The sequence below is a fragment of the Mobula hypostoma genome, chromosome 14, assembly GCF_963921235.1.
Source record: "Mobula hypostoma chromosome 14, sMobHyp1.1, whole genome shotgun sequence".
NCBI classification, from domain to species: domain Eukaryota; kingdom Metazoa; phylum Chordata; class Chondrichthyes; order Myliobatiformes; family Myliobatidae; genus Mobula; species Mobula hypostoma.
The window spans coordinates 2,133,503-2,421,860 of record NC_086110.1 but is presented as its reverse complement, the minus strand read 5'-3'; the positions used below and the strand labels follow the sequence as shown (position 1 = coordinate 2,421,860).

At 45.1% G+C, this 288,358-nt stretch overlaps 1 protein-coding gene across 2 annotated transcripts; it reads left to right on the top strand.

Annotated features, from left to right (window-relative positions):
* Positions 1–55,043: 55,043 nt before the first annotated feature.
* ccdc102a (coiled-coil domain containing 102A) lies at positions 55,044–254,608 on the top strand. 2 transcript variants are annotated; one of them, XM_063066583.1, is made up of 10 exons: positions 55,044–55,155; positions 58,658–58,775; positions 77,710–78,368; positions 89,564–89,781; positions 99,846–99,954; positions 140,132–140,248; positions 172,709–172,918; positions 191,264–191,434; positions 204,086–204,189; positions 253,131–254,608. In XM_063066583.1, the coding sequence occupies exons 3-10, from the start codon at positions 77,748–77,750 to the stop codon at positions 253,249–253,251; spliced, it is 1,671 nt and encodes a 556-aa protein (XP_062922653.1). In that variant the 5' UTR covers positions 55,044–55,155; positions 58,658–58,775; positions 77,710–77,747; the 3' UTR covers positions 253,252–254,608. The 2 variants fall into 2 exon arrangements, with proteins under 2 accessions (XP_062922653.1, XP_062922654.1); XM_063066584.1 differs by lacking the exon at positions 253,131–254,608 and having other exon boundaries at positions 204,086–204,193.
* The last annotated feature ends 33,750 nt before the right edge of the window (positions 254,609–288,358 follow it).

The window sequence follows — 288,358 nt, the reverse complement described above, 5'->3', positions numbered from 1 at the left end:
TCTCCGGGAACCCCGCCAATCCCCCCGTACAGAAATTGCATGTGTCGCGGGATGCCTCCCGGAAGTCCTGCCGGGAAGGTCGCACTCTGGCCCCGCCAGGCGGGGCAAACCGACCCCCATAGTGACTTCGGGGCCTAAATCGTTAACCAGAGCCGCGACTGACTGTGCAACAATGACATGTGTCAAACCGGCGGCACGACGCCCGGAGCTCATGCCGGTCGCGGGGGACCTCGGGCCCGCCCGACGGGGCAGATCCGACCTTGACAGGCTTCCGACGGCAATTGGTTAACCGGCGTGGCGCCGAGGGCACGCGGCTGGGTCGGCGGGCGGCCCTGCGGTAGTGCCGCCTCGGTCGGCAGGAGGGCCCCGAAGTCGCCTTCATTCTGACTTCCTTGTCGGGACTTAGATTACTTTCGACTTCAGCTAAGGTCTCGGATCGGCAGCGGGACCTTCGGTTGTCCCACCGAAAGTGCCGCCGCTCGGCCAGCTCAGTCCGCCGCATAGATCCCCACAAGGATCCCCGCCGCAGGAGTTTGTCAAAATTTCATTTGGGCGATAGCTCTATTCTTGCCGGTGGGAGCTCCGGTAGTCCCTCCGAAAATGCCGCCCGTCGGCCGGCACGGCCCTCCGAACACGTCCCCTTACTGGCTTCCGCCTCGGGACTTTATCAGAAATTCATTCGGACAAGGTTTCGATTCGGCGGCCGGAGCGCCGGTAGTCAGCCGGTAATTGCCGCCCGTTGGCCGAAATGGGACTGCGAATAGGTCCCGCTGACAGACTTCCGCCATTGGGAATTTGGCCGAAAATCCACACGGGCAACCTTCGGAATCGTACGAAAATGCCGCCGCGCGGGAGGCCCGTGCCATCTACCGAATACTCCAACAACTCGTGAAGAACACCTCCCCTCCCCATATATCTGCAGGAACCGCACCCCTCCCCCGCCCCCCCCAATCGCCCCGTACAGAAGTAGCATGTGTCAAAGCGACGGCCGAATCTGACCCCAGCGGCCGAGCCTCTGGAATTCCGTGTCGGCCTTGGCCAGCAAATCCGACCCCTATCTAGACTTCCGGAGTGGACTCGGTTAACGAATGGCCGGCGGTCAACTGGTTAACCGACAGGTCTTGGACGGCTCGTTAGCCAAGCTATCCCCGGCCGGTCCGACAAGTTAACAATCACCAGCAGGGCAATCGGTTAACCAGCCCTGCCCTGACAATTCAGTAACCAACCCCGCCCAGACAAACCAACCCGGCCCTGGCAAATCGTTAACCGTCCGGTCCTGACAATTCGATAACCAACCTGGTCCTTGCAATTCGTTAACCCGCCCGGTACAGACAATTCCTTTATCTACCAGATCGAGACAATTCGTTAACTAACCTGGCCCTGGCACATCGTTAACCAACCCTGCCCGTACAATTAGTTAACCAACCAGATCAAGACAAATCCTTAACCCGCCCGTTTCTGATACCATCCACCAGAGGGCGCTTGAGCGTATTAACCCCCTCGACGCCGATGCGACCGCATTGCCGCTGCCTCTGCCATAGAGACAGAGGAGACGCCGTGGGCAGCCCTCCCTATCCACGAGGCCCTCTGACGAGACGCAGTTCAACCTAGAAGCTCAGGAGCCCCAGCCCCCCACCCCCACTGCTTCCCCAACTCAGGACTCCGGGGCACCAGCAGTTCCAGCACCCCACCCCCACCAGTGGGGATGGGCAGACAGACGGGGAGCCAATACACAAGGACCGAGCCAATCCTCCACCGCCGGGATCCACACAGGCCGAGAGTCACAGGACAGGGACAAGACAAGAGGACAGGTAAGTCCCATTTGCAACAGCCAGGAGAGTCAAATAACTGGGCATCCTAACTCTTAACAGAAAAATGTAACTTGGGAACTAAGGCCCCTTAATCCTATACTAATTGTAGGGGACTCTTAACATTTCCGGGATCAAAAGATGCCCTAATAAGCATGTTCAATTGGACAGCTTTCCAGGAGTCAAATTCATCTATACCACTGCTATCCTGGAAAAGTTAGAGCCACAGATACAAACTATCCTTTCCTTTGGAATAAACAACAGGTCACATAACAGCGACTGAACAGCTTCAGCAACTACTAAGAATGGCCAGTATTAAATTTCCCCTTGCAATAATCTGGGTGCCAGAATTAAATGTTAGCCAGATGTTGACAGAGGCAGAACGAGCAGGAGAACGTCGACTCAGACCTTGAGAGGCCTGTGTCAGGCATTTTCATGCCTTACAAGGTGCAACCCTGGGCCAATTAAACGAGGTTATTAAAACTAAGAATTATATCCCTGCGATCCCGGATCCAGTAACCCTGACCCTAACCCTGAACCCTTTCCCCACCAGGGAGCCAAGTTCAGCCCAACACCTACAACCCTTCAGCACACCCCTATAAACACTAGCTCTCTCCCTACCAGGGAGCCAAGTTCACCCCACATCACCAGTACCACACCACCCCATAAACACTCTTAACCCTACACTTCACCCTAACCCTAAGTTCCAATGAACCGCGCACCCCAACTAAACCGGACAGCACCCCAAATAACCCAAACCACACCACACAAAAGGGCTTACGTAACAGTCCTTTACCCTACCCCTAAACCTAGCATCTCCAACCCTGCTACACACCCCCATAAACCCAAGCCCTCACCCTATCAAGGGGCCAGATTCACCCAATATCACCAGCAGATTAGTTCCCATTACAGCCCTGCCCCCTACTGCAAGGTCCTGCAGAAACCTACCCCCCCCCACCACAATGCCATTTGCCACTCCACCCCACCTGCCCTCGCCATGAATCCTCAACCCCCATTACCTAACTCTACCCCCGGGCCTATCCCTCCCCACAACACCCTTCAATTAGCTACTGCACGACCCCCAGATCACAGCACACAGTCCCTATAAAAAAGACCCCAACCCCAAAACACTATCCATAAGCAATAAATCCACGATTTTAACTTAAACTCCAGAATGGAGGTTAAGGAGGAGGAAGATCCCAGTAAAGGCAAGTCGAGGACCGAGATGATGATGACGTGGGCCAAAAACAAAGTGGCAGGGTAAAGTGATACTGCATCTCCAGTACGAGATCCACAAACACGAGAGGGATATTTTGCCCACTGCCCGCAAACTCGCATCCTAACCCTAACCCTAACATGAGGGTCGCCTCGGGGAGGGTGTCAACACAAGCCGAGCTTGACCAACTCCGGCTGGGTCACCTCGGGGAGGGTATGTAATGATGAAAGACCCGAAACACCCCATGATCCGAGGATGCATTACTGATGATGTGTCCCAGTGCACACCCGGTTCATTGAACCAAGTGGTGTCGGACCACGATAATGAAAGGCATGGGCCAGATTCACCTGGCTTCACCACACAAGCCATTGTGCCATAGCACCTCATAGCTCACCACTCAAAACTCGGCAGCCTTACCTCTCCCAGTCACACATATACATCCACCAGCCCAACACTCAAACCTAATCAAGTCCAAGGGGGCACACACCCCCACAAACCCTAGGCACACCCCGACTAACCCTGGCCACTCCCCCACAAACCCTAGGCACACCCCGATTAACCCCGGCCAAACCCCCACAAACCTGATTACCTTTCTCAGGAGGGGCAAGATCCAAGAAAGGCAAGTGTTGGACCTGGTTAATGAAGGCGTGGGCCAGATCACAGTGGCAGGATTGCGTGAAATTGAATCTCAAGTGAGGAGATCAAACAGCACAAGAGAGCTGATTTGCCCACTGCCCGCATACTCTCAACCTAACCTTACAGTGACACGCTCTTCATTCTCCCGGTCCACGAAACGCCCAGAAAAAGCCCAGATACCCAAAAGGCCAGAGAGAACCAGTAAGTTAAACTCAAGCTGGGTCCAGAGAAAACAAGTCACCACTAAACTCAGGTGGACTGATACTGAATGCTCAGTAAACACTGTCAATTTAATCCGTGCAGTCCCAGGCATACAGGTGCCAGGTAATGATGTTTAAAAATATCATTACCCTCAGAATTACATGCCTCTCATTACCCTGGTACATGGGAAATCACAAGCCGGGCCTGATGAACTCCGGCTGGGTCGCCTCGGGGAGGGTGTCTAATGATTAAAGACCCAAAACATCCAACGATCAAGGATGCATTACTGATGATGTGTCCCAGTGCACACCCGGTTCATTGAACCAAGTCGTGTCGGAGCACGATAATGAAAGGCATGGGCCAGATTAAACTGGCTCCAGTACACTGCCATTTCCGCCATAGCACCTCATAGCTCACCACAGAAATATCTACAACCTTGCCTCTCCCAGCCACACTCATACATCCGCCATTCCCACCCTCAAACCTCAGCCTAAGGTCCAAAGAGGCACACACCCCCACGGACCCTAAGCACACCCCGATTAACCCTAGCTACACTCCCACAAACCCGAAGCCACTACACTACTCTTTCCGCCAGACACCTATATACTCACGCCACAAAACTCCACAACCTTATCTGCCAACCCCACACATACATCCGCCAGCCCTACCCTCAAACCTAATCCTAAAGTCCAAGGGGGCACACCCCCACTAACCCTAGGCACACCCAGATTAACGCTGGCCACACCCCTACAAATCCGATGACCTGTGTCAGGAGTGGGAAGATCCAAGAAAGGCAAGTCTTGGACCTGGTTAATGAAGGCGTGGGCCAGATCAAAGTGGCAGGGTTGCGTGAAATTGAATCTCAAGTGAGGAGGTCAAACAGCACAAGAGGGCTGATTCGCCCACTGCCTGAATTCTCTCACCCTAACCCTGATGCGCGGATCCCGGCAGACGTGTCAGTCTGAGGGGTCTACTCGGCTTATATCGGGAACTGTGAAGGGTTTGGGCAGAGCCTCATCAGGGAATGGTGCTGCTGCCCCATTAGGGAAAGGTGCTCTGGCTGCTGGGGGACTGGTCCTGCTCCCAGAACGGTGTGTGTCGGGAGGCCGCGAGGTAGTGGAGGGGTCCAACTGCATTGCCACTCGATGTGCGCGTTGGACCCAGGTCTCGGCAGGCCACACGGGAGAGGGTCCCGCTTAACGTGAACTGTCTTACGGGGTTTCCCACCGTGCCATTCCGCGACCTTCCGGACCGCTACTTGTACGGATTGGTCCTGCACAGCTTCCAATTCCTCGCCTTCATCTGCCGACTGGACACGCCTTAGCGGACGGTGTTACCATCTGGCAGTGGAGGAGGTCCACATTGGAAATCTTTTTAGGCAGGGGTGCTTCTCCCTGTACATGGGGGACCTGGGGTGGAAGGTGTTGCATCGGGCAGTCCCGTACAACAGATTCCTGAGCAGGTTCACCGACACTCCGTCCAGCTGTCCATTCTGCGGGTGGGAAGAGTCGATGTACCATGCCTACACGGTAAAAGAGGTTGCAGCCGCTCGTTTGCTGCTACGGTTCCACTTGCATTTTAGTCCCACGCTGCTCAGCTACCGGCACCCAGTTCAGAAGGGGGCAGGGCGAGAGGAGGATATCCTGGTGGGCTTAGTCCTGGGCCTGGGCCCACCCACGGGTCCAGATGGCAGAAGTTGAAAGGCGCTGCCTGGGCCAACTTGTCCTGAGGATACGTCCGTGCCCAGCTGTCCTTGGAGAGGGAGCACATGGTCGTGACGGGCTCATCGCGGGATTTCCATCAGCAGTGGTTCTTCCCGCAGTATATACCGTTTTATAGACGGTAGTGGAGGGCTTTGGCTCAACGGGCTTAGGCGGTAACGGGACGAGGGCGAGGTAGGCTTACCTGTGTTAATTGTGGAAAGGAAGTCTATGTGTGAGGCCGGTTTTCTGTGCTCGGTGTCAGATGTGGGAGGTCCTGGAGTCTCCCAGCCTCCCAGATGGCCACATCTGCACCTGGTGTGTCGAGCTACAGCTCCTAAGGGACTGCGTCAGGGAACTGGAGCTGCAGCTCGATGACCTTCGTCTGGTCAGGGAGAGTGAGGAGGTGATAGAGAGGAGTTATAGGCAGGTGGTCACACCAGGGCTACAGGGGACAGACAAGTGGGTCACAGTCAGGAGGGCGAAGGGGAAGAGTCAGGTACTAGAGAGTACCCCCTGTGGCTGTGCCCCTTGACAATAAGTACTCCTGTTTGAGTACTGTTGGGGGGCGGGGTAACAGCCTATCTGGGGGAAGCAACAGTGGCCGTGCCTCTGGCACAGAGTCTAGCCCTGTGGCTCAGAAGGGTAGGGAAAGGAAGAGGAAGGCAGTAGTGATAGGGGACTCTATAGTTAGGGGGTCAGACAGGCGATTCTGTGGACGCAGGAAAGAAACTCAGATGGTAGTTTGCCTCCCAGGTGCCAGGGTCCGGGATGTTTCAGATCATATCCACGATATTCTACAGTGGGAGAGAGAACAGCCAGAGGTGATGGTACACATTGGTACCAACGACATAGGTAGAAAAAGGGACGATGTCCTGAAAACAGACTACAGGGGGTTAGGAAGGAAGTTGAGAAGCAGGACCGCAAAGGTAGTCATCTCGGGATTACTGCCTGTGCCACGCGACAGTGAGAATAGGAATAGAATGAGGTGGAGGATAAAAGCGTGGCTGGGGGATTGGAACAGGGTGCAGGGATTCAGATTTCTGGATCTGGGACCTGTACAGAAAGGACGGGTTGCACTTGAATCTCAAGGGGACCAATATCCTGGCAGGGAAGTTTACTAAGGCTACTGGGGAGAGTATAAACTAGAATTGTTGGGGAGGGGGGTGGGAACCAAACTGAAGAGACTGTGGAAGAGGCGGTTGGCTCACAAATAGAGAAAGCTTGTAGACAGCGTGTGAGGGAGGACACGCAGATGATAGAGAAGGGACGCACTCAGATCGACGGTTTGAGATGTGTCTATTTTAATGCAAGGAGTGTTGTGAACAAAGCAGATGAGCTTAGAGCATGGATCAGTACTTGGAGATATGATGTGGTAGCCATTACAGAGACTTGGATGGCTCAGGGACAGGAATGGTTACTTCCAGTGCCGGGTTTTAGATGTTTCAGAAAGGACAGGGAGGGAGGCAAAAGAGGTGGGGGCGTGGCACTGTTGATCAGAGATAATGTCATGGCTGTAGAAAAGGTGGACGTCATGGAGAGATTGTCTACGGAGTCTCTGTGGGTGCAGGTTAGGAACAGGAAGGGATCAGTAACTCTACTGAGTGTTTTTTATAGGCTGCCCAATTGCAGGGATATCGAGGAGCAGATAGCGAAACAGATCCTGGAAAGGTGTAAAAATAACAGAGTTGTCGTGGTGGGAGATTTTAATTTCCCGAATATCGATTGGCATCTCCGTAGAGCAAGGGGTTTAGATGGGGTGGTGTTTGTTAGGTGTGTTCAGGAAGGTTTCTTTACACAATATGTAGATAAGCCTACAAGAGGAGAGACTGTACTTGATCTGGTATTGGGAAATGAACCTAGCCAGGTGTCAGATCTCTCAGTGGGAGAGCATTTTGGAGATAGCAATCATAATTCTATCCCCTTTATAATATCATTGGAGAGAGATAGGAACAGACAAGTTAGAAAAACATTTAATTGGAGTAAGGGAAATTATGAGGCTATCAGGCAGGAAATTGGAAGCTTAAATTGGGAACAGATATTCTCAGGGAAAGGTACAGAAGGAATGTGACAAATGTTCAGTGGGTATTTGTGTGGAGTTCTCCATAGGTATGTTCCAATGAGACAAGGAAGTTATGGTAGGGTACGGGAGCTGTGGTGTACAAAGGCTGTAGTAAATCTAGTCAAGAAGAAAAGAAAAGCTTATGAAAGGTTCAAAGAGCAAGGTAATGTTAGAGATCTAGAAGATTATAAAGTTAACAGTAAGGAGCTTAGGAAGGAAATTAGGAGAGCCAGAAGGGGCATGAGAAGGCCTTGGCAGGCAGGATTAAGGAAAACCCCAAGGCATTCTAAAAGTACGTGAAGAGCAAGAGGATAAGACATGAAAGAATAGGACCTATCAAGTGTGACAGTGGGAAAATGAATGGAACCAGAGGAAATAACAGAGGTACTTAATGAATACTTTACTTCAGTATTCACTGTGGAAAAGGATCTTGGTGATTGTCGTGATGACTTACAGCAGACTGAAAAGCTTGAGCATGTAGATATTAAGAAAGAGGATGTGCTGGAGCTTTTGGAAAGCATCAAGTTGGTTAAGTCACCAGGACTGGATGAGATGTACCCCAGGCTATTGTGGGAGGTGAGGGAAAAAATTGCTGAGCCTCTAGTGATGATCTTTGCATCATCAATGGGGATGGGAGAGGTTCCGGAGGATTAGAGGGTTGCGGATGTTGTTCCCTTATTCAAGAGAGGGAGTAGAGATAGCCCAGGAAATTATAGACCAGTGAGTCTTACTTCAGTGGTTGGTAAGTTGATGGAGAAGATTATGAGGGGCAGAATTTATGAACATTTGGAGTGGTATAATATGATTAGGAATAGTCGGCATGGCTTTGTCAAAGGCAGGTCCTGCCTTATGAGCCTGATTGAATTTTTTGAGGATGTGACTAAACACATTGATGAAGGAAGAGCAGGAGATGTAGTGTATACGGGTTTCATCAAGGCATTTGACAAGGTACCCCATGCAAGGCTTATTGAGAAAGTAAGGAGGCATGGGATCCAAGGGGACATTGCTTTGTGGATCCAGAACTGGCTTGCCCACAGGAAGGCCCAAAGAGTGGTTGTAGACGGGTCATATTCTGTATGGAGGTTGGTGAGCAGTGGTGTGCCTTAGAGATATGTTCTGGGATCTTTATTCTTCGTGATTTTTATAAATGACCTGGATGAGGAAGTGGAAGGATGGGTTAGTAAGTTTGCTGATGACACAAAGGTTGGAAGTGTTGTGGAGGGCTGTCAGAGGTTACAGCGGGACATTGATAGTGTGAGGGGATCCAGGAGTGCCGCTATTAACTGTTTGGAGAGAGACATTTATCATTGATGGTTTGTTTGGAAAGGAGAGAGAGAGACAGACTTATTTACCACCAATACGTTGCTTCTGAAAAGAGAGAGAGAGAGAGAGATGAAGATTAATAGTGGACTGTCACTTTAAGGCATTGGAAGTAACTTTGGATTTTTACTGAGTTGGAGTTGGAGACAGCACCGAGCAGCTGGAAAGTTGCTATGGCGACCGAAGGCGGTGTTATTTAATGGACACTCGATGTTATGATTTTCAGCAGGTTGTTGATGCTGATTTCAAGGACTTGTTGCCTGCTTGTGCATTTCTTTACCGACAAAGGAAGAAGGGACTCTTTGAATGACAGGTGATGCTCAGCCTGGTGGGATAAATAGAGGTCAGATGATACAGACCTCAGACACATGATCTGGACACTGAATGAGCATTGCTGTGCCCGCAGAGAAAGTGGGTTTTGGAGGATCGATCAGGCGGATCGATCCAAATTGCTATTCCAGTGGTGAAGAAGGTGTTGACTGGTGGGGAGTTGTCTATGTGTCCACCCTTGCCGGGGTGATAGCTCCACCACAGGAAAACCGGTCCCCCTGGTTAAAGTCACAGTCGGTGACTTGTAAAGGATTTCGGAGGACGACGAGACGATCGACGTCATCAACTCACCTGAAGACTCGACTCACTCTCTGTCTCTCTCCCCATCACTACTCAACTAAATACCATGAACTGAACTGAACTTAACATCGTAAGACTATCTTTTTACCCCTAGACTTAAAGAAGCTTGGTTTTCATACATATATATATTCCACACTTACTTTTATATATATTCATTGCTAACCTGTGTGATTTATCTACATTTATGTTACTGTATTGCGTAGTTACTAATAAATATTAGTCGTTTATAGCAATACTGGACTCCAAAGTGGTTTCTATTTCTGCTGGTTTCTTTATCCCCGTCATGGGATACGTGACAATAGGATGCAAAACTGGACTGAGAAGTGGCAGATGGAGTTCAACCGAATAAGTGTGAAGTGGTTCATTTTGGTAGGTCAAAATATGATGGCAGAATATAGTATTAATGATGAGACTGTTGGCAGTATGGAGGATCAGAGGGATCTTGGGGTCTGAGTCCATAGGACGCTCAAAGCAGCTGCACAGGTTGATTCTGTGGTTAAGGAAGCATACGGTGTATTGGCCTTTATCAATCATGGAATTGAATTTAGGAGCCAAGAGGTAATGTTGCAGCTATATAGGACCCTGGTCAGACCCCACTTGGAGTACTGTGCTCAGTTCTGTTTGCCTCACTACAGAAAGGATGTGGAAACTATAGCAAGGGTGCAGAGGAGATTTACAAGGATGTTGCCTGGATTGGGGAGCATGCCTGATGAAAACAGGTTGAGTGAAATCGGCCCTTTCTCCTTGAAGTGATGGAGGGTAAGAGGTGACCTGATAGAGGTGTATAAGATGATGAGAGGCATTGATCATGTGGATAGTCAGAGGCTTTTTCCTAGGGCTGTAATGGTTGCCACAAGAGGGCACAGGTTTAAGGTGCTGGGGAGTAGGTACAGAGGAGATGTCAGGGCTAAGTTTTTTATGCAGAGAGTGGTGAGTGTGTGGAATGGGCTGCCGGCAACGGTGACAGAGGCGGATATGATAGGGCCTTTTAAGAGACTTTTGGATAGGTACATGGAGCTTAGAAAAATAGAGGGCTATAGGTAACCCTAGTAATTTCTAAGGTAGGGACATGTTCGGCACAACTTTGTGGGCCGAAGGGCCTGTATTGTGCTGTAGGTTTTCTATGTTTCTATGACCATACAGTAATTGTCTTCTAAATACTGATTGTCTTGCGTATATGAGTTGTAAATAAACTTTTATAGTTTTTTTGATACAAAAAATATCCATGAACAGTGGTCACACCAGTGTATAGACTTTTACAGATGGTAGTAACCATATTTTAATTTGAGTATACTTACTGTCTTGTAAATGTTGACTGTCTGTACCTTGTGTACACGTGTTGTCAATAAACTTTTATAGTTTTGTAAAAAAAGTTGCACGTGGGACTTCGTCCTGGATAAAGTGACTGGACCTCTGCTCCGTGCAGATTTCCTGTGTGCCCAAGGACTCTTATTCAATCTTAAGAACTGCCAGCTTGTGGATGTCAAGGATAGTGGGTTGCTACCCTGACCTCCACCAGGAAAGTTCCTTACAACAACTCTGTCAAGTGCATGCAGCACTGCGTGTGAGTGTACCTGACTGCACTGAGAATTCCCAAGCCTCACCAAGCCCACATTCTCCATTACAGCGACAGAACAGGAGTCAAGCACCACATTTCCACAACTGGCCTGTCACACCATGCCTGCACATGTCCACTGGACCCAGAAAAGCTAACAACCATGAAGTCTGAGTTTGCCAATATGAAAAGACTTACTATTGTATGCCAATGAAATAGCCCTTGGGCTTCGCACCTCCACATGCTCTCCAAATACGATAGTTGCTGCTGCCCATGTAATGATTATCGACACCTTAATGAAGTCACAACCCCCTGCCCCAATTACTGCAGTCTCACATATCCAAGCCTTTTTGGCATGTTTAGCCAGAAAGTTAATTTCTTTCCAAAGTCAACCGAGTTAGGGGATACCATCAGGTGCCCGTGTGCTCGGAGGACGTTCTCAAAATGGCTGTGATAACACCATTTGGCCTCTGAGTTTCTGCGCATGATGTTTGGGCTGAAACATGCAGCACAAAAGGCTGCATGGACTCTTTCCATGCTGATTTCACAGGCTGATGGATTGTGTATTAAGGGAAATAGACTTTCTTTTTGCTTACCTGGATGACATCCTTGTTGCCAGTGCATCCAAATCCAAACCCGAGTCTCCTCTCCACACGCTTTCTCAGCACTTAAGCCAACATGAGTTGGTTATCAACCCTTCCAAATGCCAGTTTGGGTTGTTAACTATTGACTTTCTCAGCCTCTATATCTCCGCAGAAGATATAAAACCCCTCCCATCAAATATAGCCACTATTATGGATTTCCCAGTGCCCCACCATACAAAGACCTACAGGAGTGGTTAATTTCTATCACTGCTTGATTCTACGAGCTGCTGAACTTAAGCTCTCCCATATAGTGCACATAAAGGCAATACTCTGAATTACGTGCTTGACTGGTCAGCAGACATGACCAACATGACTCTACTGGCACACCCACTTACCAATGCTCTTGTAGCTGTTACAACAGTCATTGGCAGCTGAGTTGGTATACGGGCAACCATTACAAGTGCCAGGTGATTTTATTCCTCATCCCATGACTGCCTGGCTGTGCCTCTGGCACCGAGCTGGCTCAGTGGCTCAGAAGGGTAGGGAACTGAACAGGATGGTAGCAGTAAGAGAGGACTCTATAGTCAGGGGAACAGACAGGTGATCCTGTGGATGCGAAAGGAAACATGCATGGCAGCTTGCCTCCCAGATGCTGAGGTCCATGATGTTTCTGAATGTATTCACAGTATCTTGAAAAGGGAGGGTGAGCAGCCAGGTAGACAAAGGGAGGAGGTCCCGAAAACCGAACACAGTACAGGGATTTAGGAAGGAAGCTGAGATGCAAGACCTCAAGGGTAGTAATCTGGGGTTCGGTGCCTGTGCCACACGACAGTGAGGATCGAAAGAGAATGAGGTATCAGATAATTGTGTGGCTGAAGGTTTGGAGCAGGGGACAGGGATTCAGATTTCTGGATAACTGGGACTTTTTCTGGGGCAGGTCTGACCTGTACAAAGGGGTGAGTCACCTGGTTCAGATATGGCCCAAGTGCCCAGTGAGAGACACTGAAGCAGGTCGATAGTTCCCAGACTTTAATGCAAACAGGTTAAAGGGAAAAGAAAATAATGAATGCTAGGCTAAACAGGGCCATCAATTAAAACTCTCAAATGGAAAATGAAGCCTACACTGCGGCTGAAAAGAACAACAAAGAATAAAATGAACACCGCTAGTCTTCAGAGTCAGTGACTCGACAGTCCAATTTCTCAGGCCAGGCGGAATGCAAGCAGGCAGTAAAGTGTAGCTGTGTCCACAGCTGCCAATTCCGCTTTCCTGGCATCCTCTAATGCCTCCAAGGTCGGCGCCTTTAGAAATTCCTCAATCTCCATTTCTGCTGTTTGCCTTTTCTTTCTTTCGGGAATTTTAACCCAATCAGTTTACCCCATCCCAAATTTAGCGTTCGAAATCGCGGACAAGAACCCCACTTATGTTACGTACCCCATAACTGGGTTGCCAAACCAGCAGAAATGGACCACTCAGTTGGAGTCTGGATTACTGGAACTATGAAAGTTTTATTAAAGAAATAAGCAACACAGTACTCTAATAGTAAGGATATAAATGCAACAGGTTAGCAATGAATAAACACACATGTACACAGAACTAGGATAATAGGGTCAATCAAGCTCTATCACAGTCTAGGGGTAAGATGATCAATCACAAGTGACAGAGTTCAGTTTAGTTCAGTTCGCAGTAATCGCCGTCGTGCCGTTGGAGAGAGAGAGAGAACAAATGAATATGCAAATCGGATTCCAAACAGACCTTCGATATTCCTCGCAGTTAGCTTTCGGGCGAGCCCTTTGTAATGTCTTCTGAGGTCACCGACTGTGACCCCCTCCATTCCAGACACGATTGTTCTTCAGCGGTGAACCCGGCACCCAGGCAAGGGCGGACACACACCAGGTTCCCGCCGACCGTATCTTTCCACCCTGTGCATCTATGGCTGGTCCTGCGATCAGACCTCCAAAACTCCCACCGACTTGTGGGGGCGCACCACTTCCAGTATCTTGTTACCTCGTGGTATCGTGTGTGTTGTCTTAGCGAACCTGCCCCTTTTTATCCCCCTGCTGGGGTATCGCCTGTCCATCACACTTCAAACAGTTCAGGGTTCAAAAGGAGCCGGTCTTGACAATACTCAGACCGGTGACTCCTTCCCTTAAATTCTCTCGTCTCTTCATTAACATTTACAAATGCTGCTCCATTGTCTTACTTATCTCTCTCTCCTGAAGACAGGTGGCAGATCAACTGTTGACCCCACTGGTGCCAGCACAGGACAGTTAACATCTTAGTCTAGGTGTACTTTTGTAACCCTCTTTCGTCACACAGAGAAAAGTGTTAAATTGTACAACAGAGGCAAAATTCAAAAAGAACAAAGAATGCAGGTCTGAAGGTGCTGTAGTTAAATGTGCATGGCATTCAGAATAAGGTGGATGAACTCTTGGCGCAACTAGAGATTGGTTGGTATGACGTGATGGGAATCACTGAGTTATGGCTGGAAAGGCCATAGTTGGGAGCTTAACATCAAAGGTTATATCTTGTATTGAAAGGACAGACAGGAAGGCAGAGGTGGTGGTGTGACTCGGTTGGCAAGAGATGGAATTACATCTTTAGAAAGAGTGACATAGGCTCAGAGAAGGTTGAATCTGTGGGTGGAATTAAGAAAATGCAAAGGAAAAGAAACATTATGGGAATCATAAATAGACCTCCAAATAGTAGCCAAGCTGTGGGGTTGAGATTGTAAAGGGAGCTGGAAAAGGGATGTAATAAGGGTAATGACACAATTGTAATAGGGAACTTCAATATGCAAGGGGATTGGAGAAAATCAGCTGTTGGATCGCAAAAGAGGGAATGTGTTGAATGCCTACGAGATGACGTTTTAGTTCAACTTGTGTTTAATCCTTCTTGAGGAAAGGCTATCTTAGATTGGGTTTGTGTATTAACCCAGATCTCATTAGGGAGCTTAAGGTAAAGGAGCTTTAGGAGCCAGTAATCACAAACTAAGAACATCAGAGTGACTTCGAGTTCCGTTTTAAGAGTTTATTAATATGATATTATGGAGAGTCTGCAGCAGTCTCCACCACCACCAGAACTCTGATTTTTAGGTTGTACAAAGCTCATATTTATACAGCAAGACAAACAACTTTACATAACTTTGTTTGGCATCCCACGGTCAGTACATGATCGATCATTTCAAAGACGTGTCAATTATCACTTAGCACGAGTCTAACAGTTCTCTTTGTTCCCTGCTATCAGGGCTCATAATTTACCCCCAGACGCATCCTCCCTCCTGGTTCCAGGGCCCTAGTATCTTATTAATTGGAGTTCCTGGTACTGCATTATCATCCAAGGTTATTCTCGACACACATCAGCAGTCTTAAGCCCAGCTGTTCCAGAATGGTCAAGTATCCCATCAGGCACTAGTTTTAACCATTTCTACCACAGAGAGGGAGAGAAGCATAAGTCAGATGTATCAGTATCAAGGGAATTACAGAGGCATGAGAGAGGAGCTTGCCTGGGTGGATTGGAGGAGGATACTGGCGGGGATGATGGCAGAGCAGAGATAGCTGAAGAGGATCCCTAACTACAATGTTGCTAATTTTACCATCTCATTGCACAGAACCAGATTGAAGATAGCACGTGCCCTTGTAGGTTCAGTAACATGCTGTTCAAGAAAGCTATCACGTATGCTTTCTATGAAGTCCTCCTCAGGACTACCTTGACCAATTAGATTCACCCAGTGCAAGTTAAAGTCCCCCATGATAACTGCTGTTCCATTCTTACATGTCTCAGATATTTCCCTGTCTATTGCCTGTGCCACTGTAATGTTATTACTCGGTGACCTGCAGATAACACCCACCAGTGATTTTTTTTCCCTTTACTATTCCTAATCTCTACCCAGAAGGATTCAGCATTCTGCTCCTTAGATCTTATATCATCTCTCACTATCGCCCTGGTCTCATCCTTAATTAAGGGTGCTACCCCACCTCCCTTACATTCCTGCCAATCCTTCCATATTAACTGATATCCTTGGATATTTAATTCCCAATCCTCTCCAACCTGCAACCTAGTTTCTGTAATAGCCACTAAGTCATGCCCCTTTATACTGATTTGTGCCACAAGTTCACTGACCTTGTTACGAATACTACAGGCATTCAGATAAAATAGCCCTACACTCATTGTGCCTTTAAAGTCTAGTAATCTTTGTCTCTTATGAGCTTGACCTTTCTGCACTCACCCTTAATTTTCTCTTGTTTAACTTTGGCTTTATCCACACTTCTCCAGTCTGTTGAACCCACCCACCCTCCTGCAATTTACTTTAAAGCCCAGTTCCCAGGCTGCAGGTGGTGCTATCATGGTTCAGATGGAGTCTATCCCATTGGTATAGCTCCCTCCTTCCCCGGTACTGGTGCCAGTTTCCCATGAATTCAAACCTACCTCTCCCACACCAGTTCTTGAGCTACACACTTAACTCTCCAATCTTTTTAACCCTGTGCTAATTTGCACGTGGCTCAGGTAGTAAACAAGAGATTACCACCTTTTTGGTTCTGCTTTTTAATTTTGTCCCTAGCTGCTCAAATTCCCTCAGAAGAACTTCTTTCCCTGTTCTACCTATGTCGTTGATACCAACACGGACCACAACAATTGGATCTTTCCCCTCCCATTGCAAATTCCCCTGCAAATCGGATAAGATATCCTGAACCCGGGCATCAGGCAGGCAACACAGCCTTCTAGATGCTCTATCACTGCAAAAGAGAGCTTTGATTATTCCCCTGACTACACTATCTACAATTACCACTACATTTCTTTTCTCTCCCCCCTCTTGAATGGCTCCCTGAACCACAGTGCCACAGTTAGGTTGGTCATCCTTCCTACAGCCCCCACTCTCATCCACAGAGGAGCAAGAATCTCAGACCTGCTGGACAAGCTCAGGGGCTGAGGCTCCTCCATCACTGTCTCTTGGATCCCAGTACCCACCTCACCCACAGTCACACCCTCTTGTCCCTGACCACAGACCGAATTTGAGGCAGCTAATCTAATGGGTGTGACTACCTCCTGAAACTGAACTCTCCCTCTCCCGAAGGTGTCACAGTGTTTGATCAGATCCCAGGTTATCAACTTTGAACCTGAGTTCCTCGAGCAGCCAACACTTGCTGCAGATATGGTCACCAGGAACCACAGTGGAGTCCACTAGCTCTCACTTCATGCAGCTACAGCACATCACCTGATCCTGCATCTCCCTCACTTTATTTAATTAGTTGTAGTTCAGCACTTTTTATTCAACCACTACAAAACCTTAACTTGCTACTCAGCTGTGCCTCCATGCCGAAGCCTGTTGAGCAGAAGTCAATAAGCTTTGCTCAGTTATATAAAGAGTAAAAAGGAGGTGAGAGTTGATATTGGACCACTGGAAAATGATGGTGATGAGGTCGTAAAGGGGGCAAAGAAATGGCACATGAACCCAATGGGTACTTTGCATCTGTCTTCACTGTGGAAGACACTGCAGTGTGCCACAGGTCCGTGAGTGTCAGGGAGCAGGAGTGAGTGTCATTGCTATTACAAAGGACAAAGTGCTGGGCAAACTGAGAGGCCTTAAGGTGGATAAGTCACCTGGGCCAGATGGATGACATCCCAGAGTCCTGAGAGAGGTAGATTATTGGGCATGATCTTTTAAAAATCATTTGATTCTGGCATGGTCCCAAAGGACTGGAAAATTGAAAATGTCACTCCACTCTTTAAGAAGGGAGAGGTGACTCTCCTAATTCCTTACCTCCATCAATGAAAACAATTCAATTGTATTCTGAGGTATCTGGTTAAAAAATTAACTGCAATAAATCTGAGGCTATGCCAATGTCAAAATTGTGTTATTCAAATTCAGTATCTCAGTTTAATTTCAGATGGGTGCCAGTTGAAATGAGGTAACTAGGGGTCAAACTCAGTCAGAATCTGGATGAAATAATTACTTTAAATTATGATCCATTATTGAGTAGGATAAGAAATAATCTGGATCAGTGGGGGGCACTGAGACTGTCACTCTGGGGTAAAGTCAATGTAGTTAAAGTGGTCATAGCACCTCAGTTTAACTATCTGTAGCCCCCCCCCCGGCCACCCTCAGGGTCGCTCGGCTCGCTGTCGTCCAGGGAAACAGCCTCGGCCCCGCCAAACTGGGGAATGAGTTTGTGTGGATGCTGTGTGAGGTACCCCACCCCGCCCAAATAACAGACAATACACCAGATGCAATTAAATGATTTACAGTTTATAGATATTACTGGAACTATATAATTAAAAGAGAATAAAATATAAAACGAAAATAAAAGGCACCACACTTATCAAAGTTCAATCTCTTGGTGCACAAAACAGTTGGAGCTCAAGAACCTTCTTCTTCACCCTGCGACCCCTCGGACCACCTCGACCGGCCGCCTGGGACCAACAACGGTGGTCGACCAGACGCTCCACACGAGTCCGTCTCCGTCTCCTCGCCGATCGCCCCGCTCGGGGTCCGACCCCGTTAGCGGACTCACAGCACCTCGTCCATCCTCTGTCTCGCTCTCCCGCCTTCTGCCCCAAAACCCCGCGCATACAGTATCTTCAAATACACCAAAAACGTAACAACTATCCCAATTGGTTAATAGCACTCTCTTATCCGACTCTAAAGTAAAAACAAACTGTTAGCACGAACTTTCTCAGCGTTTAACACAACAAAGCCGCATTCCCCAGATTAACATAACAAAGACGCCATTTTAATTAGCCTCCGCAGTAACATAAAAGTCGAAACCCCCTTACACTCTCCCCCCACCAAATAAAGTCATGTCCTCATGACATAAATAACTCGCCACCCAGTCCTACAGACACACAACACACACATACACAGATACACACAGTGACAGTGCTCCTCAAACAGTGGACCTTACTCCCGTCCCACGAGCGCTGCATAGGCCAACCTATCTGGGAACTTCTTAACCCTCTGAGACTTCCGTACCCCCTCACCTAAACCCCAAAGGCTCAGACACTACTAGGGATACCTCGGGCCTGCTTGCCAACTCCTCTCCCACTCAGGCCACCACTACAGCTCGGAGCCCCCTGTCCCGTGTCCGGGGCCCCGCCTCTTCTCCTTCCTGATCCTGCTGTAACTCAGACTGCCCACAGCTAGCCCTCCCCACTACACCTGACTCAGTGGGAGAGGGGCCAAAGGTCTCTTCGTCAATCACGGGGAAGTTAGCGAAAGGCAGCATGTTCCACATGTGCAGCACATCATCCTTCGAACCCGTATCCTTCCTCATTCCCTCGATCGGTAGCTGCTGTTTGAGTTTCTCCAAACTGAAACATTTAGCCGGGGCTACCCCTTCAGCCTCCTGCAGTCGAGACGTCAGCTTCTTCGGGGACTCCTTCAACTCTCGCCACAGCCTCCTCAGTTCTGACTCAGGGTTCCTGGCCATCTCAATCTGGGACGCAGTTTCCCCACCAGCTTCTTCCACCCTGACCTGAAAAGCAGCAGTTAAAGTATATTCATCCTCCGGTGGTTTCTTTCTGAGGGCGTCTTCCAGGTCAACTTTCAGTTTTTCCACTTCATTTAAACTCGCGACAGTCATCTTCAGGTTCCTTTCAAGCGTCCGCCTCCCTTTTCCGAGATCTGTCCTCCATTTCTTCGCCTCCTCGGGAGTGTAGTCAAACTCCCCTCCCTGGGCTCTCGGTTTTCTGTTGACCTTAGTCAGAACACTTCCTTGATTTTCCCCAACTTGCAAGAGATCCAATCTGTTCTGAATCGACGTCTTGAGTTTCTGCTGATCCCTTCCAAGGTGGGTCATTGTTTCTTCTCGCTGGATTAATTCATCAGTACATGACCGCAGTGCGGTGCAAATCCCCTCTCTCCCCTGTGTCTCATTCAGATCGACGACCTGGGTTTCCATCCCCAGGTCCACCACCGTCTGTCCCAACACCAGGAAGTTCAACTGGTATGTTGGGTCATTTTCCTCACATTGCACCAAACTCCTCCGGCCAAAAACTCCTCCACATTTGACACTTCGCTTCGGTCGCCCGGGCTCAGCCACTCGCGTCGCCTCATAGTCCCCCCAGGCGAATCCAAGCTCTAGGCGGTCATCCACATACGTCAAAACTCCACACACCTTCACTTCCCCCATGGTCTTCCTCATGCCCCGCGGGAAGGATGCAGGGGCTCCGGATACGCCCTTGGGCATCTTTTCGGATCGGAAGAATCCTAGGGAACTAGTAACGGCCGTCTTCAGCTCAACAGCCGCACTCCTCAGGATCTGGCAACATCCAGTCCTCAGATCCAGCATATTAAACCACATCGCATCATCCACACACACGCTGCCTTCATCTTCCACGCCGCGACCTCTCTCTCACTGAGGTGTCTTCAGCGGTCAACTCCCCTCCCTCGTGGTAGTTCGGAGCATCTACTAAGAGGGTCTCACCCTCAGCTACTTTCCCCAGGCCGTCCCACCGCTGGGTTTCGCTTAAATTCGGTACCGCCTCAAGGCTGCTACACACGTCCTCAGAAGCAACTCGACACGCTGGGTGCCCAGAAAATGCCCCCATGACTTCCAGGGTCATTAACCAACCATCGTCTTCTGGATAACTACTGCCACTCGTACCCAAAGTCTCCGGTGCTCTAGCGGTTGTCCAGGATAAATGCATCAGACACCGGTTGTATAACGAACTGTATGACAACTTGACCTTCGCCCCGGGGTCGAGGATGGCTTTCGCATCGCTTCCCTCTATCCGTAACGACACCCTGGGGCGTGGTCCCTCAAAGCCTTCAGGAATAGGGTCTTCTCCTTTCGGAAGTTTATTGGTACATCGCTGGGAACGTGCTTCCCCAGAGACCCCAAGCCGTTCCCCCACTGGGCCTCCACTAAGTTTCCCGACACCTCTCTGATCAACTGAACAACTGATCCCCTGAAATGATCCCCCTGGCACTGCAAGCAATTTAGCCGCCCTCCTCGCCAGAGAAGACACACTGTAAACTTTCCCCCCTCTTTCAAATAACTGACAGCTGTCACTACGGCGTAAGTGAACCTGACAGCTCTAACACCGTCACCAACCCGCCTACTCAAACTTTCAACCAATCCCTGTCGCTCTCCCTCAACCGAGCACTGCCACTCATCTAACAACTGAGAGATCCGCTCCGCCCACGTCTCGCACGCCTCCGCCCCTCTATCCCAAGCGCCAGGCGGAGCCTGCCAGAGCTAGAACATTTATTCGCAGACCCTACCTCCAAATCAGACCACTCTTCCCTCTCTCTCCCAACCGCTTGGGCAGCTCCGAGTGCCACCTCCAACTCGTCAATGCCAGCCCGAACTCGAACAAAGACGCATACAGGAATCACCAGCAAATAACCCACAGAGACACACATTACAGATTTAAACAGGGTACCCACACAGCATACCAGCGGACTCAATCCCGGACAAAGCCCACACAATGTAGCCCCACCCCCCGGCCGCCCTCAGGGTCGCTCGGCTCGCTGTCGTCCAGGGAAACAGCTTCGGCCCCGCCAAATGGGGAATAGTTTGTGTGGATGCTGTGTGAGGTACCCCACCCCGCCCAAACAACAGACAATACACCAGATACGATTAAATGATTTACAGTTTATAGATATTACTGGAACTATATAATTAAAAGAGAATAAAATATAAAAGGAAAATAAAAGGCGCCACACTTATCAAAGTTCAATCTCTTGGTGCACAAAACCATTGGAGCTCAAGGACCTTCTTCACCCTGCGACCCCCTCGAACCACCTCGACCGGCCGCCCGGGACCAACAACGGTGGTCGACCAGACGCTCCACACGAGTCCGTCTCCGTCTCCTCGCCGAACGTCCCGCTCGGGGTCCGACCCCATTAGCGGACTCACAGCACCTTGTCCATCCTCCCGCCTTCTGTCCCAAAACCCCACGCATACAGTATCTTCAAATACACCAAAACCATAACAACTATCCCAATTGGTTAATAGCACTCTCTTATCAGACTCTAAAGCAAAAACAAACTGTTAGCGCAAACTTTCTCAGTGTTTAACACAACAAAGCCGCATTCCCCAGATTAACATAACAAAGACGCCATTTTAATTAGCCTCCGCAGTAACATAAAAATCGAAATCCCATTACATATCTTTCTATGATGCTTCCTTTAAGTATTTCGGATTTGATCTACAAGCAATACAACAAAATTATCAGTGATTTTCTGTGGGATAAAAAGAAGCCCAGAATTAAAATGAGTAAGATGTGTATGTCCAGGGACATGGGTGGGCTCAGTCTACCAGGCGTCAGGGCATATAAATTATCCTTTGAAATGACCAAATTAGCTAAACGTTGGAACAGGGCTGATGTTGATTTAGATTGTGTAATTATAGAATGGAGCCTGGCTGCACCACATTCACCCCTTAACATCCTCTCACAACATGTGGAAAACAAGACTAATCTAAATCCTATACTAGGAGGAGAGGAGAAGATGGCGACGCGACGCAGTGCGCAGTGGCCACTCCGGTGAATGATATCTGTAATCTGTCAAGTAGGGTGCCGTGCACAATCCTGATTTGATGGAGACAGACGTGAGAGCACGGAGGAACATCTGGAGAAACTTCTCAAATGCCTTCTTCGCTGCTGCTGCTACTGTGTGATCCAGAATCTCCGGAGGGGAAGGCCCCGAGTCCTCGGCTTTGCTTGTTGCTCGGCGGCTGGGGCGGGGGAAAAATGCTCGGCAGAGGATGGTGCTTGGGAGACTGTATCGGAGGGGCTGGTCAGAGGCTTGAAGTTTTCGGACGGACTCAGAGTCGGCTGTGGTCGGGTGCTTCCAATGCATCGGCAGTTGTCGGCGCCTGGAGGTTTATGGCAGGGAGAGTTTCTCCCTTTTACAGCCTGCTATCGGGACTATCAGTAGTCGATCAGAACTTTGAGACTTTTTTTTACCGTGCCCATGGTCTGCTTTTTATCAAATTATGGTATTGCTTTGCACTGCTGTAACTATATGTTATAATGATGTGGTCTTGTCAGTGTTAGTCTTTGGTTTGTCCTGTTTTATTGTGATATCACTCTGGAGGAACGTTGTATCATTTCTTAATGCATGCATTTCTAAATGACAATAAACGAGGACTGAATGTCCTCATAATCTAAAAAAAAATTCACTCAAGAAGTGTGTGGAGTACAATTCATAAAGCCTGTAGAATGTCACATTTAAACCAGTTATACTCCTCACTCTGGAATAACCCTGAGATATGCATTGGGAAAGAATGTTTTACTGGAAAGAATGGAAGATTAAAGGTGTAAATATAGTAGGTGATCTCTATGAGAATGGGATTTTTATGTCATATGTGGATTTGCAGAGGAAATATAACTTTGTAGATAAGGGGAATTTTTGGAAGTATTTACAAATAAGACATTGCATTAGTAGCATATTTAAGAACGGTGACACACAAAGTAACTTTTTAACTGAATACTTTACATTACCACAGGAAATTCATAAAGCATCAGTGTTTTATAAAATGTTCAAGCACTGTGTGGGTGAATCGTGTAACAATCTCAAAGCAGTATGGCAGAAGGATCTTGGAAGTGATATTGAAGTTAATGAGTGGTCAAATATTTTATCAAATATGGGTAGACATATTAGGGAAGTAAGAGGGAAATTTATTCAATATAAGATAGTACACAGATATTATTGAACACCAACTATACTGAACAAAATGGGGATTGTTGATAATAATTTATGCTGGAAATGTAAAAATGAGGTGGACACGTATTTTCACATGATTTGGGAGTGTTCCGTGGTTCGTCCATTTTGGTGTAAAGTTCTTGATTTGTTGGGGAATTGGTTGGGTTCCACACTGCCCTTGTGCCCACAGCTTTGTCTCCTGGGTGATAGGACAATGATACCTAATGTAAACAATGACAGGTTCACTATTTTAAAGGTGGGTCTCATCACAATTGCAAGAATCATATTGCAAAACTGGAAAAAACCCAGATGTCCCACTGTGAAGGAATGGACTGAGGAAATGATTAAGATTTCATCATATGAACACACGTTGGGAAGAACTAACAGTGAGGGAAAAGTGCAAGACGCGTGGGATCAATTTTGGTTGTATGTTAATTTAAACTTAAATTAGAACTTCTTTCTGTCTCTAAGTTTTATTTGTTTTCCTGTCATGGGATGGCTGTGTAAATATGCTGTTCTGTATCTGTTTTGTGATATGCTGTGCTGCTTTGTAAAATAACAATAAATAATAATCAAAATTTGAATTAAAAAAAAGGGGAGGAAGGCCAAATAAAGGAAGTTATAGGCCAGTTAGCCTAACCTCAGTGGTTGGCAAAACGTTGGAGTCAATTATTAAGGATTAAGGTTTTGGGACTTGGAGCCCAATAATAAAATAAGTCAAAGTCAGCATAATTTCTGTGAAAGGAAACCTTGCCTGACAAATCTGTTTGAGTTCTTCAAGGAAGTAACAAACAGAGTGGGCAGAGAGGCAGTGGATGTCAATTGCTTGGATTTTCAGAAGGCCTTTGATAAGGTGCCACACATGAGGCTGCTTAACAAGATAAATTCCTGTGGCATTACAGGAAAGATACTGGCATGGATAGAGGAATGGCTGACAGGCAGGAGGCAGTGAGAGGGAATAAAGGGGGCCTTTCTGGTTGGCTGCCAGTGACAAGCAGTGTTCCTCAAAGGGTCAATATTGGGACTGCTACTTTTCACATTGTTTTTCAATGATTTGGATGATGGAATTAATGGCTTTGTGGCAAAGTTTGCGGATGATATGAGGATAGGTGGGGGTGGGGGTAGGTTGTGATGAGGAAGCAATGCGATTGCGGCAGGATTCAGACAAATTGGAAGAATGGGCAAAGAAGTGGCAGATGAAATACTGTGTTGGAAATATACGATAATGCATTTTGGTAAAAGAGACGAAAGTGCGGACTAATATCTAAATGGTGGGAAGGTTTGAACATCGGAGGTGCGGAGGGACTTGAGAGTCCTCGTGCAAGACTCCCAGAAGTTTAATTTAAAGGTTGAGTCTGTGGTAAAGAAGGCAAATGAAATGTTGGCATTTATTTCAAGAGGAATAGAGTATAAAAGCAAGGAGATAATGCTGAGACTTTATACGACACTAGTCAGGCAGCACTTAAAGTATTGTGAACAGTTTTGGGCCCCATATCCCAGAAAGGATGTGTTGTCATTGGGAGAGTCAGAAGAGTTTCACAAGGACGATTCCAGCAATGACGGGGTTAATGTATGAGGAGCATTTGGCAGCTTTGGGCCTGTACTCACCGGAATTTAGAAGAATGCGTGAGGACCTCATTGAAACCTAGTGAATGTTGAAAGGACTAATTAAGGAAGATGTGGAGAAGGTGTTTCCAAAGGTGAGGGCATTCAGAACTGAGGGCACAGCTTCAAAATTGAGGGATGACCTTTTAGAACAGAGGTAAGGAGGAATTTTTTTTAGCCGGAGTAGTAAATCTGTGAAATGTGCTGCCATAGACTGTGGTTCAGGCCAAGTCCATGATTATATTTAAGGAGGAAGTTGGTAGTTTCCTGATCGGTCAGGGCATCAAAGGATATGGTGAGAAGGCAGGTGTATGGGGTTGAGTGGGATCTGGGATCAGCCATGATGGAATGGTGGAGCAGATTTGATGGGCTGAGTGACCTAATTCTGCCCCTCTGTGATCTTCTGGCCTCTCAACAGTGTACCACCCTGCTCAGTAAATTTAATTCCTTTGTACCTATTCCAACCTCCCTTCATGGTACCTTGGATTCATATTGACCTAAAGTCTACCTCATTTGTTGTCTTTAGCCATGACTCACACCAACATCCCCTTAAGGACCCTTACGATGGCCCATTCCACATTTTGGAACAGAGAGAAAAGACTCCCATTATAGATGAGGGGTAAACCCGAATGCATTTCAGCAGATCACCTTAAATTGGCCCACTGAGGTTTGGAGGATTCTGCTACCGTGCTCCTGCCATCACCACATGTCCATGAGCGTGTCAACACAGCTCTGGATGAGCCAGAGCCAAAGGCACCGACTGTCTCTCTACCCTTTGGACATAGGACCCAAGCCGGGTGGTTCATCCATGCTCCACACAGACTCAGAATGCCAGTTTTACTGAATTTTGGGGTGGGGGGGGTGCAGTTGTTTTGGTTAATGTAATTGGTGGAAACGTACACAATTCACAACCAACAAAATTGAGTTGGGTTTCACTTTAAAAGGCTGGTCTTACACATTGATATATTATCTGAAGTATGGTAACCACATTTTTTTGTGTTCGGATTTTGGAGTACAATAAATGCTTGATTATGGTTTGTCTTAAATTTAAAACACCTCGTCATTTTATTTGCGAAAACCTACACCAATACCCCTCACAACTTGTGTAATACCCTTCACCTGTTACCTAGTGTCTGTAAACCCCACCTCACTCAACACCCCTCCCTATAATCTGTAATCCTCTGCTGCACTAAGATAGAATTATTTTTGCTCTGATTGCTATTTGTTTTAAACATGTGAGTAATTTATGTTTTTCTTGTAAACGCTGCATATGTAATGCAATGTCTCAATGCTGCTGCAAGTATTTTTTTCATTGCACCTGTGCATACATATACTTACCATGACAATAAAAATGACTTTCCCTTTGGTTTTGGAATCTGATCACCAAATGTTGAAGAGATTATATATTTCTGAAGAGCTCTTCACCAATTACCATTGCAACCCAAAGATAAACAGTACATTGTATTGAAAGGATGGGCAGGTAGGCAGAGGGGTTGGTGTGACTCTGTTGGTAAAAAAAAATAAATCAAATCCTTGGAAAGAAGTGACACAGGATTCGAAGATGTAGAATCCTCGTGAAATAGAGCAAATCTTAAGAAAAACGATGGGAGTTAAACAATAGCCAGGCTGTGGGCGACAAATTACACAGACAACAGAAAAGGCATGTCAAAAGGACAATGGTACAATAGTCATGAGAAATTTTAATATGCAAATAGATTGGGAAAATTGGGTTGGTGTTGGGTCCCAAGAGAGAAAATTTATAGAACACCTACGAGGTGGTTTTGTGGAGGGACTTGTGGTTGAGCCCACTAGTGGAAAGGCTAATCTGGATTGGGTGTTGTATCATGAATCAGATTCGACCAGGGAGCATAAGGTAAAGGAACCCTGAGGAGGCAGTGGTCATAATATGATAGAATCCACCTTACAATTTGAGCCAGGGAACCTAAAGTACTAAAGTATTGTACTACAGTGGATTAAAGAAAAATATAGTGGGTATGAGAAAGGATCTAGCCAAAGCTGATTGGAGGGTGGTTAGCAGAGATAATGGTAGAACAGCAATGGCTGGAGTTTCTGGGAGCAGCTTGGAAGGTGTACGATAGATACATCCCAAAGTAGAAGTACTTTAAAGGCAGGATGATGCAACAGTGGCTGATAAAGGAAGTCAGAGGGAACCTAAAAGCAAAAGAGAGGGAATATAATAGAGCAAAAGCTAATGGAAAGTTGGAGGATTGCAAAGATTTTAAACCAACAAAAGGCAAATTAAAATGTCCTAAAAAGGGAAAAGGTGACATATGAAGGTAAGCTAGACAATAGTATCAAAAGTATACCAAAAGAACTTTCAGATATACTATGTAAAGAGAACATAAGAGACAAGAGTACATATCAGACCAGTGGAAAATGATCATAAGGCCATGTCAAAGGAGCAGAATTAGGCCATTTGGCCCATCGAATCTGCTACACCATTTCATCATGGATGATCCATTTTTTCCCTCAGCTCCAAGTTTTCCCTGTATCCCTTCAGACCCTGACCAATCAAGAATCAATCAACCTGTGCCTTAAATATGCATAAATATTTGGCCTGTGGCAACGAATTTTACAAATTCACAAGTCTCTGGTTGAAGAAATTCTCCGTACTAAAAAACTTCTCTAAAAAAAGACATCCTCTGAAAAAAGGATGTGCTCTGGTCCAGCATAGGAAACACACTCATCCACTCTATCAATGCCTTCCACCATAAACACACTCATCCACTCTATCAATGCCTTCCGTCATTTGATAGGTTTCAATTGTCACCCCTCATACTTCTGAATTCTAGTGAATACAGGCCCACAGCCATCATGCAACAAGCTGTTAAATCCTGGAATAATTTTCTTTCTTTCTTTTTCAATCTTTTTATTAGTTTCATAAAATATAAACATAACATAATAATAGTACAGAGTTATTGGGAATACATTGTTATACTTAACATGAGTAATTATAAAACCAAATAGTACTTAGTTAACAAAATTTCCAATCATATAAGGTACCAATGAATAATACAGAACAAAAAAAATCTAGACAAAAATCATGAAAAAGGAAAAAAATAAAAAAAAATAATAAAAATAATAACCCCCTCAAAAAAACCTAATCTAAACAGAATTAATCAACTAAACTAAAAAAAAAGACCTGGGCTGTTTTAACATCGTAAAAAATGGGAGAAAAGAAAACCTTAGTGTCGACGACAATGTTCCTCTCAACCAACATTACAGAGAAGTAAAATAAGTTTGGAAATGGTCAAATTACATCATATGAAAATACTGAATAAATGGCCTCCAAGTTTTTCAAAAGTTTAATGGAAGGGTCAGAAATCACACTTCTAATTTTTCACAAATTTCAACGCAACATAGTTGTGAAAGCTAGTGAAATATAGTAGGAGGGTTAATCTCTTTCCAATTCAGCAAAATGGATCTTCTAGCCGTTAATGTAAGAAATGCAATCATCCGACGAGCTGAAGAGGTTAAATAATTTGATTCTATCATTGGTAACCCAAAAAATAGCAGTAATTGGGTGAGGTTGTAAGTCTGTATTCAAAACTGTTGAAATAATATCAAAAATAACTTTCCAATTTTTTTTAACAAAGGACATGACCAAAACATGTGAGTTAAAGAAGCTAACTTGGAATGACATCTATCACTGTCAAGAACTGCCCTTTGTTATTCAAATAACAAGCCCTGGGTGACAAAGGAAATTAAGGACATCCTGAATGCTAAAAAGAGGGGGTTTAGAGATGGAAATAGGGAGGAGCTGAGGGCAATACAGAGGGACCTGAAAGCCAGGATCAGGGAGGCTAAAGACAGGTGTAGGAGGAAGCTTGAGTGGAAACTCCAGCAGAACAACATGAGAGAGGTCTGGAGTGGATGAGGACCATCACTGGGTTCTGGCAAACTAGCACCAGAGGAGCTGAAGGCAGTGTGGACAGGGCCAACGAACTTAACCTGTTCTTTATCGATTGCACATTGCGGCCCCTGCCCATCCCCCACATGAGTCATCTGTTGTTGGCCCCCAACCAACACATATTCCACTCTCCCCTCCTACCCCTCCTCACAGTCCCCCACCCTGCTCTCATGACTATACCCCTCCCCCACACGAAACCACCACGGTGGGCGTCACAGCTGAACAGGTGAGAAGACAGCTGAAATGTCTCAACCCAAGCAAGGCTGCAGGACCGGATGGTGTCAGTACCAGAGTGCTCAAAGCCTGTGCCCCTCAGCTATGTGGAGTACTTCGCCATATCTTCAACCTGAGCCTGAGTCTCCGGAGGGTTCCTGTGCTGTGGAAGACATCCTGCCTCGTCCCTGTGCCGAAGACGCCGCGCCCCAGCAGCCTCAATGACTACAGACCGGTGGCATTGACCTCCCACATCATGAAGACCCTGGAGAGACTTGTTCTGGAGCAGCTCCGGCCTATGGTCAGGCCACACTTAGATCCCCTCCAGTTCACCTACCAGCCTCGACTAGGAGTTGAGGATGCCATCGTCTACCTGCTGAACCGTGTCTACGCCCACCTGGACAAGCCAGCGAGCACTGTGAGGGTCATGTTTTTTGACTTCTGCAGTGCGTTCAACACCATCCGCCCTGCTCTGCTGGGGGAGAAGCTGACAGCGATGCAGGTGGATGCTTTCCTGGTGTCATGGATTCTTGATTACCTGACTGGCAGACCACAATACGTGTGCTTGCAACACTGTGTGTCCGACAGAGTGATCAGCAGCACTGGGGCTCCACAGGGGACTGTCTTCTCTCCCTTTCTCTTCACCATTTACACCTTGGCCTTCAACTACTGCACAGAGTCTTGTCATCTTCAGAAGTTTTCTGATGACTCTGCCATAGTTGGATGCATCAGCAAGGGAGATGAGGTTGAGTACACGGCTATGGTAGGACACTTTGTCACATGGTGTGAGCAGAATTATCTGCAGCTTAATGTGAAAAAGACTAAGGAGATGGTGGTAGACCTGAGGAGAGCTAAGGTACCGGTGACCCCTGTAGAAGTTTAGGCAAAATAATCATCTTAATAGCATTAATGCAACCAATCAAAGACAAAGATATTGGTGACCATTTAGTAAACAAAAGTTTAATCTGATCAATTAAAGGTAAAAAATTAGTTTTAAATGAATCTTTATACTTCTTCATAATTATAATCCCTAAATATATAAACGAGTCAGTAATCAATTTAAAAGGTAAGCATCCATAAATAAGTACCTGCCTACTTAGGGGAAATAATTCACTCTTATTAAGGTTTAATTTGTAGCCAGAAAAATTACTAAATTGAGCCAACGAAGCTAGAGTAACAGGAATTGACTTCTCCGGATTAGAAATATATAATAACAAATCTGCATATAGTGATAATTTATGTACTTCATTTCCGCAGGTAATACCAAAAATACTGGGCGAGTCACAGATAGCAATTGCTAAAGGTTCAAGGGCGATATTAAATAGTAAAGGACTAGGAGGGCATCCTTGCCTAGTACCACAAAACAGACGAAAAAAGGGAGATCTTTGATTATTAGTGCAAACCGAAGATACCGGGGTATGATATAACAATTTAATCCAAGATATAAATGTCAAACTAAAATTAAATTTCTTGAGCACACTAAATAAATAAGGCCATTCAACTCTGTCAAAGGTTTTCTCAGCATCTAATGAGATAATACACTCCGGAGTGTTAAATGACGGGGTATAAACAATATTCATTAACCTTCTAATATTAAAAGATGAATAACGGTTTTTAATAAATCCTGTTTGGTCCACAGATATAATTTGAGGTAATACCTTCTCTAACCTAGTTGCTAAAATTTTTGAAAAAATTTTTGAATCTACATTCAAAAGAGATATCGGTCTATATGATGCACAATCAGTAGGATCTTTATTCTTTTTAAGAATTAAGGAAATAGAAGCTTCATAAAGCAAATGTGGTAATTTACCTAAACTGATTGCTTCTTTGAATATTCTAGACAACCAAGGAGAGAGAATAGAGGAAAAAGATTTTAAAAATTCCACTGTAAACCCATCCGGACCAGGTGCTTTACCAGAATTCATTGATGAGATTACAGCTGTTATTTCTTCCTCTGTAATAGGAGTTTCTAATGTTAAACAGTCTTCGGGTGATAATTTCAGAAAATTCAATTTTCTTAAAAAATCATGCATGATGTTAAAATCATGAGGGAAGTCAGAATGGTATAAAGAGGTATAAATTCTGGAAAGGTTTTGTTTATCTCGTTATGATCAACTGTCAAAGTATCATCGTATTTATGAATCTTAGTTATTTGACGTTTAACCGAAGCAAATTTCAATTGATTAGCCAATAATTTACCCGATTTATCACTATGAATATAAAACTCACTTTTAGTTTTCATTAATTGATTTTCAATCGAGGATGTTAATAGTAAACTATGTTCCATTTGAAGTTCAACTCTCTGTTTATACAGCTTCTTGCTAGGAGCAATAGCGTATTTTTTATCAATTTCTTTAATTTTATCAACCAACAAGAGTATTTCATTCTTAGTCCTTTTTTTTCAAACCAGCCGAATAGGAAATAATCTGACCACGGATATAAGCTTTAAAATCATCCCATGCTGTTCCGTTGGAAACTTCTTCTGTAGTATTAGTTGAAAAAAATAAATCAATCTGTCCCTTCATAAACTTAAACTCCAAGTCTTGAAGCAAAATAAGGTTAAATCACCATTGTCGATTAGTAGAAGAAGTATCCATTAACTTAATAGAAAGTTTTATTGGAGCATGATCTGAAATGGCAATAATGTCATAATTACAACCAATTACAGATGGGATTAGTCGCGAGTCAATAAAAAATAGTCAATTCGAGAATAAGAATGATAAGCATGTGAAAAGAATGAGAATTCTTTGTTCTTTGGGTGTCGAAATCTCCAAATTTCTGAAATCCCAGAATCAATCATAAAAGAGTTAATAAGAGTAGCCGACTTATTTGGTAGAGCCGGACTACCTATGGATCTGTCCAAAATCATTTTCTTGAACCTCCTCTGAACTCTCTGCAGTTACAGTACATCCTTTTATAAGACAAGGGGTCCAAAATGTTCACAATACTCTGAGTGAGGCCTCACTAGTACTTTATCGAGTATCAACATTACATCCTTGCTTTTATGATCTGGTCTTCCTGAAACGAATACTAACATTGCATTTGCCTTCCTCACCACAGAGTCAACCTGCAAATTAACATATCAGGAATCCTGCACAAGGACTCCCAAGTCCCTTTAAGACTCATTTTTTGCAGTTGCTCTTCATTTAGAAAATAGTTAACCCTTTCATTTATTCTATCTCTCTTTACATGATGAATAGATGGCTTTGTTGCCAAGTTCGCAGATGATATGAAGATTGGTGGAGGGGCAGGTAGTGTTGAGGAAACAGGTAGGGTGCAAAAGGACTTAGATTAGGAGAATGGGCAAGAAACTGGCAAGTAGAACATAGACCATAGAAATCTACTGCAAACCTACAGCCTTCAGTCCACAATGTTGTGCCAACCATGTAACCTACCCTAGAAACTGCCTAGAATTTCCCTACTGCATAGCCCTCTATTTCTCTAAGCTCCATGTACCTATCTAAGAGTCTCCTAAAAGATCCTTTCGTATCTGTCTCCACCACTGTTGCCGGCAGCGCATTCCACGCACCCACAACTCTCTGTGTGAAAAACGTATTCCAATATCCCCTCTGTACCTACCTCTAAGCACCTTATAACTATATCCCCCTCATGTTAGCCATTTCAGTCCTGGTAAAAAGCCTCTGGCTATCCACACGATCAATGCCTCTCATCATCTTATACACCTCTATCAGGTCACCACTCATCCTCCGTCACTCCAAGGAGAAAAGGCCATGTTTACTCAACCTATTCTCATAAGGCATGCTCCCCAATCCAGGCAACATCCTTGTAAATCTCTTCCATGCTCTTTCTACAGTTTCCACATCCTTCCTGTCGTGAGGTGACCAGAACTGAGCGCAGTACTCCAAGTGCAGTACTCCAGTTTAAAAGACAATGTTGGAAAATGCATGGTCTTTCACTTTGGTAGTAGAAATAAATGTGCAGATAATTTTCTAAATGCAGAGAAAATACAAAAATCTGAGATGTAAAGGGACTTAGGAGCCCTTGTGCAGAACACTCCAAAGATTCATTTGCAGGTAGAGTCAATGGTGAGAAAGGCAAATGCAATGTCAGCCTTCATTTACAGAGGTCTAGAATACAAGAGCAGGGATGTGTTGCTGAGTCTTTCTGAGGCACTGGTGAGGCCTCACCTTGAGTATTGTGAACAGTTTCGGGCTCCACATCTAGGAAGAGATGTGCTGGCACTGGAGAGGTTTCAGAGGTTATTCACAAGGATGATTCCAGGAGTGAAAGGGTAATCACACGAGGAATATTTGATAGCTTTGGATCTGTACTCGCTGGAATTTAGTAGGATGAGGGGGTATCATTGAAGCCGTTTGAATGTTGAAGGGCCTAGACAGAGTAGATGTGAAAAGGATGTCTCCAATGGTGGATGAATCTGAGGCAAGAGGGCACAGCCTCAGGATAGAGGGGCATCCATTTAACACATAGATGTGCAGAAATTTCTTTATCCAGAGGGTGGTGAATTTGTGGAAATTGTTACCACAGGCAGCTGTGGAGTCTAGATTGTTGGGTATATTTAAGGCTGAGCTTGATAGGTTCTTGATTGGATATGGCATGAGAAATTATGGGGAGAAGGCCGGGGTGTGGGGCGGAGAAGTGGTAAAAAAGGATTAGCCTTGATTGATTGGCAGAGCAGACTCAATGGGCCAAGTGACCTAATTCTGCTCCTATGTCTTATGGTATTATGGTCTTCTAGCAATGTGCATGACCATACACTTCCCAACACTGTATTCCATATGGCACTTATTTACCCATTCTCCTGAGCGGTCTAAGTCTTACTGTGGCCTCTCTACTTCTTCAAACCTGCCTGCTCTTCTAGCTATCTCTGTATCATTTGCAGACTTTGCAACAAAGCCATTGATTCCATCAACAAAATAATTGACATATAGCATTAGAAGGAGTGGTTCCAACAGAGACCTCTGTGGAACACCACTAGTTACCGGCAGTCAACCAGAAAAGGCACGCTTTACCCCCACTCTTTACCTCCTGCCAACAGCCACTGCTTTATCCATGCTAGCATCTTTCCTGTAATACCATTGCTCATAACTGTTTAAGCACTCATGTGAGGCAACTTGTCAAAGTCTAAGTACACCACATCAACCGATTCTCCTTTGTCTATCCTGCTTGTTATTTCTTCAAAGAATTCCAACAGATTGGTCAGGCAAGATTTTTCCCATGCTGACTATGGCCTATTTTATCATGTGCTCCAAGTACCCCGAAACTACATCCTGAACAATTGACTCCAACATCTTCCCAACCACTGAGGTCAGACTAACTGGCCTATCATTTCCTTTCTTCTGCCTCTCTCCCGTCTTGAAGAGTGGAGTGACGTTTGCAATTTTCCAGTCTTCTGGAACCACTCCAGAATCAAGTGATTCTTGAAATCATTACTAATGCTTCCATATTCTCTTCAGCCACCTCCTTCAGAACCCTGGTGTGTACGCCATCTGGTCCAGTGACTTATTTACCTTTAAATCTTTCAGTTTCCCAAGAATCTTCCCTTTAGTAATGGCAACTGCACACTCCTGAACTTCCGGCATACTGTTAGTGTCTTCCACAGTGAAGACTGATGCAAAGTAGTTACTTAGTTCATCCGCCATTTCCTTGTGCCCCATTACAGCCTCTCCAGTATCATTTTCCAGTGGTCCAATATCCACACTCTTCTCTGTTTTACGTTTTTTTGTATCTGAAGAAACTTCTGGTATCCTCTTTAATATTACTGGCTAGCTTACCTTCGTATTCCATCTTTAGATATGGCTCTTGTGGCTAAAGGGATCAGGGGGTATGGGGGGAATGCTGGTACAGGGTTCTGAGTTGAATGATCAGCCATCATCATACTGAATGGCGGTGCAGGCTCGAAGGGCCAAATAGCCTACTCCTGCAGCTACTTTCTATGTTTCTATGTATGTTTACCTTCTTAGTGACTGTTTTAGTTGCCTTCTGTTGGTTTTTAAAAGCTTCCCAATCCTCTAACTTCCTATTAATCTCTGTTCTATTATATACCCTCTCTTTGGCTTTTATATTGGCTTTGACTTCTTTTGTTAGCCATGGTTGTGTTATCTTGCTTTTAGAATAGATTTTCTTTGTAATGTACATATCCTGTGCCTTCCGAATTGCTTCCAGAAATTCCAGCCATTGCTACTCTGCTATCAACCCTGTCAGGGCTTATTTCTAATTAATTGTGGCCAACTCCTCTCTCATGCCTCTGTAACTCACTCTGAAAAATGATACAGGATATTTAGTAATGGAGGGGGGCAAGGAAATAGCAGACAAGCTGTCTAAATATTTGTCATCAATGTGGAGTAGGCTGGAATTTCAAGAGAGTCAGGGGGCAGATGTGAGTGTAGTTGCTACTACAAGGGAGAAGGTGCTCGGGAAGCTGAAAGGTCTGAAGGTAGATAAGTCACCTGGATCAGGTGGACTGCTCCTCAGAATTATGAAAGTGGTAGCTGAAGAGATTGTGGAGGTATTCGTAATGATCTTTAAAGAACCACTTGATTCTGATATGGTTCTGGAAGACTATAAAATAGCAAATGTCACTCCATTCTTCAAAAAGAGAGGGACACTGAAAAAGGGTAGTTAATCTGACCTCAGTGAAGATGTCGGAATCAATTGTTGAGGATGTACTTTGGGGATGCTTGGAGGCACATGCTAAAATAGGTCAAAACCACCATGGTTTCCTTAAGGGAAAATCTTGCCTGACAAATCAGTTGGAATTCTTTGAGGAAATAATGAGCAGAAGAGACAAAGGAGAATTGGTGGATGTTGTGTACGTGGATTTTCACATGGCCTCTGACAAAATGCCATACATAAAGTCATAGAGTAATAGAAAGACAGAGCCTTTGGTCCAATTAGTCCATGCCAAAATCATTTAAACTGCCTACTTCCATTAACATGCACTGGGACCATAGCCCTCCATCCACGTACCTGTCCAAACCTTGCTTAAGTATTGAAATTGAGCCCTTGGGCATGCAGCTCATTCCGTTCTCTGACTGAAGAAGTTTCTCCTCATATTCCCATTAAATGTCTCACCAATCACCCGGTGTAGTCCCATCCAACCTCCGTGGAAAATGCTTGCTTGTATTTATATCTTCCCAGTCTTCTATGTTCGACAGAATAAAGTCTTCCCTTATAAATCAGGTCCTTCAGACTCAGCAGCATGCTTGTAAATTTTATCTGTACTCCTTCAACCTTATTTACATCTTTCCTGTAGGTAGGTGACCAACACTGCACACAATACTCCAAATGAGACCTCCCTAATGTCTTGTACAACATCAACATAACATCCCATCTCCTGTACTCATTACCTTAATTTCTGAAGGCCAATGGCCAGTGCGGCGTTGTGTAAGATCTACCCTGGTTGGTTCTACCAAAGTGCAACATCTCGCACTTGTCAGCATTAAATTCCACCTGCTGATTTTCAGCCCATTTTCCCAGCTGACCCAGATCCATGATAATCATGATAATCTTCCTCACTGTCCACTATACCCCCAATCTCGCAGTCATCCGCAAATTTGCTAATTACGTTAACCACATTATCATCCAGATCATTGATATAGATGGTGAACAACAATGGACCCAGCATCAATCCCCGTGGCACAGCACTAGTCACAGCCCTCCAGTCAGAGAGGAAACTGTCTACCATAGCTCTCTTACTTCTCCTGCAAAGCCAATGTCTAATCCAATTTACTACCTCCTCTTGAATGCTGAATGACTGAACCTTCTTGACCAACCTCTGATGCAGGACCTTGTCAAATATGAGGCTGCTTAACAAGAGAAGAACGCATGGTATTACAGGAAGAAAACCAGCATGGATAGATGATTGAAACATAGAAACATAGAAAATAGGTGCAGGAGTAGGACATTCGGCCCTTCGAGCCTGCACCGCCATTCAGTATGATCATGGCTGATCATCCAACTCAGTACCCTCTGATCAGCCTTCCCTCCATACCCTCTGATCCCTTTAGCCACAAGGGCCATATCTAACTCCCTCTTAAATATAGCCGATGAACTGGCCTCAACTGTTTCCTGGCTGATTGGCAGGAGGCAATGAGTGGGAATAAAAGGATCCTATTCTGGTTGGCTGCCAGTTGTTGTGTTTGATACTGAAGGAGAGCATAGAGCACACCTGCACACCAGCCTTGCAGGATATTCAACTGAACTTTATTGATAACACTGCTAGCACAGTATGTGAACTTCTCCCATGTACAAGTGGCTAACTGAGTGGCCGATGAATAACACTATTAGCTACTACTACATCTTCCCTTTTTGGAAAAAAAATGAACTGAGTACTTCTTGTCTATAGAACTGCATTGAAATTACAGACCTGAAATTGAGTGATTCATTTCACTTTACCCATAGAACGTAACTTACACTCCTTACATAAACTTAAGAAATTGCCAACGTTATAACTGTCTTTCTCTTCGCTTTTTATCAGTCTCTCTTTTTGTTTTCCTCCACCAATTCCTCTTTCCTTTAAGAACAGTTTCATTTTGTAAAATGTTTTCAACATTAGTCTTTTTCAAAAGGCACTAAATCTAATGGTGGTCAGGGTAGACTGCCTGAACACTTTGGCAAAGTGAGAGGATTACAAAATTTCAGGCACCCCGGTCAAAATTTTTGTTACTGTGAATAGTTAAGTGAGTAGAAGTTGAACTGATCTCCAAAGGTCATAAAGTTAAAGATGAAACATTCTTTTCAACATCTTAAGCAAGATTAGTGTATTATTTTTGTTTTGTAGAACTTTAGAGCAAAGAAAGGAAAAGAGCACCATGCAAAAGTTTGGGCACCCCAAGAGATTTGAGCTCTCAGATAACTTTTACCAAGTTCTCAGATTAATTAGCTTGTTGGGAAAGACCAGGTTATGCAAATTTCAAAGCTTTATAAATACCCTGACTCCTCAAACCTTGTCCCAACAATCAGCAGCCATGGGCTCCTCTGAGCAGCTGCCTAGCACTCTGAAAATCAAAATAGTTAATGCCCACAAAGCAGGAGAAGGCTATAAGAAGATAGCAATGTGTTTTCAGGTAGCCGTCTCCTCAGCTTGTAATGTAATTAAGAAATGACAGTTAACAGGAACGATGGAGGTCAAGTTGAGGTCTGGAAGACCAAGAAAACTTTCTGAGTTAACTGCTTGTAGGATTGCTAGAAAGGCAAATCAAAACTCCCGTTTGACTGCAAAAGACCTTCAGGAAGATTTAGCAGACTCTGGAGTGGTGGTGCACTGTTCTACTGTGCAGCAACACTCAACAAATATGACCTTCATGGAAGAGTCATCAGAAGAAAACCTTTCCTGTATCACCACCACAAAATTCAGCATCAGAAGTTTGCAAAGGAACATCTAAACAAGCCTGATGCATTTTGGAAACAAGTCCTGTGGACTGATGAAGTTAAAATAGAACTTTTTGGCTGCAATGAGCAAAGGTATGTTTGGAGAAAAAAGGGTGCAGAATTTCATGAAAAGAACACCTCTCCAACTGTTAAGCATGGGGTGGATCGATCATGCTTTGGGCTTGTGTTGCAGCCAGTGGCATGGGGAACATTTCACTGGTAGAGAGAAGAATAAATTCAATTAAATACCAGAAAATTCTGGAATTTTCACACAGTCTCTAAAAAAGCTGAAGATGAAAAGAGGATGGCTTCTGCAACAGGATAATGATCCTAAACACACCTCAAAGTCCACAATGGACTACCTCAAGAGGCACAAGCTGAAGGTTTTGCCAGGCCCTCACAGTCCCCTGACCGAAATATCATCAAAAATTTGTGGATAGACCTCAAAAGAGCAGTGCATGCAAGATGGCCCAAGAATCTCACAGAACTAGAAGCCTTTTGCAAGGAAGAATGGTCGAAAATCCCCCAAACAAGAATTGAAAGACTCTTAGCTGGCTACGGAAAATGCTTACAAGCTGTGATACTTGCCAAAGGGGGTGTTACTAGGTACTAACCATGCAAGGTGCCCAAACTTTTGCTTCGGGCCCTTTTCGTTATTTTTTTGTTATTTTTAAACTGTAAAAGGCTGGTGGCGCAATGACATCAGCGCCAGACTCTGGAGCGGAGGTTCCTGGGTTCGAATCCAGTCAGGGCCGCTCCCGAGTACGCTTTCCATCCGTGCTGGTTTGAGTGTCGAGATCGCAACTCGACCTCGTAAAATAAAAGGAAAAATACTGCAAAATGTCTGTATGAGGAGCCATACAGTCTCTCTCTTGCTCCGCGCCTTGTAAAGGCATGAAAAAAGTCATCATTCCGCCAACATTGCACAAGCATGCATGGACACACTCACACATACACAGACACACACGTGTGCACGCACACGCCAAAAAAAAGGAACTGTAAAAGTGTCATGGTCCGGTCCGTGAAGTCCGCATTCTGGTTCACGATCCGGTCCATGGACTCAGGACTCCGGGTCTTCCAGCTGTCCCTTGTTTGATTGGGTTACGCATAGGCACCTGATTCCCATCTTGGGGATGGCAATATGAGTAGCCTTGGGAATGAGTGTGGGCTGCTGGTTTGTCTTGTTAGTCTGCCTTGGAGCAACCTGCTAATGGAAGGCTAGTGAAACCATTTGTGATCTCTAGGCCTGGTTGGAGGACCACTGCTTCATGAAGCCTTGTTGTCACTTGTTGGAGTAGTCTTTGCGGTATGGATTTGGCTGTTTCCTGGGCTGGCTGAGTGGCTGTCAGCCACTCTGAGCTAGGTAGGGATCTGTCTGTTTCTGTAGTGAGTGGAGGTGCTGGCTGTAACTGTGACTTGGAGCAACCCTGAAGCAGAGATAGAACTGTCTGTCATTTTTTGGTGTTTGTCTCCTCTTGTTGTCACCTCTGTGGGGTAAGTCAGGTTGTTCTTCTGTTGCCCTGCAGGGGGGGTCATGTCTTGTCTTATCCTGTCCTTGCCTCCGTGGGGTAAATCAGGCTGTTTTGCCGTTGCCCTGTGGGGAGACATGTCTTGTCTTGTCTTTGCCTCTGTTGGGTAAGTCTGGCCATTCTGCTGTTACCCAACAGCTGGACCTGTCCCACCTTGGTGTGGAGAGGTTGAGTCCTGGCTTGTCTAAGTGTAAGTCTTGGCTCTGTCTATGTACCATCCTGTCTCGTGTTGGTGTTGTGTTAATGATGAGTCCGGCTTTTCGAAGGACAAGTCCCGGCTCTATGTTGATCTTCAGTTCCCAGTCGGTCTCTCAGCTCCAGCCTCCGAGTTATCAGCCTCGGCATTTCAAGACGAAGATCTTGCAGCCAAGCTCCAAGAACCCCAGCCTCGAGGACCCCGCAGGCAAGCTCCAAGAGCCCCAGCCTCGAGGACCCCGCAGGCAAGCTCCAAGAGCCCCAGCCTCGAGGACCCCGCAGGCAAGCTCCAAGAGCCCCAGCCTCGAGGACCCCGCAGGCAAGCTCCAAGAGCCCCAGCCTCGAGGACCCCTCAGGCAAGCTCCAAGAGCCCCAGCCTCGAGGACCCCGCAGGCAAGCTCCAAGAGCCCCAGCCTCGAGGACCCCGCAGGCAAGCTCCAAGAGCCCCAGCCTCGAGGACCCCGCAGGCAAGCTCCAAGAGCCCCAGCCTCGAGGACCCCGCAGGCAAACTCCAAGAGCCCCAGCCTCGAGGACCCCGCAGGCAAGCTCCAAGAGCCCCAGCCTCGAGGACCCCGCAGGCAAGCTCCAAGAGCCCCAGCCTCGAGGACCCCGCAGGCAAGCTCCAAGAGCCCCAGCCTCGAGGACCCCGCAGGCAAGCTCCAAGAGCCCCAGCCTCGAGGACCCCGCAGGCAAGCTCCAAGAGCCCCAGCCTCGAGGACCCCGCAGGCAAGCTCCAAGAACCCCAGCCTCGAGGACCCCGCAGGCAAGCTCCAAGAGCCCCAGCCTCGAGGACCCCGCAGGCAAGCTCCAAGAGCCCCAGCCTCGAGGACCCCGCAGGCAAGCTCCAAGAACCCCAGCCTCGAGGACCCCGCAGCCAAGCTCCAAGAACCCCAGCCTCGAGGACCCCGCAGCCAAGCTCACAACCCTAGGACCCAAGACCCCAGCCTCGAGGACCCCGCAGCCAAGCTCACAACCCTAGGACCCAAGACCCCAGCCTCAAGCCTCAAGACCTGGACCCAAGACCCCAGCCTCAAGCCTCAAGACCTAGGACCCAAGACCCCAGCCTATCTCCAAGCTCAGGCCTCTAGACCCCAGCCATGTCCTGTCCTGAAGCCATGTCATGTTCTTGCCTGGTTCTGGAGTCCGAGCCCAAGGCAAGACCCAGGTTCTGGGTCCTTGTCCAGTCTTGGGCTCAGAGTCATAACCTTGTTTCCTAGTCCATGGTTTCTAGTCCTGGTCCCACTTTCCCTAGCCTAAGTCTGCATTCTGGTCCCTGCTCCTGGCCTGAATCCTGTCACGTCCCTACTCTAGTCAAGTCCTGTTCCTTGTACTTCAGTGTCTGTGTCTTGCATTTGGATCCACCTTTGCCATCAGCGCCCCCTTTGTGACAAAAAGATGGAAATAAAAAAGTAATCTTGCTTAAAATATTAAAGAAATGTGTCACCTTTACCACTTTGTCTTTTGGAAATCAGGTCATCTTTTAGTCGTTTAGCTACTCACAGTAACAGAAATTTTGACAAGGGGTGCCTAAACTTTTACATGCCAGTTACTGCCTCTTTAGTCACTTGCCCTAAGCTGTTGCACTTTGGTGCATATCTCTGTGGTGGGACAGGTAACAATTCGATCTTGAATAAGTTCCTAGAAGTGTTGGAGCACAGAGAGACTCTTGAACCAGTGCATCAGCCTCAGAGAAGTGGTCCTCACCATGCTGCTCTGTTTCTTTTTCTGCGTTTCGTGGACTGTGGAGGCATGAGTGTACACCTGCTCCATTTCATTTCAACTTGTGATGCTCTGAACACAAAAAATTGTGGGTGCATACTGCTGGACTGTTGTTCCTTTGGTGAACTGGTCTGAAGCCCAAACAGCAGCACCACTCCAAAAATATTGCTGTGCTTTTCTCATGTTGTGTTGCCTGAAAATTGCTCACTTTTATTGAAATTTGGTAAGTGGGGTTGGAGAAGGGAAGGAAGAATGGGCAGGACCAGTGACTGATCTGACGGACTGTTGTATGAGAAGTGGAATATAAGCTAGCAATGTTCTGTAGGAGTCTCCTGCCTTCAGTCGGAGACTCAACAGTTGTCACTGCTCTTTCAGCTTCATTTGCCTGTGCTTACTGTGAACTGTTTGCCTGGCGCCAGAGGATCTCAGTTCTGAACAGTTGAATTGTGGATCATTGTCTGACACAAGTATCTTTGGTATTCCACGGTGAGCTTTAAGGTGTTGTATAACTGCTGTTGAAGATGTAAAGGACGGCTTGGACACTTCAAAATTCTGTAGGTAGTCAGAAATTTGTCTCTTTCAGCTCAGAAATAACTATGCAGGCAATATAGCATGGAAGGTCTTGGAATTTTGTGGGACAGAAGTTCAGCATGATTTTTGTACAACACACACGAAATGCTGGAGAAACACAGCAGGCCCAGCAGCATCTACGAAAAAGAGGAAAAAGTCGATGTTTCAGCGCAAAATGTCGTTTTTTTTTACTCTTTTCCATAAGTGCTGCTTGACCTGCTTAATTTTGGTGCACATAAAAGCAGAATGATGAGTCTGGAGCCTTTTAACAGCAAACCACCCAAAATGGTGAGTGTCTTTTTCAAGCCTGTAAAGTCTGAGTTCGTGAGCTCCTTTTGGAACAGCTGGCTATCCATGCTCACGATATTGCATGACTTTGTTGCAGATTTGGTCCTTTTTGAACATGAAAAGTTTCATCCAGTTTACCCTATGATGAAGGAAAGCTTTGACATACCTGATCTAAGTAGATGTTGCTACCTTCTGTGAGACCAATTTCCATCCACTCACTTTTGCATGTCATCTTTGACAGTGTCTGGTGTGAAAGATTAGCAGGAGACATGTTCAATGTCATGACAAGGATCGGTGCTCTTGATGCATTTGCCACCGGTTTCCATACACCACTGCAGTTTTGCATCAGCACTCTCCCTAGGTCAAAGGAAGAGCCATCTGCCAAGACCTTGATTGCTTTGTTATCAAAAAAATGCCATTGTTGGCGGAGAGATAAGCTCTGCTTCAAGTAACGACAATGACTTCCCAGATCCAAATGTTTCAGAGAGAGGAGGTCACAGAGTGGCTTTGTTTTCTCTGACAAATCTGGAATGAACTTCCTCATGCCATTGAAACTGCGGATCTCTGATACACTCAGAAGTTGTTCCATGTTCTGAATTCCTGCCAGTTTGTCTGAATCTGGCTGTACTCCCTTTGAGGACCGTTGATGGCCTAAAACTTTACCTTTAAATTTGGAAATTTGCACTTGTTTTTGTTCAGGGCGATTCCAACCGGTTTCACTTTCTCCAAGGCAGCTTCTACTCTTGTCATGTTCCTCACTTCAACCTCTGAAGATGAGTATACTGTCCATGTGGCAGACTGCTACTTCCAGTCCCTCCAAAATTTGGTTCATCCTCATCTGAGAGAGTTCAGAGGTTGATGAAATGCCAAAAGGGAGTTTCTTGAAGACCCGCTGTGACAAAGGTTGGGAGCTCCTGTGACTCAGGAGCTAAATAGATCTGCCAGAACCAGAGTTTGCATCTAGTTTGGTGAACAACTTTGCTGCATCTAGCATACCCAATGTGTGCTTTAACAGAGGGCAGAATACATTTCTGTCACCTCACAGCATTATTCAATTTTGCTAGATCAACACATCCTTACTGTGTCATGTGGCTTGGGAACAGGAACAATGCCTGCACAGCAGTCAGTAGGTCCAACCACTCTAGTTATGATGTCAAATGCCTTCATTCTCTCAAATTCAGCTTTGACTTCATTCATCAGTAGGATTGATGTATATCTCTCTGTGGTCAGAGAATAGGGGATCATTTCTGGCCTCAGCTGGATAAGGTACTCTTCTTTCAGTAGCCCCCAAGCCGATGAACAGGTCTGGGGGTTTCTCTTGGCACTGAACACTATTTGGCAAATCCAGCCTTGCACTGAAGTTCATCCTCTCCATGGCATGTTGTCCCAGCTGAGAAGCGATTATGAGAAGTTTGTTTCCCTAGCCCCTTGAGCACTTTCTATGTGTTTAATGTAATGCCTGTTGTTTCCCCCCCCCCCCCAGAAGTTTTATGAGCAATCATTCGGGAATGGCTGTGACATCTGCTCAAGTATCACTTTGGAACGTAATTGCCTTATTTTGCAATTGAACCATTGTACATCAGCCATGTCTATTTGAATCTAGAGCCCTAAAGAAAGCTCTTTTTCATCTGAATCGTGGCCTCCTTTGACCTCCTGAAAAACTGTCTTTGAGTGACACTTGCTTTTGTAATGGCCAACTCTATCGCATTGGTAGCATTTCAGTTGTTTTGCTGGACAGAGCTCTTTGATGTGGAATGGAGATGCTGCATCTCCTGCAGCCAGACATTTTACCTGCCCTTTATTGCATTTGTCTGTTTTGCTTGAGCTGAGCTCTACTCTCATCTCTTTCTGACTGCACCTTGTTTGTACAGCTTCTAGCTTTACATCAGCATTGTTTTTGTGCCTGAGTTTTACCTGTTACTGATGAACATTCTCACTCTGCCTGACCATAGTAATAGTTATCTCTAGTGTGAGATTTACCTGCAACTAAAGTCTTTCTGAAAATTTGGTGTCTAGAGGCTGACAACAATCCTATCTCTAATGAGCGTATCTCTCATATTTCCTTATGCAGTTATCTGATAGGGCATACAGTGCTGTGATGAAATCATTCACACTTTCATCTGGTTTGTTTTCTCAAGTTGAACTTTGTGCTCTCATATACCACATTTCACTTTCCAGTGAAATATTTGTCCTGCAATGTTTTGTACTCCTTTTTCTGAGTATCTGTCAGTCTCAATGCACCCATGATGTCATCTGCTTTGTCACCATGCAGTATATCAGTGTGCTCACTTGATGCTCTTCTGAAGCCTGAGTGAAATTGCTTGCAACCCTAAATCTTTCAGAGAGTCTGACCCATCTCTCAAAGTCCTATGGTTTAAAGAAATCAAATATCTTGAGACTTTATTTGGTAAGTGGATCTAGGAACTACATGTATTTGCTCTATTTTCCTGTTTGTTCATTATTATTTATTTGTACTAGAAAAATATTCTTTTCTCACCCTGAGAGTTGACTGACTTGTCTGCTGTGTCTGTGACTCTGCGCACTTCCCAGGCTGGTGGCCCATAGATTATTACAATTTATCCACTTTCACATGCAGCTTGAAGGCATTGCCTAGTATCTCTGGCCAGTTCTCAGCTCATGCTTCAGTCAGCAAACTAGCACAGGCAGTTTACTTCCCCGTGGATTGTCACCTTGTCGCGGTGGAGAAGCTTGTGTGGTCCTGTGATCCCGAGAGCGATGCCGTCTGGAGCTATGCTCCTGGTAGGGTCACCATGGCGGTAAGGTTGAGGGTGAGGTCCCTGACAAAGAACAATCCAACCAAGACCTCAACGGTGGAACAGGCGGATGAAGTTACTTCGAACTCAATGGCTGTGACGGCAGATGAAGGCTGCAACAAATCCATCGGCTCCAATCGTCGTGGTTTCCGTGCCATTGGAATCAGTGGGTTGATTTGTGAAGTATCGTGTGCTTCTTGGAGTGCAACATCAAGTACAAACAAACACACGCACGGGCATCTTCACCCCTTCAGAACGAAGACTATCATCCTCGACCTCGAGGGATAGCCAAGACGATGATGATAAGCAGTTTAGCTTGATAAATGTCCATGTAGTTTTCATAGATATAAGCAAACAAGAACAGTCTTACTGTAAATTCTTGCTTGAGGATCTTGCTTGGTCTGTCACACCAATTCATCAATGATCAATGACTTTTGACACTGTGGTATTCAATATTGAGGGAGAGTGCAGAGCACACACTGGAAAATGCATCTTTGTAGGATATTCAACTGAACTTTATTGATAATGCTGCTTGATGTGAACTGCTCCAAAATGGGAGTGGCCAACTGAGTGGCATAGGAATAAGACTATTAACTACCGCTCTACCAGTGATGAGTAGTGCTACTGAGGGACAGTTTATTTTTCAGTTTTACAGGATGTCAGTGATTCTGATGATGGGATTCATGGCCTTGTGGCCAGGTTTGTGGATGATACGAAGATAGATGGTGGGCAGGTAGTGCTGAGGAAGCAGAGGATGCAGATGGACTTAGTCAGATAAGGTGAATGGGCAAAGAAGTGTTGGATAGTGTATGGTCATGTGCTTTTGTTAGAAGGAATCAAGACTCAGACTATTTTTTAAATGGAGAAAATTTAAGAAAATCCATGGTGTAAAGGGACTTGGGAGTCCCCACTGAGATTTCCTAGAGGTAAACTTTGCTGGATAAGACCATATGACATAGGAGCAGAATTAGGCCATTCAGCCCATTGAGTCTACTCACCCATTCCAACAGGGCTGATCCCAGATCACAACCAACCCCATACTCCTGCCTTCTTGCCATATCCTTTGAGGGAAACTATCAACTTCCATCTTAAGTATACCCACAGACTTGGCCTCTATCGCAGCCTGTGGCAGAGCATTCTACAGATTTACTATTCCTTGGCTAAAAAATTCTTTTTACCTCTGTTCTGAAGGGTGGCCCCTCAATTTTGAGGCTGGCTCTCTATTTCTGGATACCACCATCATAGGAAACATCCCCTTCACATTCACCTTATCTAGACCTTCCAACATTCGCTAGGTTTCAATGTGATCCCCACGCATTCTTCTAAATTCCAGTGAGTACAGGCCTAAAGCTGCCAAGTGCTCCTCATATGTTAACCCCTTCATTCTCAATCATCTTTGTGAACCTCCTCTGGACTCTCTCCAATGACAACACATTTCTGAGATAAGGGGCCCAAAACTGTTCGCAATATTCCAAGTGCGGCCTGACTAGTATCTTATAAAGGCTCAGCATTATCTCCTTGTTTTTATATTCTATTCCCCTTGAAATGGGGGGAGGGGAGGGAGGGACGCTCCCCCTTGAAATAGAAACATAGAAAACCTATAGTACAATACAGGCCCATCAGCCCACAAAGCTGTGCTGAACATGTCCTTACCTTAGAAATTACCTAGGGTTACCCATGGCCCTCTACTTTTCTGAGCTTCATGTACCTGTCCAGGAGTCTCTTAAAAGACCCTATTGTATTGGCCTCCACCACCGTCATTGGCAGCCCATTCCACACACTCACCACTCTCTGCATAAAAAAACTTACCCCTGACATCTCCTCTGTACCTACTTCCTAGCACCTTAAAACTGTGCCCTCTCATGCTAGCCATTCCAGCCCTGGGAAAAAGCCTCTGACTATCCACACGATCAATGCCTCTCATCTTGTATACCTCTTTCAAGTCACTTCTGATCCTCTGTCGCTCCAAGGAAAAAAGGCCATGTTCACTCAACCTATTCTCATAAAGCACGCTCCCCAATCCAGGCAACATCCTTGTAAATCTCCTCTGCACCCTTTCTATGGTTTCCATGTCCTTCCTGTAGCGAGGCGACCAGAACTGAGCACAGTACTCCAAGTGGGGTCTGACCAGAGTCCTATGTAGGTGAAACATTACCTCTCGGCTCCTAAACTCAATCCCACAGTTGATGAATGCCAATGCACCGTATGCCTTCTTAACCAGAGTCAACCTGTGCAGCTGCTTAGTGTCCTAAGGACTCTCTGATCCTCCACACAGCCAAGAGTCTTACTATTAATACTATATTCTGCCATTATATTTGACCTACCAAAATGAACCACTTCACACTTATCTGGGTTGAACTCCATCTGCCACTTCTCAGCCCAGTTTTGCATCCTATCAATGTCCTGCTGTAATCTCTGACAGCTCTCCACTCTATCCACAACACCCCCAACCTTTGTGTCATCAGCAAATTTACTTACCCATCCCTCCACTTCTTAAATAACTGCCAACATTACATTTGCCATTTTTACCAAGGTCTCAACCTGTAAATAAACCATTTAGGAGTCTTGAATGACTCTCAAGTCCCTCTGCACCTGTGATGTTTAAGCCTTCTCCCCATTTAGATAATAGTTTGTACTTTTGTTCCATATACCAAAATGCATTATTGTACACTTCCAACACTGTATTCTATCTGCCACTTTTTTTCCCATTATTCCAATTTGTCTTCAGAATGGCAGGCGGTGACTAGTGGGGTACCGCAAGGCTCAGTGCTGGGACCCCAGTTGTTTACAATATATATTAATGACTTGGATGAGGGAATTAAATGCAGCATCTCCAAGTTTGCGGATGACACGAAGCTGGGTGGCAGTGTTAGCAGTGAGGAGGATGCTAAGAGGATGCAGGGTGACTTGGATAGGTTGGGTGAGTGGGCAAATTCATGGCAGATGCAATTTAATGTGGATAAATGTGAAGTTATCCACTTTGGTGGCAAAAATAGGAAAACAGATTATTATCTGAATGGTGGCCGATTAGGAAAAGGGGAGGTGCAACGAGACCTGGGTGTCATTATACACCAGTCATTGAAAGTGGGCATGCAGGTACAGCAGGCGGTGAAAAAGGCGAATGGTATGCTGGCATTTATAGCGAGAGGATTCGAGTACAGGAGTAGGGAGGTACTACTGCAGTTGTACAAGGCCTTGGTGAGACCACACCTGGAGTATTGTGTGCAGTTTTGGTCCCCTAACCTGAGGAAAGACATCCTTGCCATAGAGGGAGTACAAAGAAGGTTCACCAGATTGATTCCTGGGATGGCAGGACTTTCATATGAAGAAAGACTGGATGAATTGGGTTTGTACTCATTGGAATTTAGAAGATTGAGGGGGGATCTGATTGAAACGTATAAGATCCTAAAGGGGTTGGACAGGCTAGATTGCCGATGTTGGGGAAGTCCAGAACGAGGGGTCACAGTTTGAGGATAGAGGGGAAGCCTTTTAGGACAGAGATTAGGAAAAACTTCTTCACACAGAGTGGTGAATCTGTGGAATTCTCTGCCACAGGAAACTGTTGAGGCCAGTTCATTGGCTATATTTAAGAGGGAGTTAGATATGGCCCTTGTGGCTACGGGGGTCAGGGGGTATGGAGGGAAGGCTGGGGCAGGGTTCTGAGTTGGATGATCAGCCATGATCATAATAAATGGCGTGCAGGCTTGAAGGGCCGAATGGCCTACTCCTGCACCTATTTTCTATGTTTCTATATGCTTCTCCCCCTCAAACTGCAGAATGAAATCAATCATATTCTAACCACTGCCTCCCAAGGGTTCCTATATCTTAAGCTCCCTAATAAGATCTGGGTTATTACACAGCACCCAATCTAAGATAGCCTTTCCCTGAGAAGGGTCAAGCACAGGCTGCTCTAAAAAGCCATCTTGTAGGCATTCAAAAAATTCCCTCTCTGGCAATCCGACACCAACCTGATTTTCCTTGTCACCTTGCATATTGAACTCCTCCATTTCAATTGTGTCATTACCCTTATTACACACCTTTTCCATCTCCCTTTGCAATCTCAACCCCACGTCTTGGCTACTGTTTGGAGGTCTATATATGATTCCCATAATGGTTTTTTACCCCTGTAATTTCTTAACTCCACCCACAGATTCAAAGTTTTCTGGCCCCATGTCACTCTTCCTAAAGATATGATTCCATCTCTTGGCAACAGAGCCACACCATTGCCTAGGCCTTTCTGCTGGTCCTTTTGAAACAAAGTATATTCTTAGATGTTAAGCTGCCATTTATAGTCTTTCTGTCATGACTCAGTGATGCCCATGTCACACCGACCAATCTCTAATTGTGCCACGAGATCGTCCACCTTATTCTGAAAGCTACGTGCATTTAAATAGCACAACCATGGCTGACAAGGAAAGCCAAAGCTAATGTAAAAGCAAAAGAAGGGGCATACAACAAAGCAAAAATTAGTGGGAAGATAGAGGATTGGGAAGTTTTTTAAAAACCTGCAGAGAGCAATTAAAAAATCATTAGAAGGTAAAAGATGAAATATGAAAGCAAGCTAGCAAATAATATCAACATGGATCAGAAAAGTTTTTTTAAGTATGTTAAAATTAAGAGAAATGATAGTGGATATAGGACCGCTAGAGAATGAGGCAGGGGAAATGATAACTGGGGACAAGGAGGAGGCCGATGAAATAAATGAGTATTCACTGTGGAAGAGACTAGCAGAATGCCTGATGTTGTAGTGTATGAAGGAAGAGAAGTGAGTGCAGTTACCATGACAAGAGAAGGTGCTCAAAAAGCTGAAAGACCTAAAGGCACATAAGTCACCCTAGGGTTCTAAAAGGGGTAGCATTAGAGATTGAGGTGGCATTAGAAATGATCTTTCAAAAATCATTGGTCTCTGGCATGGCACCACAGGACTGGAAAATTGCAAATGTCACTCCACTCTGAAAGAAAGGAGGAAGGCAGCAGAAAGGAAATTATAGACCAGTTAGCCTGACTTCAGTGGTTGGGAAGGCATTAGAGTCAATTGTTAAGGATTAGGTGAGGGAGTTCTTGGTGACACTGGATAAGATGGAACAAAGTCAGCATGGTTTCTTTCAGGGAAAATCCTGCCTGACGAACCTGTTGGAATTCTTTGAGGATATTACAAGTAGAATAGATAAAGGGGATGCAGTGGATGTTGTATATTTGGACTTTCAGAAGGTCTTTGACAAGGTGCAACACATTAGGCTGCTTACCAATATAAGAGCCCATGGTATTACAGGAAAGTTACTAACATGGTTAGAGAATTGGCTGATTGGTAGGAGGCAGTGAGTGGGAATAAAAAGATCATTTTATGGTTGGCTACCAGTGACTATTGGTGTTCCACAGGGGTCGGTGTCGGGACCACTTCTTTCAATGCTGGATATAATTGATAGATGATGGAATAGATGGCTTTGTTGCCAAGTTTGCAGATGATATGAAGATTGGTGGAGGGGCAGGTAGTGTTGAGGAAACAGGTAGGTTGCAGAAGGACTGAGACAGATTAGGAGAGTAGGTAAGAAGGTGGCATATGAAATACAATGTTGGAAAATGCATAGTTATGCACTTTGGTAGTAGAAATAAATGTGTGGACTATTTTCTAAACTCGGAGAAAATCCAGGAATCTGAGGTGTGGAGGTACTTGGGAGTCCTTGTGCAGAATACCCTAAAGGTTAACTTGCAGGTTGAGTCATCAATCTTCATATCATCTGCAAACTTGGCAACAAAGCCATCTATTCCATCATCTATCATTTATATCCAGCATTAAAAGAAATGGTCCCAACACTGACCCCTGTGGAACACCACTAGTCACCACTAGTTTCTGCCAGCCAACCAGAAAAGGATTCTTTCATTCCCATTTGCTGCCTCCTACCAATCAGCTAATGAGGGATCTGGGAATACAGATACAAAATTCCCTAAAAGTGTCGTCACAGGTAGATAGGGTCGTAAAGAGAGCTTTTGGTACATTGGCCTTTATTAATCGAAGTATTGAGTATAAGAGCTGGAATGTTATGAGGTTGCATAAGGCATTGGTGAGGCTGAATCTGGAGTATTGTGTTCAGTTTTGGTCACCAAATTACAGGAAGGATATAAATAAGGTTGAGAGAGTGCAGAGAAGGTTTACAAGGATGTTGCCGGGACTTGAGAAACTCAGTTACAGAGAAAGGTTGAATAGGTTAGGACTTTATTCCCTGGAGCGTAGAAGAATGAGGGGAGGTTTGATAGAGGTACATAAAATTATGGTGGGTATAGATAGAGTGAATGCAAGCAGGTGTTTTCCACTGAGGCAAGGAGAGAAAAAAACTAGAGGACATGGGTTAAGGGTGAGGGGGGGGGGGATAAGTTTAAAGGGAACATTAGGGGGGGCTTCTTCACACAGAGTGGTGTGAGTATGGAATGAGCTGCCAGACGAGGTGGTAAATGCGGGTTCTTTTTTAACATTTAAGAATAAATTGGACAGATACATGGATGGGAGGTGTATGGAGGGATATAGTCCGTGTGCAGGTCAGTGGGACTAGGTAGAAAATGGTTCAGCACAGCCAAGAAGGGCCAAAGGGCTTGTTTCTGTGCTGTAGTTTCTATGGTTCTATGGTTCTATGATGTCACCATGTTAGTAACTTTCCTGTAATACCATGGGGTCTTAAATTGGTGAGCAGATTCATGTGTAGCACCTTGTCAAAGGCCTTCTGAAAGCCCAAATATACAACATCCACTGCATCCCCTTGATCTATCCTACTGTAATCTCCTCAAAGAATTCCACCAGGTTCATCAGGCAGGATTTTCCCTGAGGGAAACCATGATGGCTTTGTACGATCTTGCCCTGTGTCACCAAGTACTCCATCACCTCATCGTTAACAATTGACTAACATCTTCCCAACCACTGAGGTCAAGCTAACTGGTCTATAATTTCCTTTCTTCTGCCTTCCTCCTTTCTTAAAGGAAAGCATCGATTTTCCAGTCCACTGACACCATACCAGAGTCCAGTGATCTTTGAAAGATCATTTCTAATGCCCCCACAATCTCTAACGCTATCTCTTTCAGAACCCTAGGGTGCAGTTCATCTGGTCTGGGTGACTTGCATTCCTTTAGGTCTTTCAACTTTTTGAGCACCTTCTCTCTTGTAATAGTAACTGCACCCACTTCTTCTCCTTCACACACTACAACATCAGGTGTACTGCTAGTGTCCTCCACAGTGAAGACTGATGCAAAATACTCATTTAATTCATCAGCCACCTCTTTGTCCCCTGTTATTATTTCTCCTGCCTCACTTTCTAGCAGTCCTATATCCACTATTTCTCATTTATTTTTAACATACTTGAAAAAAAACTTTTACTATCCACTTTGATATTATTTGCTAGCTTGCTTTCATATTTCATCTTTTCCCTTCTAATGATTTTTTTAGTTGCTCTGTGTTTTTAAACACTTCCCAGTCCTCTAACCATTAATTTTTGCTTTGTTGTATGCCCTTTCTTTTGCTTTTACAATAGCTTTGACTTCCATTGTCAGCCATGGTTGCACTATTTTACTATTTGAGTATTTCTTCATTTTTGGAATAAACATGTCCTGCACCTTCCTCGTTTCCCCAGAAATGCACACAATTGCTGCTCTGCTGACATCCCTGCCTGTAGCTCCTTCCATTTTACATTGGTCAGCTCCTCTCTCATACCACCACAATTTTCCTTACTCCACTAAAATATTGCTACATCAAACTTTACTTTCTCCCTATCAAGTTTCAAGTTGAACTCAGTCATATTGTGATCACTGGTTCCTTAGGGTTCTTTTACCTTAAGCTCCCTAATTGCCTCCGGTTCATTACATAACACCCAATCCAGTATAGCTTATCTCCTTGTAGGTTCAATGACAAACTGCTGTAAAAAGCTATCTCTTATGCATTCAACAAACTCACTCTGAGATACATTACCGACCTGATTTTCCCCAATCGACCTGTGTGTTTAAAATCTCCCTTGACTATCATTACATTGACACACCTTTTCTAGTTCCTGTTGTAATCTGTATGTAACTGCCATCAACGTCCTTGTACCCATACAATTTCTCAACTCAACCCACAAGGATTCAACCTCTTCCGATCCAATGTCACATCTTTCTACTGATTTGATGCCATTCTTTACCAGTAGAGCCACCCCACCCCCTCTTTCTACCTTTCTATCCCTCCTATATAACGTGTAACCTTGGACATTCAGCTCCCAACTACAACGATCCTTCAGCCACGATTCAGTAATGGTCATAACATCATCTGTAATAGCGGAACAAGATCATCTACCTTATTTCTTATACTACACACATTTAGATACAAACTGTTGACAATACCCCCAAGTATTGCCTGACTAGTGTTTTATAAAGCCTCAGCATTATCTCCTTGCTTTTATATTCTAGTCAGGGGTGAGGAAGTCATGTGTAATACAATATTAGTATTCATTTTGGGAAGATTAGAATATAAAAGCAAGGATGTAATGCTGTGGCTTTATCAGGCATCTTATCTAAGAAATGACATGCTGTTATTGGAGAGAGTTCAGAGAAGGTTCACCAGAAGAATTCAAGGAATGACAGGCTTATCCTGTGAGGATCATTTGATGGTTCTGGGCCTGTACACGCTGTAAATTAGACGAATAAGGGTCGATCTCACTGAACCCTATCGCATCTTGAAAGATCTTGAAAGTGTGGTTGTGAAGAGGATGTTTCCTGTAGTGGGGGAGTTTAGAACCAGAGTGCATAACCCCGGAAAAGTGGATGTCCATTCAGAACGGAGATGAGATATTTCTTTAACCAGAGAATGTTGAATCTGTGGAATTCGTTGCCACAGAGCCGTCGAGACCAGGTGATAAGGTGTATTTAAAGTTTTTGATTCGTCTCGGCATTAAATGTTATGGGGAAAAGGGATGGAAATGAGTTGAGAGCGAAAATAGATCTGCCATGGTAAAATGGCAGAGCAGACTGGAGAGACAGAATAGCCCAATTATGCTCAATGCGTTATGTTATTACCTGCTGGATGAAGTCAACAAGTTGTGCGACATCAGTGAGGAGGGGAATTGTCAAGCTTTGGGGCGGAGATTGTGGCAGGATGGATGAAGCTTGGCTCCATGTGGGGTGACTAAGAAGTGTCGGGGCCAATGTGTTCTGACAGTGGCCTTCACCCGGTTGCCGACCCATGGATAATACGCAGGATAACATACGTGCGCTCCTCACGGTTATCGTTTCAGGCTCAGGGAAGACGACGGAGCAGGTAAATCTAGTGGGAGCCCGGTACTCGAACGGTTAATTGGTGAGCTGGCCCGGCGCTCCGCCAGCTGATTGGCAGGTTGGGTCATCACTCTTCCATCTGATTGACTGGGGAGAGAACGAATGCTTCACAAGAGTTTGATGCGCCTCCAGGTGATTGGTCATCTGAAGTGCAGCGCCCTTAGCTGATTGGTAGACTGACACGGCGGTCTTCCAGATGGCCAGGCGCTCGATCATCTGATTGGGGGAGCGGTCCGATCGCCTGCGCCGGGCCTTCAGGCTGTTCGGCGGGCCGGAGTTGCTGGAGTTTGGCTGCTGAGACTGAGGGGACTTCGGCGGGTGGCGGGGTGCTGGTGAGTCAGATTAGTTCCGGATGAAAGTCAGAGTCTGGTGGGCTGGGGGCGGGGTCTCTCTGTCTAGCTGGTCCGGAGCCCGGCGCTGGGGAAGGAGTTGATTTTGGGTTCAGGGTAGAGGGTGCCGTGATTTGCCGGGCCGGCGGGTGCATACCGCCTCATCCCATCGCCCAAGTTACCTGGGTCTCCGCTGTGCCATGGAAGCAGGGGTTCCCAAACTTTTTTTTAATGCTACGGTCCCCTGCTATTAACCGAGGGAGTTCGTGGTCTCAGTTGGCTACCCTTCCACGGAAGAGATGGGACTTGTAGCAGTAGTTGACCAGCAAGCAGGCTCCACCAGCTCCCAGTCCCGGGCGCTACAGGATTGGGGGTGGGGGGAGGTGTGGGGATGGTGGGGTGGTAGAACCCAGTGATTAGGGGCAATAGTTGGATAAATACATGGTACATGATATTCATTTTCAGATTCCGATGAGTTTCTCATTGACAATAATGAAGTTCTTTGCTCGACTAAAACTCACCGAACTTGCTGGAGAAAACTCAATGAGTAATCAGTTGTGGCGATAAAGCACGACACTGTATAAAACCACAAGCAAGAAAAAAAAATCTGCAGATGCTGCAAATCTGAGCAACACACGCAGAAGGCTGGAGGAACTTACAATGTATAGAACAACTAAAACAAAAAGTCGTTTCCTGAACAAACCGGCAAGACCCTAATCACTACCCCTATCGCAATACTTTGATCACTTTGCACTCATAGACCTTTAATTTACCATTAATTTGTTTACTTTGTAAATGCTGCTGGTGTGGTGCTATATGCCTGTAACGATGCTGCAAGTTAGTTTTTCATTATATCTGTGCATAAATGTACTTGAGCATACAATAAACAGTGAATTTTGACTTTGAACAACGAGTGCAAAAGTGATAATCATGGAAGAGATTGAATTAAGATACCAAGAAAGTGTCTGTGCCACTGGGAAGTGAGACTGTGTCAAAGTGAAAATAGATATCGACAAAGTGATTTAAATTAATTACAAATATAAAACAACATTTTATTGCACAATTATTTACCCCCTTCAAGTCAGTATTTAGAAGATGCACCTTTGACAGCAATTACAGCTTGGAGTCTGTGTGGATAGGTGTCTCAGCTTTGCACATCTGGACACTGCAATTTTAACCCATTCTTCTTTAGAAAACTGCTCAACTCTGTCAAATTGCATGGGGATTGTGATTGAACTGCCCTTTTGAAGTCCAGCCACACACACTCAGTTGGATTGAGGTCTGAGGTCTGGACTCTGACTCGGCCCCTCCAGGATATTAAATTTGTTGTTTTGAAGCCATTCCTGTGTAAACATAGAAACATAGAAAATAGGTGCAGGAGTAGGCCATTCGGCCCTTCGAGCCTGCACCGCCATTTATTATGATCATGGCTGATCATCCAACTCAGAACCCCGCCCCAGCCTTCCCTCCATACCCCCTGACCCCTGTAGCCACAAGGGCCATATCTAACTCCCTCTTAAACATAGCCAATGAACTGGCCTCAACAGTTTCCTGTGGCAGAGAATTCCACAGATTCACCACTCTCTGTGTGAAGAAGTTTTTCCTAATCTCGGTCCTAAAAGGCTTCCCCTCTATCCTCAAACTGTGACCCCTCGTTCTGGACTTCCCCAACATCGGGAACAATCTTCCTGCATCTAGCCTGTCCAATCCCTTTAGGATCTTATACGTTTCAATCAGATCCCCCCTCAATCTTCTAAATTCCAACGAGTACAAGCCCAGTTCATCCAGTCTTTCTTCATATGAAAGTCCTGCCATCCCAGGAATCAATCTGGTGAACCTTCTTTGTACTCCCTCTATGGCAAGGATGTCTTTCCTCAGGTTAGGGGACCAAAACTGCACACAATACTCCAGGTGTGGTCTCACCAAGGCCTTGTACAACTGCAGTAGTACCTCCCTGCTCCTGTACTCGAATCCTCTCGCTATAAATGCCAGCATACCATTCGTCTTTTTCACCGCCTGCTGTACCTGCATGCCCACTTTCAATGACTGGTGTATAATGACACCCAGGTCTCGTTGCACCTCCCCTTTTCCTAATCGGCCACCATTCAGATAATAATCTGTTTTCCTATTTTTGCCACCAAAATGGATAACTTCACATTTATCCACATTAAATTGCATCTGCCATGAGTTTGCCCACTCACCCAACCTATCCAAGTCACCCTGCATCCTCTTAGCATCCTCCTCACTGCTAACACTGCCACCCAGCTTCGTGTCATCCGCAAACTTGGAGATTTGTAGCTTTGGCTTTAAGCTTGGGGTCATTGTCTTGCTGGAAAACAAATCTTCTCCCCAGTCACTGCAGACTGCATCAGGTTTTCCTCCAGGATTTCCCTGTATTTTGCTGTATTCATTTCACAAGCCTCCTAGGGCCTGCTGCAGTGACAGATCCCACAGCATGATGCAGTCACCATCACGCTTCGTAGTAGGAGTGGCGTGTTTTTGATGATGTGTGGTGTTCTGCTTACACCAAACACTGTTTAGTCTGATGGCCAAGCTGCTCAGTTTTGGTTTCATCAGACCATAGGATCTTCTTCCAGCTGACTTCGGAGTCTCCCACATGCCTTATGGCAAACTCCAGCTGAGATTTCATGTTAGTTTTTTTTCTCTTTGCCACTCTCCCATAAAGCTGTGACTGGTGAAGCACCCCGAGCAACAGTTGTATGCACAGTCTCTCCCATTTCAGCCACTGAAGCTTGTAACTCCTTCAGAGTTGTCATAGGTCTCTTGGCCTTCCTCACCAGTCCCCTTCTTGTATGGTCACTCAGTTTTTGATGATGGCCTGTTCTGGGCAGATTTACAGCTGTGTCGTGTACTTTCCATCTCTTGATGATTGACAACTGTACTCCAAGGGATAATGATCAGTGTCTTGGAAACTTTTTGTATCCATCTTCTGACTTGTGCCTTTCAATAATCTTTTCATGGAGTTGCTTGGAGTGTTCTTTTGTCTTCATGGTGTAGTTTTTGCCAGGATACTGACTCTCCAGCAGTTGGACCTTCCAGATACAGGTGTATTTTTATGACAATCAATTGAAACACCTTGACCTCACAGAGGTGATCTCCATTTAGCTAATTATGTGACTTCAGAAACCAATTGGCTGCACCAGTGATGATTTGGGGAGTCGTATTAATGGGGGGGGAGGTGAATACTTATGCAATCAATTATTTTGTGTTTTATATTCGTAAATATTTAGATCACTTTGTGGAGATCTGTTTACACTTTCATTGCAGAGGAAATAAAAATTGTCTAATCTAAGAATTAAACAGTTGTATCCAACAGTGCATATGACATTGAGAATGTATGTCGTCCAGAAAGTGGCATCACAGGTAGACAGAGGTGAGGGAGTCTTTTTGGTATGCTGGCCTTCGTCAGTCAGTGGGATATTCTATTCAAGCACAGAATTGTTGTTCAATGCTCCTGAAATGTTAACTCTTTTTCTTTCTACAGATGACTTGTCTGTTTCGATAGGATTGTGGAAAAAAAATCAGCCGGAGAAAACACTGAGTGCTGTCTGTGTTATCGACAGGTATTTAGTACAAGGGCTTCAGTGAAGAGGATCATTGGAGTAAGAGCTTGTGATTTTAATTTTCTTTACTGCTGTAATTCTTGCAAAAGTATACTGGATTGTGTTTGAAGTGGAATAAAGTCCCCTGTGTAATTATTTCCTCCTCTAATTTGGAGTAGAAAGGGAATTCAAGAGTCATCCATAGCAGGAGAATGTGACACTGTCATAGTTATACTTTATTCATCCTGTGGGAAATTGGTTTTTGTTACAGTTGCACCATAAATAATAAATAGTAATAAAACCATAAATAGTTAAATAGTAATATGTAAATTATGCCAGGAAATAAGTCCAGGACCAGCCTATTGGCTCAGGGTGTCTGACCCTCCAAGGGAGGAGTTGTAAAGTTTGATGGCCACAGGCAGGAATGACTTCCTATGACGCTCTGTGCTGCATCTCGGTGGAATGAGTCTCTGGCCGAATGTACTCCTGTGCCCACCCAGTACATTATGTAGTGGATGGGAGACATTGTCCAAGATGGCATGCAACTTGGACAGCATCCTCTTTTCAGACACCTCCGTGAGAGAGTCCAGTTCCATCCCCACAACATCACTGGCCTTACGAATGAGTTTGTTGATTCTGTTGGTGATAAACCTGGTTACTCTTTTGCTCTTAAAATACTTACAGAATGCTTTGACATTTTCTTTTACAGTTTGTTATCCAAGTAAATGGCGTCCATGGCCTCTCCTTTGTCCACCCTGCTTATTAGTTCCTCGAATAACTTAACAGATTTGTCAGGCAAGAGTTCCCTTTACTGAAACCATGCTGACTTTGACTTATTTTATCATTAGTCTGCAAGTAACCTAAAACCTCATCCTTAATAATGGACTCAAAACTTTCACAACCACTCAGGTTAGGCTGACTGGCCTTTCTTTTGCCTTCCTCCCCTCTTAAAGAGGGAGTGACATTTGCAATTTTCCAGTCTTCCAGAACCATGCCAGAATCAAGTGATTCTCGAAAGATCATAATCTATGCATCTGCTATCTCTTCAGCCACCTCTTTCAGAACTCCTGGATCTAGTTAATCTGGTCCAGGTGAATTATCCACGGGAAGACCTTTCAGTTTGCCTAACACTTTTTATTTTGTAATAGGAATCTCACTCACTCCTGCTCCTTGACACTCACAGAACTCTGGCATATCGCTAGTATCTTCCACAGTGAAGTGCTTGTTAAATTCATCTGCCTTTTCTTTGTCCACCATTACTACCTCGTCAACATCATTTTCCAGTGGTCCTCTATCAACTGTCACCTGTGTTTTACCCTTTGTGCATCTGAAAAAACTTTTAATATCCTGCTTTATTTTATTGGCTAGTTTGCCCTCATATTTCATCTTTTCCCTTCTTATGGTCGTTTAAGCAACACATCAAAGTTGCTGGTGAACGCAGCAGGCCAGGCAGCAAATCTAGGAAGAGGTGCAGTCGACGTTTCAGGCTGAGACCCTTCGTCAGGACTAACTGAAGGAAGAGTGAGTAAGAGATTTGAGAGGGGGAGGGGGAGATCCAAAATGATAGGAGAAGACAGGAGGGGAAGGGATGGAGCCAAGAGCTGGACAGGTGATTGGCAAAAGGGATACGAGAGGATCATGGGACAGGAGGTCTGGGAAGAAAGACAAGGGGAGGGGGGAACCCAGAGGATGGGCAAGAGGTATATTCAGAGGGACAGAGGGAGAAAAAGGAGAGTGAGAGAAAGAATGTGTGCATAAAAATGAGTAACAGATGGGGTACGAGGGGGAGGTGGGGCATTAGCGGAGGTTAGAGAAGTCGATGTTCATGCCATCAGGTTGGAGGCTACCCGGATGGAATATAAGGTGTTGTTCCTCCAACCTGAGTGTGGCTTCATCTTTACAGTAGAGGAGGCCATGGATAGACATATCAGAATGGGAATGGGATGTGGAATTAAAATGTGTGGCCACTGGGAGATCCTGCTTTCTCTGGCGGACAGAGCGTAGGTGTTCAGCAAAGCGGTCTCCCAGTCTGCGTCGGGTCTTGCCAATATATAAAAGGCCACATCGGGAGCATTTGCTCCCGATGTGGCCTTTTATATATTGGGGTGATATACTGCGTCCGGTGCTCCCTTTCAAATCTACTTTCAAATTCCTTACTCACTCTTCCTTCAGTTAGTCCTGACGAAGGGTCTCGGCCTGAAACGTCGACTGCACCTCTTCCTACAGATGCTGCCTGGCCTGCTGCATTCACCAGCAACTTTGATATGTGTTGCTTGAATTTCCAGCATCTGCAGAATTCCTGTTGTTATGGTCTTTTAGTTGCCTTTTGTTGGATTTTAAAAACTTCCCAATCATCTAACTTCCCACTCACTTTTATAAGATTATATGCCCTTTCCTTGGCTTTTAACTTCCCATGTCAGCCACGGTTGTGCATTCCTGCCATTCGAGAACAACTTCTGTGGGACATATCTATCTGGTGCCTTCTGAACTATTTCCAGAAGCTGCAGCCACCTCTGCTCTGCTGTCATCCCTGGCAAAACCCCTCTCCAATCCACCGGGGCAAGCTCCTGTCATGCCTCTACAATTCCCTTTATTACATTGTGATCTTGATATATTTGATTTGTGCTTCTCCCTCTCAAGTTGCAGTATGAATTCAATCATATTACAATCACTGCCTCTAGATTCTAGACACTAGAATACTACAGCACAGTACCCTTGATGTTGTGCCGACCCATATATTCCTAAAAAAAAAGTGCTAAACCCACAGTACCCCATAACCCTCTATTTTTCTTTCATCCATGTCCCTGTCCAAGAGGCTCTTAAATACCCCTAATGTTTTAGCCTCTACCACCATCTTTCCGCTTCTTCATCCAGGTCATTTATAAAAATCACAAAGTGCAGGGGTCCCAGGACAGATCCTTGCGGCACTTCACTAGTCACCGACCTCCAGGCAGGATACTTTCCTTCCACTACTACCCTCTGCTTTCTTCCTGTAAGCCAATTTTTTAAACGAACAGGCAAGGTTCCACTGATCCCATGCCTCATGACTTTCTGGATGAGTCTCTCGTTGGGGACCTTGTTAAACGCCTTGCTAAAATCCATGTAGACCACATCTACTGCCCTACCCGCATCAATTTCTTTTGTTACCTCTTCAAAACACTCAATTAGGCTCGTGAGGCATGACCTTCCCTTCACAAAGTCACGTTGACTATCCTTGAGTAGACTGTACTTCTCCAAGTGCTCGTAGATCCTATCCTTAAGAGTCCTTTCCAATAGTTTGCAGACCACCGATGTAAGACTCACTGGTCTATAATTCCCAGGATTCTCCCTGTTACCTTTTTTAAACAAGGGAACTACATTTGCCATTCTCCAAATCCTTCAGCACCTCCCCTGCAGCCAAAGAGGATTCAAAGATCATAGCTACTGCTCCAGCAACCTCTTCTCTCACTTCTCACAGCAACCTGGGGTATATCACGTCCGGCCCTGGGGACTTATCAATCTTGATGTTTTTAAGAAGATCCAGCACTTCTTCCTTAATCTCCACGTTGTCCAGCACACAGGCCTGTTCTATTTCGACCTCACCCTGATCAAGGTCCTTTTCACTTGTGAATACTGAAGCAAAGTATTCGTTTAGGACCTCCCCAACCTCCTCCTCCGCCTCCAGGCACATGTTGCCTTCTTTATCCTTTAGCGGTCCCACCTTCATTCTTGTCATCCTTCTGTAAATCTACCTTAATTTCCCCACTTCCTCCTGTTTCATTACACTCCTTCTTTTCACTTTCTACCCCCTCCTGGTACAAGGCTGGTAGAAACGTCTCAGCAGTCTCTCTGGACATACAGCGAGTCACTGCGCAAACAGGATGAACCTGTGAGTCCATGGGCGGGGCCTCAATGCTGGCAGGCTGACCTGTCAATCTCACTGCCGAGAACACAATTCCCCCGGCAACGTCATTACCGAGCAAGACTTCCATGCCTTTCATCGGTAATTCGGGCCTCACCCCGATCGTGACTAGTCCAGAGACCAAGTTGCTTTGTAGGTGTATCTGGCGCAAAGGGACTGCCTCAGTCCCTTTCCCAATGCCTTTTATGACCCTGACTTTCCCAGTCTTGGTCTCTGAACTAAAGTCTAACACACCCTTTAATATCAATGACTGACACGCTCCCGTGTCTCTCCAGATCCGCACTGGAACTGGGTTTAACCCCTCCTTCACCAACACCAATCCGGCCAAGATAAACCTCTCGCGCCCTTCCTGAACTTTGGCAGACCTGTCCTGTCCTAGCGGTTCGTTTACCAGCTCGATACAGCCAGTCGAAATCGCCGTTTTTCCTTTCTCCGTCTCCTTCTTTGGGGCAAAGCACCTGGACGCAAAGTGTCCGACTTTCCCACAATTATAACTGACGACCCCAGGAGACTTCCTACCAGACTGCTCCCGGTCTACCTTATCCTTCTCACTAGTCCCCGGCTTACTTCCTGACTTTTCTGGCGGACTCTCCCCGCCGTCCTAATTACCCTTCTGGTAGCCTTTACTCGGGGCAAACTTCATTTTATGCGTCAACGCGTACTCATCCGCTAACTTGGCAGTTGCGGCTAACGTGGCTGCCTCTTTCTCATCTAGGTAGGGTCTCATACCTTCAGGGACACAACCTTTAAACTGCTCAATCAGGATCAGCTGTAGCAGTCTGTCATAATCCCCTTCGAGGCGCACCAACGCTCACAATATGTCTGCATCTCACGGGCAAACTCTAAATACGTGCGGTCCCACTGCTTCCTCGCATTCCGGAACCTCTGCCGGTATGCCTCCGGGACCAACTCATAAATCCTGAGGATGGCCTCTTTCACCACCTCATACCTCTGGGCATCTTCCGCGGACAAAGCTGAGTAAGCTCGTTGGGCTTTTCCTTTCAGTACACTTTGAAGCAAAACAGCCCACTTATCCCTCGACTAGTCCTGACTTGCAGCAACTTTTTCGAAATGGAGAAAGTACCGATCCACATCGGTATCGTCAAATGGGGGAACCAGCCGAACCTCCTGGGTCGCCCTGAACCCTCCATCTTGGTTCGGCACGAGCCCCTGCTCGGCCCTTATCTTTAACTTCTCCAGCTCAAATTCCCTTTCTCTCTGTTTCTCTTCGTGTTCTAGCTGCCGTACCCGGAACTCGTGCTCGAGTCTCAGTTTTTCAAGCTGCATCTGTACTGCGTCTCCACCAGGTTTTCCAATAGATATCACCTCCAGCTCCCCTTGGGGAAACACACCTTTAGATACATAGTGCTCTATGATAGCTCTGTGTATCTCCTCTCTCCTCATTGTCGGCTTCCCCTTAACAAGATTCAACCGTTTGGCCACAGCTACCAATTCCGCTTTCCTGGCATCCTCTAATGCCTCCAAGGTCGGCGCCTTTAGAAATTCCTCAATCTCCATTTCTGCTGTTTGCCTTTTCTTTCTTTTGGGAATTTTAACCCAATCAGTTTACTCCGTCCCAAATTTAGCGTTCGAAATCGCGGACGAGAACCCCACTTATGTTACGTACCCCGTAACTGGGTTGCCAAGCCAGCAGAAATGGACCACTCAGTTGGAGTCTGGATTACTGGAACTATGAAAGTTTTATTAAAGAAATAAGCAACACAGTACTCTAATAGCAAGGATATAAAATGCAACAGGTTAGCAATGAATAAACACACATGTACACAGAACTTGGATAATAGGATCAATCAAGCTCTATTGCCGTCTCGGGGTAAATGACCAGTTTCAAGTGACGCAAAGTTCAGTGCAATTGAGTTCAGTTCACAGTAATCACTGTTGTGCCATTGGGGGCGGGGGGGGGGGAGAGAGAGAATGAATGAATATTCAAATCTGATTCCAAACAGACCTTCGATATTCCTCGCAGTCAGCTTTCGGGCGAGCCCTTTGTAATGTCTTCTGAGGTCACCGACTGTGACCCCTCCGTTCCAGATACGATCGTTCTTCTGCAGTGAACCCAGCACCCAGGCAAGGGTGGACACACACACCAGGTTCCCGCCGATCCGTACCTTTCTACTCTGTGCGTCTATGGCTGGTCCCGTGACCAGACCTCCAAAATACTCCCACCAACTAGTGGGGGGGGGGCACACCGCTTTCAGGGTCTCGTTACCTCGTGGAGTCGTGTGTGGTGTTTCAGCGAACCTGCCCCTTTTTATCCCCCTGCTGGGGTATCGCCTGTCCATTCACACTTCAAACAGTTCAGGGTTCAAAAGGAGCCGGTCTTGACAATACTCAGACCGGTGTCTCCTTCCGTTAAACTCTCTTGTCTCTTCATTAACATTTCCAAATGCTGCTCCATTGTCTTACTTATCTCTCTCTCCTGAAGACAGGTGGCAGATCAACTGTTGATCCCACTGGTGCTAGCACAGGACAGTTAACATCTTAGTCTAGGTGTACTTTTGTAACCCTCTTTCGTCACAGCAGTTTAAATGGCTCGGCACAGATTAGATGGGCTGATGGGTCTATTTGTGTGCTGTCCTTTTCATGACTCCAGATTCGCACTCATGACTTCCTACTCACAAAACTATGCTGGCTATTTCTGATCAGACTTTGACTATCTAAGTGTTGTTTCTCAGAATTCCCTGCAGTAACTTCCTTACAACTGAAGTCAGGCTGACTGACCTGTGGTTTCCTGTCCTGTTATTGTTACTTTTCCTGAACATCAGAATGGTATTGGCCACCCTTCAGTCTTTTGGAATTTTACCAGTGGCTGATGATGCAACAGATAGTTCTACAAGGACCTTGGCAATTTCTTCCATGGCTTACATGGGAAGCACTTGGTCAAGCTCATCTTAATGTGCTTCGAGGCTACAAGTACCTCCTTCCTTGTGATATGCATATGTTCCAAGACCTCACTACATATCCTTAGTAAACACCAAGGAGAAATGGACATTAAAAAATCTCAGCCATCTCCTGTGGCTCCATATAGGCAGCTCTGAAGGTCTTGAAGAGGACTTAGTCCCTCCCTGGTCACCATTTTACTATTAACACAAGAACCTCTTGGACCTTACCTGCTAAATCCATATTGAACCTTTTTGTCCTGATTTCCCTCTTAAGCACACCCTTAAGGTTACATATATTCATCAGTGGAATCATTTGGTACTATGTACCAGTATCTGAAAAGTGATGCATGTTTTTTTTTCTTGCTACAGCCTCAATATCGCTCATTAGCCAAGGTTCCCTGAACTTGATATCTGTACATTTCACCCTAACAGGAATTGTTGACTCCTTGTATGATCCTTTTAAAAACCTCTTGCCCGCTGTTCCTTTGGCTTTGGAGTAACCATGTCAATGCCAGCTAGAATCTAAAATCTGGCCCTGCTCCAGGTCAGGATTTAACCTGTGGATCTGTGCAGTCTTTTTCCATAACTATTTTAGTTATGGTCACTGGACCCAAAGTTCTTTCCACTTGCCACTTCAATTATTTAGACCATAGGAAAAGGATTAGGGTGTTTGGCGATTCCATCGTGGCTGATTTATTATCCCTCTCAACCCCGTTCTTCTTCCTCCTCCCTGTAACATTTGATGTCCTTAATAATCAAGAACCTATCAACCTCCACTTCAAATATAGGCAGTGACTTAGCCTCCATAGCCTTTTGTAGCAACGAATTCTGCAGATTCACCAACTTCTGCTGAAAGAAACTCCTCCTCCTTTCTGTTCTAAGGTTGTATTCTGAGGCTGTGCCCGCTGGGTCTACACTGTACAGTCGGCACGGTAGTGTAGTGGTTAGCACTTCACTTTACAGAACGCAACTTGGGTTCAATTTCTGCCACTGCCTCTAAGGAGTTTGTACATTCTCCCTGTGACTGTTTGGGTTTCCTCTGGGTGCTCTGGTTTCCTCCCACAGTCCAAAGACATACCGGTTGATTGGTTAATTGATCATTGTATATTGTCCTGTGATTAGGCTAGGATTAAATTGGGGGAATGCTGGGTGGTGTTGCTCGAAGGCTGGAAGGCATACTCTGCACTGTATGTCAATAATCAAACAAACAAATAAATAATAAATAAAACAACATCTTCACATCCACACTCTCAAGACCAGGGGTTCCCAACCTCTTTTATGCAATGGACCAATACCATTAAGCAAGGGGTTCATGTGCCCCAGATCGGGAACCTCTGATCTAGACCTTTTGGTATTACATAGGTTTCAATGAGATCCCCTCTTATTCTTCTTAACTCCAGTGAGTACAGACCAAGTACTATCAAATGCTCTTCATATGTTAACCCTTTCATTCTTGTTCTCCAGAATGATCATTCTCCTGAACCTCCTCTGGACCTTCTCCAATGCCTAAAAGATAAGGAGCACAAAACTGCTCACCATATTCCAACTGGCCATGCCTTATAAAGCCTCAGCATTACATTCTTGCTTTGATATGTTAACCTTGCATTTACCTTCTTTATCTCTAAATCAATCTACAAGTTAGGCTTAAGGGTTTCCTGCACAAGGATTCAAATCCCTCTGCACCTCAGACTTCTAATTTTTTTTTCCATGTTTAGAAAACAGTCTACACTTTTATTCCTTCTATCAAAGTGCATGACCGTACACTTCTCTATACTATAGTCCTCTGCCAGTTCTTTGCCTATGTTCCTAATCTGTGTACCTCCTTCTGCAGACTCCCCGCTTCATAGGCATTAGCTGCCCCTCCACCTGTCTACATGTCGTCTGCAAACATGGCCGCAAAGCCATCAATCCCGTTATACAAATTGTTGACAATAAACGTGAAAAGAAGTGGTCCCAATACCAACACCTGTGGAACACCACTCATGTCCCCCTTTATTCATACTCTTTTCCTCTTGCCGATCCGTCAATCTTCTATCCATGCTTGTATCTTTCCCATTGTACCATGGGATCTTATTTTGCTTAACAGCCTCATGTGAGCCACATTGTCAAAGGTCATTTGAAAATACAAGTGAACAAAATCCACTGACTCCCCTTTGTCTAACCTGCCGGTTATTTCCTCGAAGAATTCCAGCAGGTTTGCCAGGAAAGATTTCCCCTTCTGAAACCTCAGTGTCTTGTTGGCTGCTGGGGCGTATGTACCACAATCCCCTCAATGTGATTGTTACCTTCATGTTCCTAATTCCACGTTCACCCACGTTCATTTCATCACCTTTACCCATAATACTCCCAGCATTAAAATACACACATTTTAAACTATCCAACCCATCGTACCTGTTATTTCGATTTTGCCTTTCTATACTTCTCTGGCATCTACCTTTCAATCCAATCCTTCACTGACTGACCTGGTGCTCTAGATCCCAGCCAACTGCAAAACAAGTTTAAACTCTCTCGAGTAGCATTAGCAAACCGCATGGCCAGGGTATCTGCTCCCTCCCAGTTGAGGTGCAACCTGGCCCTCTCGTAAAGGTCACCTTTCCTGAGGAAAGGTTTCAATGATCCAAGAACTTGAAACCCTGTCCCCTGCACCATCTCCTCAGCCATTCATTCATCCACATTGTTACCCTATTCTGGTCTGCACTAGTGTATGACACTGCAATGGGAGTAATCCTCTAGTAATCCTCCCTAATACTCTAGGGAGATGCGATTCAATAATGGGGAAATTAAAATGTTCCACAACGACAACCCTGTTATTATTGCACCTTTCCAGAATTTGTCTCCCATCTGCTCCTTGATGTCCCTGTTACTATTGGGTGGTCTATAAAAAACACCCAGTAGAGTTATTGACCCCTTCCTGTTTCTAACTTCCACCCACAGAAACTCCATAGACAACCCTTCCGTGACTTGCTCCTTTTCTGCGTTCGCGACACTATCTCTGATCAACAGTGCCACGCCCCTACCTTTTAGCCTTCCTCCCCGTCCTTCCTGAAACATCGAAAGCCTGGCACTTGAAGTAACCATTCCTGCCCCTGAGCCATCCTAGTCTCTGTAATGGCCACAACATCATAGCTCCAAGTACTGATCCACGCTCTAAGCTCACCTGTTTTGTTCATAATACTCCTTGCATTAAAATAGACACATCTGAAACCATCGGTCTGAGCGCGTCCCTTCTCTATCACCTGCCTGTCCTCCCTCTCGCACTGTCTACAAGCTTTCTCTATTTGTGAGCCAATCGCCTCTTCCTCCGGCTCTTCAGTTCGATTCCCACCCCCCAACAATTCTAGTTTAAACCTCCGTCTCCGCCGCATCTGCTCTCAGGATGAGGCTTTTCATTCTAGGACGAGGGAGATGTCTTCATTTTTTAAAGAAAGGGGCTTCCCTTCCTCCACTATCAACTCTGCTCTTAAACGCATCTCCCCCATTTCACGTACATCTGCTCTCACTCCATCCTCCCACCACCCCACTAGGAATAGGGTTCCCCTGGTCCTCACCTACCACCCCACCAGCCTCCGGGTCCTACATATTATTCTCCGTAACTTCCGCCACCTCCAACGGGATCCCACCACTAAGCACATCTTTCCCTCCGCCCCCCCCTGCATTCCGCAGGGATCGCTCCCTACGCAACTCCCCTGTCCATTCGTGCCCCCCATTCCTCCCCACTGATCTCCCTCCTGGCACTTATCCGTGTAAGCGGAACAAGTGCTACACATGCCCTTACACTTCCTCCCTTACCACCATTCAGGGCCCCAAACAGTCCTTCCAGGTGAGGCATCACTTCACCTGTGAGTCGACTGGGGTGATATACTGCGTCCAGTGCTCCCGATGTGGCCTTTTATATATTGGTGAGACCCGACGCAGACTGGGAGACCGCTTTGCTGAACATCTACGCTCTGTCCGCCAGAGAAAGCAGGATCTCCCAGTGGCCACACATTTTAATTCCACATCCCATACCCATTCTGACATGTCTATCCACGGCCTCCTCTACTGTAAAGATGAAGCCACACTCAGGTTGGAGGAACAACACCTTATATTCCGTCTGGGTAGCCTCCAACCTGATGGCATGAACATTGACTTCTCTAACTTCCGCTAGGCCCCACCTCCCCCTCGTACCCCATCTGTTACTCATTTTTATGCACACATTCTTTCTCTCACTCTCCTTTTTCTCCCTCTGTCCCTCTGAATATACCTCTTGCCCATCCTCTGGGTCACCCCCCCCCCGTCTTTCTTCCCGGACCTCCTGTCCCATGATCCTCTCGTATCCCCTTTTGCCTATCACCTGTCCAGCTCTCGGCTCTATCCCTCCCCCTCCTGTCTTCTCCTATCATTTTGCATCTCCCCCTCCCCCTCCAGCTTTCAAATCCCTTACTCACTCTTCCTTCAGTTAGTCCTGACGAAGGGTCTCGGCCTGAATCGTTGACTGCGCCTCTTCCTATAGATGCTGCTTGGCCTGCTGCGTTCACCAGCAACTTTGATGTATGTTGCTTAAACTCTCCCCAGTAGCCTTAGCAAACCTCCCTGCCAGGATATTGGTCCCACTGGGATTCAAGTGCAACCCATCCTTTTTGTACAGGTCACACCTGCCTCAAAAGAGGTCCCAGATCCAGAAATCTGAATCCTTTTCCCCCTGCTCCAATTCCTCAGCAACGTATTTATACTCCGTCTCATTCTTTTCCGATACTCACTGTCACATGGCACAGGCAATAATCCCGAGATTACTATCTTTGTGGTCCTGCTTCTCAACTTCTTTCCTAACTTCCTATGGTCTGCTTTCAGGACCTCTTCCCTTTTCCTACCTATGTTGTTGGTACCAATATGTACCATCATCTCTGGCTGTTCTCCCCCCCCCCCCACTGCAGGATATCGTGGATGCGATCAGAAACATCCTGGACCCTGGCACCTGGGAGGCAAACTACCATCCATGTTTCTTTCCTGCGTCCACAGAATCGCCTGTCTGACCCCCTAACTATAGAGTCTCCTATTACTGCTGCCAGCCTCTTCCTGTCCCTACCCTTCTGAGCCACAGGGCCAGACTCCGTGCCAGAGGCACAGCCACTGTTGCTTCCCCCAGGTAGGCCACCCCCCCCCCCAACAGTACCCAAACAGGAGTACTTATTGTTAAGGGGGACAGCCACAGGGGTACTCTCTAGTATCTGACTCCTGCCCTTCCTTGTCCTGACTGTTACCCACCTATCTGTCTCCCGAGGCCCCGGTGTGACTCCCTGCCTATAGTTCTTATCTATCACCTCCTCACTCTCCCTAACTAGACGAAGGTCGTCGAGCTGCATCTCTGGTTCCCTAATGCGGTCCCTAACGAGCTGCAGCTGGATGCACCTGGTGCAGATATGGCCGTCCGGGAGGCTGGGTGTCCCACATCTGACACCCAGCACAGACACTGGCCTCACACACATTGCCTGTCTGTAGGCAACTTGCCTCGCCTCGACCGGTTATCGCCTAAACGCCGTTGAACCAATGCCCTCCTGCTCTGTCTCCCTCTGCTCTGCCTTCCACACCCCTGATGTCCACTTTATAAAGCTGTCTCCTTTTAAAATCTTCTCGCTGTTCTAACTGGCTGACGTCCATGTGCTTGCGCAGTTATGCCTTGATCAAACTGCTGAAGAAATAGGTTGAGTGAACTTGGCCTTTTCTCCTTGGAGGATGAGAGGTGACCTGATAGAGGTATATAAGATGATGAGAGGCATTGATTGTGTGGATAGTCAGAGGCTTTTTCCCAGGGCTGAAATGGATAACATGAGAGGGCACAGTTTTAAGGTGCTTGGAAGTAGGTACAGTGGAGATATCGGGGTAAGTTTTTTACGCAGAAAGTGGTGAATGCATGGAATGGGCTGCCAGCGACTGTGGTGGAGGTGGATATGATAAGGTCTTTTAAGAGACTCCTGGATAGGTACATGATCCTTAGAAAAATAGAGGGCTGTGGGTAACCCTAGGTAATTTCTAAAATAGGTACATCTTCGGCACAGCATTGTGGGCCAAAGGGCCTGTGTTGTGCTGTAGGTTTTCTATGTTTCTATGTGTGTTAAATATTCAGCTTTGTATTGTCTGTAAATTGGAGAACATAAATGTTTGGTCGAATTTTTACTATTTGTAAATAAATGTTTAACATACCTTTTTGAAGTTGATGCATTTCCTGTTGCACTTGCTGGCCCCACAAATCTGATTCAACATTACAGAGAGTTGTATTGATCTTGGAGTAGGTTGAAAGGTTGGCACATCACGGGCTGAAAGATCTACACTGTGGTCTACTGTTTGATTTCCCTGAATATGCAGTTGCAGCTTGACAGGGTGGTGAAGAAATCTTATGGCATATTGGCCTTCATAAATCAGGAGATTGAGTATATTTCTTGGAAAAAATGGCCCTCCAATTGGAAAGACCAAATGGCCATCCAGATGCCTATCTAAATGCTGATCCAAAATGTATCTGCTCCTCTTAGTGCAATTACTTGAGTCAAGTAAGATGTTCTCCTAAGGGGTTGTCTGTTGGTGGGTTCTTATGTGGCTATAAAGGCCAATCCAGAATTCACATATTCTAGTGCAGTGTTCAGTGGTTGGGCCTTTTGGTTGTTCATTCTCTCCTTTAATAGCTGTCACTTGTTCTCTGTGACACAGCAGAGGTCACCACTATGTAGCACAGCTCCCTCTTGAACAGATTTCCTCCAGGTGCATCTATTGATTGCAATGTCTTCCATGTTTTGAGATGTCATTTTGGATTTCTTCAGGATGTTTGTGATGTTATCTTTGAAGTGTTTCCTTTGCTCACCAGGAGGAGCTCACTGGCCTTCCTTCAACTGGGAGTAAAGGATCTGTTTGAAGAGATGTGAATTAGGCATATGAATGACATGACCTTTACATTGGAGTTGATGTTGCTTTACCATGGTGGAAATGCTTTCAGTGTTGGTCTCTTCCAGTACACTGGTGTGAGTTTGTCCTTCTAGCTGATCCTCAATCTTTCATAAGGTTCTTTGGTGGTACTGATCAAGGATTTTCAGCTATGTTCTGAAGATGGTCTATTGTTCAGCTCCATAGAATAATGTAGGAAGGACGTTTGCTCTATGAACCAAAAGTTCTGTTTGACCCTGTAGGTTGTGGTCTTCACAGACTGTTTTAGTTAATTTTGCATAACCTCCACTCGGTGGTGGTTGATCTCTGAATCGGTCTGCTTTTGAGGAGAGAATGCTGCCAAGCTAGGGAAAGTGGTCTACATTTTCAAGGGTGATATTGTCAAATTTTATGGAGGACTAGATAAGTGGCTGGTGGCTGATACAGGACCTGTGACTTTTTTGATATTCCAAACAAGACACAGGGCTATATATGCCTTGGCAGTGGTATTCAGGATACAGTAGAGGTCTTCCTCCAAGTGTGCTGCGATGGCATTGTCATCTGCATACTGAAGCTCTGTGATATTGGTGGTGGTGACCTTGTTCTTGGCTTTGAGCCAGTTGAGGTTGAAAAGCCTGTTGTCCATTCTATACATGATTTGGATTCCCTGTGGTAGGTCTTGGCCAATGAGGTGAAGGATGGCAGTAATAGAGTGGGTGTAATGATGCAATGTTTGACCCCTGTCTTGACAGTTAAAGGTTCTGATTCAGAGCCACTGTTACTGAGTCCTGTGGCTGACATGCCATCATGCAGTAGCCTCAGTTATTCATACAGGACAGCCATGTCTGGAAAACGTATGCCTGAGAGCTTGGCAATCTATTGTATCATAGACAAAATGTTGGAGGAATTCAGCAGAACTGGTAGCATCTATAGAAAAGAGTACAGTCAACATTTCTGTACTTTTTTCCATAGTTGCTGCAGGGCCTGCTGAGTTCCTCCAGCATTTTGTGGTGTTGCTTGGATTTTCCAGCACCTGCAGGCTTTCTCTTGTTTGTGAATATACTGTATTAAATGCCTATGAAAGCTAAGTACAAGGTTTGCCTTTGTTCATGGCGTTTTTCCTGTAGTTGCCACACTGTGAAGATCATGACCTCTAGATGGCCAGAAACCACATTGGCATTCGTGGAGTAATTCTTCAGATAGTGTAGGAATGGCTGGAAAATCGGGCTGAATAATGGCAGATGAACTTTAATGCAGACAAGTGCAAGGATTTGTATTTCAGCAGGACCAACCAAGGTAGGGCTTGCCCAGTGAACAATAAGGCACTGAGGAGTGTGGTAGAACAAAGGGATCTGGGAATACAGGTACATAATTCATTGAAAATGGCATCACAGGTAGATAGGGTTGTAAAAACAGCACATTGGCCATCATAATCAACGTGTGGAATACAGAAGATGTGATGTTATGTTGAAGTTGTATAAGACGTTGTTGAAGCCCAATTAGGAGTATTGTGTGCAGCTTTGGTCACCTACCTACAGGAAAGATATAAACAAGGTTGAAAAAGTACAGAGAAAATTAACAAGAATGTTGCTGGGTCTGGAGGGCCTGAGTAATAAGGAAAGATTGAATAGATTAGGACTATTTTTAGCACATAACAGATTGAGAGGAGATTTTTTATAGAGGTATACAAAATTGAGGTGTGTAGATAGGGTAAGTGCAAGCAGGCTTTTTGCACTGAGATTGGGTGGGACTGCAATCAGAGACCATGGCTGAAGAATGAAAGGTGAAAAGTTTAAGGGGAACACGAGGGAAACTTCATTCAGAATATCGTGATAGAGTGGAATGTGCTGCTAGCACAAGTGGTCCATGCAAGCTCGATTTCAATATTTAAGAGAAGTTTAGATAGCTGCATAGATAGTAGGATATGCAATGGTCCCAGTGCTGGTCCATAAGACCGTAAGACGTAGGAGCAGAATTTGACCATACAGCCTGTTGAACCTGCTCCTACATTCCATCATGGCTGATCCCAGAACCCACTCAACTCCATACACCTGACTTCTCGCCATATCCTTTGGTGCCCTCATCGATCAGGAAGTAATCAACTTCCGCCTTAAATATACCCATGGACTTGGCCTCCACTGCAGTCTTTGGCAGAGTATTCCACAGATTCACTACTCTGGCTAAAAAAAAAAATTGCTATTAACCTCTGTTCTAAAAGGTCACCCCTCAATTTTGAGGCTGTGCCCTCTACTTCAGGATACCCCCACCATAGGAAACATCCTCTCCACATCCACTGTATTTAGTCCTTTCAACATTCGATAGGTTTCAATGAGATCACCTCTTATTCTTCTAAATTCCAGTGAGTACAGGGCCTAAGCTACTAAAGGCTCCACATACGTTAACCCCTTCATTCCTGGAATCATCCTCGTGAACCTGCTCTGGACTTTTTCCAATGACAATACATCTTTTCTGAGATATGGGGCCCAAAACTGTTGACCATACCCCAAGTGCGGCTGACTGGTGTCTTATAAAGCCCTAGCATTATCTCCTTGCTTTTCTGTTCTATTCTCCTTGAAATAAATTCCAACATTGCATTTGCCTTCTTTACCACAGACTCAACCCGTAAATGAACCTTCTGAGAGTCTTGCATGAGGACTCCTAAGTCCCTCTGCATCTCTGGTATTTGAACCTTCTCTCCATCTAGATAATAGTCTGCACCTGTGCTACTTTTACCAATATGCATTATCATATATTTCCTGACACTGTATTCCATCTTCCATGTTTTTGCCCATTCTCCCAATTTGTGTGTCCTGCTGCGATTGCACTGCTTTCCCAGCACTACCTATCTTTGTATCATCCGCAGACTTTGCCACAAAGCCATCAATTCCATATCCAGTCATTGACAAACAATGTGAAAAGTGGCAGTCCTAATACTGAGCCCTGAGGAGCACCACTAGTCCCTAAACCTGTTAACCTTGCCTTTTATTCTGATAGGAACATGCATACGCTCAAAATTGTATTTTTGAAGGCTTCCCACTTACCGAGTACACCTTTGCCACTTACGAAGTACATCTGTTGCGGTCCACATTTGCTAGATATCTTTTGCTACCATCAAAATTGGCCTCTAAATTAGAATCTCAGCCTGAGGACCAGATCCATCCGTTTCCATAATTACCATGAAACTAATGGCATTCTAATCACTATATTGAAAGTGTTCCTCTACACATTTGTCACCTGTCCAATCTCATTCTCACATGGAGATCTCGTATCATACTTCCTTTAGTTGGGCTTCTAGGTACCGATTAAGGAAACTTTCCTGAATACTTCTGACAAATGTTTTCCTTCCAGTCCTTTTACAGCGTGGAAGCCCCAGTCAAATAGACGATTAGATATTGATTAGACAAGCTGTCCAGTCTGCCCTGACTGAGCACTGCTGTGACATTTTCCCTGACTAAAGTTGCCACCTCTTATCCTTTAATCACATCTGAGACAACAGAAATTCCGAACACTCAGCTGCCAGTCCTGCCCCTCCTGCAACCACATATTACTAATGACTGCATTGCCATAATTCCACATGCTGATCCATACCCTAAGCTCATGCACCTGTCCAACATACTCATTGCTTCGAAATATACACAGCTCAAAGCATTAGCCCACTGTCATCAACCTATTGATTCCTGACTTCCTTTGTAGGCTTAACACCTTTCTCCACAACTTTACCACTGTTCTGGTGCTGTGGTTTCTATTCCCCTGCAACTCTAGTTTAACCCCCCCCCCCCCAACCTCTGTACAGTACCAGTAGATCATTCTGCTACGATATTAGAGCCAGTTCAGTTCAGATGCAAACTGTCCCTTCTGTACAGGTTCAACCTTTCCTGGAAGGGAGTCCAATGATCCAAGAAATCTGAAACATTCCCTCCTGCACCATCTCCTGAGCCATGTGTTAAACTGTATGATCTTCCTCTTTCTGTCCTCACTAGCAGACCTTGTCACCTCTCATACCCATGTTATTAATAATACTGATGTGGATCACATCCACTTAAGAGTGACGTGGACTTGATCCGAGATGTCCCTGACCCTGGCACTCAGGAGGAACCAGACTATTCGAGAAACTCGAGACATTAAGCTGAATCCCAAGACATTGTTTGCACACATCAGGAGAATCTACAGAATCTCCTGTTTGTTCCCCTAACCAATGAATCCCCTATCATACAGTTCACCTCTTCTGCCCCCTTCAATTTTGAGCCACAGAGCCTGACTCTATGATTCGATCCTTCACGTCCAAGCAAAAGAGCCCCGTTTTATCCTTGAGTGATCCCTGCTCTCCCGAGTTATCTTCTTGCTCCAGATGAGTGCAATCAATGTCTTCGGATTCAGCTTAATTTCTTGGGATTCTCTTTATTCTTACTTGCCAAGAACTTTTCATGCTCTCTTGGCTTTCCTAATTCCCTTCTTCAGTTCTTTTCCGGCTTCTTTATAATCCTCAAGGCTTTGTTTGATTCCAGTTTCCAAAGCTTTACGCACTTTTCCTTTTTCTTCTTGACTAAATGCATTACCTCGCAGCAAAATTCTGTCACCATGTTATCCTTGCCTTGTACTCTGTTCAGTTGTTATTTAAACACCCACGACATGTCGGATGTTGTGCTGCCCATAAACAACTGTTCCTGTGTAATGTTCTCCTAATTTGCCCTGCTCCAGTTTAATATGCTCCCACAATATCCATGCTTATCCTTAACTATAAATATCTTAAAATTTAACTAGTGGTGGTCACTGTATCCTAACTATTCACCCACTGGCCAAACTCATTACCCAATACCAGATCCAGTACAGCCCTTCTATAATTCGGATGCCTTTTGAGCCTGGTGTGATATGGGTATTGGTTGTGACCTGATCATTTAATGGTCATTCCCTTTGCACTATACCTATCTGAACTGTGAACGACTGCACTCTTATGGTGTTACTTTGAGTTTGACTTAGTGATAGTGTATTTCCACATTGGATTGTTGGTGGCAGTGTTTAGCAGTCCTCTTCCTCACCCCTCCCACCTCTGTTTAGATTGGCTCACTATTTCAAAGTCACCAGTAATCTCACAGTTGCCATTGCCTGGCAAACCCTGTACCATCGAGTCAGAGTTGCACAGTTTAGAAGCAGGCCTTTCAGCCGCCATTCCAGCCATTTTGTCCAACTCCACTAATCCTATTTCCCTGCATCAGATCCGGTAATTGGAAAGTGTGCTTGGAGTGGGCGGCAGATTTGCTCCTTTTTCTAATGTCGTGTCATGTGTCTGTTCCTTGCTGTCTAGGTATCGGCAGGGATGGAGTTCAAAGTTAGCGGGCTGTAATGACGGCTCGTCACCTGCAGAAATCTCTTCTGAACATGAATCAGAGTAGTGAGTCCTTGATAGTGGAAACTGGGCCTCTGAGCAAGTCTCCACCACTCAGCACCCATGGTCAGCCAAGCTTTAGACTGCAGCCTGAGAGAATGTGCTCTCCAGCAAATTCCATGATCAGGAGGCAGACTCCAAGCCCGCAGCTGGCACTCTGCCTGGATAATGACTGGGAGAGCCAAGAGGAGCTGCGGCTGCGAGAGCTGGAAGAGGCTCGAGCCCGGGCAGCTCAGATGGAGAAGACGATGCGCTGGTGGTCAGACTGTACTGCAAACTGGCGTGAAAAGTGGAGCAAGGTACGAGCAGAGAGAAATAAGTCCAGGGAAGAGGTGAGACTGCTGAGACAGAAGCTGGAGGCGGTCAACAAAGAGTTAACAGCAGTGAAACGTGAAAAGCAGGAGCTGTTCAACGAGAATGAGCAGCTGAGGTTGGAGACTGTGCGCATAAAGAATAGTCAGCACAATGAAGAGACGGTGGATAATAAACTGGTTTCTTCAAAGGAGAGCGTAATCTCCAATATTGCAGAGCAGGAACCAGTGCGAGATGTTGGAACAGAGAAAACTTTTAAAAACAAGGTAAGCTTCTTGGAACATGTTGATATGGTCCCTGCAGCTGTAAGGGCTATCACTTGTGTGTCTGAAGGATTGATATCAGCCTTCATCTAGGCTGCCACTTACTTCACATTTGTCTCTCTTGACATCTTTGCCATAGAGGGAGTACAAAGAAGGTTCACCAGATTGATTCCTGGGATGGCAGGTCTTTCATATGAAGAAAGACTGGGTGAACTGGGCTTGTACTCGTTGGAATTTAGAAGATTGAGGGGGGATCTGATTGAAACGTATAAGATCCTAAAGGGATTGGACAGGCTAGATGCGGGAAGATTGTTCCCGATGTTGGGGAGGTCCAGAACGAGGGGGGTCACAGTTTGAGGATAGAGGCGAAGCCTTTTAGGACTGAGATTAGGAAAAACTTCTTCACACAGAGAGTGGTGAATCTGTGGAATTCTCTGCCACAGCAAACTGTTGAGGCCAGTTCATTGGCTATGTTTAAGAGGGAGTTAGATATGGCCCTTGTGGCTACAGGGGTCAGGGGGTATGGAGGGAAGGCGGGGTTCTGAGTTGGATGATCAGCCATGATCATAATAAATGGCGGTGCAGGCTCGAAGGGCCGAATGGCCTACTCCTGCACCTATTTTCTATGTTTCTATAACCTGAAATTCCTGTATTGGAAGTGACCACAAATTTGTGCAGTTCAGTTCATTTCCAATGATCAGTATTACCAAATGTCAAAATATGCACCAGAAACTTACCACCGATGGTGCAGTGAACATCAGCAAGCTTTGTGCAGGACGAATTCAGAGGTGACCAATCCATCCTGGTTTGCTTTGACAAATGACATCTAAGATACCCCATACAGCCATTCAACACCTTGATGCACAGAGCAACCAGATGTGCGGGTTGTATTCTTGCTGGATTTTGCATTCATTTAGAAGGTGTTCACAAGCATTAAGTGTCAGTTACTTATCCTGGTTATTGATAGAACAGTGCAACAAAGAAGCTGTAATCATTGATTAACTGCAATCTGACAACCTGGACTTGTTTCTCAATCATACTTTGTTTACTTGTATAAGACCATAAGATATAGGGGCAGAATCAGGCGAATATGCCCATCTACTCTGCTTCACCATTCAATCATGACTGATTTATCTTCCCTCTCAAACCCCCTTCTCTGCCTTCTCCAGGTAACCTTTGATGCCTTTACTAACAAAGCACCTATCAACTTTTGCTTTAAATGTACCTAATGAGTTGGCCTTCATAGACATCTGTGAAAATTAATTCCACAGATTCATCATCTTTTGGCTAAAGAAATTCTTCTTCATCTCTGTTTTCAAGGGATATCCCTGTGCCTTCCAGTTTGAGACAACTGCACTACAGGAAACATCCTCTCCACATCCAGTCTATCTTGGCAACATTTTGTGGACTACATATAATACTCCTAAATAACACTTTTGAATTACTCTCACTGCAATCTACAGCATGGGATTCCCTTTAAGCAATGTACTTTTAAATTGACTTAATGAACTACAAATTTCACAATCTCCTGAAGGGCTCAGTGGAGTTAACTCTCAAGCAGGGTGATACAGCACCTTTAGGTGGACAAAGATTCATCACCATGGCTGGAAGCGAGGTAGGAAGGGGGTACTCTGAGCCAGGCTGAAACACAGAGAAATGAGACCACCTCTACCCAACATCTTGTTAGCACATATGCAGGCGCTAGAGAATAAAATTGAGGACCTGAGGGCAAATTTGATGTATCAGAGGGAAATGAGAGTTTGTTGTGAGGCATGGCTTACTCTGAACATAGTAGATACGGTGATCAGACCTAAAGACTTCTTGATTCAAAGGATGGACCAAACTGCTGATTCAGAAAAGTTAAAGGTGTAATTCATGATGAATTTTCGGTAGTGCTGCGATGTGGCAGTTTTGTTCAAGCTCATGTTCCCCTGACCTTGAACATCTAATGGTCAAATGCCGTCCACTCTACTTGGGAATTCTCCATGATCCTGACCGCAATTTACATACCACCAACAGCTGACTGTAATCAGGTGCTTCAGATACTGCATCATGTCATCTCCAAACAAGAAACAGTCCATCCCGATGCATTTCAAATCATAGGGTCTTCAACGAAATCCCTGCCCAATTACTATCAGCAAATGAAGTAGCACCAGAGGCCCCAACACTCTAGACCATTATAATACGAGGATAAGGAATGCCTACCATTCCATGCCCAGACATCAAGATCGGAGTGCAGAGGACAGCGAGGAAGATGATCACGGCTTGCAGAGGGATCTGCATCAGCTGGAAAAGGGGGCTGAAAAATGGTAATTAGAATTTAATGCAGACAAGTGCGAGGTTTTGCACTTTGGTAGGACCAACCAGGGTAGATCCTACACAGTTAATGGTAGGGCACTGAGGAGTGTGGTAAAACAAAGGGATCTGGGAATACAGGTGCATTATTTGTTGAAAGTGGCATCAGAGGTAGATAGGGTCGTTAAGAGGTTTTGCCACTTTGGTGCATTGAGTGCATTGAGTATAAGAGATAGGAAGTTATGTTGAATTTGTATAAGACGTTAATGAGGCCTAATTTGGAGTATTGTGCATGGTTTTGGTCACCCACCTACAAGAAAGATGTAATGGATGTTGAAAGAGTACAGAGAAAAATTACAAGGGCGTAGCTGGGTCTGGAGAAGCTGAGTTATAAGGAAAGATTGAATAGGATAGGACTGTATTCTTCAGAATGTAGAACATTCAGATGAGATTCAATAGAGGCATACAAAATTAAGAGGGGTGCAGATAAAGTAAATGCAAGCAGGCTTTTTCTATTGAGGGTGAGTGGGACTACAACCAGAGGTCATGGGTTAAGAATGAAAAGGGGAGAAGTTTAAGGGGAACATACGGGGAAACATCTTCACTCACAGGGTTGTGAGTGTGGATTGAGCTGTCAGCGCAAGTGGTACAAGCGAGCTCGATTTCAACACTTAAGAGCAGTTTTTTCTTTTCAATATTTTTATATTAATATATATGTGTGTGTGTATGTGTGTGTGTGTGTATATATATATATATATATATATATATATATATATATATATTACATTACACACACCACACGTACAGAATACAGGAAAAAATATGTCAATACATTAAACTAAATCACATATAAAGACTCCTTACCCTGTATTTGTACAAGTTGGTAACATTGAAAAATAATAATTTTATTATATTAAAAAAAACCTAACCCACTACCAAGACCGAAGCTGATTAGTAGAAAAAAAGATTGTTAGTCATCATCTGTGCTTCAACAGTAAATCAAAGGTTTTGAAAATATTTCAAAAAAGGTCCCCACAATGTTTGAAATTCTTGATTAGATTCAAAGATTGAACATCGAATCTTCTCTAAATTTAAACATGACGTCACATCATGTAACCATTGGGCGTGAATAGGAGGGGCCACATCTTTCCATTTAAGCAAGAGCATCCTTCTGGCCATGAGAGACATAAGAGCCAAAATGTGCAAATCGGATGGCTCCAAAATAATATCCTTTCCTCCAACAATACCAAATAAAGCAGTAAAAGGATTAGGCTTGAAATTTACTTTAAAAAGTACCGAGAAGGTTTGAAATACTTCTTTCCAATATTTTCCAAGACTTGTACATGTCCAAAACATATGAATGAGTGAAGCTTCTCCATTATTACATTTGTCACAATACGGAGATAGAATAGAATAGAATAATACAGCACATTACAGGCCCTTCGGCCCACAATGTTGTGCCGTCCCTCAAACCCTGCCTCCCATATAACCCCCCACCTTAAATTCCTCCACAAACCTGTCTAGTTGTCTCTTAAACTTCACTAGTGTATCTGCCTCCACCACTGACTCAGGCAGTGCATTCCATGCACCAACCACTCTCTGAGTAAAAAACCTTCCTCTAATATCCCCCTTGAACTTCCCACCCCTTACCTTAAAGCCATGTCCTCTTGTATTGAGCAGTGGTGCCCAGGGGAACACGCGCTGGCTATCCACTCTATCTATTCCTCTTATCTTGTACACCTCTATGATGTCTCCTCTCATTCTCCTTCTCTCCAAAGCGTAAAGCCGTAGCTCCCTTGATCTCTGATCATAATGCATACTCTCTAAACCAGGCAGCATCCTGGTAAATCTCCTCTGTACCCTTTCCAATGCTTCCACATCCTTCCTATACTGAGGCGACCAGAAATGGACACAGTACTCCAAGTCTGGCCTAACCGGAGTTTTACAGAGCTGCATCATTACCCCCACATCCAGGTCGTTAATAAAAATCACGAAAAGTAGAGGTCCCAGAACAGGTCCTTGTGGGACACCACTAGTCACAATCCTTCAATCTGAATGTACTCCCTCCACCACCACCCTCTGCCTTCTGCAGGCAAGCCAATTCTGAATCCACCTGGCCAAACTTCCCTGGATCCCATGCCTTCTGACTTTCTGAATAAGCCTACCGTATGGAACCTTGTCAAATGCCTTACTAAAATCCATATAGATCACATCCACTGCACTACCCTCATCTATATGCCTGGTCACCTCCTCAATGAACTCTATCAGGCTTGTTAGACACGATCTGCCCTTCACAAAGCCATGCTGATTGTCCCTGATCAGACCATGATTCTCTAAATGCCCATAGATCCTATCTCCAAGAATCTTTTCCAACAGCTTTCCCACCACAGATAAAACAGAATAAAATGGTCACTGGTCTAAAATTAGCCGGACTATCCCTACTACCTTTTTTGAACAAGGGGACAACATTCGCCTCCCTCCAATCCTCCGGTACCATTCCCGTGGACAACGAGAAGATAAAGATCCTAGCCAGAGGCTCAGCAATCTCTTCCCTCGCCTCGTGGAGCAGTCTGGGGAATATTCCGTCAGGCCCTGGGGACTTACCTGTCCGAATGTACTTTAACAACTCCAACACCTCCTCTCCCTTAATATCAACATGTTCCAGAACATCAACCTCACTCATATTGTCCTCACCATCATCAAGTTCCCTCTCATTGGTGAATACCAAAGAGAAGTATTCATTGAGGACCTCGCTCACTTCCACAGCCTCCAGGCACATCTTCCCACCTTTATCTCTAATCAGTCCTAACTTCACTCCTGTCATCCTTTTTTTCTTCACATAATTGAAGAATGCCTTGGGGTTTTCCTTTTCCCTACTTGCCAAGGCCTTCTCATGCCCCCTTCTTGCTCTTCTCAGCTCCTTCTTAAGCTCCTTTCTTGCTTCCCTATATTCTTCAATAGACCCATCTGATCCTTGCTTCCTAAACCTCTTGTATGCTGCCTTCTTCCACCTGACTAGATTTTCCACCTCACTTGTCACCCATGGTTCCTTCACTCTACCATTCTTTATCTTCCTCACTGGGACAAATTTATCCCTGACTTCCTGCAAGAGATCTCTAAACATCGACCACATGTCCATAGTACATTTCCCTGCAAAAACATCATCCCAATTCACACCCGCAAGTTCCAGCCTTATAGCCTCACAATTTGCCCTTCCCCAATTAAAAAATTTCCTGTCCTCTCTGATTCTATCCTTTTCCATGATAATGCTAAAGGCCAGGGAGCGGTGGTCACTGTCCCCCAGATGCTCACCCACTGAGAGATCTGTGACCTGACCCGGTTCATTACCTAGTACTAGATCTAGTATGGCATTCCCCCTCGTCAGCCTGTCCACATACTGTGACAGGAATCCGTCCTGGACACACTTAACAAACTCTGCCCCATCTAAACCCTTGGAACTAATCAGGTGTCAATCAATATTAGGGAAGTTAAAGTCACCCATGATAACAACCCTGTTATTTTTGCACCTTTCCAAAATCTGCCTCACAATCTGCTCCTCTGTTTCTCTGCTGCTACCAGGGGGCCTATAGAATACCCCCAGTAGAGTAACTGCTCCCTTCCTGTTCCTGACTTCCACCCATACTGACTCAAAAGAGGATCCCGCTACATTACCCACCCTTTCTGTAGCTGTAATAGTATCCCTGACCAGTAATGCCACCCCTCCTCCCCTTTTCCCCCTCTATCCCTTTTAAAGCACTGAAATCCAGGAATATTGAGAATCCATTTCTGCCCTGGTACCAGCCAAGTCTCTGTAATGGCCACTACATCATAATTCCATGTATGTATCCAAGCTCTCAGTTCATCACCTTTGTTCCCGATGCTTCTTGCATTGAGGTACACACATTTCAGCCCTTCTACCTTACTGTCTTTACACTGTTTATTCTGCTTCTCTTTCCTCAAAGCCTCTCTATATGTTAGATCTGGCTTTACTTCATGCACTTCGTTCACTGCTCTATTGCTCCGGGTCCCATCCCCCTTGCAAGTTAGTTTAACCCCTCCGGAACCATGCTAGCAAACCTACCTGCAAGGATATTGCTCCCCCTCGAGCTCAGGTGCAACCCATCCAATCTGTACAGGTCCCACCTTCCTCAGAAGAGATCCCAATGATCCAAAAATCTAAATCCCTGCTCCCTGCACCAACTCCTCAGCCATGCATTCAACTGCCACCTCCTCCAATTCTTACCATCTCTGTCATGTAGCACTGGCAGCAATCCTGAGAACACCACCCTTGAGGTCCTGTTCTTCAGCCTTCTGCCTAGTTCCCGAAACTCACACTTCAGGACCTCCTCTCTCTTACTGCCTATGTCGTTGGTACCAACATGTATCACAACTTCTGGCTGCCTTCCCTCTCGTACCAGGATGTCATGCACCCGGTCAGAGACATTCCGGACCCTGGCACCCGGGAGGCAACAAACCATGCGGGTGTCCTTCTCACGTCCACAAAATCTCCTGTCTGCTCCCCTGAGTATAGAGTCTTCAAAGACGACAGCTCTCCTCTTCTCCGTCCCACCCTTCTGCACCACCGGGTCAGATTCAGTGCCGGAGGCCCTGTCACTGTGGCTCACACCTGGTCGGTCGTCCCCGCCAACAGTATCCAGGAGGGTAAACTTATTATTCAGGGGAATGGCTACAGGGGTGCTCTGCACTACCTGTCTGCTCACCTTCGCTTCCCCCCTCTGACTGTCACCCAATGACCTGCTTCCGTCAGCCTCGGTGTGACTACCTCCCCGTAGCTCTCATCTATGACTGCCTCATTCTCCCTTATGAGTCGAAGGTCATCCAGCTGCTGCTCCAGATTTCTTGCATGGTCTTCCAGATCGCCCAGCCATATGCACTCCTGGCAGATGTGACTCTGCGGGAGAGGGGCGTTCCCCCAAGACTGCCACATTTCACATGAGAGGCACATCACCGTCTCAGGAGGCATTGTAAAAACTAACTGCGAGCAAGCTTGTCCTCTGCCTTTTCTTGTCGAAGCCTCTCGAGTCAAAGCCTCAGAGCTCCGACTCCTTCACTGGCCCAGTGTTTATGAAAAACAATCCAACGTTAATGATGAACTACGACAGAAGATTACTGATTTAGGAAACAGACGTAGAAGGAATAACGTACGAATTCTTGATCTTGAAGAGTTAACTGAAGGTGATCATCCTACGGAATTTTTTGCAAACTTTCTGATTCAGTTATTTCCTGATATTATAAAATTGACACCAATTTCTTCTTTGCTCATACCCCATTTATGTTCAGTTTTTTAAGATTCTTTTAGGTCAGGTAGGTTGCCGCAATCTTTTTACGAAGCTTCTATTTCGCTTATCCTTAGAAAAAGATAAGAACCCAACTGAATGTTCTTCATATCGACCAATTCCTTACTTAATGTTGATGCTAAAATTCTATCTAAAGTTCTGGCCCGTAGGATGGAAAATATCTTACAATCTATCATTTCTGACGATCAGACTGGCTTTATTAAAAATCGATATTCTCATTTTAATATTTGCCGATTATTAAGTGTTACTTATTTTCCTTCTAAGGAGATATCGGAGTGTGTGATATCCTTAGACGCTGAGAAGGCTTTTGATCGGGTTGAATGGCATTATTTATTTAAAATTTTAGAAAAATTTAATTTTGGGTCCAACTTCATTCAATGGATTAAATTACTTATCTCCTTTTGCTCGGTTTCTTACTAACTCTCAGAATTCTAAACCATTTAAACTTCAACGTGGAACCAGACAAGGTTTCCCTTTGAGTCCTTTGCTCTTTGACCTGGCTTTAGAAACTTTAGCTATTGCTTTTCGAGAATCTAATGATATCACTGGTATTTTACGGAAGGGTACTATCCACAAAGTTTCACTTTATGCGGATAATTTATTGCTTTACCTTTCTAATGTCGAAACTTCGTTACCTTCTGTCCTTTCTTTACTCTCTTGTTTGAGTCAGTTTTCTGGATATAAACGGAACCTACACATGAGTGAACTTTTTCCTTTGAATAATTTGCCATTAACTGATAGCAACCTTCCTTTTAAAATTGTAAGAAACCAATTCACTTATTTGGGTGTAACAATTACTAAGAATTATAAATACCTATTTGAAGGAAATTTTCTTACTTTGTTAAATTACATAAAACGAACATTATCAAATTGGTCACCCCTTTCGTTATCATTGATTGGTCGAATTAATTCTATTAAAATGAATGTTTTTCCTAAATTTACATACCTCTTTCAGGGTTTACCCGTTTTTATTCCTAAATCCTTTTCTGACTTTCTGGACTCTATTTTATCCTCCTACATATGGAAAAATAAACATCCTCGATTGAATGAAGTCCATCTCCAGAAAGCTAAAAAGAATGGAGGTTTAGCTTCACCAAATGTTTAGGTTTCATTACTGGGCAGCTAATCTACGGAATCTCACGTTTTGGTTATACAATATTAATCATGAGGACTGTCCTGGGTGGGTTTCTTTAGAAGCTAACTCGGTTAATAAATTTTCTATTATCTCTCTTTTGGGATCTTCACTTCCTTTAACCGTAAGTAAGATAACTGAAAATGTGGTAGTCAAACATACTTTGAGGGTTTGGATACAATTTAGAAAACACTTTGGTTTATTGAGATTCTCCCTTTCTAGTCCCATTTTTTAAAATTATCTTTTTAAGCCTTCTATGACTGATGTAGTTTTTAAACAATGGGAAGGATTGGGCATTACATGTTTCCGGGACCTGTTTGTGGGAGGAAGCCTTTCTTCGTTCGAACAATTGTCAACTAGATATAGTTTACCAAAAACCCATTTTTTCAGTACTTACAAATTAGAGATTTTCTGCGATCTCACTTATATACATTTCTTAATAGTCCTGATAAGACCGTATTAGATGAAATTCTTAATATAAAACCACTTTATAATGGTTCAATATCCAATATTTATGATATGTTGTTGGGAATGAGAAATGATTCTTTAGACAAAGTCAAAAATCTTTGGGAACAAGATTTACAGACTTCAATTTCTGAAGAAGCTTGGAATGAGATTTTTAAATTGGTTAATATTTCATCGTTATGTGCTGGTCATTCCCTCCTACAATTTAAAGTGGTTCATAGGGCTTATATGACCAAGGATAAGTTATCTTGTTTTTATAGGGATATATCTCCCTACTGTGATAGGTGTAACAATGGAGAAGCTTCATTTAATCATATGTTTTGGACATGCCCAAGTCTTGGAAAATATTGGAAGGAAGTATTCCACAATTTTTCTGTACTCTTTAAAGCAAATTTTAAGCCTAATCCTTTGACTGCCCTATTTGGTATTGTTGGAAGGGAAGATATCATCTTGAAGACATCTGATTTGTACATTCTGGCTTTTATCCCTCTTACGGCTAGGAGGGCGCTTCTGTTTAAATGGAAGGATGTTGTTCCGCCTAATCATGCTCAGTGGTTACCGGATGTTATGGCATGCCTAAATTTAGAAAAGATTCGTTGTTCAATTTCTGAATCTAACCAAGATTTTCAAAATTTGTGGGGGCCGTTTTTAAATTATTTTCATAATCTTTGACTTCTTGTTAAAGTACAGAAGTTGGTTAATAGCATATTTAATTATCTGATAAGGTTTTTTTCCCTTTTTTTAAAATCCCAAACAACTTCGACTTTGGTAGTGGGTGTAGATCTTTTTTTTATAAAATTGTTTATATTCTAATACATGAATTAATCTAATCTATATGAATATAGAGTAAGGAGTTTGTTAATGTGATTCAATATACTGTATCTGGTATTATTATATTTTTTGTTTTGTTTTATAATATGTATTCTCTTGGACTCTGTATTCTTCTATATAGAAATCAATAAAAATATTGAAAAAGCCCACAATCACCTTCTCTTCTGTAATCTGTGTATGGTCCATAACATCACTGCTCTTTTTTTTTGCCTTAATTCAGTAGACTATGTCTGTCTCCCAAGGAAATACAGAAGCATGTAGAGGTGTGCAAAATTATGGAAGGTTATAGAAAGCGCAAGTGCATGCAGGGTGTTTCCCCTCAGGTCAGGTGAGGGGAAACTAAAGATCATAGGTTTAGGGTGAAAGGTGAAATATTTAAAGGAATTCTGAGGGAGAACTTGTTCACTTAGGGATGAAACTTGATACCAGCAGAAGTGGTCGACGCAAGTTCAATTGTAACGTTTTAAGAGAAGTTTGAATAGATACATGGATGAGAGAGATATGGAGAGCTATTGTTCAGTGCAGGTAGATGGGACAGGTTAGCATGGACTATGTGGGCCAAAAGGCCCATTTCTGGTAGTACTACTCTATGACTGTATCTAAGGGATTCGAGACTTCAGGTAAATAGAGGAGATCAGAGGTTACAATTTTAAATCAAAGTGATGATTGGAATCTAGAACACGTTGTTTGAGAAGGTGGAGGCAGCATCTGGTTCAGCACTGAATTGCCAAAGCAGACAAAACTACAGACTAAATGCTAGTAAATGGGTAGGAATTTGATGATTCTCATGGGTGTAATAGGCTAAAGGGTCTGTCTCTCTGTGAACCATACTGTCATACAGTAGATTGTGGGATCTGGCTGTGTGTGATTTCTCTGTTGGAATTTCTTTGTGATTGTAATGAACCAGGTGACCAAAGGTGTACTGTTCCACAATAGAATTTCTGGCCGAACAAGGCTTAGTTCTTTTCACTTTTGTTGTGGGGTTGAGCTAAGCAAACCTCATTTTATTAGAATAAAAACTGCAGTTGTGCAACTTTCTATTCGTTCGATTTATTTTATATAAATTATGATATAATTTATATTACATTATTTTATATGATGTTATTTGAAATAATATGGTATTTTATATAAATTATGATTTATTTTATATTCTGCAGGACTTGGAGTTCATGGAAGCAATTCTGAAAAGTGAGCAGGAAGGCTGGGAAGTGTGGGACAAGCACACTGCACAAAGTGTGAGGACTTCGCTCAACCGCCAGGAGAGGAGCCGCATCCTGTGGGAAGAAGTGTCTGTACTGGAAGAGGATACATCGAAGGTCACTGTGTTGCAATTGCGTTTGGATGAATCTCAGAAAACTCTGCAGAAAGAGAGGGAGTAAGTACTGATGTCCAGACTTAACAGAGTTCATACATTGAATACTTGTTTCCATTGTAACACCTTTAGGGATAAGGGATAAGGACTTGCGACTGAGGTTCAAGCCCGACTCTAGGAACTTAATTATAGGCTCCAATGTAGGAATGCTTACTATCAGATGTCAAACTGAGATGGTTGATGCAATGGACCCTGCGGATTAGTTTGAGGGGAAGCACGGTGAAGATCAGATTTATTCCCTGCAGTACCTACTATCAAAATAGATATCGGACAGCCTCAGGTAACAAATAGGTTTCATTTTTATGGACTTCCATGTGGGTACCAATGATGAAGGAAGTACAAGAGAGAAGGGTTTGCTGATGGGATTTGAGAAGACAGGGACTAAATGTCTGGATTGTTACCTGAGCCATGTGCAAATTGGAACAGGGTTAATATGACCATAAAACAGGAGCAGAATCAAGCCTTTCAGCCCACTGAGTCACCTCTGCCATTTCATCATGGATGATCCAATTTTCCCTGTATCCCTTCATGCCCTGGCCAATCAAGAATCTATCAATATACGTAAAGACTTGCCTCCAAAGCTGTTTGTGGCAAAGAATTCCTCTATTTTCCTCCTCCTCGCTAAAAAAAATTCCTCCTCATCGCTGTTCTAAAAGGACACACCTCTATTCTGACAACACATAAAAAATGCTGGTGAACGCAGAAGGCCAGGCTGTAAAAATAGGGGGCAAGCTCTCCTCTACAATCACTCTGAGCACCGGTGCCCCACAAGGTTGTGTACTCAGCCCCCTGCTGTACTCACTGTACACCATGATTGTGCAGCCAAGTTTCCATCAAACTCAATATATAAGTTTGCTGATGACACAACAATTGTAGGCCGTATCTCGGGTAATGATGAGTTTGAGTACAGAGAGGAAATTAAGAACCTGGTGGCACGGTGCGAAGACAATAACCTATCCCTCAACGTCAGCAGAACGAAGGAATTGGTTGTTGATTTCAGAAGGAGTAGTGGACCGCACGACCCAATTTACATCGGTGGTGCGCAAGTGGATCAGGTCAAAAGCTTTAAGTTCCTCAGGGTCAATATCACAAATGACCTGACTTGATCCAACCAAGCAGAGTTCACTGCCAAGAAGGCCCACCAGCGCCTTTACTTCCTGAGAAAACTACAGAAATTTGGTCTGTCCCCTAAAAACCTCACTAATTTTTATAGGTGCACCGTAGAAAGCACTCTTCTAGGGTGCATCACAACCTGCTATGGAAGTTGTCCTGTCCAAGACTGGAAGAAGCTGCAGAAGATCGTGAACACGGCACAGCACATCTCAAAAACCAATCTTCCATCCTTGGACTCACTTTACACCGCACGCTGTCGGAGCAGTGCTGCCAGGATAATCAAGGACACGTCCCACCCAGCCAACACACTTTTCATCCCTCTTCCCTCCAGGAGAAGGCTCAGGAGCTTGAAGACTGGTACCGCCAGATTTGGGAACAGCTTCTTTCCAACTGTGATAAGACTGCTGAACAGATCCTGACCCGTATCTGGACCGTACCCTCCAAATATCCGGACCTGCCTCTCGGTTTTTTTGCACTACCTTACTTTCCATTTTTCTATTTTCTGTTTATGCTTTATAATTTAAATTTTTAATATTTACTAATTTTTTACTATTTTTAATATTTTAAATATTTAATATTTGTAATCCAGGGAGTGGGAAGCGCAGAATCAAATATCGCTGTGATGATTGTACATTCTAGTATCAATTGTTTGGCGACAATAAAGTATAAAGTATAAATTATAAAGTAAAGCATCTATAAGAAGAGGTACAGTCGATGTTTTGGGCCGAGATCCTTCGTCAGGACTCAATTCTGAGGCTGTTTTCCTCTGGTCTTAGACTCTCACACCATAGGAAACATCCTCTCCACATCCACTCTATCAAGGTCTTTCACTATTCAAAGTTGCTGGTGAACGCAGCAGGCCAAGCAGCATCTATAGGAAGAGGTACAGTCGATGTTTCAGGCCGAGACCCTTCGTCAGGACTAACTGAAGGAAGAGTGAGTAAGGGATTTGAAAGCTGGTGGGGGAGGGGGAGATGCAAAATGATAGGAGAAGACAGGAGGGGGAGGGATGGAGCCGAGAGCTGGACAGGTGATAGGCAAAAGGGGATACGAGAGGATCATGGGACAGGAGGTCCGGGAAGAAAGACGGGGGGGGGGTGACCCAGAGGATGGGCAAGAGGTATATTCAGAGGGACAGAGGGAGAAAAAGGAGAGTGAGAGAAAGAATGTGTGCATAATTACAGATGGGGAGCAGTGAGAGATGGTTTCACTGAACTCCCGTCGAAGAGAGGATCTAAACTTCATCGGTGTAGGCATCACCGGAAGAGGCTTCGCAGTAGTGAATTTAAACGCAAACAACAGGAATTCTGCAGATGCTGGAAATTCAAGCAACACACATCAAAGTTGCTGGTGAACGCAGCAGGCCAAGCAGCATCCTGCGTTCACCAGCAACTTTGATGTGTGTTGCTTGAATTTCCAGCATCTGCAGAATTCCTGTTGTTTGTCTTTCACTATTCGATAGGTTTTATTGAGGTCACCCCTCATTTTTCTGAATTCCAGCGAATAAAGGCCCAGAACCCAAACCTGCTCACAATACTCCAAGTGAGGCCTCACCAGTGCTTTATAAAGTCTCAACATTACACCTTGACTTGTATATTCTAGTCATCTTGAAATGAAAACCAACATTGCAATTGCTTTCCTCACCACAGACTCAATCTGCAAATTAACCTGTGGGAATCCTGCACAAGCACTCCTAATTCTATAGCACTCTGTAATTTGTCAAGTAGGGTGCTGTGCACAATCCTGATCTGATGGAGACAGACATGAGAGAATGGAGGAACATCTGGAGAAACTTCTGAAATGCCTTTTTTGCTGCCGCTGTTACTGTGGGATCCAGAATCTCCGGAGGGGAAGGCCCCGAATCCTTGGCTTTGCTTGTTGCTCAGCTGCCGGGATGGGGTCAAAGCGCTTGACAGAGATGGTGCTCAGTGCTCTGTGTTGGAGGCTCGAAGTTTTCGGATAGACTCAGAGTCGGCTGTGGTCGGGTGCTTCCAATGCATCGACAGTTGTCAGTTTATGGCAGAGAGAGTTTCTCCCTTCTGCTGCCTGCTATCGCGGACTACGGGGAGTCGATCGGAACTTTGAGACTTTTTTTTTACCGTTCCCATGGTCTGCTCTTTATCAAATTATGGTATTGTTTTGCACTGCTGTAACTATATGTTATAATTATGTGGTCTTGTCAGTGTTAGTCTTTGGTTTGTCTTGTTTTTTTTGCGATATCACTCTGTAGGAACATTGTATCATTTCTTAATGCATGCATTTCTAAATGACAATAAACGAGGACTGAGTGTTATAATATAATCTAAAAAATTCCCTTTGCACCTCAGTTTTTGTATTTTCTCTCCATTTAGAAAATAGTCAGACCTTTCATTTCTTCTACCAAAGTGCATGATCAAACACTTCTTGATGCTGTATTCCATCTGCCACTACTTTCCCCATTCTCCTAATTTGTCTGTCCTTCTGTAGCCTCTCTACTTTCTCAAAACTATCTGCCCTTCCACCTATCTTTATGTCGTCGTCAAACTTTGCAACAACACATCAATTCCATCATCCAAATCATTTACATATAACATAAAAAGAATCGGTCCCAGCACAGATCGCCATAGAACACCACTAATCACTGGCAGCCAACCAGAAAAGGCTTCCTTTATTTCCACTCTTAGCCTCTTGCCAATTAGCCTGTGCTTTATCTATGGTCGAATCTTTCCTGTAATATCATGGGCTTGTAGCTTGTGAAGCAAGCTCATGTGTGGCACCTTGTCAAAGGCCTTCTGAAAATCCAAGTACACAACATCAACTGATTCTTCTTTGTCTATCCTGCTTGTTATTTCTTCAAAGAATTCCAACAGATTTGTCAGACAAGGTTTTCCCTTGAGGAAACCATGCTGACTACGTCTGATGTGCCTCCAAGTAACCTGAGACCTCATCCTTAATAATCGACTCCAATATCTTCTCAACCACTGAGGTCAGACTAACTGGCCTATAACTTCCTTTCTTCTGCCCCTCTCCCTTCTTGAAGAGTGGAGTGACATTTGTAGTTTTCCAGTCTTCTGGAACCATTCCAGAATCTTGTGGTTCTTAACAGATCGTCACTAATGCCTTCACAATCTATTCACTCACTTCTTTCAGAATGCTGGGGTGAACACCATCTGCTCCAACCAATTTATCTACCTTCAGATCTTTCAGTTTCCCAAGAACCTGCTTTCTACTAATGGTAACTTCACACGCTTAATAACCCGACACCTGGAACTTCCACCACACTGCTCGACTCTTCCACAGTGAAGACTGATGCAAAATACTTCAGTTTGTCTGCCATTTCCTTGTCTCCCTTTACTATCTCTCCAGTATAGTTTTCCAGTGGTGTGATACCCACTCTCACCTCTCTTTTACACTATGTCTATCTGAAGAAACTTTTGGTATTTAAGATCAAAAAGCTAAAAGTGTGGCTTAAAGACTGGTGTGGGAGAAGTGGGTTTGAACTTGTGGGACATTCGCACCTATTCTGGGGAAGAAGAGAGCTGTTCCAAATGGACTGACTTAATCTCATCCATGCTGGGACTAGGGTCCTGTTGAATAGCATAAATAGGTTGTGGGTAGGGTTTCAAACAAAATTATTAAAGGGAAAATTATGAATAAAGTAAAAGAGGAGTAATGAGAGGGAGAGACCATAAGACTTAGGATCAGAATTAGGCCATTTAGCCTATTGAATCTGCACTGTCATTCCACCATGGCTGATTTATTAGTCCTCTCAAGCCCGTTCTCCTGCCTTTTTCCAAAATGCTTGACACTCTTCCTAATCAAGAAGCTATCAACCTTCAATTTATATATATCCAATGCCTGCACAGCCAACCATGTCAATATATTCCACAGATTCACCATCCTGTACCTAAAAACTTCCTCCTCATCTCTATTCTAAAGGAATGCACGATTCTCAGTCTGTGCTCTCTGGTCCGAGTTTCCCCCACTGTAGCAAACCTCCTCTCCACATCGGCTATCTAGGCCTTTCATTGGTATATTTCAATGAGATCCCCCCTCACTCTTCTAACCTCCTGAGAATACAGGCCCAGTGCCATGAAATGCTCCTCATATGTTAACCCTTTCATTTCCAGGATCATTCTCATGAGGCTCTTCTGGAGCCTATCCTATGCCCTGAACAATCAAGAATCTACCAACCTCTGTCTTTAATATCCATAAAGGCTTGGCCTCCATAGCTGTCTTTGGCAAAGAACACCACAGATTTACCACTCTGTCTAAAGAAATTCCTTCCCACCTCTGTTGTAAGTGGTCATCCCTCTATTCTGAGGCTGTCCCCTCTGATCTTAGACACTCCCGTAGGTAACATCCACTCCATCAAGGCTTTTCACAATTCGATAGGTTTCACTGGGATCACCCCTCATTCTAACGAATTCTACTGAACACAGGCCGCGAGCCTTCAAACACTCTCCATACGACAAGCCATTCAATCCTGGAATCATTTTCCTGAACCTTTGAACCCTTGCCAGTTTCAGCACATCCTTTCTAACATAAGGGGCCCAAAACTGCACATAATACTCCAAATGAGGGCTCACCAGTGCCTTAAAGTCTCAAGACCATAACAATGATAATGAGTACAAAAAGAAAGCAAACAAAAGGTGAAATAGTGTTTATGGGTTAATTTTCCATCTAGAAATCTGATGGCAGTACCAAAGATACTGTTACTGGAACGTTGAGCGTGTGTACTTGAGGTTTCTGTACCTCCTGCTTGATGATAGCAATGCAAAGAGGGTGATGGGGTTTCTGAATGATATATACTGCCTTTTTGTGGTGTCCTTGATGTTATTGCCCATTTCTGTGCCGATCCATACCAGATGGTGATGCAATCAGTTAGCATACTTTTAGTGTTAGAAGTGGAAGATTTAATAACCTCAGCTGCAACTCAGCTGGTCCATATATGTGTACAGGGTTTCTTCTTTGTTATGTTAAAATTAAAATGGCTTCTTTGTTATGTTAAATGCTGAGAAAGTCTCGAGCTAGCACTTTGCTTGGGTTATAACAGATTGCAGATGTACTATGAGCCAATGGGTGTCCATGTTATTCTTTCTGTGGGTGATGTGCTGTCTCATGTGGCTGGGTACCAGGGGGTTTTGGCGGGGAGTCGGAGGAGAAACAGGGAGGACGACGGACGTGAGGGGAAAGCTCAGGCTGATCACTCTGGGTGGTCCTGAGCTGCGAGTCGACGGGGTCAGGGTGGTCCCGAAGAGGTTCCCGAGCTCCAACGTGTGCACGAAGAAATTGAACTTTGATAAGTCTGGCGCCTTTTCCATTCCTTTTTTTGTATTGAACTTCTATTAATCTCATAGACTTAGTAATATTGATAAAGTGTAATTGGTAAAACGTACATTGTGTGCTGGCTGATGACTGATGTTTGAGGCTGAATCAGGTGGTAGTGGTACAGCAACCGACGTAACCAGGAGACAAGGTGGGCGGCAGGCGAGGTTTCCCCTAGATAAATACGAGCCAATATAGCTGAGCATTGCATATGGAACTAGGAAATGGTTGAGGCAGGCACGTGAGATACATTTAAGAGATATGTGGACGGGTATATGAAGGATAGGAGTTTAGAAAAATTGGCTAAATTGGGGAATGGCCTTTGCTTGAATACAGATTTCATTCAGTATGGCCAACTTTGGCCTAAAGGTACTTGTTCTGTGCTCTCTGAGGTCCTCGTTCTATAATTCTTTAGAAAATAGTCTGCATCTTTATTCTTCCTGCTGAAGGAAACAAATTCACAGTTCCCTGTGCTACATTCCATCTGCCACTAACTTTCCCGCATTCCCAACCTGCTATGGGTTCAGTGTCTCTGTGCTGCTGCCATCTCTTCCACTTGTCCTGGTATTTTCTGCAAACATGGCCACATTGTCATCAATTCCTTCATGTGTACAAAATGAAAAGTTGTGGTCGCAACACTTGACACCTGTACACCACCACCAGTCACTAGCCCTTTATCTCCACTCTCTGAATTCTACTGGTCAGCCAACTTTCTATGTCTGTTACAGTGCTACCTTGTAATACCATGTGCTTTTATTTTGTTTAGTAGCTTGTGTGCAGCACCTTGTCAAATGCCTCATGAAAATACATGTAATGAACTGACTCTCCTTTGTTTAACTTGCTTGTTACCTTCTCAAAGATTTCTGAGAGTTGTCAGACAAGGTCTCCCCTTAAAATACATGCAGACTTTGCTTTATTTTATCATATACTTCCAAGTACTTGAAATTTCATCCTTAATAATGGGCTCTAAAATATTACCGGTCACCGAGGTAAAGCTAACTGGCATATAATTACGAAGAAGAGAAAATCTGCAGATGCTGGAAATCAAAGTAATACACACGAAATTGTGGAGGAACTCAGCAGGCCAGGCAGCATCTATGGAAAAGAGTAAACAGTTCACATTTCGGGCCAAGACACTTCATCGGGACTGAAAAAAAGAGATGAGAAGTCAGAGTAAGCAGGTAGGGGGAGGAGAGGAAGAAGTACAGGGTTGTAGGTGATAGGTGAAGCCAGGAGAGAGGAAAGGGTGAAGTAAAGAGCTGGGGAATTGAATGGTGAATGAGATAAAGGTTTGGAGAAGCGGGAATCGGATAAGAACGATGAAGGCATGTTCCCAGGGAAGGATATGTGGCTACGGTAACGGGTCTTCCTGCCTTTTGCCTCCCTCCCTTATGTAGCAGCAGTGGAACATTTGTGATGCTCTCTGGGTCTTCTGGAACTAACTCCAGTGATTCTTGAAAGATAATGCCTCCTTATCTCTTTGGCTCCCTCTCTTAGAACTCTGGATCCACCTAGTCCAGGTGATTTTATGCACTTCCACGTTCCATTCCAGTTGGCAAATCCCTGCCCATTGTCCATCCTCCTCAAGCCTCTGCTTCCTGAAGATGGCCAACATTATATCTATATCTGATATTAACAACATATGGACTTCTAGTTGTTACATACCTCAAGGAGATCTTGTGATTTTCTTGTGAGAATGATGTAATGGTCTTTTGGAGGTCACCTGATGTAATTTTCCCACTGATGTGAGGTCACGTGATGACATGTTCACCACGGGTATAAAAGGGAAGACCTCTGGTGACGCAGTTAGTTTTCCAGCTAGAACGTTTGTCGTTGTCTCCGGTCTGTTGCGTATTTGTTTTATGACGCAGTTTCATTTTTAAAACGGAGTGTTACGTTCTGTTGCAAGGTACAATAGTGCTGGACTGGCAATTTCTGCTAGATTTGTTGATGTACCTTTTCAGTAGTATTGGAGAGTGAAGACTTCATCGAAGTACAGGATATTAAGGATTAAGAGAAGTTGGGAATGTTCAGCAGTTCAATAAAGGATTGACCTTATTGAGTCTTCGTTGACGAAGTAGTGACCTGCATCGAAGATAACTCTTGCCAAAAGAGCAAGGAAGTTCATGCAAGGTGCTCCCTACAAATTAAGGTCATTTGTTTTAAGCCGTTTATTTCCTTCATCGTGAATTCTTTGGACAGAACCAGCAGGAAAGTCGCGTCTATGAAGAAATCCTTCTCCAGAGAAGTCTCTCCGAATTAAATGTTTAAATATGTTGGACTTTCAAATTTACCATTTTAAGAACTGTATTTGACTTTACCGCTTTAAGAACTGTTTTCGCATTTAACGCTTTAAGAACCAGTACCGAGTGGCAATTTGTTGAACGGCCGCATAGCGGTTAACATCCGGTTAAGGGTTTTGTTTGTTTTTTATAGTTTATCCGTGTTTAATAAATGTTTGGTTGTTTTTATATAACCTGACTCGATTGATATTCATTGTTGCCGGTTACGTAACATAGTTAAGATGGCACTACTGAATCGTGCGACAACTCACTAGTAGTTATAAAGTTAAGAAATCCGACTAAAAACATCACTAAAAATACCTTTTCTGAGGTAAATTATGTTAAATTGTCGCTACAAACAATGCAGGTGCGAGCAATGGTGAGGCTAGTTCGAGGGATGAGCCAAGATGGTGTGTTGCAGAGAGTTCCTATGCCTGTATAACTGGCCCAGGTGCAATGTTGAACTGTTCTGGGATCCAAGCTGATCTGAGGAGCTTGAGAGTGGCTTTGGGCTGGATGGGAAATCTGGGCCCAGAGCAAGTCACTGGGTGGCGTGATCTAAGACCCAACTCCTTCGAAGTAGTTGGGTCCTAGTGCGAGGTATAACTGCTGCCTTTCGCTATTCCGTTTGGTCAATTTAAACGCCGGCCCTGATAGACTGAAAAGACTGGGTGTCAGGATCCAAGGCAAGAGCTGATTTTGCTCATTCTCTGCGATGGTCACTCCTCTCTGCATGGTGTTGAGGCTATGAATGCTGCCCCAGCAGTGTGCTTCGTACCCACTAATGTGATGAACTGGTAAAGGAGGCTTCGGGCCTGCTCCGAGGTTCCAACTCAATTTGGTTTGGAATGTAGTTGTTGGCTTCAGTTGTTTGCATAATTTGTGGTTTTTTTCCTTTTTCTTGTGTTTCAGAGGTTGATTTTTAAATTTTTTTTGTTCTTATATTGGGTTCATTCAGATTTCTTGCTTCGTGGCTGCCTGTGGGTAAACTAGTTCCATTTGACCCTTACGTTTGTCACCCCTTCCTATCCCTTTTAATTGTTCTTTTAAAAGACATGTGGACAAGTACATGATAAGAATGTGCCTTTAAGTGAATAAGCATAAAGATAGCTGCTGGCATGCAATGTGGCGATATCTGAGGTTCTTCGCGCTGGCAAGCACAAAAGCTTGAACTCTTCCTGTAGAGAGTGAAGGATCCTTATATCCTTGTGTTGTGATTTTGCATTGCAGGAAAAAAAAGATATAAGATCCCTGACAATGTTTTGCATAATTTTCAAAATGCAATGCTATTAATCAGTAAGAACAATCTACACTGAAAGTGCTGGTTTAATGATACTTGCTCACAGTTGTGCCATGTTTTCTCAGAGACAAGAATGCACTCAGTAAGCACATAGAGAATTTGGAGACTGATATCTCCCAATGGAAAATCAAGTATGAAGAGCTCAACAAATCCAAGAAGGAGGTACTACAACAGGTGAGGTATCAATAATCAACAAGCTGTCAAATAGAGCATGGAACATCGAAGTGTACAGCACAGGAATAAACCCTTTATCCTGCAATGATGTTCTGTGTTAATTAAGTAATTAAATTGCCTGAGTATGGTCGGAAACCCTCTCTTCTTTGCATATTCATGTTCCTATCTGAGAGCTTTCACTACCACCTCTGACCGAGCATTCCAGTAAGAAAAAGATGCTGTACACCCTTTTAAAAACATCTAGTACTTGAGATATTGACTCTAAAAAGATACTGGAGAAAGATGCTGACTAAACATCTGGAAGTATAGTTGATTAATTGAAGTGACGTTCATAATTGTGGGTTTATGAAGAGGGTGTGGAGAAAGATGCTTGGGTATTGCCAAGCCTTATCCTGAGCAGCTGCACGACAGAGGACTCTCTGTCTACTGGGGCACATATGGAGGTGAACATGAGGTGCTGCAGGCAGATCATTAACTCAGTGAAAGATGCCTGAAAATTGCAGCACATTGAATTGACTTTATTTCTTACATCTTTCACATACATGAAGAGTAACAATCTTTACGTTAAGTCTCTGTCTAAATGTGCAATGTGCAATCATGGTAACATGATTTATAATAATTAGAACAGTCAATGTAACAGAGAAATATGCTCAAGTCAGCGTGAGTTCATCAGTCTGATGGCCTGGTGGAAGAAGCTGTCCTGGAGCCTGTTGGTCCTGGCTTTTATGCTGCGGTACCACTTCCTGGATGGTAGCAGCTGGAATAGATTGTGGTTGGGGTGATTCGGGTTCCCAATGACCCTTTGGGCCCTTTAACACACCTTTCGTTGTAAATATCCTGAATCATGGGAAGTTCACAACTACAGATGCACTGGGCTGTTCTCACCACTCTCTGTGATTAAGAGAGGCGCTTTTCCCATACCAGGCAGTGATGCAGCCAGTAAGGATGCTCTCAATTGTGCCCTTGTAGAAATTACTCGGGATTTGGGGACCTATGCCAAACTTCCTCAACTGCCTGAGGTGAAAGAGGCGTCGTTGTGCTATTTTCACCACACAGCTGGTGTGTACAGACCACGTGAGGTCCTTGGTGATGTGGATGCTGAGGAACTTAAAGCTGTTTACCCTCTCAACCCCAGATCCATTGATGTCTATAGGGGTTAGCCCATCTCCGTTCCTCCTGTAATCCACAACCAGCTCCTTCGTTTTTGCGCCATTGAGGGAGAGGTTGTTTTCTTGACACCATGTCAGAGAGATGACTTCTTCCCTGTAGGCCACCTGATTATTGTTTGAGATAAGGCCAATCAATGTAGTGTCATTGGCAAATTTAATTAGCAAATTAGAAGCATAGAAACATAGAAAATAGGTGCAGGAGTAGGCCATTCAGCCCTTCGAGCCTGCACCATCATTCAGTATGATCATGGCTGATCATCCAACTCAGAACCCTGTACCAGCCTTCCCTCCATACCCCCTGATCCCTTTAGCCACAAGGGCCATGTCTAACTCCCTCTTAAATATAGCTAATGAACTGGCCTCAACTGTTTCCTGTGGCAGAGAATTCCACAGATTCACCACTCTCTGTGTGAAGAAATTTTTTCCTAAACTCGGCCCTAAAAGGCTTCCCCTTTATTCTCAAACTGTGACCGCTCATTCTGGACTTTCCCAACATCGGGAACAATCTTCCTGCATCTAGCCTGTCCAATCCCTTTAGGATTTTATACGTTTCAATAAGATCCTACCTCAATCTTCTAAATTCCAACGAGTATAAGTCTTTCATCATATGAAAGTCCTGCCATCCCAGGAATCAATCTGGTGAACCTTCTTTGTACTCCCTCTATGGGAAGGATGTCTTTCCTCAGATTAGGGGACCAAAACTGCACAATACTCCAGGTGTGGTCTCACCAAGGCTTTGTACAACTGCAGTAGTACCTCCCTGCTCCTGTACTCGAATCCTCTTGCTATGAATGCCAGCATACCATTCGCCTTTTTCACCGCCTGCTGTACTTGCATGCCCACTTTCAATGACTGGTGTATAATGACACCCAGGTCTCGTTGCACCTCCCCTTTTCCTAATTGGCTACCGTTCAGATAATAATCTGTTTTCCTGTTTTTGCCACCAAAGTGGATAACCTCACATTTATCCACATTAAATTGCATCTGCCATGAACTTGCCTACTCACCTAACCCATCCAAGTCACCCTGCATCCTCTTAGCATCCTCCTCACTGCTAACACTGCCGCCCAGCTTCGTGTCATCCACAAACTTGGAGATGCTGCATTTAATTCCCTCATCTAAGTCATTAATATATATTGTAAACAACTGGGGTCCCAGCACTGAGCCTTGCGTTACCCCACTAGTCACTGCCTGCCATTCTGAAAAGGTCCCGTTTATTCCCACTCTTTGCTGCCTGTTCTGCCAACCAATTCTCTATCCACATCAATACCTTACCCCCAATACCTTGTGCTTTAATTTTACACACTAATCTCCTGTGTGGGACCTTGTCAAAAGCCTTTTGAAGATCCAAATATACCACATCCACTGGTTCTCCCCTATCCACTCTATCAGTTACATCCTCAAAAAATTCTGTGAGATTCGTCAGACATAATTTTCCTTTCACAAATCCATTCTGACTTTGTCTGATGATTTCACCACTTTCCAAATGTGCTGTTATCACATCTTTGATAACTGACTCTAGCATTTTCCCCACCACCGATGTTAGGCTAACTGGTCTATAATTCCCCGGTTTCTCTCTCCCTCCTTTTTTTAAAAAGTGGGGTTACATTAGCCACCCTCCAATCCTCAGGAACTAGTCCAGAATCTAAAGAGTTTTGAAAAATGATCACTAATGCATCCACTATTTCTTGGGCTACTTCCTTAAGCACTCTGGGATGCAGACCATCTGGCCCTGGGGATTTATCTTCCTTTAATCCCTTCAATTTATCTAACACCACTTCCCTGCTAACATATATTTCCCTCAGTTCCTCCATCTCACTGGACCCTCTGTCCCCTTCTATTTCCGGAAGATTATTTATGTCCTCCTTAGTGAAGACAGAAACAAAGTAGTTATTCAATTGGTCTGCCATGTCCTTGCTCCCCATAATCAATTCACCTGTTTCTGTCTGTAGGGGACCTACATTTGTCTTAACCAATCTTCTTCTTTTCACGTATCTATAAAAGCTTTTACAGTTAGTTTTTATGTTCCCTGCCAGTTTTCTCTCATAATGTTTTTTCCCTTAGAGCTGTGGGTGGCAACACAGTCATGGGTATATAGGGAGTAACGGAGGGGACTCAGTACGCAGCCTTGAGGGGCTCCTGTATTGAGAGTCAGAGGGTTGGAGATGAAGGAGCCCACTCTTACCATCTACTGGCAATCTGACAGAAAGTCCAGGATCCAGCTGCACAAGGCAGGGCAAGGCTGAAGTCTCTGAGCTTCCTATTGAGCTTGGATGGAATTATGGTGTTAAATGTTGAACTGTAGTCCAAGAACAGCATTCTCAACAAAATACCCTTCTTCTCCAGATGTGTAAGGACAGTATGTAGAGCTGTGGCTATTGCGTTATCTGTCGATCGGTTGTATTAGTAGGCGAATTGTAAGTGGTCCATTGTGGGTGGTAGCAAGCTGCAGATGTAATCCTTGACCAGCCTGTCAAAGCATTTGCTTATTATTGAGGTGAGTGCGACAGGACGCCAGTCGTTCAGGCGTGTTACCTTGGTTTTTTTTTGGTACAGGGACATTGAGATGTCTGTTGAGGTATGCTGCCATCTAGCACACAAGGCTGCAGGAGTACATAGAAAACCTCCAGCATAGTACAGGCCCATCGGCCCACAATGCAGTGCCGAACATGAACTTACTTAGAAATTACCTAAGGTTACCCATAGCCCTCTATTTTTCTAAGCTCCAAGTACCTATCCTGGAGTCTCTTAAAAGACCTATCGTATCCGCTTCCACCACTATCGCCAGCAGCCCATTCCACACAGTCACCACTCTGCGTAAAAAATCTTACCTCTGTGCCTACTTCCAAGCACCTTAAAACTGTGCCCTCTCGTGTTAGCCATTTTACCCCTGGGAAAAAGCCTCAGACTGTTGACATGATCAATGCCTCTCATCATCTTATACACCTCTATCAGGTCACCTCTTATCCTCCATTGCTCCAAGGAAAAAAGGCTGAGTTCACACAACCTATTCTCATAAGGCATGCTCCCCAATCCAGGCAACATCCTTGTAAATCTCCTCTGTACCCTTTCTATAGTTTCCACATCACACCCTTTCTATAGTTTCCACATCCTTCCTGTAGTGAGGTGACCAGAACTAAGCACAGTACTCGAAGTGTGGTCTGACCAGGGTCCTATATAGCTGTAACATTACCTTTCGGCTCTTAAACTCAATCGCACGATTGATGAAGGCCAATACACCGTATGCCTTCTTGACCGCAGAATCAACCTGTGCAGCAGCTTTGTGTGTCCTATGGATTCGGACCCTAAGATTCACTTTGATCCTCCACACTGCCAAGAGTCTTACCATTAATACTATATTCTGCCACCATATTTGACCTACCAAAATGAACCACCTCACACTTATCTGGGTTGAACGCCATCTGCCACTTCTCAGCCCAGTTTTGCATCCTATCAATGTCACACTGTAACCTCTGACAGCCCTCCACACTATCCACCTCACCCCCAACCTTTATGTCATTAGCAAATTTACTAACCTATCTCTCCACTTCCTCATCATGGTCATTTATGAAAATCATGAAGAGCAGGGGTCCCAGAACAGATCCCTGAGGCACACCACTGGTCAGTGACCTCCATGCAGAATATGACCCGTCTACAACCACTCTTTGCCTTCTGTGGGCAAGCCAGTTCTGGATCCACAAAGCAAGGACCTCTTGGATCCCATGCCTCCTTACTTTCTCAATAAGTTTTGCATAGGGTACCTTATCAAATGCCTTGCTGAAATCCTTGTACACTACATCTACTGTTCTTCCTTCATCAATGTGTTTAGTCACATCTTCAAAAAAATTCAATCAGTCTCATAAGGCATGACCTGCCTTTGACAAAACCATGCTGACTATTCCTAATCATATTATGCCTGTCCAAATCTTCATAAGTTCTGCCTCTCAGGATCTTCACCATCAACTTACCAAACACTGAAGTAAGACTCACTGGTCTATAATTTCGTGGGCTTTCCTTTCTTGAATAAGGGAACAACATCTGCAACCCTCCAATCCTCTCCCATCCCCACTGATGATGCAAAGATCATCGCCAGAGGCTCAGTAATCTCCTCTCTCACCTCCCACAGTAGCCTGGGCTACATCTCATCTGGTCCTGGAGACTTATCCAACTTGATGCTTTCCAAAAGCTCCAGCACATCCTCTTTCTTAATGTCTATATTCTCAAGCTTTTCAGTCCGCTGCAAGACATCCCTACAATCGCCAAGACCCTTTTCCATAGTGAATACTGAAGCAAAGTATTCATTACGTATCTCTGCTACCTCCTCCAGATTCATATACACTTCTCCACTGTCACACATGACTGGTCCTATTCTCTCATGTCTTATCCTCTTGCTCTTCACATACTTGTAGAATGCCTTGGGGGTTTTCCTTAATCCTGCTCGCCAGGGCCCTCTCATGGCCCCTTCTGGCTCTTCTAGTTTCATTCTTAAGTTCCTTCCTGCTAGCTTTATAATCTTCTAGATCTCTTTCATTACCTAGTTTTTTGAACCTAGCTTTTCTTTTCTTCTTGACTAGATTTTCAACAGCCTTTGTAAACCACGGTTCCTGTGCCCTTCCATCCTTTCCCTGTCTCATTGGAATTTACATACGTCACGCAAATATCCCCTGAACTTTTCTGCCATACATTTCCCTGAGAACATCTGTCACCAATTTATGCTTCCAAGTTCCTGCCTGATAGCTTCATATTTCCGCTTACTCCAATTAAATGCTTTCCTAACTTGTCTGTTCCTATTCCTCTCCATTGCTATGGTAAAGGAGATAGAATTGTGATCACTATCTCCAATATGCTCTCCCACTGAGAGACCTGACACCTGACCAGGTTCATTTCCTAATACCAGATCAAATCTAGCCTCTCCTCTTGTAGGCATATCTACATATTGTGTCAGGAAACCTTCCTCAACAGACCTAACAAACTCCACCCCATTTAAACCCCTTGCTCTAGGGAGATACCATTCAACATTTGGGAAATTAAAATTTCCCACCACGACAACCCTGTTATTGTTGCATCTTTCCAGAATCTGTCTCCCTGTCTGCACCTCGATGTCCCTGTTACTAATGGGTGGTCTATATATTAAAAAAAAACACCCAGTAGAGTTATTGACCCCTTCCTGTTCCTAACTTCCACCCACAGAGACTTGGTAGACAATTCCTCCATGACTTCCTCCTTTTCTGCAGTTGTGACACTATCTCTGATCAGCAGTGCTACACCCCCACCTCTTTTGCCTCCCTCCCTGATGTACTGTCGCTCGATGCAATGGCTCAGTGGGGAAGGACCACAGAGAGAGGGGCTGGATTTGGGGAGGAAGCTTTGCAATTATTGTAGTAGTGTACCACCCTAGGAGGCCACATTTAGATGGAATAGAACCATACTGAGTCATTGACTTTGAATGTAAAGAATGAAAAGATGGTTTATTTGTTTAATTTTAAAATTATGAAGTTTATTTTGTTTAAGAAAAAATATAGGAGGGGCCAAGTTGGGTGAGGAAGCCCCTCAATTATTGTACCATTCCAGGAGGCATATGAGTGGAACTGTCCTATACCCATATAACAATTACAGCACGGAAACAGGCTATCTCGGCCCTTCTAGTCCGTGCCAAACTCTTACTCTCAGCTAGTCCCACAGAACTGCACTCAGCCCATAACCTTCTGTTCCTTTCCTCTCCATATATCTATCCAATTTAACTTTAAATGACAACATTGAACCTCCCTCAACCACTTCTGCTGGAAGCTCGTTCCACACGGCTACCACTCTCCGAGTAAAGAAGTTCCCCCTCTTGTTACCCCTAAACTCTTAGTTTCAAGAAATGATAGAAAACGACTTAACATATGGTCAAAAAATAAAAAGGCATTGCAGAGTTTACTGTTGTAAATATTTTTATTATGAATAAAGTTTATTTTGAAGTAAAAAAGTGGCATTTATAATTAGCAGGAGCATAGGACTAAAAGTTTACTGAAGTGAATCAGGCAGCATTTGTTTTTACCTGTGTATTTAATTGACAATTTGTAAAACCTGTTCATATAAACACTAACAACAGGAATTCTGCAGATGCTGGAAATTCAAGCAACACACATCAAAGTTGCTGGTGAACGCAGCAGGCCAAGCAGCATCTATAGGAAGAGGTACAGTCGACGTTTCAGGCCGAGACCCTTCGTCAGGACTAACTGAAACGTCGACTGCGCCTCTTCCTATAGATGCTGCTTGGCCTGCTGCGTTCACCAGCAACTTTGATGTGTGTTGCTCATATAAACACTATTTTCTTTTACTTGTTTTTTCATTGTATTAAGCCTGTTTTTTCAGTCACCTATAGCCACTAGTTGTCAAGTGTGCAATGGTTATATGGATAAGAAAAACATCTGCCAAGTCTACTTGGTGATGTTAATCATGGAATTGTACAGCTCAGAGACAGGCCTCCTTGTCCTTGCTGACTGTGACACCTGTCTACACAAATCTCATTTACCCTCATTAATCCTGTACCCCTCCAAGCCTTCCCTACCCATACCTATCCAACTGCTGTAAATAGTACCTGCCTCAGTCACCCCCTCCGGCAGCTTGTTCTGCAAAGCCGTCATCCACTGTGTGGAAAAACTTGCCCCTCAGATCACCTTTAAATTTCTCCCCTCTCACCTTAACCTGATATAAATATTAGTTCTAAATACCCTTGTCCTAGGATAAAGATTCTGACTATTGCATCGTTTTATAAACTGCTGTGTGATGACCCCTCAGCCTGCTGTGTTCCAGAGAGGACAATCCCAGACTATCCAGACTGTCTTTATTATGAGATCCCTCCATTCTAGGTAACATCGTCTTTTGTACTTCCACGTGCTTCCTGTAGTGTGATGACTGGAACTGTTCAAAGTGCAGTCTAACCCATGTTCTGTACAGGTTCAGCATGATACGTTAAAGTCATTGAGTTTTGCAACATGAAAACAGACCCTTTGACCCAATGTTTCCATGCTGGCCAAGCTAATGTCATTAACATCCATTGGCCCATATCCCTCTCAACCCCACTTATCCGTGTACTTTAGCATAAATGAATTTTAGAGGTTGTTATTGTAACTGCCTCAGTCACTTCCTTTAGCAGCACATTCCATATATGCACCACCCTCTGTCTGAAGAAGTTGTTCCTCAAGTCCCTTCTTAAATCTTTCTCTTCTTGCCTTTAACTTATCTTCTGGCCTCTCGAGGCTCAGTTCATTTTGTATGTAGCTTGTTTTGTATGAACATCACTTCCTGCATGTAAGCTGTTTTTATATCATTTCCTGCACGGGTTAATTTGGATTTGTGTTGAAACACAAGGGAAGACATCCTCCTCTCTTACGTCTGTGAGTCTTGTTTGTTAATATTGGTAAACATTTGGTAGATGTATTTTGAAGAGAGTATTACATTTATTGTAAAGAATGTCCTCTTCATTTCTTGTCCTTGATATTTATTGCTTATTTATTATTATTATTGTTTTTTTTCCCTCTTTTTGTATTTATAGAGTTTTCTTTGTTTGCTCTTTGGTTGTTGTCCATCCTGTTGGGTGCAGTCTTTAATTGATTCTATTGTGTTTCTTGTATTTACTGTTCGCCTGCATGAAAATGAATCTGAAGGTTGTAAATAGTGGCATAATAATTATTTTTTTTGGCGTGTGCCTGCGTGCGTGCGTGTCTGTGCGTGTGTGTGTGTGTGTGTGAGCGTCCGTGATGACGTCTTTTTCATGGCTTTTACAAGGCGTGGAACGAGTGAGAGACTGTGTGGTGGGCCACTCCTCACACAGACACTTTCACAGTACTTTTCCCTTTTTCATTTTACGAGGTCGAGTTGCAATCTCGACACTCAACCCGGCACAGACGGAAAGTGTACTCGGGAGCGGACCCGACTGGTTTCAAACCCGGGAACCTCCACTCCCGGGTCCGGCACCGATGTCATGGCGCCACCCGCCAGCCCAGCATAATAAATTTACTTTGAAGATATAGTTGTGCCATGAGTTTACTCTTGTTTACATGGCATCATTATGAAGTGTAGCGTGGGTGCGTGTGTGATACCTTGGTTAACACCAGTTGCGAGGACAATCGGCAGTATTAGTATATTCCAGTGAGTGACACTTCTGTATTGAACTTAATAAGTATTTTACTTAACTTTTTGTAGTTTACTAAGTAAGATCTTATTTAAAAACCCTGAAGGAAGCTTCCATCTCGGTTGATTTTTGAGAAGGTGTTTAACTCATTGCATAGCTTTGTACATATACACTGCTTGAGCAGTAGACCTAATTTTTAGTTCCTTTTCCCCGGGAAAGAGACCATGCAGTCATCCTATCTACATGTCTAACGGCTTCTATACACCTCTACTAGGTCACCCTCAATCTCCTACATTCCAAACAAAAAAATCCCCTTTCCCTATAACTAGGGGCTTCAAATCCTAGAGTACCCTCATAAATCTTTCTGCACTCTTTCCAGTTTAAAAATGTCTTTCCTAAAACAGGACAGCCAGAATTGAACATAATACTCTACGTAAGGTCTCAGCAATGTCTTGTACAGCTACAACATAACTTTGCAACCTCTATTCTCAGTGCTCTGACTGTTGAGGATCTGCACTCTAAAATTCCCTGTCTATTTCTGACATTGCCTTCAGCAAACTATGTCCTAACTTTCACAACACTCCAGAGAGACAACCATTCATTGTGTAAATCCTGTCCTGGATTGACCTAAAATGCGACACTTTGCACTTATCCCACTTAAAAGCCATTTGCCAATTTTGGACGGACTTACCTAGCTGATCAAGATCCCCCTGTAATATTTGATATCCTTCCTACTGTATACAATGCCACCTGTTTTCATATCATGTGTGAATTTACCAACCATGTTACATTCATGTTCAATTCACATCCAAGTTGTTGACATAGGTGACGAACAACAAATGTCCTACTTGTGACACCACAACTCCAAGGCAAGTCCGAGAAACAGCCTGCTATGATCACCTTCTGCTTCCTTCCGTTAAATCAATAATGAATCCAATTAGCTATCATCTTTTGGATTCCATGTAATCTAACCTTGCAGACAACATTCCATGCAGGATCCTGTGAAGTGTTGCTAAAGTTCATACAAATGAGAAAAGTCATATAAGGTAGCAAAATGAGTGGGAATTTCGATGACTGGAAAGTTTTAAAATTCAACAGAAGGCAACAAAATGTACTGCACTACATAATGTACTGGGTGGGCAGAAGAGTACATTCAGCCAGAGACTCATTCCACCGAGATGCAACACAGAGCGTCATAGGAAGTCATTCCTGCCTGTGGCCATCAAACTTTACAACTCCTCCCTTGGAGGGTCAGACACCCTGAGCCAATAGGCTGGTCCTGGACTTATTTCCATCTGGCATAATTTACATATTATTATTTAATTACTTATGGTTTTATATTGCTATATTTATACTCTATTTTTGGTGCAACTGTAACGAAACCCAATTTCCCTTGGGATCAATAAAGTATGACCATGACAAAAAAAGCTATAAGATGGGAAAAGATGAAATATAAGGGCAAACTATCCAATAATATAAAGCATGATACGAAAAGTTTTTACGGTTATATAGAGTCATGGGGAGGTGAGAGTTGATATTGGACCACAGGAAAATGATACTGGCAAGGTAGTAATGGGGGGCAAAGAAATGGCAGATGAACTTAATGGGTACGTTGCCTCAGTCTTCACTGTGGGAAACACTAGGTCTGTGAGTGTCAGGGAGCAGGGGTGAGTGCCATGACTATTACAAAGGAAAAAGTGCAAAGCAAACTCGTAGGTCTTAGGCAGATAGGTCATCTGAACTAGATGGACTACATCCCAGAATCCTGAGAGAGGTTGCTGAAGAGATAACGGATGCATTGGTCATGACCTTTCAAGAATCACTTGATTCTGGCATGGTCCCTGAGGACTGGAAAATTGCAAATGTCATTCCACTCTTCAAGAACGGAAGAAGGCAAAAGAAAGGAAATTATAGGCCAGTTAGCTTAACCTCAGTGTTGGGAAAGTGCTGGAGTCTATTTTTAAGGATGAGGTTTTTGGTTGCTTGGAGACTAAAAGTAAGTCATGATTTCTGTGAAGGGAAATCTTACCTGACAAATCTGAGGAAGTAACAAGCAAGGTGGCCAAACTACCTTCCTGTAGGTCCTCAAATCACAAACAAGAGGAGATCTGCAGATGCTGGAAATCAAAGTTACACAAACAAAATTCTGGAGGAAATCAGCAGGCCAGGCAGCATCTATGGAAAAAAGTACAGTCGATGTTTCAGGCCAAAATCCTTTGATAGGCGTGGAGAAAAAAAGCTAATGAGTAGATCCTGCACATTGGTGCGACCCGATGTAGATTGGAAGACCGCTTCGCCAAGCATCTGTGCTCTGACTGCCAGAACAAGTGGGATCTACCAGTGACCACCCATTTTAATTCCACTTCCCATTCCCATTCCGATAAGTCCATCCATGGCCTCCTCCACTGTCATGATGAGGTCACACTTGGGTTACATAGAAACATAGAAAATAGGTGCAGGAGTAGGCCATTCGGCCCTTCGAGCCTGCACCGCCATTTATTATGATCCTGGCTGATCATCCAACTCAGAACCCTGCCCCAGCCTTCCCTCCATACCCCCTGAACCTCGTAGCCACAAGGGCCATATCTAACTCCCTCTTAAATATAGCCAATGAACTGGCCTCAACTGTTTCCTGTGGCAGAGAATTCCACAGATTCACCACTCTCTGTGTGAAGAAGTTTTTCCTAATCTTGGTCCTAAAAGGCTTCCCCTTTATCCTCAAACTGTGACCCCTCGTTCTGGACTTCCCCAACATCGGGAACAATCTTCCTGCATCTAGCCTGTCCAATCCCTTTAGGATTTTATACGTTTCAATCAGATCCCCCCTCAATCTTCTAAATTCCAACGAGTACAAGCCCAGTTCATCCAGTCTTTCTTCATATGAAAGTCCTGCCATCCCAGGAATCAATCTGGTGAACCTTCTTTGTACTCCCTCTATGGCAAGGATGTCTTTCCTCAGATTAGGGGACCAAAACTGCACACAATACTCCAGGTGTGGTCTCACCAAGGCCTTGTACAACTGCAGTAGTACCTCCCTGCTCCTGTACTCGAATCCTTTCGCTATAAATGCCAGCATACCATTCGCCTTTTTCACCGCCTGCTGTACCTGCATGCCCACTTTCAATGACTGGTGTATAATGACAGGTGTTAGAGGAACAACACCTTATATTCCATTTAGGTAGCATCCAACCTGATGGCATGAACATCGATTTCTCTAACTTCCGGTGATGCCTCCCAACTCCCCCCTCTCCATTTCCCATCCCTTATTCCCTCTCTAGTTCCTTAAGACAGTCTGAAAGAAACTGCAGGTGTAGTCATTAGGAATACTGGAGGTCCCCCTACCTTCCCACATCTCACAAAAGAGCATTCCTCTATCTTGCCTGGCATCCCCACTGCTCTAGTTGTGCAATAAGAAAGAAAAAAACCTAACTTTTTATTGGCTGTTGTCAATGCCTAATTATGCATAATCCAATGTTTCCAAGGGGACTGTCATGTGCAGAATGTCTTGTCCGACCTCTCTCGCTTCCTTTGAACACTGTCTCCTGCTGTGCAATCCAATGTCTCCTCAAGAGACGTGGCACACAGAATGTCCCAAATGTTCCTGCTCACTTCTCCTGAACTTTCTCTCGTGCTACACAATCCACGGTGGTGTCTGAAAAGAGGATGCTGTCTAAGTTGCATGCCATCTTGGACAATGTCTCCCATCCACTACATAATGTACTGGGTGGGCACAGGAGTACATTCAGCCAGAGACTCATTCCACCGAGATGCAGCACAGAGCGTCATAGGAAGTCATTCCTGCCTGTGGCCATCAAACTTTACAACTCCTCCCTTGGAGGGTCAGACACCCTGAGCCAGTAGGCTGGTCCTGGACTTATTTCATAATTTACTGGTATAATTTACATATTACTATTTAACTATTAACGGTTTTATTACTATTTATTATTTATGGTGCAACTGTAATGAAAACCAATTTCCCCCGGGATCAATAAAGTATGACTATGACTATCTCCTCGGGAGCTGTTGTACGCAGACTATGAGGGAAGTTCAAATCTCACACAAATACTACCCTATTTACAACCACCTGCAGTCTCTAACTATCTGCTTTTCTAATTCCTGCTGACTATAATACAGCCCTATAAGAATGATTGTCTCCTTATTTCTAAGTTCTATGGCTATCCACCAGGAATATCCGCTCCCCAAGGATTGTTGTTGTGTCCTCCACCATCAATTAGGCAACTCCCCCTCCTCTTTTATTTGTATGTGTATTGCAGCCGCAGTATTTGTGTCCTGCATTGATTTGCCAGTCGTCCGTCTCTCAGCTATGTCCCTGAGACATTCCAATCATGAGATTTAGAACATAGATACATAAAACATAGAAAATCTACAGCACAGTACAGGCCCTTCAGCCCACAATGCTGTGGCGACATGTACTTACTTTAGAAATTACCTAGGGTTACCCATAGCCCTCTGTTTTTCTAAGCTCCATGCACCCATCCAAGAGTCTCTTAAAAGACCCTATTGTAACATTTCAAATTGTCCCTATTTGTGACATTCCAAATCCTAGAGCCAATCCACACCTGTAGATCAGATCATCTGCCTCTTGGCTTGAAATAAATGCAGTTTAAACCAGCTGTCTCTCTTTTCCCTTTACTGTGCTTTTAGCTGTCTTGACTGTTAAAGTGCTCTTAGTATTTACCTGAATTTCTCATCAGTCTGTACTGCTCAAGGCGCAACTCCTCACCAATCGAGTTTAAACACTCTAGGTAACACTAGTCTTATCTCCCAGCTTTTATACTGAAAGCTTCAATCTATGTTCCATTGTTTAAGGAAGGCTTGAAGAATAAGCTGGGAAATTATAGGCTGGTGAGCCTGACATCAGTAGTGGGTAAGTTATTGGAAGGCATTGTAAGGAACCAGATGTACAAGTATCTCAATAGACAGGTGTAGTCAGCATGGCTTGGTGCATGATAGGTCGTGTTTAACCAACGTTGCAGAGTTTTTCGAGGAGGCTACCAGGAAAGTTGATGAAAGCAGAAGGTGTTGTCTATATGCACTTTAGCAAGGCCTTTGACAAGGTCCAGCATGGAAGGTTGGTTAAGAAGGTTCAGTGGGTTGCCATTCAGGATTAATAGTAGTAGTAGTAGATTTATTAAGTATTTTATGAAATAGTAAATTGGATTAGACATTGGCTTTGTGGACAGTGCCGGGGAGTGGTAGTATATGGTTACCTCTCTGACTGGAGTCCTGTGACTGATGGAGTGTTGCAGGGATCGGTGCCGGGTCTGTTGTTGTTTGTATCAGCCATCTGAGTAATGATGTAGAAAACAGGATCAGCGAATTTGCCGATTACACTAAGATTGAGGTTTTAGTAGATAGAGGGAGGCTATCAAAGCTTGTATTGGAATCTGGACCAGCTGGAAAAATGAGCTGTAAGTGGCTACCCTTCGTCTGAGGAAGGGTCTCGGCCTGAAACATCGATTGTACCTCTCCCTATAGATGCTGCCTGGTCTGCTGCGTTCACCAGCATTTTTTATGTGTGTTGCTTGAACTTCCAGCATCTGCAGATTTCCTCCTGTAAATGGCTGATGGAATTTAATGCAGGCAAGTGTGAGGTCTTACACTTTAGGAGGACCAATCAGGGTAGGACTTGGACATTGTGCAACAGGGCGCTGAGGAGTGCGGTAGAGCTGAGACATCTGGGAATACACATCCACAATCCCTTGAAAGTGGCGCCACAGCTAGATAGGGTTGTAAAGAGAGCTTTTGGCACATTGACTTCCATAAATCAAAGTACTGATTACAGGCAATGGGAAGTTATGTTGAAGTTGTATAAAACATTGATAAGGCCTAATGTAAAGGTTTCTGTCCAGTTCTGGTCATCTATCTATCAAAACGATTGAAATAAGATTGAAAGAATGCAGAGAAAATTTGCAAGGATGGTACCAGAACTTGAGGACCTGAGTTAGAGGGAAAGTTTGAATAGGTTAGGAGATTTAATAAGGGCATACAAAATTATGATAGGTACAGGAAGGGTAATTGTAAGCAGGCTATTTCCATTGAGATTCAGTGAGACTGGAACTTGAGGTCATATGTTAAGGGTGAAAGGTGAAATGTTTAAGGGGAACATGGGGGAACTTGTTCACTCAGACGGTGGTGAGAGTGTGGAATGAGCTGTCAGCGGAAGAGGTGGATGCAGGTTAGATTTCAACATTTCAGTACATGGATGGGAGGAGTATGGGGGGGCTATAGTCTGGGTGCAGGTTGATGGGACTCATCAGAATAGTTTGGCATGGATAGTTGGGCCAAATGGCCTGTTTCTGTGTTGTAGTGTTTTTTTCATTCTATGAAGGCAAGCATAGCAAATCAAAACGTGTTAGAGAAATCAAATGGTCAGGCATCATTTATGGAGGGAAATGGACTGTCAGAGTTTTGAGTTGAACCCCTTCATGTCAACTTGTTTCTTGCCTTATCTTGCTCCAGATTCCAGTATCTCTGGTTTCTGGTGTCTCCAAGAATAGCAAATGCATTCATCACTACCCCATCCTCTTGTGTCTCCATTTTCAGGGAGCTATGGACTTCAAACCCAAGGTATCTCTGTACATGAATGTTTCTAATGTCCCTGCCCTTTACTCCATATGTGCCACAGGAATGTGACTTCCCAAAATGCATGATCTCTCACTTGTCTGGATTAATTTCAGCTGCTGCCACGCTGCCTAACTTCCCAGCTGTTCTTTATCATACTGTATATTTGGACTGTCAAGGACTCTACTAGATTTCATGTTGTAAGCACACCATCTACATTTTCAGACAAGTCACTTGTACATAATTATATGCAAAGCAATCCAAATAATTTCTCTGCATTTTAACAATATGCTTTTGTAATGTTCAGGTATACAGTCGGCCCTCCTTACCCCCTTAGCCTTTGAGGAATTGCTTTGACCACGTAATTGCTTTTTAGGAGCCATTTTTTCACAGAAACGAATTCGCGAACGAACAAGACGCGAGGCGAGCAATGCTCGAACAACGAGTGCTGGAGAGAGAACTTCCGGGTTTTCCCGATTTGCGGTGGTTGAATTGGCGCATGCGGAACTCGCGGATAAGGAAGGCCGACTGTATAGAGCATAGAAAACTATTGCACAGGAACGACATTTTGGCCGCATGAGGAGTCAACTAATCTGTACTGTGTACATGAGGCCCATATTCGTCCATTCACTGCACATTGGTGTTCCTTGTTAAAACCTTTATCTGCCTCTATCTGCCTCCACCAATATCCCTGGTACCATATTCCAGGTACACTTACTGCTCTTATTGGATCCTTGCCTCCTTGGGACTTTAGCTTTTTATTTTCTCGTAGGTTGTGCGCATCACTAGCAAGACTAAACTGCCAACTGCCTTGTGGAGAGTTGCCATTTGGCACCTCTGCAGTCCCTGTATGAAGGAATTCTCTCAATGCTTTAAGAGGATCCAGGTTTCTGAACCAGAGCTTCAAAACTTGTAAGTTAATCTTCCTTTGTGCCAGCGGCTCTTGTCCATCTGTTGACCATTGACTATTTGTCAACGGAACTAGGCTAGAAAATTCACTATGCAACTCATAATTAATTAAAGCTCGCACTTTATTGTGTCTGCACAAACAACAACATAACTATGTTGACTCCAGGCCAACAGCTCACTCAGACAACTTGTCCAATTTATAACTCTGTTGGCCAGATGATTAATCCTTTCTTCGCCCGGCCCCCAGCATGGGGGTTCTTCCTTGCGATGGTGGGTCTCTTGGGAGAGTTATCACTGATAGCACACTCCAAATGCTACTTTTGTATATGTTCCTTACCAATTCAAATATTGCATTCCAGATCATTGGCTGCAGGTCATCTGATTGACCTTTAACACCTCTTTATTGGCTCTGCTCCAGGCCAGCATCCATTTATTGCCTTCTTCCCAGCAAGTAACAGTCAGTAATTTATGGCTTTTTGTTCTCTTCAGTAACCATCTCGATTCACTCCAAGCTGGCACCAACACAACTTTCACAAACCTACATGTTATGTCCAATCAAAGAACATCTCACAAACAACTTCTTATTTGGAAATTATCTCTAGGCCTGCAGATTACTTGAAGCATGATTGCGTCTTCTACAAAACACTGAAAGCAAAGCAACTTCATCTCACAAAATAAGAGGACGTAAAACAGTTCCACAAAATGGTAGCCTCCATCTCCAAGCACATGGCAGAAATAAAGACAATTGATCTTTCTGCTTCCACTGTCCTTCACCCATTCAAGTTTGACATTTTCTTCTATATTTTAAATCCATTATGGCCAACACATTCTCAGTGCTGGGGCACTGAAAATTTGTTGATAAGATTTTCTGAGTTGCTGAAGTGCATTTTATTGACATTACAATATACAGGCATGGAATGTGGCTGATGGAACTAGTTCAGAGTGGTGAATGGTTGCCAGTCAACTTGGTTCCTTTGTCCAGGGTCTTTTTGGACTTATCATGTGGAGAATATCCTATAAGAATCCCAATGGATGGTGTGAGTGTTTTTGGGGTTGGAGAGTGGCTGATTCTCCAGAGAATAACCAATATCCGACCTGTTCGTGTAATCACTGTAGTCATGTGTTTTTTTTTTATCATTAACACAACAACAGCTGAATCTAAAGGGAAGACAACCTCTGGGGGAAGAATTTTGATGCTGGTGGATTATGTGTAAATTGATTTTAATGTGGCTTACAAAACTATCCCCATCTTCGATATTGCCCAGAGAAAGCAACCAACAACTTGGGCAGCATTTGAAGTTGTCTCAGTTCCCCATTCTGCCCTTTTGTCCAGCATAAGGTTACACAGTGTACCTACAGTTGACGGCACAGGAACAATAAACCTGAGATGGAGTTTATCTTGCTTGAAGGCTTCTGCCTGTTCAACCAGAGCACCTATTTTCTTTTTGAAACAAAGGTGTCAGACTCTGACTGTGACAGGTGGGCAGGACTGCAGCTTCCAACACTGGGTTGGTTCAGTGTCATTCAATGTCATTCATAGAATTAGTTGGTTCAAGTGACATGCAAAGTTTTAGATGCTAGTGCACTTCAGTGGAAAATACGGCCACAATTACCAAAAGGTAAACTGATTTTTTCTTTTGAAGGAAGTAGAGTTTTGTGCCTGGGAAGAGTTACTGACAGAAAAACATTGGGTCATATGGTTCTACCGCAGTCAAAATAAAAATGAGTGAAACATGCCAATTCTGAGGCTTCTTAAAAATTTGTTTATGGAATTCAGTATTCAAGATTATTTAAAGTCATTTCCTATGCACAATTGTAAAGGAGAATGAAATGATTGTTACTCTGCATCCGATGCAGCACAAAAAAATCTCCACAAAAGATAATCATAATGGTCAGTCCCTGGGAATTATTTATCTTAATGTGCTATAAGAGTGAAAATACCTCCTCACTGATGGTATGAATTTTATCCAATACAGCTCCACTAGTTTTCCTTACCACTCAAGCTACTATGACTTTCTTCTACAAAAACACCAAGGAGAAATATTCTTTAAAAACCCCACCTATCTCTTGTGGCCCAAACCACAGGCAATCCTTCTGATTTATAATGATTTACTCTCTCTCTAGCCACCCTTTTAATCTTAATATAGCTATAGGGGGATGCTCCTTAACCTTATCTGCCAGATCCATCTAATTCCCTTTCTTTGCCTTCTGTTTTCACTTCTAAAAGTATTCATACAAGGCTCCCAAAATTCGCCAGGTTTACCATTCACTCTAACAGGACCATGCTGCTTATTGTATTCCTAATATATCACTCGAAAAAGCCTCTCATTTGCTACTCATTTTGTCACTGTACCTTCAAACAGGTTCCTCCAGTCGACTTCTGTCTAATTTCCCCAAAATTAACCTTGCACTGTTTAGGACCATGACCTGTGGCTCTGTCTTAAAACTATCTGAAAACATAGAATTAGAATTAGTCCTGGTCACCAGAACCAAAGTGCTCCCTATCAGTAGGTCCAGTATTGCACCCTCCCCTGTAGGGTTCTCTATATGCTTACCCAGGAAACTTTACTCGATACATTTCACAAATTCCACTCCATGGAAGTCCTTAACATTTAGGATGATTCACTCAAAGCTGGGGAAATTAACATCTTTCAGTAATACAACACTAATATTCTAGCAACCATAAGCAATTTCTCTGTACGACTGCACTCCTAGTTCCTGCTGACTATTGTGGGGTCGATAACACACCTCACCAGAGTAACCTTCAATTGTTCGTAAGTTCTACCCATGTGGCCTCACTGGACGAATCCCTGAGAATGTCATTTCTAGGTAGTGCTATTCTGTCCTCTCGCATCAGAAAGTCAACACCCCTCCTTGTTTACCTGTACTTCTCTCATCCCTGTAACATAAATTCGTAAGATACAGGAACAGAATTAGGCCATTCAGCCCATCGAGTGTACTCCGCCATTCCATCATGGCTGATCCCAGATCCCACTCAACCCCATGCACTTGCCTTTTCGCCACATTCTTTGATGCCCTGACTGATCAACTCCCTCGAATTTACCCATGGATTTGGCCTCCACCAGAGTGTTCCACAGATTCACTACTCTCTGGCTAAAAAAATTCCTCCTTACTTCTTTTCCAGAAAGTTACCTCTCAATTTTGAGGCTGTGCCCTCTAGTTCTGGATACCCCCACCACAGGAAACATCGTCTCCACATCCACACTATCTAGTCCTTTCAATATTTGGTAAGTTGCAATGAGATCCCGCCCCCGCCGCATTCATCTAAATTCCAGTGAGTACAGGCCCAAACCTGCCAGACGCTTCTCATATGACAACCACTTCATTCCTATAATCATCCTTGTGAACTTCCTTTGGACTCTCTCCAATGACAGCACATCCTTTCTGAGATATGGGACCAAAAGCTGTCAACAATATTCTCAAGTGCAGCCTGACTAGTGTCTTACAAAGGCTCAGCATTACCTCCTTGTTTTTATATTCTGGAGGCCCAATCAGTGGCAACAGTAGAGCACAGCAGGGTGGCAATGCTTGTTTAAAAGGAGAGCTCTGCAGTTATTTGGACATTCCAGAGGCCCAGTCAGTGGCTGGAGCGGAGCACAGTCAATTACATACAAGTACAGAAGGACAAGTGGTGTGGCCATTGTTGAGGGAAGACCAGTAGACCAGTGATGAGAGGAGGGGTGTCAGGCTTTGGCTCAAAGGAGGCTTCAGCTTGGAAGAGGCGTTGGCTCTGGGTAAGCTTCTGTTAAGGTTGCATTTCATAAAAATCTCTATACTGTACCTAGTATAGTAAATGGCTGTTGTGTGTTCTTCACGCCAGATGTTGGAGTCCCAGGCAACTACATCTGTGTGAAGTGCATCCATCTGCAGCTTCTTGAAGACCGTGTTAGGGATCTGGAGCAGCAGCTGGATGATGTTTGGTTTATACGGGAGAGTGAGGAGACAATCGATCAGCGTTACAGAGAAGTAGGCATGCCGAAGCTGTAGGAGGAGAGTAGCTGGGTGACCGTCAGGAGGAATGGAAATGTGAATCGGCAGTTAGCACAGAGCATCCCTGTGGCCATTCCCTTCAATAATGAGTATACAGTTTTGGATAGTGTTGTGGGGGAAGACCCCACCCCTAGGGGAAGGCCACAGAGACCAGGTTACTGGCACTGAGCAAGGGTCCGCGGTGCAGAAGGTAAAGAGGGAGAAGTGGGGAGCGGTAGTGATAGGGGACTCAATTGTCAGAAGAACGGATTGGAGATCCTATGGATGTAAATGGGTCACCCGGGTGGTATGTTGCCAACCAGGTGCTGGGGTCAGGAACATCTTGGATTGCGTCCACAGCATTTTAGAGAGGGAGGGAGAGCAGCCAGATGTCTTGGTAACAATGACCTAGGAAGGAAGAGCAATGAGGTCCTGAAGAGAGAATTTGGAGAGGTAGAGAGAAAGCTGAGAAGCAAGACCTCCAGGATAGTAATTTCTGGATTGCTACCTGTGCCACATGATAGTGAGGGTAGAAACAGGATGATTTGTGCGTGGCTGAGTAGCTGGTGCAGGGGGCAGGGCTTCTGGTTCGTGGATCATTGGGATCTCTTCTGGGGAGTGACAGAAGGGCTTCAGGGAGTTGGGAGGTAAGTTCTGAGTCAGTAGTGCCTCCTGGTTTGGCAGTGGACTCAGCAGTATGAATGCCAAGGCTTGGAAAATACATCCTCTGGCTACAATCATGAAACCTTTGAAGATTCAAGATTGTTTAATGTAGAGTCCAGTACACAGGTGTTCTACAGCCCTTGCAGTGCACTGTGTACAAAGCTAGGCAGGCAGTCAAACACCTGATCAAAAATCATCCAAGCCAGAAGCTGTCTTCAGGTTTTTAAATCCAAGAACTTTGTGAAACTACAGAAAATTAAGGAAAACCAGTAATAGAATCAATACAGAATTGTTGTGCACCTGAATATACTAATTTTCGTAGTGTTAAATATACACGCAGCATTCTCCAGCTCTGCTGCAGAGTGAATTCATGGTACTTAATAACCATTAATGATAAACATAATACTTCTTTCAAAGTAAATCTGCTAACTGTTTACCAATATTAAGAAAGCTTAAGACTCACAGACATTGTAGTTTCAAGGGCGAATAAAGAGTGGATGGAGATGGATGTCTTTCTAGCGTGTTTGCTGCAAGTCAAAATCTAAATTAAACCGCACGGGAAGTGATATAAAAAAAAACAGCTATGAACAGTGAGTGATATTTGTACAAAACAGAACAAGCAGTGGCTCTGGAAACAGGACAAGTGGAATGGAGAACAAAATAATTGTCACTCCGGATCCGATGGATGCTATATGAAGAACACAATAAATATAAATGCATAAGATAGCTTATATAAATTGATTGCATGTTCATAAAGTGACTCTAGGCACAGGAGTGTCCGTACAGTGTGACTGACAGGAAAAGGTAAAGTAGTGGTGTGGTGTGGAGGGTGGGTTAGTGGGTGGAGACATTGATCAGCGTTACTGCTTTGGGAAAGTAACTGTTTTTGAGTCAGTGGTCCTGGCATGTTTGCTACGTAGCTGATAAGAGTGGACGAGCAGTCCATGAGCAGGGTAGGTGGGATTCTTCATGATGTTACCGACCTTTTCCAGCACTTTACTATATATATGTCCTTGGTAGCAGGTAGACTGTCCTGGTGATGCGCTGGGCAGTTCTGATTACTTGTTGTAGAACATTCTCGTACATTGCCGTGCGGTCTCCAGTGCAGTGATGTAGCATGTTGGGATGGGCTCGACTGCGTAACTGTAGAATGATGTGAGTGTAGGTGTACGTCGTCCAGATCCCTTCAGCCTTCTTAGAAAGTCGAGGCTTTGGTGAGCTTTCCAGCTTGTGTAGTTTATGCAAGGTGTACACTCCCAGGAGTTTGAAACTGTTTGCAGTTTCCACTGCCGTGCTCCCAATGTACTTGACTGGCACCAGCCCTTGAGCTCTGCCGTCTACTCTCTGTTGATCATGATACTGCTGTGTCACCGGTGAACTTAACAGTACGATTACTTGGGTGTTTGGCCGTACAGTCATGTGTGAGCAGAGTATACACCAGTGGGTTCAGCGCATAGCCTTGGGAGCACCTTTGCTCCTCATAATAAGGCTGTTTGTCTGATTAATTCTGTTTTACCTTTCTGACAACCTTTCAGTTCAGTTCACTCCACCCACAGCTCATAAAATAATTTCCCCTCACACACTTGCCCAATTCTTTTTCACTGGCCCTTACTGTTCCCGTTTACACTGGATTTGCAGTGAGCTCCGGATCATGTCGCTCTCTGCCTCAGAGGGTGTCCCCCTCACCGGCCCTGCAGCCAGTGTGGGACAAACTCAATGGCTGATTGCTAGGAGGCAAAGAGTGGGAATAAAGGGAGTATTTTCTGATTGGCTAATGTGTTGCACAGGGGTCTGTGTTGGGACTGATTCTTTTTATATGTCATTTATTTGGATGGTGGCTTTGTGAAGTTTGCAAACAGTATGAAGATAGGTGAAGTGGCAGGTAGTTTTGAGGAAGTAGAGAGGCTACAGAAAGACTTAAATTAGGAGAATGGGCAAAGAAGTAGCAGATGGAACACAGTGTCGGGAAGTGTATGATCATTTTCTTTTGTAGAAGAAATGAAAGGATTGACTATTTTCTAAATGGAGAGAAAATACAAAACTCTGAGGTGCAAAGGGCTTTGGGAGTCCTTGTGCATGATTCCCTATATGATAGTTTGTAGGTTGAGTCTGTGGTGTGGAAGGCAAATGCAATATTAGCATTCATTTCAAGAGGACTGGAATATTAAAAGAAGAATGTAATGTTGTAACTTTAAAGCACTGGTGAGCCTCACTTGGAGTATTATGCGCAGGTTTGGGCTCCTTATCGTAGAAATAATGTGCTGACATTGGAAAGGGTTCAAAGGAGGTTCACGAAAATGATTCCAGGATTGAGTGACTTGAGAGATGAGCATTTGATGGCTCTGGGCCTGTATTCACTGGAATTCAAAAGAATGAGGGTTGATTTAATTGAAATCTATTGAACAGTGAAAGGCCTTGTTAGAGTGGATGTGCAGGGGATGTTTCCTATGGTGGGAAAGTGTAAAACCAAAGGACACAGCGTCAGAATAGAAACATAGAAAATAGGTGCAGGAGTAGGCCATTCGGCCCTTCGAGCCTGCACCGCCATTTATTATGATCATGGCTGATCATCCAACTCAGAACCCCGCCCCAGCCTTCCCTCCATACCCCCTGACCCCTGTAGCCACAAGGGCCATATCTAACTCCCTCTTAAACATAGCCAATGAACTGGCCTCAACAATTTGCTGTGGCAGAGAATTCCACAGATTCACCACTCTCTATGTGAAGAAGTTTTTCCTAATCTTGGTCCTAAAAGGCTTCCCCTCTATCCTCAAACTGTGACCCCTCGTTCTGGACTTCCCCAACATCGGGAACAATCTTCCTGCATCTAGCCTGTCCAATCCCTTTAGGATCTTATACGTTTCAATCAGATCCCCCCTCAATCTTCTAAATTCCAACGAGTACAAGCCCAGTTCATCCAGTCTTTCTTCATATGAAAGTCCTGCCATCCCAGGAATCAATCTGGTGAACCTTCTTTGTACTCCCTCTATGGCAAAGATGTCTTTCCTCAGATTAGGGGACCAAAACTGCACACAATACTCCAGGTGTGGTCTCACCAAGGCCTTGTACAACTGCAGTAGTACCTCCCTGCTCCTGTACTCGAGGGGTGTCCTTTTAGAACAGAGATGAGGAGGAAATTATTTAGTCAGGGCATGTGAATCTGTGGAAGTCTTTGCCATAGGCAGCTGTGAAGGCCAAACCTTTATGTATATTTAAGGCAGAGGTTGATCGATTCTTGATTGGTCAGGGCATGAAGTGATACGGGGAAGAGGCAGGAGATTGCTGCTGAGAGGAAAACTAGATCAGCCATGATGAAATCACTGAGCAGACTCAATGGACCAAATGGCCTAACTCTGCTCCTGTCTTATGGTGTAATTATGTATTCTTCATCTGCTGTGTCTGCCCATTCTGCCAGTTTATCTACATTCTCTTGCAGTTTGTTACTACCTTGGTTTTATCTGAGCAAAGTTTGGTGTCAGCTGCTAAAAGCTGCTATCTACAACACCACTGCTTATCCTTGATCCAATATTATATTCAAACTGTCACTGACTACTTTGTTTCTGAGGTACAGTTTTCATAACCGTAGTCTTGTTACTTTTTCATGGCTTGTTATGGCAGAATATGTTCCGGCATCCATTTGGGATGAAGGCCATCTAATTATTAATGAAGAAGAGGTCTTCACAGGAGCAGGCTATTTGGCCCACAGTGTCAAGTCAAGTGACTTTTTATTGTCATTTCGACCATAACTGCTGGTACAGTACACAGTAAAAACGAGACAACATTTTTCAGGACCATGGTGCTACATGAACAATACAAAAACTACACTGAACTACGTAAAACAACACAAAACTACACTAGACTACAGACCTACCCAGGACTGCATAAAGTGCACAAAACAGTGCAGGCATTACAATAAATAATAAACAAGACAATAGGCACAGTAGAGGGCAGTAGGTTTATAATTATAAATAAATAGAGGTGTCAGTCCAGGCTCTGGGTATTGATGAGTCTGATGGCTTGGGGGAAGAACCTGTTACTTAGTCTGGTTGTGAGAGCCCGATTATTTCGGTGCCTTTTGCTAGATGGCAGGAGGGAGAAGAGTTTGTGTGAGGGGCTGAACTAGCTAAAAGGCAAATGAGAAACACCTAAACTCTAACCTCTCCAGCTACAACATGTCCATATCCCTTCATCTTCCTTAGATCTAAGTGTATATCCAAATGTCTCTTAGAAGCCTCTAATGTATTTTCCTCTACCACTATACCAGGCAGCCACGACTCTTGAGTAAAAGAACTTACCTCTCACATTCCCCTTGAACCTACCCCCTCTCACCTTCAATGCATGCCCTCCAGTAATAGTCATTTCAACCCTGGGAAACAGATACTTTCTGTCCTCTCTATCTATTCTTCTCATAATCTTGTAAACCTTTATCAGATCTCCCTTCAGCCTCTTGGCGCTGCGGAGAAAACAATCCAAGTATATCCAGCCTCTCAACCACAATGTGTTCAGGAAAGTGCTCTTCATCAGCACGTAGATGAGCCAACGAGAGAGCGTGTGATACTGGACATGATATGGAATGAGAGAGCAGGTGACAGAAGTTTGTATAGGGCACCACTTCTAGTGATCACAATGCAAAAGTCAAAAGTACATTTATTATCAAAGTATGTATACTTTATACAACCTTGAGATTCGTCTCCTTACAGGCAGCTGTAAAACAAAGAAACCCAGTAGAACCCATTAAAGCAAAGGAAGGCCATCAAACAACTAGTGTGCAGAGGGAAAAAAAAGGAAAAAAAACATGCAAACAATAAAAGTAAGCAAATAGCATTCAGAACTGAATTTCAGAAAGGTTACAGTTGCAGGCCTCAGCCACAGTTCAGTGCAGAGCTGAGTAAACCTCGCGGAGCAGCAATTTGAACTGGCCTGTGCCTCGGCTCCGACGTTGACACCCTGTCCTTTTCAATCTGGCCTGGCGTCCAGATGTTGCCGTCAGACCTGGGTCCTGCTGCTTCAATATGCTCTTGGGCTGTTGGCCCGTACCCAACCTTTCCAATTTGGCTTGGTGCTTAAATTGATCAAATCTTGGGTCTTTCCTTGCTCTCAGGCCCAGTTCTGGGCCCTGTCGCCTTGACTTTCCATGGCCTGCACTCACCTTGCCTCCGTTCTGCCGAATCAAATTGCCTCCAGGTTCGCTCCAGGAATGGCCAAACATTGGCTCATTCCCCACTCTCCCACCTGGACCCCCACCTTGATTCAGCCCTCTCACACTATGCCACAGCCCTCTTGCAGTTGAAACTTTCGGTTCCTACTGCAAAAGTGCCAGGTCATACAGACGGTTCAAAAACTCGATTCCGACAGGGAAGTTACAGTCTGTTCTTTGCAGTGATCATTAAACAGAAAAGGTGTACTTATTGAAGTATTTAGTTGTTATCTTTGTTTTATTTGCTACCAGCAAGCGGTTGCTGAGCTGCACCAGGGACAAGAAGATTATCTATTGCCATTAGTTTCAAAGTAAATATGCAAAGGTGATAGGCCTGGTCTGCAGGTTGAGATTACAACTGGAGTAATTTCTGACACCAATTTTGATGGTATCAGAAATGATCTGGCAAGTGTGGACTGGAACAAGCTGTTTTCTGGCAAAGGTGTACTTGGTAACTGGAAGGCCTTCGAAACTGAAATTTTGAGAGTATACAGCTTGTATGTGCCTGTCCGAATAAAGGTAAATATATAAAGGAAGGCGATTGCTGAGCCTCTGGTGATGATCTTTGACAGGAGAGGTTCCGGAGAATTGGAGGGTTGCAGATGTTGTTCCCTTATTCAAGAGAGGGAGTAGAGATAGCCCATGAAATTATAGACCAGTGAGTCTTAGTTCTGTGGTTGGTAAATTGATAGAAAAGATCCTGAGAGGCAGGATTTATGAACATTTGGAGAGGCATAATATGATTAGGAATAGACAGCATGGCTTTGTCAAAGACAGGTGGTGCTTTACGAGCCTGATTGACTTTTTGAGGATGTGACTAAACATGATGAAGGTAGAGGAATAGATGTAGTATACATGGATTTCAGCAAGACTTATTGAGAAAGTAAGGAGGCATGAGATCCAAGAGGACATTGCTTTGTGGATCCAGAACTGGCTTGCCCACAGAAGGCAAAGAGTGGTTGTAGACGGGTCATATTCTGCATGGGGGTCAGTGACCAGTGGTGTGCCTCAGGGATCTGTTCTGGGACCCCTTCTCTTCATGATTTTTATAAATGTCCTGGATGAGGAAGTGGAGGGATGGGTTAGTAAATTTGCTGATGACACAAAGGTTGGGGGTGTTGTGGATAGTGTGGAGGGCTGTCAGAGGTTACAGCGGGACATTGATATGATGCAAAACTGGGCTGAGAAGTGGCTGATGAAGTTCAACCCAGATAAGTGTGAAATGGTTCATTTTGGTCGGTCAAGTATGATGGCAGAATATAGTATTAATGGTAAGACTCTTGGCAGTGTGGAGGATCAGTGGGATCCTGGGGTCTGAGTCCATAGGACACTCAAAGCTGCTGCACAGGTTGACTCTGTGGTTAAGAAAGCATATGGTGCATTGGCCTTTATCAATCGTGGGATTGAGTTTAGGAGCCAAGAGGTAATGTTGCAGCTATATAGGACCCTGGTCAGATCCCACTTGGAGTACTGTGCGCAGTTCTGGTTGCCTCACTATAGGAAGGGTGTGGAAACCATCGAAAGGGTGCAAAGGAGATTTACAAGGATGTTGCCTGGATTGGGGAGCATGCCTTATGAGAATAGGTTGAGTGAACTTGGCTTTTTTTCCTTGGAGTGACGGAGGATGAGAGGTGACCTGATAGAGGTGTACAAGATGAGAGGCATTGATCGTGTGGATAGTCAGAGGCTTTTTCCTGAGGCTGGAATGGCTAGCATGAGAGGGCACAGTTTTAAGGAGCTTGGAAGTAGGTACAGAGAAGATATCAGGAGTAAGTTTTTTGACTCAGTGGTGAGTGCGTGGAATGGGCTGCCGGCGATGGTGGTGGAGGCGGATATATTAGGGTCTTTTAAGAGACTCCTGGATAGGTACATGGAGTTCAGAAAAATAGAGGGCTATGGGTAACCCTAGGTAATTTCTCAGGTAAGGACATGTTCGGCACAGCTTTGTGGGCCGAAGGGCCGGTATTGTGCTGTAGGTTTTCTATGTTTTTATGTAAATACAGAGAACCTTGTTTTTCAAGAGATATTGAGGTCCTGGTTAAGAGAAAAAAGGTGTATAGCAAGTTGCAGGTAATAAGAAATGAAGTGCTTATGGAGTATAAGAAATACAAGAGAACACTTAAGGAAATCAGGAGGGCTAAAAGAAGGCACAAGTTTCTCTGGCAGACAAGGTGAAGGAGAATTCTAAGGGATTCTACATTTTAAGAGCAGAAGGCTTGCGAAGGACAAAATTGATCCTCTGGACGACCAGAATGGTAATCCATGTGTAGAGCCAAAACAGATAGGGGAGATGTTCAATAATTTTTTTGCATCTGTATTTACTCAGAAGACAGACATGGAGAATATAGAAGTGAGGTAATAGTGGCATCAACCCTAAGCCTGTACAGATTTCAGAGGAGGAGGTGTTTGCTCAACTGAGACAAGTCAGTGTGCATAAGTCCCCAGTACCTGACAAGGTGTTCCCTTGGGCACAACAGGAGGCAAGTGCAGAAATTGCTAGGGCCCTTAACAGGGATATTTAAATCATCCTTAGTGACAGGAGAGGGACCAGAGGATTGGAGGATAGCTGATGTTGGTCCACAGCTTAAAACAGGCTCTGAACTAAACCAGGAAATCATAGGCCAGTGAGTCTGACATCACTTGTGGGCAAGTTAATGGAGGGTATTCTTAAGGATTGGATATGTAAGGATTTGGATCCACATGGACAGATTAAGGATATCGATATGGACTGCTTTGTGCTATGTATGTAATGTCTAACCAATCTTAGAGTTTTTTGAGGAAGTTCAATTCACATCATGGGTTCGTAAAAAGAGCTACAGTAATTTTAAATCAGGATGGCAACTGAGGTTTTAAAGGCAGAAATTCGTGGTAGTTTCTGAGTTCAGGAGCAACCGATCAGAAGAGGGAGTGCGTCCTGTGGCTCTCACATCCATCATCATGAAATATTTCGGGAGGCTCGTCATGAGGCACATCAAGACCCTGCTGCCCCCCTCACTGGACCCCCTGCAGTTCGCGTATCATCCCAACTGCTCAACAGACGACGCCATTGCCACCACTCTCCACCTGGCCCTCACCCACCTGGACAAAAAAGACACGTACGTTCGAATGCTGTTCTTAGACTTCAGTTCAGCATTCAATACAATCATTCCTCAGCACCTGATTGGAAAGCTGAGCCTACTGGGCCTGAACACCTCCCTCTGCAACTGGATCCTAGACTTCCTGACTGGGAGACCTCAGTCAGTCCGGATTGGAAGCAGCATCTCCAACACCATCACACTGAGCACAGGGGCCCCCCAGGGCTGTGTGCTCAGTCCACTGATGTTCACTCTGCTGACCCACGACTGTGCTGCAACACACAGCTCGAACCACATCATCAAGTTCGCCGATGACACAACCGTGGTGGGTCTCATCAGCAAGAACGACGAGTCAGCATACAGAGAGAAAGTGCAGTGGCTAACGGACTGGTGCAGAGCCAACAACCTGTCTCTGAATGTGAACAAAACAAAAGAGATGGTTGTTGACTTCAGGAGGACACGGAACAACCACGCTCCGCTGAACATCGACGACTCCTCTGTAGAGATCGTTAAGAGCACCAAATTTCTTGGTGTTCACCTGGCGGAGAATCTCACCTGGTCTCTCAACACCAGCTCCATAGTATAGAAAGCCCAGCAGCGTCTCTACTTTCTGCGAAGGCTGAGAAAAGTCCATCTCCCACCCCCCATCCTCACTACATTCTACAGAGGTTGTATTGAGAGCATCCTGAGCAGCTGCATCACTGCCTGGTTCAGGAATTGCACCATCTCAGATCGCAAGACCCTGCAGCGGATAGTGAGGTCAGCTGAGAAGATCATCAGGGTCTCTCTTCCCGCCATCACAGACATTTACACCGCACGCTGCACCTGTAAAGCTAACAGTATTGTGAAGGACCCCACGCACCCCTCAAACAAACTCTTCTCCCTCCTGCCATCTGGCAAAAGGTACCAAAGTATTCGGGCTGTCACGACCAGACTATGTAACAGTTTCTTCCCCCAAGTCATCAGACTCCTCAATTCTCAGAGTCTAGACTGACATCTACATCATTTATTATTATATTGTAATTTGTCCTCTACTGTGCCTGTTGTCTTGTTTATTATTTATTGTACTGTCCTGCACTGTTTTGTGCACTTTATGTAGTTCTGTGCAGGTCTGTAGTCTAGTGAAGTTTTTATGTTGTTTTACGCAGTCTAGTGTAGCCTTGTGCTGTCTCACATAGTCTAGTATAGTTTTGTGTTGTTTCATGTAGCACCAGGGTCCTGGAGGAACGTTGTTTCGTTTTTACTGTGTACTGTATCAGCAGCTCATGGTCGAAATGTGGATACACTTGGCTTGACTTGACTTGGAAAGAGCTACCTTTTAATCAGGTCTGTGTTCAAGATTGAAAAAAGCAGAGTTTTGAGCTCATTTTCACCCAGCTGGACAATCCACATCATGGGTGTGTAAAATAGCTACGTATTAATCAGGATGATGATGGAGATTTGAAGGCAAAGTTTTGCGGAAGTTTGTTTGACCAATCAGCAAGAGGGATTCATTAGAATCTGCCAGTAAGACTATTCTAAGTGCAAGTGGCATGGCCATTGCGCTAGTGTTTACTGTGGCTTTGGCTCATCAGGCTTGGGTGAGATAAATTGTCTCGGAAGTTACTCTCTTAATTTACTTTTTGTTCATTCCGATTAGGGCATGGTAGTTTAGTGAGAATGGCTCCAGGGGCATTGCTTTGTACTCTGTGGATGTAGGGAGTCCGGAAGACATCCAGTCTCCCAGATAAACACATCTGCACCAGGCGCACTGAGTTGCAGCTCGATGACCTTCGACTCATATGATAGATAGATAGATAGATTATACTTTATTGATCCCGAGAGAAATTGGGTTTCGTTACAGCCGCACCAACCAAGAATAGAGCATAAATATAGCAATACAAAAACCACAAACAATCAAACAACAAAATGCAAACTATGCCAGATGGAAATAAGTCCAGGACCAGTCTATTGGCTCGGGGTGTCTGACCTTCCACGGGAGAAGCTGCACGTTCGATGGCCACAGGCAGGAACGACCTCCTGTGACGCCCAGTGTTGTATCTCGGTGGACTATGGCCGGAGTCCAACAGCAAAAAGTTCAATATCCGGTCTACAAACACGTTCCTCGATCGTAATATGACCAGGATTGCACCATCCGTTGTTAACCACAACAGTAAGCACCCAACTCCTTTACGCTTACCGCTCTTAGTGCACTTCCGGTCAGCCCGAACGGTCTGGAAGCCGTCCATGGAAAAGTTTTGATCGGGTATGTCCTCGTGCAGCCCCGTTCCAGTAAAACATGGGAGAACAAGGAGGTGATAGACAAGAGTTACAAAGAGGTAGTCACCCTTAGTTTGCAGGAGACAGGTAAATAGGTGACTCAGGAGAAGGGAGGGAAATGCCTAGGCAGAGTACACCTATGGCTGTTGCCCTTGATAATAAATATGCAACTTTATGTAACACCCTGGTTCACAGTTTTACTGCTATGCTAAAGGTATTTCATTTTAGCAGTTCTGTAAGAGCAGTCTGTTTTGCTTTTGGCCTGTTTCTGTTACTGTTGAAGATAAAGGATGCTGAGGAGTATCCACTTAGGATGGTGGAACTGGGAGAAGGTTCTGGAGAATGCTGAGGGGAGAGGTTTTGTGAGGGGCACAAAGGTTGGTTTTGGCCTTTGCTCGGCAGGAGATGAGGAGAAAACACTGGAGAGAACTGGTGGTAGGATTCAATCTGGTGAAAAACGCGATTCAGTGAGCCAAGGTGCAGGAGTCTGCCGAGGATCAGTGAGTATGGCTTTTAGAAGATTTGCACTCCAGCCTGTGCACATTTAATTATAATGGGCCCTTTTTGTTTTTTTCTTATTTCTTTTCTTTACTCGCCCTTTAGTTAAGTTAACATTCATAAATATACTTTATTTGTATATTTGTACGCAGTGTATGATCTGTTATTTTGTGCTGGCAGGCTGTAAATAGGTCAGTAAATCACACAGCATTCACACAAACCAGGGCTTGGGTGGGCAGGACATCCCAATCAAATGGATTTGGTGGGACCAGAATTGTGTGTAGCCTAGACATACCAAGCCAGAGACAGTTGCGTTTTCTCAGCACTGAGTCTGGTGGCTGTCAGCAAGGGGCTAATGAGTCTTTTCTAGACACCCAGAAAAGGGGGTTTCATTTAGATAAATTTAGGGGGACAACCTACCGGGGGGAGCAAGAGTGACTGGGTCTCTGGCACTGAGTCTGGTGCTGTGGCTCAGAAGAACAGAGAGGTGAAGAGGACTGCAGTGTTGATGGGAGCTTCATTCTTCAGAGGAAGAGAGATGAGGTTCTGTGGGCGTGACAGAGAATGATTCCAGGACAAAACAGCTTGTCAGATGAAGAGTGTTTGATGGCTCTGGGGCTGTACTCACTGAAAATCAGAAGAATGAGTGGTGACCTTATTGGAGCCTATCGAATGGTGAAATGCCTTGATAGAGTGGATTTGGAGAGGATGTTTCCTACGGTGGGCATGTCTAAGACCAGAGGCCTCAGAATAGAGGAGTGTCTTTTAGAATGGAGATGAGGAATCCCTTTAGCCAGAGAGTGGTGAATCTGTGGAGTTTGTTGCCATAGGCAGCTGTGGAGGCCGTCGTTGGGTATATTTAAGGCAGAAGTTGATAGATTCTTGATTAGTCGGGGCATGAAGGAACATGGGGGCAAGGTAGGAGATTGGGACTGCCAGGAAAAATGGATGAGGCTTGATGAAGAATGGTGAAGCAGCCTCTCTGGGCCAAATGGCCTAATTCTGCTCCTATATCTTATGTCTAAGTTACCAGGAAAGTGGATGAAGGCAAGGCAGTAGATGTTGTCTATATGGATTTCAGCAAGGCATGTGACAAGGTCCCTTATGGGAGGTTGGTCAGAAAAGATCAGGCACTTGGTACTCAGGATGAGGTAGTAAATTGGATTAGGCATTGACGCTGTGGGAGAAGCCAGAGAGTGGTAGTAGATGGTTGCCTCTCTGCCTGGGGGCCTGTGACTAGTGGTGTGCTGCAGCGATCAGTGCCAGCTCATTGCTTGTTTGTCATCTACATCAGTGGTCTCAATGACAGTGTGGTCAACTAGAATAGCAAATTTGTGAATGACACCAGGATTGGGGATGTAGCAGACAGTGCGGAAGGCTCTCACGGCTTGCATAGGGATCGGTATCAGCTGGATAACTGGGCTGAGATATAGCAGATGGAAATTAATGCTGACAATTGTGAGGTTTTGTAGCAGTAGGATCAACCAGGATAGGTCTTACACAGTGAACGGTAGGGCACTGAGGAGTGTGGCAGAACAAAGCGATCTGTGAATACATATCCATAATTCATTGAAAGTGGCGTCACAGGGGTAGATAGGGTCATGAAGAAAGGTTTTGGCACAATGGCCTTCATAAATTAATATATTGGGTACAGGAGAAGGGATGGTAATTTGAAGTTGTATAAGATGTTGGTGAGGCCTTCTTAGAGTATTGTGTGTAGTTTTGGTCACCTACCTACGAGAAAGATATAAGCAAGGTTGAAAGAGTGCGGAGCAAATTTACAAAGATGTTGCTTGGTCTGGAGGACCTGAGTTATCAGAAAGATTGAATAGGTTTGGGCTGTATTCCTTAGAATGTAGAAGACTGAGAGGAGATTTGTCAGAAGTCTACAAAATTAAGAGGGGCATAGACTAGGATTAATCTGTGGAGGTTGGGTGGGACTAGAACCAGAGATCATGGGTCAAGGGTGAAAGGTGAAAAGTTCAAGGGAAACATGAGGGGAAACTTTTTCACTCAAAGGGTCGTTTATGTGTGGAATGAGCTGCCAGCAGGAGTGGTGCATGTGAGCTCAATTTCAATATTTATGAGAAGTTGGGATGGTACGTGGATGGTTGGGGTGTGGAGGGCTATCGTCTCAGTGTAGGTCAATGTGAGTAGGCAATTTAAATGATTTCAGCATGGACTAGGGCTTGTTTCTGGACTGTGCTTTTCCATGATATGACTCTCGTGACAGAATATGCCCTCCAAGCGAGGCAGTATCCTGATAAACCACTTCTGCACCCTCTCCAAAGCCTCAACATCCTTCCCATAGTGGGACGACTGGAAATGTATGCAATACTCCAGATATGGCCTAACCAGAGTTTTACAAAATTTCAACATTACCCCCAACTTTTAAATTCAATGCCTTAGCTAATAAAAGCAAACATTCCATAAGCCTTCTTATCGACCTGTGTAGCCACTTTCATGGAACTATGATCTTGGGTCCCAAGATCTCTCTGCTCATCAACACTGTTAAGGATCTTGCCTTTAACAATGTACTGTCTCCTTGCATTTTCCCTGCTGGGGTGTGACACCTCACATCTTCCCTGCTGGGGTGTAATACCTCTCATCTTTCTGTGATTTCTCAGCCCATATTTGCAACTGATCTACAGTGTATCATGCTATGTTCTTTGCCAGTCTTTTACATTATCCATGGGTCTACCAATCTTGGTATCATCTGCAAGCTTACTGACCTACCCATCCACACTTTAATCCAGATCATTTATATACATTACAAATAGCAGAGGTCCCAGCACACATCCCCGCAGAAATCCGCTAATTACAGACCTCTGGCTTGAATAAGTCCCATCAATCACTACACACTGTCTTCTGTGCACATCCGGTTCTGAATACAAACAGAAGATGGATCCCATGCATCTTAATCTTCTGGATTCACCTCCCATGAGGGACTTTGTCAAATGCCTGACTAAAATCCATGTAGACAACATCCACTACCCTCCAACTGCCCTACCATATCAATTTCTCTCATCATCTTGTCAAAAAACTCAATCAAGTTGGTAAGGCATGACCTGCCATGCACAAAGCCCTGCTGGCTTTCCTTAATTAGGCCATGGGTTTCCAAATGATCATATATCCTATTCCCAAGAATCTTCTCCGGCAATTTTCCTACAACTGACGTGAGACTCACCAGTCTATAGTTCCCAGGAATTTCCCGTTTCCTTCTTAACTTGATGTACAACATTAGCCATTTGCCACTCCTCTGAGAGCTCACCTGTGCCTAGACAGGACAGAAAGAAACTGGTCAAGTGCCCAGCAATCTGGTCTCTTGCCTCCTTCAATAATCTGGGGTAAACCCCATCAGGCCCTGGGGACTTATCCACCTTAATACTCATTAGGAGGCCCAACACTTCCTCCTCCCTGACGTCTAAACACCCTAAAGTATTTATACACTTTCAGCACTGATCTCCTGGTCCTCCATGGTTTTTCTCTTGGTAAATGCTGATACAAAGTACACATGAAGTACCTCACTCACATTCTCAGCATCCAAGGGGATGTTCCCCCCTTTTATCCTTGAGTGGTCCTACCCTCTTCTCTTATTCCAGGTGTTTGCGTGGAATGCCTTGGGAGTCAGCTTAATCCTACTCGCCTGGAACTCTTCATGGCCCCTCCTGGCTCTCCTGATTCCCTTCTTTAGTTCTTTTCTGGCTTCTTTATACCTCCCATGTGTTTCACTTAATCCTAACTTCCGAAGCTTTATGTACTTCTCTGTTTTATTCTTGATTAAGTTCATCACCTCTCCGGATATCTAAGGTTCTCTTAACTTTCCATCTCCGTCCTTCTTTCTAACAGGAACACATCTTTCCTGTGCTCTGTTCAATTGGTCTTTAAACACCCTCCACATGTCTAATGTAGATTTGCCAGAGAAAAGGTGTTTCCAATTAACACTTCTTAATTCCTACCTAATGCCCTTGTAATTTGCTGTATTCCAGTTTAAAACTCTCCCACAAGGACCGTGCCAATCCTCTTCCATAGCTATCCTGACAGTTATGGCGTTGTGGTCACTGTTTCCTGACTGTTCACCCACTGAAAGGTCAGTCAACTGACCAGGCTCAGTACCCAACACCAGGTCCAGTATGGCCCCACCTCTCGTTGGACCATCAACATACTGATTTGAGAAATCTTCCTGGAAAAACTTATCAAATTCAGCCCCATCCGAACCTCTTACACTAAGAAGGTCCCGGTTAATATTAGGGAAGTTGAAATCTTGCATGACAACAACCATATTTCTAACACATTTCTTTAATCTGATTACATATCTGTTCCTCAATGTCCCACTGACTATTAGGGGGTCTGAGTACAATCCCATCAGTGTAATTGCACCCTCCTGTTCTTGAGTTCCATCCAAATGGACTCAGTGTCTGACCCTTCCATAATGTTTCCTCTTAGTACAACAGTGATATTGTAACTGATTGGTAGTGCACCAGTCCCCCCAACCTCCTCCTCTATGCTTTCTAAAACATCGAAACATTGGTACACTAATCACCCATTGCTGCCCCTCTTTGAACCGAGTTTCAGTAACGGCTATGATATCATAGTTCCAAATACTGATCCATGCTCTAAGTTCATCACCCTTTTGCATAATACTTACAGCATTAAGATAAGCACACTTCAAACTATCCGACCCATCATACCTGTGAACCCCCTTTCTTCTTGGGTGTCTCTGGAACCGGCTTGCACGCCCTCGCTGGCAGTCTCCCAACTCGGCACCGAAAGACCCTCTGTTCTCGGGCCAGTACGTCTGGGGAATACACACTCCGGGGTTGGCAAATCCGTCAGACTGGGATCTCTCCCACCCCCAAGCCCAGTTATGTGAATGCTGTGTGATCTGCTGCCCTGTTACAACTCGTTGCCAGGAAATAACAGACCACTCACTGCATACAATTAAAGGAAATATATTTATGAATATTAATTAAAGGGTTAGTAAAGAAAAGAAAGGAAAAATAACAAAAAGGGCCCATTATAATTAAACAGTCAAATGTGGATAGGGTGGAGCTCAGCTCTTCCAAAAGTCACATTCGCTGATCTTCCGTGGACTCCTGGACCTCGCTCCATTGAATCCCGGTCCCCACCAGATCAAATCCTACGATCGGTTCTCTCCAGCGTTTTCTCTCTTTAGCTCCAGATGAACAAAGCTCAAAGCTCACCCTGGTGTCAGGCACACAAAAAAACACCGCTCCCCTGATTGGATGGCTCACATCCTGAAGCACCCGTTATCTGTAACCATAACCCAAACACTGCTTCTACAAAAAGATCATTACATGAAATACTCTACAACATTAGCAGTGAAACCTTTACCAGGGCGTACACCTGTTACTTCAGTTTTGCCTTTGAGTACCTTCTCAGACATCTATCTTCTGGTCCAATCCTCCCCTTACTGACCCGGGGCTTTGGTTCCCTCCCCCTGCAAAACTAGTTTAATCTGCCCGAGTATCATCAGCAAATCTTGTGGCCAGGATATTGGTCCCCCCCCAATTCAGGTGCAACCCTTCCCCACCTGTACAGGTCAGCCCCTCCCCAGAAAAGGTTCCAATAATCCAAGAAGTTGAATTCCTGTCCTGTGTACTATTTCAGTAGCCACTCATTCATCCATGCTATCACACCATTGCAACCTGAACTAGCCCGCAGCACAGGGAATAATCCAGAAATTACAACTTTGGAGGTCCTTCTCTTCACCTCTTTCCTGACTCTATATAGTCATTGCATTGGCTATCCCCTTTTCTGTCTATATCATTTGTGCCAGTATGCATCGGGTGCCCTGAATTCCTACGTCTGACTGGAGGGGCATTCCTTCCTGACTGCTCTACACCAAAAGAGACAAAAGGTTTGCCTCTTCTTAACTTTGCCTCCACCTGTTCACGCTGAAGCCTGTTAAGCCTAAGTCTTCACACTCTTATCACTGGCACATTCTGACGATGGCCGCTCTGCTTAGGCCTACCCAATGCAACTGAGGTTAGGCCTCTGACGCAGACATTTTCCATACCACCACAGCCCCAAATATTTGGCCTTGCCCGAATATGCTCCTTTTATCCTCTCTCTCCTAGCTTCTGTTGGTCTCTGACACCGACACACACTCCTCTCATCTGAGCTGCTATAAATCGACTGGCTTTATGTGAGACTACTCTTTTTTTTTATACTCACACACTCCTAGCTTCGATAGGCTTTGGATGCTGACACTTTGCGTGGCTGCGCAGCCCAAAAATACCTCAGTTGTCTGAATCTTCTCCTTTTATCCTCTCTCCCCCGATTTCTGTAGGGCTCTGACACCAACACACTCTCCTCTTGTCTAAGCCACTGAGTAAAGGTCTTATCATTTTCTCTCCAGCTCCTGGAAAGATAGTTGGAGAGAAAATAGCAAAGACTGGAAAGATTCACCATCCTAGAACTGTGATCTTACCTATTTTCCTGTCGTTTCAACCTAAAACCTCAGAAGCAGGAGCCACATGAGCTATGAAATTAACACACAGATCACTTCTCTTCAAAAGTTTACTCTGTTTTGCCTGCAGTCCCACTTTATCTGGCTCCATGCTTGCCCACTGTATTATCATTCTTTTACTTTTTACCCCACTTCCCAATCTTATTTCCTTTTCTTCTCTTCTTCATTTCTTGTCATCTCTCTGTCTGTAATTTGTGTTTCTTCACTCGTCCAATCCCATTATGTACTTCATCTTCTTGCTCGTATCCTCCCAGACCACTGGTTGGACTTATTGTTGAAATGAGTTTGGAGAGTGCAGAAAAATGTAATTCGTATTTTACCAAGAGCTGTGTTGGACCTGCTGTCAGATTGCTGGACTCGTTCGGTTTATCAGTGTGGATCAAATAACAAAAAATGTTTGATGAGAAACTGATGTTTTATTTGAATTCTAAGCTAAGACCATAAGACATAGGAGCAGAATTAGGCCACTCAGCCCATCAAGCTCACTCTGCTGTTTCAACATGTCTGAACCATTTACCACTCAACCCCGTTCTCTTGCCTTCTCCTTGTAACCTTTCAAGGTCTGACTAATCAAGAGCCTATCAACCTCCACCTTAAATATACCCAATGCCTGGCTTCCACAACTGCCTGTAACAACAAATTCCACAGATTCACCATCTTCTTGCAAAAGTGGAGTGACATTTGCGATTTTCCGGTCCCCTGGAACTTTGCCAGAATCTGTTCTATACATATCTAAGATCATCTGCCTATCTAATCTATATCTATCTAAGATGGTTCCTGTCTCTACTTAAAATAAGTCCACCATCGTGTGCTGCTGCAGTGTCATGGTACAGAATGGCAGCAGATTGGCCTTGTGTCACCGTGGCGACGATCACTCCTGATGAATCTTGTTGTTTTGTATGTGCCTATCTGACATCTGGCAATTATTCTTTACGAAATCAAATGTAGCAAGGCCTCTTCTAGATTCACTGATTAATACAATGTGTTATCTTCAGGCTTTCTCCAAATTTAATTTAAAATCACCATTAAAAAATGAGATGTGTTGTTATCTCCTGCTTGTCTTTATTTTCTTGCCCAACTGCTCTGCAGCAAGCAATATATCTCTTTATCATTTTCTGTATGTGCAATGATGCCATCATTTTGCCTCCTGTTAGTAATTTGTAATCTTTTTCCAGCTGGGATTTATCTCCTGTCTGTTAACAACTTGTTTCTGATTTTTAGCTGAACATCTTAAAGGAAGTGCATCAGGATGAGTTGGGTCGGATTTCGGAAGACTTGGAAGATGAGTTGGGAGCTCGGACAAGCATGGACAAAAAACTAGCAGAATTGAGAGCTGAGGTATGAAGTAACTGTCCCTCTATCCTGTCTGCAGGTTGTACTTTACAGTAATATGTAGCTGCATTTCAGGCAACACAACTACAGCAGTCAATCACACTGGCATCAACTCTGTGCCATGAGTCAGATTAAGTGGTAGCTGGGTTGCCATACTTGTCTTACAGCAAGAAAGGAGTGGGTTGTGTGAGGAGCTGTTCGGAACAAGGCAAGTATGTGGGCCACAACAAACCCAACTTTAGATCACATCACATCTGCTGCTCAGCTCTGTGGCTTAACTGTCTCCTGCATCTCTGGACAGTCTAAAAATGACATTGGATAGATTGAAAAGAGAAACGTGAAAATAAAACTGAATTTGCAAAAAGCTCATTCCTGAACTCTAGCCGTTTGTAATACACTGTCCTGTCCAATTTAGAAGCAATCCTCAATAAGGAAAATAATTCCAGAAATTAATCTAAAGAAAAGCAAGGGAGAGCCAGGGATAACACATGTCTAGTTTCATTTTTACTTCAGCAAGATGTGAAAATATGATGAGGTAGTGTAATGATGTATGCAGTTCACATACTTTTACATATAACCCATAATGATTGCTGTAAACAACTAAGAATGCTTAATCAAACAATATATTTACAATTTTACTCAAATATTACTAAGATATTAAGTACTCAACACTTCTCCCTGCTTAACTGTAAACCAACTCAATATAGAATACATCTCAACATATATGCAATATACTATAAAATACATCTACTAAATAAGCATCCATAGCATAATAAATTTTAAATTGCCCCATTCAGGTCTGAAGATTTAATTGCTGTGCAGGATTTCTTACTCCTGTGGGTAGCGTCTACCCTGACAGATGGGGTGGTGTCTCTCTGTTCAGCAGGTGAGGTTTGTGGCTGTGAAGTAATCTCTGGTTCACGGTGGTTGTAAGAGATGACTCTGGGACTGCAGGAAGTAGTTCAGGCTCCTTTCTTCTCCAATAATTGACTCGCCTCTCCTCTCCTCAACTGATCAATGTGTCATGTCCAGATGACATCAGGCACAACATCCACTGTCTAGGAGAGGGGTCCAGTTCTGTCCTTAATCTTTCCAAGTACGCACTTCTGATCACCTCTGTAGTCCCTCGCCAGGAATGTGTATCCAGGAGTGAAACATCGAATCTCCTTGCTTGACGACCTCTAAATTTGTCTCAGCTGTTTGTCCTGCATGCTCATTCTAAGATTGGGTGAGAAGTGATCCAAGGGTGAACTCAAGGGCCTACCCAGCAATAGCATTAACTGATGAGTTGTGGCTGTGCAGTGTGCAGCACTGTGATATGCAAGAAGGAAATTGGTGAGCTTCTGGTTTAATGTTAATGTAATGCATTCTGCTGACATTGCTCACAGTGTGTTCTTTTAGTCTCTGGACAAACCTTTCTGCTGAGCTATTTGTAGCTGGGTGGTATGGTGCAGATGTAAAATGTCTTATTCCATTCATTTTCAGAAATGACTGACACTGAGCCACAACAAGCTGTGCTCCATTATCACCAACTAAGTGTTCTTGAACACTGGTCCTTGAGAAGAGGCTTCTCAAAATATTAGCAATGTACAAGGGTATAGTGGAGGCTATTGGAAACATTTCTGGCCACTTTGTAGCTTCATCCACTACGACCAAGATATTTTTGTCTATAAGCGGTCTGGCAAAATTCACATGAATCCTCTGCCACAATACATGCCACTCCTAGGGATGGAGAGGTGCTACTCTTGGCACCTTCCGGATGTGCTGGCATCCCAAACAATGCACGGTAAGCTGCTCGATCTGCTGACCTAGGAGACAAAGCTTTAAGCCGAAGCTTTTATTTTGGTCATGTCTGCAACACTTTAATTCTCAGTTCGGATGGTACAACAACTCTCAGTCCCCACATAAGTTAATGTCCGTCAAGGGGCAAGTTCTTCCTGGTGCTGGTAAAAATGGCAGAACTGGAGTTTCTGCTGCACATTCTAGTCATTTTGGGTTGCCATTTGGACCTGAGACAGTGTGGGATCTTTTCTGGTTTCTGTTTGGATCATCTCTGCCTTAATAGGAAGACTTAAGATTTGCTTTTAATAATGGGGAGAATACGTCAAGGGGAACGTCCTCTTTTCCAAAATATTTCAGGCATTTTCTTTTCCCAATGGAAATGGGACAGTCTATCATCATTTGCATGATTAGTTGTCCTCTTGAATTCAATCTTGCAATTGTGTCTTCAAAGAAACAGAGCCCATCCCTACATTTGTGCTACAACTCGCAGTGGAACACCCTTCCGTGGATTGAAAGGAACACTAGTGATTGATGATCAGTAATGAGGGTAAACTTTCCCATACAAGTACTGGTTGAAATGTTTTGCACTGCAAACCAGATTCTGTCAATCTGTATTTATAAATTTTTTTTGCAGCAGTAAGGGAATGTAATGTAAAGGCTATGGGGGCATTCATTTCCATCAATCATAACATGTGACATGATTGGACGTACCATAAGGCAAGGCACAACAGGCAAGCTTCACAGGGCCATGTACATCATAATGTGTGAGTACGGTGTCCGACGTCGTCATTTCCTTTGTCTTTTGGAAAGCCACCTCATACTGCTTTGCCCATTTTTTCCTGATCCACAGTAATAAGTTCAAGGGATAGAGCACAGTAGCCGGGTTTGGCAGAAATCAGTTATAGTAATTGATCGCAGCTGTGACATGTACTTTAGCTTTGGGGCATCTACCACTGTTTGAATTTTCTCAGCAAACTTGTGTAATCCTTCTGCGTCAGTAGGTATGTGGTGACCATGGTAGGTGATGCTTGGTTTAAAGAATTCATTCTTGTTGTGTTGTGCTATGAGCCCATAATCTTCTAATCTTTTTAACGCAGTTTGAGATTTTGGAGGTGCTCCTTGAGATCTTTACCCTTAACAGTGATGTCATCCAGGTAACCCTGAGTGCCTGGGCAACCTTGAAACGACTGGTTCCTGACTTTCTGCTTGACTACTCCAAAAATAAGCCTGTTATAATGATAAAGGCCTCTGTGAGTATTTATGGTGAGAGACACTTTGGTCTCTCCTTCCTTCTCCACTGTTTCCCTCTAGAAAGGATTGCAAAAATATCCTCTGTACTGGGCAGTGGGTATTGATCTACTTTCAGTACTGGGTTGATGGTGACCTTAAGATCACCATAGGTCATGACAGACTTATTTGTCTTGGCCACTGGGGCCACTAGTGTTGCCCATGGGCTCCAGTCAACCTTGGAAAGAATTCCTTCAGTCTCTATGAAATCCAGCTGAACTGCTACTTTATCATGGATGGTGTAAGGAATCGGACGAGGTTTGTAAAGATTTGGTGTGGCATTTTCATTTAACACTATTTCACCCTTGATGTGTTTGAATTTTTCACCACCATCCTTGCTGTGGCATCATCCAGTACCTTTCCTAAATCATTTTCAGTTGGCCCTGTTACAGGGAATGTGGCATGGAATTGTGGGCGGATCTCCAATCAGGTCGCAGTTGTCTTAGCCAGTCATGACCCCCACAATGTCGGCACTCCTGTTTTTACCACATACAAGCTCAATGTGGCTTATTGGTTGTTGTATTTCAGTTACAAATGTCATTTCCACTGGAGCTATCTTCTTCAGTATAAGTTCTTAATTGGATACCTGCAGGCTTCAGTTCAGTGTCTCTGAAATGCTGTTCAAACTCATTTTGTGCAATGACTAAAACAGCCAAGCAACATCCAATTCTATTTTAATTAACTTGCCATTCACTTCTGGTCTAAGCCATAGTTAGATTTCACATTGTAACTCTCAAGGCTACTCAGTCCTGGATCATTATCAGTTGTTTCATCAGCAACGTTCAGATTAGTGTTTTTTTTTGAAACTGCAGCTTGACTTTTTTATCTTTCTCTCTACCCTGTGCAGTGCATTTATTTTTGTCTGCCCGACATGCTCTTTTTTTGTGTTCTACTTTATTGCATTTTCCGCTTCAAACCTGTATTGGTCTATGTGAGCTCCATCACAACGGTAACACACTTCATTCTGCCAGACAGATTTCTGTTTAGAAATTGCAATTTTGTTCATTATCATTTTCATTCCTGACTCTGTCTCTGTCTGTGGTTTCCCTCAATTTCAAATGTGAGCTCTTTTAAATTTGAGTTGCGATTAGATGAGATTAGATTATGAGGACACTCAGTCCTCGTTTATTGTCATTTAGAAATGCATGCATTAAAAAATGATACATTGTTCCTCCAGAAAGATATCACAGAAACACAGGACAAACCAAGACTAAAACTGACAAAACCACATAATTATAACATATAGTTACAACAGTACAAAACAATACCGTAATTTGATAAAGAGCAGACCATGGGCACGGTAAAATAAAGTCTCAAGTCCCGATAGCCCCATCATCTCACGCAGATGGTAGAAGGGAGAAACTAACCCTGCCATGAACCTCCAAGCACTGCAAAGTTGTCGATGCATTGGAAGCACCCGACCGCAGCCGACTCTGAGTCCGTCCGAAAACTTCGAGCCTCCGACACCGAGCACCGAGCACCATCTCTGCCGAGTGCTTCGCCCCCACCCCGGCTGCTGAGCAACAAGCAAAGCCGAGGACTCGGGGCCTTCCCCTCCGGTGATTCTGGATCACACAGTAGCACGGCAGCGAAGCAGGCATTTCAGAAGTTTCACAGATGTTCCTCTGTGCTCTCACGTCTGTCTCCATCAAATCAGGATTGTGCACGGCACCCTTCTTGACAGATAACAGACATCATTCACCGGAGTGGCTGCTGCGAGCTGTGTCGCGCCGCCATCTTCTCCTCCCGCCAATTAGGAGCTGTTTTTGAATGTTTTCTTGTAATTTCCACAAACTAAACAATCTTTCAGTCCATCATTAAGCCCATCACTGAACTGACAATGCTTAGACAATCTCTTGAATTCAGCCATGCATGATGATACTCTCCCATTCCTTATGATTCCATTTATGAAACCTAGAGTGTTTTGCAATCAGCAATGATTTTGGTTCTAAATGTTCCTACATTGTTTTCACAATATTTGCAAAGCTAATTTTGTCTTCTAAGCAAACTGTATGCTTTTCCACCTATTACACTCAGCAAAACTGGCACTCGGTTCTCATTTGCTATTTCACTTGCTTCAAAATACTGCTCAATTAGTCCTATATATGGCAGCAAGTTTTCGTTGCCACTCAACTGTGTCTGTCTTTCTGATCGAGCCAGCCATTTAGAAATCATAGAAACCATAGAAACTACAGCACAGAAACAGGCCTTTTGGTCCTTCTTGGCTGTGCTGAACCATTTTCTGCCTAGTCCCACTGACCTGCACACGGACCATATCCCTCCATACACCTCCCATCCATGTATCTGTTCAACTTATTCTTAAATGTTAAAAAAGAACCCGCATTTACCACCTCGTCTGGCAGCTCATTCCATACTCCCACCACTCTCTAGGTGAAGAAGTCCCCCCCTAATGTTCCCTTTAAACATTTCCCCCCTCACCCTTAACCCATGTCCACTGGTTTTTTTCTCCCCTTGCCTCAGTGGAAAAAGCCTGCTTGCATTCACTCTATCTATACCCATCATAATTTTATATACCTCTATCAAATCTCCCCTCATTCTTCTACGCTCCAGGGAATAAAGTCCTAACCTATTCAACCTTTCTCTGTAACTGAGTTTCTCAAGTCCCGGCAACATCCTTGTAAACCTTCTCTGCACTCTTTCAACCTTATTTATATCCTTCCTGTAATTTGATGACCAAAACTGAACACAATACTCCAGATTCGGCCTCACCAAATGCCTTATACAACCTCATCATAACATTCCAGCTCTTATACTCAATACTTTGATTAATAAAGGCCAATGTATCAAAAGCTCTCTTTACGACCCTATCTACCTGTGACGCCACTTTTAGGGAATTCTGTATCTGTATTCCCAGATCCCTCTGTTCTACTGCACTCCTCAGTGCCTTACCATTAACCCTGTATGTTCTACGTTGGTTTGTCCTTCCAACGTGCAATACCTCACACTTGTCAGTATTAAACTCCATCTGCCATTTTTCAGCCCATTTTCCCAGCTGGTCCAAGTCCCTCTGCAGGCTCTGAAAACCTTCCTCACTGTCTACTACACCTCCAATCTTTGTATCATCAGCAAAGTTGCTGATCCAATTTACCACTTTATCATCCAGATCATTGATATAGATGACAAATAACAATGGACCCAGCACTGATCCCTGTGGCACACCACTAGTCACAGGCCTCCACTCAGAGAAGCAATTCTCTACCACCATTCTCTGGCTTCTTCCATCGAGCCAATGTCTAATCCAATTTACCACCTCTCCATGTATACCTAGCGACTGAATTTTCCTAACTAACCTCCCATGCGGGACCTTGTCAAAGGCCTTACTGAAGTCCATGTAGACAATATCCACTGCCTTCCCTTCATCCACTTTCCTGGTAACCTCCTCGACAAACTCCGACAGATTGGTCAAACATGACCTACCACGCACAAAGCCATATTGACTCTCCCTAATAAGTCCCTGTCTATCCAAATGCTTGTAGATTCTGTCTCTTAGTACTCCCTCCAATTACTTACCTACTACTGACGTTAAACTCACCAGCCTATAATTTCCCGGAATACTTTTCGATCCTTTCTTAAACAACGGAACAACATGAGCCACTCTCCAATCCTCCGGCACTTCACCCGTAGACAGCGACATTTTAAATATTTCTGCCAGGGCCCCCGCAATTTCAACACTAGTCTCCTTCAAGGTCCGAGGGAACACCCTGTCAGGTCCCGGAGATTTATCCACTTTAATTTTCCTCAAGACAGCAAGCACCTCCTCCTTTTCAATCTGTACAGTTTCCATGGTCTCACTACTTGATTCCCTTAATTCCATAGATTTCATGCCAGCTTCCTTAGTAAATACAGACGCAAAAAACCTATTTAAGATCTCCCCCATTTCCTTTGGTTCTGCACAAAGCCGACCACTCTGATCTTCAAGAGGACCAATTTTATCCCTTACAATCCTTTTGCTCTTAATATACTTGTAAAAGCTCTTTGTATTATCCTTCACTTTGACTGCCAAGGCAACCTCATGTCTTCTTTTAGCCCTCCTGATTTCTTTCTTAAGTATTTTCTTGCATTTCTTATACTCCTCAAGCACCTGATTTACCCGCTGTTTCCTATACATTTCATACAACTCCCTCTTCTTTATCAGAGTTGCAATATCCCTTGAGAACCCTGTATGTTCTACCTTGGTTTGTCCTTCCAACAATTTCTGCTTTTTTTAAATTTATGATTACTATCACCCAGTACTCAGTGTTCGTGAACCTGTGAATTAGTTAATTTTCGTGTTTTTTTTAAACTCGACTATCTCTGGCACTTCCCATACATCTCTGGCACTTTACTCAAGCATCTTGCTGCACTTCCACAGGTGGGTAGTCATCTCAGGTTTGTTTATAACTTCCTCATTGCCATTGTTATGTTTTGTAACTCCAGAAATTAATCAAAAGAAGTCCATGGAAAGAAATACAATCGTCAAACTGGCCGTCATCTGAGTGGACATAGTCAGAGTGGTGGATCTTGAGGCTTTAGCTCTTCGAGGCTTCAGCGAAGAGAGACTTCACTCAGACAAAACAAAGAAAAGAAAAGCTCAAGTTTTTTCCTTCTTTTCTTTATATCTGCTCAACTGGGTTGAGATGACAGGCAGGATAGTGGAATGATCCTCTTGCGAGATGTGGGAAGGCAGAGAGGCCTCCAGTGTCCATGATGACTACAACTGCGAGAAGTGCATCCAGCTGCAGCTTCTAACAAACTGCATTAAGGAGTTGGAGTTGGAATTGGATGAACTCCAGATCATTCAGCAGGCTGAAGGGGTGATAGATAGGACAGATAGAGAGGTATTTACACCCAAGGTGCTGCATACAGGAAACTGGGTGACAGTCAGGAAGGGGAAAGGGATTAAGGAGCAGTGCAGATTACCCCTGTGGCCATCCCCTCAGCAACAGGTATATCACTTTGGATACTGTCGGAGGAGATGACCTAACAGAGCAAAATCACAGTGGTCGGGTCTCTGGCACTGAGTCTGCCTCTGTGACTCTGAAGGGAAGAGGGGGAGAAGAGGTACACTGTGGTGATAGGGGATTCGTTAGTTCGGGGAACAGACAGAAGGTTCTGTAAGTGAGGTCGGGATTCCAGGATGATCTGTTGCCTCCCGGATGCCAGGGTCTGGGATATCTGGGATCGAGTCCTCGGCATCCTCAAGTGGGAGTGTGAATAGCCAGAAGTCCTGGTCCATGTAGGTACAAGTGACATGGGTAGGATGAGTTACGAGGTTCTGCATAGGGATTTCAGGAAGTTAGGTGTTAAGTTAAAGGGCAGGATCTCCAGGGTTTTGATCTCAGGATTGCTACCCATGCCGTGTGCTAGTGAGGCTAAAACTAGGAAGATTATACAGTTGAATACATGGCGAAGGAGCTGGTGTAGGATGGAGGACATGATTTTTGGATCACTGGTCTCCCTTCCAGGTGGGACCTTTATGGAAGGGACAGTTTGCACCTGAACTGGAGGGGGACTAATATCCTAGTGGTAAGGTTTGTTAATGCTGCATGGTGAGGTTTACACTAGAGTTGCAGGGGGATGGGAACCAGAGTGCCAGAACAGTTGGTGGAGATGTTGTGGGGGCAGATGTTGGTAAGACCTCAGACAAAGTTAGGAATCAAAACTGAGCATGGTGCAACAAAATTGAAAAGGGTGAATACATGATTGAAGGTTTTGTATCAGAATGCATGCAGTATATGGAATAAGGGAGATGAACTTCCAGTACAGTTGCAAATTGGCAGGTATGATGTTGTAACTATCACGGAATCATGACTGAAAGCTTGATGTCCATAGAATGCACATTGTATCGAAAAGAAGGTGGAGGGGGTGGCGTTACTTTGTTAGTTAAAAAAAAATGAAATCAAATTATTAGAAAGAGGTGACAGAGGGCTGGAACATGTAGCATCATTGTGGATAGAGCTAAGGAACTGCAATGCTAAAAAGACACTGATGGGAGTTGAATTCAGACTTCCAAACAGTAGTAAGGTTGTGGCCTGTGAATTACAGTGGGAGATAGAAATGCACGCCAAAGGGGCAATGTTACAATAATCATGGAGGATTTCAATATGCAGGTAGATTGGAAAAATCAGGTTGGTGTTGGATTACAGGAGGGGAAATTTCTAGAGAGCCTACAAGACGGCTTTTCAGAGTGGCTTGTGGTTGAGCCCACTAGAGGATCAACTATTCTGGACTGGGTGTTGTGCTTTCAAAGCTTGCAGAGGGATCTGGACCAACTGGAGGAGTGGGCCAGAAGGCAGCAGATGGAATTTAATGCAGACAAGTGTGAGGTGTTCCAATTTGGAAGGACAAATCAAGGTAGGACACACACAGTAAATGGTAGGGCAATGAGAAGTGCGGAGGAACAAAGAGATCTGGGAGTTGAGATACATAATTCCCTGAAAGTGGCATCACAGGTAGACAGCATTGTAAAGAAGGCTTTTGGCATCCTGGCGTTCATAAATCAAGGTATTGAGTATAGGAGTTGGGATGTTATGGCGAGGTTGTATAAGATATTGGTGAGGCCAAATTTGGAGTACTGTGTACAATTCTGGTCACCTAACTATAGGAAGGATATCAGTAAGATTGAAAGAGTGCAGAGAAGATTTACTAGGATGTTGCTGGGTCTTCAGGAGTTGAGTTACAGGGAAAGATTGTACAGGTTAAGACTTTATTCCTTGAAGCGTAGAAGAATGAGGGAAGATTTGATAGAGGTTTACAAAATTATGAGGGGTATAGACAGAGTAAATGTAAATAGGCTCTTTCCACAGATTAGGAGAGATAAATACGAGAGGACATGGCTTTAGGGTGAAAGGGGAAAGGTTTAGGGGGAACAACTTCACTCAGAGAGTGATGGGAGTGTGGAATGAGCCATGTGACTTGTAAATGCGGGCTCACTCTTAAGTTTTAAGAATAAATTGGATAGGTACATGGATGGGAGAGGGCTGGATGGTTATGGACTGGGTGCAGGTCAATGGGACTAGTGGAATAATGTTTCGGCACAGACTAGAAGGGCCGAAGGACCTGTTTTCTGTGCTGTAGTGTTCTATGGTTCTATGAACTGGAATTGATTAGAAACCTTAAGGTAAAAGAACCATTAGGGGCAGTGTTCAAAATCTGATCGAATTCACCCTGAAATTTGAGGAGATGCTAAAGTCAGATAATTCAGTATTACAGTGGAGCAAAGGAATTACGGAGGCGTGAGAGAGGAGTTGGCCAGAATTGTTTGGAAACGAACACTGGCAGGGCCAATGGCAGAGCAGCAATGGCTGGAATTTCTGGATAGTTCAGAAGGCACGGGATATATACATTGCAAAGAGGAAGATGTATTCTAAAGGCAAGGTGATACAACCATGACTAACAAGAGAAGTCAAAGCTAACATAAAAGCCAAAGAGACAGCAAAGATTAGTGGGAAGTTAAAGGGTTGGGAAGGTATTAAAAACCAACAGAAGGCAATTAAAAATGTTATTAAGAGGTTAAGATGGAATACAAAAGTAAGCTAGCCAATAATATTAAAGATACCAAAAGTTTCTTCAGATATGTAAAGTGTAAAAGAGAGGCGAGAGTGGATATCAGAGCTCTGGAGAACTATGCCGGAGAGTTAACAATGGGGGACAAGGAAATGGTGGACAAACTGAAGAAGTATTTTGCATCAGTCTTCACTGTGGAAGACATAAGCAGTATGATGGAAGTTTCAGGTGTCAGGGGTGGGGTCATGAAGTGTGTGAAGATACCATTACTAGGGAGTAAATTCTTGAGAAACTGAAAGGTCTGAAGGTAGATAAGTCTCCTGGACTAGATGGTGTACACCCTAGGGTTCTGAAAGAGGCGGCTGAAGAGATTGCGGATGCATTAATAATGATCTTTCAAGAATCACTAGATTCTGGAATGGTTCCAGAAGACTGGAAAGTTACAAATTTTCCTCCACTCTTCAAGAAGTGAGAAAGGCAGAAGAAAGGAAATTATAGGCCAATTAGTCTGACCTCAGTGGTTGGGTAGATGTTGGAGTGGATTATTAAAGCTGAGGTCTCTCAGGGAATTTGGAGGCATATGATAAAGTAGGCCGTAGTGATCATGGTTTCTGACAAATGTGTTGGAATTCTTTGAAGAAATAACAAGCAGGATAGACAAAGGAGATTGTGTTGATGTTGTGTACTTATATTTTCAGAAAGCCTTTGACAAATTGCCACACATGAGACTGCTTAACAAGCTACAAGCCCATGGTGTTATGGGAAAGATTCTAGCATGGACAAAGCAGTGGCTGATTGGCAGGATGGATCCTTTTCTTGACTTCTGGTGACCAGTGGTGTTCCACAGGGTCTGTGTTCAGACCCATTCCTTTTTACATTATATGTCAATGATTGATGCCTTTGTTGCAAAGTTTTCAGATGATCATCATGAACAAAGCGGATGAGCTTAGAGCATGGATCAGTACTTGGAGCTATGATATTCTAGCCATTACAGAGACTTGGATGGCTCAGGGCCAGGAATGGTTACTTAGATTGCCAGGTTTTAGATGTTTCAGAAAAGACAGGGAGGCAAAAGAGGTGGGGGCGTGGCACTGCTGATCAGAGATAGTGTCACGGCTGCAGAAAAGGAGGAAGACGTGGAGGGATAGTCTACTGATCTCTGGGTGAAAGTTAGAAACAGGAAGAGGTCAATAACTCTACAGGATGTTTTTTATAGACCACACAATAGTAACAGGGACATCGAGGAGCAGATAGGGAGACAGATTCTGGAAGGGTGTAATAGTAACAGGGTTGTCATGGTGGGAGATTTTAATTTACGAAATATTGATTGGCATCTCCCTAGAGCAAGGGGTTTAGATGGGGTGGAGTTTGTTAGCTGTGTTCTAAGAGGGTTTCCTGATACAATATGTAGAGAAGCCTACAAGAGGAGAGGCTGTACTTGATCTGATACTGGGAAATGACCCTGGTCAGGTGTCAGGTCTCTCAGTGGGAGAGCATTTTGGAGATAGTAATCGCAATTCTATCTCCTTTACCATAGCATTGGAGCGGGATAGGAACAGGGGAGTTAGGAAAGCGTGTAATTGGAATAAGGGAAAATATAATGCTATCAGGCAGGAACTTGGAGGCATAAATTGGGAACCGATGTTCTCAGGGAAATGTACAGCAGGAATGTGGCAAATATTCAGGGGATATTTGCGTGATGTTCTGCATAGGTAATTAGACAGGGAAAGGATGGTAGGGTACAGGAACTGTGGTATAGAAAGACTGTTGAAAATCTAACCATGATGAAAAGAAAAGCTTACGGAAGGTTCAAAAAACTAGTTAATGACAGAGATCTAGAAGATTATAAGGCTAACAGGAAGGAGCGTGAGAATGAAATTAAAAGAGCTACAAGAGGCTCTTGGCAAGCAGGATTAAGGAAAACCCCAAGACATTCTACAAGTATGTGAAGAGCAAGAAGATAAGATGTGAGAGAATAGGACCTATCAAGTGTGACAGTGGAAAAGTATGTTTGGAACCGGAGGAGATAGCTGAGGTACTTAATGAATACTTTACTTCAGTATTCACTATGGAAAAGGATTTTGGTGCTTATAAGGATGACTTACAGTGGACTGAAAAACTTGAGCATATAGACATTAAGAAAGAGGATGTGCTGGAGTTTTTGGAAAGCATCTAGTTGGATGAGTCTCCGGGACCGGATGAGATGTAGCCCAGGCTACTGTGGGAGGCGGTTGAGGAGATTGCTGAGCCTCTGGCGATGATCTTTGCATCATCAGTGGGGACGGGGGAGGTTCAGGAGGATAGAAGGGTTGCAAATGTGGTTCCCTTTTTCAAGAAAGGGAGTAGAGACAGCCCAGGAAATTATAGACCAGTTGAGTCTGACTTCAGCGGCCGGTAGGTTGATGAAAAGACCCAGAGAGACAGGACTAATCAACATTTGGAGAGGCATATATGATTAGGAATAGTCAGTGTGGCTTTGTCAAAGGATGGTCGTGCCTTACGAGCCTGATTGATTTTTTGAGGATGTGACTGAACACGTTGATGAAGGTAGAGCAGTAGATGGTGTTTATGGATTTCAGCAAGGTATTTGATAAGGTATCCCATGCAAGGCTTATTGCCTCAGGGATCTTTTCTGGGACCCCTTGTCTTCGTGATTTCGTGATGGGTTAGTAAATATGCTGATGACACAAATGTTGGGGGTGTTGTGGACAGTGTGGAAGGGTGTCAGAATTTACAGCGGGACATTGATAGGATGCAAAACTGGGCTGAGAAGTGGCAGATGGAGTTCAACCCAGATAAGTGTGAGGTGGTTCATTTTGGTAGGTCAAATATGATAGCAGAATATAGTATTAATGGTAAGACTCTTGGCAGTGTGGAGGATCAGAGGGATCTTGGGATCCGAGTCCATAGGACACTCAAAGCTGCTGTGCAGGTTGACTCTGTGGTTAAGAAGGCATACAGTGTATTGGCCTTCATCAATCATGGGACTGAGTTTAAGAGCTGAGAGGTAATGTTACAGCTATATAGGACCCTGGTCAGACCCCACTTGGAGTACTGTGCTCAGTTCTGGTCACCGGACTACAGGAAGAATGTGGAAACTATAGAAAGGGTGCAGAGGAGATTTACAAGGATGTTGCCTGAATTGGGGAGCATACCTTATGAGAATAGGTTGAGTGAACTTGGCTTTTTTTCCTTGGAGCGACGGAGGATGAGAGGTGACCTGATAGAGATTGTAAGATGATGAGGAGCATTGATCATGTGGAGAGACAGAGGTTTTTTCCCCAGGGCTGAAATGGCTATCAAGAGAGGGCATAGATTTAAGGTGCTTGGAGGCAGGTACAGAGGAGATATCAGGGGTAAGTTTTTTATGCAGAGATTGGTGAGTGGGTGGAATGGGCTGCTATCACTGGTGGAGGCGGATACGATAGGGTCTTTTTAGAGACTCCTGGATAGGTACATGGATCTTAGAAAAATAGAGGGCTATGGGTAACCCTAGGTAATTTCTAATGTAAGTACATTTTCGGCACAGCATTGTGGGCCAAAGGGCCTGTATTGTGCTGTAGTTTTTCTATGTTCTGTGTTTCTATGATATGAAGACTGGTGGAAGAGTAGGTCATTTGAGCAAATAGAGAGGGTACAGAAGGATTTAGACATATTAGGAGAATGGGCAAAGAAGTGGCTGATGGAATACATTGTTGGGAAGTGTATGCTCATGCAACATAGCAGAAGAAATGAAAGAGCTGAGAGAAAGTACAAAAATCTGAGGCACAAAGGGATTTGGGAGTCCTTGTGCAGGATTCCCATGTTAGTTTACAGGTTGAGTGTAGTGAGGAAGGCAAAGCGATGTTAGCATTCATTTCAAGAGGACTGGAATATAAAAGCAACAATGTAATGTTGAGACTTTGTGAAGCACTGATGAGCCCACAGAGAGTATTGTTAGCAGTTTTGAGCCCCTCATCTTAGAAAGGATATGGCGACACTGGAAAGGGTTCTAAGGAGGTTCACAAAAATGATCCCAGGACTAAACTGCTTGTCATATATAGTCCGTTTGATGGCTCTGGGCCTGTATTTGCTGGAATTCAGAAGAATGAGGGGTGTGAGGGGTAAAAGGCCTTCATAGAGTGGATATGGAGAGGACGTGTCCTTTGGTGGGAACAGCTAAGACCAGAGAACACAGTATCAGTATGGAGGGGCATTCGTTTAGAATGGCAATGAGATGAATTTGGCTAGAGAGTGGAGAATCTGTGGCATTCTTTGCCACAGGCAGCTGTAGAGGCCAATTCTTTATGTATACTTAAGGCAGAGGTTGATAGATTCTTGATTGGTCATGGCATGAAGGGATACGAGAGGCAGTCAGGAGATTGGGGCTGAGAGGAAAAGTGGATCAGCCATGATGAAATGGTGGAGCAGACTCGATGGGCCAAATGGCCTAATTCTGCCCCTACAACAGGAATTCTGCAGATGCTGGAAATTCAAGTAACACACATCAAAGTTGCTGGTGACCGCAGCAGGCCAGGCAGCATCTCTAGGAAGAGGTACAGTCGACGTTTCAGGCCGAGACCCTTCGTCAGGACTAACTGAAGGAAGAGTGAGTAAGAGATTTGAAAGTGGGAGGGGGAGGGGGAGATCCAAAATGATAGGAGAAGACAGGAGGGGGAGGGATGGAGCCAAGAGCTGGACAGGTGATTGGCAAAGGGGATATGAGAGGATCATGGGCCAGGAGGTCTGGGGAGAAAGACAAGGGGGGAGTGAACCCAGAGGATGAGCAAGGGGTATAGTCAGAGGGACAGAGGGAGAAAAAGGAGAGAGAGAAAGAATGTGTGTATAAAAATAAATAAGGGATGGGGTACGAGGGGGAGGTGGTGCATTAGTGGAAGTTGGAGAAGTCGATGTTCATGCCATCAGGTTGGAGGCTACCCAGACGGAATATAAGGTGTTGTTCCTCCAACCTGAGTGTGGCTTCATCTTTACAGTAGAGGAGGCCGTGGATAGACATGTCAGAATGGGAATGGGATGTGGAATTAAAATTTGTGGCCGCTGGGAGATCCTGCTTTCTCTGGCGGACAGAGCGTAGGTGTTCAGCAAAGCGGTCTCCCGGTCTGCGTTGGGTCTCGTCAATATATAGAAGGCCACATCAGGGGCACCAGACGCAGAATATCACCCCAGCCGACTCACAGGTGAAGTGTCGCCTCACCTGGAAGGACTGTTCGGGGCCCTGAACGGTGGTAAGGGAGGAAGTGTAAGGGCATGTGTAGCACTTGTTCCGCTTACAAGGATAAGTGCCGGGAGGGAGATCAGTGGGGAGGGATGGGGGGTGCGAATGGACAAGTGAGTCACGAAGGGAGCGATCCTTGCGGAAAGCGGGCGGCGGGGGGAGGGAAAGATGGAACATAGAACATAGAATAGTACAGCGCAGTACAGGCCCTTCAGCCCACAATGTTGTGCCGACCCTCAATCCCTGCCTCCCATATAAGCCCCCGCCTTAAATTCCTCCATATACCTGTCTATTAGTCTCTTAAACTTCACCAGTGTATCTGCCTCCACCATTGACTCAGGCAGTGCATTCCATGTACCAACCACTCTCTGAGTAAAAAACCTTCCTCTAATATCCCCCGTGAACTTCCCACCCCTTACTTTAAAGCCATGTCCTCTTGTATTGAGCAGTGGTGCCCTGGGGAAGAGGCGCTGGCTATCCACTCTATCTATTCCTCTTATTATCTTGTACACCTCCATCATGTCTCCTCTCATCCTCCTCTCCAAAGAGTAAAGCCCTAGCTCCCTTAATCTCTGATCATAATCCATACTCTCTAAACCAGGCAGCATCCTGGTAAATCTCCTCTGTACCGTTTCCAATGCTTCCACATCCTTCCTATAGTGAGGCGACCAGAACTGGACACAGTACTTGAAGTGTGGCCTAACCAGAGTTTTATAGAGCTGCATCATTACATCGCGACTCTTAAACTCTATCCCTTGACTTATGAAAGTTAACACCCCATAAGCTTTCTTAACTACCCTATCTACCTGTGAGGCAACTTTCAGGGATCTGTGGACATGTACCCCGAGATCCCTCTGCTCCTCCACACTACCAAGTATCCTGCCATTTACTTTGTACTCTGCCTTGGAGTTTGTCCTTCCAAAGTGTACCACTTCACACTTCTCCAGGTTGAACTCCATCTGCCACTTCTCAGCCCACTTCTGCATCCTATCAATGTCTCTCTGCAATCTTCGACAATCCTCTACACTATCTACAACACACCAACCTTTGTGTCGTCTGCAAACTTGCCAACCCACCCTTCTACCCCCACATCCAGGTCGTTAACAAAAATCACGAAAAGTAGAGGTCCCAGAACTGATCCTTGTAGGACACCACTAGTCACAATCCTCCAACCTGAATGTACTCCCTCCACCACCACCCTCTGCCTTCTGCAGGCAAGCCAATTCTGAATCCACCTGGCCAAACCTCCCTGTATCCCATGCCTTCTGAATTTCTGAATAAGCCTACCGTGTGGCACCTTGTCAAATGCCTTACTAAAATCCATATAGATCACATCCACTGCACTGCCCTCATCTATATGCCTGGTCACCTCCTCAAAGAACTCTATCAGGCTTGTTAGACACGATCTGCCCTTCACAAAGCCATGATTCCCTAAATGCCCAGAGATCCTATCTCTAAGAATCTTTTCCAACAACTTTCCCACCATAGACGTAAGGCTCACTGGTCTATAATTATTCGGACTATCCCTACTACCTTTTTTGAACAAGGGGACAACATTCGCCTCCCTTCAATCCTCCGGTACCATTCCCGTGGACAACGAGGGCATAAAGATCCCTCTGTCCCTCTGACTATACCCCTTGCCCATCCTCTTTTTTTTCCCCCCCATCTGTCTTTCTCCCCGGACCTCCTGTCCCATGATCCTCTCATATCCCTTTTGCCAATCACCTGTCCAGCTCTTGGCTCCATCCCTCCCCCCCGCTGTCTTCTCCTATCATTTTGGATCTCCCCCTCCCGCTCCCACTTACAAATCTCTCACTAACTCTTCCTTCAGTTAGTCCTGACGAAGGGTCTCGGCCCGAAACTTCGACTGTACCTTTTCCTAGAGATGCTGCCTGGCCTGCTGCGTTCACCAGCAACTTTGATGTGTGTTAATTCTGCCCCTATAGCTTATGGACTTATGATCTTGTATTGAAATCCCTCGTGACTATCATAACATTGCCCTTTTGACATGTATTTTCTATCTCACTTTGTAATTTGTAGCCCGCCTTGTTGCTACAGTTCAGAGACCTCTATATAATCTCCATTAGAATCTTTTTTCCCTTGCAGTTTCTTAGCTCTATCGACACCGATTCTATACCTTCATGTATAACCCATCCCTTTTGTACAAGTCATATGTTACAGTGTTGTAAGTGTGTGGAGCGGTGTGGTTAAAAGGAATCTGTGATCCATTAGTCCAGACTGACAGCTGTTTAAAGTTTGGAAAGCTTTCATTATGGCCCCCTTTCAGAAGTTGTGGGAGAATGATTTGAAAAAGCAAGTGGGAGCAGTCAGGACGTTCTGCAAGCCTAAGATTGCGGGCACTTAACAAGGGCTATTAAGAAGAAGCTAGGTTTCATTGGAGCAGCCATTGTGTGAGTGGGCCAGTGTTAGAGTGGCGAGATTGAGGCTTTGACTCTGGGGGTTGGAGGGGAGAAGCGGAGGCTGTGTGTAGACTTTGGGTGTTTATTTTTTTTATTGCATAGTTAGAGCAGTGAGGATGCCAGGCAAGATAGTGGGAAGATTGGGAGAACTCCAGTGTCCTTGATGACTACACATGCAAGACGTGCAGGGGGCAGGAATTCAGATTTCTCTTTTGGGGCAGGCGTGACCTGTACAAAAAGGACAGTTGCATTTGAATCCGAGGGGGACCAATATCATGGTAGGGAAGTTTGCGAAGGCTATTAGGGAGAGTTTAAACTAGAAATGCTGGGGAGTGGGAACGACACTGAAGAGACAGCGGAAGGGGCAGTTGCTTACAAATTGAGAAAGCTTGGAGACAGTGTGAGAGGGAGGATAGGCAGGTGATAGAGAAGAGATACACTCAGACTGATGGTTTGAGATGTGTATTTTAATGCATGGAGTATCATGAACAAAATGGGTGAGCTTAGAGCATGGATCAGTACTTGGAGCTATGATGTTGTGGGCATTACAGAGACTTGGATGGCTCAGGGGCAGGAATGGTTACCGAGTGCCAACCTTTAGAAGTTTCAGAAAGGACAGGGAGGGAGGCAAAAGAGGTGAGGGCGTGGCATTGCTGATCACAGATAGTGTCACAGCTGCAGAAAAGGAGGAAGTCATGGAGGGATTGTCTACGGAGTTTCTGTGGGTGGAAGTTAGAAACAGGAAGGGGTCAATAACTCTACTGGGTGTTTTTTATAGACCACCCAATAGTAACAGGGACATCAAGGAGCAGATGGGAGACAAATTCTGGAAAGGTGCAATAATAACAGGGTTGTCGTTGTGGAACATTTTAATTTCCCCATTATTGAATCGCATCTCCCTAGAGTAGTGGTCGCCAACCTTTTTAAGCCCAAGATCCCCTGCCTCAGCCTTAGTGAAAGGCAAGATTGACCTACTAAATCATTTAGAGAAAAAACCAGCTCAGATTGTACTTCCAACTTGAGGCCTTTTATTCAGGCTAATTGTATTTGAATGACATAAAATGCTTTTGTCAAACTCTCAAATTAATTCAACCAAGAAAACACTGTAACTAGCATATCAAACAGGCCATAGCTGTCTTTCTTTAAGATTATTACAATAGTTCATACCTTTAATTCTATGTTTCATTATTTAATTTTATTTCAACACGAAAAATAAATGAATAAAAATTGACTATTGCACTCAGTGTGATGACTGGGGCTGAATACTTTCTGCTAGTTCCCTGAAATTTGGCTCATAACTACAGACAGCCAGTTTGAGATAGTCTGTCTGGTGACTGTCAGTAAGACAGCTCCTGTACTTAGATTTAATTATTTTCATCTGTGCAAATGCAATTTCACACAGATAAGTTGACCCTAAACTGACTTTTAGTGCACATGTGGTGAGATGAGGAAACTTCTCCCTGCTGACAAGCCCCCAGAAGTCACCGTCCCTTGATCTTGCTTTAAGCTCGTCATTTTGCAAATCAATTATTTCCATTTCAATATCACTTGGTACACTAGATACTTGCTGGAATTTGGCTGCTATCTATTCTATATCGATGGGCAGAAATGGGTTTGAAATAAATGCAGCAATATCTTTCATGATGTTTAACTCCCCTAAATGCCAGTTTGTCTAGGTAAGCACAGCACTGCTCAAGGTGAAAAGCATTTGTTTCCTTGATGGCCTGTAACATTTTCTCCAAGTTGGGAAAGTGTGTCAGCCTCCCTTTCTTTAAATTTGAAATCCAAAAACCGAGCTTGGCCTTAAACACATTTACTGCGCTTGTCATGTGGGTTAGGTGTCGGTCTTTCCCCATGAGCTCGTTGTTAAGTGCGTTTAATTTAGCTGTTAGGTCTGTCAGAAACCCTAAATCCAGTAGCCACGCATCATCTGACAGCTCCTCGTGCTCCTCGTTTCTTGTCGACAGAAAAGTCTTCATCTCAGGCAGCAAGTCAACAAATCGTTGCAGCCCTTTGCCGTGACTCCACCACCGAACATCAGCATGAAGAATTATGTCTCCGTAAGCGGCATCGAGCTCATCCAATAATGCCTTGAATAAGCAGTGCTGAAGCGCTTTTGCTCGAATCAAGTTAATCAGTTTGACCACCAGTGTCATTACATGAGAAAAGTCCACGACCTTCCCAGCCAAGGCCTGCTGATGAATCACACAGTGATAATCTAGGAAGCTGGGAAAATCAGGGTCATTACGGCACAGTGCTATAAAACCAACGCGCACACTGCGCATTGCTGGGGCCCCATCAGTAGTAAATGCCACCAGTTTGTGAATGGGGATGTCATTTTCACGGAAATATTTTTTAAACTCATTGTAAATATCCTCACCTCTTGCTCTCTCCTTTAATTGCAAAAGAATGAGGAAGTCCTCCTTTGTTGTAAAATCCTGGAAAGCCATTCTGACAAATACACCAAGCTGAGCTGTTTGCATTACATCCAGGGATTCATCGAATTGTGGTGAAAAATATTCACAGAATGACAAGTCTTTTAACACTTGTCGATCCACGTCCTCTGACAGTGACTCTACCCTCCTTGTCACTGTTGCAGGGCCAAACGGTATATTACGTATTGCGATTTCGATGTCGTTTCTGTTTTTAAAGTCATTAAAAACAGTCTGTGCGGTAATGGCCATTGCTCCCTTGAATAAAATCGCCATCTGTAAAAGGCTTCTTGTGTTTGGCCGAAAGATGACTGACACGAAATGATGCTTCAATAGTAGCCTTATTTTGAGCAGCATGTTTTGTGAAAAACGATAGAAATTCCTCTTCCCATTCTGGATGGAATTTCTACATTTTCACCTTCTTTCATGGAGCCTCCGCCATGCTATCCAGCTACCTTGCAGGATATCACCAGCGAGTGCCGTATATTGATGTTCGCAACAGTCTGTACTCTCATCTAATCTAACTGGTCACTTTGATGCAGCACACGCTGCGCTGAAAAAAATACAACAGCTAAATCGAGAGAGAGAGAGGTACTAACTTCTCAGTAAAAACTAAAATTAATGCTAATTATTAGCACACTATCCGAAATGCTAAACATGAATTCACACTATCAAAGGCAAAAAATTGGAAAGAAAGAGCAGTACAACTCATCAAACTTTTGCATAACTGACGTAATATAAATAGCAGCATAACAGAGTCAAAACCAATTTAAAGTTGATCAAATTTTAGTTAAGCCATGAATGCGTAAGTGAGTTATTTTTACCCACACGTGTTGCTTTCTTTCACCATTGGACAGTTTGCCCATTTGTTCGTTTATGTTTAAGATGAACGAAGCTCTCCCACGTTCCATGGAAATTTGACAGACAGCGGCAATAGTCACATGTTATCAGCACACATATGACATATGACGCTGGGCAGTGGAAAAAGAGAAACACAATAACCAGGGAAAGCAACTAAGTGTGGGTTAAAAACGACTCACATATGTGCTCTCGGGGTAAAATTTGCTTTTGCATTTATCAGGCATAATGTATTTGTGTATTTATTTTTCATTTTTTTCCCGGATCTACTGGGAAAGTCTCAAAGGTCGACTGGTTGGCGACCACTACCCTAGAGCAAGGGGTTTAGATGGGTTGGAGTTTGTTAGGTCTGTTCAGGAAGGTTTCCTGACACAATATGTAGATAAGCCTATAAGAGGAGAGGCTGTTTTTGATATGGTATTGGGAAATGAACCTGGTTAGTTGTCGGGTCTGTCAGTGGGAGAGCATTTTGGAGATAGTGATCATAATTCTATCTCCTTTACCATAGCATTGGAGAGGGATGGGAACAGATGAGTTAGGAAAGTGTTTAATTGGAGTAAGCAGAAATATGAAGCTATCAGGCAGGAACTTGGAAGCATAAATTGGGAACTGATGTTCTCAGGGAAATGTACGGCAGACATGTGCCAAATGTTCAGGGGGTATTTGCGTGGTGTTCTGCATAGGTACGTTCCAATGAGACAGGGAGAGGATGGTAGGGTACAGGAACCATGGTATATAAATGCTGTTGAAAATCCAGTCAAGAAGAAAAGAAAAGCTTACAAAAAGTTCAACAAAACTAGGTTATGATAGATATCTAGAAAATTATAAGGCTAGCAGGAAGGAGCTTAAGAATGAAATTAGGAGAGCCAGAAGGGGCCATGAGAAGGCCTTGGCAAGCAGGATTAAGGAAAACCCCAAGGCATTCTACAAGTATGTGAAGAGCAGGAGGAGAAGACATGAGAGAATAGGATCAATCAAGTGTGACAGTGGAAAAGTGTGTATGGAACCGGAGGAGATAGCAGAGGTATTTAATGAATATTTTGCTTCAGTATTCACTATGGAAAAAGACCTTGGCAATTGTAGGGATGACTTACAGCAGACTGAAAAGCTTGAGCATATAGACATTAAGAACGAGGATGTGCTGGAGCTTTTGGTAAGCATCAAGTTGCAGTGGTCATCGGGACCGGATGAGATGTACCCCAGGCTACTGTGGGACATGAGGGACGAGATTGCTGAGCCTCTGGCAATGATCTTTCCATCATCAATGGGGACGGGAGAGATTCCGGAAGATTGGAGGGTTGCGGATGTTGTTCCCTTATTCAAGAAAAGGAGTGGAGATAGCCCAAGAAATTATAGACCAGTGAATCTTACTTCAGTGGTTGGTAAGTTGATGGAGAAGATCCTGAGAGGCAGGATTTAGCAACATTTGGAGAGGCCTAGTATGATTAGGAATAGTCAGCATGGTTTTGTCAAAGGCAGGTCATGGCTTACAAGCCTGATTGAACTTTTTGAGGATGTGACTAAACACGTTGCTGAAGGTAGAGCAGTAGATTTCAGCAAGACATTTGATAAGGTACCCCATGCAAGGCTTTTGAGAAAGTAAGGAGGCATGGGATCCAAGGCTACCTTGCTTTGTGGATCCAAAATTGGCTTGCCCACAGAGACAAAGAGTGGTTGCAGATGGGTCATATTCTGCATGGAGGCTGGTGACCAGTGGTGTGCCTCAGGGATCTCTTCTGGGACCTCTTCTCTTCATGATTTTTATAAATGACCTGGATGGGTTAGCAAATTTGCTGATGACACAAAGGTTGGAGGTGTTGTGGATGATGTGGAGGACTATCAGAGGTTACAGTGTGACATCGATAGGGTGCAAAACAAGGCTGAGAAGTGGCAGATGGAGTTCAACCCAGATAATTGCGGGGTGGTTCATTTTGGTAGGTCAAATATGATGGCAGGATATAGTATTAATGGTAGGACTCTTGGCAGTGTGGAGGATCAGAGGGATCTTGGGGACCGAGTCCATAGGACACTCAAAGCTGCTGTGCAGGTTGACTGTGTGGTTAAGAAGGCATACGGTGCATTGGCCTTATCAGCTGTGGGAATGAGTTCAAAAGCCGAGAGGTAATGTTACAGCTATATAGGACCCTGGTCAGACCCCACTTGGAGTACTGTGCTCAGTTCTGGTCGCCTCACTACAGGAAGGATGTGGAAATTTACGAAAGGGTGCAGGGGAGATTTACAAGGATGTTGCCTGGATTGGGGAGCTTGCCTTACAAGAATAGGTTAAATGAACTCGGCCTTTTCTCCTTGGAGCGACGGAGGATGAGAGGTGACCTGATAGAGGTGTATCAGATAATGAGAGACATTGATTGTGTGGATAGTCAGAGGCTTTTTCCTAGGGCTGAAATGGCTAACATGAGAGGACACAGTTTTAAGGTGTTTGGTGGTAGATACAGAGGAGATAACAGGGGTAGGTTTTTTATGCAGAGCGGTGAGTACATGGAACGGACTGCCGTCGATGGTGGTGGAGGTGGGTACTATAGGGTCTTTTAAGAGACTCCTGGATAGGTACATGGAGCTTAGAAAAAGTTAGGGCTACGGGTAACCCTTGGTAAAGTAAGTACATGTTGGGCACAGCGTTGTTGCTGAAAGGCCTGTATTCCGTAGGTTTTCTATGTTTCTGCACATTGAGCTGCAACTTCTCACAGATGATGTGAGGGAAGTGGAGCTGGAGCTGAATGAACTCCAGGTTATTTGGGAGGTTGTGTGTTTGATTGACAGGATATACATAGAGTAAGTTAGTTACACCCAAGGTGCAGGACACAGGGAACTACGCAGGGGAAGAAGCTGTTCCTGAATCGCTGAGTGTGTGCCTTCAGGCTTCTGTATCTACTCCCTGATGGTAGCAGTGAGAAAAGGGCATGCCCTGGGTGCTGAAGGTCCTTAATAATAGATGCTGCCCTTCTGAGACACCGCTCCTTGAAGATGACCTGGGTACTTTGTAGCCTAGTACCCAACATAGAGCCAACTAAATTTACAATCCTCTGCATCTTCTTTTGGTCCCGTGCAGAAGATATGTTCTTGCATTGGAGGTTGGTCAAAAATGTTCGGTCTTGGCATTCAATATGAGGTAGTAAATTAGATTAGACACTGGCTTCACGATAGACGCCAGAGTAAATGATTGCCTCTAACTGGGAAGGCTGTGACTCGTGATATGCCACAGATTTCGGTGCTGGCTATATTATCATCAATGATCTGGATGATAATGTGGTGAACTAGATTAGCTAATTTGCGGATGACACCAAGATTGGGGGGGGGGTGGTCTAGTGGACTGCAAGGAAGACTGTCAAAGCTTGAAGTGGGATCTGGATCAGCTGGGAAATTCGGCTGAAACATGGCAGATGGAATTGAATGTAGACAAGTGCAATGTGTTGCACTTTGGTAGGACCAACCAGGGTAGGACTTAGAGGGTGAGTAACTGGGCACTGAGGAGTGCAGTGGAACAGAGTGGTCTGGGAATACAAAGCCTTAATTCCTCGAAAGTGCTGTCACAAGTATATAGAGTTATAAAGAGAGAGTAAAAGAGTACAGGAGTTGGAATATTATGTGAAATTAGGTGATTGGGAAGATATTAAAATCCAACAAAAGGTAACTAAAAAAGCTATCAGAAGGGAAAAGATGAAATATGAGGGCAGACTAGCCAATAATATAAAGTAACATACCAAAAGGTTTTTTTTTTAGTTATATAAAGAGTAAAAGGGAGGTGGGAGTTGATATTGGACTACTGGAAAATGATACTGGTGAGGTAGTAATGGAGGACAAAGAAATGGCAGATGAACTTAATGGTTACTTTGCATTTGTCTCCACTGTGGAAGACACTAGCAGTGTGCCAGTTCTCTGTGAGTGTCAGGGAGCAGGAGTGAGTGCCATTGCTATTCCAAAGGAAAAAGTGCTAGGCAAGCAGGAAATTCTTAAGGTGGATAAATCATCTGGACCAAATGGACTACATCCCAGAGTCCTGAGAGAGGTTGCTGAAGAGATAACGGATGCATTGGTCATGATCAATGATGTCATGTATATCACTTGATACTGGCATGGTCCTGGAGGAATGGAAGATTGCAAATGTCACACCACTCGAATTGAGGAAGGCAAAAGAAAGGAAATTATAGGCCAGCTAGCTTAACCTCAGTAGTTGGAAAAGTGTTGCATTCTATTATTACGGATGAAGTTTCGAGGTACTTGAGACTAATGATAAAGTAAGTCAAATTTAGCATGGTTTCTGTAAAGAGAAACCTTGCCTGACAAACACACTGGAGTTTTTCGAAGAAGTACCAGCAGAGTGGACAAAGGAGAAACAGTGGATGCCATTTAGTTAGATCTTCAGAAGGTGTTTGATAAGGTGTCACACATGCGGCTGCTGTCAAGATAATTCCTCTGGCATTACAGGGCAGATACTGGCATGGATAGCGGAATGGCTGACAGGCAGGAGGCAGCGAGAGGGAATAAAGGGGGCCTTTCCTGGTTGGCTGCCAGTGACTAGTGGTGTTCCTCGGGGGTCAGTATTGGGGCCGCTACTTTTCACGTTGTTTGTCATTGGTTTAAATGATGGAATTGATGGCTTTGTGGCAAAGTTTGCAGATTGTAGCAGGACTTAGACAAATTGGAAGAATGGGCAAAAAAGTGGCAGATGGAATACAGTGTTAGAAACATAGAAACACAGAAAATAGGTGCAGGAGTAGGCCATTCGGCCCTTCGAGCCTGCACTGCCATTTATTATGATCATGGCTGATCATCCAACTCAGAACCCCGCCCCAGCCTTCCCTCCATACCCCCTGACCCCATAGCCACAAGGGCCATATCTAACTCCCTCTTAAATATAGCCAATGAACTGGCCTCAACAGTTTCCTGTGGCAGAGAATTCCACAGATTCACCACTCTCTGTGTGAAGAAGTTTTTCCTAATCTCGGTCCTAAAAGGCTTCCACTCTATCCTCAAACTGTGGCCCCTCGTTCTGGACTTCCCCAACATCGGGAACAATCTTCCTGCATCTAGCCTGTCCAATCCCTTTAGGATCTTATACGTTTCAATCAGATCCCCCCTCAATCTTCTAAATTCCAACGAGTACAAGCCCAGTTCATCCAGTCTTTCTTCATATGAAAGTCCTGCCATCCCAGGAATCAATTTGGTGAACCTTCTTTGTACTCCCTCTATGGCAAAGATGTCTTTCCTCAGATTAGGGGACCAAAACTGCACACAATACTCCAGGTGTGGTCTCACCAAGGCCTTGTACAACTGCAGTAGTACCTCCCTGCTCCTGTACTCGAATCCTCTCGCTATAAATGCCAGCATACCATTCGCCTTTTTCACCGCCTGCTGTACCTGCATGCCCACTTTCAATGACTGGTGTATAATGACACCCAGGTCTCGTTGCACCTCCCCTTTTCCTAATCGGCCACCATTCAGATAATAATCTGTTTTCCTATTTTTGCCACCAAAGTGGATAACTTCACATTTATCCACATTAAATTGCATCTGCCATGAATTTGCCCACTCACCCAACCTATCCAAGTCACCCTGCATCCTCTTAGCATCCTCCTCACAGCTAACACTGCCACCCAGCTTCGTGTCATCCGCAAACTTGGAGATGCTGCATTTAATTCCCTCATCCAAGTCATATATATATATAATGTAAACAACTGGGGTCCCAGCACTGAGTCTTGCGGTACCCCACTAGTCACCGCCTGCCATTTTGAAAAGGTCCCGTTTACTCCCACTCTTTGCTTCCTGTCTGCTAACCAATTCTCCACCCACACCAATACCTTACCCCCAATACCGTGTGCTTTAAGTTTGCACACTAATCTCCTGTGTGGGACCTTGTCAAAAGCCGTTTGAAAATCCAAATATACCACATCCACTGGTTCTCCCCTATCCACTCTACTAGTTACATCCTCAAAAAATTCTATGAGATTCGTCAGACATCATTTTCCTTTCACAAATCCATGCTGACTTTGTCTGATCATTTCACCGCTTTCCAAATGTGCTGTTATCACATCCTTGATAACTGACTCCAGCAGTTTCTCCACCACCGACGTTAGGCTAACCGGTCTATAATTCCCCGGTTTCTCCCTCCTTCCTTTTTTAAAAAGTGGGGTTACATTAGCCACCCTCCAATCTTCAGGAACTAGTCCAGAATCTAACGAGTTTTGAAAAATTATCACTAATGCGTCCACTATTTCTTGGGCTACTTCCTTAAGCACTCTAGGATGCAGACCATCTGGCCCTGGGGATTTATCTGCCTTCAATCCCTTCAATTTACCTACTAACATGTATTTCGCTCAGTTCCTCCATCTCACTGGACTCTCTGTCATTTTGGTAAAAGGAACAATAATGTCGGCTATTATCTCAATGAGGAGAAGGTTCAAACATCCGAGATGCAGGGGGACTTGAGAATCCTTGTACAAGACTCCCAGAAGGTTAATTTACTTGTTGAGTCTGTGGTAAAAAAGGCAAATGGAATGTTGGCTTTTATTTCAAGGGGAATAGAATATAAAAGTAAGGAGGTAATGGTGAGCCTTTATAAGACACTGGTCAGGCCGCACTTAGAGTATTGTCAACAGTTTTGGGCCCCATATCTCAAAAGGGATGTGTTGTCATTGGAGAGAGTCCAGAGGAGATTCACGAAGATGTTTCCAGGAATGAAGGGATTAACGTATGAGGAGCGTTTGGCGGTTTTGGGCCTGTACTCACTGGAATTTAGAAGAATGCGGGGTGGAATGGGGGATCTCATTGAAACCTACCGAATGTTGAAAGTACTAGATAGAGTAGGATGTGGAAAGGATGTTTCCCATGATAGGGGAGTCTAGGACAAGAGGGCACAGCCTCAGAATAGAGGGGCGTCTATTTAAGACAGAGAAATGTAGAAATTTGTTAGCCAGACGGTGGTAAGATTGTAGCATTTGTTTCCACAGGCAGTTGTAGAGGCCACGTCGTTTGATATATTTAAGGCGGAAGTTCTTGATTGGACATGGCATCAAAGGTTATGGGAAAAAGGCCAGGGAGTGGGGCTGAGGAGGGAACAAAAAGCATTCAGCCATGATCGAATGGCAGGGTAGTATTGATGGGCCAAATGGCCTAATTCTGCTCCTATGTCTTATGGTGTATTCCTCATCAAGGGATCAGAAGTGGAATGGCTGTGCAATTTCAAGCTCCTGGGTGTCAACATCTCTGAGGAACTATCCTGGGTCCAACATATTGAAGCAGTTACAAAGAAGGCATAACAGTGGCCATCTTTCAGGCTCAAATTCAGGGAATTTGAGAAGATTTGGTATGTCACCAAAGATACTTGCAAATTCTTGCAGGTGTACCATGGAAAGCATTTTAACTGGCAGAATCATGGTACAGAGGTTGCGGGGGGGGGGGGAGATGGGTGGTGGTGTCACTGCACAGGACCAAAACAAGCTGCAGAAAGTTGTGAACTCAGCTCCATCATGGGCATTAGCCTCCCCAGTGTCCAGGATATCTTCACGGAGCAACGCCTCGAAAAGGCAGCATCCTAATTAAGAAACCCAATACCCAGGACGTACCGCTTCTCATTGTTATCAGTAAATTTGCTGATGAGACCACAGTGATGGGGCTCATCAGCAAAAATGATGAAATGATGTACAGGGAGGAGGTCAAACACCTAGAGAGCTGGTGCAGGGATAACAACGTGATGCATAATGTCACCAAAACCAAGGAGATGATCGTCGATTTCAGACGGTCTCAGCATGAGCACACACCCCTCAGCATCAGCGGCTCCACAGTGGAGAGAGTGGAAAACATCAAGTTTCTCGGGGTGCAGATCTCGGACAATCTCACCTGGTGCAGGAACACCACTGGGATTGTGAAACGGGCCCAGCAGAAATTGCACTTTCTGAGGAAGCTTAAACAAGTATCACTCCCCACTAACATCTTAACTACATTCTACAGAGGCGTGGTTGAGAGTGTGCTGACCTTTTGCATCACAACCTGGTAGTCCAGCTGCAGTGCTGTCGACAAAAAAGCCTTGCAGAGGGTGGTTAGGGGAGCAGAGAAGGTTATTGGGGTCTCCCTACCTTCTGTCCAAGATCTCTTTCAGAGTCGATGCCTCCAGAAGACACAGTACATCATTAAAGACCCCTCACACCCTCTCCATGAATTGTTTTTTCTTCTGCCATCAGGCAAACGTTACAGGAGCATCAAAACTAAAACCACAAGGCTACTAAACAGCTTCCTCCCACAGGCAGTCAGACTGCGAAATAGCTGCTCCACCTGACTCTGCTTTGGACACTTTTAACTTGCACTGGACACTTATAACTGATTTTAACTAACATGTGGCCGTTGTGTTTTACTATTTATTGTTATGTTTATTATTTAGTGTTGCGTTTATTATGTTATGATTGCACTGCCCCTGAGAAACGCTGTCTCATTCTGCCCTGCAAAGCTGATGTAGGGTTAGAATGACAATAAAGTTTTTTGAATCTTGAATCTTTTTTTGAATCAGGGAGGAGGTACAGAAGCCTTAAGGCACACCATCAGTAATTCAGGAACAGCTTCTTCCTCTGCTGTCAGTTTTCTGAATGGGCATTGAACCCATGAGCAGACTGCTTTATCTTTTTTTCTCTTTTTGCACTACTTATGTATTTCAAAAAGTTAAATACATATTTTCTATAATTTACAGTTTGTATTCTTGTATATTGCAATGTACTACTGCCACTTAATAACAGACATCCCCTATATGCCAGTGATACTAAACCGGATCCTGCCTGTGAAATTGGAGTCCTTGCCAATGCTCGTAGTGGAGACTGTCAGGGAGTCGATGGCGATAAAGCACAGGCAGAAGTGCGGAGCTCAGTCAAGGCAGCCCTGACTTCATTGACTGGTGCTGCAGGCTGGAAGGACCTTATGGAGCACTTTGTAGATACCACAATTACTACAAGAAAGACATGTATGTGCAGTGCCCATATAAAGTATTCACACACAACCCCCTTGGAAGTTTCCATGTTTTATTGTTTTACAACTTTGGATCTCAGTTGATTTAATTTGGCTTTTTTTTATATACTGATGAACAGAAAAAGTCTCTTTCGTGTCAAAGTGAAAACAGATCTTAACAAAGTGATCAAACTTAATTTCAAATATAAAACACAAAATAATTTATTGTGTAAATATTCACAACCCTTTATTTGACACACCAATTCATCACTGGTGCAGCCAATTGGTTTGAGAAGTCACATAGTTAAATGGAAGTCACCGTATGCAGTCAAGGTTTCAATTGAAGGTAGTAAAAATACTCCTGCATCTGGAAGGTCCAACTGCTGGTGAGTCAGTATCCTGGCAAAAACTACACCATCAAGACAAAAGAGCACTCCAAGGAACTCCATGAAAAGGCGATTGAAAAGCTCAAGGCAGGAGATCAGTACAAGAAAATTTCCAAGTCACTTAATATCCCTTTGAATACAGTTAGGTCAATCATCAAGAAATGGAAGGAATATGGCAGAGCTGTATATCTGCGTAGAGCAGACTGTCCTCAAAAACTGAGTAACTGTGCAGAAAGATGACTAGTGAGAGAGGCCACTAAGAGACCTATGCCAACTCAGGAGTTTCAAGCTTCAGTGGCTGAGATGGGAGAGACTACGCATACAACTGTTGCCTGGCTGCTTCACAAGCCTAAGCTCTAAGGGAGAGTGGCAAAGAAAAGGCCACTGTTGAAAAAAACTCACATGAAATGTCGGCTGGAGTTTGCTAGAAGGCATGTAGGAGACTCTGAAGTCAGCTGGAAGAAGGTTCTATGGTCTGATGAAACCAAAATTGAGCTTTTTGGCCATCAGACTAAATGCTATGTTTGGTGGAAGCCAAACACTGCATATCATCAAAAACACCATCCCTACTGTGAAGAATGATGGTGGCTGCATCATGCTGTGAGGAGACTTCACTGCAGCAGGACCTGGAAGGCTTGTGAAGATAGAGGGTAAAATGAATGCAGCAAAATACAGGGAAATCCTGGAGGAAAACCCGCTGCAGTCTGCAAGAGAACTGCAACTAGGGAGAAGATTTGTTTTCCAGTAAGACAATGACCCCAAGCACAAGGCCAAAGCTACAGAGGAATGGCTTAAAAACAGCAAAGTTAATGTCCTGGAGTGGCCAAATTGGAATCCAGATCTCAATCCAATTGAGAATTTGTGGATGGACTTGAAAAGGGCTGTTCACTCACGATCCCGTGCAATCTGACAGAGCTTGAGCAGTTTTCTAGAGAAGAATGGGGAAAAATTGCAGTGTCCAGATGTGCAAAGCTGATAGAGACCTATCCACATAGACTTAAGGCTGTAATTGCTGCCAAAAGAGCATCTGCTAGTACTGACTGGAAGGGTGTGAATACTGATACAATCAACTATTTTTTTTTAAATTTGTAATTTATTTAGATCACTTTGTAGAGATCTATTTTCACTTTGACACAAATGAGTCTTTCTCTGTTGACCAGTGTGAAAAAAGCTGAATTAAATCTACTGTGATCCAATGTTGTAAAACAATGAAACATGAAATCTTCCGGGGGGGGGGGGGTGAATATTTTTTATAAGCACTGTATGTCTTTTTCTGATGCATGGAGATCAAGCCCAGCTGCTGACGGTTAGCTCCATATACCAAGTGTTAGCCTCTGAAGGGAGTATTTAATTGGTAAGCATTCCCATGTAAAATGGGCAATTTATGCACGGTATAATATTTCAAAACCACTTTTGAAGACCATGTTTTAGAATTCCCTAGCTCCCACACTTATGATTTAGCAAAAAAGACACTGAATTCTCCCTGCAAGAGCGAATGCTGTTGATGGTTGATGGTTGATGTTAGATACTGCAGGTCATCAATATTGCAGGCCCCAGCCTACTTTTCTGTTTGATGTCATAGACTGCAGGTAACTGAGCCTGCTGATTGATTCTTGGCTCTCTGTGATCAGATGGAGAGACTACAAGCAGAGAACACATCCGAGTGGGGTAAGAGGGAGCGGTTGGAGACTGAGAAGCTGAGTCTTGAAAGAGAGAACAAAAAACAGAAGGCACAAATTGAGGACTTGATGGAAGTGCTGACGAAGAAGAGGAAGCAAGCTGCAAGTGCCCTGGATGCAGACCTGAAAACGATTCAGAGTGAGCTTTTTGAGAAAAATAAGGTAAGGAATTGTTTGTGTTTACAGTTATCATGGAACTTCTCAAGGGAATTGTATGCTAGATTGCACCAAATATCTGTGTCAGCAGCTGCAACGACACTTTTCTTTCAATCATAGATATTTTGATATTCTCACAGATTTGACACTAGCTTGAGTGCATTCTTACTCTTCAGCCATTGGTGAAAAGTTGGAAACAAGAGGAGATCTGCAGATGCTGGAAGTCCAAGCAACACACACAAAATGCTGCATGGCCTGCTGAGTGAAAAGTTGGAATGAGCTTTTTGAGGCAATAGATCACTCAAATTGCAACCATAAAATGTGCAGCATTCTGTAGTGAGTGGCTTCTGGGAAAGGAAGAGAGAAGCTTCAGTGGAAGTATAACCATTAATAAGGGAAAATTAGACATAGAACCCAAAAGATGTGCAAAGATAGGAGAGGAGTGAACCATGTCAGAACATTTGATCGGTTCAAAAACAATAATGTGTTCAACATGGAAGATTATCCAAGGGCTGGAAGTAAAGAGATAAATGGGCTGTGCACCAGAAGAGACAGATATGCTTGAGCAGGTTTGCCTATCATTCCAGAGTCAGAGGGTCATGAAGCCAAATAGCACAGTCTGTTTGGCACCATGTACGTACACTTGTCTAATTTATCCATGTTTGGTCCAAAGCCAAGGTGGGGATATTCAGCATATTTATCTCTACTGTTTGAGTGATGTCCCTCCTGGTTTCACTCACTCCTCTTTTGATATCATCTCACTGGCTTTCATTCTAATGAGGGAGAAGCCTCAGTCCCTGGAGCCTTCTCTGCATTTAATGTGATCACGGCAGATCTAATTTTATCCTCAGCTCACCCTTCCTACCCCCCCCCCCGAATGTTCACAAATTCCTTAGTCTGAGGGTTGTCTCACAATGTGCTCTCTATAGCTTTCCTGTTTCAGTGCTGTCATATTCTACTCCACAGCAACTCCCTGTTTCATCCTTTCCTCGTCAGATTCCACACTCTTGGTGCTCTTCCACCAGGTTCAGACCCTGCTCTCCACAGTGCCTGCTCCACCCCAAGTTCCAGAGGAGCTGGTGCCTTATTCTGTACATCACATTCACCCTTGTCTCTCCCTTCCCTACTATAATTCATCAGATTAGGCTCCTGTTTAGAATCTTCTCTGGAATTAATTCAAGTCTTAGTTAACTCGTGATTTGCAACTTCTTTTTTAGGGTTTCACTCTAATTTACTAAAATTCCTTACAAATTGTAATTACATTCCATGAACCTGCAGCCCATTTCCCTGGATTCCTACCTACTGTATCTTGATGACTTCCATTTGCGTTCACACTGTTCATAGATTTTCTTGGTGGTTTCTGAAATTTCCTGGAAACTAGAAGATTCCAAACTGTTCTTTCGTGGTTGGTTTCAATGGCATTCTAACGAGCTAACCAAAGTCTCAATTTCACATCCCATACAATAGACAATAATTGAAACTAGATGGAACTCCTGCTTTCATTCCTTGGCACCTCCTGTCTACTCTTGTCCTTGGAGATGAAGTCTGTGATAACTTTACTCTGTAGTGGGTTGATCTTTCTGTCATTTGAGAGATGCCCCCCTATTGACTGATAAGCCATATCCTCCAGTTCTGGTCTTAAATATAAATCACTGTTGACCAGTCTACTTACCAAATATGCAATGAGAACACTTCCTCATTTTAAATGCTTGGGATGTTTTAATTTTGACTGCTGGGTATTGCTGCAATTTTCACCTATCCAGTTGCCATGATATTGAGGTTGCTGCTTCAACATTGCAATCTTTGAACCACAGGTCTTGTTGCACTGTTGTTGTCTTCACACATACTTACTTTAGAGGGTTTAATTGCAGTGACTGGAATTGCTGTATGAGCAGACTGGATAAGGGTGACAGATTTCAGACTCCAGACGATGTAATTAGTGGATGGTTGCCAGAAAATCACTTAGTTTTCTCGGTGGGCGGGGGGGGCTAATATTCTTGTGGGCAAGTTTACTCAAGTTGTTAGGAGTGGTTTAAACTAATATGGCAGGGGGATGGGAACTAGTATGACAGAGCTGAGGATGAGCCAGCAGGTTTACAAGTAGATGATGGATGTAACATGAATGTAAGGAAGGACAAGTCAATGACTGGGTACAATGCAGACAGAGCAAAGAGTTAAATTGTTCCACAGAGGCAAAATTCAAAGGGGCAAAGAATTCTGGACTGAGGGTGCTGTCTTTAAATACGCGTCATTCAGAATAAGGTGGATGGACTGGTGGTGCAGTTGGAGATTGGTCAGTATGACACTGTGGGCATTACTGAGTCACGGCTGAGATAAGGCCATAGTTGGGAGTTTAACATCAAAGGATATACTTTGTATTGAAAGAACAGGCAGGAAGGTGTAGGTGGTGGTGTGATTTTCTTGGTAAGAGATGGAATTACATCTTTAGAGAGAGGTTACAGAGGGTCAGAGAATTTTGAATCTTTGTGGGTGGAGGTAGGCATCTGCAAAGGTAAGAAAAAAAAATGGGAATCATATATAGCCCTCCAAATACTAGCCAAGATGTGGGCTTGAGATTGCAAAGGAAACTGGAAACGGCATGTAATAAGGGTAATGACACAATTGTAATGGGGGAGTTCAGTGTGCGAGGGGATTGGGAAAATCGGGTTGGTATCGGATCACAAGAGAGGGAATTTGTTGAATGCTTACAAAATGGCTTTTTAGAGCAGCTTGTACTTGAACCTACTTGGGGAAAGGCTATCTTAGATTGAATGTTGTGTATTAACCCAGATCATATTAGGGAGCTTAATGTAAAGGGACCCTTAGGAGGCAGTGATCATAATGGAATAAAGGGAATTACAGGGGCATGGGAGAGGAGCTTGCCCAGGTGGATTGGAGAAGGATAGAGCGGGGATGATGGCAGAGCAGAGATGGCTGAAGTTTCTGGGAATGGTTCACAAGGCGCAGGATAGGTATGTCCCACAGAAGGAGAAGATCTCAAATGGCAGGGGTAGGCAACCGTGCCTGACAAGGGAAATTAAGGACTGCATAAAAGCCAAAGGAAGGGCATATAAGGTACTAAATGTGAAGTTGGATAATTGGGAAGCTTTTAAAATCCAACAAAAGGCAACTAAAAAAGCTATAAGAAAGGAAAAGATGAAATATGAGGGCAAACTAGCCAATCGTATAGAGCAAGATACCAAAAAGTATTTTTCAGTTATTTAAAGAGTAAAAGGGAGGTAAAAGTTGTTATTGGACCACTGGAAAATGATGGTGGTCAGGTAGTAATGGGGACAAAGAAATGGCAGATCAACTTAATGGGTACTTTACATCTGTCTTCACTGTGGACGACTTTAGCAGTGTTCCAGTCCTCTGTGAGTGTCAGGGAGCAGGAGTGGGTGCCGTTGATATTCCAAAGGAAAAAGTGCTAGGCAAACAGAAAGTTCTTAAGGTGGATAAATCACCTGGACTAGTTGGGCTCCATCCCAGAGTCCTGAGAGAGGTTGCTGAGGAGATAACTGATGCATTGGTCATGATCTTTCAAGAATCACTTGATTCTGGCATGATCTAAGAAGTCTAGAAGATTGCAAATGTCACTCCACTCTTTAAGAAAGGAGGAAGGCACAAGAAAGGAAATTACAGGCCTATTAGCCTAGCCTCAGTTGGGAAAGTGTTGGAATCTATTAAGGATGAGGTTTCGGGGTACTTGGAGACTAATGATAAAATAAGTCTAAGTCAAAGTCAGCATTGTTTCTGTAAAGGGAAATCTAGTCTGATAAATCTGTTAGAGTTCTTTGTGGAACTAACAAGCAGGGTGGACAAAGGAGAGGTAGTGGATGTCATTTTCTTGGATTATGGCATTTGATAAGATGCCATAGATGAGGCTGCTTAACAAGATAAAATCCTGTGACATTACAGGAAAGACACTGGCATGGATAGCAGAATGGCTGACAGGCAGGAGGTAGTGAGTGGGAATAAAAGGGGACTTTTCTGATTGGCTGCCAGTGACGAGAGGTGTTCCTTGGGGGTCAGGATTGGGACTGCTGATGATATGAAGATAGGTGGAGGGGTAGGTAGTGCTGAGGAAGCAATGTGTTTGCAGCAGGACTTAGACAGATTGAAAGAATGGGCAAAAAACTGCCCGTGGAAAAGTGGCAGATGGAAGACGGTGTTGGGAAATGTATGATAATGCGTTTTGGTAAAAAGGACAGTGGTGTGGACTGCTATCTAATTGGGGAGAAGGTTCAAACATCAGAGGTGCAGAGTGACTTAGAAGTCCCCATGCAAGACTCCCAGAAGGTTAGTTTACTGGTTGAGTCTGTGGTAAAGAAGACAAGTGCAATATTGGCATTTATTTCAAGGGGAATAGAATATAAAAGTGAGGAGATAAGGGTGAGCCTTTATAAGACACTAGTCAGGCCACACTTTGAGTATTGTCAACAGATTTGGGCCCCGTATCTCAGAAAGAATGTGTTGTCATTGGAGAGAGTCCAGAGGAGGTTCACAAGATGATTCCGGGAATGAAGGGTTAACATATGAGGTGTGTTTGGCAGCTTTGGGCCTGTACTCAGTGGAATTTTGAAGAATACATGGGGATCTCATTGAAACCTATGGAACGTTGAAAGGACTAGATAGGCTGGATGTGGAGAGTACGTTTCCGATGGTGGGGGTTTTCAGAACTAGAGGGCACAGCCTCAAAATTGAGGTGTGGCCTTTTAGAGCAGAGGCAAGGAGGATTCTTTTTCTGCGGTCATACTTGGCAAATCTATAGAACAGGAACTGTAAGCTGTAAACATTAGGAATTGTAAACTGTAAACAAGCTGCAAATGCAGATGTAAATAAATAGCAATAAATAACAAGCATGAAATAACAATATAACACAGTCCTTAAATGAGTGTAGCTTTCCCCTTTTGTTCAAGAACTTGATGGTTGAGGGGTTGTAACTGTTTTTGAAAGAGCACGGCCTGGGTAGTGAGGATCTTTGATGATGGATGCTGCTTTTCTATAGCAGTGTTTCATGGAGATGTGCTCGATGGTTGGAAGGGTTTCATCCGTGATGTACTGGGCCAAATTCACTATCTTTCGGATTTTCCACTCAAAGACATTGGTGCTGCTGTCCCAGGCCATAATGCAACCAGTCAACACACTTTGCACCACACATCTATAGAAGTTTGCCAAGGTTTGCGATGACATGTTGAACCTACGCAGATTCCTGAGGAGGTGAAGGCGCTGTCGTGCTTTCTTCGCAATAATATTTATATGATGGGTCCAGGACATGGCCTCTGAGATAGTGACACTCAGGAATTTAAAGTTACTGGCCTTTGCTACCTCTGATCCTCCGATGGTTACTGGCTCATAGACCTTTGGTTTCCCTCTCCTGAAATCTGCTAGCAGTTCCTTTGACTTATCGACATTGAATGAGAGGTTGTTGTTATTGCACCATTAACTTCTACAGAAGCACAACTGAAACCATCCTGACCGACAGTGCCACAGTGCGGGATTTCAGCTGCACAGCCGCTGAGCGACAAGACCTGCATCGCGTGTTGAAGGCGGCCCAGCAAATTGTCAGGATGGAGCTCCCAGGACTGGACACCATCTATTCCAGCAGACTCAGGAGGAAAGCAATCAGCACCACACACCCCGGCCACTCCCTGTCTGACCCGCTGCCGTCCAGCAAAAGGTTCAGGACACTAAAAGCCAGAACAAATAGACTGAGGAACAGCTTCTATCCCTGAGCTGTGGCCTCCATCACACCACTCCACAGAACAATGACTGAAACTGTGAACACACACAGGGACACACCAGGACTCTAATACTTTGTGCATTACTGTGATATTCTGGTGCTGCTACAACTTATTTTCTGCTACTTATCTATTTAATACTGTTTTTCTATTACTGTCTTGTTTTTATCTACCGCTTTATTTAATTGCCTGAGAGGAAGCCAAACAGAGTTTCATTGTACCTGTATATAATGACAATAAAGATCATTCAATTCAATTCCATTCAGCCAAGTTTTCAATCTTCTTCCTATATGCTGATTCATCACCCCCTTTGATATAGCCCACATCAGTGGTGTCATCAGCAAAGTTATGGTGTTGGAGCTGTACCTAGCTGCACCATCATGGATGTAAAGCGAGTAGAGCAGGGGACTAAGTACGTACCCCTGTGGTGCTCCTGTGCTGATTGAGATTGTGGAGGAGATATTTTTACCAATCCAATTTGACTGGGGTCCATAAATGAGGAGATCCAGGATCCAATTGCACAAGGGGGTACTGAAGCCCAGGTCTTGGAGTGTACTGATTAGTGTTAAAGAGGTGATGGTGTTAAATGCCCAGCTGTAATTAATGAGGAGCATCCTGATGGATGCATCTTTGCTGTGCAGATGTTCTGGGTCGTGTGAAGAGCCAGTGAGACTGCAGTTACTTTGGAAGGCGAATTGGAGCGGGCCCAAGTCACAATTCAGACAGGAGCTGATATGCTTCAACACCAGACTCTCAAAACACTTCATCACTGTGGATATAAGTGTCACTGGGTGATCGTCATTTGGACAGGTTACCACGCTCTTCTTGGGCACTGGATTGAAGCCTGCTCGAAGCAGGTGGATACAACACACTGCTGGAACAAGAGGTTGAAGATATTTGTGAATACAGCAGCCAATTCTCAGCACAGGTCTTCAGTATTCATCCAGGTACTTCGTGCCGACCAGATACTTTCCTCGGATTCACTCTCTTGAATCCCGCATGTCATCTTCAGGTACTGAGTCCAAAGGATTATCAGGAGACATAGGGGTGCACGATGGTTCTTCGCTTTTCTGGTGGTCAGAGTGAGCATAGAAGGTATTGAGCTCATCTGAAAGTGAAGTTCTGCTGTCCCCTGTGTTGTAACATTTAGCTTTGCAAGAGGTTATGGCATTACAACATTGCCACAGCTTTGAGCATCCCTCGTTGATTCCTGTCTAGTCCACAATCTTTACATTGCCCTTGAGATGACTTTCTGGAGATCATACCTGTACTACTTGTAGCATTCTTGATCTCCAGACTTGAATACCTGTGATCTGGCTCTCAGTAGATTCCAGATTTCATTGTTCATCCAAGGCTTCAGATTGAGGAAAACCCTGAATGATTTCATGGAGACACTCTCATCCAGAGCTGTTTTTAATGAAGTCTGTAACTATCTTGGTGTGGTTATTCAGGTCCCCAGATGAGTTCTTGAATAGTCCACTGATTCACGGCAATCCTGTAACCGTTCCTCGGCCTCCCACAACCACCTCTTAGTTGTCTTGATCTCTGGAGCCTTGCTCTTTAGCCTCTGTCTGTATACAGGTAGTAGGAGTACAGCCAAATGATCCCACTTGTCAAAAGGCGGTCTCGGGAGAGAAGAGCAGGTATTCCTTATTATAGTGTAGCAGTGGCCTAGTGTGTTGGGACCTCTGGTGCTATAGGTTATGTGCTGGTGAAAATTGGCATGAGTTTTCTTCAAACAGGCCTGATTGAAGTCACCAACTATAATTTGAAATGCTTTGGTATGGGCCATTTCTTGTTTAAGACAGCATCGTGCATTTTCACAAATACTTACTTATAGTTAGCCGCTGGTGGTACATAAACTGCGGTCAGGAGCACAAGTGAGAACTCCAAGGCAGGTAGAATGGTCTACATTTAATCGTTAGTTGTTCTCAGTCAGGAGAACAAGAAGGTGACAGAACCCCAACATCCGAGGACCAACGAGAATTGATTAAAAGGCATACGCTGCACCCAATGGAGGTTCGAACCATTCTGAAAATGGTAAAACCTTCTGGTCGGACAGCTATGTACGACGTGTTCACTGTTAACCAAGTCTCAATGCAACAGACAATTGAGATCTGCCTCATCTGCCTCTGATACAGCGGCCTTGCCCTGAGATCGTTGATCTTGTTTTCAAGTGACTGTACATTAACTGACAGGACGGTGGGTAGAGGAAACCTCATCCCCCGCACCTCAGCCTGGTTTGAATCCCACCTCTCATCCTGCATATTCGGCCATGGCCTTGGAGTTGGCCCTTAATGGCTCCACATTTGACTGTCGAATGTGAGATCTGAAGATAAGTTCCCTGGCCCCCACCGCTTTATTTTCACCATGGATGTCCAGTCCTTATATACTTCCATCCCCCATCAGGAAGGTCTCAAAGCTCTACGCTTCTTTTTGGATTCCAGACCTAATCAGTTCCCCTCTACCACCACTCTGCTCCGTCTAGCGGAATTAGTCCTTACTCTTAATAATTTCTCCTTTTGCTCCTCCCATTTCCTCCAAACTAAAGGTGATGCTATGGGCACCCGTATGGGTCCTAGCTATGCCTGCCTTTTGTTGGGTTTGTGGAACAATCTATGTTCCGTGCCTATTCTGGTATCTGTCCCCCACTTTTCCTTCGCTACATCGACGACTGCATTGGCGCTGCTTCCTGCACGCATGCAGAACTCGTTGACTTTATTAACTTTGCCTCCAACTTTCACCCTGCCCTCAAGTTTACCTGGTCCATTTCCGACACCTCCCTCCCCTTTCTAGATCTTTCTGTCTCTGTCTCTGGAGACAGCTTATCCACTGATGTCTACTATAAGCCTACTGACTCTCACAACTATCTGGACTATTCCTCTTCTCACCCTGTCTCTTGCAAAAATGCCATCCCCTTCTCGCAATTCCTCCGTCTCCGCCGCATCTGCTCTCAGGATGAGGCTTTTCATTCTAGGACGAGGAAGATGTCTTCATTTTTTAAAGAAAGGGGCTTCCCTTCCTCCACTATCAACTCTGCTCTTAAACGCATATCCCCCATTTCACGTACATCTGCTCTCACTCCATCCTCCCACCACCCCACTAGGAATAGGGTTCCCCTGGTCCTCACCTACCACCCCACCAGCCTCCGGGTCCAACATATTATTCTCCGTAACTTCCGCCACCTCCAACGGGATCCCACCACTAAGCACATCTTTCCCTCCCCCCCCTCTCTGCATTCCGCAGGGATCGCTCCCTACACAACTCCCTTGTCCATTCGTCCCCCCCATTCCTCCCCACTGATCTCCCTCCTGGCACTTATCCGTGTAAGCGGAACAAGTGCTACACATGCCCTTACACTTCCTCCCTTACCACCATTCAGGGCCCCAAACAGTCCTTCCAGGTGAGGCATCACTTCACCTGTGAGTCGACTGGGGTGATATACTGCGTCCGGTGCTCCCGATGTGGCCTTTTATATATTGGTGAGACCCGACGCAGACTGGGAGACCGCTTTGCTGAACATCTACGCTCTGTCCGCCAGAGAAAGCAGGATCTCCCAGTGGCCACACATTTTAATTCCACATCCCATTCCCATTCTGACATGTCTATCCACGGCCTCCTCTACTGTAAAGATGAAGCCACACTCAGGTTGGAGGAACAACACCTTATATTCCGTCTGGGTAGCCTCCAACCTGATGGCATGAACATTGACTTCTCTAACTTCCGCTAGGCCCCACCTCCCCCTCGTACCCCAGCTGTTACTCATTTTTATGCACACATTCTTTCTCTCACTCTCCTTTTTCTCCCTCTGTCCCTCTGAATATACCTCTTGCCCATCCTTTGGGTCACCCCCCCCCCGTCTTTCTTCCCGGACCTCCTGTCCCATGATCGTCTCGTATCCCCTTTTGCCTATCACCTGTCCAGCTCTCGGCTCTATCCCTCCCCCTCCTGTCTTCTCCTATCATTTTGCATCTCCCCCTCCCCCTCCAGCTTTCAAATCCCTTACTCACTCTTCCTTCAGTTAGTCCTGACGAAGGGTCTCGGCCTGAAACGTCGACTGCGCCTCTTCCTATAGATGCTGCCTGGCCTGCTGCGTTCACCAGCAACTTTGATGTGTGTTGTCTGAAGATCATTGATGTGATTTCCTATTCCATTGTTGGGATGAAATTCACATGCTGCAGATTGCTGCAAAAGTAGTTCAAAAGGAGTATATTCCAGAGGAAATCTGGTAGAATTTCCTGCAGCCCCCAAGGTTGCTGATATACAGCGCCATCTTCTTAGTGAACTCTCCACCTAAGTCAAGACCTCAAGGATCAGCAACATTGAAGATATTATTTTTATCTTTCCCATTGGCAGTTGGCCAAAACTGTACTCAATACTTCGATTTATGAAAGCCTGTGTGCTCTTTATGACCCAATATACCTGTCACGCCACTTTCAAGGAAGATGGATTTGTATGCAGCACAGTAGCATAGTGGTTAGTACAGCACTTTACTGTACCAGAGACCTAAGTTTAATTCCCGCCTCTGCCTCCAATCCTCCGGAACCTCTCCCATCCCTATTGATGATTCAAAGATCATTGCCAGAGGCTCAGCAATCTCCTCCCTTGCCTCTCACAGTAGCCTGGTCTACATCTCATCCGGTCCTGGCGACTTATCCAACTTTATGCTTTCCAAAAGCTCCAGCACATCTTCTTTCTTAATATCTACATACTCAAACTTTTCAGTCTGCTGCAAGTCATCACGACAATCACCAAGATCCTTTTCCATAGTGAATACTGAAATAAAGTATTCATTAAGTACCTCTGCTATTTCCTACAGTTCCATGCAAACTTTCCAACTGTAACACTTGATAGGTCCTATTCTTTCACATCTTATCCTCTTGCTCTTCACATACCTGTAGGTTTTCCTTAGGGGAAACCCCATGCCTTGGGGTTTTCCTTAATCCTGCTTGCCAAGGCCTTCTCATGGCCCCTTCTGGCTTTCCTAATTTCCTTTTTAAGCTCCTTCCTGTTAGCCTTATAATCTTCTAGATCCCAAACATTACCTAACTCTCTGAACCTTTTGTAAACTTTTCTTCTTGGATTTATTCCAGTCTTTGTGCATCATGGTTCCTGTACCCTATCATAACTTCCCTGTCTCATTGGAACGTACCTATACAGAACTCCACACAAATATCCCCTGACCATTTGCCACATTTCTTCCGTACTTTTCCCTGAGAACATCTGTTCCCAATTTAAGCTTCCAATTTCCTGCCTGATAGCCTCATAATCCCCCTTACTCCAATTAAACGCTTTTCTAACTTGTCTGTTCCTATCTCTCTCCAATGCTATTGTAAAGGAAATAGAATTATGATTACTATCTCCAAAATGCTCTCCCACTGAGAAATCTGACACCTGACCAGGTTCATTTCCCAATACCAAATCGAGTACAGCCTCTTCTCTTGTAGGCTTATCTGCATATTGTGTCAAGAAACCTTCCTGAACACACCTAACAAACTCCATCCCATCTAAACCCCTTGCTCTAGGGAGATGCCAATCGATATTTGGTAAATTAAAATCTCCCATCATGACAACTCTGTTATTATTACACCTTTCCAGGATCTGTTTCCCTATCTGCTCCTTGATATCCCTGCAATTGGGCGGCCTATAAAAAACACCCAGTAGAGTTACTGACCCCTTCCTGTTCCTAACCTCCACCCACAGAGACTCCGTAGACAATCCGTCCATGACGTCCACCTTTTCTGCAGCCGAGATGCAATCTTTGATCCACAGTGCCATGCCCCCACCTCTTTTGCCTCCCTCCCTGCCCTTTCTGAAGCATCTAAAACCCGGCACTTGAAGTAACCATTCCTGGCCCTGAGCCATCCAAGTCTCTGTAATGGCCACCACATCATAGCTCCAAGTACTGATCCACGCTCTAAGCTCACCTGCTTTGTTCATAATACTCCTTGCGTTAAAATAGACACATCTCCAACCATCGATCTGAGTGCGTTCCTTCTCCATCACCTGACTATCCTCCCTCACACACTGTCTCCAAGCTTTCTCTATTTGTGAGCCAACCGCCTCTTCCCCAGTCTCTTCAGTTCGGTTCCCACCCCCCAACAATTCTAGTTTAAACTCTCCCCAGTAGCCTTAGCAAACCTCCCTGACAGGATACTGGTCCCCCTGGGATTCAAGTGCAACCCATCCTTTTTGTACAGGTCACGCCTGCCCCAAAAGAGGTCCAAATGATCCAGAAATCTGAATCTCTGCCCCTGCTCCAATCCCTGAGCCACGCATTTATCCTCCACCTCATTCTATTCCGATACTCACTGTCACGTGGCACAGGCAGTAATCCCGAGATTACTACCTTTGCGGTCCTGCTTCTCAACTTCCTTCCTAACCCCCTGTAGTCTTTTTTCAGGACCCTTTTCCTACCTATGTCATTGGTACCAATATGTACCACGACCTCTGGCTGTTTTCCCTCCCACTGCAGAATACCTTGGATGCGATCTGAAACATCCCGGACCCTGGTACCTGGGAGGCAAACTACCATCTGAGTTTCCTTTCTGCGTCCACAGAATCGCCTGTCTGACCCCCTAACTATAGAGTCCCCTCTCACTACTGCCTTCCTCTTCCTTTCCCTACCCTTCTGAGCCACAGGGCCGGAATCTGTGCCAGAGGCACGGCCACTGTTGCTTCCCCCAGGTAGGCCATCCCCCACCTAACAGTACTCAAACAGGAGTACCTATTGTCAAGGGGTACAGCCACAGGGGTACTCTCTAGTACATGACTCTTCCCCTTCCCTGACCTGACTGTTACCCACTTGTCTGTCTCCCATGGCCCCGGTGTGACCACCTGCCTATAACCATTTTCTATCACCTCCTCACTCTCCCAGACCAGACGAAGGTCATCGAGCTGCAGCTCCAGTTCCCTGACGTGGTCCCTTAGGAGCTGCAGCTCGACACACTGGGTGCAGATATGGCCGTCCAGGAGGCTGGGAGACTCCAGGACCTCCCACATCTGACACCGAGCACAGAAAACCGGCCTCACACTCATACTACTTCGTTTCCACAATTAACACAGGTACACCTACCTTGCCTCGTTACCGTTGAGGCGTTGAGCCAAAGCCCTATCACTCCGCTGCCCGGTCCGAATGCTGCCCGCTGGATAAGGCAGTCTTCTTTTTGAACTTTTCCCGCTCTACTGCCTGACGTCATGCTATTGGGTTTCGCTTTATGGGAAGTAATGTCTTGCAGACCCTACCAGAGTTGCCTCCAACCTCGTTTGAAATTGTCTCTTCACCCATGAAATAGCCCTCCACAAATCATACCTGGTTGTCTGGTACAGGCCTGGGTCGCCAGACTTGAATGCCACAGATCTCGCCTTCAACAGATGATGTACCTCCTGGTTCAACCACGGCTATTGGTTTGGGAATGTACAGTAAGTCTTTGTGGGCACATACTCATCCACACAGGTTTTAATGAAGTTGGTAACAACTGCAGCATTCTCATCCAGATTCGAAGATGAATCCCTGAATACAGTCCAGTCCACCGATTCAAAGCAGTCCTGTAGGCGCAAATGTGCTTCCTTTGTCCATACCTTCTTGGTCCTCACTGCTGGTGCTGCAGTCTTCAGTCTCTGCCTATACTCAGGGAGTAGAAGTACAGCCAGGTGATCAGACTTCCCGAAGTGAGGGCGTGGAATAGCACGGTAGGCATTCTTGATGGTGGTGTAGCAATGGTCCAGTGTGTTGTTTCCTCTGGTATTGCAAGTGATCTGTTGATGGTAGTTGCCTAGTGATTTTTTTCAGACTGGCTTGGTTAAAATCTCGTAAAACAATGGTGAAGTCTCGAGGATAGCTGTTTCATGCATGTTGATCCCACTGCTCAGATCATCTGAAGCCTGACATTGGCCTGAGGTGGAATGCATCCTTTCCTTTTTCAGGAAAGGATGAAGGAAATGCAATGGATGTTATCTGCATGGAGTCCAGCAAGGCCTTTGATAAAGTCCCATATGGGAGTTGCTCAAGAACGTTCAGTCACTTAGCATTCAAGAAGGGACAAATCAGATTGGTAGCAGATGATTCCCTCTCTCTCTGGAAGCCTGTAACAGAGCACCCGGAAGAAACCCGTACAGCCAAGGGGAGAATATACTGGGGAGTCGAGGCACGACTGCGCAAGCGCGTGGACGTCAGCGAGTTAGACCAGCGGGAAAGTTTAAAAGGAGACTGTATTTTCATCAGCGGTTTGATCGAGGTGCGACTACGCAAGCGCGTGGATGTCAGCGAGTTAGACCAGCAGGAAGAGTTAAAAAGGAAGACAGCTTTATAGAGCAGGCATCGGAATAGGAGGCTTTGGTTCACCAGGGCTTCGGCAATAACAGGTGGAGGCTAGGTAAGTTACCAGTGAAGAACAGAAACAGGAACAGCCTCCCGGAAGGCAAAATCTGTGCCAGATGCTTCGAGCTGCAGCTCCTTAGGAACTAGGTTAGGGAACTGCAGATGCAACCTGATGACCTTTGCCTGGTCAGGGAAAGTGAGGAGGTGATAGAGGAGCTATAGGCAAGTAATCACACCAGGGCCTCGGAGGACAGATAAGTGGGAAGGGCAGGAGTCAGATACTAGAGGACACCCCAGTGGCTGTCCCCCTTAACAATAGGTACTCCTGTTTGAGTACTGTTGGAGGGGGGAACGACCTACCTGGGGGAAGCAACAATGGCCGTGACTCTGGCACAGAGTCTGGCCCTGTGGCTCAGAAGAGTAGGGAAAGGAAAAACGCAGCAGTAATAGGGGACTATAGTTGGGGGGGCGGGGTCAGACAGCCGATTCTGTGGATGCAGAAAAGAAACACGGATGTAGTTTGCCTCCCAGGTGCCAGGGTTGGGATGTTTCTGATCCGGTCCATGATATCCTAAAGTAGGAAGGTGAACAGCCAGAGGTCATGGTACATATTGGTACCAACGACATAGGTAGGAAAAGGGAGGAGGTCCTGAAAAGGGACTACAGGGAGTTAGGATAGAAGTTGAGAAACAGAACTTCAAAGGTAATAATCTTGGGATTACTGCCTGTGCCACGTGACAGTGAGTATCGGAATAGAGTGAGGTGGAGGATAAATGCGTGGTTGAGGGATTGCAACAGGGGGCAGGGATTCAGATTTCTGGATCACTGGGACCTCTTTTGGGGCAGGTGCAACCTGTAAAAAAAGGACAGGTTGCACTTGAATCCGAGGTGGACCAATATCCTGGCAGGGAGGTTTGCAAAGACTATATGGGAGAGTTTAAACTAGAATTGCGGGGGTGGTGGGAACTGAACTGAAGAGACGGAGGAAGGGACAGTTGGCTCACAAATAGAGAAAGCTTGTAGCTGGTGTGAGAGGGAGGATAGGCAGGTGATAGAGAAGGAATGCACTCAGACCAATGGTTTGAGATGTGTCTATTTTAATGCAAGAAGCTTCTTTTGGTCCCAACATCTTCTATGCACACTTTGAAAGGGAAAACACAACTACAGCTGTGAAGATCCCTGCTGCACCTGATGACCATGTGATCTCTGTCGCAGAGGCCGATGTTAGGCTGTCTTTAAAGAGTGTGAACCCTCGCAAGGCAGAAGGTCCGGATAGAGTACCTGGTAAGGCTCTGAAAACCTGTGCCAACCAACTATCGGGAGTATTCAAGGACATTTTCAACTTTTCACTGCTACAGACGAAAGTTCCCATTTGCTTCAAAAAGGCAACAATTATATTTGTGCCTTAAAAGAATAATGTGGGCTGCCTTATGACTATTCCCCAGTACAGTGATGAAATGCTTTGAGAGCTTGGTCATGACTAGACTGAACTCCTGCCTCAGCAAGGACATGGACCCATTGCAACTTGCCTATGGCCACAATAGATCAACGGCAGACACAATCTCAATGGCTCTCCATACAGCTTTAGACCACCTCGACAACACAAACACCTACGTCAGGGTGCTGTTCATCGACTATAGCTCAGCATTTAATACCACCATTCCCACAATCCTGATTGAGAAGTTGCAGAAGCTGGGCCTCTGTACCTCCCTCTGCAATTGGATCCTCGACTTCCTAACCGGAAGACCACAATCTGTGTGGATTGGTGATAACATCTCCTCCTTGCTGACGATCAACACTGGCGCACCTCAGGGGTATGTGCTTAGCCCACTGCTCTACTCTCTATATATACACATGACTGTGTGGCGAGGCATAGCTCAAATACCATCTATAAATTTGCTGACGATACAACCATTGTTGGTAGACTCTCAGGTGGTGACGAAAGGGCGTACAGGAGTAAGATATGCCAACTAGTGGAGTGGTGTCGCAGCAACAACCTGGCACTCAATGTCAATAAGACGAAAGAGCTGATGATGGACTTCAGGAAGGGTAAGATGAAGGAACACATACCAATCCTCATAGAGGGATCAGAAGTGGAGAGAGTGAGCAGCTTCAAGTTCCTGGGTGTCAAGATCTCTGAGGATCTCACCTGGTCCCAACATATCGATGTAGTTATAAAGAAGGCTAGACAGTGGCTATACGTTATTAGGAGTTTGAAGAGATTGGCATGTCAACAAATACACTCAAAAACTTCTATAGTTGTACCATGGAGAGCATTCTGACAGGCTGCATCGCTGTCTGGTATGGAGGGGCTGCTGCACAGGACCGAAAGAAGCTGCAGAAGGTTATAAATCTAGTCAGCTCCATCTTGGGCACTAGTCTACAAAGTACCCAGGACATCTTTAGGGAGTGGTGTCTCAGAAAGGCAGTGTCAATTATTAAAGATCTCTAGCACCCAGGACATGCCCTTTTCTCACTGTTACCATCAGGTAGGAGATACAGAAGCCTGGAGGTACACACTCAGCGATTCAGGAACAGCTTCTTCCCCTCTGCTATCCGATTCCTAAATGGACATTGAATCTTTGGACACTACCTCACTTTTTTTGATATGCAGTATTTCTGTTTTAGCACATTTTTTAATCTATTCAACATATGTAATTGATTTACTTGTTTATTTATTATTATTATTTATTTATTATTTTTTTCTCTGCTAGATTATGTATTGCATTGAACTGCTGCTGTTAAGTTAACAAATTTCACGTCACATGCGGGTGATAATAAACCTGATTCTGATTCTGAAATTTCTTTGAAAAACTCTAAGTCTGGTTAGGAACGATTTACCATGTACAAAGCCAAGTTAACTATCCCTAATCAGGCCCTTTCTTTCCAAATATCCAGTCCCTTAGAATACCTTCCAAAAATTTACCCACTACTGAGGTAAGGCTCACCACTGTCTATAATTTCCCTGCTTATTCTTAGAGCATTTCTTAAACAACAGAATAATATTAGCTATCCTCCAATCCTCTGGCAACTAACCTGCGGCTAGCGACATTTTACATACCTTTGCTAGGAGCCCCTGCAATTTCTGCAGTAGTCTTCCACAAAGTCCAAGGGGGGCACTTTGTTAGGCCCTGGGGATTTATCCACTGTAACTTTCCTCAATACAAGAACCACCTCCTCTGTAATCTGTACATGGCCCATGACTCACTGTTTTTGCCTTAGTTCCACAGACTCTATGTGTCCATCTCCCAAGTAGATAAAATATGCAAACATTCCGTTTTAGATCACCCCCATCTCTTTCGACTCCATACATAGATGACTGTGCTGATCTTCAAGAGGAGCAATTTTGTCCCGTGCTATCCTTTTGTTCTCAATGTATCTGTGGGAACCCTTGTGATTCTCCTTCACCTTGTCTGCTAGAGTAACCTCATTCCTTCTTCAGCCCTCATTCTTAAATGTTATCTTGCCTATATTTATCCTCCTCAAGTACCTTATTTGTTCCTTGCTGCCTGTACCTGCTTTGCAACACCTCCTTCTTAACCAGGGCCTTAATATCTTGAAAGCATAGGTTACTCTCACTTACTAAGCAGCCCTCTGCCAGAAAACATCCTGACCCAATCTACACTTGCCAGATCCTTTCTGATCCCATCACAATTTGTTGTTCTCCAATTTAGAATCTCAACCTGAGAACCAGACCTATCCTTCTCCATAATTATCTTGAAATATAGAAATATTCCCCTACACATACTTCTGTCACCTTCACTATTACAATCCAATATCAAACACTCTCTGTTGGGACCTGCTTTTATTGTTTAAGGAAACTTTTCTAAACACATTTCACAGACTTTAACCTATCCAGCCCTATTATAGTATGGGTATTCCAGGCATATGTGGAAAGTTGCTACTGTTAGCTACCATCTCAACTTCATATTTCTTTCAACTGCCTGTGAACATTTCTGCAGATTTGCTCTTTTAAATCCTGTTGACGACTGAGTGGTCTACAATATAATCCCATTAATGTGGTCATGTCTTTCTTATTCCTCAGGTCCACCCACATAGCTTCAGTAGACAAAGCCTAGTTGAGCATAATTGCAGAGTTCCAAAACTTTATTCTGATTTCAAATTCTGCTAAGGGCAGGGTAATTCAACCTACATTTTCCGGAAAATTAATTCAATCTTTCAATGACTTACCTAATAGTATTCAGTAGATTTAAGACTTACTTTATCAGAATGGCAATTTGAGCAGATAGTTGGATAATTGATTGAGTGTGTGATGTATTTTGATCATAGGAGTTGTCAGATCTTAGGCATGTTCATGCCAAACTAAAGAAACAGTATCAGGAAAAGATGACGGAATTGGCCCATGCAAACAGAAGAGTGGAACAGCATGAAGTGGAAGTGAAGAAACTGCGTCTGCGAGTGGAGGAATTAAAGAAAGAGCTAGCAGTAGCGGAGGATGAGGTATGATGGTGTCTTCTCTTCACAAGTGTGGTTCAGGGCTTCAGATCTATAGCCAGAAAGTTAAGTAACTTAGATTTTATTTGAATGATGCTTATTATTCAGATACCTCAATGTTTTTTTAAGCTTCTAAAAATGTGGATAATATTTATGTCATTTGAATAATTTTGGAACAATGCAAGAGCTGAGATGCATGAATCAGGAAATGTTCTCTCTCCGTTCAGAACCATTTGATTTATGTTCCTCCTGATCAGAGCCCCTATTTGCTGTGAGTTTTCCCAATTTTCTGCAGAATCCCATCATGTCTACCACCTCTGCTTTTGTTTTCCCATTTAATCACTTTGTCTTCCAGATCCCTTTTTACTTAAAATTTTTTGTCATCTTATTCCATTTAAATGATCATTTGATTTTTTATTCTTTCAAAGTCAAATACCTCCCATTTGGTTTCCATTTTTGTGCATTCAATTGATACAAATCATTTTATTTGACTTTGGGTTGATACTCCTATAAGGCTATGATGTAAAACTCTTCGACCTTTTCCCATGTTCTTGGCAGCACTGGTGTGAATGTTGTTGCTGAGTTAAGGGTTACACCAGCAGCATTGTTTACCTCAAAGGTACTGAGTGCCTACTTTTCATAAATTGGCCAGACCAACTAAGAATAGCAAGATTTTCATCAAATAAATATAAACCACTTGACCTCCCAATATTGTACCACATTGTGACTATCCAGCCTTAGCTTCATTACCACTTTCCCCCATCTCCTCAAACATCTCAAACCTCTTACAGCTGTCAAGCTGACATGTCCCACAATCTTGCCGTTGACACATAGGCTGAGGAGCTCAGTGTGCTGATAACTATCCTTGTAAGTCAGTCTGTCTCTCCCTGTCAGAGAAATTCACTTTGTTCCTCATATTCCTCCCCATCTTCTTTCTGACTGAAAACTAAAAGGAGTTGTATTTCTATCTAATTTGAAGGAGTCTAACTTGAACCTTTGGCAGTTCCTCTTTCCCCAGATACTGCCTGACTTGTTGAGTTTTTCCAGCATTTTCTGCTTTTAGTTTCTGTCAGATATTAGTGTCAATGTATTCAGCATATCTTTCTCCACAGTTCTCTGGGGTAGGAAATTCCAAAGATTCATGGCCTCATGAGATAAGAAATTCCTTATCTCCACCCCTATTCTGAAGTGGCAGATGGAGTTCAACCCGGAGAAGTGTGAGGTGCTACACTTTGGAAGGACAAACTCCAAGGCAGAGTACAAAGTAAATGGCAGGATACTTGGTCGTGTGGAGGAGCAGAGGGATCTCGGGGTACATGTCCACAGACCCCTGAAAGTTGCCTCACAGGTGGATAGGGTAGTTAAGAAAGCTTATGGGGTGTTAGCTTTCATATTCGAGGGATAGAGTTTAAGAGTTGCGATGTAATGATGCAACTCTATAAAACTCTGGTTAGGCCACACTTGGAGTATTGTGTCCAGTTCTGGTGACCTCACTATAGGAAGGATGTGGAAGCATTGGAAAGGGTACAGAGGAGATTTACCAGGATGCTGCCTGGTTTAGAAAGTATGCATTATGATCAGAGATTAAGGGAGCTAGGGCTTTACTCCTTGGAGAGAAGGAGGATGAGAGGAGACATGATAGAAAGATAATAAGAGGAATAGATAGAGTGTATAGCCAGCGCCTCTTCCCCAGGGCACCACTGCTCAATACAAGAGGACATGGCTTTAAGGTAAGGGGTGGGAAGTTCAAGGGGGATATTAGAGGAAGGTTTTTTACTCAGAGAGTGGTTGGTGCGTGGAATGCACTGCCTGAGTCAGTGGTGGAGGCAGATACACTAGTGAAGTTTAAGAGAATACTAGACAGGTATATGGAGGAATCTAAGGTGGGGGCTTATATGGGAGGCAGGGTTTGAGGGTCGGCACAACATTGTGGGCCGAAAGGCCTGTACTGTGCTGTACTATTATATGTTCTATGTATGTACTCGGTTCTTGGTGTCCTCCTTTAGGCAAACATCTTCTCAGCCCCTCTGAGAATCCTATATATTTGAATAAGATAATCTCTCATTCTTCTAAACTCCAACAAGATCAACATTTATGTATAAGTTAAAACCTTCAAATCAACCAAAAGAACCTTTCTGCACTGCCTACGATACGAGGATGTCCTTTCTTAACCATATAATACAGGACTCTACCAAGTGCTGTGATCATGCTTTTTGTTCTACTTTTGTACTTCATGCCTTAAAGTCTAGAAACACACCTTTAGCCATCCCTCCATGTCCATGTTGAACATCAAGTACCCTGCCACATTTAACTCATTTGCTAGTTCTCCAATGGGTAATTTCTCCAAAAATAACCACAGAATTCCACAAATGAACACAGAATACTCACGAGCTGCATCCTTCTCCAGACCTGGCACTCGTCCAAAGAAAGTTTTACTTCGTTTACCCCTAGTCGCCCGGGATCCCTCACTCGCCTCACTTCATAGTCTTCCAAGGCGAATCCCAATGCAAGGAGATCATCCAAATACGCCAAAACTCCACACAAGTCCACATCTCCCATGGTCTTCCCCATGCCTCGCGGGAAGGTTGCAAGGGCCCCAGATATGCCTGGAGCATCTTTTCGGACTGGAAGAATCCCAAGGGACCTGTAACGGCCGTCTTCTCCTTGTCGGCCTCACTCATCGAGATCTGGAAACATCCACTCCTCAGAGCCAGCACATTAAACCACTTTGCACCACTCAGACAGACCAGCGCGTCTTCGACCCTCGGGTCCGCATACTGGTCAGGGACGGTGCGCCTGTTCAGAGTCCTATAATCCACACACACACTGCCTGCATCCTCCACGTCTGCAGGGTCCAGTCGCCGCGACCTCTCTTTCACTGAGGTGCCTTCAGTGGTCAACCCCCCCCCGCCCCCCCAGGTGGTACGTCGGAGCATCCACTAAGAGGGTCTCACCCTCAGATACTTCCCCTGGGCCGTACCACCATCAGCTCTCGTTTCAATTCGGTACCGGTCCAATGCTGCTACACACGTCCTCCAAGCTGCTACTGGGTGCACGGACAATGCCCCCAAAGAGCTCTTGCAGGCCCCCATGCACCTCCTCACCAGCGGGGTGCTGGTCCCCTCCAGGATCAAAGTGCTGCCCGTCTCAGCAGTGTCCGGACACATCAGCATTAACGATTGACGACCCTCTGACACCCACACATTGGCCTCTGAGAACTCTAGTTTCACTGACCAGTAACCGTCGTCTGGATAATCACCGGCACTGGTACCCCAAATCTCCAGTGCCCTGATGGTTGTCACTGGTACCCCAAATCTTCAGTGCCCTGAAGGTTGTCAAGGGTAAATGCTTCAGAAACCAGTTGTAAAATGACGAGTATGGCTTTAGCATAGCTTCCATCCCTCCTTAACTACCCACTGGGGCGCGGTCCCACTTAGCCTTCAGGAATAGGGTCTTTTCCTCTCGGGAGTTCCTCGGTACATTGCTGGGAACGTGTTCCCCAGGAGACACCAGGCAGTTCCCCCACTGAATCTCCTCTAAGTTTCCTGACACCTCTCTGATCAGCTGGATGACCCCCCTCCCCCTCCGCACTGCAACCAATTTAGCTGTTTCTCCAGCCAAAAAAAAATACTGTGAAAGCTTTTCCCCGTTCTCCCGACTCACATTTGGAAACTCCACCCTGAGCTGCTGTTTGCCCCCAGTCGAACCAAACGCCTTTTCCCACGCCTGCCGATAATTGGCAGCTGTCACTATGGGGTCATTGAACCTGACAGTTCTAACAACGTCAGCAGCCCGCCTATCCAAACTTCCAACCGATCCCGGTCGCTCTCCCTCAGCCGAGCACTGCCACTCACCTAACAACTGAGAGGTCTGCTCCGCCCACGACGCCACCCCTTTAGGGGTGGACAGTATTCCAAAAACCGGGCGGAGCCTGCCGTCGCTGGAACATTCCCACAACTCTTTCCCCTCACTGCTGACAGTATGGACAGCCCATGGCCCTGCCTCACCAACAGACACTGGCAGTCCCACCACCGTGACGTCAGCGCTAGGCTGACCTAGAACAAAGACCGCTATTTTATCAGACCTTCATGCCACACTTTCAACTTCGCCCTCAGCTTACCCAAACTCCAAAATCGAATGAACAATTCCTCCTGGGTACGAATATCCACCCCACTGAACCTGTTCCTAACCACAATCCCACAGAGACACACATTATACCCGCAATCCCACAGACGCACCAGCACTGATTTAAACACAGCGATCACACAGCCTTCCACAGAATCAAATCCATCGACGAAGCCCCCAAATGTAACACTCGTTTTGCCTGGTGGCATGATCTCAGGGTGATAACCCCCTGCCCGGCCAAACCTTAAACTCGGGTTTGGGTGAATGCTGTGCGATGTGTCCTGTCTCAAATCAGTACCTCGTAATGACAAGCCGTACACAGGATGCGGTTAAATAATTAAGATTTTATAATTCTTACTTGAACTATAGGGTTAGTAGAGAACCAAAATATGAAAAATTAAAAAAAACGCCACTATATCTTTATTCAGTCTGTGCACAATTAATTTGTTGGAGCTCATGCAATATCCACTTTCCACCATTCGATCTCCTCCGATCTCCACCAGGTCCTGAGCCCCCACTCAGGGTTCGCTCCAGTCAATGGGTCACAGCATCTCTTCGGGTGCGTCTTCTCTTTTCTTCCCCATGGCACATTCTGCCCAAATCCCGTGCAAACAACAGCTTACAAACACATAAGAAAGAATAACATCTATCCCAATTGGTGAGCAAATGAATAGCACTCCCGTTATCAGTAATTATAACCCAAACATGCTGCTACAGAGAACCCCTTACTCAGCAGTCATCATTACAAAGAAGCCATTTTATTATTACACTACAGAGAAGCCATTTTATTAGCCTTAGCAAGTAACATGAAAGAAGAAACCCCTTACACCATACCCAAAGGATTGGGTTAATCGGCGGCACACTGTGCATTGTGGAGATGTGTCTGTCCTTTGTATGATCCGTGGGTGTTGATTTCATGACGGTCACTTCGTGAAATCGCTCTTCGTGGACTTCGGAACAGTATTCCTCGGCTGGGATCTTTGGTAACTGTTTCTTCGTTCGCTAGCCATGGAATCTTTGGAATTCGCTATGATCGCCTCGTCACTGCATTGTGAATCCACAAGTCTCTCCTCTCACCTATCTTGCGAATTACTGGGACTCTCTGAACTGCCACTTTAAGACTGTGCTTGAGTAAGATTTGTTAAGGTCAGGTTCTATGTTTGACTGTAAGGGAGCTGTAGACACATAACACTGTTAACTTCTGTTTAAGAAAGTAGTTTATTTAATTTTCTATATTTTTGAGTAGATGTAAATAAATATAGTGGTTTTAGTATTAAAACTCGACTCAATTTGTCGTCTCTTGCTGCTGGTACGTTACAAAATCATAACAAAATTGGGGACTCGTCCGCGAAATGAACAAAATTGGGGCTTGTTGATTGATTGATTATCGATCTCATTGGCTACTACGCTTTTGATTGACTTGTGTGGGGAAACCAGCAGCATTTCTGGTGTCGTCAGACCCTAAGGCATTAGGGGATGCCAGAAAGGACGACTTGTTGGCCATTGCTAAAAATCTAAAACTTACTGAGGTGAAATGGCCTATAAAAAAGGTGCAGATTCAGAGGGTAATAGCTGAGCACTACATAGATAAGGAGAAATTTGAGGAGGAGGTATTAGAGTGGTTTCCTGAAAGTAAACTTGAGACCCAGTTACGACTGAAACAAATGAAGTTAGAGAAGATAAAGAAGTTGCAGCAAAGGGGGCTAGTGTTTGACTTTGGTGATATTTGCTGCCAGTCGGGAAGTTAAATTGGACCCTCCATTTGATGAAACTGAGGTTGATAAATACTTTCAGTATTTTGAGAAAGTGGCTCAGAGTCTAAAATACATCAGACTTAATTGTGGCAATTTGTTCTCCTAGCCGCTTATCACTTAGAAATGCTACAATGCTAGTGTCTTCCACAGTGAAGGTAGATGCAAAGTACCCATTAAGTTCATCTGCCATTTCTTTGTTCCCTATTACTACCCCACCAGCATCATTTTCCAGTGGTCCAATGTGAACTCTCACCTCCTTTTTAATCTTTGTATAACTGGAAAAAACCTTTGGTATCCTTATATCTTGGCTAAGGAACGAACACAAAATGCTAGAGAAGTGCAGCAGGCCGGGAAGCGTCCATGGACAGTTGATGTTTCAGGCTGAGACCTTTCAGCAGGACTGGAGAAAAAAACATGAGGTGCAGGTTTAAAGGGTGGGGCAGGGGAGAAAGAAACACAGGGGATTAGTTGAAACCGGGAGGGGGAGGGATGTCTCATCCCTCTTCCATCTGGTTTCACCGATCACCCTTGTGTTTCTCTGTCCCCTCCCCCAGCTTTTAAATCTACTCACCTTTTTTCTCTCTGGTCTGCCTAATCAAAAAGCTCTTGTGGCCTTCAGTTTGTTGTTCTTTTTTTACCTGTGACCCCTACAAAATATGGCATAGCTCCCTGGGGGCCATGTGGCCCATGTCGAGAACTGCTGTTAACTCCTCTCCACGGGTTCCAGCATTGCTTCATTAACAGGCCCATCAATTCTGTTTAGAAGTTAATCAGTGAGATGGGTTCAAGTGGCAACTTTGTGCCCCTTTTCTGATGCCAACCCAGATGACATTTTCGAAATGCAGGCAGAATCCTGGTTATAAGCTTAAAAAATTATACCTACTGATATTTTTTAAATCGGGTAAAGGCTGAAAAGTGGAACACTATGCTCACCAATTCCTGATGTTGTGACTTAGAACCTAGCAACAGTAAGTTTTGACATTTATTGTTTTTGTAGGCATGAGGTAAAACCACTCGGGGAGACCTCAACTTAGTCCCGACTGACGATAGATCAATTTGGAACAAGTGTGGTTTAGTACAGTCAACCCTCCATATCGGCAGGGGTTTGGTTCTGGGACCCCTCCACCGTGGATGCTCAAGTCCCGTATATAAAATGGCGTAGTATTTGCATATAACCTATGCACATCCTCCCGTATACTTTAAGTCATCCCTCGATTACTTATAATACCTACTACAATGTAAATGCTCTGCAAATAGTTGTTATACTGTATTGTTCAAGGAATAATGAAAAGAAAAAAAGTCTGTCCATATTCAGTACAGACACAACAATCATAACTCTTCCGCGAACCCCGAGCAGTGAGAGTGGCAAAAATAGCATTCAGCGTTTGTTTCGCTCTCAGCAAAATAAACACTCAGCATCAAGCCGCTATAGCTTTGAACTGCGTGAGATGTTTGCTATGATTGACAGTGCTGCAATGATTGCAGAAAAGTATGGCTTTAATTTTGAAAGGGCACGTAGGTTTAGGGCAGGTTTGCAGGATGTTTTGAGTGCTTATAAAGAACTGTATGATAGAAAAATGTGTGAACCTTCCAGTGTGCTCGCTGTCTTCCCGATTCTGGTAAGTGAAACTACACTGTACATATATTATTTCTACTTTATATAGGCTGTCTATTTATCATATCATTCCTGCTTTTACTATATGTTAGTGTTATTTTAGGTTTTATGTGTTATTTGGTATGATTTAGTAGGTTATTTTTTGGGTCTGGGAGTGCTCAAAAATTTTTCCCGTATAAATTAATGGTAATTGCTTCTTCGCTTTATGCCATTTTGGCCTACGAAAGGTTTCACAGGAACGCTGTACTTTTGGATAGCAGGGGAAACCTGTACAATGAAAATGCTAAGTAAATAGTTGTTACACTGTACTGTTTAGGGAATAAGAAGAAAGAGAGAGAACTTCCGGGGATTATTTTTTCGATCCCAATCCGCAGTTGGTTGAATCCGCAGATGTGGAACCCGCGGATACGGAGGGCCGACTGTATTGCTCATTGGAGAGCTGTTTCAAAGAGCCTACAGAGGTATACTAGTTTAAATAGTTTTCTCTACTGCACTTGTCTGAATCGTGATTATTCAGAGAACTGATAATATGCCAACTCTAACAACAGGAATACTGCAGATGCTGGAAATTCAAGCAACACACATCAAAGTTGCTGGTGAACGCAGCAGGCCAGGCAGAATCTCTAGGAAGAGGTACAGTCGACGTTTCAGGCCGAGACCCTTCGTCAGGACTAACTGAAAGAAGAGTTAATAAGAGATTTGAGAGGGGGAGGGGGTGATCCAAAATGATAGGAGAAGACAGGAGGGGGAGGGATGGAGCCAAGAGCTGGACAGGTGATTGGCAAAAGGGATATGAGAGGATCATGGGACAGGAGGTCCGGGGAGAAAGACAAGGGGGGGGTGGAAATCAGACGATGGGCAAGGGGTATAGTCAGAGGGACAGAGGGAGAAAAAGGAGAGTGAGAGAAAGAATGTGTGTATAAAAATAAATAACGGATGGGGTATGAAGGGGAGGTGGGGCATTAGCGGAAGTTAGAGAAGTCAATGTTCATGCCATCAGGTTGGAGGCTACCCAGACGGAATATAAGGTGTTGTTCCTCCAACCTGAGTGTGGCTTCATCTTTACAGTAGAGGACGCCGTGGATAGAATATCGGAATGGGAATGGGACGTGGAATTAAAATGTGTGGCCACTGGGAGATCCTGCTTTCTCTGGCGGACAGAGCGTAGATGTTCAGCAAAGTGGTCTCCCAGTCTGCGTCGGGTCTCGCCAATATATAGAAGGCCACATTGGGAGCACGGGACGCAGTATATCACCCCAGCCGACTCACAGGTGAAGTGTCGCCTCACCTGGAAGGACTGTCTGGGGCCCTGAATGGTGGTAAGGGAGGAAGTGTAAGGGCATGTGTAGCACTTGTTCGGCTTACAAGGATAAGTGCCAGGAGGGAGATCAGTGGGGAGGGATGGGGGGGACGAATGGACAAGGGAGTCACATAGGGAGTGATCCCTGCGGAAAGCAGAGAGAAGGGGGGAGGGAAAGATGTGCTTAGTGGTGGGATCCCGTTGGAGGTGGCGGAAGTTATGGAGAGTAATATGTTGGACCCGGAGGCTGGTGGGGTGGTAGGTGAGGACCAGGGGAACCCTATTCCTAGTGGGGTGGTGGGAGGATGGAGTGAGAGCAGATGTGCGTGAAATGGGGGAGATGCGTTTGAGAGCACAGTTGATAGTGGAGGAAGGGAAGCCCCTTCTTGAAAAATGAGGACATCTCCCTCGTTCTGGAATGAAAAGCCTCATCCTGAGAGCAGATGTGGCGGAGACGGAGGAATTGCGAGAAGGGGATGGCGATTTTGCAAGAGACAGGGTGAGAAGAGGAATAGTCCAGATAGCTGTGAGAGTCAGTGGGCTTATAGTAGACATCAGTGGATAAGCTGTCTCCAGAGACAGAAAGATCTAGAAAGGGGAGGGCTGTGTCGGAAATGGACCAGGTAAACTTGAGGGCAAGGTGAAAGTTGGAGGCAAAGTTAATAAAGTCAACGAGCTCTGCATGGGTGCAGGAAGCAGCGCCAATGCAGTCGTCGATGTAGCGAAGGAAAAGTGGGGGACAGATACCAGAATAGGCACGGAACATAAATTGTTCCACAAAGCCAACGAAAAGGCAGGCATAGCTAGGACCCATACGGGTGCCCATAGCTACACCTTTAGTTTGGAGGAAGTGGGAGGAGCCAAAGGAGAAATTATTAAGAGTAAGGACTAATTCCGCTAGACGGAGCAGAGTGGTGGTAGAGGGGAACTGATTAGGTCTGGAATCCAAAAAGAAGCAGAGAGCTTTGAGACCTTCATGATGGGGGATGGAAGTATATAGGGGCTGGACATCCATGGTGAAAATAAAGCAGTGGGGGCCAGGGAACTTAAAATCATCAAGGGGGGATAAAACCGTGTCAAGGTATGCAGAAACGAACTCCCCCTTGTTCAATCCCTTCCTACCTATGGTCGTGACACTTCTCACGCTCTTAAACTTTTCGATGATTTTAAGTTCCCTGGCCCCCACCGCTTTATTTTCACCATGGATGTCCAGCCCCTATATACTTCCATCCCCCATCATGAAGGTCTCAAAGCTCTCTGCTTCTTTTTGGATTCCAGACCTAATCAGTTCCCCTCTACCACCACTCTGCTCCGTCTAGCGGAATTAGTCCTTACTCTTAATAATTTCTCCTTTGGCTCCTCCCACTTCCTCCAAACTAAAGTTGTAGCTATGGGCACCCGTATGGGTCCTAGCTATGCCTGCCTTTTTGTTGGCTTTGTGGAACAATCTATGTTCCGTGCCTATTCTGGTATCTGTCCCCCACTTTTCCTTCGCTACATCGACGACTGCATTGGCGCTGCTTCCTGCACGCATGCTGAGCTCATTGACTTTATTAACTTTGCCTCCAACTTTCACCCTGCCCTCAAGTTTACCTGGTCCATTTCTGACACAGCCCTCCCCTTTCTAGATCTTTCTGTCTCTGTCTCTGGAGACAGCTTATCCACTGATGTCTACTATAAGCCCACTGACTCTCACAGCTATCTGGACTATTCCTCTTCTCACCCTGTCTCTTGCAAAAATGCCATCCCCTTCTCGCAATTCCTCTGTCTCCGCCGCATCTGCTCTCGGGATGAGGCTTTTCATTCCAGGACGAGGGAGATGTCCTCATTTTTCAAGAAGGGGCTTCCCTTCCTCCACTATCAACTCTGCTCTCAAACGCATCTCCCCCATTTCACGCACATCTGCTCTCACTCCATCCTCCCGCCACCCCACTAGGAATAGGGTTCCCCTGGTCCTCACCTACCACCCCACCAGCCTCCGGGTCCAACATATTATTCTCCGTAACTTCTGCCACCTCCAATGGGATCCCACCACTAAGCACATCTTTCCCTCCCCCCCCCCGCTTTCCGCAGGGATCACTCCCTACGCGACTCCCTTGTCCATTCGTCCCCCCCATCCCTCCCCACTGATCTCCCTCCTGGCACTTATCCTTGTAAGCGGAACAAGTGCTACACATGCCCTTACACTTCCTCCCTTACCACCATTCAGGGCCCCAGACAGTCCTTCCAGGTGAGGCGACACTTCACCTGTGAGTCGGCTGGGGTGATATACTGCGTCCGGTGCTCCCGATGTGGCCTTCTGTATATTGGCGAGACCCGACGCAGACTGGGAGATCGCTTTGCTGAACACCTACACTCTGTCCGCCAGAGAAAGCAGGATCTCCCAGTGGCCACACATTTTAATTCCACATCCCATTCCCATTCTGACATGTCTATCCACGGCCTCCTCTACTGTAAAGATGAAGCCACACTCAGGTTGGAGGAACAACACCTTATATTACGGCTGGGTAGCCTCCAACCTGATGGCATGAACATTGACTTCTCTAACTTCCGCTAATGCTCCACCTCCCCCTCGTACCCCGTCTGTTACTTATTTTTATACACACATTCCTTCTCTCACTTTCCTTTTTCTCCCTCTGTCCCTCTGACTATACCCCTTGCCCATCCTCTGGGTTCCCCCCCCCTTGTCTTTCTCCCCGGACCTCCTGTCCCATGATCCTCTCATATACCCTTTGCCAATCACCTGTCCAGCTCTTGGCTCCATCCCTCCCCCTCCTGTCTTCTCCTATCATTTTGGATCTTCCCCTCCCCCTTCCACTTTCAAATCTCTTACTAACTCTTCCTTCAGTTAGTCCTGACGAAGGGTCTCGGCCTGAAACGTCGACTGTACCTCTTTCTAGAGATGCTGCCTGGCCTGCTGCGTTCACCAGCAACTTAAATATGCCAACTCTGTTTGGTTATATTACCTTTTCCTGAATGTGGCTAGTTAGCTGCAAAATGAAGTCAGTTTGAAGATCGAATTTGAAGGTAGAATAGAAGGTTACCTCTTCTTCTCCCCCTCCCCTCTTCTTCCATTCTCCACTCTGACCTTTTACCTCTTCTTATCTGCCTATCACTTCCCCCTGGTGCCCCTCTTTCCCTTACTCCTATGGTCCACTCTCCTCTCCTTTCAGATTCCTTCATCTCTGGGCCTTTACCTTTCCCACCCACCTGACACCTTCTAGCTCCCCTACTTCCCCATCCCCCACCATTTTTATTCTGGCGTCTTTCCCCATCCTTTCCATTTCTGGAGCAGGGTCTTGGTCTGAAATGCTGTCTATTTGTTCATTTCTATGGGTGCTGCCTGACCTGCTGAGTTCCTCCAGCATTTTGTGTAGGGTACCAGGTTAATGACAGGATTCTTAGCAGTGTGGATGAACAGAGGGATGTTGGAGTCCAAGTCCATTGATCCCTCAGCATTGCTGTAAAAGTTGATAAGGTGGTTCAGGATTATGATTTACTGGCCTTCATTAGTAGGAGGATTGAGTTTAAGAGCTGAGAGACAATGTTGCATTGTTATACTTAGGCCATACTTAGAGTATTGTGTTCAGTTTTGGTCACATAATTATAGGAAGGATGTGGATGCTTTAGAGAGGATGTAGAATAGATTGGCTGGGATTCTGCCTGGATGAGAGAACATGTCTATGTGGAAATGTTAAGTCAGCAAGGAATTTTCTCTTTGGAGTGAAGGAGGAAGAGAAGTGACTTGATGGAAGTTAGTGGAGCTCTGTCCAACATAGGTAAAAATCCAGAGTGCCCTTTGCAATGGGGAACTGATTGGTTGGGAAAGGTCAGCTAAATATCTGGGTCTTTCCATATTCCAGCTGGATGAAGCTCACAACCAAACCAGGAGGTTACAGAGGTCCTTGGATGAACAGACAGAGGAGTCCGAGAACCTTCAGGTACAGCTGGAGCACCTACAATCCAGGTAGGTAGAACATAGAAAATCATGTTGTTATTCTTCTTCTGAAGTATCTCTGGATCAAGGATAACTTGCTTTCTGGCTTTCTGGGTTCTGATGTGACTGTTCAGGAGTCTACAGAGGGGTCAGGACAAACCTGAAAGGGTGGATGATACTGTTTCCATCCTGGGCTTCTAACTGCTTCCAGCACAGATTTCAAGTTCTCAGTACCCCCCTGTTTCTCTTTCTCCACCGTGAACAATCATGGGCCAGGGATTTCCAGGAGTGAGTGCAGTGTCGCATTTCTTGAAGGGAACCTTTAAGATTATCCTTGAATTATTTTCTCTGCCAGCCTGATAAGTTCTGTTGTCAGAGCCGGGGATAGTGTATCGTCCAGACTCTGATTCGTCATTCTTTTTCTCTCCAGTCCTGCTGAAGGGTCTCCGCCCGAAACATCAACTGTACTCTTGTTTCCACGGATGCTGCTTGGCCTGCTGAGGCCTCCAGCATTTTGTTTGTGTTGCTTGGATTTCCAGCATCTACAGATTTTCTCATGTTTGTGTCTTTTTCAGATCTGGTTTTGGACATGTGAACAACATGGCCTGTTCATCACTGGTGACTGAGTGAGACCTCTGACTTGGCACCTGGCTCTACCAGGCAGCAGTGCTCACTGTTCAGAACCCCTGGTGGGCATGCTACGTCAGTGCTGTAATGTGTGACAAAACCTACTTACTCCCTCCAGCACATCGTGAAATTGTGTTGGTGGTTAACGCAAACAATGCATTTCACTGCATGCTTTGATCTACATGTGGTAAGCAGGTAAATCTGAATTTGAATCTGGACTGCCTGTCATTGTGAGAATAATGCCTCTCGTGTCTCTGCTAATCACCCACAAACAATGGAAGGATGGGAAGACCATCGGTGGGATCCCCAAACAGGACTAAACTCCCAGGATCTGAGCTCCTGCAGATGCAGTAGTGCTGTGCTGACCGTTGTCCCACATGTAGTGAACCCAGTCATAGAGCACTACAGCACAGAGACTGGCCCTTCGGCCCATCTAGTCCATGCAAACTATTATTCTACCTAGTCCTGCACCTGGACCACAGACCTCCATACCTCTCCCTTCCACGTAATTATCCCAACTTCTCTTAAGTATGTTGGGCATGTGGCCAAGTGGTTAAGGCATTTGTCTAGTGATCTGAAGGTTGCCAGTTCGAGCCTTAGCTGAAGTAGCATGTTGTGTCCTTGAGCAAGGCACTTATGTCTCTGTGAGGAGTGGCGCGCCTTGTAAGGCACGAAAATGCCCGACGCTGGCCTCTGGTTTGAGTCGACAATCTCTCCATCCCCTCCCCTCCCCCTCTTAAATGTTAATATCGAATCTGCATCCACTGTCAGCTCTGCTTCCCCTCATGTTCCCCTCCAACATTTCAATTTTCACCCTTAACCCATGATCTCTAGTTCTAGTCTATCTATACCACTCATAATTTTATATACCCCTTCATTCTCCTATGCTCCAGAGAATAAGATCTTAACCTGTTCAACCTTTCTCTTTCAAACAAGATACGGGTAGCATTACCTACTCCTGCGTTGTGCTGCCCTTCTACCTATTTTGTCCGTGGATTGAAACTTAAAACCAGTGTGGAATTTATATTTGATTTTCAAAACCTTTGCAGGATTGACGTAATTCCACCTACAGGAAGGGATATCTTGGTGTGTGTGTGTGTGTGTGTGTGTGTGTGTGTGTGTCAGTGTGTGCGTGCGTGTGTGTGTGTGTTTGTGTGTGAGTGTGACTGTTTGTGTGTGTGCGTGTGTTTGTGTGTGCTTGTGTGCGTGCGTGCGTGTGTGTGTTTGTGTGTGAGTGAGTGTGTGTCTGTGTGTGTTTGTTTGTGTGTGTGTGTGCGTGCACGCGCACCATTGATTTGTGGCCATGCTTTTCTTGTGTCATACTTGCAAGCTATTAAAATGAGGTTAAGGCAGAAAGTGGTAAATTGCAGAGAACTGAGCGACTCTACCAGTGATTTTGAGAAAGAAGAGTTTCTATTTATTTCACGAAGTATACAGCTCAATTCAAAATTACTTAAAGCCACAACAATGGACAAAATAAGTTAAGTTGCGAAAGCTACATTGGAAACTCAGAGCTTGAGAGTTTATAATGTCACTTTCTATCATTTCAGTTTGGGGTGTATAAAATGCATTAGAAAGACCTGCTTTGATATCAGTGGAAGGTGAAATCTTAGGAATATTCTTGTCCTCATAAAGAGCTGTGATGGTGTAGAAGATTGTCGTAGGTTACTACAGGTCATTGACAGAGTGGAAAGCTAGACTGAGAAGTGGCAGATGGAGTTCAATCCAGAAAAGTGTGAAGTGATTTACTTTAGAAGGTTGAATTTGAAGGCGGAATACAGGATTAATGCAAGGATTTTAGCGGTTTGGAGGAACACGAGATCTTGGAGGCAACGTCCATAGATTCCTTAAAGTTACTGTGCAAGCTGATAGAGTTGTTAAGAAATCGTATGGTGTGTTGGCCTTCATTAATTAAGAGATTGAATTCAAGTACCGCAAAGTAATGTTGCAGCTCTACGAAACTGGTCAGAACACACTTGGAATATTGCATTCAGTTATGGTCACCTCATTTTAGTGAAGATGTGGAAACTAGAGAGAGTGCAGAGGAAATTTACCAAAATGTTGTGTAGATTATGAGGACAGGTTGAGCGAGCTAGGGCTTTTCTCTTTGGAGAGGTGATTGATAGAGGTGTACAAGATGATAAGAGCCATAGATTGAGCGGATAGGCGGATACTTCTTTCACAAGGTGTAAATGGCTACTACAAGGAGGCATAATTTATCTGGAACGCTCTGCCAAGGGTAGTGGTAGAGGCAGATACGTCAGGGTATTTAAGTGTCTCTTAGTTAGCAAATGGATGATAGAAACATGGAGGTTTATGGAGGAGGGAACAGTTAAATTGACCTTAGAGTAAGTTAAGTGGTCAGCATAACATCGTGGCTGAAAGGCCTGTACTGTAGCATTTCATGTTCTATGTTATATAAAGTTGTTTAGTGGGTGAAAAGTACTTGTACAGAGAGGTACACAAAATCTTTGAACCAGCTTTATAAATTGAGGAATTGAGGGAAATCCCACAAGCTGAGAGTTTCCAACCAAGGTTCTCAACTAATAGAGGAAACAAAGATGGTGCCTTGAACAATGGGAGCTCTTTGCAAAATTGGGAAAGGGAGTACTGACTCTGTGACCATGAAATTTAATTACACTTGAGATAATGTGCACTGAAATAGTGGCCCACTCTCATTTCATGCAAGGTTTATCATAATGAAGGAAGCTGCCCCTCAGTGACAACTAACTAGTCCAGTGTTGCCGTCCGTTGACCAGCACTCTGGTTCCTCCGCATGTCACCGGGGTGGCTGTACCACTGACCCTTTTGGATTCATCTGCCACAGACATAGTCAGACGCCCTGCTGCCGGCGTCCTCGTTGGCTGCAGCCTTTGCCTGAAGAGGCATGCCCTACAAAGTAGCAAAGGCATGCTTACCTCCTTGACTTAGCTAGCCACGATCCTACTACTAGATCTAGTCTAGTGGTACGTTACCTTCACGGCTCGGTTAGACCTACCAGAGAACGAATCTCCGCTGTACTTTGCTGATGTTCAGCCAGTGTCACTCCTACGCCACCGTGAGGCGCCAAGGTAGGATTCTGTTACACTCCTGTAACATCAGATTTGGAAACCCGGAGAGACTGTGTGGTGGGGGCATGACACCGTCTGTCTTTTTACTGTGCAAGGCATGTTGGAGTAGAGTTTCTGGCTGGTGTGGAAAGCCTTGTGGTGATGTGAGGCAGCAGGCTTGAGGAGCTGGAAGCTGCTAGCATGAACTCTGCACATAGGCAGCTCACATAAGATAGTCTCCACCTTGTTGAGTTTTCTGAGCAACAACAGGGCTGAGGCAGCTATGTGAGTGTCCGGGCAGCCCTTTTTAGGGATAGCACTGCCCACCCTGGAAGAGGAAGCCCTGAGAAAAGGTGGGGTGAAGAAAGCTTGCTCAGATTTCACCTGGCTGGCTTACCACGGCCAGCGGGTCTTCACCACTGCGGTAAGACGTTTAAAAAGATGAAACTGATTGTTGCCACATGGAAGGTGTGAACAATGCTGGATAACGACTCAAGACCGGAAGGGAGAACTGCTTTGATAGCTAAGGAATTGGCAAGATACAACATTGATATTGCTGCGCTCCCAGAGACAAGGACTGAAAGACAAGGCCAGATCCAAGAAAATACTCATACTTTCTTTTGGATTGGGAAAACCAACGAAAGGAGAGATGCAGGTGTGCCCTTTGCTGTTTCCAACAAGATTGCTAGCAAATTGCCAACACTTCCGATAGGGATATCTGAAAGGATCATGCGACTATGTGTTCCCATCGGAAAGGATCATTTCCTGAGTTTGATCAATGTGGATGCACCAGCCATGGCACATTCTGACAAAGACAAAGAGTCCTTCTGTCAGGAACTGGCTGAAGTAACTGATAATGTCCCAAGGGCAGACAAGTTGCTCATCTTGGGAGATTTCAATGCCAGGGTAGGCAAGGATCAAAGTACCTATGAAGATGTCATTGGCAAATTTGGTAAAGGCAAAATCAACATCAATGGTGACCTTATGCTAAACTTTTGCACTCAGAGGGAATTGTCTGTTACCAACACTTTCTTTTGTCAACCTGAGAAGAGCTACGTCACCTGGATGCACCCAAGGTCAAAGCATCTCCATTTTCTTGACTACGTTGTGACTCGCAGAGCAGACATGCCGGAGGTTCTATCGACAAAAGCAATGCGCGGAGCAGAGTGATCATCAGATCATTACATGGTACGATCACAACTTAGACATAAACTGCTGCTGCCAAGGCGAAAAACACCCAGTGAAGCACCCAAAAAATTGGATGTCAATAAGTTGGCCAGTGAGGAACATCAGAGGAGAATTGTCACAGCATTGACATTATCTCTCCAAGAAGACAAAGACCCTCTAAATGACCCAACCAAGAATGCTGGAAGCAGCTCAAGGAAACCATCCACTCAACTGCAAGTGCGGTGCTTGGTCACCCGAAGAGAAAAACTCCTGACTGGTTTCAAGAACAAAATGATTCAATTAAAGAACTGTTGGAGATGAAACAAAGGCTTTATATGTGTCACTTGAAAGAGAACTCTGAAAGAAGAAAAGTAGCATTTAAGGCCGTGAAAGCCAAAGTTCAAAGGGAGATCAGGGCTATGAAGAACAACTGGTGGAATAAGGAAGTGGAAGAACTGCAAGCAATGTCAGGCAAGAATGACTACTCAGTGTCAGACAGGAATGGCTCTTCTCAGGACTGAAAGCTATCTATGGTCCAAGAAACAATACAGTGGCCCCAGTAAAAACTGCAGATGAGAGCAAGCTAAGCACTGACAGGAAAGACATCAATAAACAATGGAGGGAACACTTCTGTAACCTCCTAAATTAGTGGTCGCCAACCTTTTTAAGCCCAAGATCCCCTACTTCAGCCTTAGTGAAAGGCAAGATCAACCTACTAAATTGTTTAGTCACACACATGCGCACCAGGCAGAAAAGACCGGAAGTAAAACCCCGCAGCCCGGAAACAACCTCTCTTTACAAACAGCTTTCCGTAGCGGGAGTATTACTATATTACCATTATCTTAAGTTAGTATTACTTATTTTTATAATGCTCACATTACAACACCTTTAATTCTATGTTTCATTATTTAATTTTATTTCAGCACCAAAAATAAATGATTAAAAATTGACTGTTGCACTCAGTGTGATGACTGGGGCTGAATACTTTCTGCTAGTTCCCTAAAATTTGGCTCATAACTACAGACAGCCAGTTTGAGACAGTCTGTGAGGTGTCTGTCAGTAAGACAGCTCCTGTACTTAGATTTCATAATTTTCATATGTTGCAGCACAGAACCCTCGCAAACCTCCTGACAGACTGAATATTTGAATGGACAGTTTCCTTTGTTAGACTGAATGTTGAATCTGCCACGTTTATCAGGTGTTTTGTATTGGAAAGCTGTTACTGAGGTACTAGTACAGGTTTCAGAGGCACGCAAGATGATGACACCACTGTTTTTTGTTTCCCAATTATTTACATTTGGGGAATGTTGGAATTTAAAGGGGGAGAAGTGTTGTAATGTGAATATTATAAAGATAAGTTAAAAGATATCCCACCCTGCAAAAACTCATTTCAGGGAGGTAGCACCATCAATTTGCGGGAGACTTCCGGGAGAGGTGGGATGTCTGCAATAGAGTAGCTCCTTAGCAGCTAGCCAACTAGTTTAAATAATGTTAGCTATGCTAATGAACGAATGACACCTGTTAAACTCACCTCAACATGTCTTTTACAGTCTTAACCCACCATGGGCAATAGAAAAGTCACAGTTGCAAGCAGTGCAGTGAACAACACTGTCATTATTTTGACCCCTATTAGGCAGGGGTACACTTTAGGGTAGTCTGGGGTGATGTACGTTTTATATTTTCTTTTTTTGGAACACTCTGCCATCTCTCTTTCTCTCTCTCTCTCTCTCTCTCTCTCTCTCTCTCTCTCTCTCTCGCTCTCTCTCTCTCTCTCTCTCTGTCTCTCTCTGTGTCTCTCTCTCTCTCTCTCAAAAAAAATTGATTTCCAGGATATCGTATATAATTTGCGAGAGACTTCTGGGAGCAGTGGGATGTCTGAGTTAATACAAATTAGGATACAGGTGTCCCCCGCTTTTCGAACGTTCGCTTTACGAAACCTCACTGTTACGAAAGATCTACATTAGTACCCTGTTTTCGCTTTCAGAAGGTGTTTTCACTGTTACGAAAAAAAATTCAGCACGCGATAAAAGGCAGCGCGCCCCGAGCAGCCGCTCTCCCCCGGATTCAGAACGGCTTTGCTTTAACACGTGCCTGTGAGCAGCCGTTTGCAAGATGAGTTCTATGGTATCAGAAAAGCCTGAAAGAGCTCGTAAGGGTGTTCACTTACGGTAAAACTAGACATAATAAAGTGTTTCGATCATGGTGAACGAAGTAAGGACAACGTGAGCTTGGCTTGCGGAAGCTGACGAACATGATGTTGAAGAGGTTTTGGCATCCCATCACCAAGAACTGACAGATGAAGAGCTGATGCAATTGGAAGAAAAAAGAATAACAATCGAAACCGAATGAGTAATGATAAAGTACGACTTTAATTTTGAAAGGGTACATCAGTTTAGGGGATATTTGCAGGATGGTTTGAGTCCTTAACAAAGAATTGTGTGATAGAAAAATGCGCGAGGCTCAGCAGTCAAGCAAGCCTTTCACATCAGCCACAGCAGACGACGAACCTCAACATTCGACATTGAGGCGGGCAGAGATAGAAGATGAGCTGCCTGCTCTAATGGAAACAGACGATGATGAGATGACACCCCAGTGTCCCACCACCCCAACCCCCAGGCCACGGAGAGATACTGATTCGTGGAGAATGCAATGGTAGCCGGGAGGCACACAGCACGTCTTTAAGAAAAGAGCCGAAATAAAAATGCTAATTAATTAGGTGCCGTCGACACGTAATTTTCGGCCCAGCTCAGAGACGACGCAATCGGAAGTCGACACTGATCTGGGCCGACAAATACGGGCGGCACCTAATTAATTGGCATATTTGTTTCGGCTTTTTTCTTAAAGATGTGCTGTGTACCTCCTGGCTACTGCTGGACCCCTGCATTCTTCGCGGCAATGTATCGCTCGGCGGCCTGGAGGGTGGGGGCCCCTGCACCACCCAAACTCCGACAAGTCTAACACACCATCATCAGTGTGCTCGCTGTCCTCCCGATTCCGGTAAGTGATACTACACTGTACATACATTATTTCTACTTTATATTGGCTGTGTATTTTTACGTGTTATTTGGTATGATTTGGCAGCTTCATAGCTTAAAGGTTACTGGAGAGCGCTTGCGCATGTTTCTGCCGAGAGCGCTTGCGTGAGATTTTCATCGACGGCGCTTGCGTGCGATTTTCGCTATGGAGAGCAGTGCAGTAATGATTGTGGAAAAGTATTTCTACTTTATATAGGCTGTGTATTTATCATATCATTCCTGTTTTTACTATGCGTTACTGTTATTTTAGGTTTTATGTGTTGTTTGGCATGATTTAGTAGGTTATTTTTGGGTCTGCAAACGCTCACAAAATGTTCCCATATAAATAAATCGTAATTGCTTCTTCGCTTTATGACATTCCGGCTTACGAACCGTTTCATAGGAACATTCTACCTTCGGATGGCGGGGGAAACCTGTAATGGTAAAATGGCAATACTCCCGCTATGGAAAGCTGTTTGTAAAGAGAGGTTGCTTCCGGGTTGCGGGGTTTTACTTCCGGTCTTTCCTACCGCGGTGCATGGCAGGGGAGCTATACACACATGAGCACTGGGCAGAAAGAACTGAACTAAAACCCCGCAACTCGGAAACAATCTCTCTTTATAAACAGCTTTTCGTAGCGGGAGTATTGCTATACAGGTTTTCCCCCGCCATCCGAAGGTAGAGCGTTCTTATGAAACAGTTCGTAAGCCAGAAGGTTGTAAAGTGAAGAAGCAATTACCATTTATTTATATGGGAAAAATTTGTGAGCATTCGCAGACCCAAAAATAACCTACCAAATCATGCCAAATAACACATAAAACCTAAAATAACAGTAATATATAGTAAAAGCAGGAATGATATAATAAAGACACAGCCTATATAAAGTAGAAGTACTTCTCTACAATCATTCCCTGCACTGTTCTCCGTAGCGAAAATCTCACACAAGCGCTCTCGGCAGAAAATCTCACGCAAGCACTCTCAGCAGAAACACTCTCTCCAGTAATCTTTAAGCTATGAAGCTGCCAAATCATACCAAATTATGCATAAAAATACACAGCCTGTGTAAAGTAGAAATAATATATGTACAGTGTAGTATCACTTACCGGAATTGGGAAGACAGCGAGCACACTGATGATGGTGTGTTAGGCTGAGTCGTCGGAGGCTGGGCGGCGCAGTGACCCCCACCCTCTGGGCAGCCGACCGATACCGATTCGCGAAGAATGCAGCGGTACAGTGGTAGCCGGGACGCACCCAGCACATGTTTAAGAAAAAAAACGAAATAAACAAGCAAATTAATTACCGCAACACACATCAAAGTTGCTGGTGAACGCAGCAGGCCAGGCAGCATCTGTAGGAAGAGGTACAGTCGACGTTTCAGGCCGAGACCCTTCGTCAGGACTAACTGAAGGAAGAGTGAGTAAGGGATTTGAAAGTTGGAGGGGGAGGGGGAGATCCAAAATGATAGGAGAAGACAGGAGGGGGAGGGATAGAGCCAAGAGCTGGACAGGTGATAGGCAAAAGGGGATACGAGGATCATGGGACAGGAGGTCCGGGAAGAAAGACAAGGGGGGGGGTGACCCAGAGGATGGGCAAGAGGTATATTCAGAGGGACAGAGGGAGAAAAAGGAGAGTGAGAGAAAGAATGTGTGCATAAAAGTGAGTAACAGATGGGGTACGAGGGGGAGGTGGGGCCTTAGCGGAAGTTAGAGAAGTCGATGTTCATGCCATCAGGTTGGAGGCTACCCAGACGGAATATAAGGTGTTGTTCCTCCAACCTGAGTGTGGCTTCATCTTTACAGTAGAGGAGGCCGTGGATAGACATGTCAGAATGGGAATGGGATGTGGAATTAAAATGTGTGGCCACTGGGAGATCCTGCTTTCTCTGGCGGACAGAGCGTTTAAGCAAATTAATTAGGTGCTGCCCGGCACATAGATGTCGGCCCAGGTAAGAGGAGATTGCCGATGCCGTCGCCTCTGATCTGGGCTGACAATTACATGCCGGGCGTCACCTAATTAATTAGCTTGTTTATTTCGGCTTTTTTCTTAAAGATGTGTTGGGTGCCTCCCGGCTACCGCTGCATTCTCTGCGAATCGGAATCTGTCAGCGGCCCAGGGGTTGGAGTGGTAGGACACTGGGGTGTCATCTCATCGATCAGGACAGGCAGGTCATCTTCTTCTATGTCTGCCTGCTTCAATGATGAAGGTCGAGGTTCATCGTCTGCTGTGGCTGATGTGGAAGGCTTGAAAAACAACAGTATGCTTGACTGCTTAGCCTCGCGCATTTTTCTATCATACAGGTCTTTGTAAGCACTCAAACCATCCTGCAAATATGCCCTAAACTGACGTACCCTTTCAAAATTAAAGTCGTACTTTTCTGCAATTATTGCAGCGAAAATCTCACGCAGTTGCTTCACGTTCAGTTCCTGGACGACTTCACTTTCAGTCCGTTCGCTACTGCATTCGGTTTCGATAGTTATCCTTTCCTCTTCCAATTGCATCAGCTATCAGTTCTTGGTCATGGGATGCCAAAACCTCTTCAACCTCATCTTCATCAACTTCCACAAGCCAAACTCACTTTGTCCTTGCTTCGTTCACCATGATCGAAACGTTTAATTATGTCTAGTTTTACGCTAAGTGTAACACTCTTACGAGCTCTTGTAGGCTTTTCCGATACAGTACCATAGAACTCATCTTGCAAACGGATGCTCACGGGCACATGTTTAAGCAATGCCGGCGAGAATGCAGTTCCCAATCCGGGGGAGGAGCAGCTGCTCGGGGCGCGCGCTGCTTTTTATCGCGCGCTGCCTTTTTTCGTATCAGTGAAAACACCTTCTGTTAGCGAAAACAGGGAACTAATGTAGGTCTTTCGTAACGGTGAGGTTTGGTAAAGCGAACGTTTGAAAAGCGGGGGACACCTGTATTCGTTGGACGAAGTATGTAAACCTCTGGGGTGAGCCCTTCTACAAAAACTGTTTGGAGTGAGGTGTTCCAATCAATGAGATGAAATTGGAGGTGTGTGTTGTAGAGGTGCCCTGCCCTATAAAAAGTACAAAGTCAGGTTACTCTTCTCAAGAAAGATCTGTTTAAGTGCACTGTGCCTCAATCAGAGCAATTTCCAGAGGACCTCAGAAGAAGAACTGTAGAGAACATGAAGCTGGAAAGGGTGACAGGGCATTTCTAAAGATTCGAGTGCTCATCAGTCCACAGTAAGAGAATTTGTCTACAAATGGAAGAAACTGAGTACTGTTGCTACTCTCCCTAGGAATGGGCATCCTGCAAAGATCACACTAAGAGCACAACATGCAGTGCTGAAAGAGGTGAAAAGGAATCCAAAGGTAATAGTAAAAGATCTGCAGAAACCTCTAGGACTTGTAAAAATCTTTGTTCACTGAACAAGAATGCTGTTCCTGGAAGGACACCACAGAGGAAACCACTGTTCTCCAAAAACTGTTCTACTACGCTTCTGGGACAATGTTCTGTGGACAGATGTGACGAAAGTTGAACTTGTTGGCAGAAATGCACATTGCTATGTTTGGAGGAAAAGGGGCAAGGGCACCAACACCAAAACCTCATCCCAACTGTGAAGCATGGTGGAAGGAGCATCACGGTTTGGGGTTGCTTTACTGCCTCAGAGCCTGGACAGCTTGCAATTGTTGAGAGTACAATGAATTCAAAATTGTCACCAATCATTTTACAGGAGAATTAGTGATTCACTAATGTACTTTAGGGGAAGAATCCTGCTGTCCTTACCTGTTCTGGCCTATATGTGATTCCAGACCCACAGCAATGTGGCTGCCTCTTAAATGCCCTCTGAAATGGCCTAGCAAGCCATTCAGCTGTACCCAACCACTAAAAAGAAAATAATAACGAATGAAACTAGATGGACAACCCGGCATTAGCCTAAGCAGTGGAAACGACAACAGCAAAACTAGCCCTGTCAACCCTGCAAAGTCCTCCTTACAAACATCTGGGGACTTGTGCCGAAGTTGGGAGAGCTGACTTACAGACTAGTCAAACAACAGGCTGACATAGTTGTACTGACGGAATCAGACCTTACAGTTAACATTCTGGACTCCACCATCACCATTCCTGGGTCTGTACTGTCTCACCGGCAGGACACACCCAGCAGAGCTGGTGGCACAGTACAGTACAGAGGGAGTTGCCCCGGCAACGCTCAGCATCGACTCTGACGACACCAGGTTAAACATGGGCAAAGAAACCTGCGGATTACCACGTACCGTCCTCCCTCAGCTGACGAATCGATACTTCACCATGTTGAGCAGTACTTGGAGGAGGCATTGAGGGTGGCAAGAGCACACCCTGGTGAAGCCACAATACAGGATTGCTTTCATGCTAAACACCATAATTGGCAAGTAATAGACAGGGCTGAGTAGTCCCACAACCAGTGGATCAGATCTAAGCTCTGTTATCCTGCCACATCCAGCTGTGAATAGTGGTCAAACAACTCATTGGAGTTGGAGGCCCCACAAATATCCCCATCCTCAATGATGGAGGAGCCCATCACACCTGTGCAGAAGATAAGGGTGAGACATTTGCAACAATCTTCAGTCAGAAGTGCCGAGTAGATGATCCAGCTGGGCCTCCTCCAGAAATCCCCAGCTTCCCAGATGTCAGTGGGAACTGAACTGAAGAGACTGGGGAAGAGAAGGTTGGCTCACAAATAGAGAAAGCTTGTAGGCAGTGCGAGAGGGAGGATACGCAGGTGATAGAGAAGGAACGCGTTCAGACTGAAGGTTTGAGATGTGTCTATTTTTAATGCAAGGAGTGTTATGAACAAAGCGGATGAGCTTAGAGCGTGGATCAGTACTTAGATATATGTTGTGGTGGCCATTACAGAGACTTGGATGGCTCAGGGACAGGAATGGTTACTTCAAGTGCCGGGTTTTAGATGTTTCAGAAAGGACAGGGAGGGAGGCAAAAGAGGTGGGGGCGTGGCACTGTAGATCAGAGATAGTGTCACAGATGTAGAAAAGGTGGACGTCATGGAGGGGTTGTCTACGGAGTCTCTGTGGGTGGAGGTTAGGAACAGGAAGGGGTCAATAACTTTACTGGGTGTTTTTTATAGGCTGCCCAATAGTAACAGGGATATCGAGGAGCAGGTAGGGAAACAGATCCTGGAAAGGTGTAATAATAACAGAGTTGTCGTGATGGGAGATTTTTATTTCCCAAATATCGATTGGCATCTCCCTAGAGCAAGGGGTTTAGACGGGGTAGAGTTTGTTAGGTGTGTTCAGGAAGATTTCTTGACACAATATGTATATAAGCCTACAAGAGGAGAGGCTGTACTTGATTTGGTATTGGGAAATGAACCTGGTCAGATGTCAGATCTCTCAGTGGGAGAGCATTTTGGAGATAGTGATCATAATTCTATCTCCTTTGCAATATCATTGGAGAGAGATAGGAACAGACAAGTTAGGAAAGCGTTTAATTGGAGTAAGGGAAATTATGAGGCTATCAGGCAAGAAATTGGAAGCTTAAATTGGAAATAGCTTACAAAAGGTTCAGAGAGCTTGGGAATGGTAGAGATCTAGAAGATTATAAGGCTAGTAGGAAGGAGCTTAAGAAATAAATTAGAAGGGGCCATGAGAAGTCCTTGGCGGGCAGGATTAAAGAAAACCACAAGGCATTCTACAAGAATCTGAAGAGCAGGAGGATAAGACGTGAAAGAATAGGACCTATCAAGTGTGACAATGGGAAAGTGTATATGGAACCGGAGGAAATAGCAGAGGTAATTAATGAATACTTTACTTCAGTATTCACTGTGGAAAAGGATCTTGGTGATTGTAGTGATGACTTGCAGCAGACTGAAAAGCTTGAGCATGTAGATATTGAGAAAGAGGATGTGCCCGGAGCTTTTGGAAAGCATCAAGTTGGATAAGTCGCTGGGACCAGATGAGATGTACCCCAGGCTACTGTGGGACGCGGGGGAGGAGATTGCTGAGCCTCTAGCGATGATCTTTGCATCATCATTGGGGACAGTAGAGGTTCCGGAGGATTAGAGGGTTGCAGATGTTGTTCCTTTATTCAAGAAAGGGAGTAGAGATATCCCAGGAAATGATAGACCAGTGAATCTTACCTCAGTGGTTGGTAAGTTGATGGAGAAGATCCTGAAAGTCAGGATTTATGAACATTTGGAGAGGTATAATATGATTAGGAATAGTCAGCATGGCTTTGTCAAGGGCAGGTCATGCCTTACAAGCCTGATTGAATTTTTTGAGGATGTGACTAAACACATTGATGAAGGAAGAACAGTCGATGTAGTGTATATGGATTTCAGCAAAGCATTTGATAAGGTACCCCATGCAAGGCTTATTGAGAAAGTAAGGAGGCATGGGATCTAAGGAGTCTTTGCTTTGTGGATCCAGAACTGGCTTGCACACAGAGTGGTTGTAGATGGGTCATATTCTGCATGGAGGTCAGTCATCAGTGGTGTGCCTCAGGGATCTGTAAGCCGAGTAATTTCTAAGGTAGGGACATGTTCGGCACAACTTTGTGGGCTGAAGGGCCTGTATTGTACTGTAGGTTTTCTGTGTTTCTATGCTTTCTATGTTTCTATACTATAGGCTTTGGAAGTCAATTGAAACCACAAGCTAACAACAGATAATAGTATTTTAGGCATCTTTCTCTGAACTTCTGCCATGGTTTTAGGTGCTCCCGTTCTTGATTCTGATTTGATACTTTGAAGTTAGTAAATTAATTGTCCTTCAGTAGGTTTTTTGAATCCTTCCTTACATTCTTAACTCTCTCCAGACCCCTGATGCACAAAGGGAAGTTATGATCTTAAAGACATCTCCTCCTCTGTAATCTTTGAACTGTGATTGCTCTCACCAGTGGTTTGCTTCATTTTTATAGACCTTGTGTCAGATTCCCAAGTTAATACAGATACAAAAAATCCATTTAAGATTACCCCCATCTCTTTTGGCTCCATGCATTGATGACCACATTGATCTTCAGGAGAATCAATTTTCTTCCTTGCTATGTTTTTACTTTTTATAAAATTTATTTAGAAATACAGCGCAGAGGAAGCCCCTTGAACCACTTCGCCCAACAACTCCTGACAACACCATTTAAACCTAACCTAATCATGGACGATTTACAATGATCAATTAATCTAACCAGTACGTATTTGGACTGTGGGAGGAAACTGGAGAAAGCCCACTCTATCTACGGAGAGGGCATACAGACGCTCTTACAGATGGCCCTGAAATTGAACTCTGAACTCAGGAACGCTGTGAGCTGTAATAGCATAGCACTAACTGGTACACTACTGTGGCACCCCTGTGTATGTTATATATACAGATATAAAATATGTGTAGAAACCTTTGGCATTCTGTGGAATTCTTTGCCACAGGCAGCTGTGGAGACCAAGTCTTTATGTATATTTAAGGTAGAAGCTGATAGATTCTTGATTGGATAGGGATTGAAGGGATACAGGGAGAAGGCAGGAGATTAGAGCTGAGAGGAAAATTGGATCAGCCATGATGAAAAGATGGAGCAGACTTGATGGACCAAATGGCTTAATTCCGCATCTATATCTTATGGTTTTATGGATTCTCATTTACCTTGTCTGCTGGAACAACCTCATGGTGCCTTTTAGCTCTCCTGATTTCCTTCTTAAGTGTTATTCTTGCATTTCATATACTCCTCTCGTATCTTACTTGTTCCTTACTGCCTGTACCTACCATGCACCTCCTCCTCCTCCTTAACCAGGGCCTCCCTCAATATCTCTCAAAAACCAAGGTTCCCTAAACCTATTATCCTTGCCTTTTATTCTGACAGGAACATACAAGCTCCCTACACTCAAAATTTCACGAGTGATCACTAAATCCAAAGTGTTGCATCACACATACTTCTGTCACAGCCCGTCTCCTTTCCTAATAGGAGATCCAGTATTGCACTAGCTCTAGTTGGGTCCTCTAAATATTCATTACAGAAACTTTCCTGAACACATTTGACAAAAAACTATCCTATTCATCTCTTTCACAGTGGGGCAGTCCCAGTCAATATGTGGAAAGTTAAATCACCTGCTATCACAACCTTGTGTTTCTTGCAACACTCTTCAATCTCTACAAATTTGCTCTTCAAAACTCTGCTGTCTGTTGGATGGTGTATAATATAATCCCATTAATGTGGTCATTCAAATTTCAAAGTAAAATTTATTATCGGAGTACAAACATGTCACCACATACAACCCTGTGCTTCATTTTCTGCAGCTATGCTTAGCAAATCTATAGAACAGTAACTGTAAATTATAAACATCGGGAGTTGTTAACTGTATCCAAACTGAGCAAATGCAGGTATAAATAAATAGCAATAAGTAACGAGCATGAAATAACAATATATTGGAGTCCTCAAATGAGTGTTGCCATCCCCATTTGTTGAAGAGCTGGATGGTTGAAGGCTAATAACTGTTCTTGGACCCTTTCCACCACACATCTGTCAAAGTTTCCAAGGTTTTCGATGACATGCTGAACCTTTGCGGACTGCTGAGGAAGTAGAGGCGCTGTTGTGCTTTCTTCGAAACAGTGTTTTTATGATGGGTCCAACACAGGTCCTTTGAGATAGTGACACCCAGGAATTTAAAGTTACTGACCCTCTCCCCCTCTGATCCTCCAATGGTTACTGGTTCATAGACCTCTGATTTCCCTCTCCCAAAGTCTACAATCAGTTCCTTGGTCTTATGACATTGAGTGAAATGTTGTTGTTATTACACCATTCAGCCAAGTTTTCGATCTCCCTGCTATACGCTGATTCATCACCCCCTTCGATACAGCCCACATCCATTGTGTCACCAGCAAACTTGTTATGGTGTTGGAGCTGTACTTAACCGCACAGTCATAGGTGTAAAATGAGTAGAGCTGGGGGTTAAGTACACATCCCTGTGGTGCTCCTGTGCTGGTGGAGGTTGTGGAGGAGATGTTTTTGCCAATCCAATACAAGTGAAGAAATCCAGGATCCAATTGCACAAGGGTGTATTGAGGCCCAGGTCTTGGAGGTTACTGATTAGTTTTGAGGGGATGATGGTGTTCAATGCCGAGTTGCAATCGATAAAGAGCATCCTGATGTATGCATTTTGCTGTCTGGATGTTCCAGGGTCCTGTGAAGAGCCAACAAGAAAGCATCTGCTTCGATAGGCGAATTGGAGCCGATCCAAGTCACCATTCAGCCAGGAGCTGATATGTTTCAACGTAGCCTCTCAAAACACTTCATCACTGTAAGTGCCACTGGGCGATAGTCATTTAGATGGATTACAATGCTCTTCTTGGGCACCGGTACGACTGAAGCCTGCTTCGAGCAGGTGGGTACAATGCATTGCTGGAGTGATAGGTTGAAGATATCCGTGAATACACCAGCTAATCGGTCGGCATAGGTCTTCAGTGCTCAGCTAGGTACTATGTCTGGACCAGATGGTTTCCTTGGATTCACTTTCTTGAAGGCAGCCTGCACGTCATCTTCAGATTCTGAGTTCAAAGGATCATCGGAAGACATGGGGGCTCGCGAAGGTTCTTCTCTGTTCGGGTGGTCAAAGTGAGTATAGAAGGCATCGAGCACATCTGGAAGTGAAGCTAGCTGCTGTCCCCTATGTCGCAATTTGTAGCTTTGTTGGAGTTTATGGCATTCAAACCCTGCCACAGCTGACGAGCATCCCTTGTTGATTCCAATCTAATGTAGAATCTCCACTTCGCCCGAGATGGTTTTCTGGAGATCATATTTGCACCTCTTGTAGCATTCTTGATTTCCAGACTTGAATGCCTCTGATCTGGCTCTCAGCTCTCATCCAGGGCTTCTGATTAGGGAAAACCCTGAACCATTTTGTGGGGGCGCACTCACCCACAGCTGTTTTAATACAGTCTGTAATGATCCTAGTGTCATTCAAGTCATCAGATGAGTCCTTGAAAACAGTCCAAGGCAATCCTGTAACCACACCTCAGCGAGTGCTTGCTTACAATTGGCCGCTGGTGGTATATAAGCTGTGGTCAAGATCACGAACAAGGACTCTTGAGACAAATAGAATGGTCTGCCTTTAATTAGTAGTTATTCTAAGTCAGGAAAACAAGAAGTTGACATAACTCCGCACCAACGAGAATTGACGAAAAACCATATGCCACCATCTCTTTTCCTACCAGAATTTGAGTTTCAATCTATTCTGAAAATCATAAAACCACCCTTTAATCCCTTTCGCTCTATCACATTTCAAATAATGATCCTGGCCAGTCCTGCCCCTCCTGCAAATAAATTTCACCAGTGGCTACAATTTCATAATTGTGTGTGTTGATCCTTGCTGTAAGTGCATTTGCCTTCAGTTAGATGCATCTCAGGATATTTTACCATCATGCTCATCCTTTCAATTCCCGTCAGTGTTTCAGCCTCGCTGCCGCACACTGGAAGAGTACTTTAATCTGAGAAAAATCAATAATTTGCACATACTGGAAAGCAGACATAAAGGCAGAAAAGGTGGCAAGCATGTGTCATATAGCTACTGTGGGAAGACAAAACAGTTTTAACATTTCAGTTGTCCTGAATATTTTCTATTTTCGTCCTTGCATCCAGTTGCCGATTGCAAGGGCTTGGTGCTTTGAATGGGCCTTGGTATAACCTGCAGACTTTACGCTGTGTGCACATTTAGCTGGTTACAGTCTAAAGGAGTTAATATAGTCAATCAGAGCAAGAGTTGGCCATTCAGCTCTTCCAGCCTGCTTCACCACTCAGTATACTCACGGCCAACAATTGCCCTATTCCAGCCTTTACCCTAAATCCCATTTGTGCTGAAACAATCTTAATTTCTCCTTCAATATTTGTTAATAATTGGCTTTAGCTGTTTCCTGTGATAAAGAACTCCTTGGTTTCACCTCGCCCTTGAAGCAATTTCACCTGATTTCAGTTGTACGGGTTTCCCCTGCCATCCAAAGGTAGAGCGTTCCTATGAAACAGTTCGTAAGCCGAAATGTTGTAAAGCGAAGAAGCAATTACCATTTATTTATATGGGAAAATTTTGTGAGTGTTCGCAGACCCAAAGATCACCTACCAAATCATGCCAAATAACACATAAAACCTAAAATAACAGTAACATATAGTAAAAGCAGGAATGATATGATAAATACACAGCCTATATAAAGTAGAAATACTTTTCCACAATCATTGTCGGCACTGTTCTCCATAGCGAAAATCTCCCGCAAGCGCCACCGGCAGAAAATCTCACGCAAGCGCTGTCGGCAGAAAATCTCACGCAAGCGCTGTTGGCAAGAACACTCTCTCCAGTAACCTTTAAGCTATGAAGCTGCCAAATCATACCAAATAACACGTAAAAATACACAGCTGATATAAAGTAGAAATAATGTATGTACAGTGTAGTATCACTTACCGGAATCGGGAAAGCGCGGAGCACACTGATGATGGTGTGTTAGACTGAGTCGTCGCAGGTTGGGTGGTGCAGTGGCCCCCACCCTCCAGGCTGCAGAGCGATGCATTGCCGCGAAGCATGCAGGAATGCAGCGGTAGCCGGGAGGCACACAGCACATCTTTAAGAAAAAAGCTGAAACAAACATGCTAATTAATTAGGTGCCGCCCAGCACGTAATTGTCAGCCCAGATCAGTGCTGATTTCCAATTGCGTCGTCTCTGATCTGGGCCGACAATTACGTGTCGGCGGCACCTAATTAATTAGAATGTTTATTTCGGCTTTTTTCTTAAGGATGTGCTGTGTGCCTCCCGGCTACCTTTGCATTCTCCGCGAATCGGTATCTGTCCGTGGCCTGGGGGTTGGGGTGGTGGGACACTGGGGTGTCATCTCGTCGTCTGTTTCCATTAGAGCAGGCAACTCATCTTCTTCTATCTCTGCCTGCCTCGATGTCGAAGGTGGAGGTTCGTCGTCTGCTGTGGCTGATGTGGAAAGCTTACTTGACGGCTGAGCCATGCGCATTTTTCTATCACGCAGTTCTTTAATAAGGACTCAAACCATCCTGCAAATATCCCCTAAACCGACGTACCCTTTCAAAATTAAAGTCGTACTTTATCATTAATCATTTGGTTTCAATTGTTATCCTTTTTTCTTCCAATTGCATCAACTCTTCATCTGTCAGTTCTTGGTGATGGGATGTCAAAACCTCTTCAACATCATCTTCGTCAACTTCCACAAGCCAAACTCACGTTGTCCTTACTACTTTCACCACGATCAAAACGCTTAATTATGTCAAGTTTTACCTTAAGTGTAACACCCTTACGAGCTCTTTCAGGCTTTTCCGAATCCTTAGAACTCATCTTGCAAACGGCTGCTCACAGGCTTGTGTTTAAGCAATGCCGTTCCGAATCCGGGGGAGAGCGGCTGCTTGGGGCGCGCTGCCTTTTATTGCGCGCTGAATGTTTTTTCTGTAACAGTGAAAACACCTTCTGAAAGCAAAAATAGGGTACTAATGTAGGTCTTTCGTAACAGTGAGGTTTCGTAAAGCGAACATTTGAAAAGCAGGGGACACCTGTAAATGGTTTGCTCCTTATCCCTTCACTGTGAATTCTGATCTTGGATCTCAGCCAAAACATCCTTGCTGCATCTAATCTGTTCGACTTTTGTAGGTTTCTCTGAGATCCCATTCAAGTGAACCACTCTCCCTTCCTGTGTCAGTTGATCAATCCCAGTAACCCAGACCTGTGAACCTTTATTAGACTGCCTTCATAATAAGAACACCCTTCCTCAAATAGGGAGACAGAAATTGCACACAACACTTGACTTGTGGTCTTACCAAAAACAAATTCAATTGTAGCGTATCAGCCCTGCTCCCATATTCAAATACGTTCACTGTGAGGGCCAACGTACCTCGGTTGAGTTCCCTCTTCATGAATGTCAACGTATTGTTTGCCTTCCCCCCTTCACACTTAGCTTAGATGCACAGGGTCCCAGGTCTCACTGCATCATTCTCTTTCTAAACCTGTTATCTCATTCAGCTAATAAACAGGCTTACCATTGTTGCCATTAAAGTGGGTAACCCTACCTTTATCCGTGCTATACTCATATATGCCCACCCCCTCAACCTGGAGCTTCTCTTCACCTTCACCTAACCCTGTCGACCCACATTTGGACCATAGCCATCCATACCCCTTCCATGCACATATTTACCCAAATTTCTCTTAAACATTGAAATCGAATCCTCATCCACCATTTCTACTGCAGCTCATTCCACCCTCTGAGTGAAGAGGTTCCCCCTCAAGTTCCCCTTAATTATTTCACCTTTTACCCTCAGCCTATGTCCTAGTCTCACCCAGCCTCCGTGGAAAAGGTCTGCTGCATACACTTAAGCTATCTATACCCCATATAATTTTGCATACCTCTATCACATCTCCCCTCATCCTCCTATGCTCCAGGGATTCAACTGTTTCAAACTTCCTATATAATTCAGGTCCTAAACTCCCAGCAACGGCCTTGTAAATTTGCTCTATAGTCTTTCAGTCTTATTGATGATCTTTCCTGTAGGTAGATGACCAGAACCGTACAAATGCTCCACATTAGGCCTGGCCAAGTTATACAACTTCAACATAACAACTCGTCTTCTGGACCTGATAGATTAATGTATGATGGCTAATGTAGCAAAAACAGGCTTTACGACGCTATACCTGTGACACTACTTTTAAAGAATTAAGTTAACTTGCAGGTAAGGAAGGCAAATGAAGGGTGAGCGTTCTTTTTGAAGGGACTGGAATGTAAGAGGAGGGACATAATGCTGAGACTTCAAAAGGGCATTACTCAGACTGCACTGTGAGTATTGTGGACAGTTTTGGGCCCCTTATCAAACAAAAGATGTGTTGGCCTTGCAGAGGGGGTCCACAAGAATGATTCTGAGAATGAAAGGATTAATGTACGAGGAGAGTTTGATTACTCTGGGCCTCTACTCACTGAAGTTTAGAAGAATAAGGGGATATTTCATTGAAACCTATTGACTAGTGAAGGCCTGGAGGCCTGGATAGAGCAGATGTGGAGAGGATTTTACTTTCGTAGGAGGTTCTAGAATCAGAGGGCAGAGCCTCAGAGTGAAGGGACATCCATTAAGAGCAGATGAAGAGGAATTCTTTTATCCAGAGATAGTGAATATGAGGAATTCATTGCCTCTTATGGCTGTGAAGGCCAAGTCATTGGGTGTATTTAAAGGGAGGGTTGTCAGATTGTTGATTAGTCAGGGTATTAAAGGTTATGTGGAGAAGGCAGGAGAATGGGATTGAGAAGGATGTTAAATCAGCCAAGGTGGAATGGTGGAACAGACCCAATGGCCAAATGGTCTGATTCTGTTCCTAAGTCTTACTGTCTTCATCAAAAGATTCAATCAAATTTGTAAGACATGATCTCCCACACACGAAGCCATGCTGACTGTACTGTCTATCCAAATTCCTGTACACCTTATCCCTTGAATCTCCTCCAGTAACTTACCTACACAGGTGTTAGGCCTACTGGTGTATATTTACCAGGTTTTTCTTTGCAGCTCTTGTTAGGTAAAGGCACAAAATTCACTACCGTCCAGTCTTCCACTGCTTCACCTGTGGCCAGTGACGATGCACGTGTCACAGTGTGGCCAGTGATGATGCACGTGTCACAGTGTGGCCAGTGATGATGCACGTGTCACAGTGGCCAGTGACGATGCACGTGTCACAGTGCGGCCAGTGATGATGCACGTGTCACAGTGCGGCCAGTGATGATGCACGTGTCACAGTGCGGCCAGTGACGATGCACGTGTCACAGTGTGGCCAGTGACGATGCACATGTCACAGTGCGGCCAATGATGATGCACGTGTCACAGTGTGGCCAGTGACGATGCACGTGTCACAGTGCGGCCAATGATGATGCACGTGTCACAGTGTGGCCAGTGACGATGCACATGTCACAGACTGGGTATTGCAGTTTGTTCTCAGAGCCAGTTTTATTATCACTGACATAACATCATGACATTTGTTTTTTTTTGCAGCTGCAGCACAGTGCAATACGTTAAAAATTATGATAAGTTTCAATGAACAAAACATAAAAATTAAGTAAGTAGTGCAAGAGGAGAACAAAATATTGGACCATTCAGAAATCTGATGGTGGAGGGGAAGAAGCTGTTGCTAAAATGTTGAATCTGTGTCTTCAGACTCCTTAATGGCCCCCTGATAATAGCGGCAGGAAAAGGGCATGTCTTAATAATGGCTGCTGCTTTTTTGAAGCATCATCTTTTGAAGACTTCCTTGATGCTGCACAAAACTGGATCTTCAGCTAATCTGGTTCATGTCAAACTGTTAGTTTGATAAGTTCCATCAACTTGCACCTGGACCGTAGCCTTCCATACCCCTTCCATCCATGTACCTATCCAAACTTCTCTTAAATGTTGCAACTGAACCTGGAGCCACCACTTCCTCTGGTAGCTCATTCCACACTCACACCACCCTCTGACTGAAGAAGATCCCCCTCAGGATCCCCTTAAATATTTCTCTTTTCACCCTTAACCTATGACCTCTACTTCTAGTCTCACCCAACCTCAGTGGAAAAAGCCTACTTGCATTACACTGTCTACACCCATCAGAGATTTGTATACCTCTTTCAAATCTCCCCTTATTCACCCTTGGTCCAGGGAATTAAGTCTGAACTAATTCAACCTTTCACTGTAACTCAGTTCCTCAAGTAAGTTTTCTCTGTACTCTTTCAATCTTATTGATATCTTTGCTTAAGGTAGATAGACCAGAATGGCACACAATACTCCAAATTCAGCCTCACCAACATCGTATGCAATTTCATCATAACACCCCAAGTGCTGCACTTAGTCCTTTCATTTATGAAGGCTAATGTGTCAAAAGCTCTTTTTATGACCCTGTCTACTTGTGATACCACTTCCATGATGAATTTGTATTCCCAGACCCCTTTCTTCTAGTCATAGTCATAGTCATACTTTATTAATCCCGGGGGAACCTGGTTTTCGTTATAGTTGCTCCATAAATAATAAATAGTAAATAGTAATAGAACCATAAATAGTTAAACAGTAATATATAAATTATGCCAGTAAATTATGAAATGTCCAGGACCAGCTTATTGGCTCAGGGTGTCTGACCCTTCAAGGGAGGAGTTGTAAAGTTTGATGGCCACAGGCAGGAATGACTTCCTATGACGCTCTGTGTTGCATCTCGGTGGAATGAGTCTCTGGCTGAATGTACTCCTGTGTCCAACTAGTACATTATGTAGTGGATGGGAGACATTGTCCAAGATGGCATGCAACTTAGACAGCATCCTCTTTTCAGACACCACCGTGAGAGAGTCCAGTTCCATCCCCACAACATCACTGGCCTTTCGAATGAGTTTGTTGATTCTGTTGGTGTCTGCTACCCTCAGCCTGCTGCCCCAGCACACAACAGCAAACATGATAGCACTGGCCATAACAGACTCGTAGAACATCCTCAGCATCGTCCGGCAGATGTTAAAGGACCTCAGTCTCCTCAGGAAATAGAGACGGCTCTGACCCTTCTTGTAGACAGCCTCAGTGTTCTTTGACCAGTCCAGTTTATTGTCAATTCGTATCCCCAGGTATTTGTAATCCTCCACCATGTCCACACTGACCCCCTGGATGGAAACAGGGGTCACTGGTACCTTAGCCCCGCTCAGGTCTACCACCAGCTCCTTAGTCTTTTTCACATTAAGCTGCAGATAATTCTGCTCACACCATGTGACAAAGTTTCTACCACACTCCTTCGTGCCCTACTGTGTAAGTCCTACCCTGTTCAGTGTTTGAGGGGACCCTATTCTCTCCCCTCATCATCTCCTATCTAAATGAGTTGTATGCACAATGACTTGATGGGATCATAATTACTGCCTGCCATGTGAATAAACCCGATTATTCCTACTGTAAATTATATAACATGTCCAGCAAGTACTGATTCATGATTTGAATCTTGTTGTGCAGAGCCAAACTGCAGCACACCATAAGGAAGGTTTTCACTTGGTTAGGAAAGTGAGATCAACAGTACAGATGCAGTGTGACCGTTGTGTCATCTCTGCAAAGCAGTTTCTGATTTCTTTCATAAACTCAGAGCCACACCAATGCTACGTCTAAACTCTGGATGTTTCTTGATCTTTTATTTCATTTCCTTTCCATTATATAAAGCTAGTTATTGAATTGTTTACCATTACCCATGGTATTAAACTCCTCTCTTGCTTTTGTATGTTCCAGATATAGGAGGCTAATCACTTAAAAATATTAAATAATCTCTCATTGAACATACTGATGTATATTATTGATTAGAGCATAAATATTTAATGTCAATCCTTCCTGGCTGTACAAATACCGAAAAGATGTGTGCTCACCAGAGGAGCATATATAATAGCCATCAGTTGAAAGGACATTAAACTCCGCATTGATTCTACATCTCAACCACTAACTCCATGTTAGTGGTTGAGAATTAGAATCGGGCCTATACTTTTATTTTCCTTGAAATTCTGTGCTGCTGCTTGGTTTTCTGCTTTTTGGATTATGATTTGGTGCACGTTGTCATTTAATCTCCACTTAATTGGAACCTCTGCTTCTCAAGATTGGTGGCATGGCTGATGAAGGACTGGCTTGATTGAGTGGTTCGGTTTGTGGGTGAGAGCTGGTCTGCCCTGTGTACTGTGAAGTGATAGCAGAGGTACAGGCTCTGTTGCTACTGTGTGAATTCTGCTTCTGTAGGTACATTTTATCTGCAATTAGTACAGTATTCTACTTACAAAATGTCTGCCAGCTTTACCCAACTTCTGCACTGCAGGGTGAGGTACTGTACAACACAAACTAAAGTAACAGCACCTTATCTGGCCTAAATATTCTGAAACACAATGGGTCTACAACCCTATTTTAGGTTACACATTCACTCACTGCACACACACACTCACACTCACTCATTCACACACACACACACACACACACTGTCACACTCACTGCACACACACTCAATAACACTCACACTCACACTCAATCACACTCACACACACACACACTGTCACACACACACACTCACACACACACACTGTCACACTCACTGCACACACACTCAATAACACTCACACTCACACTCAATCACACTCACTCACACACACACACACTGTCACACACACACACTCACACACACACACTGTCACACTCACTCACACTCTCACACACACACACTCTCACACTCACACACTCTCACACTCACACACACTCACACACTCACTCACTCACTCAATCACACTCACACTCACTCACTCACTCTCATACTTGACACATAGGTTTCTCCCAGCCACCCCACCATCTGGATTGAACTGTCCTTCACCTCTCCCCTAAAGTCCTGTTCTCACTCACCTACTTATCAGCGTCCGGCTCTGATAGTCCTTTGTATACCCATTTATCTCCCTCCAGCATCTTCCTTCACTCCACCCTCAAAATTCAAAGTAAATTTATTATCAAAATTCATATATGTCACCATATATGACTCTTAAGTTTCATTTCTTGTGGGAATACTCAATAAGTTTGCAGAATAATAATAATAACAGAATCAATGAAAGACTGCCCAACTTTGGAGTTTACTCAGAGCGCAGAAGGCAACAACTTCTGTAAATACATACGTACATACATACATAGTATGTATATTTACATAATATTTACTATTTAACTATTTATGGTTTTATTACTATTTAATTATTTATGGTGCAACTGTAGCGAAAACCAATTTCCCCCGGGATCTATGAAGTATGACTATGACTATAGAAATTTTTAAAAAACGTGAGATGAAAAGCCCTTGATAGTGAGTGTGTTGGTTGTGGGAACATTTTGCAGAATCAGAGTCGCTGACATGAAATGGTTTTTACAGCGGCAGTACATTCCAATACATAATAAAGACAGGGAATTACAGTAAGTCAAGTCAAGTGTATTATTTAACAATATACATGCAAACAACAGGAATTCTGCAGATGCTGGAAATTCAAGCAACATACATCAAAGTTGCTGGTGAACGCAGCAGGCCAGGCAGCATCTATAGGAAGAGGTGCAGTCGACGTTTCAGGCCGAGACCCTTCGTCAGGAATATACATGCATACCGCTTAATGAGACAGTATTTCTCCGGACGAGAGTGCAAGGCACAGTAGTACACATAACACACAATAACTTAGGAAAGTAAGAATTAAAACTACAAATAACTTACACATTCAAAAAAAAGTAATGTGCACAAATTAAATGTTGTAATGTACAGTACGAATTGCCAAGTGACACTTCGTAAGTGTTGAGGCAGGCAGTTCACAAGCTGAAGGAATAAGCCGTATCCCTTTCTGACCATTCTTGTCTTTCTGCATCGGAGTCTCCTGCCTGATGGTAAATGTTAAAGAAGGTGCTGGATGGATGAGTGGGATCTGCATATGCAGCACTCCTGATAAATATCCCAGATGGATGGTAGGGAGACCCTTATGATCCTCACAGTCCTACGTCGGGACTTTCAATCCCGTGCTGTGCTGCGGCCAAACCAGATGGAGTTGCAGCTCGTCAGAACACTCTCGATGGTGCCTCTGTAAAATTCAGTTAAGTTGGTGGGGGGGGGGAGGGGGAACAGCCTCAGTTGCTTCACTTTCCTCAACTTCCTCAAGAGGTGGAAGCGCTGCTATGCCTTCTTATTCCAGGAGGTGATATTGAGGGGCCAAGTGAGATTGCCCGTGATGTGAACTGCAGAAACTTGGTGCACTTAATTTTCTCTATGAAGGAGCCGTGCATGAGCAGAGGGTGTGGTTCATCTGCACCTTCCTAAAGTCCACAGTCATCGCTAACTGCCGACGGGACATCAACCGTCTCGACTTCACCGCACCTTGTTCCCATTCCAACCTCACTCCTTCGGAACGCTCTGCTCTCCACTCCCTCCGCACTAATCCTAACCTTATTATTAAACCCGCTGATAAGGGGGGTGCTGTTGTAGTCTGGCGTACTGACCTCTACCTTGCCGAGGCACAGCGACAACTCGCGGATACCTCCTCTTATTTACCCCTCGATCGTGACCCCACTAAGGAGCACCAGGCCATTGTCTCCCACACCATCACCGACTTTATCCGCTCTCCCATACACTGCTACCAACCTTATAGTTCCCACACCTCGCACTTTCCGTTTCTACCTCCTACCCAAGATCCACAAACCTCCCTGTCCTGGCAGACCTATTGTCTTAGCTTGCTCCTGCCCCACTGAACTCGTTTCTGCATACCTCGACACGGTTTTATCCCCCCTTGTTCAATCCCTTCCTACCTATGTTCGTGACACTTCTCACGCTCTTAAACTTTTCGATGATTTTAAGTTCCCTGGCCCCCACTGCTTTATTTTCACCATGGATGTCCAGTCCCTATATACTTCCATCTCCCATCAGGAAGGTCTCAAAGCTCTACGCTTCTTTTTGGATTCCAGACCTAATCAGTTCCCCTCTACCACCACTCTGCTCCGTCTAGCGGAATTAGTCCTTACTCTTAATAATTTCTCCTTTTGCTCCTCCCATTTCCTCCAAACTAAAGGTGTAGCTATGGGCACCCGTATGGGTCCTAGCTATGCCTGCCTTTTTGTTCGCTTTGTGGAACAACCGATGTTCCGTGCCTATTCTGGTATCTGTCCCCCACTTTTCCTTCGCGACATCGACGACTGCATTGGTGCTGCTTCCTGCACGCATGCAGAGCTCGTTGACTTTATTAACTTTGCCTCCAACTTTCACCCTGCCCTCGAGTTTACCTGGTCCATTTCCGACACCTCCCTCCCCTTTCTAGATCTTTCTGTCTCTGTCTCTGGAGACAGCTTATCCACTGATGTCTACTATAAGCCTACTGACTCTCACAGCTATCTGGACTATTCCTCTTCTCACCCTATCTCTTGTAAAAATGCCATCCCCTTCTCGCAATTCCTCCGTCTCCGCCGCATCTGCTCTCAGGATGAGGCTTTTCATTCCAGGACGAGGGAGATATCTTCCTTTTTTAAAGAAAGGGGCTTCCCTTCCTCCACTATCAACTCTGCTCTTAAACGCATCTCTCCCATTTCACGTACATCTGCTCTCACTCCATCCTCCCACCACCCCACTAGGAATAGGGTTCCCCTGGTCCTCACCTACCACCCCACCAGCCTCTGGGTCCAACATATTATTCTCCATAACTTCCGCCACCTCCAACGGGATCCCACCACTGAGCACATCTTTCCCTCCCCCCCTCTCTCTGCATTCCGCAGGGATCGCTCACTACGCGACTCCCTTGTCCATTCGTCCCCCCCATCCCTCCCCACTGATCTCCCTCCTGGCATTTATCCTTGTAAGCGGAACAAGTGCTACACATGCCTTTACACTTCCTCCCTTACCACCATTCAGGGCCCCAAACAGTCCTTCCAGGTGAGGCAACACTTCACCTGTGAGTCGACTGGGGTGATATACTGCGTCCGGTGCTCCCGATGTGGCCTTTTATATATTGGTGAGACCCGACGCAGACTGGGAGACCGCTTTGCTGAACACCTACGCTCTGTCCGCCAGAGAAAGCAGGATCTCCCAGTGGCCACACATTTTAATTCCACATCCCATTCCCATTCTGACATGTCTATCCACGGCCTCCTCTACTGTAAAGATGAAGCCACACTCAGGTTGGAGGAACAACACCTTATATTCCGTCTGGGTAGCCTCCAACCTGATGGCATGAACATTGACTTCTCTAACTTCCGCTAGGCCCCACCTCCCCTTCGCACCCCATCTGTTACTCTTTTTTATGCACACATTCTTTCTCTCACTCTCCTTTTTCTTCCTCTGTCCCTTTGAATATACCCCTTGCCCATCCTCTGGGTCCCCTCCCCCCCCCCCGGTCTTTCTTCCCGGACCTCCTGTCCCATGATGCTCTCGTATCCCTTTTGCCTATCACCCGTCCAGCTCTTGGCTCTATCCCTCCCCCTCCTGTCTTCTGCTATCATTTTGGATCTCCCCCTCCCCCTCCAACTTTCAAATCCCTTACTCACTCTTCCTTCAGTTAGTCCTGACGAAGGGTCTCAGCCTGAAACGTCGACTGTACCTCTTCCTAGAGATGCTGCCTGGCCTGCTGCATTCACCAGCAACTTTTATGTGTGTTGCTTGAATTTCCAGCATCTGCAGAATTTCTGTTGTCCACAGTCATTTCCTTGGTCTTCTTCACGTTCAGACTTAGCTTGCAGTTCTCACACCAGTCCATCAGCCACTCCGCCTCCCCTCTGTACTCTGACTCATCATCATTACTGATGAGGCCAACCACTGTTGTGTCATCCATAAACTTAATAATATGGTCTGAGCTGAATCCTGCGACACAGTTATGTGTCAGCAGCATGAACAGCAGTGGGCTGAGCGCACAGCCCTGGGGAGTGCCAGTGTTCAGCGTCATGGAACTAGAGACATTTGGACTGACTGTATTAAGAAACCCAGACCAAGTTACAGAGGGAGCATTGAGACCCAGCAAGGGCAGTTTCCCCATCATTTTCTGGGGTATGATAGTATTAAACGCTGAACTGAAACCTATAAACAGCAACTTGGCATATTAGAACTATTTTCCAGGATAGATACTGTGTGTGTGTCCGTTCAGAAATTGGATGGCAGAGGAGAAGAAGCTGTTCCTGAATCTTTGAGCGTCTTCAGGCTCCTGTACCTCCTTCCTGACGGTAGCAATGAGAAGAGGCATGTTCTGGGTGATGGCGTTCCGAATGATGGACGCCACCTTTCTGAGGTATCAGTCCTTGAAGAAGTCCTGGATGCTCGGGGGTCTAGTGCCCATGATGGAGCTGAGATCACAGCCTTTTGTAGCTTCTTTCGATCCTGTGCAGTTGACTCCCCCATACCAGACTGGAACGCAGCCAGATAGGATGCTAGCGTTCTCTCCATGCTACATCTGTGTATATTTGTGAGTACCTGAGTGAAGTTGTTCCCTTTGGTTCAAGAGCCTAATGGTTGAGGGGTAGGGACTGTTCCTGAACCTGGTGGTGTGAGTCCTGAGGCTCCTGTACCACCTTCTTAATGGAAGCAGCGAGAAAAGAGGAGGTGCTTGGTGGTGGGAGTCTCTGATGATGGATGCTGCTTTTCTGCAGCAATGTTTCATGTAGATTTGCTCAGTGGCTGGGAGGGCTCTACGCGTGATGGACTGGGCTGTACCTACTGCTTTTTGTAGGATTGTCTGTTCAAGGGCATTGGTGTTTCTATACCAGGCTGTGATGCAGCCAGTCAATACACTCTCCACTACATATCTATAGAAGTTTATTAAAGTGTTAGATGTCATGCCAAATCTCTGCGAACTCTGAAGGAACTAGAAGCAAAGAACTAGATGAAACAGAACACGTTGATGAAGGTAGAGATGTGGACGCAGTGTATATGGATTTCAGTAAGGCATCTGATAAGGTTCCCCATGCTAGGCTCATTCAGACAGTAATGAGGCAAGGGATGAGAAGACCTTGCTTTGTGGATCCGGAATTGGCTTGCCCACAGAAGGCAAAGGGTGGTTGTGGATGGGTCATATTCTGCATGGAGGACAGTGACCAGTGGTGTTCCACAGGGATCTGTCCTGGGACCCCTCCTCTTTATGGTTTTTATAAATTACTTGGATAAGTAAGTTTGCTGATGACACAAAAGTTGGGGGCGGGTGTTATGGATAGTCTGAAGGGTTGTTAGAGGTTACAACGGGACATTGATCTGATGCAGAACTGCGCTGAGAAGTGGCAGATGGAGTTCAACCCAGATAAGTGTGGTGGTTCATTTCAGCAGGTCAAATTTGAAGACAGAATATAATATTAATGGCAGTGTGGAGGATCAGAGAGATCTTGGGGTCCGTGTCCATAGGACTCTCAAAGCTGCTGCACAGGTTGACAGTGTTGCTAAGAAGGCGTATGGTGAGTTGGCATTCATCAACCGGGGGACTGAGTTCAAGAGCCGTGAGGTAATGTTACAGCTATATAGGACCTTGGTCAGACCGCACTTGGGTACTGTGCTCAGTTCTGGTCACCTCACTACAGGAAGGATGTGGATACTATAGAGAGAGTGCAGTGGAGATTTATGAGGATGTTACCTGAAATGGAGAGCATACCTTATGAGAATAGGTTGAGTGAGCTTGGCCTTTTCTCCTTAGAGCAGCGGATGATGCGAGGTGACCTGAAAGAAGTTTATAGGATAGTGAGAGGCATTGATTGTGTGCGTAGTCAGAGGCTTTTTCCCAGGACTAAAATGGCTAACATGAGGGGGCATAGTTTTAAGGTGCTTGGAAGTAGGTACAAGGAAAATGTCAGAGGTAAATTTTTCACACAGAAAGTGGTGGGTGTGTGGAATGCACTGCCAGCGAAGGTGGTTGAGGTGGATACAATAGGATCTTTTAAGAGCCTTTTAGATAGGTACATGGACCTTAGAAAAATAGAGGGCTATGTGGTAGGGAAATTCTGGGTAGTTTCTGGAGTAGATTACATGGTCGGCACACAGCTGCTGCAGATTTCTGTGTTCCTATGGAAACATTGCCATGCTTTCTTCATATTGCACTTGTGTGCTGGGCCCAGGGCAGGTCCTGCGAAGTGATACACCGAGGAATTTAAAGTTGCTGAACCTCTCCACCTCTGATCCTTTGGCTCATGGACCTCTGAATTCCCACCATCACCTTGTTTAAACTGTTCTCTTTTTTCATTTTTCTTCTCTCTCTTTTTGTCTGCCTCCATCTATAATTCACCTGCCTATCTCCCAGCTCCACCTGACTCATCTCATCTACCTTGCACTGCCTTCATCTTACATCCCTCCTCAGCCCACCAGACACTCTGGAGTCTTCTTTTCACTACTCTCCTTCACCCTTTTATACCAGCCATCTCCCTACTTCCCCTCCACCCTCAGTCCTGATGCAGCATTTCAATCCAAAAGCTCAACAATTCTTCCCCCCAGCAGATATTTCTTGGCTCATGCAGTTCCTCCAGCAGATTGTTTGTATAGCCAAATTTATCACCAATTTTCATCATTGTTGAGATCCTAAACTGAGTGTCATTACAAAATCTACCTTCTATTAGACCCAACTATTGACAGTATATCACACTGTCCCTTCATAGAACTGCCAGAGACACAGGATTTCCAGGCAGTATGGACAACAAAACTTTCTCTCAGGTTTCTTTCCAAGGCTGGAGAGTGAGGGACAGGTGAGGAGAGCGAGGGAGAGGTGAGGAGAGCGAGGGAGGGGTGCGGAGAGCGAGGGAGGGGTGCGGAGAGTGAGGGAGAGGTGAGGAGAGCGAGGGAGAGGTGAGGAGAGCGAGGGAGGGGTGCGGAGAGCGAGGGAGGGGTGCGGAGAGCGAGGGAGAGGTGTGGAGAGCGAGGGAGGGGTGAGGAGAGCGAGGGAGGAGTGAGGAGTGCGAGGGAGAGGTGAGGAGAGCGAGGGAGGGGTGTGGAGAGCGAGGGACGGGTGAGGAGAGCAAGGGGGTGCGGAGAGTGAGGGGGGGTGCGGAGAGTGAGGGGGGGTGCGGAGAGTGAGGGAGGGGTGTGGAGAGCGAGGGAGGGGTGTGGAGAGCGAGGGAGGGGTGAGGAGAGCGAGGGAGGAGTGAGGAGAGCGAGGGAGAGGTGAGGAGAGCGAGGGAGAGGTGAGGAGAGCGAGGAAAAGGTGTGGAGAGCGAGGGAGGGGTGAGGAGAGCGAGGGAGGAGTGAGGAGAGCGAGGGAGAGGTGAGGAGAGCGAGGGAGGGGTGTGGAGAGCGAGGGACGGGTGAGGAGAGCAAGGGGGTGCGGAGAGTGAGGGAGGGGTGTGGAGAGCGAGGGAGAGGTGAGGAGAGCGAGGGACAGGTGTGGAGAGCGAGGGAGGGGTGAGGAGAGCGAAGGAGGAGTGAGGATAGCGAAGGAGGGATGTGGAGAGCGAGGGAGGGATGTGGAGAGTGAGGGCTGTAGAGAGCGAGGGACCGGTGTGGAGAGAGAGGGTGGGGTGTGGAGAGCGAGGGAGGGGTGTGGAGAGCGAAGGAGGGGTGTGGAGAGCGAGGGTGGGGTGTGGAGAGCGAGGGTGGGGTGTGGACAGCGAGGGAGGGGTGTGGACAGCGAGGGAGGGGTGAGAAGAGTGAGGGAGGGGTGCGGAGAGCGAGGGAGGGGTGAGAGCGAGGGAGGGGTGAGGAGAGCGAGGGAGGGGTGCGGAGAGCGAGGGAGGGGTGCGGAGAGCGAGGGAGAGGTGAGGAGAGCGAGGGAGAGGTGAGGAGAGCGAGGGAGAGGTGAGGAGAGCGAGGGAGAGGTGAGGAGAGCGAGGGACAGGTGTGGAGAACGAGGGAGAGGTGAGGAGAGCGAGGGAGGGGTGTGGAGAGCGAGGGAGAGGTGAGGAGAGCGAGGGACAGGTGTGGAGAACGAGGGAGAGGTGAGGAGAGCGAGGGAAAGGTGTGGAGAGCGAGGGAGGGGTGAGGAGAGCGAGGGAGGGGTGAGGAGAGCGAGGGAGGAGTGAGGAGAGCGAGGGAGAGGTGAGGAGAGCGAGGGAGGGGTGTGGAGAGCGAGGGACGGGTGAGGAGAGCAAGGGGGTGCGGAGAGCGAGGGAGGGGTGTGGAGAGCGAGGGAGAGGTGAGGAGAGCGAGGGAGAGGTGAGGAGAGCGAGGGACAGGTGTGGAGAGCGAGGGAGGGGTGAGGAGAGCGAGGGAGGAGTGAGGATAGCGAAGGAGGGATGTGGAGAGCGAGGGAGGGATGTGGAGAGTGAGGGCTGTAGAGAGCGAGGGACCGGTGTGGAGAGAGAGGGTGGGGTGTGGAGAGCGAGGGAGGGCTGTGGAGAGCGAGGGAGGGCTGTGGAGAGCAAAGGAGGGGTGTGGAGAGCGAGGGTGGGGTGTGGACAGCGAGGGAGGGGTGAGAAGAGCGAGGGAGGGGTGCGGAGAGCGAGGGAGGGGTGCGGAGAGCGAGGGAGGGGTGAGAGTGAGGGAGAGGTGAGGAGAGCGAGGGACACGTGTGGAGAGCGAGGGAGAGGTGTGGAGAGCGAGGGAGGGGTGAGGAGAGCGAGGGAGGGGTGTGGAGAGCGAGGGACGGGTGAGGAGAGTGAGGGACGGGTGAGGAGAGTGAGGGAGAGGTGAGGATAGCGAGGGAGGGATGTGGAGAGCGAGGGAGGGCTGTGGAGAGCGAGGGAGGGCTGTAGAGAGCGAGGGACCAGTGTGGAGAGAGAGGGTGGGGTGTGGAGAGCGAGGGAGGGGTGTGGAGAGCGAGGGAGGGGTGTGGAGAGCGAGGGAGGGGTGAGAAGAGTGAGGGTGGGGTGTGGAGAGCAAGGGAGGGGTGTGGCGAGCGAGGGAGGGGTGAGAAGAGCGAGGGTGGGGTGCGGAGAGCGAGGGAGGGGTGCGGAGAGCGAGGGAGGGGTGCGAAGAGTGAGGGAGGGGTGAGGAAAGCGAGGGAGGGATGAGGGAGGGGTGTGAAGAGCGAGGGAGGGGTGAGGAGAGCGAGGGTGGAGTGTGGAGAGCGAGGGAGGGGTGAGGAGAGCGAGAGAGTGTTGTGGAGAGCGAGGGAGGGGTGTGGAGAGCGAGGGATGGGTGTGGAGAGCGAGGGAGGGGTGAGGAGAGCGAGGGAGGGGTTGGAGAGCGAGGGATGGGTGTGGAGAGCGAGTGAGGGGCGAGGAGAGCGAGGGAGGGGTTGGAGAGCGAGGGATGGGTGTGGAGAGCGAGTGAGGGGCGAGGAGAGCGAGGGAGAGGGGTGGAGAGTGAGGGAGGGGTGATGAGAGCGAGAGAGTGTTGTGGAGAGCGAGGGAGGCATGTGGAGAGCGAGGGAGGGGTGAGGCGAGCGAGGGAGGGGTTGGAGAGCGAGGGAGGGGTGAGAAGAGCGAGTGAGGGATGAGGAGAGCGAGGGATGGGTGTGAAGAGCGAGTGAGGGGCGAGGAGAGCGAGGGAGAGGGGTGGAGAGTGAGGGAGGGGTGATGAGAGCGAGGGAGGAGTGAGGATAGCGAAGGAGGGATGTGGAGAGCGAGGGAGGGATGTGGAGAGTGAGGGCTGTAGAGAGCGAGGGACCGGTGTGGAGAGAGAGGGTGGGGTGTGGAGAGCGAGGGAGGGCTGTGGAGAGCGAAGGAGGGGTGTGGAGAGCGAGGGTGGGGTGTGGACAGCGAGGGAGGGGTGAGAAGAGCGAGGGAGGGGTGCGGAGAGCGAGGGAGGGGTGAGGAGAGCGAGAGAGTGTTGTGGAGAGCGAGGGAGGGGTGAGGAGAGCGAGAGAGTGTTGTGGAGAGCGAGGGAGGCGTGTGGAGAGCGAGGGAGGGGTGTGGAGAGCAAGGGAGGGGTGAGGCGAGCGAGGGTGGGTTGTGGAGAGCGAGGCAGGGGTGTGGAGAGTGAGGGGGTGTGAGGGAGAGCGAGGGAGGGGTGAGGCGAGCGAGAGAGTGTTGTGGAGAGCGAGGGAGGGGTGAGGCGAGCGAGGGAGGGGTGAGGCGAGCGAGGGAGGGGTGTGGAGAGCGAGGGAGGGGTGAGGAGAGCGAGGGAGAGGTGTGGAGAGCGAGGGAGGGGTGAGGAGAGCGAGGGAGGGGTTTGGAGAGCGAGGGAGGGGTGTGGAGAGCAAGGGAGAGGTGTGGAGAGCGAGGGGGGGTGAGGCGAGCGAGGGAGGCGTGTGGAGAGCGAGGGAGGGGTGTGGAGAGCAAGGGAGGGGTGAGGCGAGCGAGGGTGGGTTGTGGAGAGCGAGGCAGGGGTGTGGAGAGTGAGGGGGTGTGAGGGAGAGCGAGGGAGGGGTGAGGCGAGCGAGAGAGTGTTGTGGAGAGCGAGGGAGGGGTGAGGCGAGCGAGGGAGGGGTGTGGAGAGCGAGGGAGGGGTGAGGAGAGCGAGGGAGAGGTGTGGAGAGCGAGGGAGGGGTGAGGAGAGCGAGGGAGGGGTGTGGAGAGCGAGGGAGGGGTGAGGCGAGCGAGGGAGGGGTGTGGAGAGCGAGGGAGGGGTGAGGAGAGCGAGGGAGAGGTGTGGAGAGCGAGGGAGGGGTGAGGAGAGCGAGAGAGTGTTGTGGAGAGCGAGGGAGGGGTGAGGCGAGCGAGGGAGGGGTGTGGAGAGCGAGGGAGGGGTGAGGCGAGCGAGGGAGGGGTGAGAAGAGCGAGGGAGGGGTTTGGAGAGCGAGGGAGGGGTGTGGAGAGCAATTTTCAGAGAGAAGAGTGAACAGACAGAGGGAGAAGGGGAGTAGTGGTGACTGCAGCAGGTTGGGAGTAAGGGGCAGGAGGGGATGTGGAGAGGTAGTACATGTTGGTCTGCAATCCTTTTGCCTTTATCAGTTTTAATTCCACATATATCCTGTGTGGCTCTGAGTTTATCATTAATGCCTTCTATTGTGAATGCATAATACACTTGAGATATAAACAATTAATCCAGGCTACAGACCAGCGGAATGCTTCATTAAGTGTTGTCTTTAAAATCAGAATCTGGTTTAATATCAGCAGCGTATGTTGTGACATTTATTAACTTTGTGGCAGCAGTACAATGCAATACATAAGAAAATTATGAATTACTGTAAGTATATATATATATATATATATAAACACACACACACATATACAGTAATAGTTAAATTAAATAGCTAGAGCAAAACCAGAAATGAGGAAGTAGTGTGGTAGTGTTCATGGGTTCGATGTATGTACAGAAATTGGATGGCAGAGGGAAAGATGTTGTTCCTGAATCACTGAGTGTGTGTTTTCAGGAGAAAGGGTACTCTAGATCAGTTAGTCTGACTGCAATGGTTGGGAAGATGTTGGAGTCGATTATTAAGAATGAGGTCTCTGGGTGCTTTGAGGCACATGATAAAATAGGCCTTAGTCAGCAAGGTTTCCTCAAGGGAAAATCTTGTCTGACAAATCTGTTGAAATTCTTTGAAGAAATAACAAGCAGGATAGACAAAAGAGAATCGGTTAATGTGGTGTATTTGGATTTTCAAAAGGCCTTAGACAAGGTGCCACACAAGACCTCCAGCTACAATAAGTCCCTTTGAGCACTGCTGTCTGTCTCCTGTGGTCAAGCCAATTCACCATTGATCCCATACATCTTAGTCTTCTGGATGATCCTTCCATGAGGGGCCTTGTCAAACACCTTACTAAAATCAATGTAGACAACATCCACAGCTCCACCTTCATGAATTGCCCTCAGCACCTCACCAAAAAATTTCAATTAAGACACGACCTGCTCCGTCTAAATCTGTGCTATCTTTCTCTGACCAGGCTGTAGTTTTCCACAATTCTCATAAATCCTATCCCTAAGAATTCCCTAAAAAGTTCTCTACTACTGACGTAAGACTTACTGGTCTATGGTTCCCTTATTAAATAATGGAAAAAAGGAGCAGTTGGTAGGCAGGCTCAAAGGTGTTAAGGTGGATAAGTCACTTGGACCAGATAGACTACATCCCAGAGTCCTGAGAGAGGTTGCTGAAGAGAAAACAGCTGCATTGGTCATGATCTTTCAAGAATGACTTGATTCTGGCGTGATCCCAGAGGGCTGGAAGATTGCAACTATCACTCCACTCTTTAAGAAAGGAGGAAGGCAAAAGGAGGGAAATTATAGGTCAGTTAGCCTAGCCTCAGTTGTTAGGGAAAGTGCTGGAGTCTGTTATTAAGGATGTGGTTTCAGGATACTTGGAGACTAATGATAAAATTAAGTCAAAGTCAGTATGGTTTCTGTAAAGGAACATCTTGCCTGACAAACCTGTTAAAGTGCTTTGAGGGATACAAGCAGGATGGAGAAAGGAGAGGTAGTGGATGTCATTTACTCAGATTTTCAGAAGGCATTTGATAAGGTGCCACACATGAGGCTGCTTAACAAGATAGAATTCTATGGCATTACAGGGCAGATACTGGCATGGATAGAGGAATGGCTGACAGGCAGGAGGCAGTGAGTGGGAATAAAGGGGGCCTTTTCTGGTTGGCTGCCAGTGACTAGTGGTGTTCCTCAGGGGTCAGTACTAGCGCTGCTATTTTTCATATTGTTATTGACTTGGATAATGGAATCGATGGCTTAGTGGCAAAGTTTGCAACAATACGAATATAGGTGGAGGGTAGGTTGTGCTGAGGAAGCAATGCGATTGCAGCAGGACTTAGACAATGGGCAAAAAAGTGACATATGGAATGGAGTGTTGGGAAATATATGATAATGCATTTTGGTAAACGGAACAATAGTGAAGACTATTATCTAAGTGGGGAGAAGGTTCAAGCAGCAGAGGTGCAAAAGGACTCAGGAGTCCTCATGCGTAGCACCTTTTAAAATTTTTTTTATTTATTGAGATGAAGTGCGGAACAGGCCCTTCACCCTTAGAGCCATGCAGCCCAGCAATCCCTCAATTCAGTCCTAGCCTAATCACGAGACAACTTACAGCCTACCAACCAGTACGTCTTTGGACTGTGGGAGGAAACTGGAGCTCCAGAGGAAACCCACATGGTCAGAGAGAGAACGTGCAAACTCTTTACAGGCAGTGGCAGGAATTGAACCCGTGTCGCCTGTACAGTAAAGCTTGTGCTAAGCATCATGCTACCATGTCACCTTATAGAGGATTTGAGTGATCTATGAATGTGGACCCCATGATCCCTCTGTTCCTGAACACTGCCAAGAATCCTTACATTAACCCTATATTCTGCCTTAAAATTTAACCTTCCAAAGTGAATCACTTCACACTTTTCTAGATTGAACTCCATCTGCCATTTCTCAGCCCTGCTCTGAATCCTGTCAATGAACCGTTGCAATCTCCAACATCCTTCCATGCGATCAACCACTCCACCACCAATTTAGAACTTTCAAAAGGGACAGGCTGAGATATAAAAGTGATGGGGGTTAGCTTTGCTAATCAGGAATAATTTTAAGCTATGGAAAGGAAGGACCCCCTCCCCCTCCCACTTTCAAATCTCTTACTAGCTCTTCTTTCAGTTAGTCCTGACGAAGAGTCTCGGCCCGAAACGTCGACTGTACCTCTTTGTAGAGATGCTGCCTGGCCTGCTGCGTTCACCAGCAACTTCTATGTGTGTTGCTTGAAATTGCAGCATCTGCAGATTTCCTCGTGTTGACATCATGGAGTGATTGTTTACTGAGTCAGCAGTGGTGGAAGTCAGAAGCAGGATGGGAGCAATCACTCTATTGGCCCTATTCTTTAGAGCCCCTCAATGGCAACAGAGATGATGACTATTCAGATAGGGAGGCAGATTTTGGAAAGGTACCAAAATAACTGGGTTGTTGTCATGGGGGACTTCATCTTCCCTTCTATTAATTGGAACCTCCTTAGTGCAAATGGTGTAGATGGGACAGAATGTGTCCGATTAGTCAAGTAGAGGTGTGACCATGCTGGATCCAGTGCTGGGCAATGAATCAGATCGAGTGTCAGTTCTCTCAGTGGGATGAGCATTTCAGAGACAGTGGCCACAACTCCCTATGGCCTTGGACAGGGTAGGAGCAGACACAATAGGAAAACGTTTAATTGGAGGAGGGTGAATTATAATATTTGGAGGCATAAATTAGGGAAAGATGCACTCAGGGAACTGCAAGTTGGAAATGTGGAAGATGTTATGAGAGTACTTGTATGGGATTTTCTATAGGTTTGTCCCATTGAGACAGGATGGTATGGTGAAAAACCCTGGTTGACAACAGATGTGGAATCTAGTCAAGAGGAAGACAGCCATACTTAAGGTTTAGGAAGAAATGGTCAGGCATTGTGCAGAGATACCTGTATTTAAAACATTCTTAGTGACAGGAGAGCTACCAGAGGATTGGAGGATAGCCAATATTGTTCCACTGTTTAAAAAAGGCTCTAAACAGAAACCAGGGAATTATAGACAGATGAGTCAAACATCAGTAGTGGGAAAGTTATTGGAAGGTATTCTGAGGGACCAGATATATAAGTATTTGGATAGACATGGACTGATAAAGAATAGTCAGCATGGTTTTGTTTGTGATAGGTCTTGTCCAACCAATCTTCTGGAGTTTATCAAGGAAGTTAGCAGGAAAATGGATGAAGGCAAGGCAGTGGGTATTATCTACATTGACTTTAGTAAGGTATTTGACAAGGTCTCACATGGGAGGCTGGTCAGGAAGGATCAGTCGCTTGGCATTCAGGATGAGGTGGTAAATTGAATTAGACCTTGACTTTGTGGGAGAAGCCAGAGAATGATCGTAGAGGGTAGCCTCTCTGAGTGGAAGCCTGTGACTATTGGTGTGCGGCAGGGATCGGTGCTGGGTTCTTTGCTGTTTGTCATCTACGTCAGTGATCTGGATGATGATGTGGGTAACTGGATCAGCAGATTTGCAGGTGACACCAGTACTGGGGGTGCAGTGGACAGCGAGGAAGGCTATTGTGGCTTGCAGAGGGGTCTGCATCAGCTGGAAAAATCAGCTGAAACAGATACATAATTTGTTGAAAGGGATGTCACAGGTAGATATGGTCATAAAGAAAGCTTTTGGCACATTGACCTTCATAAATCAATATGTTGAGTACAGAAGATGGGATGTTATGTTGAAGTTGTATAAGACATTATTGAGACCTAATTAGGAGTATTTTGTGATGTTTTGTTCACCTACCTACAGGAAAGATGTAAACAAGGTTGAGAGAGTGCAAAGAAAAATTTACAAGGATGTTGCCAGGTCTCGAGATTTAATCGAGGTATGCAAAATTATGAGTAGTATAGATAGGGTTAATGCAAGCAGGCTTTTTCCACTGAGTTTTGGTGGCATTATAACCAGAGAACATTGCTTAAGAATGAAAGGTGAGATGTTTAAGGGGAACATAAGGGGAAACTTCTTCACTCAGAGGGCTGTGAGAGTGTGGATTGAACTGCCAGCACAAGTGGTGCATGCAAGCTCGATTTCAATGTTTAAGGTAAGTTTGGATAGGTACATGGATTGTAGGGATATGGAGGGCAAAGCTCCCAGCGCAGGTCATTTGGTGTAAGCAGTTTAAATGGTTTTCGGCATGGACTAGATAGGCTGAAGGGCCTGTTTCTGTGTTGTACTTCTCTATAACTCTCTGAGAGCTCTAAAGAGTTGCAAGTCTAGCCAGGAAGGAACTTAAGAATGGACTTAAGAGAGCTGGAAGGAGACATGAGAAGGCCTTGGCGATTATGGTAAAGGAAAACATCAAGGCGTTCTACAAGTATGTGAAAACCCTGTTAGTCAGCAACAAAGGTCACTGTATCACCCTTGTCACATATCTCAGATCTATTGATTTATGCCACAATGAATATTACAAGTAGTATTTAGTGCCCTAAAATTAACTACCAACAATGTTTCCTGACCATTGCTTTCTCAGCTTGACCGATGATGAATATAACTGTACCTCATGATCCAAGAAAACAAGATTAATTCTCACCACCATACTGATCTCTATATTAATTTGTGCTACGTTGCCCCTTTTACCTTTTTTCCTGACTTTTCTAAATATTAAATGTCCTTATATATTTCACCCCAGCTGTAGTTACACTGTAGTTGTGTTTCTGTACTGTAAATAGATTATACCTTTTTCCTTCTGTTTAAATCATTTACTAGCTACTTTTAATTTTGTTTTAACATCTTTCTGTACATGGTCTCCATTTGCCTTTTTACTTGGCTTTTGCCGTCTAGTTATATTTATTTTGTAACTTCCCCTTCTTGCCTTGTCTCTCTTCTTCTGAAGAATCTGAGATTTCCCATCCCCTAGTTCAAACCCATCCTGATAGCCATGGCAAACCTTACAGTAATGATACTGGTCCCAACCCTACTGAGGTGTGAGCAGTCTGATCTGTACAGGTCCCACCTGCTCAAGAAACGTTTTCCGGTTCCTTAGAAGTCCAGACGCTGCGCTGCTGCATCACCTCTTCAGCTAAAGCCCTTGCTGCCTATGCTTCTTCATACTTGTTAATATGTGCACTGGCAGTCATCCTAAAAATACCACCTATTGAGTCCTGGTTCCCTGGATCCTTGAGCTCTGCCTACAGGATCTGAACCCTTCTTAGAAACAGGGATTACTAGTGGAGGAGGCTGTTTTCTCCTTCAGTCCTACTCTGCCACCTACATGATCACAGTCGCATTATTGCAGGCCCCTGTTCCTCCTTCCTTCAATATTCCGTGACTTGACTTGGCCCCAGCTGTCTTCCGTGAACGAGAATTCCACAACCATTTTTACTGTTACTTGGGTGAAGAACTATCTTCTTGGGATCTCCTGTCCCTGACTGAAACTCTCCTCTCACCAAAACATTCTCTCTGGAGAGCTGTTCCCTCTTCTGGGATATCACAAAACGAGGTCTAAGGAGAAGGGTTGGTGGTGGGACTAAGGCAGTGGGAAATCTCTCCATGTAGATGCTCAGTCTCTGAGAGTGGTTAAGGCTGGGTTCCATGATTTTCATCATGCTGCGGAACTGGACATCAAAGGGGAGATGAGGCTCGTGGTCTACATGTTGATCTTGCTGAATATGGAGCTACTTGTCTGCTCATGCTTCTTCCTTTGCTACCAATGCATGCGGACATTCGTGACTGTCCTGATGAGCCTGAGATCTGCAATAGAGAGGTGTCGATGAGCTGGAAATCATTACCTCCTGCTACCATGTTTGCTTATACTGTTTAGTCACTTTCTCATTCACAGTGCAACCTTGTGCATGGTCATAACTGGATCTGAATCTGACAACTTGCTTGCTGACAAATGTGCTGTGGGTTCCCTAGGAAGGCTACACAGACACAAGACAACCTGTGCCGTAAAGTAAAAGATGCTGGAAATATTCATTAGGACAGGGAAGAGAAGCTGCTAAATTATCAGGTTTAAGAGCTTCATCACAACCAAATCTCTAGCATCTGCAGTGCTTTTTATTTTCAGCATCTTGTGGTATCCTACTTCACCAGGTCCTATCACACTGATCTGTTGATCCAGGAATTAATCTGCTAAACTACAGGAAATGCATGCCATGAATACTCAGGCAGAGAACGTGAATGGGGAGGAGAGAGTCTAATTCCCAGTGCATGGTGTGAGGAGGATCCCCATGTTTACCACGTGTGTGAGAATTGGAAGTAATTTATTTTAGTCACGTACTGAGATACAGAGAAAAGTTTGTCTTGCATACTGTTCATTCAGGTCAGATCATTACACATTGCATTCAGCTAGTACAAGGTAAAACTAACAGAATGCAGAATAAAGTGCAACAACTACAGAGAAAATTCAGTGCAGGTAGACGATAAGGTGCAACATCATAACGAGATAGATTGTGCAGTCATCTTATCACTCTAAGGAACCAGTCAGCAGTCTTAAACCAGCAGGGTAGAAGCTCCAAAGATAACACCACAACATGCTGACTCATTGCAAACTGCGTGTCTGAAGATTCCCTCATTACCTTGATCACTGAGCTAACAAAGCCTTTGAGACTGATATTAATTCCCTTTTCCATAGCTAGCTGCCCTGATGGGTTCACTTTCAGCATTGATCAGTTTTGTGATAGTCCCTGCTGTATCTCCGGAAGTGCTTGAGCTTTCTGTGCCCCTGTGCTTAAGGGAATGAATGTGAGTAACAGTTTGAGTGCTGTATGAGCCATTTAATGGGCAGTCCTGTATGATCATCCTGTTCTTTCAGGACATGATGCTTCATGTCCTGCACTGAACACGTACAGGGGACCGGTCATTGGTCATGGGCTTCAACACCCTTTAGGAGCTCAGTGATGTCTAAACATATGGTATTAACATTGCAAAATGAATGTTGGCATAATTCCTGGAGCCTGAGCAGAAGCTGTGCAGGAGATTGCAGGCCCTAAGAGGTTTAAAATGTGCAAAAACAGAAATACTGTATGTTTAAAAAAAAGTGAGGTAGTGTCCAAAGCTTCAATGTCCATTTGGGAATCAGATGGCAGAGGAGAAGAAGCTGTTCCTGAATCGCTGAGTGTGTGCCTTCAGGCTTCTGTACCTCCTACCTGATGGTAACAGAGAGAAAAGGACATGTCCTGAGTGCTAGAGGTCTTTAATAATGGACGCTGCCTTTCTGAGACACCGCTTCCTAAAGATGTCCTTTGTAGGCTAGTGCCCAAGATGGAGCTGACTAGATTTACAACCTTCTGCAGCTTCTTTCGGTCCTGTGCAGTAGCCCCTCCATACCAGATAGTGATGCAGCCTGTCAGAATGCTCTCCACGGTACATCTGTAGTAGTTTTTGAGTGTATTTGTTGACATGCCAAATCTCTTCAAATTCCTAACAAAGTATAGCTGCTGTCTTGCCTTCTTTATGACTACATCGATATGTTGGGACCAGGTGAGATCCTCAGAGATCTTGACACCCAGGAACTTGAAGCTGCTCACTCTCTCCACTTCTGATCCCTCTATGAGGATTAGTATGTGTTCCTTCATCTTACCCTTCCTGAAGTCCACAATCAGCTCTTTCGTCTTACTGACGTTGAGTGCCAGGTTGTTGCTGTGACACCATTCCACTAGTTGGCACATCTCACTCCTGTACGTCCTCTTGTCACCAGCTGAGATTCTACCTACATTGGTTGTATCGTCAGCAAATTTGTAGATGGTATTTGAGCTATGCCTAGACGCACAGTCATGGGTATACAGAGAGTAGAGCAGTGGGCTAAGCACACACCCCTGAGGTGTGCCAGTGTTGATTGTCAGCAAAGAGGATATGTTATCACCAATCCGCACAGACTGTGGTCTTCCGGTTAGGAAGTCGAGAATCCAATTGCAGAGAGAGGTACAGAGGCCCAGGTTCTGCAACGTATCAATCAGGATTGTGGGAACGATGGTATCAAATGCTGAGCTATTGTCAATGAACAGCATCCTGACGTAGGTGTTTGTGTTGTCCAGGTGGTCTCAAGCCTTGTGAAGAGCCATTGAGATTGCGTCTGCCGTTGACCTATTGTGGCATTAAGCAAATTGCGATGGGTCCAGGTCCTTGCTGAGGCAGGAATAATGTCCAGTCATAACCAACCTCTCAAAGCATTTCATCACTGTAGATGTGAGTGCTACTGGGCGATAATCATTAAAGCAGCTCACATTATTCTTCTTAGGCACTGGTATAATTGTTGCCTTTTTGAAGCAAGTGGGAACTTCCACAGCTGTAGTTGTGTTCTCCCTTTCAAAGCGTGCACAGAAGGTGTTGAGTTCATCTGATAGTGAGGCATCGCTGCCATTCATACAGTTGGGTTTCACTTTGTGGGAAATAATGTGTTGCAGACCACATTTTGACTCAGACTCGCTATCACAGCCATATATCCTTTCTGGTACAGGCCTGGGTTGCCAGACATGAATGTCACAGTTCTCACCTTCAGCAGACGACGCACCTCCTGGTTCATCCACGGCTTTTGGTTTGGTTTAAGCAGCGATAGTTCGTTTAAACGCTTTAAGGCATCTTTGTTGACTGTATTGACCTTGGAAGTAGTTGTACTTTTTAGCTGTAACAGGCTGAAATGGGAATACTTAATCGTATCCATAGTGAGTACTGCGGCTATTCAGGTCACGCCTAGACGCCCTGGAAGGCGCTGGATACAACCCCAAGATTTGTTTCCTTGCGAGCATGCAGAGTAAAACCAAGAAACACAATAGAATCAGTGAAAGACCACCCCCTACAGGATGGGCAAACAACAAACTGCACAAATATGAGAGAAAAAAATGAATAATAATAATAAAGAAAGAAGGAATAAATATTGAGAACAGGAGGAGTCATAGAAGACTACAGCACAAAAACAGGCCCCTCTGCACATCTAGTCTGTGCCAAGCTATTTAAAACTGCCTAGTCCTATCGACTTGTACCCAGGCCATAGCCATTCATACCCTTCCCGTCCATGTACCTATTCTAACCTCTCTTAAATGTTGAAATCAAAATCGCATCCACCACTTGTGCTGGCAGTTCGTTCCACACTCTCACCACCCTCTCTAAGTGAAATTTCCCTTCACGTTCCCCTTAAACATTTCACCTTTCACTCCTAACCCCTTGACCTAGTTGCACTCTCACCCAACTTCAGTGGAAAAACAACAGGAATTCTGCAGATGCTGGAAATTCAAGCAACATACATCAAAGTTGCTGGTGAACGCAGCAGGCCAGGCAGCTGCCTGGCCTGCTGCGTTCACCAGCAACTTTGATGTTCAGTGGAAAAAGCCTGCTTGCATTTACTCTATCTGCAGTGTCACAATTTTGTATACCTCTATCAGATCTCCCTTCAATCTTCTGCATTCAATGGAATAAAATATTCAATCTTTCCTTAAAATTCAGGTCCTCCAATCCTGGCAACATCCTTGTAAATTTTCTCTGTACTCTTTCAATCTTAGTTACATCTTTCCTACAGGTAGTTGACCAAAACTGCGCACAATATTCCAAATTAGACCTCACCAATGTCTTCTACAATTTCAGCATATCATCCCAACTCCTGTATTGAATACTTTGATCTATAAAGACCAATGTGCCAAAAGCTTTCTTTATGACCCTGTATGCCTGTGACAGCACTTGTAATGAATTATGGACCTCTATTCCCAGATCCCTTTGTTTTACCGCACTCCTCAGAGCCCCACCGTTCACTGTGTAAAACCTACGCTGATTGGTCCTGCAAAGTGCAACACCTCACACTTGTATGTATTAAGTTTCATCTGCCATTTTTCAGCCTGTTTTCCCAGCTGGTCGGGATTCAGCTGCAAGCTTTCATGGTTTTCCTCTCTATTCGCTGCACCCCCAATGTTGGTGTCGTTGGCAAATTTGCTGATCCAGTTAACTACATTATTAACCAGGTTGTTGGTATAGACGACAACAGCAGCACTGATCCCTGAACATACCTCAAAATGAGATTCCTTAAATGTTTTATCTTTACCTTTTATTCCGACAGACACAAGGTTTGTACTCTCAAAATTTCACTTTTGAAGGCCTCCCACTTACCAAGTATACCTTTGCCAGGAAACAGCCTGTCCCAATCCACACTTACCAGATCCTTTCTGATAACATCAAAATTGGCGTTTCTTCAATTTAGAATGTCAACCCAAGGACCAGGCGTAACCTGTTGCGTAATTACTTTGAAGATGCAAAGTGTTCCCCTACACAGTCTTCTGTCACCCACCCTGTTTCACTCCCTAATAAGAGATAAAGTATCGCACTCTCTCTTGGGTCTTTTATGTAACAATTATGGAAACTTTCCTAAGCACATTTGACAAACTCTATCCCATCAAGTTCTTTTACAGTATGGGAGTCCCAGTCAATTTCGGGAAAGTTAAAGTCACCTACTACCACAACTTTCTGCTTCTCGCAACAGTCTGTGATCTCTCTACAAATGTGTTCCTATAAATCCTGTGGACTATTGTGTGGTCTATATTATAGCTTCATGAACATGGTCATACCTTTCTTATTCCTTAGTTCCACACACGAAGCCTCACTCGACAAGTTTTATTGTCTGTTCTAACTGAACACTGCTATGACATTTTCCCTGACTGGTAGCACCATCCCTCCCGCTGTATCACATCTAAAACAATGGAACCCCAGAATTCCTTCCCCTCTTGCAACCATCTCATTAATATCTGCAATATCATAATTCCATGTGTTGATTTGTGTCCTGAGCTCATCTGCCTTTTTTAAAAATACTCCTTACATTGAAATAATGCAATTTATCCCATTAGTCCCACCACGCTCAACCTTTTGATTCCTGACTTTATCTGTGCTCTTAACATCTGTCTCCACAGCCTCACCACTATCTGTTCTGACACTCTGGTTCCCACCCCCCTGCAACTCCAGTTTAACCCACCCCTGTGCAGTGGTCAGCAGCAGCAAGCCTAGTCTGCGAGTCCGTAGATTGTGGGAACAATTCACTGATGAGGCGAGAGAAGTTATCCCCTCAGGTTCAACATCCTGATGGTTGAGGTTTAAGGTTAAGAGGAGAAAGGTTTAAAGGGGACCTGAGGGGCTTTTTTTTTCTACTCAGAGGGTGGTGGGTACATGGAACAAGCTGCTGGAGGAAAATGGTAAAGATGGGTACAGTCACCAAGTTTAAAACACATTTGGATGGATACATTGATATGAAAGGTATCCATGGCTCTAATCTTCTTCAGCCACATCTAATTTCATTTATTTGTTTGGATCTAGTTGTATTACATGAACGATGTGAGCCTGTAAAAGCCCACATTACTGTCATCGGTGATCTACTGTCTGACTGTAATGCACTCTGATATTTCAGTGTTCAAGTTGAATTGATGTCCGGTACACACTGAGGAGGCGGAATCGATGCGTGTTGGTGTACTGTTCAGTTCAGTCTTCAGCAGTGATTTTTTCTCTCTGTCATGCAGGTTACGGAGACAGCAGACCGTCTTTGGGAAAAGGAGCTCTTGTTTTGGCCCAGATGAGCCCAGTGAGACCGGCAGTGACTTTGATGATGACCCTGAGCTATTGCAGTTACAGATTCCTTAAGCAGCAGTGGCAAAGTTGGTGTACAGGAGGGAGCGTCACTGTACTGTCATTCTTGCAAGTCACAGGCCAAGACTGGCATCAGGATCTGGCACGGCTGTCTGTTACCTGGCTGAACATCCTGGAACGTAGCATTGGAGAAACTTCCCTTTGTATAAGCATAACTGTCACCTACTTCTATAATGGACTTTGTATTCTTTCCAAGATATTTATACAAACAACTGCCCACTGTAAACTATATTTACAGTACATGAATTTTCTATTATAAACCTGATTACTGAGGGAATGAGGGGGAATATTTATGTGATTCCTTTCACTGTTTCAGCTGCATAATGAGCTGTAATTGTACCTCCAGCTCTGAATCCTGTGAGATCAACAGATTAACGGCTGACCACCAGTCTTCTCAGTCACTGAAATGCTGAGAATGTGATCATAGGTAAGTTCTGTTCCAGAATTCAGTTCCTTAAAGAGGAGTGGGTACATGTTCAACGGCAACATTAAGTAGAGAGTTCAATAACTACCATAGATGGTGAGAAAAATCAACAGGATAAATGCCCAGGTCTCAATGAAATATATTCCAACCCTGTTAAAGGAAACAATGCTTATTATGGCAGTGAAACTAGTGCTCTCTTTAAGACGGTACCCTTCAGAGAGCCTCTTGTGGAATGTAATCAATTGGAGTGGTGCCTGAGGACCTGATCCATCATCTGCACAACTGGTCAATTGGACATCTGTATTGGAAGGGAAACTGTGAGGGCTCTGTGAAAGTTGGGACCCATAGAATCATCCCAGTCAGAGTGGGGTTTTGTGGAACCCGATCACAGTTGAAGTGGGGTCCATACAATCAGACCCCAATGAGTGTGCAGTTCTGTGGAACCGAATCCCGATCTATGAGAGTACCAGGTCCTGTGGAACACATCCCAGGCATAGCTAGGTGGTGTGCAACAGGGTCCTGGGGAAAGCAGGGACCTGTGCAACAAATCCCGGGCAGAGCAGGGTTCTGTGGAACAAGATCCCAGGGAGAGTAGAGATCCATGCAACAAGATCGCGGGGAGAGCAGGGTCCTGTGCAACAAATCCGGGGGAGAGAGGGGTCCTGTGGAACACATCCCAGGCAGAGCCGGGACCTGTGGAACACGATCCCGGGGAGAGCAGATTCCTGTGGAACATGATCCCAGAGAGAGCAGGGACCTGTGCAACACGATCCCGGGGAGAGCAGATTCCTGTGCAACACGATCCCAGAGAGAGCAGGTTCCTGTGGAACATCAAGCAACACACATCAAAGTTGCTGGTGAACACAGCAGGTCAGGCAGCATCTCTAGGAAGAGGTACAGTCGACGTTTCAGGCCAAGACCCTTCGTCAGGACTAACTGAAGGAAGAGTTAGTAAGAGATTTGAAAGTGGGAGGGGGAGGGAGAGATCCAAAATGATGAGAAGACAGGAGGGGGAGGGATGGAGCCAAGAGCTGGACAGGTGATTGGCAAAGGGGATATGAGAGGATCATGGGACAGGAGGTCCAGGGAGAAAGACAACGGCGGGGGGGGGGACCCAGAGGATGGGCAAGGGGTATATTCAGAGGGACAGAGGGAGAAAAAGGAGAGTGAGAGAAAGAATGTGTGTATAGAAATCAATAACGGATGGGGTACGAGGGGGAGGTGGGACATTAGCGGAAGTTAGAGAAGTCGATGTTCATGCCATCAGGTTGGAGGCTACCCAGATGGAATATAAGGTGTTGTTCCTCCAACCTGAGTGTGGCTTCATCTTTACAGTAGAGGAGGCCGTGGATAGACATGTCAGAATGGGAATGGGATGTGGAATTAAAATGTGTGGCCACTGGGAGATCCTGCTTTCTCCGGCGGACAGAGCATAGGTGTTCAGCAAAGCGGTCTCCCAGTCTGCGTCGGGTCTCGCCAATATATAGAAGGCCACATGAAGGCCAATGTGGAACATGATCCCAGGGACAGCGGATTCCTGTGGAACACGATCCCAGAGAGAGTGGGGTCCAGTGAAACACAATGCCGGGGAGAGCAGGGTCCTGTAGAACATCATCCCAGGCAGAGCGGAGTCCTGTGCAATAAGATCCCAGGGAGAGTGGGGCCCTGTGGAAGACATCCTGGGGAGTGTGGGGTCCTGTGGAACATGATCCAGGGGAGAGCAGGGTCCTGTGGAACACACACTGGGAAGAGCGGTGCTTTGTACAACACATCCCGGGGAGAGCGGGATCCTGTAGACCCTGATCCTTGCGAGAGTGGGGTCCCATGGAACACATCTTGGGCAGAGCTGGGTCCAGTGAAACACTATCCCGGGGAGAGTGGTATCCTGTGGAACATGATCCTGGGGAGACTGGTATCCTGCGGAACACATCCTGATAAGAGCGGAGTCTTGTAGAACAAGATCCCACAGAGAGCAGGGAGCTGTGCAGCACAATCCTGGGTGGGTGGTGTCCTGTTTAGCAGGGACAGCGGAGTCCTGTGGGACATATGCCATAGAGAGCAGGGTGCTGTGAAACCTGGTCCCTGGGAGAGCGGGGTCCTGTGGAACACGATCCCAGGGAGAGTGGGGTATGGACCACTATCCTGGGGAGAGCGGGGTCCTGTGGAACACGATCCCAGAGAGACAGGGTCCTGTGTAACATATCCCAGGGAGAGTGGGGTATGGACCAGTATCCTGGGGAGTCCGGGGTCCTGTGGAACACGATCCCAGAGAGACAGGGTCCTGTGGAACATATCCCAGGGAAAGCAGGGATCGGTGGAACACAATCCAATAGAGAGAGGGGTCCTGTGGAACATGATCCCAGTGAGAAGCGGGGTCCTGTGGAACACTGTCCTGGGGAGAGTGGGGTCCCATGCAACACCATCCCGGGCAGCGCCAGGCCTTGAGGAACATGATCACAGGGAGAGTGGGGTCCTGTGGGACACATCTCAGACAGAAACTGGCCCTGTGTAACATGATCCTGGGAAGAGCGGGGTCCTGGTGAACACAATCCCGTGGAGAGTGGGGTCTGGTGGAACACGATCCAGGGGAGAGCAGGGTCCAGTGGAATACGATCCCAAGGAGAGTGGGGTCCTGTGGAACACGATCCAGGGGAGAGTGTGGTCCTGTGCAACACAACCCCGGGGAGAGCAGGGTCCAGTGGAATACAATCCCAAGGGGAGTGGGGTCCTGTGGAACACGATCCAGGGGAGAGCAGGGTCCAGTGCAGCACATCCTGGGGAGAGCGGTGTCCTGTGGAACATGATCCCTGAGAGAGTGGGATACTGTTGAACTGATCCTGGGGAGAGTGGGGTCCTGTGCAACACAATCCTAGGTAGAACGGTGTCCTGTGGAACACAATCCAAGGTAGAAAAGCGTCCTATGGAACACAATCCCAGGTAGAACGACGTCCTATGGAACACGATCCTAGATAGAACGGTGTCCTGTGGAACCTGATCCCGGGGAGAATAGGGTCCTGTGGAACACATCCCAGGGAGTGCAGGTTCCTGTGGACCCTGATCCCTGGGAAATCTGGGTCCTGTGCAACACAATCCCGGGGAGAATGGGGTCCTGTGGAACAGGATTCCAGTGAGAATGGTGTCTTGTGTAGCCAGATCTAGAATACAAGAGCAGGAATGTGATGCTGAGGTTTTATAAGGCACTGGTGAGGCTTCACCTTGAGTATTGTGAACAGTTTGGGGCTCCTCATCTTAGAAGAGATGTGCTAGTATTGGAGAGGGTCCAGAGGAGGTTCACAAGGGTGATTCTGGGAATGAAACATTTATCATATGAGGAACGTTTGATAGCTTTGGGTCTGTACTCTCTGGAATTTGGAAGGATGAAGGGGAATCTCATTGAAACCTTTAAACACAAAATAATCTGCAGATGCTGGGGTCAAAGCACTCATTGAAGCCTTTCGAATGTTGAAATGTCTGGACAGAATAGATGTGGAAAGGATGTTTCCCACGGTGGGGAATCTAGGACAAGAGGGCTCAGCCTCAGGATAGAGGGGCGTCCATTTAAAACGCAGATGTGGAGAAATTTCTTTACCCAGAGGGTAGTGAATTTGTGGAATTTGTTATCACAGGCAGCTGTAGAGGCCAGGTCATTGTGTGCAGAGCTTGGTAGGTTCTTGATTGGACACTGCCTCAAAGGTTAACACATCCTTTCTAAGATTTGGGGCTCAAAACTGTTGGAAATAGTCTCAAGTTTGGCCTGACTAGTGTCTTATAAAGGCTTAGCATTATCTCCTCACTTTTATATTCTATTCCCCTTGAAATAAATGCCAATATTGCATTTGCCTTCTTTACCACAGACTCAACCTGTAAATTAATCTTCTGGGAGTCTTGCATGAGGACTCCTAAGATCCTCTGCACCTCTGATGTTTAAATCTTCTCTCCATTTAGATAATAGTCTTGTTCCTTTTACCAAACTGCATTATCATACATTTCCCAACACTGTATTCCATCTGCCACTTTTTTGCCCATTCTTCCAATTTGTCTATGTCCTGCTGCAATCACATTGCTTCCTCAGGACTACCTACCCCTCCACTTGTCTTCACATCATCCACAAACTCGCTGCCTTCTGCCTGTCAACCATTCTACTATCCATGCCAGTATCTTTCCTGTAATGCCACAGGATTTTATCTTGTTAAGCAGCCTCATGTGTGGCACCTTATCAAACGTCTTCTGAAAATCTAAGTAAATGAAAACCACTGCCTCTCCTTTGCCCACCATGCTTGTTATATCCTCGAAAAACTTGAACAGATTTGTCAGACAAAATTTCCCTTTACAGTAATCATGCTGACTTTGACCTAATTTATCATTAGTCTCCAAGTACCTGGAAACCTCATCGTTAATAATAGATTCCAGCACTTCCCCAGTCACTGAGGTTAACCTAACTGGCCTATAATTTCCTTCTTTTGCCTTCCTCCCTTCTTAAAGAGTGGAGTGACATTTTCAATCTTCTAGTCCTCTAGGACCATGCCAGGATTAGATGAGATTAGATTATGAGGACACTCAGTCCTCGTTTATTGTCATTTAGAAATGCATGCATTAAAAATGATACAACATTCCTCCAGAAAGATATCACAGAAACACAGGACAAGCCAAGACTCATACTGACAAAACCACATAATTATAATATATAGTTACAACAGTGCAAAGCAATACCATAAATTGATAAAGAGCGACCATGGGCATGGTACAAAAAAAGTCTCAAAGCCCCGATAGACTCATCATCTCATGCAGGCAGCAGAAGGGAGGAACTCTCCCTGCCATGAACCTCCAAGTGCCGCCAACTTGCCGATGCAGCACCATTGGAAGCACCCGACCGCAACAAACTCTGAGTCCATCCAAAAACTTCGAGCCTCCGACCAGCCCCTCTGACACAGCCTCTCTGGTCACCATTCTCTGCCGAGTGCTTTGATCCCACCCCAGCCGCTGAGCAATAAGGAAAGCCGAGGACTCGGGGCCTTCTCCTCCGGAGATTCTGGACCACACAGCAGCAGCAGCAGTGAAGCAGGCATTTTAGAAGTTTCACCAGATGTTCCTCCGTGCTCTCACGTCTGTCTCCATCAAATCAGGATTGTGCACGGCACCCTACTTGACAGATAACAGATATCACCACCGGAGTGGCCGCTGCGAGCTGCGTCGTGCTTCCATCTTCTCCTCCTGGATGAAGTGATTCTTGAAAGATCATGACTAATGTATCCGTTATCTCTTTAGCTACCCCTCTCAGGACGCTGGAATGCTGTCCAGCTGGGCTAGGTGACTTATCCACCTTCAGACCTTTGAGTTTTCCTAGCACTTTTTCCTTCGTAATAGCAATGGCCACTCACTCCTGCTCCCTGACTCTCACAGACCACCGGCTCACTGCTAGTGCCTTCTGCTGTGAAGATAGATTCAAAGTACCCGTTAAGTTCATATACCAGTTCTTTGTCCCCATTACTACCTCAGCAGCATCATTTTCCAGTAGTCCAATATTGACCCTTACACCCCTTTTACTATTTATATAACTGAAAAAAAACTTCTTGGTATCCTGCTTTATATTATTGGCTAGTCTGCTGTCATATTTCATCATTTCCTTTCTTATAGTTTTTTTTTAAGTTGCCTTTTGTTGGATTTTAATAGCTTTCCAATCATCCAACTTTCCACTATCTTTTGCTACCCTATATACCCTTATGCAGTCCTTAACTTCCTTTGTCAGCCACGGTTGCCTACCCCTGCCATTTGAGAGCCTCTTTCTCTGTGGGACATATCTATACTGCCCAGAGCTATCGAACTCTCTTCACTTGACAAGCTGTTCAATGTGCATGGTGGAACTCCTGCTTGCCTTCTGCTGGTAACAGGGTAACACACCACACAGCATCCACACAAACAGGAGGTTTTGCACCTCACATTTCACACGTTTGGCGAGGCCAGAGACTGTCTTCCCTAGACTAATGCCGCCGGCCGAGCCTGAAGTTTACACACATCTGCACCAGCTGCTCCAAGCAGCAGCTCCTGAGAGACGGTATTAAGGAACTGGAGCTGCAGCTCAGTGATCTTCAACTCGTACGGGAGAAGGAGGAAGGGATAGACAGGAGCTACAGACAGGTAGATGGGTGACTATCAGGAGAAGGAGGGGAAATGCACAGCCTGTGCAGAGAACACCTGTGGCTGTTCCCCTCAACAATAAGTATATAACTTTAGATACTATTTAGGGGACAACCTACCAAGGTGGAGCCACAGTGACCTGGTCTCTGGCACTGAGCCTGGTGCTATGGCTCTGAAGAGCAGAGACGTGAAGAGGACTTCAGTGTTGATAGGAGATTCCTTAGTCAGTGGAACAGAGATACAGACACCCTGATAGGATATTGCCTCCTTGGTGCCAGGATCAGGGATGTCTTGGATCATGTCCATGGCATTCTCAAGGGTGAGGGTGAGCAGCCAAAAGTCTTGATGCGTATTGGCACCAATGGCAGGAGTAGACAAGGTGAGGATGTCCTGAAGACAGATTTTGGGGAGCTAGGTAGAAGGCTAAGAAACAAGAACTCCAGGGTAGTAATCACTGGATTGCCGCTTGTGCCAGTGAGGGTAAAGAATAGGATGATTTGGCAGGTGAATGCATGGCTGAGGAGCTGATGCAGGGAGCAGGGGTTCAGATTTATGGATCTTTGGGATTTCTTCAGGGGAAGGTATAACCTATACAAAAGGGATCAGTTACACCAGAACCTGAGGGGTTCCAATATCCTTGTGGACAGGTTGTTTGGGTAGTTTAAACTAACTTGGCAGAAGGATGGGAACGGGAATGATAGTGCCAAAGATGATGTAATTGGTTTGCAAACAGTAGCAATGTGTAATGACACTCCTACCACGGAGAAGCTAATGATAGGGCAAAATTACAGTCAACAGGATGAGTTGCAATGTAAAAAGTGGTCAAAATTGAAACGGGTAAATACAGGACTGAAGGTGTTACATTTGAATTCTTGTAGTATATGGAATAAAGTCAATGAATTTGTAGCACAGTTACAGATTGGCATGTATGATGTTGCAGGCATCACTGAGTCATGGCTGAAAGATTATAGTTGGCAGCCTAATGTCAAAGGATACACGTTGTATCAAAGTCCTCTCTATACTAATAGATGAGGAATGAACAGATAGAACAGAGAGAGAAGCATAACTCACATGTATCTGTATCACAATGAAGTAAAAAAAAATTACAGAGGCATGAGAGAGGAGCTTTCCCAGGTGGATTGGAGGAGGATACTGGCAGGGATGATGGCTAAAGTTTCTGGAAATAGTTCACAAGGTGCTGATGTATTGCCCTGTTACAAATCAGTACCAAGAAATAACAGATAGTACACCATATGCAATTAAACGATTTAGCTTTACAATTCTTAATTTGACTAAAGGGTTAGTACAGTGTAACAAAAAGAAAAGGGCCCATTTTAACAAACAGTCTAATGTGCACGTTGGAGCTCACACTTCCCTTCTGCTGGTCCTCCATTGATTTCCCTGGGCTTCGTTGACTCCTGGTCCACTCCATCCTACTGTCTATGACCTCTGTGCTCTAGTATCTTCTCTCTTCATCTTCCGCTGAACAAACAGCCCAGAACACCGCGGTCGCAGGCACACAATAAGAAAAAACACTCCCCTCATTGGACGGTACACATTCCAAAGCTCCTGTTATCTCTTGCCATAGCCCAAACATTGCAGCTACAGAAAAACCATTACATTAGTAGTGAAATCTTTCCCGGGGTGTTGCACATGTTTATCTGGGAGACTGGTCATCTCCAGACTTCCCACATCCCCCACACAGTACAAAACGCTGCCCCTGGGGCCATTTTCACTGTACTAATAGATGAGGAATGAACAGATAAGAACAGAGGGAGAGCAACTTACAAGACAGTCTACATCACCCAATCCCGATGAGCCAAACCCACTCTAAAGACTGGCACATTCTAAAAGATTGGCCACTCTGCTTGCACTTCAATTATTCTTATTGGCCCTTTCTAATGAATCCCTGATTGCTGACTGGGGTCACTCCTCAACTCAGAGAAACTGCTGTGGAATTCTGCCTTTAAAATCCCGATCGCCACCCCGATTTAAAAAAATAGCTCTTTTAATGATGTAGATTGTCCAATTCATGCACCCAGTGAGAGTGGAACCAACTTCATTCAGAGCAGGATTCAACCAGACCACAGTGAGTGTGTGTCTTGTGGAACTGGACCAAAGTGAATATGAGATCTAATGGGATGGGATCCCATTCAGAACAGGGTGCCGTAGAATCATCCCAGTGAGAGTGAGTACCTGTGGAAACAGATCCAAATGAGAATGGGATCCTGTGGAAGCATAAAACCTTAAGAAATAGGTGAAGAATTAGGCCATTTGGCCTATCGAGACTGCTTTGCTATTTGTTTATGGCTGATCCATTTTTCCTCTCAGTCCAGGTCTCCTGCCTTCTCCCTGTACCCCTTCATGCACAGGCCAATAAGAAGCTATCATCCTCTGCCATAAATATACATAAAGAGATGGCCTCCACGGCTGCCCGTGGTAAAGAGTTCCACAGATTCACCACTCTCTGACAAAAGGAATTCCTCCTCATCTCCATTATGAAAGGATACTCCACTACTCTGAGGCTGTGTCCTCTGTTCCTAGACTCTCCCACCATAGAAAACGTCCTCTCCACATCCAGGCCTTTCACCATTTGATTGGTTTCAATAAAATCACCCCTCATTCTTCTGAATTTCAGCGAATACAGGCCCAGAGCTATCAAACTCTCTTCATTTGACAAGCTGTTCAATCCTGCGATCATTTTCGTGAAACTCCTTTGAACCTCTCCAGTATCAGCGCACCCTTTCTAAAATAATGGGCTCAAAACTGCTCACAATATTCCAAGTGAGGCCTCGCCAGTGCTTTGTAAAGCCTTAACATTACATTCTTACTTCTATATTCTAGTCCTCTTGAAAGGAATGCTAACATCACATTTGCCTTCCACACTACGGACTCAACCTGCAAATTAACCTTTAGGGAATACCGCACAAGGACTCCCAAGTCCCTTTGCTCCTTAGATTTTTGAATTTTCTCTCCATTTAGAAAAAGGTCTATCCTTTTATTTCTTCTACCAAAGTGCATGACCATACACTTCCCAACACTGTATTCCATCAGCCACTTTCTCAAAACTACCTTCCCCACCAGATATTTTCAGATCATCTGCAAACTTTGAAACAAGGTCATCAATTCCATCATCCAAATTATTGACATATAATGAAAAAAGAGTGCGGCGCGTGACCAAGTGGTTAGGGCGTTGGACTAGCGATCTGAAGGTCGTGGGTTCGAGCCTCAGCCAAGGCAGCGTGTGTGTCCTTGAGCAAGGCACTTAACCACACAATGCTCCAGTCTACCCAGCTGAGAATGGTTTCCGGGAAAAATGCTAGGGGTTAACCTCGTGATAGACTGGCATCCTATCCGGGGGTGGGGGTGGGGGTGGGGGGGGAGTCTGGTACTCTCAGTCGCTTCACGCCATGGAAAGCGACATAAGCTCCAACCTGATGGGCCACAAGGTTTGTGACAGACTTTAATCTTTATTTAAAAATGAAAATAGAAATGGTTCCATCAGACCCCTGTGGAACACCACCAGTCACCGGCAGCCAACTAGAAGAGGTTCCTTTTATTCCAACTCTTTGCCTCCTGCTTCATCCATGCTAGTGTCTTTCCCGTAATTTCAAGGGCTCTTGTTGAGGAGCCTCATATGTGGCACCTTGTCAAAGGCCTTCTGAAAATCCACGTGCATAATATCGACCAATTCCCCTTTGTCTATCCTGCTTGTTATTTCTTCAAAGAATTCCACAACCGTGTCAGGCAAGATTTTCCTTTGAAACCGTGCTGACTACAGCCTAGTTTCTCATGTGCCTCCAAGTACCCTCGAAACCACAACCTTAATAAGCAACTCCAAAGTCTTCCCAACCACAGAGGTCCCAGTGAGAGCATAGTCCTTTGGAACTAGATGCTGATAAGTGTGGGATCCTGTGAACCCAGATCACAGTCAGCATCGTGTCCTGTGGAACTGGATCTCAAGAATGTGTGGGGTCCTTAGGAATTGGATCCCAGTGAGTATGTGGTCCTGTGGAACTGGATTCCACTGTGACCAGCATCCTGTGGAACCAGATATTAGTGAGAATGTGACCATGTGGAAACAGATCCCAGTGTGAGTAGGATCTTATGGAACTAGATAGCAGTGACAGTGGTGTGCAGTTAAACTGGATCCCATGAGTGTGGGGTTCTGTGGAACCAGATGACAGGACGTGTGTGATCCCATAGAAACAGATCTGAGAGAGTATGAAACCATATGGAACAAGATCCAAATGAGACTAAGGTCCAATGGAACCCAGCCCCAGTGAGAACAGCATCTCTTTGAATCAACCTAGTGAGTGGAGTTCAGTAGAACCAGGTCCCATTGAGAGAAGAGTTTTGTGTATCTAGATCACAGCGAGTGTGTGATAATAGACAATAGACAAAAGGTGCAGGAGTAGGCCATTCGGCTCTTCGAGCCAACACCGCCATTCACTGTGATCATGGCTAATCATCCACAATCAGTATCCAGTTCCTGCCTTATCCCCATATCCCTTGACTCTGCTATCATTAAGAGCTCTATCTAACTCTTTCTTGAAAGCATCCAGAGAATTGGCCTCCACTGCCTTCTGAGGCAGAGTATTTCACAGATCCACAACTCTCTGAGTGAAAAAGTTTTTCCTCAACTCTGTTCTAAATGGCCTACCCCTTATTCTCAAATTGTGGCCTCTGCTTCTGGACTCCCCCAACATCGAGAACATGTTTCCTGCCTCTAGTGTGTCCAATCCCTTAATAATCTTATATGTTTCTATCAGATCCCTCTCATCCTTCTAAATGCCAGTGTATACAAGCCCAGTCGCTCCAATCTTTCAGCATATGACAGTCTCAGCATCCCAGGAATTAACCTCGTGAACCTCCGCTGCACTCCCTCAATAGCAAGGATGTACTTCCTCAAATTTGGAGACCAAAACTGTGCACAATACTCCAGGTGTGGTCTCACCAGGGCCCTGTACAACTGAAGAAGGACCTCTTTGCTCCTGTACTCAACTTCCCTTGTTATGAAGTCCAACATGCCATTAGCTTTCTTCACTGCCTGCTGTACCTGCATGCTTACTTTCAGTGACTGATGAACAAGGACACCAAGATCTCGTTGTACTTCCCCTTTTACTAACTTGACACCATTCAGATAGTAACCTGCCTTCCTGTTCTTGCCAGTCTATCCCCTTTATCCACATTAAACTGCATCTGCCATGCATCTGCCCACTCACCCAACCTGTACAAGTCATCCTGGATTATCTCAATATCCTCCGCACATTTCACATTGCCTCCCAGCTATGTGTCATCTGCAAATTTGCTAATGTTAGTTTTAATCCCTTTATCTAAATCAGGGATCCCCAACCTTTTTTGCACCATGGACCGGTTTAATATTGACAATATTCTTGCATACCGGCCGACCGGGGGTGGGGGGGAACGGTGTTAATCACGACCGGAATATAGGTGATAAGCCATCTATAAGTCACATCAGTGGCAAATACACTCAATTTCGTTTCTAAAAGAGTTTATCTAACGAATTTAATATTAAACACAGCGCATATTTTTCTTGCATGAATATAGTGATAAGTCAATTATAAGTCATAAGGGGTTTCCTTATGTCCAGTCTATTCTGCAATTTAGTTTTCGTTGCATTCATTGCAGAAAACTCTGCTTCGCAGAGATATGATGTTGGAAATGGAAGCAATGTTTTCAGTGCTTTCGCGGCTATCTCAGGATATTTAGCCTTGTCTTTGATCCAGAATGCCGGCAGAGATGTTATGTCAAACATGCTTTTTAGCCCACCGTCATTTGCAAGCTCGAGGAGTTGATCTTCTTCCCGCGCTGACATGGATGATTCACCGGGGACATTCACAAATGGGTCACGGACCCATTCCTTTGCACATCTTAGGTCACATGCGGTTGGGAAATAACGCTCGAATTCTGTTGACAGCGAAGATAGGTGTTCGCGCACCAGCTGTGAGAAGGACAGTGCCGCCTCAGTCTCTCCCAATTTCCCAGCTAATGTTGGGAACAAGTCAGATATGCCCCCTGTCCACTCGCCGTCCCCACAATTCCAGCTTGTCTGTGAAAGCAGACACTTTATCTGCTGTTACGTACCCTGTAACTGGGTTGCCAAACCAGCAGAAATGGACCACTCGTTGGAGTCTGTGATTACTAGGAACTAATAAAGTTTTATTAAAGAATTAAGTAACACAGTACCCTAATCGTAAGGATATAAATGTAACAGGTTAGCAATGATAATACACAACTATACACAGAACTAGGGTAATAGGAATCAACCAAGCTCTATCGCAGTCTAGGGGTAAAATGATCAGTCTTACAGTGACGCAGGGTTCATTTCAGCTTAGTGCAGTTCGCAGTAATCACTGTTGTACCATTGGAGAGAGAGAGAGAGAGGGACGCAATTTGGTTCAGGCAGACCTTTGATGTCTTCACAGTTGACTTTCGGGCGGACCCTTTTATGTCTTCTATCCCGCTGTGGTCACCGACTGTGACCCCTCCGTTCCAGATACGATTGTTCTTCCTCAGTGAACCTGGCACCCAGGCAAGGGCGGACACACACACCAGGTTCCCACCGATCGTACCTTTACACCCTGTGAGCCTATGGTTGGTTCCCGGGAACCGGACCTCCAAACTCTAACCAACTTGTGGGGGCACACCGCTCTTCCAGGGTTTCGTTATCTCGTGATCTCGTGGTGTCCCGTGCCTTAGCGAACCGGTTCTTTTTATCCCCCTGCTGGGGTATCGCCTGTCCATCAAACTTCAAACAGTCCAGGTTCAAAGCAACCGGTCTGTCAATATTCTGAATTGTGTTTCTTTTCCGTTAGTCTCTCTCTCCTCTCTCATTAACATTTTGAACGTTTCTCCATTGTCTCTCTTATCTCTCTCATTAGCGTCAATCGTCTGATAACTTGGTTTGGCGTCACACCCCTACCCTTCAAAGGATTTTTACCGGGGTAAAAATCATGGGCATGAATGCACATTATTAGATACACACTAATATACAGGGTCATCAGCTATTCGGCTAATACAGAGGACTTTAAGTTTCAACACCTTGACAGACAGTCAGCAATCACATTGTCTGTTCCTTTTATATGTTTTATTTTAATATCAAATTCCTGTAAGACCAGGCTCCAACTTAGTAACATTTGGTTTTTATCCTTCATAGTGGCCAAAAACACTAATGGGTTGTGATCAGTGTAAATTCTCAGTGGTTTCCGTCCCTGACGAATATAACAAAGGTCATCCCACACAAACTTCGCAATCTTTGGCAAAAGCTTAGTAAGAGGGAGTGTAATATCCACAAAGTATTTGCAAAACTTCCGATAGTACCCCACCATCCCCAAGAACCTTCTCAGGGCTCTCTTGTCTGTCGGGGTGGGGACTTCAGAGATAGACCGCACCTTAGCCTGCATCGGTGCCCCTGTCCTACCACAAATCCCAGATAAGTGACCTTTGCGTGGCCGAATTCACTTTTTTGCGGGGTTCACTGTCAGGTTGGCTTCAGACAGCCATTTAAACAGTTCCTCTACTGCCACAATGTGCCCCTCCCACGTGTCACTCCAGACCACTAAATCGTCAACATACACTTCTGCGTTCTTTAGCCCTTTTGTCACAGAATTAATCATCCTATAGGGGTGTTGCTTACTAGGCTGACCTGATGTGACAACAACACCATGTCCCGGCACTTTGCATCGCCTCGGGACATCCGGACATACGTCTGCCTCCGGTTAATTAGCTTTCTCAGCGGCTCGCTCTGTTCTGGGGTTAAGGGAGAGACCTTATCAGCAAAGTTGGCCAAAACAATAGAGTTCTCCCATCTGGTCGGCACCATACTTATCTTTTCAAAATGGGGTTTCCCCTTATCAGGTGGTACCCTAGCCTCATTAATTTTCGTGATAACACCGACTAGGTCTGCTTCCTTTGTGTGGTAAGCGGTTAACATATTAATAGGCTCTAACTGTGTCGACTCACGTCTACAATACTCAATAATACCCTTCCTCATGTTCGGGCCGTAAAACTCTTTCAGAATTGTATCAACTGTCTTCCTCACCCCAAAATGTCCACAGAGGGATATCTTGTGGTCCAGGTTAAAAATCTCGTCTCTATAAATTGTCGGCACTACCACCTGGTGCACCACCCCCCCCCCCCCACTCCTCATCTGTGTGCACGGTACTTGGTCTCCATTTCCTCATTAGTACTCCCTCCTTCACATAATAGCCCACTGGTTCTTTCTTTATTCCTGCTTCAGAGAGAGCTGTCTCCGTCAAAACCATCAGCTCCTCATCTCGTTCCTGTGCCTGTATAAATTCCTTCCTCGATAAGTCTACCTCAAGTCCCTCACTTCCTTCTGTTTCACTACGCTGCTTCTCACTTTCTAACCCCTCATGGTACAAGGCTGGTAAAAACGTCCCAGCTAAATCTACATTCGCTTCGGCAGCCTTTCTGGACATGCGCCGAGTCACTGCGCAAATGGGATAAACCTGTGAGTCCATGGGCGGGGTCTCAATCCTGGCAGGCTGGCTTGTCAGCTTTACTGCTGGGTACACATCTTCACCTGCAAGGTCATTACCGAGTAAGACCTCCACGTCTTTCATCGGTAGTTTGGGCCTCACCCCGATCGTGACCGGTCCGGAGACCAAGTCGCTTTTTAGGTGTATCTGGTGCAAAGGTACTGCTTCAGTCCCTTTCCCAATGCCTTTTACCACACTGACCTCCCCAGTCTCGGTCTCTGAACTAAAGTCTAAAACACTCCTTAAAATCAATGACTGATAAGCTCCAGTGTCTCTCCAGATCCGTACTGGAACTGGGTTTGACCCCTCCTTCACCGACACCAATCCGGCCGAAATAAACTTCTCGCGCCCTTCCTGAACTCTATCAGACCTCTTCTCCCCTAGCGATTTGTTTGCCGGCTCAATACAGCCAGTCGGAGTCGTCGTTTTTCCTTTCCCCGTCTCCTTCTTTGGGGCAAAACACCTGGATGCAATGTGACCGGCTTTCCCACAATTATAGCTTACGACCCCAGGAGACTTCCTACCAAACTGCTCCCAGTCTACCTTATCCTTCTCACTAGTCCCCGGCTTAATTTCTGGTTTTTCCGGCGGACTCTCTCCCCCCTCTCGACTACCCTTCTGGTAGCTTTTACTCGGGATAAGCTTTGCTTTGTGTGTTAATGCGTACTCATCCACTAACTTAGTAGTCACAGCTAAGGTTTCTGCCTCTTTCTCATCTAGATAGGGCCTCATACCTTCAGGGACACAACTTTTAAACTGCTCAATCAGTATTAGCTGTAGCAGTCTGTCATAATCCCCACTGACCCCTTTCGAGGCGCACCAATGCTCACAATACATTTGCATCTCACGGGCAAACTCTAAATACGTGCAGCCCCACTGCTTCCTCACATTCCGGAACCTCTGCCGGTATGCCTCCAGGACCAACTCATAAATCCTGATTATCGTCTCTCTCACCACCTCATACCTCTGGGCATCTTCTGCGGACAATGCCGAGTAAGCTTGCTGAACCTTCCCTTTAAGTGCACTCTGAAGCAAAACAGCCCACTTATCCCTCGGCCAGTCCTGACTTGCAGCGACTTTTTCAAAATGTAGAAAGTACCAATCAACATCAGCCTCCTCAAATGGGGGAACCAGCCTAACCTCCTGGGTCGCCCTGAACCCTCCACCTTGGTTTGACATGGGGCTCTGCGCTAGCATCATCCTTAACTTCTCCAGCTCAAATTCCCTTTCCTTCTGCTTCTCTCTCTCTTGTTGTTCTAACTGCCTCTCTCTCTCGTCATTCTAACTGTTTCTCTTCTTGTTCCAGCTGCCTTACTCAGAACTCGTGCTCGAGTCTCAATTTTTCCATCTGCAGCTGCACCGCCTCTCCACCAGGTTTGCCCATAGACACCACCTCCAGCTTCTCTTGGGGAAACACACCTTTAGGTACATAATGCTCAATGATAGCTCTGTGCATCTCTGCTCTCCTATTGTCGACTTCCCCTTAAAAAGATTCAACCGTTTGGCAACAGTCGCCAATTCTGATTTCCTGGCCTCCTCTAGTGCCTCCAAGGTTGGCACCTTTAGAAATTCCTCAGTCTCCATTTCTGCTGTTTGCCCTTTCTTTCTTTTGGGAATTTTAACCCAATCAATTTACCCAGTCCCAAATTTGGCATTCAAAATCGTGGACAAGCCCCCACTTATGTTACGTACCCTGTAACTGGGTTGCCAAACCAGCAGAAATGGACCACTCATTGGAGTCTGGATTACTAGGAACTAATAAAGTTTTATTAAAGAAATAAGTAACACTGTACTCTAATAGTAAGAATATAAATGCAACAGGTTAACAATGATAATACACACATGTACACAGAAGTAGGGTAATAGGAATCAGCCAAGCTCTATCGCAGTCTAGGGGTAAAATGATCAGTCTTAAGTGATGCAGAGTTCAGTTCAGCTTAGTACAGTTCGCAGTAATCGCTGTTGTGCCGTTGGAGAGAGAGAGAGGGAGGGGGATGCAATTTGATTCAGGCAGACCTTTGATGTTCTTCGCAGTTGGTTTTCAGGCAGACCCTTTTATGTCTTCTATCCCACTGTGGTCACCGACTGTGACCCCTCTGTTCTGGATACGATCGTTCTTCCGCGGTGAACCTGGCACCCAGGCAAGGGCGGACACACACACCAGGTTCCCACCAATCGTACTTTTACACCCTGTGAGCCTATGGTCGGTTCCCGGGAACCGGACCTCCAAACTCTAACCAACTTGTGGGGGCACACCGCTCTTCCAGGGTCTCATTATCTCATGATCTTGTTGTGTGTCCCGCGCCTTAGCGAACCTGTTCTTTTTATCCCCCTGCTGGGGTATCACCTGTCCATCAATCTTCAAACAGTTCAGGTTCAAAGTAACCAGTCTGTCAATAGCTGAATTGTGTTTCTTTTCCATTAATTTCTCTCTTCTCTCTCATTAACATTTTGAATGTTTCTCCATTGTCTCTCTTATCTCTCTCATTAGCGTCAATCGTCTGATAACTTGGTTTGGTGTCACACTGCGAACTTGAAGACAGTTGTCATTGTCCCCTGAAATGACAAATTGAGTTCATTGAGCAGCTTGATGATGTCACACAGATAAACCAGTTATGCTACCACTCCTCGTCACTGAAGTGTGTGTGCCAGTGGTGACTTTTTTCCTGAAAGAAATCTCTGTAGCTGCTCTCTTAACTCAAGAGCCCTGGCCAGGGCTCTCCCCCTTGATAGCCACCTGACTTCAATGTGTAAGAGAAGGCATTTGTGCTCTGCATCCATTTCCTCGCAAAGCTGCTCAAACAGACGTGAGTTAAGGGCTTTTGCTTTGATGTGATTGATAACTTCAACAACGTCACTCAATAAGCTGTTAAGATCAGGTGACATTTTCCGGCTAGCCAGCATTTCCCTGTGTGTGACACAGTTTGTAGACTGGCATTCAGGAGCAACCTCTTTGACTCGGGTAGTGAAACCAGACGCGTTCAGCAGTTCCAACAGCTGTGCTTCGATGTTCTCCGCTATGTCATCGATTCTCCTTGAAACTGTGGTAGCTGAAAGAGAAACCTGTGCCATCTTGTTAGCTGCAGCTTCTCCCAACAGTTCACGACACATGTCCTTGGCAGCAGGCAGAAACAATTCTTCACCAACAGTGAAAGGCTTCATAGCCTCAACAATACGGCTAGCCACTAAGTACGACGCTCTCAGAGCAGCAGCATTTGTGGAGATGGTGACTCTCAGCATTTGTTTCTGTTCTGCTTGCTCACGTTTTTTTCTGCTCAAAAAACTCACGGGTTTGTCTTTAAGTGCAGGGTGCTTGGACTCAAGGTTCCGAAGCAGTTTTGAGGGCTTCATTGCTTCATTAGACAGCTTGTCTCCACATATCACACACAGGGGGCTTAGAGTGTGAGAGTCACCGGTCGCAGTAAAGCCATAGTTTATGTACGACTCGTCGTATTGTAGGAAGCTTTCTTTTTTTTTGCGGTCTCGGCCTCAGCTGTCTCTGCGTTATCATCATCGTTAGGCCTTTTATGTCCCCTACCATCTCTTCCAAAGAAACTCTCAAGTGACGTTTGTTTTTCACTCATCGAGTAGTTGCAGGTTAATGACCGACTGATGACCTCGCATGGGTAATGATCTCACGTGCATTCAAGTTCAACAGTGGGCGTGACAGGGAATGAGGAAAGGTGCAGTTGACTCATATCGTTTCCTCGCGGCCCGGTAGCATATGCTTTGCGGCCCGGTACTGGTCCGCGACCCGGTGGTTGGGGACCATTGATCTAAATCATTAATGAATATTGTAAATAGCTGCGATCCCAGAACCGAGCCTTGCGGTACCCCACTAGTCACCACCTGCCATTCTGAAAGGGACCCATTAATCCCTACTCTTTGTTTCCTGTCTGCCAACCAATTTACGATCCATGTCAGGACCCTACCCCCAATACCATGTGCTCTAATTTTGCCCACTAATCTCCTATGTGGGACTTTATCAAAGGCTTTCTGAAAGTCTAGGTACACTACATCCACTGGCTCTCCCTTGTCCACTTTCATAGTTACATCCTTAAAAAATTCCAGAAGATTAGTTAAGCATGATCTCCCCTTCATAAATCCATGCTGACTGGGACCGATCCTGTTACTGCTATCCAAATGTGTCGCTATTTCATCTTTTATAATTGACTCCAGCATCTTCCCCAGCACTGATGTCAGGCTAACTCGTCTATAATTCCCTGTTTTCTCTCTCCCTCCTTTCTTAAAAAGTGGGATAACATTAGCTACCGTCCAATCCACAGGAACTGATCCTGAATCTATAGAACATTGGAAAATAATTACCAATGCGTCCACGATTTCTAGAGCCACCTCCTTAAGTACCCTGGGGTACAGACCATCAGGCCCTGGGGATTTACCATCCTTCAGTCCCATCAGTCTATCCAATACCAATTTCTGCCTAATGTGAATCTCCTTCAGTTCCTCCGTTACCCTAGGTCCTCCGGCCACTATTACATCTGGGAGATTGTTTGTGTCTTCCCCAGTGAAGACAGATCCAAAGTACCTGTTCAACTCGTCTGCCATTTCCTTGTTCCCCATAATAAATTCACCCGTTTCTGTCTTCAAGGGCCCAACTTTGGCCTTAACTAATTTTTTCCTCTTCACATGCCGAAAGAAGCTTTTACTATCCTGCTTTATATTCTTGGCTAGCTTGCCTTCATATCTCATCTTTTCTCCCCGTATTGCCTTTTTAGTTATCCTCTGTTGCTCTTTAAAAGTTTCCCAATCCTCCGGCTTCCTGCTCATCTTTTCTATGTTATACTTCTTCTCTTTTATTTTTATACTGTCCTTGACTTCCCTTGTCATCCATGGTCGTCCCTTACTCCCCTTAGGATCTTCCTTCCTCTTTGGAATGAACTGATCCTGCACCTTCCGCATTATTCCCAGAAACACTTGCCATTGCTGTTCCACTGTCTTCCCTGCTAGGGTATCTTTACAGTCAACTTTGGCCAGCTCCTCCCTCATAGCACCATAGTTCCCTTTGTTCAACTGCAATACTGACACTTCCGATTTTCCCTTCTCCCTCTCAAATTGTATTTGAAAATTTATCATATTATGGTCACTACCTCCTAATGGCTCCTTTACCTTGAGTTCCCTTATCAAATCTGGTTCATTACACAACACTAAATCCAGAATTGCCTTCTCCCTGGTAGGCTCCAGTACAAGCTGCTCTAAGATTCCATCTCGGAGGCTCTCCACAAACTCCTTTTCTTGGGGTCCAGTACCAACCTGATTTTCCCAGTCTACCTGCATGTTGAAATCTCCCATAACAAGTGTAGCATTACCTTTGCGACATGCCAATTTTAACTCTTGATTCAACTTCCACCCTATATCCAGGCTACTGTTTGGGGGCCTGTAGATAACTCCCATTAAGGTCTTTTTGCCCTTAGAATTTCTCAGTTCTATCCATACCGACCCTACATCTCCTGAATCTGTGTTGCCCCTTGCAAGGGACTGAATTTCATTCCTCACCAACAGAGCCACCCCACCCCCTCTGCCCACCTGACTGTCCTTTCGATAGGACGTATACCCTTGAATATTTATTTCCCAGCCCTGGTCCTTCTTTTGCAGCCATGTCTCTGTTATTCCCTCAACATCATACTTGCCAATTTCCAACTGAGCCTCAAGCTCATCCACTTTATTTCTTGTACTTCGTGCATTGATATATAATACTTTTAATCCATTACAGTACTCCCCTCACCTTTCACATCGATTCCGATTGCACTTGGCCATACTCTCCGATCCCTTCCTGAGCTTTCTACCCCCGTTAATTCTGTTGTCTTTCTTAACTTTCCTTATTCTCTCTTTCCCTTTAACTCCATCCTTATATTTCCGTTTCGTCCCCTCCCCCTCCCCACTACTACTTAGTTTAAACACACCCGTGCAGCAGTGGCAAACCTGCCTGTCAGAATACCGGAACCCGTTCACAGTGAATGTGGGATCCTGTGGAATCTGTTCACAGTGAGTGTGTGATCCTGTAGAATCTGTTCACAGTGAGTGTGTGATCCTGTGGAACCCGTTCACAGTGAGTGTGTTATCCTGTGGAACCCGTTCACAGTGAGTGTGTGATCCTGTGGAACCCGTTCACAGTGAGTGTGGGATCCCGAGGAATCTGTTCACAGTGAGTGTGTGATCGTGTGGAATCTGTTCACAGTGAGTGTGTGATCCCGTGGGACCCGTTTAGTGAGTGTGGGATCCTGTGGAACCCGTTCACGGTGAGTGTGGGATCCTGTGGAACCTGTTCACAGTGAGTGTGTGATCCTGTGGAATCTGTTCACAGTGAGTGTGTGATCCTGTAGAATCTTTCACAGTGAGTGTGTGATCCTGTGGAACCCATTCACAGTGAGTGTGTGATCCTGTGGAACCCGTTCACAGTGAGTGTGTGATCCCGTGGGACCCGTTCACAGTGAGTGTGTGATCCTGTGGAACCCATTCACAGTGAGTGTGTGTCACGTGGAACCCGTTAACAGTGAGTGTGTGATCCTGTGGAACCCGTTCACAGTGAGTGTGTGTCATGTGGAACCCGTTAACAGCGAGTGTGTGATCCAGTGGAACCCATTCACAGTGAGTGTGGGAACCTGTGGAACTTGCTTAAAGTGAGTGTGGGATCCTGTGGAATCTGTTGACAGTGAGTGTGGGATCCTGTGGGTCCCATTCACAGTGTGTGGGATCCTGTGGAATCTATTCACAGTGAGTGTGGGATCCTGTGGAATCTGTTCACAGTGAGTGTGTGATCCTGTGGAACCTGTTTACAGTGAGAGTGGGATCCTGTGGAACCCGTTCACAGTGAGTGTGTGATTGTGTGGAACTCATTGACAGTGAGTGTGTGATCCTGTGGAACCCGTTCACAGTGAATGTGTGATCCTGTGGAATCTGTTGACAGTGAGTGTGTGATCCTGTGGAACCCATTCACAGTGAGTGTGGGATCCTGTGGAACTTGTTCACAGTCAGTGTGGGATCCTGTGGAATCTGTTGACAGTGAGTGTGGGATCCTGTGGCTCCCATTCACAGTGAGTGTGTGATCCTGTGGAGCCCATTCACAGTGAGTGTGGGATCCTATGGAATCTGTTCACAGTGACTGTGGGATCCTGTGGAACTCATTCACAGTGAGTGTGGGATCCTGTGGAATCTGTTCACAGTGAGTGTGTGATCCTGTGGAATCTGTTCACAGTGAGTGTGGGATCCTGTGGAATCTGTTCACAGTGAGTGTGGGATCCTGTGGAACTCATTCACAGTGAGTGTGGGATCCTGTGGAATCCGTTCACAGTGAATGTGTGATCCCGTGGGACCCGTTCAGTGAGTGCGGGATCCTGTGGAACCCGCTCACGGTGAGTGTGGGATCCTGTTGAACCTGTTCACAGTGAGTGTGTGATCCTGTAGAATCCGATCACAGTGAGTGTGTGATCCTGTGGAACCCGTTCATAGTGAGTGGGATCCCGAGGAATCTGTTCACAGTGAGTGTATGATCCTGTGGAACCCATTCACAGTGAGTGTGTGATCCTGTGGAACCCGTTCACAGTGAGTGTGTGATTGTGTGCAACTCATAGACAGTGAGTGTGTGATCCTGTGGAATCTGTTCACAGTGAGTGTGTGATCCTGTAGAATCTGATCACAGTGAGTGTGTGATCCTGTGGAACCCATTCACAGTGAGTGTGTGATCCTGTGGAACCCGTTCATAGTGAGTGGGATCCCGAGGAATCTGTTCACAGTGAGTGTATGATCCTGTGGAACCCATTCACAGTGAGTGTGTGATCCTGTGGAACCCGTTCACAGTGAGTGTGGGATCCTGTGGAATCCATTCATGGTGAGTGTGAGATCCTGTGGAACTCATTCACAGTGAGTGTGGGATCCTGTGGAACCCGTTCACAGTGAGTGTGTGATCCCGTGGGACCCGTTCACAGTGAGTGTGTGATCCTGTGGAACCCATTCACAGTGAGTGTGTGTCACGTGGAACCCGTTAACAGTGAGTGTGTGATCCTGTGGAACCCGTTCACAGTGAGTGTGTGTCATGTGGAACCCGTTAACAGCGAGTGTGTGATCCAGTGGAACCCATTCACAGTGAGTGTGGGAACCTGTGGAACTTGCTTAAAGTGAGTGTGGGATCCTGTGGAATCTGTTGACAGTGAGTGTGGGATCCTGTGGGTCCCATTCACAGTGTGTGGGATCCTGTGGAATCTATTCACAGTGAGTGTGGGATCCTGTGGAATCTGTTCACAGTGAGTGTGTGATCCTGTGGAACCTGTTTACAGTGAGAGTGGGATCCTGTGGAACCCGTTCACAGTGAGTGTGTGATTGTGTGGAACTCATTGACAGTGAGTGTGTGATCCTGTGGAACCCGTTCACAGTGAATGTGTGATCCTGTGGAATCTGTTGACAGTGAGTGTGTGATCCTGTGGAACCCATTCACAGTGAGTGTGGGATCCTGTGGAACTTGTTCACAGTCAGTGTGGGATCCTGTGGAATCTGTTGACAGTGAGTGTGGGATCCTGTGGCTCCCATTCACAGTGAGTGTGTGATCCTGTGGAGCCCATTCACAGTGAGTGTGGGATCCTATGGAATCTGTTCACAGTGACTGTGGGATCCTGTGGAACTCATTCACAGTGAGTGTGGGATCCTGTGGAATCTGTTCACAGTGAGTGTGTGATCCTGTGGAATCTGTTCACAGTGAGTGTGGGATCCTGTGGAATCTGTTCACAGTGAGTGTGGGATCCTGTGGAACTCATTCACAGTGAGTGTGGGATCCTGTGGAATCCGTTCACAGTGAATGTGTGATCCCGTGGGACCCGTTCAGTGAGTGCGGGATCCTGTGGAACCCGCTCACGGTGAGTGTGGGATCCTGTTGAACCTGTTCACAGTGAGTGTGTGATCCTGTAGAATCCGATCACAGTGAGTGTGTGATCCTGTGGAACCCGTTCATAGTGAGTGGGATCCCGAGGAATCTGTTCACAGTGAGTGTATGATCCTGTGGAACCCATTCACAGTGAGTGTGTGATCCTGTGGAACCCGTTCACAGTGAGTGTGTGATTGTGTGCAACTCATAGACAGTGAGTGTGTGATCCTGTGGAATCTGTTCACAGTGAGTGTGTGATCCTGTAGAATCTGATCACAGTGAGTGTGTGATCCTGTGGAACCCATTCACAGTGAGTGTGTGATCCTGTGGAACCCGTTCATAGTGAGTGGGATCCCGAGGAATCTGTTCACAGTGAGTGTATGATCCTGTGGAACCCATTCACAGTGAGTGTGTGATCCTGTGGAACCCGTTCACAGTGAGTGTGGGATCCTGTGGAATCCATTCATGGTGAGTGTGAGATCCTGTGGAACTCATTCACAGTGAGTGTGGGATCCTGTGGGACTCGTTTAGTGAGTGTGGGATCCTGTGGAATCTGTACACAGTGAGTGTGGGATCCTGTGGAACCCATTCACAGTGAGTGTGGGATCCTGTGGTACCCGTTCAGTGAGTGTGGGATCCTATGGAAACGGTTCACAATGAGTGTGGAATCCTGTGGAACCTGTTCAGAGTGAGTATGGGATCCTGTGGAATCTGTTCACAGTGAGTGTGTGATCCCGTGGGACCTGTTCAGTGAGTGTGGGATCCTATGGAACCCATTCACGGTGAGTGTGGGATCCTGAGGAATCTGTTCACAGTGAGTGTGTGATCCCGTGGAATCTGTTCACAGTGAGTGTGTGAACCTGTGGAATCTTTTCAGTGAGTGTGTGATCCTGTGGAACCCATTCACAGTGAGTGTGGGATCATGTGGAACCCATTCACAGTGAGTGTGTGATCCTGTGGAATCTGCTCACGGTGAGTGTGGGATCCGATCACAGTGAGTGTGGGATCCTGTGGAGAGTAGTGTCCTGTGGAACCAGATCTCAGAGAGAGTGTGATGCTATGGAATCCGATGCCAGTCAGAGGAGTGTCAGATAATATCAGATGCCAGTCAGAGATGGGTCCTCTGGAATGTGATCCCAGTGACTGTGCAGTCCAGTGGAAACAGATCCCACTCAAATTGAGGTCCTGAGGAATCGAATCCCAGTGAGTGTGGGATCCCTTGAAACTGGATCCCAGTAAAAAGATGGCCCCATAGAATCAAATCCCAGTGACAGCTGTGATCGATAGAATCCACCAAGGTCCTATGGTTAGAGTGGGGTTCCGTGGAACCGGATCCCACAGAGAGGAAAGCCATAGATTTATGCCAGTGAGTAGGTTTCTTCTAACTGGATCCCAGTGAGTGAGGCTCCCATGGAGTGAGCAGGATCCCATAGGATCATCTCAAAGAGAATGTGTTTCTGTTGGAACAGATTCATGTAAGAGTAGGATCATGTGGAACCATATCCCACTGAGAGCAGATTTATGCAGAACCGGATCCCAGTAAGACTGGGACCCTATGGAACTGGAATGCAGTGAGAGAAGGATCATGTGGATCCAGATCCCTGTGAGTGTGGAACTGGATCAGTGAGTATGGTGTCCTGTAGAACCAGAACCTATTGAGTGTGAGATCCTGCAGAACAACAGTACAAAAAATCATTGTGGGAATCACATATAGGCCTCCAAATAGTAGCCAAGAAGTGCAGTTGAGATTGCAAAGGGAGCTGGAGAAAGCATATACTGTGGGCATTGTCAGAATTGCAATGGGAAATTTCAATATGCAAGGGGATCAGGAAAATCAAGTCGGTGTCGGATCGCCAGAGAGGGAATTTGTTGAATGCCCGCGAGATGGCTTTTCAAAGCAGCTTGTGCTTGAGCCGACTCGGAGAAAGGTTAACTTAGATTGGGTGTTGTGTAACAACCCAGATCTTATTAGGGAGCTTCATATAAAGGAACTCTTCGGAGGCAGTGAACACAATATGATTGTATCCGTACTGCAATTTGAGAGGGAGAAGCATAACTCATATGTAACAGTACCACAATGGAATAAAAAGAATTACAGAGCCATGAGAGAGGAGCTTGCCCAGGTGGATTGGAGGAAGATGCTGGCGGGGATGACAGCACAGCAGAGATGGCTGAGATTTCTGGGAATAGTTCACAAGGCGCCAATAGGTATGTCTCACAGAAGAAGTTCTCAAATGGTGGGGATAGGCAACTGTGACTGGCAAGGGAAGTTAAGGACTGCATAACCGCCAGGAAAGTGGTATATAAGGTAGCAAAAGTGAGTGATGTTTGGGAAGCTTTTAAAATCCAACAAAAGACAGCTAAAAAGCTATAAGAAGGGAAAAGATGAAATACGAGGGCAGACTATATAATATAAGGCAGGATAAGAAAAGTTTTTTTTCAGTTATATAAAGAGTAAAAAGAAGATGAGATTTGATTTTAGACCACTGGAAAATGCTGTTGGTGAGGTAGTAATGGGGGACAAAGAAATGGCCAATGAACTTAATAGGTACTTAGCATCTGTCTTCACCGTGGAAGACACGAGCAGTGTGCCAGAGGCCAATGTGTGTCAGGAAGCAGGAGTGAGCGCCATTGCTATTACAAAGTAAAAAGTGCAAGGCAAACTTAAAGGTCTTTGAGTGAAGAGCAAGAGGATGAAATACGAGAGAATAGGACCAATCAAATGTGACAGTGGAAAAGTGTGTATGGAACTGGAGGAGATAGCAGAGGTACTTCGGGAGGTACTTAATGAATACTTTACTTCAGTATTCACTATGGAAAAGGATTTTGGTGCTTATAAGGATGACTTACAGTGGATTGAAAAGCTTGAGCATATACACATTAAGAAAGAGGATGTGCTGGAGCTTTTGGAAAGCACCAAGTTGGATAAATCTCTGGAACCAGATGAGATGTACCCCAGGCTACTGTGGGAGGTGAGGGAGGAGATTACTGAGCCTCTGGCGATGATCTTTGCATCATCAATGGGGACAGGAGAGGTTCCAGAGGATTGGAGGGTTGCAGATGTTGTTTCTTTATTCAAGAAAGGGAGTAGAGATAGCCCAGGAAATTATAGACCAGTGAGTCTTACTTCAGTGGTTGGTTGATGGAAAAGATCTTGAGAGGCAGGATTTATGACCGTTTGGAGAGGCACAATATGATTAGGAATAGTCAGCATGGCTTTGTCAAAGGCAGGTCATGCCAGATGAGGCTGATTGAATTTTTTGAGGATGTGACTAAACACATTGGTGAAGGTAGAGCAGTAGATGTAGTGTATATGGATTTCAGCAAGGCATTTGATAAGGTACCCCATGCAAGACTTATTGAGAAAGTAAGGAGGCATGGGATCCAGGGGGACCTTGCTTTGTGGATCCAGAACTGGCCCACAGAAGGCAAAGAGTGGTTGTAAACCGTTCATATTCTGCATGGAGGTCGGTCACCAGTGTTGTGCCTCAGGGATCTGTTCTGGGACCCCCACTCTTCATGATTTTTATAAATGATCTGGATGAGGAAGTGGAGGGATGTGTTAGTAAATTTGATGATGACACAAAGTTTGAGGGTGTTGTGGATAGTGTGGAAGGGTGTCAGAAGTTACAGCGGGACATCAATAAGATGCAAAACTGGGTCGAGAAGTGGTAGATGGAGTTCAACCCAGGTAAGAGTGAAGTGGTTCATTTTGGTAGGTCAAATATGATGGCAGAATATAGTATTAATGGTAAGACTCTTGGCAGTGTGGAGAATCAGAGGGATCTTGGGGTCCGAGTCCATCTCAAAGCTGCCGCGCAGGTTGACTCTGTGGTTAAGAAGGCATACGGTGCATTGGCCTTCATCAACCATGGGAACTCAGGGTAATGTTACAGCTATATAGGATCCTGGTCAGACCGCACTTGGAGTACTGTGCTCAGTTCTGGTCACCTCACTACAGGAAGGATGTGGAAACTATAGAAAGGGTGCAGAGGAGATTTACAAGGATGTTGCCTGGATTGGGGAGCACGCCTTATGAGAATAGGTTGAGTGAACTCGGCCTTTTCTCCTTGGAGCGACGGAGAATGAGAGGTGACCTGATAGAGGTGTGTAAGATGATGAGAGGCATTGATTGTGTGGATAGTCATTTTCCCAGGGCTGAAATGGCCAACACAAGAGGGCACAGTTTTAAGGTGCTTGGAAGTCGGTAGAGATGAGATGTCAGGGGTAGGTTTTTTACGCAGAGAGTGGTGAGTGTGTGAAATGGGCTGCCGGCAATGGTGGTGGCGACGGGTACAACAGGGTCTTTTAAGAGACTCCTGGGTAGATACATGGAGCTTAGAAAAATAGAGGACTATGTGTAACGCTAGGTAATTTCTTAAGTAAGTACATGTTCAGCACAGCATTGTGGGCCAAAGGGCCTGTGTTGTACTGTAGGTTTTCTATGTTTCTATGTCTTAAGGTGGATAACTTAGAGTCCTGAGAGGGGTTGCGGAAGAGATAATGGATGGATTGGTCATGATCTTTCAGGAACCACTTGATTCTGGCATGGTCCTGAAGAACTGGAAGATTGCAGATGTCGCTCAACTCTTTAAGAAGGGAGGAAGGCAAAAGAAAGGAAATTATAGGCCAGTTAGTGTAGCCTCAGTGATGGGGAGAGTGTTGGGAATCTATTATTGAGGATGAGGTGTCGAGGTACTTGGAGACTAATTATAAAATAAGTCAAAGTATGCATGATTTCTGTAAAGGAAAATCTTGCCTGACAAATCTGATAGAGTTCTTCGAGGAAGTAACAAGCAGGGTGGACAAAGGAGAGGTAGTGGATGTTATTTACTTGGATTTCAGAAGGCATTTGATAAGGTGCCACACAAGAGGCTGCTTAACAAGATAAAATTCTATGGCGTTACAGGAAAGATACTGGCATGGATAGAGGAATGGCTGACAGGCAGGAGTTAGCGAGTGGGAATAAAAGGAGCCTTTTCTGGTTGGCTGGCAGTGACTAGTGGTGTTCCTCAGGGGTCAGTATTGGGACTGCTACTTTGTCAAAGATATAGATACTGGAACTGATGGCTTAGTGGCAAAGTTTGGAGATGATACTAAGGTAGGTGGAGGGGTAGGTTGTGCTGAGGAAGCTATGCGATTGCAGCAGGACTTAGACTAGTTGGAAGAATGGGCGAAAGTGTGGCAGATGGAATACAGTGCTGAGAAATGTATGATAATGCATTTTGGTAAAAGGAACAATAGTATGGACTATTATCTAAATGAGGAGAAGGTTCAAACATCAGAGGTACAGAGGGATTTAGGAGTCCTCGTGCAAGTCTGCCAGAAAGTTAATTTACAAGTCGAGCCTGTGATAAAGAAGGCAAATGCAATTTTGGCATTTACTTCAAGTGGAATAGAATATAAAGGCAAGGAAATAATGTTGAGGCTTTATAAGACACTAGTCAGGCCGCACTTGGAGTACTGTCAACAGTTTTGGGCTCCATATCTCAGAATGGATGTGTTGTCATTGGAGAGAGTTCAGAGGAGGTTCACGAGGATGATTGCGGGAATGAAGGGGTGAATATATAAGGAGCATTTTGCAGCTCTGGACCTGTACCCACTAAAATTTAGAAGAATGTGGGGTGATCTCATTGAAACCTCCCAAATGTTGAAAGGACTAGATAGGGTGGATGGGGAGAGAATGTTTCCTGTGATGGAGGTATCCAGAACTGGAGGGTAAAGAGACAAGGAGGATTTTTTTAGCCAAAGGGTAGTGGAATGCTCTGCCACAGACTGTGGTGGAGACCAAGTCTGTGGGTATATTTAAAGTGGAATTTGATCGTTTCCTGATCAATCAAGGCATTGAAAGATATGGCAAGAAGGCAAGTATATCGGTTTGAGTGGGATCCGGGATCAGCCATGATGGAATGGCTAAGCACTCGAAGGGCTGAATGGCCTGATTCTGCTCCAATATCTTATGGTCTTATGGATCACAGTCAGTGTGGGGTCCTGTGGAACTGCATTGCACTGAAAGAATAAAAAAGGCATGACTGCATTAATTGTTCTATATTATTGACCACCCAACAATCCACAGGATTTAGAGGAACATAATTGTAGAGAGATTCCAGACTGTTGCAAGAAATATAGGGTTATTATAGTAGGTGATTCTAACTATCCATAGTGTAAAAGTGCCAGATGGGATAGAGTTTGTCAAATAGGCTCAGGAAAGTTTCCTTAATCAGTACATAGAAGTCCCAACAAGACCGTGTGCAATCTTGATCAGCGATCCGCGAATCAGACAAGCCAGGTGACAAAAGTTTGTGTAGGGGAACACTTTGCATCTAGTAATCATAATGGCATAAGCTTCAAAGTAAATATGGAAAAGATAGGTGTGGTCCATGCATTGAGATTCAAAATTGGAGAAAGACCAATGTTGGTGGTATCAGAAAGGATCTGGCAAGTGTGGATTGGAGACAGGCTGTTTACTGGCAAAAGTGTACTTGGTAAGTGGCAGGCCTTGAAAAGTGAAATTTTGAGTGTACAAAGCTTGTACGTGCTTGGAATAAAGATAACAAATTTAGTGAACCTAGGTTTTCAAGAGATAGTGAAGCCCTGGTTAAGGACAAAATGGAGGTGCATAGGAGCTACAGACAGGAGGAACAAATGAGGTACATGGAGTGTAAGAAATGCAAGAGAACACATATAAATCAGGAGGGCTGAAAGAGGATATGAAGATGCTCTAGCAGACAAGGTGAAGGAGAACCTCAAGGGATTCTACAGATGTGTTAAGAACAAGAGGACTGCAAGGGACATAATTAGTCCGCTGGAAGATCAGAATGATAATCTATGTGTGGAGTCAAAAGAGATGGGGGAGATCTTAAACTAATATGTTGCATCTGTATTTACTCAAATGACTGAGATAGGGTGAGGCAAATTTTCAGCAAGGTCATGGACCCTATACAGATTACAACAGGAGGGGGTGTATGCTGTCTTAAGGTAAATTAGTATGTATAAATACCCACGCCTGACAAAGTGTTCCCTTGGACCCTGTGGAAAGCATGTAGAAATTGCAGGGCCTCTTGCAGAGATATTTAAATCATCCTTAGTGTCAAGTGAGGTACTAGAGGATAGGTGGAGGTGGATAGCTAAGGTTGTTCTGCTGTTTGAGGAAGGCTCTAAAAATAAACCAGGAAATTATAGACTGGTGAGCCTGTCATCAGAAGTGGGAAAGTTATTGGAGGGCATTCCAAGGGACTGGATATATGAGCACTTGGATAGACATGGACAGATTAGGGATAGTCAGTATGACTTTGTGTACCAGTCTTATGGAGTTTTTCTGAGAAAGTAAATGAAGGCAGGCAGTGGATGTTGTCTACATGGACTTTAGCAAGGCATCTGAAAAGGTCCCACATAGGAGATTGTTCAAAAAGGTTCAGTCAGTCGATATGCAAGATGAGGTAGTAAACTTAATTCGACATTGGCTGTGAGGGAGAAGTCAGTGAGTGTGAGGAAATGGCTTCCAGGCGCCTTGGGAATGGCAATCTCACACAGCATGGCTCAAAGGATGCGATTAAATATTCCTCTTTCAGCCTGATACAGCTGAGAATCACAACTGCTTCCAAGGTCTGTTCAGTTAACAAAGATGTTTTAATGGGATTGACTAATCTATTACTGCTTAACACCCCTGGAAACAATGCCAACTGTGGACATACTTCTTGTCAGACTCCTCGAAGAAAACGTGGCTGCCAATCAGGGATGCTTGGTGCGTTCAAGAAAACGGTGTTTCCAACTCCCAATACTGAAGACAAGCATGCCAAATGCTACTTTCACCATCTTCCAATATCCTCCTTGGTCCTGCATTTATTGTGCATGTCTTGTCATTAGCCTCCAAGGCTCTTGAGAAAACAGTCCAAATTTGTTCAGCTCCTCCTAATAAACTAATACACTTCATTCCAGGCAGCACCTTGGTGAACCTCTTTGACATGCTTTCCAAAGCCTCCCCAACTTTCCTATAATATGGAAACCAAGAATGCACACAATGTTTCAAATGTGGTCTGACCGAAGTTTTATACAGCTGTGTCATAACTTCCCGACTTTAATACTCAAAGCCTTGTTTGATAAAGTGTACCATACACCTTTACCACTCTACCTACTTGTGTTGTCTATTTCAGGGAGCTATGGACTTACACCCCAAAACCCCTCTGTACATCAAGGTTCCAGTAGGTCCTGCAGAAAGGGCAACAGCAACTGTGGTTTAATGTCCAGCCTCAGTAACAAATACATTTTTGAAACCAATCACATGGAATACAAAGTAATGCACTGACCTTTTGGACAAATTGACTCTTGGCTTCTTGTTCATTGGCATATTGTGAAAGCACCAGTTAGACACTATGTTCGTCCTCAGGCAGGGTAGGATGAAAAGCTGTACTCATTAAAGCTGTCACAATGTGCAGCCTCTTTACACATTAACACTGGTGCTTGTGCTTTGATGATGAAAGCATTACCACAGGAACTCCATTGTCAATTTGTCCACTGTGAAATGTACTTTGGATCTCAGGTACTTTAATGTTGCTAGTGTCCTTTGTAAGGGAATGATTGGAATGTGAACTTCCATAAGAACTTGCTGCCTTAGTGTAAAAGGCGTGGTTAACAGGTTCTTACGGGATTGCTTTGCCTGAGAGGGGTAATGTGAGCTGCCTCAGTGATTATCGTCCAGTAGCTAGCACTCACATCTGTGGTGGTGAACTGCTTTGAGTGGTTGGCCATGGTTAAAATCAACTCCTGCCTCAGCAAGGAGCCACTGCAGTCTGCCTTTTGCCATGATAAGTTTACAACAGACACAATACCAATAGTTCTTCACCTGGACAATACAAATACCTATGTCAGGTTGCTGTTCATTGACTATAGCTCAGCTTTTTACACCATCATTCCTACTGTCCTGATCAATAAGCTACAGAACCTGGGCCTCTGTACCTTCCTTTGCAATTAGATCCTCAACTTCCTAACTGGAAGACCACAATCTGTGCGGATTGTGGATAATATCTCTTCCTGGCTGACGATCAACACTGGTGCACCTCAAGTATGCGTGCCTAGCCCACTGCTCTATTCTCTCTACACCCTAGATCGTATGGCTAGGTATAGCTCAAATACCATCTATAAATTTGCTGATGATGTTGGTAGAATCTCAGATGGAGATGATAGGGCATACAGGAGTGAGATATATCAGTTAGTTGAGTGGTGTCGCAGTAACAACCTGGCACTCAATGTCAGTAAGACGAAAGAGCTGATTGTGGATTTCGGTAAGCGTAAAATGAAGGAACACACACCAATCATCATGGGGGACCAGAACTGGAGAGAGTGAGCAATTTCAAGTTCCTGGGTGTCAAGATCTCTGAGGATCTAACCCGGTCCCAACATATCGATGCAGCTATAAAGAAGGGAATACAGCGACTATATTTCATTAGGATTTTGAAGAGATTTGGTTTGTCCTTAAAACACTGAAACTTCTATATTCACTCAAACTTCATGGAGAGCATTCTGACTGATTGCATCACTGTCTGGTATGTTGGAGGGTCGGGGGGGGGGGGTGCGACTGCACAGGACCAAAAGAAGCTATAGAAAATTGTGAAATTAGTCAGCTCCATCTTAGGCACTAGCCTCCATAGTATCCAAGACATCTTCAAGGAATAGTGCCTGGAAAAGGTGGCATCCATTACTACAGACTCCCATCACCCAAGGCGTGCCCTCTTCTCATTGCTACCATCAGAAAGGAGGTACCCATGGACACTACCTCACCTTTTTTATATATATGATTTCTGTTTTGCACTATTTTAAATTTAACTGTGATTGATACCCTTATTTTTCAAACCCTAGAACACTACAGCACAGAAAACAGGCCATTCAGCCCCTCTAGTCTGTGCCAAAACTTTATTCTGCTAGTCCCATTGACCTGCACCCAGTCCATAACCCTCCAGCCCTCTCCCATCCTTGTATCTATCCAATTTATTCTTAAAACTTAAGAGTGGCCCGCATTTACCACATCAGATGGCAGCTCGTTCCACACTGCCACCACTCTCTGAGTGAAGAAGTTCCCCCTAAACCTTTCCCCTTTCACCCTCAAGCCATGTCCTCTTGTATTTATCTCTCCTAATCTAAGTGGAAAGAGCCTACTCGCATTTACTCTGTCCATTTTTTTTTGTGTGTGCCATTCTCTGCCAGAGCCTTGGTGACCACTTTTCAAGTGGTTGTCTTGGAGGAAGGATTCTGTGAGTGGTTCCCCACGTCCTTCTCCCAGCGCAGTTTTTCTTCTTTTACGAGGCCCTGTTGCGAGCTTGACACTCAACCCGGCACGGATGGAAAGCGTGCCCGGGAGCGGCCCGACTGGGTCGAACTCGGGAACCTTCGCTGCAGAGTCCGGTGCTGATGTCACTGAGGACTACTCTGTCTATACCCCTCATAATTTTGTAAACCTCTATCAAATCTCCCCTCATTCTTCTCGCTCCAAGGAATAAAGTCCTAACCTGTTCAATCTTTCCCTGTAACTCAACTCCTGAAGACTCGGCAACATCCTAGTAAATCTTCTCTGCACTCTTTCAATCTTACTGATATTCTTTCTATAGTTAGGTGACCAGATCTGTACACAGTACTCCAAATTTGGCTTCACCAATGTCTTATACATCCTCACCATAACATCCCAACTCCTATACTCAATACTTTGATTTATGAACGCCAGGATGCCAAAAGCCTTCTTTACAATGCTGTCTACCTGTGACACACAGGGAATTATGTATTTTATAAAGGTTTAGCTTATATCCCAAAAACTTTCCAAATTCATTTAATAATTTCAATAAACTAGGAATGGATTCTTCAGGATTCGAAACATAAACTAAGAGATCATCAGCATAAAGGGAGATCTTATGAATAGTCCCATTTATGGAAATTCCTTGAATATCTTTAGCTTCACGAAGTGCAATGGCCAAAGGTTCCAACACCAAATTAAATAACAGGGGACTTAACGGACATCCTTGCCTCGTACCCCACGAAAGTCAAAAAAAAGGAGATCTGCAATTATTAGTAATCACAGTGGCAATAGGGCTTTTATAAATCATTCTAATCCACTTATTAAAATTAGTACCAAAATTGAATTTCTCTGAAACGTTAAAT

Excerpts from the sequence above, each read along its gene's own strand:
- ccdc102a (XM_063066583.1), top strand. The coding sequence starts at position 77,748 with ATGACGGCTCGTCACCTGCAGAAATCTCTTCTGAACATGAATCAGAGT. Across the intron at positions 89,782-99,845 it reads ACTCTGCAGAAAGAGAGGGA|AGACAAGAATGCACTCAGTA; the intron begins GTAAGTACTGAT and ends ATGTTTTCTCAG. Across the intron at positions 99,955-140,131 it reads AGAAGGAGGTACTACAACAG|CTGAACATCTTAAAGGAAGT; the intron begins GTGAGGTATCAA and ends TCTGATTTTTAG.